The sequence below is a fragment of the Ahaetulla prasina genome, chromosome 7, assembly GCF_028640845.1.
Source record: "Ahaetulla prasina isolate Xishuangbanna chromosome 7, ASM2864084v1, whole genome shotgun sequence".
NCBI classification, from domain to species: Eukaryota; Metazoa; Chordata; class Lepidosauria; order Squamata; family Colubridae; genus Ahaetulla; species Ahaetulla prasina.
Genome location: NC_080545.1, coordinates 38,536,584 through 38,824,941, shown reverse-complemented (window position 1 = coordinate 38,824,941; position 288,358 = coordinate 38,536,584). Strand labels below are relative to the sequence as shown.

General features: G+C 41.5%; 3 protein-coding genes across 13 annotated transcripts in view; 2 read left to right on the top strand and 1 right to left on the bottom strand.

Moving 5' to 3' along the window:
- PPHLN1 (periphilin 1) overlaps positions 1–8,369 on the bottom strand; it is an 85,891-nt gene extending 77,522 nt beyond the window's left edge. The window contains exons 1-3 of one of the 5 annotated variants that reach the window (XM_058190136.1): positions 7,881–8,149; positions 6,881–6,935; positions 6,127–6,172 (exon numbers count right to left, since the gene is read on the bottom strand). In XM_058190136.1, coding sequence (XP_058046119.1) covers position 6,127 — 1 coding nt within the window. In that variant the 5' untranslated portion in view covers positions 6,128–6,172; positions 6,881–6,935; positions 7,881–8,149. Of the gene's footprint in view, positions 1–5,496; positions 6,097–6,126; positions 6,173–6,880; positions 6,936–7,880; positions 8,150–8,237 lie in introns of those variants that run through there. The other 4 variants (XM_058190138.1, XM_058190135.1, XM_058190137.1 and 1 more) reach the window with 4 other exon arrangements.
- On the top strand, positions 8,257–103,774 carry ZCRB1 (zinc finger CCHC-type and RNA binding motif containing 1). Of its 5 annotated transcripts, none has more exons than XM_058190147.1 (9): positions 8,257–8,516; positions 10,154–10,291; positions 75,513–75,603; positions 75,741–75,769; positions 98,303–98,414; positions 98,491–98,598; positions 98,853–98,965; positions 99,075–99,147; positions 103,551–103,774. In XM_058190147.1, the coding sequence occupies exons 3-9, from the start codon at positions 75,520–75,522 to the stop codon at positions 103,677–103,679; spliced, it is 648 nt and encodes a 215-aa protein (XP_058046130.1). In that variant the 5' UTR covers positions 8,257–8,516; positions 10,154–10,291; positions 75,513–75,519; the 3' UTR covers positions 103,680–103,774. The 5 variants fall into 5 exon arrangements, with proteins under 5 accessions (XP_058046130.1, XP_058046131.1, XP_058046129.1 ...); XM_058190148.1 differs by lacking the exon at positions 10,154–10,291 and adding an exon at positions 12,805–12,950 and having other exon boundaries at positions 8,257–8,521; XM_058190146.1 differs by having other exon boundaries at positions 8,257–8,521.
- Positions 103,775–124,576: 20,802 nt separating this feature from the next.
- On the top strand, positions 124,577–278,562 carry YAF2 (YY1 associated factor 2). Of its 3 annotated transcripts, none has more exons than XM_058190143.1 (5): positions 124,577–124,846; positions 125,257–125,382; positions 185,336–185,479; positions 260,220–260,372; positions 277,753–278,562. In XM_058190143.1, the coding sequence occupies exons 1-5, from the start codon at positions 124,821–124,823 to the stop codon at positions 277,805–277,807; spliced, it is 504 nt and encodes a 167-aa protein (XP_058046126.1). In that variant the 5' UTR covers positions 124,577–124,820; the 3' UTR covers positions 277,808–278,562. The 3 variants fall into 3 exon arrangements, with proteins under 3 accessions (XP_058046126.1, XP_058046124.1, XP_058046125.1); XM_058190141.1 differs by lacking the exon at positions 277,753–278,562 and adding an exon at positions 269,979–270,231 and having other exon boundaries at positions 124,598–124,846; XM_058190142.1 differs by lacking the exons at positions 185,336–185,479; positions 277,753–278,562 and adding an exon at positions 269,979–270,231 and having other exon boundaries at positions 124,611–124,846.
- The last annotated feature ends 9,796 nt before the right edge of the window (positions 278,563–288,358 follow it).

Here is a 288,358-nt window from a genome sequence, read left to right as displayed (position 1 = left end):
TCAATATAAATCATAAGGACTGCCAGCAACAAGTTATAGTCATACAGTCATAAGTGGAAAGAGATTGGTGATGGGAACTATGAAACGATTAATAGTAGTGCAGATTCAGTAAATAGTCTGACAGTGTTGAGGAATTATTTGTTTAGCAGAGTGATGGCCTTGGGAAAAACTGTTCTTGTGTCTAGTTGTTCTGGTGTGCAGTGCTCTATAGCGTCGTTTTGAGGGTAGGAGTTGAAACAGTTTATGTCCAGGATGCGAGGGATCTGCAAATATTTTCACGGCCCTCTTCTTGATTCGTGCAGCATACAGGTCCTCAATGGAAGGCAGGTTGGTAGCAATTATTTTTTCTGCAGTTCTAATTATCCTCTGAAGTCTGTGTTTTTCTTGTTGGGTTGCAGAACCGAACCAGACAGTTATAGATGTGCAAATGACAGACTCAATAATTCCTCTGTAGAATTGGATCAGCAGCTCCTTGGGCAGTTTGAGCTTACTGAGTTGGCGCAGAAAGAACATTCTTTGTTGTCCCTTTTTAATGATGTTTTTGATGTTAGTTGTCCATTTGAGATCTTGCGATATGATAGAACCCAGAAATTTGAAGGTTTCTACTGTTGATACTGTGTTGTCAAATATTGTGAGAGGTGGAAGTATGGAAGGGTTTCTCCTAAAGTCTACCACCATTTCTACAGTTTTGAGTGTGTTCAGTTCCAGATTGTTTTGGTTGGATTTTGATTTTGGTTTGATTTTGGATCCAATTGACATCGACTCAGCCAGTTGGCCTCAAGGTAGGAAGAGTTCCAGAGCATATGTGCTCTGCCCGAAGTGAGAGCAGATGTCATTCCACCCAGTTCAGCAATCTCTCTGCATTAGAGACCGGGAACGAATGCCTCCTTCTCGATTCACATGGGCTTTCGTAGCACATTGCTGTTAGGATCAGCACATGCTGACCTGCCACCATGGCTTGAAAGTGGTGGAGAGTTAGCCGGGCTGCCGGTAGTTCCAAGAAATTGATGTTGCTCTGTTGCTCCGCTGGGGACCACTGTCCTTGTGCTACTTGAGAACACATGCGCCCCCCAGCCAGAGAGGGTCACATCCGTTGTAACTGTGACTCGTGTTTCCAGAAACATGCAGTCCTTCTGCAGCGCCACCGATGTCCATAAGTGGAGAGACAGACGTACGCGCATTGGAATCACTACTTTGGCCCTGGAATTGCTTCGACCTGTTCTCTGAAACGGCAGCAGAAACCATCACACATGTCTGCGTGCCCAAGGTACTATCGAGATGCAGGAGATGTTTGGTCTGGAGGACTGGATGGTCAGGGACCACGCTTCAGTACCTTTCTGGGAGGCTGAGGCTGTTCTGGGCTGAGATCAGGAGGGTCCCCAAAGGACTGATTGGGGCCGAAGGAGATGGGAGCGAATGCGTATAGAAGACCCTGCGGCCATGTCAATCTGAGAGCATCGCAACTTTCTGCTCCTGGGCTCAGGAATCGAGAGAAGAATCATGGGAGATCGTGTTCTCGGTCAGGCAAACAAATTGAGTATCGGATGACTGAATCAGCGAGACAGTTCCTAGAAGAATTGTGGATGGATAGAATAGAATAGAATAGAATTTTATTGGCCAAGTGTGATTGGACACAGAAGGAATTTGTCTTGGTGCATATGCTCTCAGTGTACATAAAAGAAAAGATACGTTCATCAAGGTACAACATTTACAACACAATTGATGGTCAATATATCAATATAAATCATAAGGACTGCCAGCAACAAGTTATAGTCATACAGTCATAAGTGGAAAGAGATTGGTGATGGGAACTATGAAACGATTAATAGTAGTGCAGATTCAGTAAATAGTCTGACAGTGTTGAGGGAATTATTTGTTTAGCAGAGTGATGGCCTTCGGGAAAAACTGTTCTTGTGTCTAGTTGTTCTGGTGTGCAGTGCTCTATAGCGTCGTTTTGAGGGTAGGAGTTGAAACAGTTTATGTCCAGGATGCGAGGGATCTGCAAATATTTTCACGGCCCTCTTCTTGATTCGTGCAGCATACAGGTCCTCAATGGAAGGCAGGTTGGTAGCAATTATTTTTTCTGCAGTTCTAATTATCCTCTGAAGTCTGTGTTTTTCTTGTTGGGTTGCAGAACCGAACCAGACAGTTATAGATGTGCAAATGACAGACTCAATAATTCCTCTGTAGAATTGGATCAGCAGCTCCTTGGGCAGTTTGAGCTTACTGAGTTGGCGCAGAAAGAACATTCTTTGTTGTCCCTTTTTAATGATGTTTTTGATGTTAGTTGTCCATTTGAGATCTTGCGATATGATAGAACCCAGAAATTTGAAGGTTTCTACTGTTGATACTGTGTTGTCAAGTATTGTGAGAGGTGGAAGTATGGAAGGGTTTCTCCTAAAGTCTACCACCATTTCTACGGTTTTGAGTGTGTTCAGTTCCAGATTGTTTTGGTTGGATTTTGATTTTGGTTTGATTTTGGATCCAATTGACATCGACTCAGCCAGTTGGCCTCAAGGTAGGAAGAGTTCCAGAGCATATGTGCTCTGCCCGAAGTGAGCAGATGTCATTCCACCCAGTTCAGCAATCTCTGCATTAGAGACCGGGCGAATGCCTCCTTCTCGATTCACATGGGCTTTCGTAGCACATTGCTGTTAGGATCAGCACATGCTGACCTGCCACCATGGCTTGAAAGTGGTGGAGAGTTAGCCGGGCTGCCGGTAGTTCCAAGAAATTGATGTTGCTCTGTTGCTCCGCTGGGGACCACTGTCCTTGTGCTACTTGAGAACACATGCGCCCCCCAGCCAGAGAGGGTCACATCCGTTGTAACTGTGACTCGTGTTTCCAGAAACATGCAGTCCTTCTGCAGCGCCACCGATGTCCATAAGTGGAGAGACAGACGTACGCGCATTGGAATCACTACTTTGGCCCTGGAATTGCTTCGACCTGTTCTCTGAAACGGCAGCAGAAACCATCACACATGTCTGCGTGCCCAAGGTACTATCGAGATGCAGGAGATCATCTTTCTGAGCAACTGTGATAGAAGAAACAAGGGAACTGACCTCTGGGCAATTAAGTTGTGACACTAACTCTTTGATACTGTGTTGTTGGTCTGGAGAAAAGCCCTCGTCCTCTGAAAGGAACTGCTCCTGGGGAGCTTCCTCGTCCTATTAGGACACTTGGCCATCTGAATCATATGATTATGCCTGCTCGTGTACCGACCTGGCCTCCTCCAGGTCTACCAAACCCTGGTGCTGATTAGCCCGCTCAAGTAATCCGAGACTGCTGAAGAAGCACCTTGGTGCAGGCATTGGGTGAAGCCTTGCCTGATCGCTTCTGAAATCATGGATTCTGGTAGTTGAAATCCAGGAAAATTGACTGGGCTGGGCCCAACTGAGGCCTATGTGACACTAAGAGGCCGGAACTCTGGGGCTAGAGGCCTGTTGTTCTTAGGAAGCCTGGTCGTTAGGCTCAGGCAAAGGCTGGAATAATGGCCCTATCCCAGCCGGAGATGTTTGGTCTGGAGGGACTGGATGGTCAGGGGACCACGCTTCAGTACCTTTCTGGGGAGGCTGAGGCTGTTCTGGGCTGAGATCAGGAGGGGGGTCCCCCAAAGGACTGATTGGGGCCGAAGGAGATGGGATACTTTTTTTGGCCTGCTGTTGGGCCTTATTAATAACTTTTTTGATCACCTTGTGCCTGCGTTCCTCTACCCTAGAGGTCTTAGCTGGCTTATCCTGGGGCTTTGGCTGGGGCTTGGAGCGTTTTTTATGGATATGAACCCCGGATGAGCCCTCCCCAGGATCAGAAGCATGGTGGCTGCGGCTTTTAGAGGACGTCATGTGGCGTGCCTTGGAATGCTTGGTGTCTGCCATTTTATGAGCCTTCAGGCGTGATTGCTATCAGCCCACAAATATCAACTGCGGAAAGTCCGCTACTCACTGCATCCAATCCAGATCGATCGTTGGGCTCTTTCCCTGCAGAGGGTCCTAGCAGGGGCGGGGAGACGCTGTTATGCTCGATCCGCTAAGTGCTAGCCGTCCGGCTATAAGCGCGATCAATCCAGGCGTGGAATGGAACTTTGCGCCTAAACTGCTGCCGAGTGAAGGCTCCGATTGCAACAAACGGCCTGTCGGTGATGAAAGGTAAACCAGGTCCTCTAGGAGCACTTCAGAGCAATGAAATAAGCTCCCTAAGGTGGAGTACTTGGCTCCTACTCTCATAGCATTTGGGAACATAGGGAAAAAAGCACCTTTTCACTAAGTTTTTGTCAGTTTCATGATTGAATTTTATTTTATTTAACTGCATCAATTTTATTATGTCTTCTACTTTACTTTTTATAATTGTAAACTTCTACAACGTTGTAATAAACAATGTGTAAATTTAATAATGAACAAAAATGTTTTGAAAATTCTAAGGTTTACAATCTTTCTAAAGTTTTTTTACTTGCAATTGGAACATTTTCAATAATAATAATAATAATAATAATAATAATAATAATAATAATAATAATAATAATAATAATAATAATAATAATAATAATATTTTAATTTGTATACCGCCCTTCTCCCGAAGGACTCAGGGCGGTGAACAGGCAGATAAAATACAAATACACATAACAATTAAAAACATCCCTTAAAAAACTAATTTAAATGCCCAAATGTTAAAATAACATACTCCCCCATAAAATCACAAAACTTTAAAAACCCATACTAAAACTTGTTTGTCTAATACATACAACTAATCATTTTTTATTCATATACAAATCTACATTCTTAGCTCACTTTCAGTTACTTGCACATCAACAGTTTCAACAGATGTTTGAAAGTATATAATGTATATAAAATACCCACCATATACTGTCCACATCACATCAAGTATATTGTGAATCTTTATCTCAATCAAAAGCAGCACTTTCATTTAGATAAATCATTAAGATGCAGATAAATAAGCTATGAATTGCAAAAACAGTGTAAAGGGATGGCATAAAATATTGAAAGGCCAATCCTTTTCAGAATATTTGTTTCAACTGACTAGCTAGTAAGGTTTCATAATAGGAATATTATAGAGGAAAACCTGGTATGTCAAGATTAAAAAGAAGCATGCAATTATTTTCACATGACCTTTAAAATGATATGTGTAATTTTTGTTGCAGACTGAGGTTTTTCATTTCTTTTCTGGTATCACTTTACAAATTACAATTTTTCATTAAATTGGAGGGGCTCAAAAGGCATGCCTAATGATCTACATGGCACAGATTCTGCACCCCTAGTTTAGGAAATTACAGCTAGTCCTCGTTTAGCAATTTCCTTGTTTAGTGGCCATTCAACATTATGACAATAATGAAAAAAGAATTTTTATGACCAATTCTTGTATTTACAACTTTAGGAAGTCTGTAAAGCAAAAGTGAAGTAAACAACATAAGCACAATAGCAGTTTCACTTAGCAACTACCGTATTTTTCGGAATATAAGACACACTGGAGTATAAGACGCACCTTAGTTGTTGGGGAGAAAAATAAGAAAAAAGCTGATTGATGGGTAGATGGCCTCCTGGAATACCTCAGTCAGCTGTTCCCAGAGGTGAACTTTAGCTACAAGTTCGTTGGTTGTGAGTTCTGCGCCTTGCTTTTTTTTCAGCCTCTGAAACCTCCCTTTCAGAGGCTGGGTGGGCTACATTCTGTGTATAAGACGTATTCAAATTTTCACCCTCTTTTAGGGGGGGAAAAAGGTGTATCTTATACTCCAAAAATATGATACTTTGCTTAACAACCAATATGCCAATCATAATTGTGGTGGTAAATAACTCTCTGTACTGGAGACAAAATATTTCTGAATGACATTTTCAGTATTCAGAAATGAAAGTTATTTTCTTGCCCTTTCTTATAATTCTCATCTCTCAAAAATCGCTCATCTTGAATTAAAAGATTTACTTGAACAGAATTCAATTAAAGGAACAAAATTATTTCTTAGCTCCCATCCTAGCCAAGCTATCATTAACAATCAATGATTAAACCATAGAGCCAGAATTTAGAAAAATAAAAATCAACTTAAACAGCATAATTTACTTCTACTAGAAGTCATTCTACTTCCATTGTCAAAAAAGACATTTAAAAAAATCTACTTACTTCTGTGCTTCTTTCAACTATGCTTTAATCCCAATCCAACTAATTCCTGCATATTAAAAAAAACATGTTAGAAAAAAGGTCAATAATTAAAACTTCCAAATAAATAATCAAATAAACTTTATTGGGATAAATACAAGGATACTTATTTAAGGGACCTTGTGCTGCATACAAATCAGCCATACTTTCCAGTCAGAAGTTGAATACCTTTTTCAACTGATTCATGGAGCAGAATATGGGGAATACTCCATGGCTTTCTAATCAACCCATGGGAAATTCAAACAACTATAGTGTATAAACACAGCTTCTTAGCATGTTTAAAAAGTGGATTATTTTGCTAAAGCTCAAAATTTAATCACCACCCTATAGTAATTCAAACTCTGATGCAATCTATTCATACAATTCAAAACCGCTTTGGCAGCTTGTGACTTTCTGCCAGCTTCCGCCTTGATTTTGCTTGTTAGAAGCTGGCTGTGAAGGTTGCAAATGGTGATTGTGAGACATTGTGATCATTGTAAATGTATGTTGGTCTTCAGGCAACCAAATCACATGACCAGGAGGATGCTGCAATTTCAAGGACCATAAATATCCTTTTTTAGTGCTATTGTAGCAATTGGTAAGTGAAGATACTTGTAGTAAGGACAGGCTTTGTATCACTTCAGTGATGACTGGCTGTGCTATGAAAGTGTAAATAGTCACCATGGAAATGCTGCCCTAGATTCAAATCCACAGAAAACAATGAACTGTAGATACTTACATCTAAATTTGGTTGTGCATCTGATTTTACCTTTGATTCTTGATGTATTTAGCTTCTTTAGTAATATAGGACCAGGAAAATGGTGAGAAGTTAAAAATTAGAATTTGTACTCCTCTTTTCATTTTCTCATTATAATTTAATTCTTAAATCAAAATACTGAAATTAAACAAGTGTTAGGAGTCTTGAAACAATAATGAAAAATAATAAAACCTCTATTGTAACATGGTGATTAAAAGTGTTGGACTTGGGAGATCCACTCAAGTCCATCTTTATGACAGCTCCCTGGATGACGTTGGGACATACATTATCTCACAGCCAATGTACTCACAGGCTTGCTGTGGATAGAAGTTAAGGGAGCACAGAATTTAAATAGCTATTACTTTAGCTTCTGAAACAGAATGACGGGTAGAAATCGAGTACTGTAACTCAAATATAATTTAAAAGAAAAGGTTTTATCTGCTTGACAGCATGTGGTAGGATGAGGAAATAGCAGTTAGGAGCAATCTATTTACTGGCTGTTGGAATTAGATACCGTTCTTTGACAAAAAAAAAAATCCCAAACTGAGCACAACATTGCTTAGTCAATGAGACTAATGAATTAGCTTAAACCACTTTTAGGGGGAAGCTCATTATGTCGGTGACAAACATTGAATATTGCGCCACGAGGTTTGGCGTACCGTACTAAATTACCTCATTAGCGAAGAAAATATATACAGTACTACGGGGGGAAGGAATAAAAGAACTACCCATTACAAACGCGGCAGGAACTTACATTACAGGGAACTAGCCTACATGCTTGAATCGCTAATTCTCAACAAGGAAAGTTGCGCGAAGCAGCTTTCTTTAAGTTATATCCAAAGCCTGACAAAGGGTAAAAGCGGGGCAGAGCTCCAAATCCTAAGTAGAGCTCCACGTGAAAGCCAATCCGACTGAGCGAGCCGACATCCCTTTCAAACGCACGAGCCCAGGCCAACCACTTCCGGACCAACACGGCTCTTACCCCTCTAGTCCATCCACCGGGCGCACTAACAAAGCAGGAGGAAGCCCATGCATGAGAGGGAAAAAAAGCGTCCGGAGGTCACGCTGAGCCGCGGTCGAGTGCCGAGGGGGCGTCACAGCACGTCACTCGGGACGGGAAAGCAGAAATAAGCCTTCTACGAAGGCCAGGGCCACTAATACTTCGCATACGCTTAGGCCGATCCGAAGCCCAACGAAGTCACCCGCCGCAAATCAAAGTCTTGGCTGCACAGCAGTGTGACCCGAAGCTTCCGGCGCGCCGGGTACGTCACCGTTAAAGCGACACCACCCTTTTCCCTTTTTCTTCTCAAGTCCCGCCCCTAGTTAGAGACATACGTACCGTCGGGCAAGAGGGAGTTGTCTTTGCTGGCGCTGCAGTAGCAGCGGATAGCAGGCCAGCTAAGCCTTGCCGGTGCATAGTTCCTTCCCCTCGCGTGTAAATGAGGAGGGCGCTCTGTTTCCTCCACCTGCGCTTTCCCGACAGCGTCCTCCCTCGCGCGCGTCATTAGCAGAGCGTCGAGCGGAGGCTGTGAGCCGGGCTGTTTTGGTGGAGACACCGCGGAATAAAGGAAGGGAGAGCGATGGTCCTCTTCGGCCCCGACTGAGTGATGTCCTTCGGGTACGGTTAGTGCCTCAGTTGTTTTTCATTCTTATCACATGGCCTCATCCTACCGGAAAATAAGTGGTCGGGTTCCTTTAGGCTAACTCAAAATCTTAACCAGCAAATGCTCAGTCTTATATATTGGAAAAAAGAACCCAAACACTAAATACATGCTTGATGGACATTACCTTACAGATGACTCCCACTCTGTTAAAGACTTTGGAGTTTTCATATCAAATGATCTAAGTGCCAAAGCCCACTGCAATTATATGCACGCCCCTTATAGTCCTCTTAGGAATGGGGTGAGGTCAATAGACAGTTTTTGGTTGAAGATTTTGGGATTTTGAGTAGAGACTTGGAGTCAGGTAATGCGTTCCAAGCATTAACAACTCTTGCAGAAGTCATATTTTCTGCAATCAAGTTTAACGTGGTTGACATTAAGCTTGAATCTATTTTTTGCTCTTGTAATATTGCGATTGAAGCTGAAGTAGTCATTTACAGGAAGGATATTGCAATATATGATTTTGTGTTTTAAACACAGGTCATGTCGAATAATAATAATAATAATAATAATAATAATAATAATAATAATAATAATAATAATAATAATAATAATAATAATAATAATTTAATTTATATACCGCCCTTCTCCCGAAGGACTCAGGGCGGTTTACAGCCAGGTAAAAATAGCATAGATAAATATAATACAATAAAATCAAAATTAAAAAACTTATTCAAATTGGCTGATAATTAATATAGAATACATAGCAATATAACACCCCATTAAAATCCAAATAAAACCCATTTTATGCCAGTCCCGCGCGGAAGAATAAATAAGTCTTCAGCTCGCGGCGGAAGGTCCGGAGGTCAGGAAGTTGACAAAGTCCTGGGGGAAGCTCATTCCAGAGGGCAGGTGCCCCCACAGAGAAGGCTCTCGCCCTGGAGGCCGCCAACCAACATTGTCAACGGAGTTGTAAGTTTTCTAATCCAAGGATTTCAAGCCTGGTGGTATAAGGTATTTTGTTGTTTTCGGAGGAGCGAAGAACTCTTCTAGTAAAATATTTCTGGACGCGTTCTATTGTATTTATGTCAGAGATGTGGTGTGGGTTCCAGACTGATGAGCTGTATTCAAGAATAGGTCTGGCAAATGTTTTGTATGCTATAGTTAGTAGTGTAGAGTTTTTGGAAAAGAAGCTGCGTAAAATTAGGTTTACTACTTTTAGAGCCTTTTTTGCTATGTAGTTGCAGTGGGCTTTGGCATTTAGGTCATTTGATATGAGAACTCCAAGATCTTTGACAGGGTGAGGGTTGTCAGTAAGGTAATGACCATCGAGTTTATACTTGTTGATAGGATTCTTTTTTCCAATATGTAAGACTGAGCATTTGCTGGTTGAGATTTGGAGTTGCCAAGTTTTAGACCAATCAGAAACTAAGTCGAGGTCTTCTTGAAGGGTAGTAGTATTGTTGGTGGTGTTAAATAGTTTGACATCATCAGCAAAGAGAACACAATAACTTGAGATGAGGTCACAGAGATCATTTATGTATACTATGAAGAGCGTTGGACCAAGAACACTACCTTGGGGAACGCCACTTTTGACAGGAACAGGATTTGATATAGCGTTGCCAATTTTGACCACTTGTTGTCTGTTTGACAGGAAGGCGTTTATCCAATTGTGAAGAGGTCCCAAAATGCCGTAGGATTTTAGTTTGAAGAGTAGTTTATCATGTACTACTGAATCAAAAGCTTTGCAGAAGTCTATGTAGATTGCATCTATTGTTTTACCTTGATCAAGGTTGGTAGTCCATATGTTTTTGCAGTGAAGAAGTTGTTGTTGTTGTTGTTATTATTATTATTATTATTATTATTATTATTATTATTTATTCGATTTTTATACCGCCCTTCTCCCGAAGGACTCAGAGCGGTGTACAGCTAAAAGTAAAAAACAGACAATACAATATACAATTTAAAATACAAGTTAAAAAACTTATTTTATAATTGGCCTAAAGAACTTTAAAATATATAAAACTAAAACCCCATTAAAATTAATAATAGAAAATTTAAAATCGATAAAATTTAAGCCAGCCCCACGCGAATGAAAAGATGTGTCTTCAGTTCGCGGCGGAAGGTCCGAAGGTCAGGTATTTGGCGTAAACCCGGGGGAAGCTCGTTCCAGAGTGTGGGAGCCCCCACAGAGAAGGACCTTCCCCTGGGGGCCGCCAGCCGATATTGCTTAGCGGACGGCACCCTGAGAAGTCCCTCTCTGTGAGAGCGTACGGGTCGGTGGGAGGCATGCGGTAACAGCAGGCGGTCCCGTAAGTACCCAGGCCCTAAGCCATGGAGCGCTTTAAAGGTTGTGACCAAAACCTTAAAGTGCACTCGAAAGGCCACAGGTAGCCAGTGCAGTCTGCACAGGAGCGGTGTTACGTGGGAGCTACGCGTAGCTCCCTCTATCACCCACGCAGCTGCATTCTGGACTAACTGAAGCCTCCGAGTGCACCTCAAGGGGAGCCCCATGTAGAGAGCATTACAATAACCCAAGCGAGAGGTAACGAGCGCATGAGTGACTGTGCACAAGGCATCCCGATCAAGGAAGGGGCGCAACTGCTGAACCAGGCGAACCTGGTGGAAGGCCCTCCTGGAGACGGCTGTCAAATGATCTTCAAACGACAGCCGTTCATCCAGGAGGACACCTAAGTTGCGCACCCTATCCTTTGGGGCCAGTAACTCGCCTCCAACAGTCAGCCGCGGCTGCGGCTGACTGAATCGGGGTGCTGGCATCCACATCGGGGTGCCGGCATCATTAAGCTTGAGCCTGTTTCTCCCCATCCAGACCCGTACGGCTTCCAAACACCGGGACAGCACTTCAACAGCTTCATTGGGGTGGCCCGGGGTGGAAAAGTACAGCTGGGTGTCATCAGCGTACAGCTGGTATCTCACCCCGAAGCCACTGATGATCTCACCCAACGGCTTCATATAGCTGTTGAACAGAAGGGGCGAGAGGATCGACCCCTGCGGCACCCCACAAGTGAGGCACCTCGCAGTCGACCTCTGCCCCCCTGTCAACACCGTCTGCGACCGGTCAGAGAGATAGCAGGAGAACCACTGATACACGGTGCCTCCCACTCCCAATCCCCCCAACCGGCGCAGCAAAATACCATGGTTGATGGTATCAAAAGCCGCTGAGAGGTCTAATAGGACCAGCGCAGAGGAGTAACCCCTGTCCCTGGCCCTCCAGAGATCATCCACCAATGCGACCAAAGCTGTCTCCGTGCTGTATCCGGGTCGGAAGCCGGACTGGAACGGGTCTAGATAGACGGCTTCATCCAGGTATTGGGGTAGCTGTCGCGCCACAGCACTCTCTACAACCTTCGCAACGAAGCGAAGGTTGGAGACTGGACGATAATTACCCAAAATAGCTGGGTCCAGGGAGGGCTTCTTGAGGAGGGGTCTCACCACCGCCTCTTTCAAGGCGGCAGGGAAAACCCCTTCCAACAAAGAAGCTTTGATAATCCTCTGGAGCCAGCCTCGTGTCACCTCCTGAGTGGCCAGTACCAGCCAGGAAGGACACGGGTCCAGTAAACATGTAGTGGCGTGAAGCCTCCCCACGTCCTCGGGAGCCACAGGGTCAAACTCATCCCAAACAGACTCGACAAGACGTGCCTCCTCTCCCTCGCTTGGATCATCCCAATTTCGGTCCAGACCATCCCGGAGCTGAGCGATTTTATCGTATAGATAACCACTAAACTCCTCGGCACGTCCCTGCAAAGGGTCATCCCGCACCTCCTGATGAAGGAGGGAGCGGGTCACCCGAAACAGGGCGGCCGGGCGGTTATCTGCCGACGCAATGAGGGTGGAGGCGTAAGAATGCCTCGCCTCCCTCATTGCCACTAGGTAGGTCCTAGAATAGGACCTAACTAGTGTCCGATCAGCTTCGGAACGACTGGACCTCCAGGTGCTCTCTAGGCGTCTTCTCCGGTGTTTCATCTCCCTCAGCCCCTCTGAGAACCAAGGTGCCGGACGAGATCTGCGCCGGGTCAGAGGCCGCAAAGGTACGACACGGACCAAGGCCCCAGCCGCGGCCTGTTCCCAGGCCACGACTAGTTCCTCAGTCGTGCCGTGGGCCAGATCCTCAGGGAATGGCCCAAGCTCCGTCAGGAACCTCTCGGGGTCCATCAGGCGCCTGGGACGGAACCAACGTATAGGTTCTGTCTCCCTGCGATGGTGAGTGGCAGTTCGGAAGTCTAGGCGAAGGAGAAAATGATCGGACCATGACATCGGTTCTGTTACTAAATCATCTAATTCCAGATCATTTAACCACTGTCCAGAGATATAAATCAGATCCAGCGTGCCTCCCCCCATGTGCGTAGGGCCATCATTTACTCGAATCAGGTCCAAGGCCGTCATGGAAGCCTGGAACTCCCGAGCTGCAGTCGATAACAAGCCAGCTGATGGTAGGTTGAAATCCCCCATGACTATAAGTTGTAAGTTATGAGACTTCCGCTGGCAACGCAGGCTTCGTGGACGTTCCTTTGGGATCGTCTGCCCTGGGTTTCGTCAAACTGTTCCTGACAGCGTAAATGGGCTGTCAAACGGTTTGGAATTCTCTCCCCCAGGAGAAGGGGGAGGGAAGAGTGGTCAGGTTTGGGTAGAGCTCCCCGGGAGCCCCTGGAATTTAACCAGGGGATCGAAGGGTGAGAGCTCCCCTTTAGCCTGACGAAGCTCCGTGCCCAGGGTGCTTCTGTTTATACAGAATGAGAAGCCGCGACCATCTCTGTGCCAAGATTTATTTTTAAAGAGAACTCAACACAGACAGAACAAAGTAGGAGGACTAGCAAGAATTTGCAAGTAATAAACCTTAACTTCAGCTCTTAAATAGCTTTCCTTTGAACTAACTTTCAACTTGAGTGGATTTAAAATGGCATTTGCAATATACAAAGGAAAGTGAAACTATAAAAGGACAAAGGAAGAGAAGAACATAACAAGCTACTTTTTAAATGGAATGAATAAGAACTGTTAATGATTTTTTCTTCTTCTTACCTTTCTCTTTATCACAATGTTTAAGAAGAAGAGTTTATTGAATTTTTTTTTCCTCTTTTAGATTTTACAGTTTAAGAATGGCTCTTAAGCAAACAGAACTAACTACTAAAATCTTGGAAACTTCTTCACTTCAAATATGGATTTTTTTTTTTATAGGAACTTTTGGAGGCTTATCTTTTCTTAATAAGTTTTTAAACAAGAGATTTTTACACCAATATATTAAAGATTGGAAATTCTTTATTGTTAGATGTTAAGATGATTGGTGAGCAGATGGTGGAAAATGTGTAAGATAGAAGACAAGGGGGGAGAATGCTTAAGATGTGATTTTGATGGGTTTTTTTAAAATATATATATATATATAGGGTTTAATTTTTACAACTGACTTATTTTGGGTATAAGGTGTTACTATTTGATATATGTGAGGTATAAAGGAATGGGAAGATGGAATATTGTTTAACTTTTGGAGGACAGATAGAAAAATTTATGGATGTAATGTTGGTATGTGGTTAAATAGAATTTAATTGTTATAATTGATATATTTTGGATATGTTATAATTTTAATAACGTTATTTGACAGATGTAAGGTAAATTGAAGAAATATTAATATTAGCAATGTTATTTGATTTATGTAAGTGATATTAAAGATATGAGAAGATAGAATATTGTTTATTTTTGGAGATTGGGTAAAAATTTAAGAATTTAAGCTGGAAATATGAATTATATTTGGGACACTGTTTAAGGAAGAAAGGTATATTATAAAAGAATTTCTGATGAATACTGGAAGATGGAATATCGTCTTGGTCTTGATCGATGAAGATTGGATATTAAAAACTATAAGATTCTGAAGACTTCAGGAGTGGAATGGATTGATATATATTTGGTGTTAATTGATGAAGATTGGATATTAAAAACTATGTATTTTATTGATGAACTGGAAATACTAATTTAATTGGAAGATTCTGAAGATTTTAGGAGTGGAATGGACTGATATATAATGGACTGGAAGAAGAATGTACTTTTTTGTTTCTGGAAGGGGAGTTAAGGTCTTAGAGAGAGGAGTGACTATGGATACAACTTATGTTGTATTTTAATTTATGATTGTTAATCTTATACCCTGTACTTTGTTCTGGGAAGTCTCGCGGGGTGGGGAGGGGGGAGGGAGGAGAGGGGGGGAGATGAATGATCAATGTAAAGGAATGATTGAAGATATGTAATTAAGAAATAGAAATAATTTGAAATGAAATTGGGGTTGCTCAGCTGCCATTTCAGAAGGGAGAGGAGAGAGTGAAGGAAGAAAGTAGGTAGGAAAGAGAGAGGTAGAAAAGGGGGAAAGGAGAGGAAGAAGAAAGGGGAAAGAGAGAGGGTTAGAAAGGGTGGAAGAGAAGAGTAGGGAAGGAGGAGAGGATGTAGAAAAGCGAAGGAGAGGAAGGATGAAGAAAGTAGAAGAAAGTAGAGAAGGGAGGAGGAAAGGTTTGTTAAGGAAGGAAGTGGTAGCTGGGCAGGTCCGAATAAGTAACAAATGAAAGTTAATGACTAATGTTGAATAAGAGACTGTATATTGAATAGGTTGTTGGAAAATGGAAATAAAACTTTTTTACTAAAAAAAAAAAGAAGTTGTAAGTTACAAGACAATTTTTTTCTGAAACCAAATTGTTTATTAGAGAGAAGGTTGTTTGTTTCTAGGTGGAGTGTAATGGATTGGTTTATGATAGATTCCATTACTTTGCATGAGACAGAACATAGAGAGATAGGTCTGTAATTTTCAACTAGGCTTGGATCTCCTTTTTTGAAGATAGGAATGACTGTGGCTAGAGACCAGAGTTTTGGAAGGGAACTAGTTTTGAAGGCTTTATTAAAGATTATGCTTAGGGGTTCAGCTATATTAATTGAAAGTTTTTTTAAAAAGTATGCACATAGTCCATCTGGTCCAATAGATAATGATGGTTACAGGTTGCGAAGGGCTTTTTCAACATTATCTTCTGTGAAGTCTATAGTGTTAGGTCGTTGTTTTCTTCTGTGATGTTTATATGTGTTAAGTCGTTGTTAACATTTTTGGCACGATTGGGGAATGTTGGATATGAGCCATCACTGTTTACAAAGACTGAGCCGAAGAATGTGTTAAAGAGGTTTGCTTTAACTGTTTCGTCAGTACATTCTTTGCCATTAGGTTCTTTTAGTGGTGGGATGGATCTTGTTTCTTTAAGTTTATTGTTCACAAAATTATAGAAAGCACGATTGGAATTAGTGCGTAGAAGGTCTTCTTGTTTGGTGTGGTAAGTGTTACATTCTGTTTTTATTTGGTTGCAAATATTCTTGTAGCGGTTTTTGAAGTTTGCTACATAACCCTTTTTGGTTTTTTCCCAGAGGGATTTTTTTTTTGGATTGCAGCTTTTTTATTGATATGGGTAATTTGCTTTTCTTTTTGATTTTGGTGGTGATTTGTGGTACGTATAGTTTGATCTTCGACCACATCACTAGGGTGAAAACTGTTTTACTTTACAGTAGGCAGTGGGGATGGGATGGGGCCTGCGCATAAGGCAGCAGCCCAGGACCAAAGCACCAGCAGAGTGCCAGCGGGTCAGGGAGGGTGCTGAAGCGAGTGGTCATTCTGCCTGAAGCGCCCATGCCGGCTGCCCTTTCCCAGCCAGAGCTGGAATGCCGCAGGGTTTTAAATGCCGGCCTTGCCCCCTGTGGGCCTGGGCAACTGCTGGAAAGGGATGGACCCGTTTCAGTGCCTGGTGCCCAGGTACCCTTGCTTCCCCCAGGCATTTCTTTGCCTACCTGATTTCCAGTTCTGTCGCATTTTTTGCCGCTGTGTGCAGGGAAAGAAGAGTTTATAGAACTAAAAAAAGTTCAATCAATTCCAACTTCTCGCCCCCAAAAAATCACACGAAGTTAGAATTGATTGAACTTTTTTTTAGTCCCACACTTGTTTCCCTGCACATGACAGCAAAAAAATGACGGAGAAATGCAATGGACCTGGAAATCAGGTAGGCAAAAAAATACTTGGGAGAAGTGAGGCCATCTGGGTGGTGGTGGGTGGGGCAAGTTCCATGTCACAGCATGGTGCTGCAATGAAGAAATGGACAATGGAGCAGCCAGTGCGAGGGAAGGAGGAGGCCACTTTCCCTCTTTCTTCTCCCTGCTCCTTCTCCTTTCCTCATGCTGGCCACTCCATTTCCCTTTTCTCCATTGCAGCACAGTGCCCAGGATCCACTTTGATAGCAGGGGTGGTAATTTAACCACCGATTCATCCAGGGTCAGATTGGCCATCGTGCGAGGTGTGGCTCATCCAGCATGTGTGGCAGAGCTGGAGGACGGGGATTCGCCACACCTCCCACAACGGCCAACCTGACCTGAGCAAACCAATTGTTAAATTATTTGAATCCCACCACTGGCTGGGGCTCACATCCTGATCACATGTTGCTTACATACTGATGCCTCTGGGAGAGCTTTCGCTCTGAAGACAAATATAAATTGCAAAGAGTGACAACTAAGTTATCGAACAAATGTAAATGCTAAATTTAATTATTATTATTTTTACCCACATCGAAACCTTCCATGCCAATGTTTTCGTCATTAAACGTATTTCAGACTTACAAAACTCTTCATTTTGTCTGAGGAATGTTAGGAGTTCCCAAATGAAAAGGTTCTGTTTATCTTCATTCTCTTTTGCCAGCCTGGCAAGCAAAAACAGATTCATAATTTTCAAAACAATGGACAAGCTCATTTATTTCAAACACCTAATACATTCATCAAAGAAAGAAGATTGTTTAATTAAGTCAAGGAATAAATTTAAATTCTCTTATACACACTTCTTCACTGTCTTTTTCTTCATCTTTTTGCCTCCTTCCATTTAAAGCACAAGTATATGAAAAACACTCTGAAGTTTTACTCAGCAACCTGATTTCCCAGAAAAAAAAAGAAAAGGACCTCTCACAGATTGATATAGTCAATACAATAGATGCATTTCTATTTCAGGGAATCACAAGTAGTCCTCAACTTAAAACAGTTTGTTTAGGGACCATTCAAAGTTACAATGGCAGTGAAAAAAGTAATTTATGACCTTTTTCACACTTACGACTTTTGTGGCATCCTCATGGTCATGTAATCAAAATTCAGATGCTCGGCAACTAACTCATATTTGTGACCATTGCAGCGTCTTGGGGTCATATGATCACATTTTGTGTGACCTGACAAGCAAACTAAATTGAATTCACTTAATTGTGGCAAGAAAGGTCATAAAATGGGGCAAAACTCACTTAACAAATGTCTCAACAACAGAATATGTTAGGCTGAATTGTGGTCATAAGTCAAGGAGTACCTGTGTCCACTTGGAAGTATTCTTCAGCTTTCTCAATTATCTAGTGTATTTATTTCTTGGTGTTATCTAAAGCCAGGTTGAACATCTGGCATCTCCTTTCCTATGTCTAATCTGCATTAGATGAGCTAAGCATTATTTGATAGCTTGTGGAATTAAGAGTATTATTCAATAGTCTATAGTGTATATTAGGGATGCGGTGGCTCAGGGGCTAGGACGTTGAGCTTGTCAATCGAAAGGTCGGCAGCTTAGCGGTTCGAATCCCTAGTGCTACCGTGTAATGGGGTGAGCTCCCGTTACTCGTCCCAGCTTCTGCCAACCTAGCAGTTTCGAAAGCACGTAAAAATGCAAGTAGAAAAAATAGGGACCACCTTTGGTGGGAAGGTAACAGCGTTCCATGCGCCTTTGGCGTTGAGTCATGCCGGCCACATGACCATGGAGACATCTTTGGACAGTGCTGGCTCTTCGGCTTTGAAACGGAGATGAGCACCGCCCCCTAGAGTCGGCAACGACTAGCACGTATGTGCGAGGGGAACCTTTACCTTTACCTATACGGTATATTGCCAGTACATTTAGGAATGATTTGGTCTACAGGAGAAAGTGCAGGAAAAGAAGCAAACTTTCAAGAAATGGCAAGCATATAAGACCAAAGAGAATCAACAGAACTATGTAACCGCTAAAAGAGCAGCCAAGAGAACTGTTGCTGAAGCCAGGGCAAAACACTACCAAGACCTATATGACCGTCTGGAGACGAAGGAAGGTGAGAAAGATATTTACCAATTGGCCAAAGCATGGAAGACTGCGCAAAACATACTGGACATGGACACTATCACGCATGATCTGCAACAGAATGCATCAACATCAAGTACTTAGAGACTGTCACCACCCCTGGAATGCTTCAAATCAATGGAGAAAATCTAAAGAAGGTGGACATTTTCAATATCTAGGATCCTACCTCCAAGGCAGAGGCAACATCAATGGCGAGGTCCAAGCAAAGGTGAATGCAGCCTAGATGCGTTGGTGAGAACTCACTGGCATGTTATGTGACAGACAAATGCCAATCCATCATAAATCTAAGATTTACAAGACAACCATCTGCCCTGTTGCACTGTATGGCCCTGATTGCTGGGCAGCAAAAACGGGGACCGAAGCCTATCTCCATGCCATGCAAATGTGAATGCTCCGTTGGATATCGGCCATCTTGACTACATCACAAATGACACAATTCAACATTTTGGTGTGGCACCAATTATAGAGAAGATCAGAAAAGGCCAGCTCTGCTGGTATGGACATGTCCTGAGAGCAGCACCTTCCACTATTGCCAAGACTGGCTACCAACTAGAAGTCAATGGCTGGCGACCTTGCAGGCACCCAAAACAGAGATGGCAAGACACCATCCACAAAGATATGCAAGCTGCGGGCCTGCACCCTGGAGACGCAGCTGACCATGCAAAGTGATACAAATACAGATTAACAGAGTTGGAAGGGACCTTGTAGGTCATCTAGTCCAACCCACCACCCAAGCAGGAAACCTTACACCATTTCTGACAAATGGCAGTCAAATCTCTTCTTGAAAATTTCCAGTGATGAAGCTCCCACAACTTCTGAAAGCAAGCTGTTCCATTAGTTGATTGTTCTCACTGTCAGAAAATGTCTCATTTCTAGGTTGAATCTCTCCTTGATCAGTTTCCATCCATTATTCCTTGTCTGGCCTTCAGGTACCTTGGAAAATAGCTTGACTTCCTCTCTCTGGCAGCCCCTGAAATATTGGAACACTATCATGTCTCCCCTGGTCCTTCTCTTCACCAGACTAGCCATGCCCAGTTCCTGCATGTGTATAAAATAGTTCTTCACAGTCTCCAGCCTCCTAATAATCCTGGTTGCTCTTCTCTGCACTTTTTGTTCAAGTCAGTTAAGATCCATTTCGATCTTGAGCCTATCATCTAATGTGTTGGCTATTTCTTCCAGCTTAGTATCATCTGCAAATTTGGTAATTTCCCCTTCTACCTTTTGGTACTACATTCTTGTTTGCTATTTGGTCCTCTCCACTTGAGCTTTAGGCCGGGTCCCCACTGGCTGGGTTCCAGAATCCCCCTGGGCCAGCCTCTTTGCTGGGGCAGTGCTGGGCTTGGATGTGGGGTCTCCCTTCTGCTCAATCGCTATGATCTTCCCTGAGTCTTCTCCTTCCTTCCGAAGGTGATTGGGCAGGTGGCTGGGGCTCAGGACCCTGGAGAGGTTGCTGTCTAGCAAGAGCTGGAGAAGTTGAGAGCTATTTTACTGTCAAGGTTCTGACTGACAAACCCAAGCAGTTCAGCATTCTTGAGACTTCATTCTCTTCAAAAGTACAAGTTTATTGAGCACATCAGCACAAATGAAACTTAAAAACAGTTCTACTTCCTGCTTTTCCATACAATTAAAATTTAAGCATCCCCATCCCCTATGTCACAGATCTCATTATCCAATTAGGTGATCTGTCATTCCTGGGTTCAGTCTCTGGTCAGCACCCGTTGGTATGAGCATCCAATCTCATTGTACACATATTGTGCATTGACAATAAAGATTTGAATTGAATGATCTTGGAGATATCAAGTTGTTTTGGCTGGTGTGAATTCCAAGCTTCTTCCACCCACTCTCCTAGCTGTATGGCAACTTCAGAAATGGAAAGATGACTGCGCTAGGTCTGATCCATTTCAGAGTTGACACCTGGCTGTTGTCTTAAGATAGGATGCTTGTGCAACATTTTTGGCTTTGGTTGCAGTGTGTTTTTCCACATGTGGGATGGGACAACTTGCTGCAGGACAATTTAACAATTCTATTTAATTATTTAAAATAAATTAAAAAATATTTTAATGTTTGCTATTCACATTTCATTCTGTCCCTCCTTTTTCATCCTTTCTTTACTGGTTCTATTCCACCATTTCTTTGATATCCGTGTAACTCTTGTCCTGCAGCAAGTTGTCCTACTGTGAGTTGATCATAGCAAATTTTCCTGTGGCAAGTTGGCCATGGTGAGTTGCCCGTGGCAAATTGTCATAGACCCATATACACAGGATTTCTATATTGATTCTTCCCCCCTCTTTTTTTTAACATTCTTATTCTGATATAAGTCACCTAGAGATATTTTGGAGTGGTTTACAAAATTGAAAAGAAGGGATACTCTGGACAGATGGCATTAAGCATGGAATAAGGTCCCTTTTATGGGCCATGGAAAATTCTGCTCCATGGTAATGGGTGCAGCAAAGGGCATCGCTGTCTGCACTGCATTTCACAGAATGGACTGTGGCTTTTTGAATGATAAAATTCAAAAATTGGGATGAAAATCTTGCTCTAAGCAAATTTGAAATAGAGGCATTCATATTTTTTCAGTCTCCAGTTGGGTTCCAGTTTTGAGGCAGGACATAGAAATCAGCAAAGACTATGTTGCTTGGAAATTCTGAGATTTCTAATCCTAGCACTTCCGGAGGACACCAGGCTGGGACATCTGGTATATGTTCTTCCAGATACACAGCAGTAAATCAGATTTATGCATGCTTTGAAATAGTCTATCAAATAGTCTGTAAAAAATCTAAATAAATTCTTCTTGCACATAAACTGTTAGAATATGTTTTCTTCTAATTTTAGTATTTCAACAGTTTTGATAGCACCAAATGAATTAAGAGAGAGTACAAACATCTGGATTTGTTTTCTTTTCTCCTTGTTTACTTCAACTGTTAAGAAAAATAATCATTTTCTTTTTAAAAACCAGCCTATTTTCAAAAAGTACCATCCTGCACTGCCTAAATTGGAAACCTCCATGTACAAGTGTGTCATCCCACAATTTCTGTTTGTAAAGATGCCTTTCATTCCTCAGATTAAATGAGACACACTGTTTTTTAAATTTCTATTTGTATTTTCATCCTAATAAACAACGATGTTAGTGATACATGTATTTTAAGTATACTACATTTGCTTTTTAATTAATAAATATCTTATCAACGGTGGCTAAGACACCGTTCCTTGCTAACGTATCATAAATAATCAATGAGAACTTATTAATATTCATAAGATGGAATCTGTGTAGTCATGTGCACTGCAGAGAGAGGGAGTGTTGCTGCGAACTGAGATGAAACTCTGTATGTCTGTATATATGTGAGTGTAAGACATTTAGGCAAGAAGACGATCCTGCTGCTTATACACTGGCTTGTACATTCAGCTAATAGTGGCATGCCTGTATTTTTGCACTGGAGTGACTGATGAAAAACTGTAGACAAGTCAGAGGGTCCTTTCCTGTCACTGCATCTGACTCTCAGTTCTTGGGAAATTAGAAGCCTTTCTTCTTCACTATTGCTTAATATAATGGCCCTGGAAATAATGTCTTGGAAATTGTCCGGTAAGGAAAATCCCTGATTTAGAGTAGGACCGCAACCGGAGTCCGGAGGCATGACAGCAGTATGATGAGTTCATTTTGGTTCCCAGGCAGAGGCTGCACCACTGGCCGAATGTTCTGGAGAGGCAACCATAGGCCCCCATAGCCTGGCCGTGAACAGTCCCGGAGGGAGTGGGAGATAATGAACAGTCCTGGAGGGAGACTTAGTCCAGGGTAGCCCCTGGGGACTGCTGGCAAGGATCTAGGTCAGTCACCAAGCAGGGATCTTCCCTGGCGGTCAATTGAGAGGTTGGGGATTTACTGGCCTTACTGCAGATCTTTTACAGGGCCTGATCCCTGCACCTCTCATCCCGGAGGGAGGCTTTTCTATGATGATTAGCCTTGTGGTGAGACTGGGAGCTGTGCTGGTCTGCGGATGTAGATCCTGAGGCTATGGTCCTAGATGGCCCTGGACCGGTTTTAGAGAATCTATGTCAGTGTTGGCGAACCTTTCACATTCTCGCGTGCCGCCCGCGTGCCAGAAGTGGCACACGAAACCGTCCCAAGACAAATGCGCGCCCTCGCCAGCTCCCATTGCGTTCCTGTGCTCAAATGCGTGCCGGCCAGCTGGCCGTCGCGCATGTGGTACTAGCGACCCCGGAAGTGCAGCGGTCCATTGCGCATGCGTGTTGGCAAACCTCTGGCATGCACGCCGCCTCGCACATGCGTGTTGGCAAACCACTGGCACGCGTGCCGCCTCGCGCATGCATGTTGGCAAACCTCTGGCACGCATGCCGCCTCACGCATGCGCAGTCCGCCGGCATCGCGTGTGCACGACGGCCAGCTGACCAGCGCGCATTTGAGCACAGGAACACAACGAGGAGCCGGCGAGGGCGCTCATTTGCCTTGGGACGGTTTCACATGCCGCTTCTGGCACGCATGCCATAGGTTCTCTAACACTGGCCTATGTCAATCATAGTGGCTGCTTCAGCCTTCCTGCCTCTTTTGAATTTGCACAGTGCCTTAGGCATTGTCCCATGCTGACACCTCAACAATAACAATATGATGACCAAGGGTCTCAAATGCCACCACTGCCCAAAAACCACCTGCAATTCCTTCAAGAGGTGTTCAGATAACACAGGGCTGAGAGCCCATACAATGGCGGGCTGTCCGAGCTGTGGCAGTGCCGCCAATTTGAGCGAGGTGCTGCTGGCTCAACCTCTTAGGGTCCTGTCTATAGCTAATAAGAGCTCAGTTGATGTGGATCTGATCCGCGTGGTGCCAATGAGTCAAAGTGGTGGTCCGGCCATTAATGGAGTGCAAAGCTCCTGATAATGATGTGTTGTGACCCAGGTTTCCGGACTCGGACTCCTGAAGGATGATTCAGAAAGTGAGGAAGAGGAACTGGCAAGACCTGCTTCCCCTGGGCCCTCTCCCTCCCTGGCACCCACCCAGGAGGAAGAGGAGGGGCTAGCAAGGCCTGATTCCCCTGGGCCTTCTTCTGATTTGGCAACGCCCCAAGAACAATCTTGGCTTGATGCAAGACTGCGCAGATGTGACCGGCATGCGCAGCAGAGGAGGCGTTGGGACAAAGTCAAAGAATGATGAGTCACGGAGTGACACCCACAGGGGCTATAAAGCAAAAGGCGGAACTTCCTGGCTTTTTGTCTTGGACAAAGTAATGAATTTCATGGGCAAACTGTATCATGGCTAGAAGAATCTGTTTGTGAGTGAATCGTGCTTTATAATTTTCTGGTTATCTCCAGGGATTTTGGCAGGCGTGTGGGGAGACATCTCTGTGCCAGAAGGAATTCAGCCAAATGTAAATAAATTAGGAAGAGGCCTTTGACTGACTCTTTGTTGGGAGTATTGGGGGAGGAAAACAGAACATGATGAGTCTGCTGGCAACCTTCCGCCGCGAGCTTAAGACACATCTATTTATTTGCGCAGGACTGGACTAGATTTTTTAAATTTTAATTGTTTAAATTTTAGATTTGGTTTTAAATTGGGGTTTTATTATTTATATGTCTATTTTAAATATTCGGCCTATTTAATATGTTTTTTAGACTAATGTTTTACTTTGTATATTTATGTTGTTTTTAGATGGCTGTACACCGCCCTGAGTCCCTAGGGAGATAGGGCGGTATAAAAATATGAATAAATAAATAAATAAATAAATAAATAAATAAATAAATAAATAAATAATAAATAATATGGAACTCATTTTGGGATACATTTTCGCTAATCTCGAAGGGGGTAGGTGCCACCTGTAAAACATTTTATATGCATTTTCTTTGTATGCTGCTGATTTGTTAATTTATAATTTCAGTTCCATATGCTCTCCCAGTCTGATAAATTTATATTATGTCCCATATTTTGACCCCATGCAATCATATATCCTTTCACTACTTCTTCCAATTCTACTTCCAGCAAATATTTATAAATTTGGGTAATATTTTTTTTGTCTGGCCCTAGTAAAATTTTATCTAATTGTTGTAGTTTAAGATATATTCCATATTCTTTTATATCTTGTTTGTATTGATTTTGTAATTGAAGATAGCCACCAGTCAACCCGTAGTCCTTGTTCTTGGAGGTCCTGTAGTGTTTTAATTTTCCATGAATATCTAATAGATCTTTGTATTTTAGCATTTTATTCAAATCTAAATTATTTGGGTGAATCATTGCTTCCATTGTGGATAGCCAGAATGGGATTTTTATATAGTGTTTCTTTTTAACTTTAATCCAATTGTTTATTTGGGAATCTCTAATCAGATGTCTGTGGAAATATTGTTGTTTCGTGTGGCCTGTTTCCCACAGGAAGGCATGCCATCCTCTCTGTAGGTCGTGGCCTTCTATGACTAGTATTCTTTTATTCTTTAAATTGATCCAATCTTTTAACCAAACTAGTGTTGCTGTACTGTAATATAGTTCCCAATTTGGCAATCCAAATCCTCCTCTGCTCTTCATATCTTGAAGAGATTTCATTTTTATTCTAGGTTTTTTCCCCTGCCAAATAAATTTTGCAGTTGTTTTATTAAGGTCATTAAAAAGGTCTTTTCTAATTTGACTGGGATAGTCTGAAACAAATAAAGGAATTTTGGTAGTATAGACATCTTTATGGCTGCTGTTCTTCCTAATAGTGACAGCTGCATCTTCATCCATAATTCTAAATCTTTTTTTGTTTCTTGTAATAATTTGTTGTAATTATTCTCCTTTATTGCTTTGCAATGCGCTGTCAACCATATCCCTAAGTATTTGATTTTTCTTGTTATTTGGAGTCCAAGTGATCTTTCCAGTTATATTATTTGTGGTTCTGTTAAATTTTTCGGTAGAAGTTTTTTTTTCTGTCTATTAATTTTCAATCCTGCTACAGTTCCATATCTTTCTAATTCCTTAATTAGTGCTTGTCCTCTCTAGTGGTTCTTCAATGATAAAAGCCAAATCATCTGCAAATGCTTGCAGTTTATATTCTTCACTTTTGGTTTTTAATCCTTTTATTTCTGGGTTTTGTCTAATTTGTTTTAATAATACTTCTAATGAAAGTATAAAGAGCAGAGGAGATAGGGGACAGCTTTGTCAAACTCCTTTCTCTATATTTAAGGTTTGGGTATTTTCTCCATTTCTACTGATATATATTCTCTTTTATTATTTTTTTAAATACTTCAGTTTTTATCCTGATATGTTCAAACATGTTCGGAGTTGCCTTCATTTCATCTTTTTTGCTTTAAGCAATCTTTCTTCCCTTTCTCTTTCCTCTCTCTCCCTTCTTTTATCCTTCCTATGTCAGCGTTCCAGAAAACCCCTCTTGCAGAAAAGACTCAACATCTTTCAAAGTTCTTTTACTAGCATAGGTAAACTGGCAGTTGGATGAAAACCGAAACTGGGGATTTGAGTTCCTCCCTTAGTAGTACAAACTCCAAAATCACCACCCTCATGACCCCTCTGCTGGTCACATGCTCCAATCCTCAACCGTCCCATGTCGAAGCATCACTCTGGCCACTCCTTCTCCAGATGCGAGCCCAGCCTGACCTTGATCGGCAGGAAGAATGTTGTTATCTCTAATAGCCCTCTTGTACCCTCACCTCCCTCTCCTACTTTCCCACACCAGAGATATTGGCAGTGGAAGCCTTCGGACTAGTATGGCTTCCAAAACTGACAGGCATCAGGTATCATTGGATTATTGCAATGCTCTCAACATGGGGCTCCCCTTGAAGTGCACTCGGAGGCTTCAGGTAGTTCAGAATTCAGCTGCGCAGGTGATAGAGGGAGCCCATGTAACACCACTCCTGCGCAGGCTGCACTGGCTGCCTGTGGTCTTTCGGGTGCACTTTAAGGTTTTGGTTACTACCTTTAAAGTGCTCCATGGCTTAGGGCCTGGGTACTTACGGGACCGCCTACTGTTACCTCACGCCTCCCACCGACCCGTACGCTCACACAGAGAGGGACTTCTCAGGGTGCCGTCAAGCAATGTTGGCTGGCGGCCCCAGGAAGATCCTTCTTGTGGGGGCTCACCTCTGAACGAACTTCCTCGGCTTGCGCCAATTGCCTGACCTTTGACCTTTTGCAGCGAGCTGAAAACGTATTTATTTACTCAAGACGGGCTGGCTTAAATTTTAAATTTTTTAAATTCTAAATTTTTAGATGAATTTTAAGGGTTTTTAGATTTTAAATGTTTTTAAATTTCGGCCAATTATATAATAAGTTTTTTAATTTTGTTTTAATTGTACATTGTTATTGTTTTTATTCTGGCTGTAAACCGCCCTGAGTCCTTCGGGAGAAGGGCGGTATAAAAATCTAATAAATAATAATAAATAATAATAATAATCCTACCCTGCAGAAGAAAACACACCCTAGAAAACAAAACAGACAAAAAATAAAAGGTGGGGTTAACGCCCAGTATACACCCTTCTAATCCCCTCGTCCCCCCCCCCACAGGAGTACCTTTAAGTTTCTCAGGGAATTTATCATGAAATTGCTTGACCAGAGCATCAGCGTTTACATCTCAGCTTTTCACCCAAGTAGCTTCAGACAATGGGTACCCTTTCCAGTGTATAGCCTAAAGTCAAGGATCTTAATTTCGTAGTGGGTCTCCGGGTTAGGGTTACATGCGGGATGAGGGGGGCAGCAGCTGGTAAGGGCCTCAAGCTAGAACCCCTAGCTGGTTTCAATAAGCTACTGTGAAACACTGGGTGTACTTTCCCTAATATTCGAGGGAGGCTAAGTTGGACAGTCACTGGGTTAATTACCTTTACTATGTGGAAAGGACCTATAAATTTGGGACCAAATTTTTTGCTAGGCAACCTCAATCTTAGGTATTTAGTAGACAAATACACTCTATCCCCCACCCGGAAAGGGGATTGAAGGGATCGGTGTTTGTTGGCTTCAGCCAAAGCCTTTTTTTAAAAAATACATTTTATTAAACTTTTTTACATTAAATACATAGGGGGAAAAAGGTTATATTACTTAACAGCTATTTGTGGTGTTTTTCTTATAACAATAATCCGTGCAATGATTACAAACGTTAAATTGTATATATTTGTGTTCTTGTTTTATCTATTGTTTATACTTAGTAACTAAAATCCTTATCTATCTCCTTTCTATCCATTTGTACCACTGTTCCCGATGTCTCTTTATCTTTTAAACTCAGTGTTAGTTTGTCCATTTCTGCGCAGTTCATGATCTTTTGTATAACAAGTTTCTCTGTAGGTATACATGGCTGTTTCCAACAGTGAGCGAAGGCCATCCTAGCAGCCGTTAATATGTGTAGTATTTAAATATTTTATACTCCTCACATATTTTTTTTTAAATCCCCAATAAAAAGAGTTCCGGTTCTAGATCCAATTGTTCATTTGTGATTTCCTGTAGCCACTCTTTAATTTTTAACCAATATTTACGGGATTGGGGCAGGACCACCATATATGGTAATATGTTCCCTCTTTATTTTTACATTTCCAGCATAGGTCCAGGTTACTTACGGGACCGTCTGCTGCCACCGAATGCCTCCCACCGACCCGTGCGCTCCCACAGGGAGGGACTCCTCAGGGTGCCGTCAGCTAGGCAGTGCCGACTGGCGACGCCCAGGGGAAGGGCCTTTTCTGTGGGGGCTCCCACCCTCTGGAACGAGCTTCCCCCAGGACTTCGTCAACTTCCCGACCTTCGGACCTTCCGCCGCGAGCTTAAGACACATCTATTTATTTGCGCAGGACTGGACTAGATTTTTTAAATTTTAATTGTTTAAATTTTAGATTTGGTTTTAAATTGGGGTTTTATTATTTATATGTCTATTTTAAATATTCGGCCTATTTAATATGTTTTTTAGACTAATGTTTTACTTTGTATATTTATGTTGTTTTTAGATGGCTGTACACCGCCCTGAGTCCCTAGGGAGATAGGGCGGTATAAAAATATGAATAAATAAATAAATAAATAAATAAATAAATAAATAAATAAATAAATAATAATATGGAACTCATTTTGGGATACATTTTCGCTAATCTCGAAGGGGGTAGGTGCCACCTGTAAAACATTTTATATGCATTTTCTTTGTATGCTGCTGATTTGTTAATTTATAATTTCAGTTCCATATGCTCTCCCAGTCTGATAAATTTATATTATGTCCCATATTTTGACCCCATGCAATCATATATCCTTTCACTACTTCTTCCAATTCTACTTCCAGCAAATATTTATAAATTTGGGTAATATTTTTTTTGTCTGGCCCTAGTAAAATTTTATCTAATTGTTGTAGTTTAAGATATATTCCATATTCTTTTATATCTTGTTTGTATTGATTTTGTAATTGAAGGTAAGCCCACCAATCAACCCGTAGTCCTTGTTCTTGGAGGTCCTGTAACATTTTTAATTTTCTATGAATATCTAATAGATCTTTGTATTTTAGCATTTTATTCAATTTAAATTATTTGGGTGAATCATTGCTTCCATTGTGGATAGCCAGAATGGGATTTTTATATAGTGTTTCTTTTTAACTTTAATCCAATTGTTTATTTGGGAATCTCTAATCAGATGTCTGTGGAAATATTGTTGTTTCGTGTGGCCTGTTTCCCACAGGAAGGCATGCCATCCTCTCTGTAGGTCGTGGCCTTCTATGACTAGTATTCTTTTATTCTTTAAATTGATCCAATCTTTTAACCAAACTAGTGTTGCTGTACTGTAATATAGTTCCCAATTTGGCAATCCAAATCCTCCTCTGCTCTTCATATCTTGAAGAGATTTCATTTTTATTCTAGGTTTTTTCCCTGCCAAATAAATTTTCCAATTGTTTATTAAGGTCATTAAAAAGGTCTTTTCTAATTTGACTGGGATAGTCTGAAACAAATAAAGGAATTTTGGTAGTATAGACATCTTTATGGCTGCTGTTCTTCCTAATAGTGACAGCTGCATCTTCATCCATAATTCTAAATCTTTTTTTGTTTCTTGTAATAATTTGTTGTAATTATTCTCCTTTATTGCTTTGCAATGCGCTGTCAACCATATCCCTAAGTATTTGATTTTTCTTGTTATTTGGAGTCCAAGTGATCTTTCCAGTTATATTATTTGTGGTTCTGTTAAATTTTTCGGTAGAAGTTTTTTTTTCTGTCTATTAATTTTCAATCCTGCTACAGTTCCGTATCTTTCTAATTCCTTAATTAGTGCTTGTCCTCTCTCTAGTAGTTCTTCAATGATAAAAGCCAAATCATCTGCAAATGCTTGCGTTTATATTCTTCACTTTTGGTTTTTAATCCTTTTATTTCTGGGTTTTGTCTAATTTGTTCTAATAATACTTCTAATGAAAGTATAAAGAGCAGAGGAGATAGGGGACAGCTTTGTCAAACTCCTTTCTCTATATTTAAGGTTTGGGTATTTTCTCCATTAATTATAATTTTTGCTTTTTGTATCGAATATATTGCTGTTATGATATTCTCAAATTTGGTGCCAAAATTCATATCATATACTTGCTGAATCATAAATTGCCAATTGAGATTGTCAAATGCTTTTTGGGCATCCAAGAAAACAAGGGTTACTTGCTTCTCTGGGTGAGCTTTGTAGTATTCTAAACTATCCATTATTATTCTTAAGTTATTTCTAATTTGTCTGTCTAAGAGGAATCCATTTTGGTCTGAGTGTATATAATAGTTCAAAATTTTCTTTAGTCTGTTGGCGATAATAGTAGCGAATATTTTATAATCTACATTTAACAGAGAGATTGGTCTATAGTTTTGTATCAGTCTGGGATCTGTATCCCCCTTCGGATTAGCGAAATTAGTGTTTTCCTCCATGTATCCGGCATTTTAGCTGATGTTAATACCTCATTAAATAAATCAACCATTATTGGTCCTATTTGTTCTTCTATTGCCTTATAGAATTCTGATGGAAAACCATCGGGGCCTGGTGTTTTATTACTTTTCTGGGATCGAATTGCTTGATTTAGTTCCATCATAGTTATATCCTTAATCAGCATTTCTTTCAATTCATCTTTTATTTCTCGAGTTCTTTTTTCCCTTAAAAAGATAAAGGTTCCCCTCGCACTTATGTGCTTTGTTCGACTCTAGGAGGCGGTGCTCATCTCCGCTTCAAAGCCAAAGAGCCAGCGCTGTCAAAGGCGCTCCCGTGGTCATGTGGCCAGCAGGACTCAACACCAAAGGTGCAGGAACGCTGTTACCTTCCCAAAGGTGGTCCCTATTTTTCTACTTGCATTTTTACGTGCTTTCGAACTGCTAGGTTGGCAGAAGCTGGGACAAGTTAATGGGAGCTCACCCCATTATGTGGCACTCGGGATTCGAACCGCTGAACTGCCGACCTTTCACTCAACAGCTCAGCGTTTTATTCACTGAGCCACCAGTCCCCTTTTTTCCCTTAGATAGTCCCTAATCTATTTTTTCTTTTTTATAGAGATCTTCAAAATATGTGCAATCTCTTTTTTCTTTTCTATTGTATGTTGGTTTTCTCCATTTTCGTCTTGTAATTGATAGATGGTTCTTTTCTCTCTCTCTCTTTTTTGAGTTTATAAGAGATCCATCTTTTTGGTTTATTTGCTTGTTCAAAGTGTATTTGTTTGGTTGCTTTCAAGTTTTTGACCTCTTCTTCCTGCTCAACTAAATTGAGTTTGTGTTTATAGAGAATCAGTTGTTCTTGTAGTTGAGAGTTTAATGGGTTATTCTATAGATTAGTCTCTAAATTTTTTGATTGTTTGAAGTAGATTATTTTGTTGGCATATTTTTCTTTTTATAGAGATCTTCAAAATATGTGCAATCTTTTTTCTTTTCTATTGTATGTTGGTTCTCATTTTCGGCGCTTTGTAATTGATAGATGGTTCTTTTCTCTCTCTCTCTTTTTTGAGTTTATAAGAGATCCATCTTTTTGGTTTATTTGCTTGTTCAAAGTGTATTTGTTTGGTTGCTTTCAAGTTTTTGACCTCTTCTTCCTGCTCAACTAAATTGAGTTTGTGTTTATAGAGAATCAGTTGTTCTTGTAGTTGAGAGTTTAATGGGTTATTCTATAGATTAGTCTCTAAATTTTTTGATTGTTTGAAGTAGATTATTTTGTTGGCATATTTTTCTTTGTTCTTTTTTTCAGTAAAGGATATTATAACTCCCCGTATCACAGCTTTCATAGTATCCCAAAGGTTTTGGGTCGATGTATATTGATTGTTATTTTCTTTAAAATAAAAATTTAGTTCTTCCTTGATTTTCTTAGTAAATTCCTCATTAAATAAATCAACCATTATTGGTCCTATTTGTTCTTCTATTGCCTTATAGAATTCTGATGGAAAACCATCGGGGCCTGGTGTTTTATTACTTTTCTGGGATCGAATTGCTTGATTTAGTTCCATCATAGTTATATCCTTAATCAGCATTTCTTTCAATTCATCTTTTATTTCTCGAGTTCTTTTTTCCCTTAAAAAGATAAAGGTTCCCCTCGCACTTATGTGCTAGTTGTTCCGACTCTAGGAGGCGGTGCTCATCTCCGTTTCAAAGCCAAAGAGCCAGCGCTGTCCAAAGACGTCTCCGTGGTCATGTGGCCAGCAGGACTCAACACCAAAGGTGCACGGAACGCTGTTACCTTCCCACCAAAGGTGGTCCCTATTTTTCTACTTGCATTTTTACGTGCTTTCGAACTGCTAGGTTGGCAGAAGCTGGGACAAGTTAATGGGAGCTCACCCCATTATGTGGCACTCGGGATTCGAACCGCTGAACTGCCGACCTTTCACTCAACAGCTCAGCGTTTTATTCACTGAGCCACCAGTCCCCTTTTTTCCCTTAGATAGTCCCTAATCTATTTTTTCTTTTTTATAGAGATCTTCAAAATATGTGCAATCTCTTTTTTCTTTTCTATTGTATGTTGGTTTTCTCCATTTTCGTCTTGTAATTGATAGATGGTTCTTTTCTCTCTCTCTCTTTTTTGAGTTTATAAGAGATCCATCTTTTTGGTTTATTTGCTTGTTCAAAGTGTATTTGTTTGGTTGCTTTCAAGTTTTTGACCTCTTCTTCCTGCTCAACTAAATTGAGTTTGTGTTTATAGAGAATCAGTTGTTCTTGTAGTTGAGAGTTTAATGGGTTATTCTATAGATTAGTCTCTAAATTTTTTGATTGTTTGAAGTAGATTATTTTGTTGGCATATTTTTCTTTGTTCTTTTTTTCAGTAAAGGATATTATAACTCCCCGTATCACAGCTTTCATAGTATCCCAAAGGTTTTGGGTCGATGTATATTGATTGTTATTTTCTTTAAAATAAAAATTTAGTTCTTCCTTGATTTTCTTAGTAAATTCCTCATCTTTCAATAATTGGGTATTTAGTGTCCATCTTCTCCTTGGTTTTTTTTTTATCCTTCCAGCTAATTCTAAGCGGGTTGTGGTCTGCCCATGAATTCAATAAGATTTCTACTTCTTCTACTAGCTTTCCACTCATCCATGCTATATCAATGCGTGACCAAGACTTATGGGGGTTCGAATAAAAGGTGAATTGTCTCTTTTCTGGGTTTAGTGTTCTCCATATATCTATTAAATTTAATTCTTTAGTCATTTCTACAAATATTTTTGGTAATTCTCTCCCCCCCTCCCCCACTTTCTTATTCCCTCCATTGTAGTCTTTTTGATAGTCTATTATCACATTGAAATCGCCTATAATGCAAATATTTTCCTTTTCTAATTCAATAACTTTGTCATATAGGGCTTTGTAAAATTCACTTTGATTGTCGTTGGGGGCATAAATTACCACTAGTAGGATTTTTTAAAAAATTTATCTGTATTTCTATTGCCAAAATTCTTCCTTTGGGGTCTTCAAATATTAAGCTTGCTTTTATCTCTTCCTTAATGTAGACCGCTATTCCTTTCTTTTTCTCCTGATCTGCAGAAGCCGTAAACAGCGTCCCTAATGTGGGGCAATTTAAATATTTTTCATCAGTTTTTAGAATATGTGTTTCATGTAAACATATAATATCTATATTTTGTTTTATTAAATTTGCAAAAATCCTTTTCCTTTTTGTCGTTGAATTTATTTATTTATTTATTTATTTATCAAATTTTTATACCGCCCTATTCCCGAAGGACTCAGGGCGGTGTACAGCCTAAATAAAACACAATATATATACAATTAAAATCCCAATTAAAATAAAGCATATTACAAAAAGGCCAATGTATAAAAATTTAAATTTTAAATTTTAAAAATTTAAAACACCACCACAATAAAACCCAATTTAAAATGTTAAAAAACCATTATGCCAGTCCAGCTTGAATAAATAAGTATGTTTTTAGCTCACGGCAAAAGGTCCGAAGATCAGGCACTTGGTGTAGGCCAGGGGGAAGTTCATTCCAGAGCGTCGCTGCTCCAACAGAGAAGGCCCTACTCCTGGGAGCTGCCAGCCGACATTGTTTGGCGGACGGCACCCTGAGGAGACCTTCTCTGTGAGAGCGTCCCGGTCGGTGGGAGGCATAAGGTAACAGCAGGCGGTCCCGTAAGTACCCGGGTCCTAAGCCATGGAGCGCTTTAAAGGTGGTAACCAAAATCTTGAAGTGCACCCGAAAGACCACAGGAAGCCAGTGCAGACTGTGGAGCAGTGATGTTACATGGGAGCCACGAGCGGCTCCCGTTACTACTCGCGCAGCCGCATTCTGGACTAACTGTAGCCTCCGGGTGCACCTCAAGGGCAGCCCCATGTAGAGAGCATTGCAATAATCCAACCGAGACGTAACCAGAGCATGAGTGACTGTGCATAAGGCATCCCGGTCAAGGAAGGGACGCAACTGGCGGACCAAGCGAACTTGGTAAAAGGCCCTCCTGGAGACGGCCGCCAGATGTTCATCAAAGGACAGCCGTCCATCCAACAGGACACCCAAGTTGCGAACCACCTCCTTTGGGTACTAACTGCTTCAACAGTCAGCTGCAGGTGCAGCTGACTGTACCGGGGTGCCGGCATCCACAGCCAATCCGTCTTGGAGGGATTGAGCCTGAGTCTGTTTCTCCCCATCCAGACCCGTACGGCTTCCAGACACCGGGACAGCACTTCGATAGCTTCATTGGGGTGGTCCGGGGTGGAAAAGTACAGCTGAGTGTCGTCAGCGTACAGATGATAATTTAGTCCATTTATGTTGATAGATAAGAGTTTCACCTCCTTTTCCATAGCCCTAATTATCTTTCGCTTTTTGTCTTCTAATTGCTCTTATATCCCTTTCTGTTTGTTGTTGATTAGTATCTTACTTCTTGTTCTTTGTGTTTATTTTTTAATTGGTCTTGTCTTCTTTGGGGGTTTAGATCTAAATCTTCTTTGCTACTTTGGTCTTCTGACCCCACCAGTTGTTTAAAAAAATCCTGAGCTTTTTCGAGTGTATCTATTTTAATTGTCCTTTCCTCCCAAGTAACCAACATCCCTTCTGGAATCAGCCATCAAAATAAAATGTCTCGTTTACTCAACTGCTTGGCCAGAAATTTATAATCCCTTCTCTGCTCTCTCACTCTTCTCAGGATTTGCTTGAGGATCTAAATTTCTTTACCTTTATGTGTTATTATTTCTTCTCTGGATATTTTTTTTTTAAATTTATTTACATTTATATCCCGCCCTTCTCCGAAGACTCAGGGCGGCTTACAGTGTATAAGGCAATAGTCTCATTCTATTTGTATATTTACAAAGTCAACTTATTGCCCCCCCAACAATCTGGGTCCTCATTTTACCTACCTTATAAAGGATGGAAGGCTGAGTCAACCTTGGGCCGGGCTTGAACCTGCAGTAATTGCAGGCTGATGTGTTCTAATAACAGGCTTCTTACCAGCCTGAGCTATCACGGCCCTTCTATATGATATCATGGCCCTTTTGTATATGATATCTCGCACTTTCCTTCTTGTAAATCGGATGTAGACCTCTTTTGGGAGTTTGTTTGTTCTCGCATAACTTGTGCTGACCCTGTAAACGTCATCCATCTCCTTTAACATTTCCTCCTTGTCTCTATCTAGCACTTCAGCTAAGATTTCTGCCATCACTAGTTCCAAATCGTCATCTTTTTCTTGCACTGCATTTTGAAATCTTAAATATGACGCAGCCTTATGAAGGTCAGGGAGTCTCCCATTTCTTTGCTCACCATTTTTATTTGTTGGTCCATCATTTCTAGTTCCATTCTTTTCTCTACTTTATTGTATGTTCATTCTTCTCTAGTGCTTGTTGGATTGATCCTATTTTTTCATCGAGTTTTGATTTGTCTGATCTCATTTCCAATTTTAATTTCCCCATTTCCTCTTTCAGTTCGTTAATATCCACTCTTGTCTCTAGATGGTTCTTTACCATTATTTCCTGGAGTTTTGCCATTGATTCTTGTAGTGTGAATAGCAAGGTTTGAATATTAATATTGGAAGCAGTATTTTGTTCCTCAGCTTTCAGCATTCCCTCTGTTATTTTTTGTGTTATTGCCGAAGGTGTTGTTGCTGAGGGTGTTAGAGGTAGTGTGGTTTTCTTTATTGTGATGTTTGTGGAAGTCATCTTTTCTAGTATCTCTTTCTGCTTTTTAAGGATATTGTACACGTTGTCCCAAATTGGCATTAAACACCTTCAAATTCTTTACTTTAAAAGTTTGTTATTAGTATAATTTAGTGCTTGTTATAAATTTTTGTGTTATTATATTATTTGTATAGACTTTGATATTCACATCAGTATTCAGAAATCGTAGAATGCGTAACTAATTAGAAGGTTGAGGTGCCTAACTATAAATATCTATATGAAACTTTTTTTTGCAAATCTAGCTATAACTAATTATAACAATACCTTACAGTTTAAGTTATGAATATAAATCTTAACAAGTATTATATATAAATATTAATATAGTAATCAAAATATATAGTAATCAACAAATCTAAGTTATATATAGGTATATATATGATTATATATAGTTTAAAAAAATACAGAAAAGAAAGAGCAAAAACAAACTAGAGAAGTATCAATGTATAAGATAAATTATCTAACTCTTTCAGTCAATTAATATATAATAGATATATATATTAGTATATTTAAATATAATCAATTCCTTAGCTGGCTTAATTAGCCTTCTAACAAGTAAATTAATGGTTTAAGTGGATTAAATAATGATAATGATTTCCAAAAAGTGTTCAGGTTGTTATATCCAGTAGAAAAAGAGGGGAAAAAAAACCGGTTTCAACAAACAAAAAAAGATTCAACAAACAAAAGTAGACAAAAAGTAAAAGAGTCATCAATTCATCAGTTTCTTATTTATTTATTTATTTATTTATTTATTTATTTATTTATTTATTTATTTATTAATTTATTAATTAGATTTTTATATCGCCCTTCTCCCGAAGGACTCAGGGCGGTTCACAGCCATAATAAAAATAGACAATATATTATCTTATTAATGTATTGGTCTCTCAAAGGTTCCCATCAACTCAGTCTTCTTTATTATGCTGATAAGTTGCTGAGTAATGCTTTTTGCTATAGACGCTCTCCACTTCTGTTACTCCAGCTGCTTCTAGTAAAAAAAAAAAAAAAAAAAAACAAAGCTCGCAGCCTCATAACTAGTATTTAGTTCTCAGTGTTTCAAAGTTAAAAGTTTAAAGTCTGAAATCTAATGTTCAAAAGGTATCACGGATTACTATCTTCTCTTACTTTGTTTGTTAAACTGTCCTGCCTTTTTCAGGCTATCAATCGTTCCCCAGTCACTTTCTGCTCCTTCTCCCCAGCTTCTTAGCTGCCTTCTCGGGTTACGATCAATCAATCTTCACAATGAAGTGCGAACCTTTTTCTTGTTAATTTTCTCTTACACAGATTCTTTAGCACTGACCTCTCCTTGCTCCTCACCACAATCTGTCAGTGATCTTGCTTCCCACTTGTTGGCTATCAGGACTTCGGGGCCAACATTAAAAAATGCCAGCCTTTTGATTGCTGGACTCAACGGGATTTCTCTCCATCACATTGGCGATCGCTTATCACCAAACCGCTTCTCAAGTATCCCCACTCCAACACGCTTCCCTTCAGGCTTCGTGTATCCTGAATTTAGGATTGCTCCAGCACCAGAAAAGAGAGTCAAAGAGCAGAGCTGGCTCCTCAAGCCTCTTGTTGTCCAAACTCACCAACCAGAAGTCCCCAGCCAAAGCTTTTTTAGTGTCCTCCCACCCCTTGTTCAATGAATGTATCCAAACCGTCAGGGATACGGAAGTGGGAGATTCTATAGGGAGCTTGGGCATCGGCACAAAATCCATGCCGGTGGTTATCCGAAAAGAATCCCATGCTAGTATGTACTGCATTATTATATGCCACTTCTGCAAACAGTAACAGCTCTGCCCAGTTCTCTTGCTGGTAGTTTACATAACACCTAATGTACAGTTCCACCATTGCATTCAATTTTTCTGCAGCTCCGTTGGTGGCCAGATGAAAGGCGAAGCTAAGTCCCTGGGATGACCCAATGGACTGCAGGAACTCTCTCCAGAATTTGGCAGTAAACTGGACTTCGCGATCCGATATTATCCTCTTTGGAACTCCATGTAATCTGTAAATGTGCTTCACGAATAGTTTCACCAATTTTCTTGCCGAAGGTAATCCGCTGCAGGCGGTGAAGTGAGCCTGTTTGGAAAATAAATCAACGACCGTCCAAATCACTTTATTCCCTCCGCTGACAAGGAGCTCAATGATGAAATCTATAGCAATCTCCTCCCAGGGCCTCGTGGGTTCAGCCACAGTTTGGAGAAGCCCAGGGGCCTTCCCTGGTCTGGATTTCATGGTTTCACAGGTGGCACAGCTCTTTACATAGTATTCTATATCTGCTTTCATCTTTGGCCACCAGAATTATCTCCTAGTCAAATGGAGGGTTTTCAAAAACCCAAAGTGGCCTCCAAGTCGAGAGTCATGACTTTTCTGCAGTACCGTGAGTCACATGCTGGCTGGTACATAAATCTTACTCCCCTTCCAAACCAGTCCTTCTCTTAGGGTCAAGTTCGTTAGGTTGTCTTTGAGCCAAGCATCTGCTGTGAGGGCTGATTTTAGCTCTGTCAATAACTTGCCCTCTGGGACGTTGGAACCACGGCGTGGGTGGGCCTGAGCATGAGCTTGGCCTGCTGGTTGGGTTTCGGAGATCATCGTGTGAACTATTTCCTCCTGCCAGCTGTCAAATTGAGGCTTTCTCAATAGGGCATCCGCCAGAAGGTTTTTCCCCCCTGGTATGTATTTGAGGTTGAACTTAAGCTGTTTGAAGTACTGAGCCCATCGAACCTGTTTAGGGGAAAGTTTTCGAGGGGTTTTTAGAGCCTCGAGGTTCTTGTGGTCTGTCCACACTTCGAATGGTTCTTTCACTCCCTCCAGGAAGTGTCTCCAGGATACAAGAGCCCATCGTACGGCAAAAGCATCTTTTTCCCAGACCACCCACCTGCGTTCTGTGTCCGTCAATTTTTTTGAGACATAAGCGCACAGTAGGAGATGGACCAGTCATTAGCAATTTCGTCAAGGGGACAACAACCTCCGCGAAAGAAGGGATGAATTGCCGGTAAAAGTGTGCAAACCCCAGGAAACTTTGAAGCTGTTTACGTGTGCATGGGGGTTGCCAGTGTAGCAGTGCCTTTACTTTTCCTGGGTCCATTTCGATCCCCTGGTTCAACACCCGGTAGCCCAGATAGTCCAAGGATTCCTTATGGAACTCGCATTTTGACAATGTGAAGTTGACATCCTACTTTCTTCCATCCTCTCCTACTCCTTCTCTACTTCCCCTTCCTTTCTCCCCCTCCTCGTCCCTATTTAACCTTCTCTCCTACTCTTATTTCCCCTCCCTTTCTTCCTTCCCTCTTCCCTTTCTTCTTTTTCTCTCTCTCCTTCTCCCTTTCTTCTGTCTCTCTACTCCTTCTTATCTCTCTCTATTGCTGTGTTCATTTTCAATTCAGTATTTTTCATTATGGTGTCCAGACAACCCCAGTTTTTTCTCCATTTATTGAATGTATTTCTCAGAATTCCCCTCATATATTTTTAATTATTAACAATATATTTCAACTTACTCCATTTTTACTTTACAATCTTTTAGTTACTTCAACCTTCCACCTCTTATTTTCTTTAAATTCTTATTCCCAATTCAATAATTATTTTTCTCTTTCATTAGTATACATAATTTACTAACATTTCAATTTTATTCAATTTTATATCTCACTTTCAATTATTTTCACCTATAAATCATTCTATCTTTAATATTTCATCTGCTGGTCTATTTTTCTTCAACAGTATACTCCTTCCTTTTTTACTTCTTGCATATATTTCATTTCATCCTTACTTATATCATTTACTAACTTTTCAGTTACTAACTCTCACTCTTCGGCTTGGCTCCTCCCACAGCTTCAGTAGTAGAATCCCGTTCCTGTCTTTGAAGTCGTTCCTCTATCTCCTTACACCTAATAGCTCCCCTTGTCACTCTTTGTTCTTGACGTTGTTCTTGAGGTACTGACATCACAGGTGTAGTTTCAACTTCCCCACTCTGTTTCTCTTGAAGACTTTTATCCACTGTTTCTACATCCACTTTCAATACATTAAAAAGAAAATCTTTTAGGCTTCCGGGTGGCTCCGCTTCGTTAATGGCGGGCTATCTCAGACCGCCAGTTCTGTGTGATTCTGTAGAGCCGCTTAGACAGCATTAATCTGCTGTCAAGCGACTTGGAAATCTCTTCCCTTGGGCAAAGAGGGGGAGGTGAGCATTCGGGCTGAAGTAGAGCCCCAGGAAAGCACCAGGAAGATTCCTGGTAGCTTGATGGGAACTGTTGTGTCTCATCCGATCTCACCACAGCTGGGGCCTTCTTATCTGCTTCCGAACACGGAGGAATGTCCTAGTATGCCTCCCGGCCCCAGCCCTGGCTCCATGCCCAGACAGGCTGAAGAGGAGGAAGTATCTCCCGCCCCCAGCTCTGGCTCCATGCCCAGGCAAACGGAGCAACTAGACCCCTCCCCCTCCTCCACAGCATGTGAGCCTGAAGGAGGTCAATTGCCAACAGCTGCAGACTGGAGTGACCCTCGCGTCAGAAGACTTGATAGACGGAGGCAACAGAAGGAAGGGAGGGGCAGGCCTGGATAAGTGCTGAGTCATGGAGCCACACCCCATGGCCTATATAAAGGATCTGCTTTCTGGCAGTCTCTAAGTTAGGCAAAGTCTAAACATATCTTGCTGAAGTCACTTTCTGGTCTCCTGCCTGCCCTGAGGACTTTGCTAGGACTTTGGCAGAGCTGCAGAGGCACGCCTGATTCGGATTTCCCTGACTCGGCCGTCAGCGGAGGAGTGGGACACGACAGGAACACTCCTTCGATAGCCCGAAAAAAAGCTCCAGAATCCGGAACGCTTTTGCCAAATGGCAGAACAAAACGCAGCATCCATCTCCGCGACTGAAATGGATTATTGAAGGACTCTAACGCGGACAGAGCTGAAAACTGGAGCATTAGCATTTGATTGTAACAAGATTTTAACTCCCTGATAGAGAATGTATTCGTAGTCAAGATTGGAGATGATGAAAGGAAATGGCGTTTTGTGTATCGAAAGTGAAAGTTAAGGAAATGCTTATTACAATTGCTGGCGTGGAATCTTTAAGAAGAATATAACAAGATATTTTTTAAAATGGAATTTTTATTTTTTATTTTTTATCCTTTTTTATTTTTTTATTACAGTGTTTAAGAAGAAAAGTTTATTCAATTTTTCTTTTTTCTTTTTCTTTTTCTTTTTTTTCCCTTCTTCTTGGTATTACTTAGTTTAAAAATGGCTTTCAAGCAAAGAGATTTAACTACTTCTAAAATACTGGAAATTTATTTATTTATTGATTGATTGATTGATTGATCATATTTATATACCGCCCTATTTCCCGAAGGACTCAGGGCGGTTTACAGGCACTTAAAAAACACATAAATACAATATAAAAAACAATTAAAAAACTTATTCTAAAAGCCCAATAATTAAAAAATATAAAAAATAAAACCCAATTAAAAACCCATAAATTTAAAATCTAGCTCAGTCCTGCGCAATTAAATAAGTATGTTTTAAGCTCGCGGCGGAAGGTCCGAAGGTCCGGAAGCTGACGGAGTCCGGGGGGTAGTTCGTTCCAGAGGGTGGGAGCCCCCACAGAGAAGGCCCTTCCCCTGGGCGTCGCCAGACGACATTGCCTCGCTGACGGCACCCTGAGGAGTCCCTCTCTATGAGAGCGCACAGGTCGGTGAGAGGTATTCGGTAGCAGTAGGCGGTCCCGTAAATAACCCGGCCCTATGCCATGGAGCGCTTTAAAGATGGTCACCAAAACCTTGAAGCGCACCCGGAAGGCCACAGGTAGCCAGTGCAGTCTGTGTAGGATAGGTGTTATGTGGGAGCCACGAGGGGCTCCGTCTATCACCCACGCAGCCGCATTCTGGACTAACTGTAGCCTCCGGATGCCCTTCAAGGGGAGCCCCATGTAGAGAGCATTGCAGTAATCCAGGCGAGACGTCACGAGTGCGTGAGTGACCGTGCACAGGGCATCCCGGTCCAGAAAGGGGCGCAACTGGCGCACCAGGCGAACCTGGTAGAACGCTCTCCTGGAGATGGCCGTCAAATGATCTTCTAAGGACAGCCGTTCATCCAGGAGGACGCCTAAGTTGCGCACCCTCTCCATCGGGGCCAATTTCCTCACTTCAGATACAGAAATTGAAAGAAGATATTAAAGATGGCTTAAGGAATTTTTTACAGGAGCTATGGAGGTTCATCTTTCAGAAATAGATCAAAAATTTGATGAAATGGAGAAAGAAATATTGGATTTTAAAGATATGGTTGAAGAACAGAGGAGGGAGATTAAAAATTAAAGGAATCAATTAATCCATTATTGCTATCTAGTATTCAAACAGAGGAAAGACTGGAAGAAATTAACCAAATTAATTTAGATTTGCAAAGGAAAATAGATGAAGTTCAAATTAATTTGAATTTAGAAAATAAAATAGATGATATTCAGGTTAAGGTAGATAGGGCAGATGAAGAAAGGGTTATATTACAATATAAATTAAGGGTGAGAGGATTAAAAGAATGTAAGGAAGAAAATTTGAAAGAGATTTTTATTCAGGCCTTTGCTCAGATAGATGGAGTGGAACCAGAAGATTTTGAAGTTAATATTGAAAAAATTTATCGTGTTAATTCTTGGTTGGCAAGGCAGAAGTGTTTACCGAGAGATGTGGTTATTTATTTTACAAATAAGAAGATTAGGTATGGAATTTTGCAAGCATTTTATAAAAATAAATTTCAAATACTGGGACAAGATATAATAATGATGAAGGAAATTCCTCCTAAAATGTTAAGAAAGAGAAAAGAATTTGCCTTTTTAGTGGATGAGCTTAAGAAACACCAGATATATTTTAGATGGGAGGTTCCAGCTGGCTTAACAGTGAATTATAAAAGAAGAAAGTATTTTCTTAATACAGTTTTTAAAGCACGAGACTTCTACACTAATGTATTAAAGATTGGGAATCCTTAATCGATAGATGCTAAGTTGAATGGTGAATGGATCGTGGAAAATGTGTAAGATAGAAGATAAGGGGACGGAGAATGTTTAATTTTATTATATATGATTATGGTTAATTTTTGTAAATGATTTATTTTGGATATAAATGTGTAATTTTAGGGGTACTATTTGATATATTTGAGGTATAAAGGAATAGAAAGATGGAATATTGTTTAATTTGGAGGATAGATAGTAAAATTTAATTTGGATTAAATATTATATTTGAGAGATGGATGTAATGTTGTTATATGGTTAACTAGAATTTAATTGTTATAACTGATATATTTTGGATAAGTTATAGGTGTAATTTTAATAATGTTATTTGATATAAGTAAGGTAAAGTGAAGATTTTAATTATTACAACTAATATATTGTGGAGATAATATAGGATTAATAATAATATTTGTAATCTGATTTGATGTATGTAAATGATACCAAAGATATGAAAAGATGGATTATTGTTTATCTTTGGAGGCTGGACAGTAAAATTTAAGAAATTAAGTTGGAAATATGAACTATTCTTGAGAGACTGCTTAAGGAAGAAAGACATTTCAGAAGAATCCTTGGTGAATATTAAAAGATGGAACGTTGTTTTGGTACTGATTGATGAAGGTTGGATATTAAAAACTATGTACTTTAATGAAGAACAAATATGAACTCAATTGGAAATTTCTGAGATCGGGGAGTTGAGGTTTTAAGGAGTGACTATGGATTATGATTTGTGTTATATTTTAATTTTTGATTGTTAGTTTTATACCCTGTATTCGGTTCTGGGAAGTCCTGGTGGCTGGGGAGGAGGAAGGGGGGGGGGGGGATGAGGTAGAAAATGGATTGATGGTTAATATAAAGAGATGATTGAAGATATATAATCAATGTAAGATCGGAGCTGCCTGGCTATCATTTCAGAATGATGGGAAGGAGGGAAGGAGAAGAGAGAAGGAGGTAGGAAAGAGAAGAGGAGGAAGAGGAAAGGAAGGAAGAGGGATAGAAGAGGGAGAAGAAAGGAGTAGGGAGGAAGGAGGAGAGGAGGTAGATAAGAGAAGGGGAGGATGGTCGTGGAAAGTAGAAGAAGGTAGAGAAGGGAAGAGAGTAGGAAGGGGGTGGTGACCGGGCAGGTCCGATTAATTGTATATGATGGTACATTAAATATGTTATTGGATGTGAATGTTAAAATAAAACTTTTTATAAAAAAAAAGAAGAAGAAAATCTTTTGCTTTCAACTCAGTATCAAATCGATATCTCCTGCCTTGAAAAAATACTGTTAAGCCAATTGGAACCTCCCATCTGTATTGAATCTGATGCTTCTTAAGCTCTTGTGTAAAAAATCTAAAGTCCCTTCTATCCTTTAACATTTTAGCAGGGATCTCTTTCAAAACCAACACCTCCTGTTCTCCTATTTGCAATTTCTTTTGATATGAAATCTGGTTTCTTATTGTAGAAGTCAAAAAATAAATTACAATGTCTCTTGGGAGCTTTTCTGCCTCGCTACCCAAGAATTAACCCCATATGCCTTATCAATTTGAAAATCAACTTCTCGAGGGTCCATTCCTAACATTTCAGCTAAGGCTTCTGGTATAACTTTTTTAATATCTTCTTCCTTCCGATCCTGGAGACCCCTAATTCTCAAAGCCTTCTCCAATGCTCTATATTGCAATACCACCACATGGTCCTCATTTTTATCCACTTTATTTTGGAGCTCTCCAACTTTATTATCCAAATACTGATTTGCTTGACTAATTACTTCCACTTTATCCTCCATTACTTCCAAATTTTTTGCCAAACCTTGAAAAACCATCAATAAATCTCTAATTTTTTTATTAGTCTCTTTAATTTCTTCCCTAAGTTGATCCTTCACACCATGAATATTATTCATAATTTCTTTAAATCTCTCTTCAGAAACTCTGTTCTGTTCCTTTAACATATCTTCCAAGTTAGTTTCAGACCCCCTTCTCGTCATGGGAGGTTTTGGTGGCTTAAAAGCCATTTTTTTTTAATTGAAAAAGTTTTAGAACAACAATTAAATTTTTTCCCCTCCCCCACCTTCCCCCCTCCCTCCAAAACCCCCTCCCCCCCGACTTCCTGGAGCAAACACAAGGTATAGTTCATTAAACAGTCATACATTAAATTTTTAAAATCTAACACAATTATAATCCTTCTCTCCCACATAACCTGACTTCTTCCATTAAAATCAAAAACAACATACTTCATTCAAAGGCAATCCGAAATTTCTTAATCTGATATCTATTTTGAATATAATCAATCCAGTTCTTCCATTCATTTAAATATTTTTCTTGAGTACTGTCTTTCAAGAAGGCTGAAATTTTAGCCATCTCAGCCAAATTGGAAACTTTCAATATCCATTCTTCTATTGTGGGTAATTCTTTTTTCTTCCAATATTGTCCAATCAACAGTCTTGCTGCTGTTATTAAGTTCAAAATCAACTTAGTCTCAATCATTGTTCAGTCCGTTGTTATTCCCAAAAGAAAAAATTGCGGTAGGAACTTTATCTTCTTCTTCAGAACATTCTGCATAATCCACCAAATTCTTATCCAGAAAGACTTAATTTTATTACAAGTCCACCATACATGAAAATATGTAGCATCATCATAATTACATCTCCAACATTTTGCTTGCATATCTGGATACATACATGATAGTTTCTTAGGATCTAAATGCCATCTATAAAACATCTTATAAAAATTTTCCCTTAAATTCTGTGCTTGCGTAAATTTTAACATTTCTAACCCAATGGCTTAAAAGCCATTTTAATTTAAGTAACATCTCTAATTACAATTGTAAAATCTCAACGTCTCAAAAAGTCTCAAATTAAAGTTGTAAAATAAAAACTTTCACCTTGCCTCCTATAGAGCGCTTCTATTCAGCTAAAATCCATAAAGACGAACTTCGCTTTCTCTCACAAGCAGCCTCCAATCCACTTCCTCTCAGATGCCATTTTTTCCTTCACTAAGTTAAAGTGAGAAAAAGTTTTCCCCTTTTTTTAAAAGAAGTAGAAGTCAGCTCTCTTCTTGCTTCCCCAGTAATCGATCACTTGTATTTGTCCCCGTCTGCTTCTAGTATTCAAAACGGAATCAATTGAGCAGAAGTGGGCGTCTTCCTCTTGTCCTGCCTAATTAGCAGGATCGAGCCAAGTCTGGAGTAGGGCTGGGTTAGGCAGGCACCCCTCTGAGACTCTGCATAAGAAAGCAGAGCCCCTGGGGCAATCTTCTGCTATCCAGCCACTCTTGCTAATCTCTTTCACCCAGAGAAAACCTTTGAAGCTGGCTAACAGCTGTTCTCCGCTGTTACACCAGTTTTTACAGTTGGTTCAGGACGCCATTCCAGACGTCCTCCGCGGAAGACGGAAGCCACCAGAAGCCTCCTATATTTCTTCTTTTTTGATTCTTGCATGCACTTCATTTCATCCTTGCTTACTTCCCTTTTACAATAATCTATATATTTCTTCTAATTTACTTCTTTTTTTTTTATTAAAAAAGTTTTACAACAATTAAATTTTTCCTCCCTCCTCCTAAACCTCCCCCGGACTTCCCGGAGCAAACACAAGGTATAGTTCCTTAAACAAAACAGTCATACATTAAATTTTTAAAATCTAACACAATTATAATCTTTCTCTCTCACATAACCTGACTTCTTCCATTAAAATCAAAAATAACATCCTTCATTCAAAAGCAATCCGAAATTTCTTAATCTGATATCTATTTTGAATATAATCAATCCAGTTCTTCCATTCATTTAAATATTTTTCTTGAGTACTGTCTTTCAAGAAGGCTGAGATTTTAGCCATCTCAGCCAAATTGGAACCTTTCAATATCCATTCTTCTATTGTGGGTAATTCTTTTTCTTCCAATATTGTCCAATCAACAGTCGTTGCTGTTATTAAGTTCAAAATCAACTTAGTCTCAATCACTGTAGAGTCCGTTGTTATTCCCAAAAGGAAAAATTATGGTAGGAACTTTTTCTTCTTCTTCAGAACATTCTGCATAATCCACCAGATTCTTATCCAGAAAGACTTAATTTTCTTACAAGTCCACCATACATGAAAATATGTAGCATCATCACAATTACATCTCCAACATTTCGCTTGCATATCTGGATACATACATGATAATTTTCTTAGATCTAAATGCCATCTATAAAACATCTTATAAAATTTTCCTTAAATTCTGCGCTATGTAAATTTAACATTTCTAACCCAAATTTTTTCCCATGTTTCCAACATTATTGGTTCTTGAATATTCTGTGCCCATTTTATCAAACAATCCTTTATTAAATCTCTTTCAGAATCTATTTCTATCAACACAGTATACAATCTCTTTATATGCTCCTGAGTTTGATTTCTAATTTGTTTAACCAGATTTTCTTCATTTTGAATGATACCAATTTTCTGATCTTCTTTCCATCTAGCCTTTAACTGTCCATATTGAAACCAAGTATAATTCCTCCCTTCTTCTTTTGTTGTATCCAAAAATTTTAGTTGTAAATTTCCTCTCATTGTATAAAAGATCTTTATAAGTAATCATTTCTTGTTCCTGTTCTATATTTATATTCTCTACATGCGTCGAGGACATACCCATATAGGAATTTTGTAATTTAACTTATAATAATATTTTTTCCAGACACGCAGAAGAGAAATTCTCAACACATGATTCTTAAAAGCTTTATCTACTTTCTTATCATACAATAAATATGCATGCCAACCATATAATAAATCATAACCTTCTATATTCAAAATCCTTTCCTCCGTCAAATTAAACCAATCACTTATTACCGAAAGAACAACTGCTTCATAATACAGTTTTAAATTAGGCATTTTAATCCTCCTCTTTCCCGTGTATCTTGCATTATTTTCATTTTGACTCTCGCTTTTTCCTTCCCATATAAATTTATTAATTCCAATCTGCCATTCTTCCAAATTTTTATCTTTCTTAATTATTGGTATCATGTGAAACAAGAACAAGAATTTAGGCAAAACATTCATTTTTATAGCTGCTATTCTCCCCAACAAAGATAATTGTAATTTTTTCCAAATATTCATTTCCTTCTGAATTTTTTGCCATAACACATCATAATTATTCTTATACAATTTCACATTTGATGAGGTAAGAAAAACTCCTAAATATTTAACCTTTTTTACAATTTCAAATCCTGTTATTTCCTCTAGTTTTTCTTTCTGGTTCTTAATCATATTTTTGGTTAACACTTTGTTTTATTTTGATTCACTTTAAACCCTGAGACCTTTCCATATTGATTAATTACTTCCAACAAATATACACTTGAATTTATAGGTTGAGTCAACATAACAACCAAATCATCTGCAAATGCTCTAACTTTATATTCATATCTTCTAATTCTAATACCTCTATCTCCTTAACTCTCTTATCTTATCCAATAAAGGTTCCAAAGATAAAATAAACAATAAAGGTGATAAAGGACACCTGCCTTGTTCCTTTCGCAATTTTAAAACTATCTGTCAAACTACCATTAATTATTATCTGAGCTGTTTGCTCTCCATAAATTGCCCTAAGTATTCGTAAAACTATTTCCAAATTGCATTTTGTCTGTTAATTTAAATAAAAATTCCCAATGCAAACGATCAAAAGCTTTCTCTGCATCCAAGAATATAAACGCTGCGGAATCTGATTTTCTTTTCCAAATATTCCAATAAATTCACTATCTGCCTAACATTATTCCTCATTTGTCTCCCTTTATAAACCAGACTGGTCAGTGTGAATCCTTTGTTGTACAATTTCCATTAACCTATTTGCCATTATTTTTGCAAAAATCTTATAATCATTATTCAAGAGTGAAATCGGTCTATAATTCCCAGGCTTAGTACAATCCTGATCCTCTTTTGTATCAATGAAATAAAAGTAGTCCTCCATGATGGTGGTACTCCTCCTCCCATCAATATCTGATTAAATAACTCCATAAGTGGACCAACTATCTCATCCTGTAACTTTTTATAATATATTGCTGTAAGTCCATCTGTGCCTGGGGATTTCCCTATTTTTAATTGCTTTATTACCAAAATAATTTCCTCAGAAGTTATAGGCCGATTCAACTCTTCCCTTTGTTCATTAGTTAAACCTTTAACCTTATATTCTTTCAAATATTTATCAATATCCATATTCAATATTGTATCTCTGGCATATAAATTTGTATAATATTCCAAGAAAGCTTTTTTAATTTTATCCTGTTGAAATCGCACTTTACCCTTGTATTCAATTCCTTCAATAGTACGTGCTTTCTGTCTTTTCCTTAACATATAAGTCAACCACCTCCCTGATTTATTGGCATTACAAAAAGTATTATGTTTAGCATATTGTATATTGGTTGCCACCTGATCTGCCATTAACATATTAAATTGACTCTGTAATATCTTTATCGCTTCAGTAGTTTTTAAATCATGTGGATTATATACCAATAATTGTTCTTTCCTCTGAATTTCCTCTTCTAAATCCCTACGCTGTTTTTGTAGTTTTCTCCTCTGTCTACTATTTATATCAAATTTTCTCTCATAAAGGCCTTGCTCGCATCCCACACCATTTCTATCGAAGTTCCCTTTCCCAAATTATAATCAAAAAATTCTTTCATTTGTTTTTTACATTGATTTACATTATCCTCATATCTAAACAAATTTTCATTTATTCTCCATGATCTTCTTCCACCTTCATATTGCAACTCCATCCATACCGGACTATGATCAGTTAAACACCTTGGAAATATCTTTGTTTTCCTAACCCTAGAAAGCAAGTCATTGGTAATTAATATAAAATCAATACGTGAAAAAGATTGATGCCTGTCCGAAAAATAAGTATAATCTCTATCATCAAAATTCTGCCTTCTCCATATATCTTTCAACTCAAAATCTTCCATCAAATCAAAAAAAGATTTAGGCAATTTTGCATGCATAGGAATTTTCTTAGAAAGAGTTCTTTTATCTCTTCTAATGTCCATTACACCATTCCAATCCCCTAATATAATAAATGTTTTATAGTCCCAAAAAGTCAATTTTTCATGTAACAGTTTATAAAATTTTTCTTGTTGTTGATTAGGTGCATATATGCCAATCACAAGTGTCTTTTTTCCTTCTAAAATCAATTCAATAGCAATATATCTTCCTTGAATGTCCGTTTCAATTAATTTACTTGATATATTTTTCTTCAAATATATAACTATACCATTTTTCTTATTCGGAGCAGAAGAAACAAAATGTTTACCTAATTTCGAATTAATCAAATATTTCTGATCTGATAATTTTATATGTGTCTCTTGCAAACATATCACATCATTTTTAAATTGTTTCAAATAATGGAATATTTTTCTTCTTTTCTGTGCTGAATTTAAACCATTAACATTCCATGTCAAAAATTTATTTGCCATCTCTGGCCTCTTGAAGCTTCTGAGCAATTAGCTGAAGACCCTCACTCTTCGACTTGGCTCCTCCCACAGCTTCAGTAGTAGAATCCCGTTCCTGTCTTTGAAGTCGTTCCTCCATCTCCTTACGCCTAATAGCTCCCCTTGTCACTCTTTGTTCTTGAGATTGTTCTTGAGGTACTGATATCACAGGTGCAGTTTCAGCTTCCCCACTCTGTTTCTCTTGAAGACTTTTATCCACTGTTTCTACATCCACTTTCAATACATTAAAAAGAAAATCTTTGCTTTCAATTCAGTATCAATTCGATATCTCCTGCCTTGAAAAATACTGTTAAACCAATTGGAACCTCCCATCTATATTGAATCTGATGCTTCTTAAGCTCTTGTGTAAAAACCTAAAATCCTTCTATCCTTTAACATTTTAGCAGGGATCTCTTTCAAAACCAACACCTCCTGTTCTGCTATTTGCAATTTCTTTTGGTATGTAGCTTGCAAAATCTGATTTCTTATTGTAGAAGTTAAAAAATAAATTACAATATCTCTTGGGAGCTTTTTCTGCCTCGCTACCCAAGAATTAACCCTATAAGCCTTATCAATTTGAAAATCAACTTCTCGAGGGTCCATGCCTAACATTTCAGCTAAGGCTTCTGATATAACTTTTTTAAGATCTTCTTCCTTCCGGTCTTGAAGACCCCTAATTCTCAAAGCCTTCTCCAACGCTCTATATTGCAATACCACCACATGATCCTCATTTTTATCCACTTTATTTTGAAGCTCTCCAACTTTATTATCCAAATACTGATTTGCTTGACTAATTACTTCCACTTTATCCTCCATTACTTCCAAATTTTTTGCCAAACCTTGTAAAACCATCAATAAATCTTCTCTAATTTTTTTATTAGTCTCTTTAATTTCTTCCCTAAGTTGATCCTTCACACCATGAATATTATTCATAATTTCTTTAAATCGCTCTTCAGAAACTCTATTCTGTTCCTTTAATATATCTTCTAAATTAGTTTCAGACCCCCTTCTCGTCATGGGAACTTTTGGTGGCTTAAAAGCCATTTTAATTTAAGTAAAGTCTCTAATTAGAATTATAAAATCTCAAAGTCTCAAAAAGTCTCCAATTAAAGTTGTAAAATAAAAACTTTCACCTTGCCTCCTCTGGAAAGCTTCTATTCAGCTAAAATCCACAAAGACGAACTTCACTTTCTCTCACAAGCAGCCTCCAATCCACTTCCTCTCAGACGCCATTTCTTCCTTCACTAAGTTCAAGTGAGAAAAAGTTTTCCCCTTTTAAAAAGGAGTAGAAGTCAGCTCTCTTCTTGCTTCCCCAGTAATCGATCACTTGTATTTGTCCCGTCTGCTTTAAGTTATTCAAAACGGAATCAATTGAGCAGAGGTGGGCGTTTTCCTCTTGTCCTGCTTAATTAACAGGATCGAGCCGAGTCTGGAGTGAGTAATTTACTTCTTATATACAGTTTCTACTACTAGTATCCTTCCCTTAAATCAACCTATTGATGTTTTAATTTCCTTTCTACTATCCATTTTTCTTCCCCTTTTAACCATTTTCTTTCAGTCTCTCCAGAATTCCATTACTTAATGTTTTCCTCCCTTTCTCCCATTCTCTTATCTTCTTTTCTTTTTCTTGTATCTTCCTTTCTGCCTCCTTTCTCTAATTTTTACTCTTTTAATTTTCTCCCTCAATCTTTTCCCATTTCCTTCTCCTCTCTTCTTTTTTGAGAGATACTTCCCCCTATTCATTTTTATTATGTCACTGTCAATCCCTGTGTAATCATCTATGTTTTTATGTTCAATTATTTCCTTTTCAACATTGTATTCTTGCTCCTCTTGCGTCTCATATTTTCTTTTTCCTTTTTTTACATTCTAACCAGTCCTCTGCTTCTTTATTTCCCTTAAACGCTTCTCACACCTTTTGAAACATCTCCCTTAGTTCCTCGTACTCATGCTCCCAACTTATTGATGTTATCAATTTAAAGAGAAAGGATTTTTGAATTTATTATTTTAGCTTATGTATAATTCAAATTCAAATCCATATAATGTCTCTTTTTTTCTTTATTTCCAAATAATGTCCAATTCAAATGTTCATTTAAACCGTTCCAATTTGAGTCTTTATTCTTTCCACTTCTTTTTGAAATCGTGCTCCAGCTGTTTAAACAAATACTCCTCCAGTAGTTTCCCACTGTGGTCTAATGCAGTGCTTTCTTTCAACCAGCAGATGTCTCTCTCCAATTCACAAATCCCCCGGCAACAAAATGTCAATTGTTAATCCACAAAGATAATTACTTCATCATCTTCAATTAAATACTTTTGTTGTTAAAGAATGCTTTTCCTTAGTTTTCTTTTTCTTTTATTATTTTTAATTTCTTCCAAGTCCAATTTTAAATCCAGATGGAAAGTTTTCCTTTTAGGGCTTTGATCTTAAAGTTCCTCTTTGTTTTTTGTTTTCCTTCACTTTGAATTCCCACTAGCCAATTAGCCGCTAATTTCAGGTTGGGACTTCTTTCAAGCTTTAAAAAATTTTTCTTCTTACCTGTTAGTTGGCCAGTCACTCACCTGGTAACAATACTGCATTCAATCACTGTTCCTGCTCAAATCTTAGCCCGGTTGCCTCAGCTTGTAGAGGCTGTTTCAATGGCTGCCGCCCCTGCCGCAGGGTCAAAGAGCTGCCTCTGACCTTTCAAGGAACTTGCCTGTTCCTCCTGGTCTTCCGAGGTGCCTCTCTCTCTTCCCCATCCCTCCAAGACGGTTCCGGTTCGAAAAACCCTGATAGCGTTTGGTTTGGTTTGGTTTGGTTTTTACAAAGCTCATTGGAGCTTCACTATTTCTCAACGAGTATCGCCCCGACGCTCCCAGTTTCTCTCAAATTGGAACTTTCTTATTAATCAATTAAAAATTATGAATTTTAGGGAAAAATTTACGGGAATGATTAGGGCGATCTATTCCAACCAATCGGCAAAAGTAATAATGGGGAAACAACTGAGGATATTAGTATAACCAAAGGGGTGAGACAGGGGTGTCCCCTATCCCCCCCTTCTATTTATATTATCATTATAAACAATATTAATACAAATATATTAGGCAAAACCGGAAAATAAAAGGACTGAAAATTAAACAGGAGGAATACAAAGTACAAGCCTTTGTGGATGATTAGGCCTTTATTATAGAAGAACCTCTAAAGATGGGATCTATATTATTACAGTTAATTGAAGAATAGTGTAAAGTGGCAGGGCTCAAAATAAATAAAGAAAAACTAAAATACTAAGAACCTTACTAATAAGCAAAATGAGGAATTAGAAAAGAAATTGGGGATTCAAATTGTCAAAAAAGTGAAATATTTGGGAATTTGGTTAACGGTGAAATGCTCTTCGATAAAAGAAGATAATTATGATAAATTAGTACAACAGATACAAAAAATCTAGATAATTGGGCAAAATTACAAATATCTTTAATTGGCAGAATTGCTACAATAAAAATGAATATATTACCTAAATTTTTGTATTTCTTCCAAACAATACCAATAAAACTGGGTAAAAAATTCTTTAAAAATTAAATAAAATAATAGCAAAATTTATTTGGTTGGGGGAAAAAGCTTGTTCAAACTTTTACAGGATTCTAGAACTAAAGGCGATTTTGGTCTCCCTGACTGGGATTATACTATCAAGCAGCGGCTGTCACGTGGCTTAAAGATTGGATCCAACTGAACAACAAAAGGGTATTAACATTAGAAGGCTACGATCTCCAACTCAGCTGACACGCATTTCTGTGGGAAGGAAAACAAAACCCATGTTTATTTTCAGAGACATTTGGTGAGAAATGCCTTGATAAATATTTGGGAAAAAATCAGGAAAAATCATTATATAAAAGTTCCAATTTGGATATCAACATTGAAGGCGATGATTTATCCAAATATATTAGACTTAAATAAGGTGGTGAGGTATTTGGAACTATTAGATGAATGAGGAAATTTAAAATCGGATCAGGATTTAAAGAATCAAGGAATAAAGATTGACGGCCATATCTTCAAATTAGAACAAGATATAAAAATATTTGGCCTTTATAATAAGTTTTTTAGTTGAATGTTTTATTTTGTATATTTCTGTGTTTTTATATGGCTGTACACCGCCCTGAGTCCTTAGGGAGATAGGGCGGTATAAAAATACGAATAAATAAATAAATAAATAAATAAATAATAAAAAAGATTGTGAACAATATGACATTTCTGGAGAACAATTGGATCTTGAAAAAATACTATTAGGAGCAGGGGGAAAAATTACTAAAACGTATAATTTCTTACTAAGATTTAAAATGGAAGAAGAAAATGTGAAGGAGACGATAAGTTGGCCTAGAAATTTTGGATACAGTATTGAATTAGACCATTGGGATAAATTATGGATGAAAAACTATAACAATGTCAGCTGCTTACAAGGAGAACCTCTATAAAATGTTCTACTGTTGACATTTAACCACCAGCCAGATAGGCCAAGATGTTTTCAAATTGCTCATCAGATTGCTGGTTATAAATAGGGAACATTGGTATAAGATAAGAAAATAGTTGGAAAAAATAACTGAACAAAAAATTGAATTGAAGCTGGAATTATTTCCTTTGAGCATTTTAGATTGGAAAATGGGTAAAAAATTCAATACATACAGTAATATTACACATATTAATGGCAACCAGAATAGTTTTTTCTCAGAATTGGAAACAGGCAGATATCCCTTCAGAACCAATGATAATAAGAAAAATACATAAGTATGCAGAAATGGATAGGCCAGTGATGGCTAATCTTTTTGATGTTGCGTGCCAAAAACAGGGGGAGTGTGGGGGAAGGTCATGCGCATGCATGCCCACACCCATAATTCAATGTCCACTGTCCCCCACACATGGACACATGACCTCTCCGCGCTCCCTCCGCTTTTGGCATGTGATGGCTCTCAGCTAGTTCAGCTATAGTAGTGTCAGACGCCATGAGAAGAAACATGCCAATTTGGTTTTCTTTCCGATAGTGACTTCGTTTATTGGGTCTGCTACAAACCGGGTGTCAGTAAAAGTCGAGGTCTCTCTGTATAAAGTCAGCGCTGAGAGCTGCTTCTCAGCCCCTTCCAAACATCTCACGCTGCTCATGCCACGTCCCATGGCTGAACCGCTCCGTTGATTGGACGCCGGGCTGCTCTCTCCCTCCTTGTCTGACAGCCTCAGCTGCCACATCATCTGCTAAATCCCGAAACTCAAACAGATCTTCTAATGCCCAGCCCTCATCTCCCTCTATCCCGGCCGCCAGTGTGCTGATTCCTTTCTCATGCTTGCCAAACGCAAATCCCTGCAGCCCTCAACCAAGTCCTTGATATGTCATCCCTTTGGATCTTTGATTAGGGGCTGCTCCCATGATCCGTATCCCTGTAGTGTCATGTGTTGAGCCGGAGCTGGGCTCGACAGGTGACCCTTCTACCAGGAGCTCACCTATAAAACATAAACAGAATGTTAATCATTTTTAGTGGGCCCCTGTTTATGTGGCTATTGTTTATGCAACCTCCTTAACATTTTAGGAGCATCAATATTATGTTCCTCCACCCAGGACAAGTCTTCATAGGGATACCCCTTCCACCTGATAAGATATTTTAGTCTTCCATTTGTCACCTTTGAATCAAGAATCTCAGCTATTTCGTACCGGTCCCGTTATTGGTCCAGGTGGTTTTGTAGGTTCCCCCTCTGCTACAGGTTTAAGTAAATTGCTATGGAACACTGGATGTATTTTCCCTAACAGTGGAGGGAGTTTCAGCATAACAGTCACAGGGTTGATAACTTTGATTATTGTAAATGGTCTTAAATATTTAGGCCCTAATTTCTTGCATGGCAGCCTTCGTTTGATATATTTGGCGGACAAATATACACGATCTCCTACTCAAAAAGGCTTGGGTTCCCTCCTTCTCTTATCCGCTTGCGTTTGTATTCGGTAGCAGCCTTTTGTAACGCTTCTTTTACATGAGGCCAGACATCTCAGATTTTTTCTGCCCATCTACTAACAGATGTTTGATCCCACCCCTGGGGATCTAATTCTGGTATAGCATTAAATTTCTTTCCCATCTCTATTTGGAAAGGGGTGAACCCAGTACTACGATGGACAGCATTGTTATATGCTACTTCAGCAAACGGAATGAGATCGGACCAATCCGATTATTGATACATTACATAACTTCGTAAGTAGCATTCTATCATCACATTTTCTCTTTCAGCGGTCCCATTAGTACTAAGGTGGAATGCTGAACTTAGTCACTGAGATGTACTGATGAGCCTAATAAAGTTCCTCCAAAAGTGTGCAGTAAACTGCACTCCCCTATCTGATATTATTCGGTTCGGTACTCCGTGTAACTGATAAATGTGTTGTATGAACATCCATGCTAACCGCCTTGCGGACGGTAACCCTTTGCAAGGTACAAAATGTGCCTGCTTAGAAAATAGATCCACCACAATCCAGATTACTGTGTAGCCCTGACTCTCCAGGAGGTCGACTATGAAATCCATCGCTATTTCACCCCATGGCCTTCCGGGATTGGCTACTGACTGTAATAAACCTAGGGGCTTTCCAGGGTGAGATTTAGTGGTAGCACACATACTACACTTTTTAATTTGAACCTCCTAAAATATTGCACCCAGCGCACCTGTTTGGGTGATAATTTTCTGGGATTCTGCAATGCTTCTAAATTCCGGTGATCTGTCCAGACTTTGAACGAAGTGTCTGCTTCTTCAAGTAAATGTCGCCAAATAAGGAGGGCCCACCTCACTGCGAATGAATGAATAAACAAAACGGGTGCTGCCATGCAAAACGGGCTAGGCCGAATAAACCTTCTAGCTAGGTTTTTGTCAATGTATTTCCTTAGTTCCTCGACTTCTTTAGGGGTCATTGAATACAGACAAGATTTTGGCAACTTAGCTCCAGGTATCAGTTCGATAGCGCAATCTGTTGCACGGTGTGGAAGTAAGACCTTACACTCCTCTTCACTGAATACTTGTGCCAAATCCTCGTATATATTTGGGAACTCCTCCTTTTTTACACTTTTGGTCTCTTCTTGTATGATACCCCTTTTTCCAGTTTCCGCCCGGTCCAGCGGTGGTTCTGGTCCCAGTATTAACCTTAGTTTACGATACCTGCCTTCCCACCATATGGTTGGTCGCCATTTATCCAACCACATTAACCCTAAAATAATAGGCTCAACCCCATGCTTAAACAATTTGAAAAACTGCCTCCTCACTTCACTAAAAAGAGACACCAAGCAGGTATAATTAATGATGTACAAAATAGACCAAAAGTAGCAACTTTACTCCAATTAAATATTTTCCACACATATTAGAGTTCCTCCCCCCACAAAATCATCTCCAAAAATAGAAAAAAACTTTCCACAATAAGAAAATCAAACTGCACTCCCTCACTGACTTAGAAAACCGCCTGAGTGGTTTTCACAACAAGTTCAGTATCCATGAAAGGGATACTTTTGTATCTCATTCACAAAAGTAAACGCTTATTGAAAGTGGATACCAAGCATCTGGAACAGCTCCATTCAGAGGGAGAGGGTACTGCAGTGCTCCTATTCATAAACAGAATGATTGCCGGCCACAGATTTTGCAAGAAGCAAACATTAAAGGAATTAAAATGCCAGTGGGTGGAATGTAGATCTCAGCTAGCTCAGCCACAGTTGTCAGACGCTGTGAGAAGAAACAAGCCAACTTGTTTTTCTTTTCCAATAGTGACCTCGTTTATTGGGTCTTGTTGTGTCTTGCCCGCCCTCAGAGCAGCCGGGGCCTTTCTTACCTGCTCCCGAACACTGAGGAATGTATGCCTCCCGGCCCAAGTCCTGGCTCCATGCCCACACAAACTGCAGAAGAAGGAGAATCTCCCGGCCCCAGCCCTGACTCCATGCCCAGGCAAACGGAGCAGCTAGACCCCTCCCCCTCCTCCACAGCATGTGAGCCTGAGGAGGGTTTATTCCCAACAGCTGATTGGAGTAATCCTCGCATCAGAAGATTGGATAGGCGGAGGCAACAGAGGGAAGGGAGGGGCAGGCCTTAATGAGTGCTGAGTCATGGAGCCACACCCCATGGCCTATATAAAGGATCTACTTTCTGGCAGTCTCTGAGTCAGGCAAAAGTCGAACTTATCTTGTTGAAGTCACTTACTGGTCTCCTGCCTGCTCTGAGGACTTTGCTAGGACTTTGGGCAGAGCTGCAGAGGCAAGCCTTATTCGGATTTCCCTGACCCAGCCGTCAGCGGAGGAGTGGGACACGACAGGTCTCCTACAAAGCGGGTCTCAATAAAAGTTGAGGTCTCTCTGTATAAAGTCAGCGCTGAGAGCTGCCTCTCAGCCCCTTCCAAACATCTCACGCTGCTCATGTCCCCCCCCCCCGCATGGCTGAACCGCTCCATTGATTGGACACCTGGCCGCTCTCTCCCTCATCTGACAGCCTCAGCTGCCACGTCATCTGCTAAATCCTGGAACTCAAGCAGCTCTTCCTAACGCCCAGTCCTCATCTCCCTCTATCCTGGCCACCAGTGTGCTGATTCCTTTCTCATGCTTGCCAAATGCAGATCCCTGCAGCCCTCAAAACTGTTGTGTCTCATCCGATCTCACCACCACAGCCGGGGTCTGCTTATCTGCTTCCGAATGCTGAAGAATGTCCTAGCATGCCTCCCGGCCCCAGCCCTGGCTCCATGCCCAGACAGGCTGAGGAGGGGGCATCTCCCGGCCCCAGCCCTGGCTCCATGCCCAGGCAAACGGAGCAACTAGACCCCTCCCCCTCCTCCACAGCATGTGAGCCTGAGGAGGTTTATTCAACAGCTGATTGGAGTAATCCTCGCATTAGAAGATTGGATAGGCGGAGGCAACAGAGGGAAGGAGGGCAGGCCTTAATGAGTGCTGAGTCATGGAGCCACACCCATGGCCTATAAAGGATCTACTTTCTGGCAGTCTCTGAGTCAGGCAAAGTCGAACTTATCTTGTTGAAGTCACTTACTGGTCTCCTGCCTGCTCTGAGGACTTTGCTAGGACTTTGGGCAGAGCTGCAGAGGCAAGCCTTATTCGATTTCCTGACCCAGCCGTCAGCGGAGGAGTGGGACACGACAGGTCTCCTACAAAGCGGGTCTCAATAAAGTTGAGGTCTCTCTGTATAAAGTCAGCGCTGAGAGCTGCCTCTCAGCCCCTTCCAAACATCTCACGCTGTTCATGTCCCCCCGCATGGCTGAACCGCTCCATTGATTGGACACCTGGCCGCTCTCTCCCTCATCTGACAGCCTCAGCTGCCACGTCATCTGCTAAATCCTGGAACTCAAGCAGCTCTTCCTAACGCCCAGTCCTCATCTCCCTCTATCCTGGCCACCAGTGTGCTGATTCCTTTCTCATGCTTGCCAAATGCAGATCCCTGCAGCCCTCAAAACTGTTGTGTCTCATCCGATCTCACCACCACAGCCGGGGTCTGCTTATCTGCTTCCGAATGCTGAAGAATGTCCTAGCATGCCTCCCGGCCCCAGCCCTGGCTCCATGCCCAGACAGGCTGAGGAGGGGGCATCTCCCGGCCCCAGCTCTGGCTCCATGCCCAGGCAAACGGAGCAACTAGACCCCTCCCCCTCCTCCACAGCATGTGAGCCTGAGGAAGGTCTATTACCAACAGCTGCCGATTGGAGTGACCCTCGCTTCAGAAGGATTGATAGGCGGCGGTGTCAGAAGGAAGGGAGGGGCAGGCCTGGATAAGTGCTGAGTCATGGAGCCACACCCCATGGCCTATATAAAGGATCTGCTTTCTGGCAGTCTCTGAGTCAGGCAAAGTCTAAACATATCTTGCTGAAGTCACTTTCTGGTCTCCTGCCTGCCCTGAGGACTTTGCTAGGACTTTGGCAGAGCTGCAGAGGCACACCTGATTCGGATTTCCCTGACCCGGCCATCAGTGGAGGAGTGGGACACGACAAAAACAAATCCTTGATACGTCATCCCTTTGGATCTTTGAAGGGGCTGCTCCCATGATCCATATCCCTGTAGGGTCATGTGTCGAGCCAGAGCTGGCCTCGACAATGGCATGGTGGGCCAGGGAGACCCGTTTTTCACCCTCCCTAGGCTCCAGAGGCTTTCTTCTCCACCGTCAACTAAGTCGGAACAGAGTCTGGTTTGTGCTCTAGTGCGTGCTTGGGCAGCTGGCTGAGCCTTGGAGATCATGGCATGTACTATTTCTTCTCGTTGGCTGTCAAGTTGGGGTTTTCTGGACAAAGCATCAGCCAGTTGTTTTCTCCCCCCCCCCAAGGATGTATTTTAGCTTGAAGTTAAAGCATTTAAAATATTGAGCCCAGCGAACTTGCTTGAGGGAAAGCTATTGAGGGGTCTTTAGCGCCTCGAGGTCCACACCTCGAAAGGCTCCTTAACCCCCTCTAGGAAATGTCTCCAGGATAAGAAAGCCCATCGCACTGCAAAAGCCTTCTTGTCCCATACTGCCCACCTGCGTTCAGTGTCTGTTAACTTTTTTGATAAGCACAAGGCATTAGTTCGTTTTGAACGTTCCTCTGAAGTAGAACAGCTGCTACAGTCACATCATTGGCATTGGCTTGGACTATGAAGGGTTTATTTGGATCAGGGTGCTGGAAGATTGGCTCCGCAATAAACTGTTCAAGGGCTTTCTGACAGTCCATTGCCCAAGTGAGAGGTTGGCTAGGTTTTGGTTTGGTCAGAGACTGTTTCCTGCAAAGATCCAGAGTCAATAGATGGCAGGAAAATGTTATATTTTATACATTTCTTTGCTGCCAAATACAGATTTTTAACAGATTAACAGAGTTGGAAGGGACCTTTTAGGTCATCTAGTCCAACCCCTCGCCGAAACAGCAGACCCTACACCATTTCTGACAAATCGCAGTTCAATCTCTTCTTGAAAGTCTCCAATAATGAAACTCCCACAACTTCTGAAAGCAAGCTGTTCCAATGGTTGATTGCTCTCACTGTCAGAAAATTTCTCCTTATTTCCAGATTGAATCTCCGTGATCAGTTTCCATCCATTATTCCTTGTCTGGCCTTCAGGTGCTTTGGAAAGTAGGTTAACCCCTCCTCTCTGTGGCAGCCCTCAAATTTTGGAACACTCCTATCATGTCTCTTCCCTGGTCCTTCTCTTCACTACACTCTCAAACATCCTTTTTATAGTGTGGTGATTAGAACTGGATGCAGTATTCTAGGTGTGGTCTTCCTAAGGCTTTTTAGTAGTATTAGTACCTCACTTGTTCTTGATTGAATCCCTCTGTTAATTTAGGATTGCATTGGCTTTTTTTGGTTGCCTCCACATACTGTTAGCTCATATTTATTTGGTTGTCCACTAAGACTCCAAGATCCCTCTCTATACCAGTTTATATGTGTACTTTTGATTTTTCGTGCCTAAGTGTAAGATTTTACTTTTCTTTACATTGAATTTCATTTTGTTAGATAAGGCCCAGTGTTCAAGTCTTTCAAGGTCCATCTGGATCTTGAGCCTATCATCTAGAGTGTTGGCTATTCCTTCCAGCTTAGTATCATCCTCAAATTTGGTAAGTTCCCCTTCTAAGATGGAACCTTGTGATACCCCACTGCTTACTTCCCTCCATGTAGATGTAGTACCATTAACAACTACTCATTGAGTACGGTTATCAGCCAGTTACAAATGCATCTGATGGTGATGCTATCTATCCGTGTTTTTTCTAGCTTATGAAAAAGTAGGTTGTGGTCTACTTCATTGAATGCCTTGCTGAAGTCTAAGTATATTATATCCACAGTATTTCACTCGTCTTGTAACTTAGTCACGGTATTGAAGAATGAAATAAGATTGGTTGGCATGATCTGTTTTTAACAAACCCGTGCTGACCTTTTACTTTACTTGTTTCTTTTACTTTACTTGTTTCTAGATGTTGGCAGATCTGTTTTTTTATTATCTTTTCCAGTATCTTCCCGTGTATTGACGTTAGGCTGACCCAGTGGTGACCCAGTGGTGAAATCCAGCGGTTCGCTGTCCATGCATGTGCATGCATGCGCAGTCTGCACCAGATGAACGCTGCACGCACATGCACAATCCACACCAAATACACGCTTTTGGATTTCCTGCTTTTCTTTTTAACTTTTTAAAGCATTTTTAACTTCCGGTTCATCGGTAATTAAAAATGCTTTAAAAAGTAAAAAAAAAAAAAAGGTCTCTAAAGGTCAGCTAAGCAATACACGATCATGATCATTTTACTTTTTAAGCGTTTTTTTACTACCGGTTCTGGCAAACCGGCCCGAACTGGTAGCATTTCACCCCTGGAGTGACTGGTCTGTAGTTTCCTGGGTCTGTGGTTTTTTTCCTTTTTGAAGATGGGAACCACATCAGACTGGCCCTTTGGTAGTTCCCCGGCGCGCCTCAGGCTTAATTTGCTGCCTTCATTTTCCTCATTTGCTGCTCTGGCCTTTTGTTGTTTTCTCTGCCAGCTCCCTTCTGTCCTTCAGTGCTCCGGTCTTTTCAGCCTCGTCCCTGCTCTGGTCAGCTCTCTTGGTCTGCCATGCAGGTTTCTGGACAGGTCAGCTCTGCTGTACGGTCTTCTCCAGTAAGCTCCATTGTCGCTTTCCCTGTTGTTCTCTGTGGTGGCTTTCCTCACGTGCTGCCCCATGCTGCTGCTGGCTGTCTCCTCCCTGCTGTGTTGCTGCTGCTTTTTGCTATGGAGCCATGTGGCTCCCATTTGTTGTCAGCAAATAGGACTGGATGGTCCCTAGCAAGCTCGTCTCTGTTCTCTTCCCTTCCTCCCTGCTCTGCTCGTTCACCTCTTTGTTCTCTGCCGGTCGTGTTCCTCCCTGCTTTGCAGCTGGCTCCACTCACTCACCGGCTCGCCTCGTTATTCTCCACCAGTTGGCTTTCCTGCCTGCAGTCAGTTTGCCTCTCTGCTCATCTCACTTCGATGGGCCTCTGGTCTCTTGGGTAGGCCTCTCGGGTGCAGCAGGGCTTCTGTCAGTTTTAATTTCTCCAATCTTCCTCTCCTTTTCCTTTCTCTAGTCTTTTTTCCTTTTTCTATGATTTATCTTTCCACCTTTCCTCCTACTGTTCTATTTTATTTTAGTAGCAACCATTCTGCCAGTGATGTGACTATGTGTTGTGACCCAGGTTCCTGGACTCGGACTCCTGGACTCGGATGATTCAGAAAGTGAGGGAGAAGACCTGGCAAGGCCTGCTTCTCCTGGGCCCTCTCCCTCCCTGGCACCCACCCAAAGGAAGGAGGAGGGGCCGGCAAGGTCTGATTCTCCCAGGCCTTCTTCTGATTTGGCAACGCCCCAAGAACAGTTTTGGAGTAATGCAAGACTGTGCAGACATGACTGGCGCGCGCAGCAGAGGAGGCGTTCGGACAAAGCCAAAGAATGATGAGTTATGCAGTGACATCTACAGAGGCTATAAAAGCAGTAGGCGGAACTTCCTGGCTTTTTGTCTTGGACAAAGCAGTGAATTTGCGCGAGCAAACTGTATCAATGGAGGGAAGAATATATTCATGAGTAACTCTGGCCTTATCTATAATTTCCTAGTTATCTCCAGAGACTTGGCAGGCCCATGGGTAGACGTGGCCAGAACATTTTTTTTTATTCAAAAAGTTTTACAGAAAATTTTTCACCCCCTTTCCCCCCTCCTCCCCTCCCCCCTCCCTTCACAACCCCCCTCCCCCCCGACTTCCCGGAACGAGCACAAGGTATAGTTAAAAATAAAACAAATATATGCTAAAAAAATTTCGTTCCAACTTAATTATACCCCTACAATCATCAATTCCTAACTTCCCCCGAAAACAATCAAAAATAATACATCATAATCATTCAAAAACAGTCTGATAACTCTTAGTCTGATATCTACTTTGAATATAGTCAATCCATTTTTTCCATTCCTTTAAGTATCTTTCTTGCGTATTGTCTTTCAAAAAGGCTGATATCTTCGCCATCTCAGCCAAATTGGCAACTTTCAATATCCATTCTTCTATTATAGGTACTTCTTTTTTCTTCCAGTATTGTCCTATTAGTAATCTTGCTGCTGTTATTAGATTTAAAATCAATTTAGTCTCAATTACTGTACAGTCCATAATAATTCCCAACAAAAAAAATTGCGGCAGGAACTTTATCTTCTTTTTCAAAACATTTTGTAAAATCCACCAAATTTTTATCCAAAAGACCTTTATATCCTTACAAGTCCACCAAATATGAAAATATGTAGCATCATCACAATTACATCTCTAACATTTTGCTTGCATATCTGGGTACATACACGATAATTTCTTAGGATCTAAGTGCCATCTATAAAACATTTTATAAAAATTTTCCCTCAGATTTTGTGCCTGCGTGAATTTAACATTTCTAACCCAAATTTTTTCCCAAGTTTCCAATAATATTGGCTCCTGAAAATTTTGTGCCCACTTTATCATACAGTCCTTTACCAAGTCCCTTTCAGAATCTATTTCAAGTAACACATTATACAATCTCTTTATATGCTCCTGAGACTGATTTCTAATAATTTAAAATTGGGCATTTTTAAACCTCCCCTTTCCCGGGAATCTTGAATTATTTTCATTTTAACCCTAGCTTTTTTACCTTCCCATATAAATTTATTAATTCCCTTCTGCCATTCCTCAAGATTCTTATCTTTCTTAATTATTGGTATCATCTGAAAGAGGAATAAAAATCTAGGTAAAACATTCATTTTAATAGCAGCTATTCTCCCCAGCAAGGATAATAGAGCAATTTTTTCCAAACAATCAACTCTTTCTGAACTTTTTGCCATAAAACCTCATAGTTATTCTTATACAATTTCACATTTGACGATGTAATATAGACCCCTAAGTATTTAACCTTCTTTACAATTTCAAATCCTGTTATTTCCTCTAGTTTTTCTTTCTGTTGTCTGGCCATATTTTTTATTATCACTTTTGTCTTTTTCTGATTTACCTTAAACCCTGAAACCTTCCCATATTGATCAATTATTTCCAACAAAGATTTACTAGAGTTTATAGGGTTTGTTAAAGTAATCACCAGGTCATCTGCAAAAGCTCTCAGTTTATATTCATGTTGTCTAACTTTAATTCCCTCTATCTCCTTTACTTCTCGTATTTTATCCAATAATGGTTCTAGAGTTAGAATAAACAATAATGGTGATAAAGGACATCCCTGTCTTGTTCCTTTCACAATCTTAAAAGGTTCTGTTAAGCTACCATTAATTATAATCTGTGCTGTTTGCTCCCCATAAATTGCCCTAATTATTCTTGTAAAACCATCTCCAAATTGCATCTTTTCTATTAATTTAAATAAAAAATCCCAATGCAATCGATCAAAAGCTTTCTCTGCATCGAGAAAAATAAATGCTGCTGGAATAAAATTTTTCTTTTCTGAGAGGCTCCAGTGACGTCACCCTCCTGCTGGGTGCTCTAACAGAGCACTCCGTGTTAGAAGATTGTAAAAGTCAGTGAAACAGAAAATAAATCACTGTTCACTGAGCTTAGCATAACCTCTGGGTGAAAGAGGTTATCAGAGTTGTGGGAAAGTGGCAGGTCTGACAGGGGGTTTGCTCTCAAGAGCGAATTTTCCTGGATTTATGACCCCACCGAATTCCACTCCCTCCAACTTCAGCACGCTCCTGTTTTTATCAGGAAAAAGGACTTATTTCTGCTTTCTGCTCTAAAGGACTTATTAAATTGATTGATATTCTAAGCAGACGGGAATTTCACAAGCGTTCGATCTTTGATGCAGAATCAGCACGGCAAGTACCGACTCCCTTTTTGAAACTTGAAACCTTTCTTTGTCTTTGATTAATTGACTTTTAAAATGGCGTCTGAAAGTGAAAGTAAAAAAATTTTAGTACGATGAAGCAGCGTTATTTGTGGATTGTTACAAACGGAGTTTTTTTATACTGAAAGGAGGGAAGGAGAGTTATTAAGTTTGAATTCCTGATTCTTTTGAAGACAGAATGGCAGCTAAACCTTTAAAGCCTTCTGGAAGAAGGGGATCTGAACCAAGTCTTGAGGAAATATTGAAAGAACAATTAAAACTTTCTGAAGATAGGCAAAAAGAGATGGTGGAGAATTTTAATGCAAAAATAAGAGAAGATATTCTTATGGCAGTTCAAGGACTGAGTAAAAAAATTGAGGGATTGGAAGTGGAAATGCAACAGATCTCTCAGTCAAATAAGCATTTAGAAGACGAAATGAATGGTGTTCAGAAAAAAGTGGATCAAAATGAAGATCAGGTTGTGATATTACAATATAAACTTATGGAAGGAGCTCTTAGAATTCGTGGTATGCAAGAAGAGCGTGGAGAAGACTTAAGAAAAATTATATCAGAAGCATTGGCTGAATTTATTGAAGTGGACCCCCAAGAGGTAGCTTACCAAATTGATAAAATATATAGAGTTAATTCCTGGATTGCAAGACAGAGAAAGCTTCCTCGGGACATTGTGGTTTATTTTGTGAAAAGGACTATGAGAAATCAGATTCTGCAAGTTTCATATCAGACAACTTTAAAAATTGGAGAACAGGAGTTGAAGGTGTTGAAAGAGATTCCTTCAAAGATGTTAAGAGACAGGAAGGAATTTGCTTTTTTTACACAAGAACTTAAAAAACATCAGATTCAATTCAGATGGGAGGTGCCAGTTGGACTGACAGTATTCTATCAAGGAAGGAGATATAGAATTGACACTGTTTTAAAGGCAAAGGATTTTCTTTCTACAGTTTTGAAAGTCGAAATAGAAGTGATAGAAAAACTTCAAGAGACTCAAGAAGGCGTGGTGATCCAAGAGCCTTTATTGCTGCCAGTATTAGAGGAACCACAAGAGCAAAGGGTGACAAGAGGAGCCCTTAAGCGTAAAGAAGAGCAACAGTCTCAAAGATAAAGTCAGGATCCCAGTATGGAAGCTGTGGGAGGAGCTAGACGGAAGATACCGGAGGAGGAGCTTTCGTTGTCTGCTTCAAAGCTTCAGGAGGCCAGTAATGGCAAATAGAATCTTGTCATGGAATGTTAATGGCTTGAATTCAGCTCAGAAAAGAAGGAAAATATTTCACTACTTGAAACAATTTAAGAATGATGTGATTTGTTTGCAAGAGACACATATAAAATTATCAGACCAAAAATATTTAATTAATTCAAAATTGGGTAACCATTTTGTTGCATCAGCTTTGGAAAAGAAGCATGGAATTGTTGTATATATCAGGAAGGATATACCAGCTAAGTTAATTGAGGCAGATATTCAAGGAAGATTTATTGCTATTGAACTGGTGATAGATGCAAAAAAGACTTTGTTGATAGGTATTTATGCACCTAATCAGCAACAAGAAAAGTTTTACAAAATGTTACATGAGAGGTTGACCCTCTGGGATTATAGTTCGTTTATTTTATTAGGAGACTGGAATGGAGTAATTGATACAAGAAGGATAAGAGAACCTCCTCCAAGAAGATACCTATACATGCAAAATTACCAAAATCCTTTTTTGAAATGATGGAAGACTTTGAGTTTAGAGATATATGGAGGTTACGGAATCCAGATGAGAGAGATTTTACTTTTTTTTCTGATAGGCATCAATCTTTTTCACGTATTGATTTTATTTTAATTTCTAATGACTTGCTTTCTAGGGTGAAGAAAACGAAGATATTTCCGAGGTGTTTAACTGACCATAGCCCAGTATGGATGGAATTATTACAAGGGAAAAAAGGTGGTAGAACATGGAGGTTGAATGAAAATCTGTTTAGATATGAGGATAATGTAACTTATTGTAAGAAACAGTTAAAGAATTTTTGATTTTAATATGTACAAAGGGACACCTATAGGAACTGTGTGGGAGGCGAGCAAAGCGTTTATTAGAGGATATTGATTTACTTGGACAATAGGCAAAGGAATAATAAACAAAGGCAGCGAGGTATTTGGAAGAAGAAATTTAAGGAAGCAACAGTTATTAATTCAAAACCCACAAGATTACAAACTTAAGAGGCTATAAAAATATTACAGAGTCAATTTAATATGTTAATGGCAGACCAGGTGGCAACGAATATACAATATGCTAAACATAATACCTTTTGTAATGCAAATAAACCTGGGAGATGGTTGGCATATAATTTAAGGAAGAAACAGAAAGCACGTGTCATACAAAAAATAGAATATAAAGGTAAAGAGATATACCAACAGGATAAAATTAAAAGGCATTCTCAGAATTTTATACTGCACTATATGCAAAAGACAAAATATTGGATAGGGACATTTATGATTATTTGAAAGATTATAAGGTTAATATTCTAACATTAGAACAGAGGGAGGAGCTGGATCGCCTGAGAGCTACTGGAGAAATAGTGGAGGCAATTAAACAATTAAAAATGGGGAAAACCCCTGGTACAGATGGTCTTACAGCAACTTATTATAAAAAAACACAGGATAAAATATTAGGCCCACTTAAAGAATTATTTAATCAGATACAATTAGGAGTGGGAATACCCCCTTCATGGAAAACATCTTTTATTTCACTGATACCGAAAGAGGAGCAAGACTGCTCTAAACCTGGTAACTACAGGCCGATTTCACTTTTAAATAATGATTATAAGATTTTTGTAAAAATAATAGCAAATAGATTAATGTTAGTTTTACAACAAAGAATTCATACTGATCAATCTGGTTTTATAAAAGGGAGGCAGATGAGGAATAATGTTAGACAGATTATTAATATATTGGAATATTTGGAAAAGAAGAATACTTCAGCGGCACTTATTTTTTTGGATGCAGAGAAAGCCTTTGATCGATTGCATTGGGATTTTTTATTTAAATTAATAGAGAAAATGCAATTTGGAGACTGTTTTGTTAGAATAATTAAAGCGATTTATGGAGAGCAAACAGCACAGATTATAGTAAATGGTAGCTTGACAGAAGTTATTAAGATTGCGAAAGGAACGAGACAGGGATGTCCTTTATCACCATTATTGTTTGTTTTGACTCTGGAACCATTATTAGATAAAATAAAGAATTAATGAAAATAGAGGAATTAAGATTAGACAATATGAGTACAAAGTTAGAGCTTTTGCAGATGATGTAGTGGTTACGTTAATCTAATCCTATAAATTCAAGTAGATTTTTGTTGGAAGTAATTGATAAATATGGAAAGGTATCAGGATTTAAAATAAATCAGAATAAAACAAAAGTGATAATTAAAAATATGTCTATACAACAGAAACAAAAACTAGAGGAAATGACAGGATTTGAGGTAGTAAAAAAGGTTAAATATTTAGGGGTCTATATTAGCTCATCAAACAAGAAACTTTATAAGAATAATTATGACTTGCTATGGCAAAAAGTTCAGAATGATATGAGTGGCTGGAAGAAATTGCAGTTATCCCTATTGGGAAGGATTGCGGCTATTAAAATGAATGTGTTACCTAGATTTTTGTTTCTGTTCCAGATACCAATAATTAAAAAGGATAAAAATTTGGAAGATTGGCGGATTGGGATTAACAAATTTATATGGCAGGGTAAAAAGGCGAGGGTTAAAATGAAAATAATACAGGACTCACGGGAAAGAGGTGGTTTAAGAATGCCTAACTTTAAACTATATTATGAAGCAGTAACCCTTTCAGTAATAAGTGACTGGTTTAACTTAACAGAGGAAAGAATTTTGAATATAGAAGGTTATGACTTGTTATATGGATGGCATGCGTACTTATTTTATGAAAAAGTGGATAGGGCTTTTAAGAATCATGTGTTGAGAAGTGCTCTTTATGGTCTGGAAAAAATATTCTTATAAATTAGATTACAAGATTCCTATATGGGCGAGCCCTAGCCATGCAATAGAGAATATAAATATAGAACAGAAACAGGAAATGATTACTTATAAAGAACTTTTGTATGCTGAAGGAGGTAGATTGCAATTAAAATCATTACAGGTATTAAATGAAGAAGGAGGAATTATACTTGGTTTCAATATGGGCAAATAAGTGCTAGATGGAAAGAAGATCAAAAATTGGTATAATGCAAAGGAGGAAAATTTAATAAAGCAAATTAGAAATCAGACCCAGGAGCATATAAAGAGATTGTATAATGTGTTGCTTGAAATAGATTCGAAAAGGATTTGGTAAAGTATTGTATGATAAAATGGGCACAGAATATTCAGGAACCAATAATGTTGGAAACATGGGAGAAAATTTGGGTTAGAAATGTTAAGTTTACACAAGCACAGAATTTAAGGAAAATTTTTATAAGATGTTTTATAGATGGCACTTAGATCCCAAAAAATTATCATGTATGTATCCTAATATCCAAGCGAAATGTTGGAGGTGTGATTGTGATGATGCTACATATTTTCATATTTGGTGGACTTGCAAGAAAATTAAGGTCTTTTGGATAAGAATTTGGTGGATTATTCAAAATGTACTGAAGAAGAAGATAAAGTTCCTGCCACAATTTTTCCTTTTGGGAATTATAACGGATTGTACAGGGATTGAGACTAAATTGATTCTGAATTTAATAACAGCAGCAAGACTGTTGATTGGACAATACTGGAAGAAAGAAGAGATACCTACAATAGAAGAATGGATATTGAAAGTTATTAATTTGGCTGAGATGGCTAAAATCTCAGCGTTTTAAAAGACAATACGCAGGAAAGATATTTAATTGAATGGAAAAATGGATTGATTATCTACAAAACAGATATCAGATTAAGAAATATCAGATTGCCTTTGAATAATTAGAAAGTTATTTTATGTAATGGGGAGGGGGTTGGGAGATGAAAAGCTTTGGATGTGGTTATTTGGATTGGAAGGGAAAATTTTATTCTATGTTTGGTTTATGTATAACAATACCTTGTGATTGACCCGGAAGCCGGGGAGGAGGGGAAGGGTTTTTTGTTTTTTTTTTTTTTGTTTTTTGGGAGGGAGGGGGAAAAAAGGGGGAAAAATGTTTTTGTTTTTTAAAACTCTTTCAATAAAAAAAAAAAATTTCTTTTCTAAATACTCCAGTAAATTAACAATCTGCCTAACATTATTCCTCATATGTCTCCCTTTTATAAATCCAGATTGATCATTATGAATTCTTCGCTGCAATATCAACATTAATCTATTAGCTATTATTTTAACAAAAATCTTATAATCATTATTTAAAAGCGAGATTGGCCTATAGTTCCCAGGTTTAGAACAATCCTGTTCCTCTTTTGGTATCAATGAAATAAAAGAGGTTCTCCATGAGGGGGGAATTCCCCCTCCTATTTGTATCTGATTAAATAATTCCTTAAGTGGACCTAACATCTCATCCTGTAAATTCCTATAATAACTAACTGTAAGCCCATCCGTACCAGGAGTTTTCCCCATTTTTAATTGTTGAATAATTTCTTCAGAAGTTATAGGCCGATTCAGTTCATCCATTTGTTCTAAAGTTAAATTTTTAACCTTATATTCCTTCAAATAATTATCAATATCCCTGTTCAATATATTATCTTTAAGATATAAATTTGTATAATATTCTAAAAAAGCTTTTTTAATTTTATCCTGTTGGTATCTCTCTTTACCTTTATATTCTATTTTTTCTATAGTACGTTGTTTTTGTCTTTTCCTTAGCATAAGGTATATGCTAACCACCTACCAGGTCTATTTGCATTACAAAAAGTATTATGTTTGGCATATTGTATATTTGTTGCCACCTGATCAGCTATTATCATATTAAATTGATTCTGTAATAACTTTATTGCATCTTTAAGTTTTTGATCATGCGGGATATGTAGTAATAATTGTTGTTTCTTATAAATTTCCTCTTCTAAATACCTTCGCTGTCTTTGTTGCTTATTTCTCTGTCTATTATTAATATATATTAATACACCTCTCATAAAAGCTTTACTGGCGTCCCAAACCATTTCTATCGATGTTTCGTTATTCAAATTATAATCAAAAAATTCTTTCATCTGCTTTTTACATTGATTTACATTATCCTGATATATAAACAAATTTTCATTTAATCTCCAAGTTCTTCTACCTTCTTTTCCATATTGCAATTCCATCCAAACAGGACTATGATCAGACAAACATCTTAGAAATATCTTAGTTTTCTTCACCTTAAAAAGCAAGTCATTAGAAATTAAAATAAAATCAATACGTGAGAAGGATTGATGCCTATCAGAGAAAAAAGTATAGTCTCTTTCCTCCAAATTCCGCAGTCTCCATACATCTCTCAACTCAAAATCTTCTATCATGTCAAAAAAGGATTTAGGCAGCTTTGCATGTGCAGGTATCTTCTTAGAAAAAGTTCTCTTGTCCTTTCGTGTATCTATTACTCCATTCCAATCTCCCAATATAATTCACGATTTATAATCCCATAGAATCAACTTATCATACAACATTCTATAAAATTTTTCTTGTTGCTGATTGGGTGCATATATACCAAACAAAAGGGTCTTTTTTGTTTCTATTGTAAGTTCAATAGCAATATATCTTCCGTGAATATCTGCCTCTATTAACTTGGCTGGTATATCTTTTCTCAAATAAACCACTATGCCATGTTTTTTGTCCAAAGCAGAGGCAACAAAATGTTTACCTAACTTTGAGTTTATTAAGTACTTTTGATCTGATAGTTTGATATGCGTTTCTTGTAAGCAAATTACATCATTTCTAAATTGTTTCAAATAATGAAATATTTTTCTTCTCTTCTGAGCTGAATTCAAACCATTGACATTCCAGGTCAAGATTTTATTTGCCATTACTGGCCTGCTGAAGCTTTTGAGCGATCAGCTGAAGATCCTCCTGCACCGGCGTGCTCCTCCCACCGTTTCTGTAGCAGAATCCTGAACTTTACTTTGAGTTTGTTGCTCCTTTTCTTTACGCTTAAGGGCTCCCCTCATCAGTCTTTGTTCTTGTGGTTGTTCCTCAGATGGTAACATCACTGGAATCACCTCAGCTTCCACACCCATTTGAATCTCTTGAATTCTTTTTTCTATTATTTCTACTTCAAGTTTCAGCACGGTGGAAAGAAAATCTTTGGCCTTAAGCACTGTATCAATACGATATCTCCTTCCTTGATAATACACTGTCAAACCAACTGGAACCTCCCATCTAAATTGAATCTGGTATTTAAGTTCTTGTGTAAAAAATGTAAAGTCCTTTCTATCCCTTAACATCTTGGGAGGAATCTCTTTCAAAACCTTCAGCTCCTGTTCTCCTATTTTCAAGTTTTTCTGAAATGCAACTTGCAAAATTTGATTTCTTACTGTTCTTTTCAAAAAATAAACCACAATGTGTCTAGGAAGTTTCTTCTGCCTATCAATCCAGGAATTAACTCTATAAATTTTGTCAATTTGATAAGCAACCTCTTGTGGATCAAGTTCAATAAATTCAGCCAGAGCTTCTGATAAATTTTTTTTAAAATCTTCCCCTTTCTCCTCATTCAAGCCCCTAATTCTCAGAACTCCTTCCATCATTCTATACTGCATCACCACCACTTGATCTTCATTTTTGTCCAATTTAATTTGCATTCCCCCCATTCTATTTTCTATTTGCTGATTTGACTGAGCAATTTCTTGCACCTCCTCCTCCACCACCTCCAGTCTTTTTGCCAAACCTTGGAAAGCTATCAAAATATCTTCTCTTATTTTTTTATTATTCTCTTTTATTTCCTCTCTTATTTTCTCATTATTATCCATTATCTCCTTAAACTTTTCTTCAAAGACTTTCCCTTGTTCTTTAATCAAATCTTCTAAAGCTGGTTCAGAACCCCTTCTACCCCCAGTCTTAGGTGGTTTAGTAGCCATTTCAGTTTTTAAAATTCACAAAATATAAGTCTAGAAACTTCTCTTTTCCCCTTTAAGTATAGGAGAGCTCACTTCACTTCATTAAAATCCACACATAACATTTCTTAGCTTCTTAGTTACACAGGCTGTTTAGAATTCCATTCTTCATTTTCACTCCCTTTCAGGCGCCATCTTAAAGAGTCAGTTGAAACAAAGAAAAAAAAGTTTCTCTTTTTAAAAGGGTAGAAGTCAGGAAATCAAAAATACTTGCAATCCAGTAGTTGTTCACTCGTGCTCATTCCGTCTGCTTATAGGAATCCATAAAGATAAGACAATTAGCAGAGATGGACACTTTCTTCTTTTCCTGCTTTTGCAGGCACGCACTGAAGTCAGAGCTTGGCAGGAATATTTATGGGACTCTCGACCCTCAGGGCTCTGCTTAATTAAAAACAAAGCCCCTGGGGAGGTCTACCACACCCCCACAGCTCTTATCTTTCCCTTTCATCCAGGGAAAGAGATTAAAGCTGGCGTTTTTCTGGCTTTTACGAAGTTCAGTACGGAGCTCCTTAATTAGGAACTCAGCGAAGAAGGTGGCGCCACCGGAAACTGTGGCCAGAACATTTATCTATGTAAATAAATTAGAAAAGAAGGCCTTTGACTGACTCTTTGTTGGGAGTATTGGGGGAGGGAAACAGAACACTATGCTTCCTTCGTTGTCACCATCTTGGATTGGTAAGTGACGTTCAATGATCTGAAAAGCGGACCCTGCACTTGTGGGAAAACACTAGGAAGAAGAAGATTCAATAATTTGCAGCGTCCTTTGATTCTCCTTTGTTTGGTGTTGGCATAATTGATCTCTTCCATCCTGTTGGCCGCTGTTTTCCAGATATGCTAGTATATTTGGTTATATTGCAGAATTAATTAAACTAAAATTCTCAGCTTAAAGTCTATGTGAATAGGATTATTATTTCCTTGCATAAATTGAAAAGAATGTAGAAAGTAGGAAGGCAATTTGTTCCTCAAAGATAAACATTGGGAAAAGTAACAACGTGGCACATAACCTAACCATCTTCATTCTGCGATGATAGTTGTTTTCATTGTTAAGCACTATTTATTCAGGACAAGTAAGATCGTTGTGAAATTACCCTGTATATTTTAAATAAATTTGATGCTTCCTTTTCACATGATATTTTCTTTTTTGTTTTAGAAAAAAAATGAGTGGAGGATTAGCACCAAGCAAAAGCACAGTTTATGTATCTAATTTGCCCTTTTCATTGACAAACAATGACTTGTACAGAGTAAGTGTACTTTAAAATTAAACAAACTTTGTGTGAATTATCATAGAACATTTATATTTACTTCTGTGTTTTGTGAAGAATTTACTTTCCTATTTTTATATCTAACTTAAATAACTATACTTTTTCTGTCTTTTCAGATTTTTTCAAAATATGGGAAAGTAATTAAGTAAGTATAAGTATTAAATTGTATGTAGCTTATTCTTTAATGTTGTGTCTAACAATAACACCCTCGATTTAACAAGATCCTTTCACATGTGTAATTTTTTTAATAGGATACTAAGTCAGGTGCTTATTTGTAATGTTACTGCTGTTATGAACTTTCTATAAAATATTCTATTCATAGGTTATACTTTTCTAGGGGAGGGGATTCTTCAAAAGTACTTATTTTACCGTTTCTTGTTATGGTATTTATATTATTTAGGGGTTATGTTGTAAAAATATAGTGCCATACTACATATATATCCAGATGCAGGTGGCCAGGCAGATAACTAGTTGAAAACCATCACGGATCCGCTGTTAGACCCCTTGCAATTTGCATACCGAGCAAACAGATCAACAGATGATGCTGTTAATATGGTTCTGCACTACATCCTACAGCATCTTGAGTCTCCAAAGACCTATGCAAGGGTCCTTTTTGTAGACTTTAGTTCAGCATTCAATACTATCATTCCAGACATTCTTCTAACTAAGCTAAACCAGCTACAGGTACCGGAATAGGCTTGTAAGTGGATCACAAGCTTCCTAACAAACAGGAAGCAGCAGGTGAAGCTAAGCAAGATCACATCAAATACCTGTATAATTAGCACAGGGGGCCCCCAAGGCTGTGTGCTCTCCCCACTTCTCTTCTCTCTGTATACCAATGACTGCATCTCCAATGATCCATCTGTTAAGCTACTGAAGTTCGCAGTTGACACAACAGTAATTGGTCTCATTCAAGACAATTACGAATCCGCATATAGACGAGAGGTCGAACGACTAGCCTTGTGGTGCAGCCAAAACAATCTGGAACTGAACACACTCAAAACCGTAGAAATGGTGGTAGACTTTAGGAGAAACCCTTCCATACTTCCACCTCTCACAATACTAGACAACACAGTATCAACAGTAGAAACCTTCAAATTTCTAGGTTCTATCATATCGCAAGATCTAAAATGGACAGCTAACATCAAAAACATCATTAAAAAAGGACAACAAAGAATGTTCTTTCTGCGCCAACTCAGTAAGCTCAAACTGCCCAAGGGGCTGCTAATTCAGTTCTACAGAGGAATTATTGAGTCTGTCATTTGCACCTCTATAACTGTCTTGTTCGGTTCTGCAACCCAACAAGAAAGACACAGACTTCAGAGGATAATTAGAACTGCAGAAAAAATAATTGCTACCAACCTGCCTTCCATTGAGGACCTGTATGCTGCACGAATCAAGAAGAGGGCCGTGAAAATATTTACAGACCCCTCGCATCCTGGACATAAACTGTTTCAACTCCTACCCTTAAAACGACGCTATAGAGCACTGCACACCAGAACAACTAGACACAAGAACAGTTTTTTCCCGAAGGCCATCACTCTGCTAAACAAATAATTCCATCAACACTGTCAAACTATTTACTGAATCTGCACTACTATTAATCTTCTCATAGTTCCCATCACCAATCTCTTTCCATTTATGACTGTATGACTATAACTTGTTGCTGGCAATCCTTATGATTTATATTGATATATTGACCATCAATTGTGTTGTAAATGTTGTACCTTGATGAACGTATCTTTTCTTTTATGTACACTGAGAGCATATGCACCAAGACAAATTCCTTGTGTGTCCAATCACACTTGGCCAATAAAAATTCTATTCTATTCTTTTCTAAAGGAACAAGTAAGCACCCCACTACGCAGCAACTAAGTTATCAACTCATATGAAATCAGACCATGTCTTAGTAACAACAGCCAGCCACTCAAACTATCAAACAAGCCAAAACCAGACCATGACTCAGAAGCACTCACATAAACAACTCTAATCCTAATCTGCATCACACAGATGGTAATTTTAGTATATCACAGAAGTGAGTACACCCCCTCACATTTTGTAAATATTTAAGTATATCTTTTCATGTGACAACACTGAAGAAATGACACCTGGTTACAATGTAAAGTAGTGAGTATACAGCTTGTATAACAGTGTAAATGTGCTGTTCCCCTCAAAATAACACAACACACAGCCATTAATGTCTAAACTGGTGGCAACAAAAGTGAGTACAACCCTGAGTGATAATGTCCAAATGGGGCCCAAAGTGTCAATATTTTGTGTGGCCACCATTATTTTCCAGCACTACCTTAACCCTCTTGGGCATAGAGTTCACTAGAGCTTCACAGGTTGCCACTGGAGTCCTCTTCCACTCCTCCATGACAACGTCACAGAGCTGGTGAATGTTAGAGACCTTGCACATCTCCACCTTCTATTTCAGGATGCCCCACAGATGCTCAATAGGGTTTAGGTTTGGAGAGATGCTTGGCCAGTCCATCACCTTTACCCTCAACAACTTTAGCAAGACAGTGGTCGTTTTGGAGGTGTGTTTGGGGTCATTATCATATTGGAATACTGCCCTGCGGCCCAGTCTCTGAAGGGAGTGTATCATGCTCTGCTTCAGTATGTCACAGTACATGTTGGCATTCATGGTTCTCTCAATGAACTATAGCTCCCCAGTACCAGCAGCACTCATGCAGCCCCAGAGCATGACATTCCCACCACCATGCTTGACTGTAGGCAAGACACACTTCTCTTTGTACTCCTCACCTGGTTGCCACCACAGTGTTTTGACACCATCTGAACCAAATAAGTTTATCTTGATCTCATAGGACCACAGGACATGGTTCCAGAAATCCATGTTCTTAGTCTATTTTTTTTTATTTTGTCACAACAATATACACAAGTATCAACATAAAATAACTACATATCATATAAGCATATATATGAGCAAATGTATTCAAAAACTATATTAATTTGATATAATGAAAGGAAACAATAGGACAGGAACTGTAGGCACGTATGTGCTCTTATGCACGTCCCTTATAGTCCTCTTAGGAATGGGGTGAGGTCAATAGTAGACAGTTTTTGATGAAAGCTTTTGGGATTTTGAGAAGAGACCACAGAGTCAGGTAGTGTGTTCCAAGTGTTAATAATTCTGTTGCAGAAGTCATATTTTTTGCAATCAAGATTGAAGCGGTTAACATTAAGTTTAAATCTATTGTTTGCTCTTGTATTATTGCGATTGAAGCTGAAGTAGTCTTCAATAGAAGGACATTGCAATAGATGAGTCTATGAGTTAAGCATATGTCTTGTCGGAGTCGGCGGAGTTCTAAGTTTTCTAAACCCAGGATTTCAAGTCTGGTGGCATAAGGTATTTTGTTGTTTTCAAAGGAGCGGAGAACTCTTCTTGTAAAATATTTCTGGACACGTTCAGTGGTGTTGATGTCAGAAATGTGGTATGGGTTCCAGACAGGTGAGCTGTATTCAAGAATAGGTCTAGCAAATGTTTTGTATACTCTGGTTAGTAATGTAAGAGTTTTTGGAAAAGAAGCTGCGCAAAATTAGGTTTATAACTCTTAGAGCCTTTTTTGCTATGTAGTTGCAGTGGGCTTTGGCACTTAGATCATGTGATATGAAAACTCCAAGATCTTTAACAGGGTGGGGGTCATCTGTAAGGTAATGTCCATCAAGCTTGTACTTAGTGTTTAGGTTCTTTTTTCCAATATGTAAGACTGAGCATTTGCTGGTTGAGATTTGGAGTTGCCAAGTTTTAGACCAATCGGATACAAAGTCAAGGTCTTTTTGAAGGGTAGTAGTATTGTTGGTGGTGTTAAATAGTTTGACATCATCAGCAAAGAGAACACAATAACTTGAGATATGGTCACAGAGATCATTTATGTATAGTATGAAGAGCGTTGGTCCAAGAACGCTGCCTTGAGGAACGCCACTGTTGACAGGAACAGGATTTGATAGAGCATTGCCAATTTTGACCACTTGTCTGTTTGACAGGAAAGCAGTTATCCAATTGTGAAGAGGTCCTGAAATGCTGTAGGATTTTAGTTTTTGTTGTTGTTAGTTGCGAAGTCATGTCCGACTCATCGCGACCCCATGGACAACATTCCTCCAGGCCTTCCTGTCCTCTACCATCCTGTGGAGTCCATTTAAACTCATGCCTACTGCTTCAGTGACTTCATCCAGCCACCTCGTTCTCTGTCGTCCCTTTCTTCTTTTGCCCTCAATCTTTCCCAGCATTAGGCTCTTCTCCAGTGAGTCCTTCTTTCTCATTAGGTGGCCAAAGTATTTCAGTTTCATCTTTAGGATCTGACCCTGAGTAGTCAGGGTTGATCTCCTCTAGAACTGACTTGTTTGTTCGCCTTGCAGTCCAAGGGACTCGCAGGAGTCTTATCCAGCACCAGAGTTCAAAGGCCTCAATTCTTTGGCGCTCAGCCTTTCTTATGGTCCAACCTTCACAGCCATACATTGCAACTGGGAAAGCCATAGCTTTGACTATACGCACTTTTGTTGGCAGGGTGATGTCTCTGCTTTTTAGTACGCTGTCTAGATTTGCCATAGCTTTCCTCCCCAGGAGCAAGCATCTTTTAATTTCTTGGCTGCAGTCCCCATCTGCGGTGATCTTGGAGCCCAGGAAAATAAAATCTTTCACTACCTCCATTTCTTCACCATCTATCTGCCAGAATTGAGAGGGCCGGATGCCATGATTTTAGTTTTCTTAATGTTGAGTTTCAAGCCAACTTTTGGACTCTCCTCCTTCACCCGCATCAAGAGACTCTTTAGTTCCTCTTCGCTTTCTGCCATTAGAGTGGTATCATCTGCATATCTGAGGTTGTTGATATTTCTTCCGGCAATCTTAATTCCGATTTTTGATTCATCTAGCCCCACCTTTCTCATGATGTGTTCTGCATATAAATTAAATAGGCAGGGTGATAATATACAGCCTTGCTGGACTCCTTTCCCAATTTTGAACCAATTAGTGGTTCCGTGTCCAGTTCTCACTGTGGCTTCTTGACCCGCATACAGGTTTCTCAAGAGACAGATAAGATGGTCTGGTACTCCCATCTCTTTAAGAACTTGCCACAATTTGTTGTGATCCACACAATCAAAGGCTTTAGCATAGTCAATGAAGCAGAAGTAGATGTTTTTTTGGAACTCCCTAGCTTTCTCCGTGATCCAGTGTATGTTGGCAATTTGATCTCTAGTTCCTCTGCCTCTACGAAATCCTGCCTGTACTTCTGGTAGTTCTCGATCCACATACTGCTGGAGCCTATCTTGTAGGATTTTAAGCATAACCTTACTAGCATGTGAAATGAGTGCAATGGTGCGATAGTTTGAACATTCTTTGGCATTGCCTTTCTTTGGAATTGGAATGTAAACTGACCTTTTCCAATCCTGTGGCCATTGTTGAGTTTTCCAAATTTGCTGGCAAATTGGGTGTAGCACTTTTACTGCATTTTAGTTATAGTTTTAGTTTCATGTACTACTGAATCAAAAACTTTGCAGAAGTCTATGTAGATTGCATCTATTGCTTTGTCTTGGTCAAGATGAGTAGTCCATATGTTTTTGCAGTGGAGAAGTTGTAAATTACATGATAATTTTTTTCTGAAACCAAATTGTTTATTAGAGAGTAGGTTGTTTGTTTCTAGGTGGAGGGTAATGGATTGGTTGATGATAGATTCCATTACTTTGCAGGTGATGCAGCATAGAGAGATTGGTCTGTAATGTTCAACTAGGCTGGGATCTCCTTTTTGAAGATAGGGATGACTGTGGCTAGAGACCAAAGTTTGGAAAGGGAACTAGTCGTTCCCTCCACCACCTCTGCGGTTTTCACGATCTGATCGAAAAACTTGATACTCTTTGTTTGAAATAATGGAGTCAGGGAGGGATGAGTTCAGCCATGTTTCACAAATAAATATAATATCAAATGTACCATTGTTTAACAAGAGGATAAATTCAGGCAATTTGTTTACAATACTTCTTGCATTTATTAATTTACATTTAAGACCTGCAGTGTTTGGTGTTGAAGAGGTAAGGGGCGTGCATACCTAGTTTTGATTGATAGTTGATTGAGGGTTATGTACAACAGGTGGTTGGAGGAAGGTTGGTTAAGCAATGAGTGGTTGATCATTGGATGGTTGGAGGTTTTGTATGGGTAGTTGGAGGTTGGTTGGTTGATCGACAGTTGATTGAACGGATGGATGGGTGCTTTGATTGTCGGATGGATGGATGCCCTGATTAATGGATGGTTGGATGCTTTGATTGAAATGTGGTTGAGTGATGGCTGTTTTATAGGTTTTTCTTTTTATGCAGTCAGCACGGTAATCAATGTAAAGGTTGGTTTCACCTTCTTCTTGCCGTCATTTGAGTTCTGAACAAAGTTCACGGGATCTAATACGTTGTAGGAATGATAGGTCAGGTCTAGCTCTAAGTTTGTTGAGGCTGAGGTTGTTTCTGGCAATTGTGTTTATAGTATAGATGAAATTTCGTTTGCTGGTTTCATTTTTGCAGATGCAAATCGTTTGCAGGCTTTCTTGTGCATCATCTTTAGAAGTGTCTTCCTTCTGGGACAACAGCCCTGCAGACCAGTTTGATGCAGCGTGTGGCGTATGGTCTGAGCACTGACAGGCTGACACCTCCACCCCTTCAACTTCTGTAGCAATGTTGGCAGCACTCATACATCTAGTATTTCCTGATTGCTTATTTGTACCCTATGACTATCATTAAGTGTTGTACCTTAGAACTGTTGATGAACTTATCTTTTCTTTTATGTACACTGAGAGCATATGCACCAAGACAAATTCCTTGTGTGTCGAATCACACGTGGCCAATAAAAAATTCTATCTATTCTATTCCAAAGCCAACCACTGGATATGATGCTGAACACAGGCACTCAACTTTTTTGGTCGACCATGGTAAGGCCTGTTCTGAGTGGAATCTGTCCTGTTAAACTGCTGTATGGTCTTGGCCACCGAGCTGCAGCTCAGTTTCAGGGTCTTGGCAATCTTTTTATAGCCTAGGCTATTTTTATGTAGAGCAACAATTCATTTTTTCAGATCCTCAGGGAGTTCATTGCCATGAGGTGCCATGTTGAACTTCCAGTGACCAGTATGAGAGAGTGAGAGCAATAACACCAAATTTAACAAGCCTGCTCCCATTGGTTCAAGGTCTCGTTTTGGAGGACACTAACGAGTTACATGACACCAGGGAGGGAAAACGGCTACTTGGACCCCATTTGGACATTATCACTTTTAGGAGTGTACTCACTTTTGTTGCCAGCCGTTTAGATATTAATGGCTGTGTATTTCGTCATTTTGAGGGGGCAGCAATTCACACTGTTATACAAGCTGTATACTCGCTACTTTACATTGTAGCCACTGAAGACATTCCTTCAATATTGTCATATGAAAAGATATACTTAAATATTTACAAAATGTGAGGGGGTGTACTCACTTCTGTGATATACTGTAACTATAGCCCAGCAACAACAGCCAGCCAATGAAACAGTCCGAAATCAGACCATGATTCAGAAATATCCGAACAAACAACATTCAGACTAATTTGCATCTTATAAAAAACGAACAATATTTAAAGACCTGTGTTCTGACAGATGAGCACAATTTAAAATGCACTGAAGATGTCTCCCCGAATTGTGACAAAATGTTTCCAACCAAATTGCCATGCTCGGAGCTCAAATCAACAGCCTAGATACTAGCCAATCAGCCAGACATCATGGTAGTAGAAAAGACCAAAGAGCAACAGCAATCTATCAACAGTGATGATAGATGTAGTGGTGCCAAATGACATAAACATCAGGAAGAAAAGAGTATGAGAAGCTGGAGAAATACCAGGGCCTGAAGGAGGAATTAGAAATGAAGTAAAGGCCAAAGTGGCCCCAGTGATATTAAGAGCATTCAAGCTCATGGCTCCTATGCCAGAAGAGTGGCTCCAAAAGATCCCAGGAACAATTTCAGAATTCTCTGTCCAGAAGAGCGCAGTGCTAGGAATAACTAAGATAGCGGACTGGCATAAATACCGTATATACTCGAGTATAAGCCGACCCGAATATAAGCCGAGGTACCTAATTTTACCACAAAAAACTGGGAAAAACTATTGACTCGAGTATAAGCCTAGGGTGGGAAATGAGGCAGCTACTGGTCAATGTAAAAAATAAAGATAGAGCCAAGTAAAATAACATGAATATTTATTTGAACGAAAAACAATAAAAGTGCAAAAGGGGGTCCCCAAAAAGAATATGGTATCAAAAATACAGTATCTTTAAAAGTAACAGCAACCAAGCTAACGAGAGCTAAAATCCCTCAAAACTGGAGTTCTCCTCCTCATCATCTGTTTGTCCAAACAGAGCTTCAGCTACTTCAGCTTCTGTGATGTTATCCGCATATACGTTGTCGCCATCACTGAGTTCACAGTCGTCATCATCACTGCTGTCACTCATACAATGTGCTGTCTTCACTGCCATCCATAGCATTACTAATGCCACATTTCTTGAAGGCACGTTGCACCATGTCCTCTGGAATATCTTCCCATGCATCACGAACCCACTGTGCTATTAGTTCTATGTCTGGCTTTCTCAGATTTCCAACTTTTGTCAGACGAGCTTGACCAGATGTCATCCATTCATGCCACATCCTTCGCACACGGTCCTTGAAAGGTTTATTTAAACTGACATCTAGGGACTGCAATACAGATGTAAGCCCACCTGGAATAACGGCCAAAGTGACTTGAGATGACTTTGCCAATTTTTTTATGTCATCAGATGTGTGGGCTCTGAACATATCCCAAACTAACAGTGATCTTCTAGTCCAGTCCCCACTCCTGAAGCAAGAGATCCTATACTGTTTCAGACAAAGGATTGTCCAGTCTGTTCTTTAAAAACCCTCCAGGAATGAAGTGTCCAATAAGGTTCAAATTGCAAGTAGTCCTCAATTTAAGACTGCAATTGAGCCCAAAACGTTGTTTTGTTATTTTTCCCTAACCGTGTATGTATCCCCCTGCCCCCCATTTTACGTCAGGCTGCCATCAAAGCGAAGCACGGCTGAATATTATTATTATTATTATCATTATCATCATTATCATCATTATTATTATTATTATTATTATTATTATTATTATTATCATCATTATCATTATTATCATTATCATCATCATCATCATCATTATTATTATTATTATTATTATCATTATCATCATCATTATTATTATTATTATTATTATTATTATCATTATCATTATTATCATTATCATCATCATCATCATCATCATTATTATTATTATTATTATTATCATTATCATTATCATTATTATTATTATTATTATTATTATTATTATTATACCGCCCTTCTCCCGAAGGACTCAGTGCGGTGAAGTAAGATTCAACAGCGGCAGGAGGAGCTGGCTCTGTGTTTGTGTGTGTGTAGTATGCTCGCCTCTCTGTTTCCTGGTGCTCTGCTCCTGACCCCAGTGGCAGTCCTTACTCTCTCTCCCTCTTTCTTTCCTTCTCGCTCCCCAGTTCAGAGCTCGGACTGCTCTTATTTTCACTCCCCTTTCTTTCTTTCCTTCCTTACACCAGCCGCCCACCCATGCCAAGGTCTCCTGGCTTTTTCGCCTCTGTAAGCAGCGGCCGGCAGCGTCGCCCCCCGCCTCCAATTGGTTTGGAGAAGGAAAGCTAATTTGCTGATCTGCGCGAGGGTCGGTTTCTTTTGCCTCCCTTCTTCTTCCTCACTCGGGGGAGTGAAACGCAAAGTATAGTTAGCCTGAAAAAAAACTGAACCGTGTGACTGGCGGGAGAGAAGGATGGCACCGGGAGGGGCGGGGGGAGAAATCGTTTGTTCTTGCCGTATTTCTCCGCTTTCCAAGAGGCTTTTTCTTTTTCACCTCTTTCTTCCCACCTCCCCAATTTCCATAGGGGGGAAAAAAAAACCTGGGGAAAACTTGGCAAAAAATAAAATAAAATAAAAAGTACTGAGTGCAAATGTTTTTTTTTTATACTGTAGTTGGAGTTTTCCACGTTTCTTTCACATTCCGAGGGCGAGAGGAGGACGAGTAAGAGGAGGGCGAGGGTGACAAACGCCCCCTCCGCCCCCTCCGAGGGCGAGAGGAGGACGAGTGAGAGGGGGGCGAAAATGTCGAACGCCCCCTCCGCCGACCGCCGCCGCCATCAAAAAGCGGCGGAAGAAAACGCCGGAGGCCAGCCGCCGCCCCAAAACGAGCCCGCCGGGCTGGCAAAGCATGGCGGCAGCATTTGGGCTCGGCCTGCCGGCACTTCACGGCGGCCTTCCCACCCACCCACCCACCCACTGCCGCCGCACTCAATTTCGGCTGGAGAGGAGGCGAGGTGACAACGCCTCCGCCTCCGAGGGCGAGAGGAGGACGAGTGAGAGGGGCGAAATGTCAACGCCCCTCCGCCCCTCCGAGGCGAGAGGAGGACGAGTGAGAGGGGCGAAATGTCGAACGCCCCTCCGCCTCCGCCGACCACCGCCGCCGCCATCAAAAGCGGCGGAAGAAAACGCCGGAGGCCAGCCGCCGCCCAAAACGAGCCGGCCGAGCTGGCAAAGCATGCCGGCAGCATTTGGGCTCGCCCTGCCGGCACTTCACGGCGGCCTCCCCACCCACCCACCCACCCCACTGCCGCCGCACTCAATTTCGGCTGGAGAGGAGGCGAGGTGACAACGCCTCCGCCTCCGAGGGCGAGAGGAGGACGAGTGAGAGGGGGGCGAAAATGTCAAACGCCCCCTCCGCCCCCCGCCCCCTCCGCCGACCGCCGCCGCCGCCATCAAAAAGCGGCGGAAGAAAACGCTGGAGGCCAGCCGCCGCCCCAAAACAAGCTGGCCGAGCTGGCAAAGCATGCCGGCAGCATTTGGGCTCGTCCTGCCAGCCCAGCTGCAAGGGTAGACTCGAGTATAAGCCGAGGGGGCGCTTTTCAGCACAAAAAACGTGCTGAAAAACTCGGCTTATACTCGAGTATATACGGTAGTTGATTTTAAATTGGGTTTTAGTAATATTTTAAATTTTTAAATCTTTTAAATTATCGGCCGTTTAGAAATAGTTTATTTTAAATTCTTTTAATTGTATATATTCTGTATTTTATTCTGGCTGTACATCGGCCTGAGTCCTTCGGGAGAAGGGCGGTATAAAAATCTAATTAAATAAATAAATAAATAAATAAATAAATAGCGCAAAGAACTCTCAAACGCCTAGTCCTCTGAAAGAGGATCTCAGATTCAGGAAGAAAATCATGCTTATTCATAGCTTTCTGGAATCTTATCATAAAAATGGGTTTTTAACACCTTAGTTCTTTAGGTTAAATGTTGTACAGCATCTTCTAAGGTAGCAAACAAATTGAAGGTATAGGTAGGTAATTACCTACCTATAACACTTCAATTTGTTTTCCTGCATTTACTTGCAAAATGCTGCTAGATACTGTACCTCCATTTTCTAAAATTAAAGTATCATCTACTCAGCATTTTAGAAGCTGGAAAAGAGAAACAGAATTGAATCTCATCTGCTTACTGATGACAACTCACCCAGATCACTGTATCCCTATATTTACCCTTTCCCAGAAACCTATAAGTACTTTATCACAGCTGATACACATAAATAGAATCTGACCCAGAATGATAAAAAAAAATAGATTGGATTATGTTCCAAAGAGCAAAGAGCTCTCATCCTTTCAAGTATCTTACTTGTTTAGAATGTACAAGCTGAAATATATGTATAACAGGGATCAGACCTATCTCAATCTCAATCTCTCTTTCTCTCCCCACTCTCAAGTCTAAACAAAAAGAATATTCCACTGTTTAATACAATGATCCATAAAGTTTGTGAACTTCTGTCACTACTTAACCTATTTAAGAAGTTATTTTATTGACCATCATTGCCACAGAATAAATCTTCAGATGAACTGTAAAGTATATCTGGTCTTAGTCACTTTACATTTTATGCTCTTTCTTGCACAGCAGGAATGCAAAATCTTTGGCACTTCATAAAAGGTTAAAGTATCTCCTAGCAGCCTAGCTGAAGAATGATATTGAGAGTTGCACTTCACCAATATCTGTATGATCAAAGTTTCCCTATGGCTTGGCTTTGGATATTTAGGAACAATTGTTCTTATATCTAAACTATTTTTTGGTTCCTGAAAGAAATAAGCTTAGAGTAGATTGTTGCCCAAATCTTCTACAAATTAAAAATTATAAATTAAAATATTATTATTATTATTATTATTGTTGTTGTTGTTGTTGTTGTTGTTGTTGTTGTTGTTGTTATTATTATTATTATTATTATTATTATTATTATTATTATTATTATTACACTATTGAGGAAGCTTTTGGAAGCATTTATACAGGTTTTGGGGGGAAATGATCAGAGACTATGCCCAATATAAATTGTATTTTTTTCATCCACATCAGTTTTAAAACCAAATCCAGATAAAAGATTATTCTGTATCTGGTATCTATGACTTTAAATAGCCTGTCATAGTAGCAATCACATCTTGAACTAAATAAGATGTGTATGCTAAAGTTTCCCAAGTGCCAAGTATCTTCAAGGACAGAGGTATTACATCAGGCAGGAAACAGGCTGATTTTTCTATCAATAGAATCTCAGTCCTATTACATTCCAGCAGTACTAGGTTGAAACAACAGGAATCTGTCAAACAGATTTATAATTTTAATAAACAGTACCATTATGGATTTTTGTTTTAGCCTTATTTGAGAGGAAAAATGAAAAGCATGTTTTTATGAGAAAGGATAATGGCACGTACAATATACTTGTTGATCTTAGTCTTATGCAAACATTTCTAATGTGGAGCTCCACAAATAGTTCATGAATGGACCTGACTGATTTATTGTCAGGTCTGTTTTTAGACACACTTTCCATATATCATGATTCTCAATAAAGGCTATTCTTTGAGTTTAATGTAGTAACCTTTTCTCTATTGTCCTTTATTGGAAATAGCCGTTGTCTTACCTGAACGTCCTTTCTCATAAACGTACGGCCCTGCAGTCAGGCATGGGTTAACTCCCTCTGATCCAATTGGACTGAGTCTGCAAGTTGAAAGGCTCCTCCTCTTGCTATTGCCTCCCAGCTTTCTGACAAAGACGAATGAACTTGTCGTGTCCCACTCCTCCTCTGACGGCCGGGTCTGGGAAGTCTGTATCAAGCGTGGCCACGAAGCCTCTGCAGCTTTGCCAAATTCCTGTCAGAGTTCTCAGGGCAGGCAGGAATCCAAGATGTGACTTCAGCAACCAGATTAGACTTTGCCTGACTCAAGGAATGCCAAAAAGCAGATCCTTTATATAGGCCATGGGGTGTGGCTCCATGACTCAGCACTTATCCAGGCCTGCCCCTCCCTTCCTTTTGCTGACGTCGCCTCTCCATTCTCCAGAAGCGGGGATCTGTCCACGTTTTGTCAGCTGCCGGCAATTCTAGCTCTTGGCTGGCTTCTTGCTCACACGCTGTGGGGGGGAGGTTTATTTGCTCAGTCTGTCTGGGCATGGTGCCAGGGCTGGGGGTTGGAGGCATGCCAGGCCATTCTTCTTCACTGTTAGTCTCTGGCTCAGATAACAGGAGATGGGAGGGGCCCGGCTGCGGAGAGGGGGCGGGCGAGGCACAACAGAACTGAATGAATCGCAAGTAAAGGAAGCTCTGGGCAATAGGTGTGGTTTACACATAGACGTTCTCACATTAATCCCTCCTCCCCCCAAAAGTCAAGCAGTCTTGTCCAATCCACCTTCTTCTCAGGTGCCAGGTGAGGATCATCTCCAGATGGCTTCATCCCTCTGGTATGTACGGATAGATAGGTTTCGTTTCTACAGATAGGTTTCATTTCAGCCCAAACTGGCCAAACTCCCCTCTCCCTCCATTTTATGACAGCTGAAGCAGCTAGACCCCAATCAGGAATACATTACCGACTACCATGTGCCTATCACTAAAATACAGCAATAAAACAATAAAACAATTAACTGGCCGTAGTAAAACAACAAATGTAGCATTCAGAGGCTGACACATAGGCTTAGCGATTGTGACATGAATCCAGCGACCCAGTGTGGCCGACGTAACCTGGTGACCCAGGGTAGACAGCTGGAAGGACACGAAGAGAGATTCCGTCCTCCGAAGAGAGGAGGTCCTCTTGAGGTATATTCAGAGTGTCCTTCGGACGTCCAGGGTGTGCCATGTATGTTCCAACCGGTGGGAAGGGTTGTGGCAGAAATTGGGAGGACAAATTCCTGGGTCCAGTGGAACACCATGTTGATCATAGGCATGAATGTAGCGTCCAAGTGCAAGACCACCCTGTCAGCATGGAACATGCAAAGGTTGTTCCTGGTCGAAAGGGCCACCAGCTTGGAAATTCGGTGGGCTGCAGTTATGGAGACCAGGAACACGACCTTATAGGAGAGGAACTGTAACCCCACCTCTTGCAGGGGCTCGAAGGAACTCCGAGTAAGGGCGTTAAGCACCTTAGTGAGATCCCAGGTGGGAAAACGATATACCATGGGAGGGGAGAGGTTAGTGGCCCCCTTGAAGAATTTTCTAATGAGGGGACGTCTGGAGAGGGAATCCGAGGACCCACATGATAATATAGAAGAAAGGATGGCTATCTGTCTCCGAAGAGTAGCTGCTGCCAATTCTTTTTCAAGGCTGTCTTGCAGGAACTCCCAAGCCCAATGGCATAGATGCTTCCGTGGGATCCTGTTGCTGCCTAGAGTACCAGGCACAGGAGGCCCGCAAAGTGGTATTGTTAACACAGCAGGTGGAATCCCGGTGCGAGGCCTGTATGGTGGTGATGACTCTAGTAGACAGGTTACTCCTTTTCAGCAGGTGCCGCTCAGGCGCCAGGCAGTCAGTTGGAGCCACTGAGCATCCGGGTGGACCAATTCCCCCTGCCTGAGGGAAATCCTATCCAGAGAGAGCTGCCATGGATGAGCCACTAATAGGGCCACCAGGGCCGTCTGGGCCAATGGGGTGCCAGCAGGAGGAGCTCCGCCCAACCTGCTAAAAGTTTCCAAACGATCTTGGATATCAGGGGCAGAGGGGAAAAGGCGTAGAGGAGGCCCGGTGGCCAAGGCCTGCGTAGGGCATCGACCCCTTCTACCCCTGGGGTCGGATACCTGGCAAAGAACCTCTCTGTCTGTCAATTGGTCTGGGTGGCAAACAGGTTGACCGTCAGGGGGCTGAAGCGGTCAGACAGTTCCTGGAAGAGATCTGGATGCAGGTACCACTCTGTGTGGTCGATCGGGGCTCGGCTGAGCCAGTCCGCCTGCATGTTTGCCACCCCTGAAATGTTGCGGCCCTTATGGATTGCAGATGGGTCTCCGCCCAGTGGCCCAGAAGCTCGGATTCCTCCATGAGGTGCCATGAGGTGTCCCTCCGAGACAGTTCACGTGAGCCTTGTAAGCCACGTCAGTGAGGACCAGAATGTCCTGATCCTTGACAAAGTCCTGAAACACCCGGAGAGCCAGATGGATTGCCCAGAGCTCCAAGCAATTGATGCTGCGGCTCAGGTCCACCTGAGTCCACTGGCCTTGGACCACTTGGCAGCCAAGGTGGGCTCCCCACCTATATAGGCTGGCATCTGTGGTTAGAATGAAGTGACCAGGCTCCCAGAATTTCCTGCCCCGGGTGAGAGTCGGAGAGAATGGAGGACCTCTGGAGGGACCATGACCCTGTGGTTTGAGGTGCTCTGGACCCTGCGTTGATATGAGAAAAGGAACCACTGCAGAGCCCTGCAGTGGAAGTGTGCCCAGGGCATGATGCCTATGCAGGAGACCATTTTCCCAGGAGTTGAGAGAGCAGGGACAGTGTGGCCGAACCCTGGGACCTGACCTGCTGCACCAAGGCCCTGAAGCTGAAAAGGCGCTCCTGAGAGAGGTAGTGTTGTGTCTGCGCCCCCCAAGCCAGGCCTGCTGCCAGAAAATGACTTGGACAGTGAGGGGGAAGGGCCGTCAGGACTTACTTCGGGAGCACCGGCTTGCCTGGCTCAGTTCCGGGAGCCAGAAACAGGCCAGGTGGAAGAGATAACGAGGCATCCATCCCCTGACTCTTCCCCCCCCCCAGGCCATGCCTGCAGACCCAGCTGACGGCAATCAGGCTTGGTTTCGTAGGCAGGAGAGGAGGGAACAACAGAAGCAAGGATGGGGCAGGCCTAGGAAGTGCTGTGTCATGGAGCCACACCCCACAGGATATAAAAGGCAGCCAGAGCTGCTGTGTCTCTTCGTAACAGGCAAATCCACTGATTAAGAGCTGAAGTTTGTTTCTAGATGACTTACCAGCATTGTGGAAGATAACGGAGGCTCTTGGCAGATGCTGGCTATTCTGCTGCCAGAGCTGATAGTGACGGCTAATTAAGCCATCATTCGGACGGAGGCGAGGGAGGACAGAACAGGTACACCCTGCCCCTGACCGTATCTATAATGGCCCCTAGATGTTGTATGTGAGACGTGGGTGTGAGATGACTCTTGCAGATGTTGATTGAGAAGCTGTGGTCTCCCAGAACCTGAAGGGTCGTGTTCAGGTCCCACCGTGCCAGATATGCGGAGGTGGATTGGATAAGAAGATCATCAAAGTAAAATTGAATTCTTACTGGAAGTTCCCTGAGGTGACCGACAATGGCCACCATCAGTTTGGTAAATACCCTGGGGGCGGAAGAGAGACCAAACAGCAGGGCACAATATTGATAATGTTATTGTGTGACAAAATCTAACATACCTCCTGTGGGCTGCACAAATGGCAACATGGAGGTATGCTTCCGTCTGGTCCACTGATGTAAGGAAGTTACCCTCTCATATGCTCTCCAAGATGGTCTGGAGAGATTGCATTTTGAACCGCAGGTACTTGATATGGCGGTTCAAGGATTTGAGGTTGAGAATTGCTCTCGAACCTCCCGAGGACTTCTGAACTCTAGGAGCGAGTAAAATCTCCGCCCGTGTTCTTCCCATGGAACTGGTCGTTTGGCCTGGATATCAAGAAGGTGCTTTATGGATGATTCCAGGAGGAGATGCCTTGCCCTGTCGGTTGATAGAGGGCAGCGAATAAAGAAGTCTGGGAAGTATGCAGGCTGGTGTGCTTTGACCAGTGATTGCTCGGCCCTCTTATCCTTGGGGCAAAGCACCACTTCCAGGGGTCCTGTTAAAACAGGGAGCCCAAAGAGCGACTATAGGAGAGTCCACATGGGGAACCTGCAGTAATTTGTTAAAATCAGCACCCAAATTATAAAGACATCTGTCTTAAGGAGTTTGGGTTAGGAACTGATATGAGAGAAGCCCATTGGTGCTGCACGACATCTGTGAACAGCTTGGAGGCTAGAACTTTCTCCGCCTCAATGGCTGGTTCCGAAAATAGAGGGACCGCTGGTCAGCCCCTCCACCAGAAATTCAGGAACGGGGCGGGCAGGGTCCAGGCGAGTGGTGGTTATGGCCTTGTGTAGTAAAGACCTGAATAGCTAGATCTGGAAAAGGCCTACAAATGAGGGCAGGTCTGGCAGGAGGTCCTTATCAAAGCCGCTACAAGCCTCCCTGAAAGGGAATGGTCTTACCAGCTTGAAGATGGCAGGTTGTGCCGCTCCTGGCTTCCAGACACTGTGGAGGCTTGCTCGTGAGTGTCTCCTGCGGTGTGGGGTTGGAAGCCTCCGAATACCCCTGAATTGGGCTGGCGATTGGGCGAGCCCAAGAGCACCACTCCCACGCTCTGCAACAGCAGACGCTTTGCCATGAGGCGGCCTTCAGCGGGGTCCAGCTAGCCGTGCCATTCACGCTGGGAGCCGAGAGGGACAGACCCGGATCCTGGTGCCCTCCGTGATGCTCACCCTTACAGGGATCTTCAGTGGAATTGGGACTGATCAGCCGCCACGCTGGGAAAGGGAAAGGCTCAACTGGCCTAGCTGCGAGGTCCCTGGGATGGAATGCTGCCTGGCAGCCTTCAACGGTATGGGGCAAAGCGCTCTTCACGCTGGAATAATATGAGGCTCAACCAATGACATGGGAGCCTGCAAGAAAAAAATATCTGACAGAAATAAAAATTCCTGTGGAAGGCAGTTGGCATGTTGTTAGTTGCGATGTCTTGTACGACCCATCATCACCTCATAGACAATGTTCCTTCAGGCCTTCCTGTCATCTACCATCCTCTAGAGTCCATTTAAGCTCACACCTACTGCTTCAGTGACTCCATCCAGCCACCACATTCTCTGTCATCCCATTCTTCTTTTCCCCTCAATCTTTCCCAGCATTAGGCTCTCTCCAGTGAGTCCTTCCTTCTCATTAGGTGGCCAAAGTATTTGAGTTTCAACTTCAGGATCTGGCCTTCTAAAGAGCAGTCAGGATTGATCCCCTCTAGGACTGACTTGTTTGTTCGTCTTGCAGTCCAAGGGGCTCGCAGGAGTCTTCTCCAGCACCAGAGTTCAAAGGCCTCAATTCTTTGGTGCTCAGCCTTTCTTATGGTCCAACCTTCACAGCCATACATCGCAACTGGAAAAACCATAGTGTTCTGTCCTCCCTCGCCTCCGTCCGAGTGATGGCTTAATTAGCCGGCACTATCAGCTCTGGCAGCAGAATAGCCAGCGTCTGCCAAGAGCCTCCGCTATCTTCCACGACGCTGGTGAGTCACCTAGAAACAAACTTCAGCTCTTAATCAGCGGATTTGCCTGTTACAAAGAGACACGGCAGCTCTTGCTGCCTTTTATATCCTATGGGTGTGGCTCCATGACTCAGCACTTCCTGGGCCTGCCCCACCCTTGCTTATGTTGTTCCCTCCTTTCCTGCCTACGAAACCTAGGGTTCAACCCAGCCTGATTGCCGTCAGCTGGGTCTGCAGGTGTGGCCTGGGGGCGGGGAAAGAGTCAGGGGACGGAGGCCTCGTTATCTCCCCCCCTGGCCTGTTTCTGACTCCTGGAGCTGAGCCAGGAAAGCCGGTGCTCCCGAGGTAAGTCCTGACGGCCCTTCCCCCTCACTGTCCAAGTCACTTTCTGGCAGCAGGCCCGGCTCCAAGTCACTTTCTGGCAGGAGGGCTGGCTCGGGGGGCGTAGACACAACACATAGCCTTGACTATACGCACTTTTGTTGGCAGGGTAGTGTCTCTGCTTTTTAGTACACTGTCTAGATTTGCCATAGCTTTCCTCCCCAGGAGCAAGCGTCTTTTAATTTCTTGGCTGCAGTCCCCATCTGCGGTGATCTTGGAGCCCAGGAAAATAAAATCTGTCACTACCTCCATTTCTTCCCCATCTATCTGCCAGGAATTGAGAGGGCCGGATGCCATGATCTTAGTTTTCTTAATGTTGAGTTTCAAGCCAACTTTTGCACTCTCCTCCTTCACCCACATCAAAAGGCTTTTTAGTTCCTCTTCGCTTTCTGCCATTAGAGTGGTATCATCTGCATATCTGAGGTTGTTGATATTTCTCCTGGCAATCTTAATTCCAATTTTTGATTCATCCAGCCCCGCCTTTCTCATGATGTGTTCTGCGTATAAGTTAAATAGGCAGGGCGATAGTATACAGCCTTGCCGGACTCCTTTCCCAATTTTGAACCAATCAGTGGTTCCGTGTCCAGTTCTCACTGTTGCTTCTTGACCCGCATACAGGTTTCGCAACAGATGGTCACCCATCTCTTTAAGAACTAGCCACATTTTGTTGTGATCCACACAATCAAAGGCTTTAGCATAGTCAATGAAGCAGAAGTAGGTGTTGTGTCTTGCCCGCTCTCACCGCAGCCGGGGTCTGCTTATCTGCTTCCGAACGCTGAAGAATGTCCTCCCGGTCCCAGCCCTGGCTCCATGCCCAAGCAGGCTGCAGAGGAGGGAGCACCCCCCGGCCCCAGCCCTAGCTCCTTGCCCAGGCAAACGGAGCAGCTAGACCCCTCCCCCTCCTCCACAGCATGTGAGCCTGAGGAAAGTTTATTTCCAACAGCTGCTGATTGGAGTGACCCTCGCATCAGAAAACTGGATAGGCGGAGGCAACAGAAGGAAGGGAGGGGCAGGCCTTAATGAGTGCTGAGTCATGGAGCCACACCCCATGGCCTATATAAAGGATCTGCTTTCTGGCAGTCTCTGAGTCAGGCAAAGTCGAACTTATCTTGCTGAAGTCACTTTCTGGTCTCCTGCCTGCTCTGAGGACTTTGCTAGGACTTTGGGCAGAGCTGCAGAGGCAAGCCTGATTCGGATTTCCCTGACCCGGCCGTCAGCGGAGGAGTGGGACATGACAGTAGATGTTTTTCTGGAACTCCCTAGTTTTCTCCATGATCCAGTGTATGTTGGCAATTTGATCTCTTGGTCCTCTGCCTCTTCGAAAACCTGCATGTACTTCTGGTAGTTCTCGATCCACATACTGCTGGAGCCTATCTTGTAGAATTTTAAGCATAACCTTACTAGCATGTGAAATGAGTGCAATGGTGTGATAGTTTGAACATTCTTCGGCATTGCTTTTCTTTGGAATTGGAATGTAAACTGACCTTTTCCAATCCTGTGGCCACTGCTGAGTTTTCCAAATTTGCTGACAAATTGAGTGTAGCACTTTTACTGTATTGTCTTTTAAGATTTTGAATAGCTCAGCTGGAATATTGTCTCTTCCACTAACTTTGTGGTTGCTCAGATTTACTAAGGCCTATTTGACTTCACATTCTAGGATGTCTGGCTCAAGATCAGTGACCACCCCATCATGATTATCAGGGATGTTAAGCTCGTTCTTGTATAGTTCTTCTGTGTAATTTTGCCACCTCTTCTTAATCTCTTCTGCCTCTGTTAGGTCCCTGCCACTTTGGTCCTTTATTATGCCCATCTTTGCATGAAACGTTCCCTTCATATCTCTAATTTTCTTAAAGAGATCTGTGATTCTCCCTATTCTATTGTTTTCTTCTATTTCTTTGCATTGTTCCTTTAATAATGTATTCTTATCTCTTCTAGCTATTCTCTGGAATTCTGCATTCAGCTGGGTGTATCTTTCTCTTTCTCCCTTGCCTTTTGCTTCCCTTCTTTCCTCAGCTATTTGCAAAGCTTCCTCAGACAACCATTTTGCTTTCTTGCCTTTCTTTTTCTTTGGGATGGTTTTAGTTGCTACCTCTTGTACAATGTTGCAAACCTCCGTCCATAGTTCTTCAGGCACTCTGTCTATCAGATCTAATTCCTGAAATCTATTTGTCACCTCTACTGTATATTCATCAGGGATATGATTTAGGTCAACCTGAGTGGCCTGGGGCTTTTTCCTACTTTCTTCAATTGAAGCCTAAATTTTGCAAGGAGAAGCTCATGGTCTGAGCCACAGTCAGCTCCTGGTCTTGTTTTTACTGACTATATAGAGCTTCTCTATCTTTGGCTGCATAGTTAATCTGATTTCTGTGTTGACCGTCTGGTGATGTCCATGTGTAGAGTCGTCTCTTGGGTTGTTGAGAAAGAGTGTTTGCTATGACCATCATATTATCTTGACAGAATTCTATCAGCCTGTGCCCTGCTTCATTTTGTACTCCAAAGGTCAAACTTGCCTGTTATTCCGGTTATCTTTTGGCTTCCTACTTTAGCATTCCAATCGCCCATGATGATAAGGACATCATTTTTTGGTGTCAATTCTATAAATTGCTGTAGGGCTTCATAGAACCAATCAATTTCATTCTCTTCAGCACCAGTGGTTGGGGCATAGACTTGGACTACTGTGATATTGAATCGTTTGCCTTAGATTCAAACTGAGATCATTCTGTCATTTTGGGGGTTGCATCCCAGTATTGCTTTTCCTACTCTTTTATTGATTATGAAGGCTACTCCATTTCTTCTGAGGGATTCTTGCCCGCAGTAGTATACTTGATGGTCATCTGAATTAAATTCACCCATTCCTGTCCATTTTAGTTCGCTGATTCCTAAGATGTCGATGTTCAGTCTTGTCATCTCGTTTGACCACGTCCAGCTTGCCTTGATTCATGGATCTTACATTCCAGGTTCCTATGGAGGAAAAATCTTTACAGCATCGGACTTTCCTTTCACCACCAGATACATCCACAGCTGAGTGTCCTTTCAGCTTTGGCCCAGTTGCTTCATTCTTTCTGGCGCTACTAGTACTAGTCCTCCGCTCTTCCCCAGTAGCATATTGGACACTTTCTGACCTGAGGGGCTCATCTTCCGGTGTCATACTTTTTTCCTTTTTGTACTGTCCATGGGGTTTTCATGGCAAAGATAATGGAGTGGGTTGCCATTTCCTTCTCCAGTGGATCACGTTTTGTCAGAACTCACTGCTATGACCTGTCCATCTTGAGTGTCCCTGTACGACATAGTTCATAGTTCATAGTTCATTGAGTTATGCAAGCCCCTTCGCCACAACAAGGCAGTAAAATCCATGAAGGGGGCAGTTGGCATAGGACAGCTCAAAGGCACGTCTGTCCTATCAGACTGAGTCTGAAAGCTGGGAGGCAACAGCAAGAGGAGGAGCCTTTCAACTTACAGACTCAGTCCAATTGGATCAGAGGGAGTTAACCCATGCCTGACTGCGGGTCCCTACTTTCTGGAGAAAGATTTGAGTTTCATTAGTAGTTTTTTATGGATGTTCTCATGCTGTGTTTACTTTGATAGCTGCACTCTTGCTGGAATTTGAAATGAATGAGACTAATATAGGCAACCTGAATAACTGTAAGGCTTGCCTCTCTGTGTTGTAATGGTATGTGAACATATCAGTATTTTTTTCTAGAGTTACAATTATGAAAGACAAAGACACACGAAGAAGTAAAGGAGTTGCATTTATTTTGTTCTTGGATAAAGAGTCAGCACAAAACTGTTCTCGGGCACTTAATAATAAACAAGTAAGTGACAAGGGTATATTATTAAGTAACTTTTGAGATATTCTGAAAGCTAAAATTGCGTTTGTTTGTTTTTTAGCTATTTGGAAGAGTAATAAAAGCAAGTATTGCTATTGATAATGGAAGAGCTGCAGAATTCATCCGAAGGAGAAATTACTATGACAAGTCAAAATGCTATGAATGTGGAGTAAGTTAATACTGATGTCCAAACAAGATCTTTGTTTTTGTCATAGTTACTAATGCTATCCACTGAAACTATATATACTTGGGTTATCAGTTGTTAATGTCAGTTCATATAACTTTTTAAACTACATACAATGCTACATTTGCTAAGAGTAATTTTAAATGAATACAAATCTACTATTTTCAAGGTAAATTTATAAAGAAGTAAAAAGTAATCTCCAAGATCACCTTGTTCAATAGTGTTTCCTTTCTCTTAAGGAAATAGGACATTTAAGTTATGCATGTCCGAAAAACATGCTAGGAGAGCGTGAACCTCCCAAAAAGAAAGACAAAAAGAAAAGGAAGAAAGTAATTGAACCAGAAGAAGAAATGTGAGTAAAATATGTACAACACATATTTCTATTCTCGTTTACTGATTTAAGTGTCTGCTCTATACAATTCAATATATGTGGGTTTTTCTGTTTCCTTTGTGCTGTTCAGAGAAATAGAAGAAAGTGAAGATGAAGGTGAAGATCCTGCTCTTGATAGTCTCAGTCAAGCTATAGCTTTCCAGGTACTAAAATAAACATTTAGTGCATTATTCTCTTCTTTTTAAAGCAATTTAAGGGCCTCAGAACTTTCGGTTAATGATTGTTCTAATTTCTTCTTTTCATATATTAAATGCTAAGATTCTCATAAGAGGTTTTACTCATTCAGCTGAATGTGTCTCTGCATATACAATATATCATGATTCATAACATACTTCGTTTCTAAGAAAATGGATACACTTTTATAAATACGGCCTCTCAGGACACCAATTGGTATACATTGTTATTTGCTTCTATTTACATCTGAATTAAGCATATTGAGTTTTCCCCTTTGGTTTTAAACAATGGCAATTAAATTAAAAAAAGCTCATTTTAATTAGGGTTTTGGAACATGGTTCCACATAGTGTTTTGAGAAATGCTGATAGTCCTCAAGTTATGAATGGAATGGAGCCTGCCCATTCCATTCATAACCCGAGGATTTTTGGGAGTGATCTCCTACCTTAAATGGGATCACTCCCTCCTTCCGCCCATGCATTCGCTAATTGAATGTGAGGCTCATTAAGTGCACACAAGGTATTTCAGGATAGGGAAGGCCAGGGGGGTGGGCCTTAGGCAGGCCACCTGCCTAAGACCTCCTTGACCCACTGAAATATCTCATGCTCCCCACAATTGCTTCCCTCCCCCACCATAAGTGCAGGTCACTTATGTTGTGAAAATCTAGCAAGCAGTCTCCTCTCCACCCTCTCAGCCGCGTGCGCCCCTCCGCAGTTCCGTTTAGGCCTCTACAGGTCTCACCCGGCAGGTTGCAGGTCGAAATGGAGCTTTCAAGAGATGGATTCAGCCCTCCAACACTCTGTTCAGACCTCCGCTGGCCTCCCCCAGGCCCACTGCAGACCAAAATGGAGCTTCCGAGGGGCGGAATTATTATGAATTATGGCAGAATGTTTATTTCTTACTTTTTGAGTATCTTACTTAATATGTAAGATGATTTAATTATCAAGTAATAAGAATCATGCTTTCATATATAGACTAGATTCATATATCACAGGGATATGTAAGTGTACTATGCATGAACAGTATATATGAACATATATATGAACATATCCTGTGCACAGTCCATGTGTGTGATTAAGGAATGAGCATGTGATTAAGGAATGAGCACATATGAGCATATATCACAAAGATACATGTACATACACCACAAGTAACTATATTGATAGTTCATTGTTTACGATATTATTTTCTGCTTGGTTTTTTCATCTGGTATTAATCCCTGCTTATGAGCACGGTGGCTTGCATGGTTAGGACACTGGTTTGACAAATAGCAAGTTCATGTTCGAGACTTGAATGCTCCCATGGGACAAGGTGATCTCCTGCCCTTTGCTCTAGCTCCTGCTGGGGACATGAAAGGATCCCCCAACTGGGTATCCCCTGAACAACGTCACCAGCTAATCCTTTCAACCTGGAAGCGCCTTGATGCCTCCAACACCAGTTCAGTGAGAATCTCTGCTTATCTGGCTGTTGGCTGCAGGAAAGAATGTGTTGTGATATTTCTTTATACTTGGCCTTTTTATTGTATCTTTTGAATAGGATGTAAATGTTTCTATTGATGGCTGATATGTCAAGAGTGCCAAACTTCCAGGAATTCCCTAGCTTTTTGGAAATTAGCTCGGTCTAATATGCTCAGTTTCCCAGCTGAGTCTATCCGTGTGTTGTGAGATTAAGGAATTTTGAGTGTGTCTTCTGATTAGGTTGACCTAATGTTTTGCCTTTCCTGTCTGTCCTATACTGTGACTGTTATAGTCCTTACAGTGTATGTTTTAGGTAAGTCCTATTCTTTGTTCTTGGGTTACTGGGTCATTTAGTTTATTTATGATGTTTTGGGAGGGGTTTTGTTTTGTAGGTTATGGTAATGCTGTATCTATCTATCTATCCATCCATCCATCCATCCATCCATCCATCCATCCATCCATCCATCCATCCATCCATAAAAGCGAAATACCACTCATGCATTATCACAGAATCTCCAGAACAGTAAAGCCTACAAACTTGAAATTTGCCATATGGCTTATAGGTGCTCACTAAGAAATGATTTTTCGAAATGACCACCAGAGCATTAGTATTTTCTATATTATTATTAACACACACTGATGCTAAGGAGTTCTACTCCCCATCCCCACCTGAAAAAAAATCTGTTCCAAATGCAAAACACAAGCAGAGGAATGGAGTTTCAGTTTTACTTTCACAGCAGCAAGCAGCTTTACTACAGAATAGTTGAGCTATGCCACTTCCTGTCTCCTTCTTCTACAGAACAGTTGAGCTACACCACTTCCTGTCTCCTTCTTGCTCACACAGCAAATACTGTTTCAGCCCTCTGATGCTAAGGAGTTCTATTCCCACTCCCCACCTGAAAAGAAATCTGTTCCACGCTCTGATGCTAAGAAGTTCTACTCTCCCTCCCTACCTGAAAAGAAATCTGTTCAAAATGCAAAACACAAGCAGAGGAGAAGAGTTTCACTTTCACAGCACCAAGCAAAGGATAGGATGGGGAGGCTTCTGTGGGGCAAGCCTGAGGGAGAGAAGGGGGATAGGATAGGATAGGATAGGATAGGATAGGATAGGATAGGATAGGATAGGATAGGATAGGATAGCATTCTGTGGGGCAAGGCTGAGGGAGAGAAGGGGGGAGAGAGGCTGATCATAACTACTCATTAATTTTCAAGCTATGTCGATTTATCAAGCCCAATCACATGGTTACGTAGCGGAGCACAGGTATTCAGCTAGTGTTTATAATAATCTATTGTTTTTTTCTGAGATATTTTAATGTGTGGCAATATTATCCTTTTCATAGCTTGCGTTGATAGTGCTATAGTGTGTTGAGGGGTCAGGCTTTTTTCTTTTTAATAAAGTTGAATGGGTATCCATTTTGTTGGAAGATGAATAGGCAGTCTTTTTCTTTTTAGTGTTGTGGGTTGCTGGAGTGCATTTGTCTTTTTTTGAATAATGTTTTTACATAGTTCCTGTTGTGAGGTTTGGTTCCCTCCTACTTGCCTGCTCCCTTCTACTTGTCCATGGCCACAACAGCTTCCCAGGGGACACACACTTTTCACCAGAAGCTTTGTCTGCTTGCAAATGGGGCGCTTTGAAACAGAGCAATTAGCTAATTGCTCTGTTTCAAAGCACCCCATTTGCAAGAAGACAAAGCTTCCAGTATCCCTCTGGGCAAACTGTGTGGTGGAGCCAGAGGCAAGGGGGGGCGGGCGGGAGGCAGGCAAATGTAATATTCTATTATAGAAAAATTGCATGATGACTTGAGGAAAGAAAGCACCATTGTTTTGTCTTTCCTTTAATAATTAATTTGTAATTAAACCCATAGTTCAAAATAATAGAAATTACAGGGATGAAGCAAACAACTGAGCCTATTTTGGAGAGTGTGTGTTAAAGAATTTAATATAATTTTTTTTATTGAAAAAGTTTTACAAAAAATTTTTTTTCAGCAATTATCCCCCCCACCTCCCTCTGCCCTCTCCCTTCCCCCATCCCCTCGACCCTTCCCCCCACCCCCACCCCCGAGATTTCCCAGAGCAAAATACAGGGTATTACGTCTAACAATCATAAGCTAAAATACAACAATAAACCATCACCCATAACTTCTCCTTTCCCCTTTGCAATCTTAACTCCCCTTTCCCATTTAAACAAATACACTAATACAGTACAATTCCTACAATCACTCATAAGCTATTTGATACTTTTTAGTCTGATATTTGTTTTGAATATAATCAATCCAACTTCTCCATTCTAATATATATCTTTCTTGTGAATAGTCTTTCAAATACTCTGAAATTTTTGCCATTTCTGCTATGTTCGATACTTTAAGTGTCCATTCTTCAATTGTAGGCAAATCTTTCTTCCAATATTGCGCAACCAATAATCTCGCTGCTGATATTAAATTTAAAATTTTAGTCTCTATTACTGTACAGTCCGTAATTATACCCAATAAAAATAACTGTGGTGTAAACTTTATCTTCTTTTTCAAGATATTCTGCATAATCTACCAAATTTTTATCCAAAATGCTTTAATTTTTTTACAAGTCCACCATATATGATAATAAGTAGCTTCATCACAATCACATCTCCAACATTTAGCTTGGATATTCGGATACATACATGCCAGTTTTTTAGGATCTAAATGCCATCTATAAAACATTTTATAAAAGTTTTCTCTTAAACTTTGTGCTTGTGTAAATTTGACATTTCTAACCCAATTTTTTCCCCCACATTTCCATCATTATAGGTTGCTGGATATTTTGTGCCCATTTTATCATACAATCCTTAACTAGCTCCATTTCTGAATCTATTTCTCTCAGTATGTAAGAATTTAATATAATTTTGTTTCCCATTTTTGTGTTTTATGCAATTACCTTGCAGCAAGCCAAAATTGAAGAAGAACAGCAAAGTTCAACTCAAAATGTTGGTGAGCCCTCCACATCTGATTCAAGACGACCACGCATCAAAAAAAGTGCATATTTTAGTGATGAGGAAGAACTTAGTGACTGATATAAATACTATGTAAATATACTTTATGAAATAAGATTACTGTTGTTAACCATGATCTAACTCTTGTAATTAAAATATAATCTGAAAGCACCAAACATCTATAGTATTATGTTTATTTCAGTTATTTCAGTTGTTTTTTGTTATATTTTTTAAATTTTTATCATTTATATAGCATTCCATCTATAGATAACATACTGCATATCTGCAGATAACATACATGAGCAAATAAAACTAAAATATATTTTAAAAAATAAAAGAGTATGAAAAAAAATCCACATTGTAAATAGAACATGGATGTCCTACAGTTATCGTACAATTTGAAGATTCAGCTGAAATGGGAGCTATGTTAGGCCATCCTCAACATAAGGAGGATAAGAGCCAATTGTTTCTTTGGTGATAATATATTCCACAATTTGGAATCTAGAGAGGTTTGCTCAGATAAGTAAGTAGTCGATTTTATTTTTTTTCTTCTTTTATAAAGGAGCCTCTTGCCATTAGCCAAATTCCTAAATATTTTATCGTCTTAGTTATTTGAATTTGTGTATTAATTTTCAATTCCCTTTACTGTTTCTTTGTAGTTAATAACTACAAAGAACTTTGATAATTAATAACTTTGTAGTTATTAATTTTGATTTATTTTTATTAATCTTAAATCCTGTGACTTCTCCAAATGCTTCTAATTTTTTAATTAATTTTGGTCCTGATTCTAGTAGGTCTTCTGTTATGAATACCAAGTCATCAGCAAAGGCTTGAACCTTGTATTCGTTTTTTATTGTTAGACCCCTTATTTCCTGATCTTCTCTAACATTCTTTAATAGCATCTCAGTGTTAATATATATAATAGTGGAGAGAGTGGGCATCCTTGTCTTACCCCTTTTGTTATTCCAAATTGTTCTGTAGTAGCATCGTTTATGATTACTCTTGCTGTTTGTTTTGTGTACATCCAGACCAAAATGGATTCTTACCAGGCCAACATATTAAGAATAATATAAGAATAATAATAAACACACTAGAATTTTATGAATTACACCCAGAAAAACAAGCTTCCCTGGTTTTCTTTGACGCTCAAAAGGCATTTGATAATTTGAATTGGAATTTTCTAAAAGAACAACTAAAATGTATGCAATTTGGGACAAAATTTGAAAAAATGATAGGGGAAATTTACACAAAATATGTGAGACACTTTAGATTCCCCAAAGATAATATGAATATCTTTGAAAAATACATATTTCTGTGATCTGAGGAAAAAGACTGAAGACTGATACCAAGTGTCTGAATTTTGATTATGTGACTATGGGGATACTGCAAGGGTTGTGTGAAAAAGTCATAAGTCACTTTTTCCAGTGCCATTTTAACTTTGAACAGTCACTAATTGAACTGTATTAAGTCGAGGGTTCTCTATATTCCTTTTTATTTGTGATGTGGACCTCATGCAGTTTAGTATTAACACAAGAGAGTTATTAAATATGGTGAACAGAGATTGATTTCAGAAATACTCAAATACATTGAATGAAAATGATAGCCACCATTTGCCTCAGAGAGATTCATAATATATCCTGTTATAGATGGTTTACTATACAACTTAAAAACCATGACAATTAACATTATTTAAAAATATATTTGCCTGGTTTAACAATTATATCTATTCACTTTTTTGTTTGTATTCAGAATATTACAACTCTAAAGTAATTACATAGATTTCATTTGTATTTTATTCTGAAAACAGATCAAGCTTAATTTCATATTTTATTTTGGAGTTTATTTTTATTTCTCCTACTTTCTTTCTTATTCATTATTTTATATCATCTCATGAGCCTGAAGCCAGGACCAGGTTATATAATTAACAATGTAGAATCATGAATTTTAAGATACACTAAAATAACAGATTTAAATAATTTAAATTGAATTTCAAACACCGACATATTTTTATCTCAGTAACTAAGTATATATTACTCAAGAAAATTCTGGGTGAATGACATAATTATAAGAAATGCCTAGATAATTTACTGCTACACAATTATACACAATAATATATTGTGTGCAATTCATTTTCAAAAAGAATTTGACACTCATCACATTATAATTGAAGTAATGTCTGCAGCAAGAAAAACAGTGAAATAATAGTAACATTACTTTCTTACAGTAATCAAAATAAAGCTTTACATTAATTCCCTATTTTAGACCCATGCACAGAGATTAAGACTAAGAATAAAGAATCTTTGTTCCTTCAGATGCTGCTAAATTTGTACTCTTAACATCCTAGCCACCATGTACTGAAGCCCTGCTGATTCTACATCCCTGATAATCATCTATCCACATCATAATCTTCTGAATTCCCAGCTGAGTAATTTAGCATGCAACAATAAAAAAGTTTCCCTTTCAAAACAATTTTGGTGTTTCTGATCTCCCTTTTGATTGGTGCAAACTGAAGCATATACATATTTAAATGTGAAAGCTGATAAAATTAATAGCTCCAGCTATTATAACCATCTGAAGTTCCTATAAAACTGTTTCAAACAATGGTAAATGCATCATTCTGTTCCCACAAAACAAAGCAGATGCCAAAGTCCACAGACAGGATATAAATATCAGCTCGTCCTTCATAATATTTAAAAAACAAAAGATATTTATTTTTGTGTTCCTTTGAGTCAGTGTTGAATCCTGCTGACCATCTGGACAAGTGCCTGGAATTTCTTGGCAAAATTGTCTGAAATGGTTTGTCACTGCCTTCTTTCTGGGATTAAGGCAACTGCAATATTACAGATAGTTCTTGATTTATGACAATTGGGATCAGATTACGTGAACAGTATGGCATCTGAGTATCATTCATTTTGACACAAATAACAATACTAATATCAATAATATTTGCTACATTAATTAAGTTTACATACTCCTAGTATTAATTTGTATTTGTATTGCCTTCATTATTTAATTATTCAGTATTTCAACGTATCATTCTAATGCCAATTACATTGTTTAAGCATGCATAATAATACTGTCTTCCAACCTCTAATCTTTCCATTTAATTCTTTAATTTAATTCTTTAATTTATTCTATTTAATTAGGCCACCCTTACTAATCCTAGTATAGTACACGTCAGGTGAAATGCTCCCGGTTTGGACCAGATCACCTGATCCGGTAGCGATGGTGGTGGGTGGTTCGGGGAACCGATAGCAAAAATCCCTGCCCCCCCCCCCATGCCCAGCTGGGCCGCGGGATCGTCAGAGGGTATTTTTTTTGCTTTTAAAAGCATTTTTCTTCTGCCAAAAAAATGCTTTTAAAAGTAAAAAAAAAGCCTCTGAGGATCGCACGGCTCAGCTTGGATCATCAGAATCCTTTAAAAACATTTTTTGTACAATCTCTTCGGCTGAAGAGGCTGTAAAAAATGCTTTTAAAAGGCTCCTCTGGCAATCCCAGCTGAGTTGCCTGATCATCAGAGACTTTTAAAAGCATTTTTTTACAACCTCTTCAGCCAGAGGTTGTAGAAAAAATGCTTTTAAAAGTAAAAAAAAAGCCTCTGAGGATCGCACGGCTCAGCTTGGATCATCAGAATCCTTTAAAAACATTTTTTGTACAATCTCTTCGGCTGAAGAGGCTGTAAAAAATGCTTTTAAAAGGCTCCTCTGGCAATCCCAGCTGAGTTGCCTGATCATCAGAGACTTTTAAAAGCATTTTTTTACAACCTCTTCAGCCAGAGGTTGTAGAAAAAATGCTTTTAAAAGTAAAAAAAAAACTTGGCCATACCCACCCAGTCACATTAACACCCCCCCAAGCCACACCCACAGAACCGGTAGTAACAAATTTTACATTTCACCCCTGGTACATGTATTAAAATCTAATTCCCTTACTCCATCCTGAGAACAGTCACCATATGTAGTGTTACGGTCACACTACAAGGCTAGTCATTCGACCTCATGTCTATATGCGGATTCGTCATTGTCTCGAATGAGACCAATCACTGTTGTGTCATCTGTGAACTTCAGTAGTTTAACAGATGGATCGTTGGAGATGCAGTCATTGGTATAGAGAGAGGAGAGAAGTGGGGAGAGCACACAGCCTTGGGGGGCCCCTGTGCTAATTTTACAGGTATCTGAAGTGATCCTGCTTAGCTTTACCTGCTGCTTCCTGTTTGTTAGGAAGCTTGTGATCCACTTACAAGTCTGTTCAGGTACCTGTAGCTGGTTTAGCTTAGTTAGAAGTGTGTCTGGAATGATGGTATTGAATGCTGAACTAAAGTCTACAAAGAGGACCCTTACATAGGTCTTTGGAGATTCAAGATGTTGTAAGATGTAGTGCAGAACCATATTAACAGCATCATCTGTTGATCTATTTGCTCGGTATGCAAATTGCAAGGGGTCTAACAACGGATCCTGATGGTTTTTAAGTAGGAAAGCACTAGCCTTTCAAAGGCTTTCATGACTACAGATGTTAAAGCAACTGGTCTGTAGTCATTCAGTTCCTTGATAGTGGGCTTCTTTGGCACCGGGATGATGGTAGAGCGTTTGAAGCAAGAAGGAACATAGCACATCTCTAGTGATTTATTGAAGATATGGGTGAAGATGGGGGCCAATTGGTCAGCACAGACTTTTAAGCAAGAAGGAGTTATCTTGTCTGGGCCTGGAGCTTTTCCTGGCTTTTGTCTGTGAAATAGGCACTGCCTTTTCTGTGATCACTAGAGGTTGTGAACCCAATGGGATGGGGTCAGTTGTAGGAGGCTTGGCTGCTGTTGATGTGTCTGAGATGGGGGTTGTGGAGATAGGTGGCTGTAGTTTCCTTTCAAACCTGCAGTAAAACATGTTCAGGTCATCTGCCAGTTGTTGATTTCCATCAGCTTGGGAGGGAGGTTTGCCATAGCCAGTGATATTTTTAAGAATTTTCCACGTTTGCTGGTTCATTTGCTGAAAACTGATTTTTTAGCTTTTCAGAGTAGCTTCTTTTTGCTGCTCTGATCTCCCTTGTTAGTACATTTCTGGCCTGATTGTACAGCATTTTATCACCTTTCCTGTAGACTTCCTCTTTGGAATGACGTAGCTGCTTAAGTTTAGGTGTGAACCAAGGTTTGTTGTTAATGTATATTCGCAAGTTCTTTGTCGGTACACATGCTGACATATGATGTTACAGTATCTGTGAGTTCATCTAGGTCTGCAGAGGTATCTTCAGAAATGTTCCAATCAGTGCAGTCAAAGCAGGCCTGCAGTTTTAATTTTGACTCCTCCGTCCAGATCTTGTGTAATATTAAAACAATAAACCCAATTATTAAAAGCAGTATTACCAGCAACAATATTTATTCCCTATTCCTCCAAATTGGTAGAAATATATCGACATTTTTGGATTCTTGTACAAAGTGCAATCCATTTGGTTCAGGACCTTCAGGTTTAAGTCCCCATGTCTTATCAAGATTGTTCAACAAGCAAACTATTGAGGCATGCATCATACCCCTAACTGATGTTACTGTGGTCCCTTTGAAATGTTAAAATAAGGAGAAAAAAATTCTTCCATTTCCTCTTTGGCGCATCTCAACACCTATTTTCCTTGCTACTTCAATCCCAAAGGTTGCAGATAGTACATAAAACATAAATACAACAATAACAGATTAGTATAATAATGCATCTGATAGACTATAAAATTAACTATTCTGAAGCTATGGCTGAATATAATATAATTCCAAAATATAAGTAAGGAATAAGGAAGGTGATCTTTTTCATACAATTTTATTCAAAAGGCTAAAAAATACAAAAGAAAAAAAGCAAAGACAAAAACATTAAAAATGTGAACTGACAAGAGTAAAGAAAATGATCTTGACCAAGATATACTATATGAGATCTATTATCAAAACCAGTTTGGTGTAATGATTAAGGGACGAGACTAGAAACCAAGAGATTGTGAGTTTTAGTCCTGCCTTAAGCATGAAAGCAGATGAGTGACTTTGAACCAGTTACTTGGTCTCTCAGCCCAACTCATCTCACATGGTGGTTGTTATGGGGAAAATAGGAAGAGAAAGGAATATTAGGTATGTTTTGCGTTATTTATAAAAATAATAAAGGAGGGGAAAAAAGAAAATCTAAAGAACAACAAAAAACTTGTTAAGGCAGAAATCTTATTGTAGTATACAATAAGCAGAATATAGATGGAATATAGATAGCTCCCTAATTCACAAGAGTAAAGAAGGGGAGGACAATCAGACAATCAGATTCTGTTATTGCAACAACTCTATAAAAGTAGTTTTAGATTTCCTATGATTCTTAGCCTACTTTAATTGATGGGGGCTGACATAGATCCAGCCCTACTACTGGTAGGTAGCCATTGAGGAAATCAAGAGTAGGATCTTGAGGATGGGAAAGTTTCAAAGCAGGGATCTTTCACACCGGATGGCCCCTTCTTACTGCACCTCACAGTATGGAAGAACCTTCAGCAACCTTCCGTTCATCTAATTTGATCAAGAAAATATATCTGGGAAATGCTGTTTAAGAGATACCAAGGCCCCAATCGCTATAAGACTTGCAAGTAATAGCCAGCAACTTAAATTATACTCGGAAACATAGTATTTTCCAATACAGTAATCAAGATTGCCCAGTAAGCATGTGGGCTATTGCATTAGCCCAAAAGGCAGCCCCCAACTTATAACTAATTATAATAATCTAGTAACAGAATGATGATATGAGTGGCCATCTCCAGTGCTTCCTGATTGAGATAAACCTGCAATTGACCCCTAACCCTAACCCAAAGCTAGCCAAATGTTCCCCTGGATACTGCTTCTAGAAAAGTGGAAGCTAGGAGTTAGTAGTAGTTAGGTAGAAGAAAATCCAGAGTTAGTTTCTTAAGCAGAGAGCAGACCAGTGCCTCTTTAAAATCCACTTCTCTTTCTCTCAAATAGGTGTTGATTATCACCTGAATCCAGTTTCCTATCACCTCCCAGACTCCTTGCCTAGATGTGACAAAGCTGATTCAAGAACTATAGCCTCAAAAACCTCCCAAGAAACACGGGGCATTACATCTTTTCATTCTATTCATTCGGCTTCCTGTTTGAAGCTAATACAAACTATCACAAAATTTCAGCCAGATAATTGCAATTTACCACCAATTGTCTTTTCTTAACTATTCTTCCTTAAAAAGGCTCAAGATACTTTTAATAAGGCAGCTATCTGATTTACATACATCATTACCCTAATTGCCACAATAGGCTCAAATTTAAGTTTGTATCCTTGTCTGGTGTATTCATTTTCATTTCCATCAGTTGATACTTGAAAGCAATCCCATAGGTTCTATAAATTTGAAAAGTCTTTCAATCCATCAGGCACCAAAGGTAAGGAGGTAGTATGTCTATCCATCACCAGGAAGTAATGAAAATGTTCCCCAAAACTAGGTGAAAGTCAGACTGGGTAATGATGGTTTAAAACAACCCATAGTTATGATGATCATGTATTTTCAAGCTACCGTATTTTTCAGCGTATAAGATGCACTTTTCCCCTCTAAAAGAGGGTGAAATTTGGGTGTGTCTTATACACTGAATGTAGCCCTTCCCACCCACTGGCCCCCACCGAAAAAATCTGCCTCCCAGCAATTTACCTCCTTGCAGCAAACAGCCCATTTCAGCTTCAGCACAGCCTTGATTAGCACAAGCAGCTGATTATCGGTTGGATCAGCCTCCCGACCCTCAGATGTTTCAGGCTGCAGGGATTGCCATTGCCTATTGCCGCGCAGGCCTCCACTGTTTGCTGCAAGGAGGCAAATTGCTGGGAGACAGAGGCAGATTTTTTTTTCTTGTTTTCCTTCCCAAAAAAGGTAGGTGCATCTTATATTCCAAAAAATATGGTACTTCTGACTTCAAAAAAGGTTTAAATGAATCAGAATTAACAATCTAGTCAAATCCATCCTCGCCCTCTCCAAATTCAAGTGCTGTAGTTCAGAAAGGGATATTGCTATACCACTAAGAGAAAAGTACAATAGCTGCATGTTCAACCTCATTTAGACCTAACCTTATAAATACAGTTGCATTCGGCGACCTGTGAAACAATATTCCTCACATCAAACAAGGTCTTGCAATGCACAATTGCCTTACACCTCACTGCTTTCAGGTTGTGAATGACCTATAACTCAGCCAGATAGATCATATTGAGAGATACCTTGTATTTGTTGTCCAGTATGGTTTTGGTGATACATGTCAGCACTGCTCTCTTGTCTACAATTTAATGAATTAGTCCACAATTATTTTATTATAAATAAATCTGGCAATCAAAATATCAGTCTGGGCCCAAGGCACCCAGCTACCAGAATGCTTAGCTCAAAATATGAGATATGGAGCCTGAAATAAATATTACGTCCAAAATTACCCATCTCTCTTCCCCTCTCCCCAAAATGATGGGACGTCATCTGCCAACATGTCTTATTCATCTGTCAGTATTGTTATCCTCCCATGTACATTGGTCAGGCATTTATACATACAGAAGCTTCTGTAAAAAATAGGTGTCTGGTCATTCCTGCAGTTCAAGCCAAAATAGTCATGGACAGTGCCTAGTGACTAAAACGGGGAAGGGGGGATACATGTTTGCAGCAGCCTAAAGTGACCAATAGGAATGCAGCAGATTCTAACCCCTGGCTGCATTTAATAATAATAATAATAACAGAGTTGGAAGGGACCTTGGAGGTCTTCTAATCCAACCCCCTGCCCAGGCAGGAAACCCTACACCACTTCAGACAAATGGTTATCCAACATTTTCTTAAAAATTTCCAGTGTTGGAGCATTCACAACTTCTGCAGTCAAGTTGTTCCACTTATTACAGGTGAAACTCAAAAAATTACAATATCGTGCAAAAGTTCATTTATTTCAGTAATTCAACTTAAAAGGTGAAACTAATATATGAGATAGACTCATTACATGCAAAGTGAGATAGTTCATGCCTTGATTTGTCATAATTTTGATGATAAATCACTAGAGATGTACTATGTTCCTTCTTGCTTCAAACGCTCTACCATCATCCCGTGCCGAAGAAGCCCACCATCAAGGAAATGAATGACTACAGACCAGTTGCTTTAACATCTGTAGTCATGAAAACCTAGTGCTTTCCTACTTGAAAACCATCATGGATCCGCTGTTAGACCCCTTGCAATTTGCATACCGAGCAAATAGATCAACAGATGATGCTGTTAATATGGCTCTGCACTACATCCTACAACATCTTGAGTCTCCAAAGACCTATGTAAGGGTCCTCTTTGTAGACTTTAGTTCAGCATTCAATACCATCATTCCAGACATTCTTCTAACTAAGCTAAACCAGCTACAGGTACCGGAACAGGCTTGTAAGTGGATCACAAGCTTCCTAACAAACAGGAAGCAGCAGGTGAAGCTAAGCAAGATCACATCAAATACCTGTACAATTAGCACAGGGGCCCCTCAAGGCTGTGTGCTCTCCCCACTTCTCTCCTCTCTCTATACCAATGACTGCATCTCCAATGATCCATCTGTTAAGCTACTGAAGTTCACAGTTGACACAACAGTGATTGGTCTCATTCGAGACAATGACGAATCCGCATATAGATGAGAGGTCGAACGACTAGCCTTGTGGTGCAACCAAAACAATCTGGAACTGAACACACTCAAAACCGTAGAAATGGTGGTAGACTTTAGGAGAAACCCTTCCATACTTCCACCTCTCACAATACTTGACAACACAGTATCAACAGTAGAAACCTTCAAATTTCTAGGTTCTATCATATCGCAAGATCTAAAATGGACAGCTAACATCAAAAACATCATTAAAAAAGGACAACAAAGAATGTTCTTTCTGCGCCAACTCAGTAAGCTCAAACTGCCCAAGGAGCTGCTGATTCAGTTCTACAGAGAAATTATTGAGTCTGTCATTTGCACCTCTATAACTGTCTGGTTCAGTTCTGCAACCGAACAAGAAAAATACAGACTTCAGAGGATAATTAAAACTGCAGAAAAAATAATTGCTACCAACCTTTGCTACCAGGTTCCATTGAGGACCTGTATACTGCACAAATCAAGAGGGCCGTGAAAATATTTACAGCCCCCTCGCATCCTGGACATAAACTGTTTCAACTCCTACCTTCAAAACGACGATATAGAGCACTACACACCAGAACAACTAGACACAAGAACAGTTTTTTCCCGAAGGCCATCACTCTGCTAAACAAATAATTCCATCAACACGGTCAAACTATTTACTGAATCTGCACTATTAATTTTTTCATAGTTCCTATCACCAATCTCTTTCCACTTATGACTGTATGACTGTAACTTGTTGCTGGCAATCCTTATGATTTATATTGATATACTGACCATCAATTGTGTTGTAAATGTTGTACCTTGATGAACGTATCTTTTCTTTTATGTACACTGAGAGCATATGCACCAAGACAAATTCCTTGTGTGTCCATCACACTTGGCCAATAAAAAATTCTATTCTATTCTATTCTATTCTATTCTATTCTATTCTATTCTATTCTATTCTATTCTATGCTATGATTATGGTTGACAGCTCATAAAAATCCCAAATTCACAATCTCAGAAAATTAGAATATTACATGAAATCAATAAAACAAGGATTGAACATAGAACAATATCGGACCTCTGAAAAGTATAAGCATGCATATGTACTCAATACTTGGTTTGGGCCCCTTTTGCATCAATTACTGCCTCAATGCAGCGTGGCATGGATGCTATCAGCTTGTAGCACTGCTGAGGTGTTATGGAAGACGAGGATGCTTCAATAGCGGCCTTCAGCTCTTCTGCATTGTTCGGTCTCATGTCTCTCATCTTTCTCTTGGCAATGCCCCATAGATTCTCTATGGGGTTCAGGTCAGGAGAGTTTGCTGGCTAATCAAGCACAGTAATCCCATGGGCATTGAACCAGGTTTTGGTACTTTTGGCAGTGTGGGCAGGTGCCAAGTCCTGCTGGAAAATGAAGTCAGCATCCCCATAAAGATCGTCTGTGGAAGGAAGCATGAAGTGCTCCAAAATCTCCTGGTAGACGGCTGCATTGACCCTGGACTTAATGAAGCACAGTGGACCAACACCAGCAGATGACATGACTCCCCAAATCAACACAGACTGTGGAAACTTCACACTGGATTTCAAGTATCTTGCAGTGTGTGCCTCTCCATTCTTCCTCCAGACTCTGGGTCCTTGGTTTCCAAATGAGATGCAAAAATTGCTCTCATCAGAAAAGAGGACTTTGGACCACTGAGCAACAGACCAGTTCTTTCTTCCTTTAGCCCAGGTAAGACATTTCTGACGTTTTTTGTTCAGGAGCGGCATGACAAGAGGAATATGACATTTGAAGCCCATGTCCAGGATCTGTCTGTGTGTGGTGGCTCTTGATGCACTGACTCCAGTCTCAGTCCACTCCTTGTAAAAGTCCCCAACACTTTTTTAATTGAAAAAGTTTTTTTTTTAAATTTAACCCCCTATTTCCCCCCTCCCCCTCCATCCCCTCCCCCCTCCCTCCAAAACCACCTCCTCCTCCCCGACTTCCGAGAACAAACACAAGGTATAGTTCAAAAGAAAAAACAATCATTCGCTAAATTTTGCCTAACACAAATTATAATCCTCCCCTTCTTCTCAAATCCTAACTTCCCCCATACAAATCAAAGATAAATACATCCTAATCATTCAAAAGCAATCTGGTATCTCTTAATCCGATATCTATTTTGCGTATATTCAAACCATTTTTTCCATTCAGTTAGATATTTTTCTTGTGTAGTGTCTTTCAAAAAGGCTGAAATTTTAGCCATCTCAGCCAAATTAGCAACTTTCAATATCCATTCCTCTATTGTAGGAAACTCTTTTTTCTTCCAGTATTGTCCTATCAGTAGTCTTGCCGCTGTTATTAAATTTAAAATCAACTTAGTCTCAATTACTGTACAGTCCGTAATAATTCCCAATAAGAAAAATTGCGGTAGGAAGTTTATCTTCTTTTTCAAAACATTTTGTATAATCCACCAGATCCTTATCCAAAAAACCTTACTCTTCTTACAAGTCCACCAATATGAAAATATGTAGCATCATCACAATTACATCTCCAACATTGTGCTTGTATATTTGGATACATACATGATAATTTCTTAGGGTCCAAGTGCCACCTATAAAACATTTTATAAAAATTTTCCCTCAAATTCTGTGCTTGCGTAAATTTAACATTTCTAACCCAAATTTTTTCCTAAGTTTCCAAAAATATTGGTTCTTGAATATTTTGTGCCCATTTTATCATACAATCCTTTATTAAATCCCTTTCAGAGTCTATTTCTATCAACACATTATACAATCTCTTTATATGCGCCTGAGTTTGATTTATAATTTGTTTTACCAAGTTTTTTTCATTCTGCATGATACCAATTTTCTGATCTTCTTTCCACCTAGCTCGTAATTGTCCATATTGGAACCAAGTATAATTTCTCCCTTCTTCTTTTAATTGTTGCAAGGATTTTAATTGTAACTTACCTCTCTCAAAATATAAAAGTTCTTTATAAGTAATCATTTCCTGTTTCTGTTCTATATTTATATTCTCTATTGCATGCCTGGGGTTTGCCCAGATAGGAATTTTATAGTTCAACTTGTAATAGTATTTCTTCCAGACACGCAGAAGAGTTTCTATTAATGTGCTTTGATACAGCACTTTGGGAACATCCAACTTCTTTTGCAATTACTTTTTGAGGCTTTCCCTCCTTATGAAGAGTGTCAATAATGTTTTTCTGCATAACTGTCAGGTCAGCTGTCTTTCCCATGATTATGATTCCTATTGAACCAGACTGGGAGACCATTTAAAGGCTCAGGAACCCTTTGCAGGTGTTATGGCTTAATTAGCTGATTAGAGTGGGACACTTTTGAGCCTAGAATATTGAACCTTTTCACAATATTCTAATTTTCTGAGATTGTGAATTTGGGGTTTTCATGAGCTGTCAGACATAATCATCAAAATTATGACAAATCAAGGCCTTGCATGTAGTGAGTCTATCTCATATATTAGTTTCACCTTTTAAGTTGCATTACTGAAATAAATGAACTTTTGCACAATATTTTAATTTTTTGAGTTTCACCTGTAATTGTTCTGTCAGGAAATTTCTCCTTCGTTCTAAGTTGCTTGTCTCCTTGATTAGTTTCCACTCATTGCTTCTTATAATATAATATAACAACAGAGTTGGAAGGGACCTTGGAGGCCTTCTAGTCCAACCCCTTGCCCAGTCAGGAAACCCTACACCATCTCAGTCAGATGGTTAGCCAACATTTTCTTAAAAATTTCCAGTGTTGGAGCATTCACAACTTCTGCAGGCAAGTTGTTCCACTTATTAATTGTTCTAACTGTCAGGAAATTTCTCCTTAGTTCTAAGTTGCTTCTTTGCTTGATCAGTTTCCACCCATTGCTTCTTGTTCTACCCTCAGGTGCTTTGGAGAACAGCCCAACTCCCTCTTCTTTGTGGCAATCCCTGAGATATTCGAACACTGCTATCATGTCTCCCCTAGTCCTTCTTTTTATTAAACTAGACATAACCATTTCCTGCAACCGTTCTTCATATGTTTTAGCCTCCAGTCCCCTAATCATCTTTGTTGCTCTTCTCTGCACTCTTTCTAGAGTCTTAACATCTTTTTTACATCGTGGCGACCAAAACTGGATGCAATATTCAAAGTGTGGCCTTACCAAGGCATTATAAAGTGGTATTAACACTTCACATGATCTTGATTCTATCCCTCTGTTTATGCAGCCCAGAACTGTGTTGGCTTTTTTAGCAGCTGCTGCACACTGCTGGCTCATATCTAAATGGTTATCCACTAGGACTCCAAGATCCCTCTCACAGGTACTACTATTGAGCAAGGTACCACATATATGGTACCTGTGCATTTTGGTTTTTTTGCCTAAATGTAGAACCTTACTTTTTTCACTGTTGAATTTCATTTTGTTAGATAGTACCCAATGTTCAAGTCTGTCAAGATCTTTCTGTAACTTGAGCCTATCTTCTGGAGTGTTGGCTATTCCTGCCAGCTTGGTGTCATCTGCAAATTTGATGAGTTCCCCATCTATCCCCTCGTCCAAGTCATTGATGAAGATGTTGAAGAGTACTGGGCCTAAAACAGAACCTTGGGGTACTCCACTGCATACTTCCCTCTATGTGGATGTAGTTCCATTGAGGACTACACGTTGAGTGCGGTTGGTCAGAGAGTTGCGAATCCATCTGGTGGTGGTGCTGTCTAACCCACATTTTTCTACTTTATCTAGTAGTAGGTTATGGTTTATTTTATCAAATGCTTTGCTGAAGTCCAAGTAAATTATATCGACAGCATTCCTCTGGTCGTACTAATTTTGTCATTTTGTCAAAGAATGCAATAAGATTAGTCTGGCATGATCTGTTTTTGACAAACCCATGTTGGCTTTTGGTTATTACTTTGCTTCTAGGTGTTCGGTGATTCGTTGCTTGATTATCTTTTCCAGAATCTTCCCCGGTATTGAAGTCAGGCTGATAGGTCTGTAGTTTCCTGGATCTGTTTTTTTCCCCTTTTTTGAAGATGGGAACTACATCAGCTCTTTTCCAGTCCTCTGGCAGCTCCCCTGTGCTCCAGGATCTTTGAAAGATATAGTTCAGTGGTTCTGAGATCACGTCTGCCAGTTCCTTCAGAACCTTGGGATGTAATCCATCCGGTCCTGGTGATTTGAACTCGTCTAGGGTAGACAGGTGTTCACTTACCATTTTCTTCCCTATTTTAACTTGTGTTTCTAATCTGTTTTTTGTAGTGCTGTTTTTGATAGGTTGGATTGTTTTTTCTTGTTCTACCCTCAGGTGCTTTGGAGAATAGTTTGACTCCCTCTTCTTTGTGGCAACCCCTGAGATATTGGAACACTGCTATTATGTCTCCCCTAGTCCTTCTTTTCATTAAACTAGACATACCCAGTTCCTGCAACGTTCTTTATATGTTTTAGCCTCCAGTCCCCTAATCATCTTTGTTGCTCTTTTCTGCACTCTTTCTAGAGTCTCAACATCTTTTTTACATCGTGGCGACCAAAACTGAATGCAATATTCCAAGTGTGGCCTTACCAAGGCATTATAAAGTGGTATTAACACTTCACATGATCTTGATTCTATCCCTCTGCTTATGCAGCCCAGAACTGTATTGGCTTTTTTGGCAGTTGCTGCACACTGCTGGCTTATATCTGAATGGTTGTCCACTAGGACTCCAAGATCCCTCTCACAGTTACTATTATTGAGCAAAGTACCACATATACGGTATCTGTGCATTTTGGTTACTTTTTTCACTGTTGAATTTCATTTTGTTAGATAGCGCCAAATGTTCAAGTCTGTCAAGATCCTTCTGTAACTTGAGCCTATCTTCTGGAGTGTTGCTATTCCTGACAGCTGGGTGTCATCTGCAGATTTGTAACCAAAAGATTGGCGAAGCATGACAAATCCTATCCAGAACACAACTGAAGAGGGAAAACATTGGTAGATTAAAGGCTGATTAAAGGCTGATTTAAAACTGGCTTAGATAGGCCTGGGGATGAGACAAAATTGTCATGAGGTAAAAAGAAAAAAACATACCATGAACTATGCTCATGCCATGGTTAATGGCAAATGTGGAAGAATCCTCAATTGATTCACGGAATGTTAAAATAATGTATCTACTAAAAATTGAAATGATTAAATATAGCACACTGATGCTACAATACTCACTTTTGGTAATAAATCTAAACAATAATGGCACATCTACCCATATTACATTTTACATTCTATGATTTCAAGGAATATGAAAAGGGATGTGTCCTGTACTGGCAGTGGCGGCCCCTAGTGGTGGAGATGGTTTCCTGTTCTGTTCTGATTGGCTCCCGCTTTGACAGCCGAGTATAAAAGGGCTGTCAAAGCAGGCACGCTGTTCTTGTGTTGTTGCTGGTCTCTGTGAGTTAAAAATAAATGTTATGTGTGAACATCTGTGGAGCCTCAATTATTACAGAACCCACAGAATTTAATACTGGCGACGAGGACTGAGGAAAGTACGTGAGTTGCTGAGCTGCTGAGTGAGCCAAAGTGTGAATTTCTCCTCAGAGCTATTCAGATCCCTGTCCTACAGAGCAAACCATGGCATCGCCTCAGAACTTTGTGCCTTTTAACGCAGTGACCGAATCGTGGGAGGCCTTTGAATGCTTTCTTATTGCCAATGAGTATACAAACCTATCTAGTGAAAGGAAGCGTGCTTATTTCCTGGGTTTCTGTGGGGCAGAAATGTTCGAGACAGCCATGACATTGATGGCCCCCCAGTCAATTCATGCAGGGACTTGGGATGACTTCATGGCTAAATTAAAAAGACATTACGCCCCGACACCCTCCAGAATCGCCCGGCAGCAGCTGTTTTACCATAGGGATCAGGCTGAGGGGGAATCGATAAACCAGTATGTAGCCGCTTTACGGAAAGTGCGAATTTGCAAATTTGTTGATCTGGATGATTACCTTTTGGACCGGCTCGTCAGCAGTGTCCGGGATGAACGCCTCAAGCGGCGTCTCATCGCTAAGCAGGACCTCACATTTCAGATGGCATTAGATGAGGCATGTGCCTCAGAGCTGGCCACCCTCTCATTAGCTGATATGCCTCGAGGGCAGAGCCCGCAGATAGCAAAAGGAGCAACAATTCATTTCAGCGAAGCTGATCCACTATATGAGGAGGAGGAGGAGGAAGATGCTGTCCATCGTCTTAAAGAGATTAAGAAACCAAATACTCATGCGGGAGATAGCCTCCCTCTGACTGACTGTTTTGGGTGTGGGAGAAATCATATGCGAGCCACCTGTAATTTCAAAGACGCAATTTGCCGCCGTTGCGGCCGACGGGGCCATATTGCCCGGGTTTGCCGATCGGTCCAGCCTGAGAGGGTTCCTTCTCTTGGAAGACGACCTCACCTGAGATCCAGGAGGCCACAGGATGACTGCTATGCCATTTTCCGTGATGAGATGGGAGGAACAGGGATCAGGTGGCGATCTGAGAAACCGGTCCAGCAGAAAATCCGAATTTCCGTCCTGATCGAAGGGCGGCCATGCCTGATGGAAGTTGATACCGGATCTGCAACTTCCATTGTCTCCTGGAGCACGATAAAGCGTCTGGTGCCTACTATCGCTAAGAAGCATCTGAAGCCTTGTGCGCTGTTATTAAAAGACTATCAGGGACGGCCAATTCCCATTGTGGGTAGTGGGAAATTCAGGGTACAATTCAAGAAATTTGTAGGCCGCCTATCACTAGTAGTTGTAGATGGCTCATTGCCTAGTCTGCTGGGGCTTAATTGGTTCGAAGCCCTGGGTTTGACTATTCAGGGTGTTAACTCGATTGGAGCTAGTCAGCTGGATACACTGGTCAGGGAATTTCCCACTGTGTTCGATGGCCAGTTGGGAAAATATACCGGAATGCCTGTTTCATTTAACTTAGACCCTAGGGTGGTGCCGCGCAGATTAAAACCGCGCCGGGTGCCATTTGCCCTGAAGCCTAGGGTGGATGCAGAATTGGACAAACTCATTGCCCAGGGCGTTTTAGAACCAGTAGATTATGCCCAATGGGAGACCCCCATTGTGACTCCCATTAAGGCGGATGGTTCAATCCGCATCTGCGTGGACTATAGGGCAACCATTAATTGAGCATTACAAGCCCATGCATATCCAGTGCCAGTGGTGCAGCATCTGCTGCACTCCTTGGGGCAAGGATCCATCTTCGCGAGGCTTGACTTAGCACAGGCATACCAACAATTGCCTGTGGATGAGTCCACAGCGGCAGCACAGACGATTGTCACTCACTGAGGGGTGTTCAAGTGCCGCCTCCTCCAATTTGGCGTCAGTGTGGCCCCGGGTTTGTTCCAATGCCTCATGGAATGCCTACTCCAATGCCTCATGGAACGCCTACTCCCGGGGTAGTGCCGTATTTCGACGACGTGTTGGTTTCAGCAGCAAGCACTCCGGAATTGATGTCCAGACTACGCCAGGTGCTAGTTAAGTTCAGGGATGTGGGGCTCAAAGTTAAGAAAAGCAAGTGTGTAGTTGCTGTGCCCCAGATAGAATTCCTAGGGTTCCTAGTGGATAGGTCGGGTTTACACCCCACTACGGCCAAGACCAAGGCAATCCTTGATGCGCCGACATCCCGCAGCAAGTCAGAGTTACAGGCATTCCTGGGGCTCTTAAACTTTTACGCAATCTTTCTGCCACACAAGGCTTTGGTTGCAGAGCCTCTGTTGTGTCCCGTCCGATCTCACCACCACAGCCGGGGTCTGCTTATCTGCTTCCGAACGCTGAAGAATGTCCTAGCATGCCTCCCGGCCCCAGCCCTGGCTCCATGCCCAGACAGGCTGAGGAGGGGGCATCTCCTGGCCCCAGCCCTGGCTCCATGCCCAGACAGGCTGAAGAAGAGCAAGTATCTCCAGCCCCCAGCTCTGGCTCCATGCCCAGGCAAACGGAGCAACTAGACCCCTCCCCCTCCTCCACAGCATGTGAGCCTGAGGAAGGTCAATTACCAACAGCTGCCGATTGGAGTGACCCTCGCTTCAGAAGAATTGATAGGCGGCGGCGTCAGAAGGAAGGGAGGGGCAGGCCTGGATAAGTGCTGAGTCATGGAGCCACACCCCATGGCCTATATAAAGGATCTGCTTTCTGGCAGTCTCTGAGTCAGGCAAAGTCTAAACATATCTTGCTGAAGTCACTTTCTAGTCTCCTGCCTGCCTTGAGGACTTTGCTAGGACTTTGGCAGAGCTGCAGAGGCACACCTGATTCGGATTTCCCTGACCCGGCCGTCAGCGGAGGAGTGGGACACGACAATAAGCGAAGGCAGCACGAGCTCTCTACCCAACAGGGTTGCCTCCTCTGGGGGCATAGGGTTGTAGTTCCGCCCCCCCCTCCGACAGTCCATTCTAGGGACACTTCACTGGGGTCACCCGGGCATTGTTAGGATGAAGGCCCTGGGTAGGAGCTACCTGTGGTGGCCAGGACTAGATAAAGACATAGAAGCCTGTGTGTCGGCCTGTCACTTGTGTCAGGAGACAAGACCGCTGCCGCCTAAGTCTCCCCCTAGAGAGTGGGAGGAGCCTAGGGGTCCTTGGTCCCGCATCCATATAGATTTTGCGGGGCCATACCAGGGGCAAGTATTCTTAGTGGTCGTCGATGCTTTCTCGAAGTGGGTAGAAATCGCACTAATGCATTCCACCACTTCAGAAACCGTCATTAGAATTTTGCGACGGTTGTTTGTAACCCATGGGTTGCCCGACCTTGTGGTCTCGGACAACGGGTCACAGCTAACGTCCGCCCAGTTTGAGTCGTTCTTAGCGGGCCTAGGAATACGCCATGCTCTCATTTCCCCGTTTCATCCGGCCAGTAATGGCTGGGCAGAACAAGCAGCCCGGTCAGTGAAAGAGGCATTGGCCAGGTCGGGCCCAGGGGGCTGGCAGGAGAGGTTGGATGAGTACCTCCTGGGGCAGCATTCCACCCCGTGCCCACTTACAAATAACAGCCCAGCAGAGTTACTCATGGGCAGGCGTTTGAGGACCACACTTGATAGATTGCACCCCCAATACTCACCTAGTCAGCCATTGGACTCCATGGGGGCAAACAGGAGATTTGATTTGGGGGAGGCGGTGTATGCCCGGAATTACAGCGGCCACCCCCTATGGTTCCCAGGAAAGATCGTGGGAATCACCGGCCCATGCTCATACAGGGTCGAGTTGGATGAGGGTAGAGAGTGGCGCAGACATTGTGACCAACTCAGGGCCCGGCGTCAGGTCGGGGACTGGCAGCTGCCAGAGTGAGGCACTCAGGAAGAGCCAGGAGGTAGCCCAACCCAATCATCCCGGGCAGAGGAGCTAAGCTCCAAGGGAATAAGACGCCCAGCCCCTGTACCTGATAACCGAGAGGAAGCCCTGTCTGCTCTGCCGGTGGAGGGGCTAGGGGTCCCTGGGCCAGAGAAGTCCCCCACAGAAGAGGCTGAGGAGTTGGGCCAGCCAGTGACCATGGCTACAACGGAGCCACAAAGGTCCAACCGAATCAAGCAGCGCCCAGCGTATCTCCAGGATTACGATTGCGCAAGCTGGGGGAAAGAAGTGTTATGTCCTGCACCGGCAGTGGCGGCCCCTAGTGGTGGAGATGGTTTCTTGTTCTGTTCTGATTGGCTCCCGCTTTGACAGCCGAGTATAAAAGGGCTGTCAAAGCAGGCGCGCTGTTCTTGTGTTGTTGCTGGTCTCTGTGAGTTAAAAATAAACGTTATGTGTGAACATCTGTGGAGCCTCAATTATTACGGAACTCACAGAATTTAATAGGATGTGATGTATTCCCCTTGCTTACATTATTAAAATTGTTCAATGCAGATCAGTTACTTCACCAAAATCATATTCCATTGTTTGCATTCTTAAATCATCATTCAGTGCAAGCTGACCCTGTCTTACCAGAGCTGGATGCGAACACGTCTTGGAGGTAGATAATTACAGGCATTCGGAGACCCAATTACATAAGCATAGCTGAAGTCAGCATTGTACTCCTTACCGATATAAACGTGGAACAGGGTTACTCCGGTTTTATATGAAATCCAACAGTATAATTTTGGGTTGACGGCGTGGGCATGCTGGGAGACGCAAACCCAAATGAGCGACTGCGTTAAGTTGAGTATTAAGGCAACCGTTCGTTAAAAGGCTTGGCCTAGGAAAGGTTACGGCTTCACGACGGGGGAGAAACCCATCTCCGGCAAGGCGAACGCAAAACGGGAACCCGGCAGTGGTGCTTCGAGCCCCAAAAAGGGCTCCTTCTCGTCGCCATCTGAGGAAGGCGAAAGCCGTTCCGCTTTGCTCTGGCCGCCGTCTGGGACGCCACGGCCTGGCTGTGGGCTGACGCTGGTTGGCGACGGCAGGAACACGTGAGTGAGAAGAAAGGGGGAGCACAAGGTCGGGTTGAGCAAGGGGGCGGCAGCAGCAGGAGTTCCCCGACATCTGGAGGTGTCGGCGGCCGCGCTTGGGAGCGCGCGGCAGGCGGTAGCTGTTCGCCGCAGCAATAGCGGCTACAGCGGCTCCTCCTCCTCCTGCTTCGCCGAGCCTGAGTGCCAGCAGTCGCTACTCCAAGCCTTCGGTTGCTCCTCCTTATTGACAAATACACAAAGGGCCGCGTCGGTCTGGAGACGCGTCTGTAGCCGGCATGGGAGACAAGAAGAGCCCCACAAGGTGAGGAGAGCGGAAAGACGAGCGGGAGGGCCACCACGAAGTCAGACAAGGCAAAGGGCCTCCGCGGGCAGGCCGATCAGGAGACGGCAGGCGGCGGCGGGGCTGCGAGGCCGGCGTCCCCGCTTCTTTTCATCACCCTCCCCCTCTCCCTCCTCCTCTGCCAAAGTCTTTGGCGCCCCCCAACGTAGCAGAAACGATGGCGGTGAGGAGGAGGAGGAGGAGAAGGAAAAGAGAGGGAGGAAGAGACGTGGTGGGAATTGGCTGCGGGGGCCGAGGAGAAGCGAGGCCCTGAGGGGAAGCAGGGAGGGAGGGAGGAATGGAAAGGGCGGCCACGACGATGCCTCGTTTTGTGTCTTTCTTTATGTTTTTCCTCGTCCTCCCTCTCCCCCTCCTCCCGCTTTTTTGAGTAGGCCGAAGCGGCAACCGAAACCTTCCTCCGACGAGGGCTATTGGGATTGCAGCGTGTGCACCTTCCGGAACAGCGCCGAGGCCTTCAAGTGCATGATGTGCGATGTGAGAAAGGGCACCTCCACCCGGTGAGTGAACGGACAAGAAGCCTGGCCTGACAGCCACTTCCCCGGGCAATGCAGGAACTGGGACGGATGGGCGGCGGGGAGAAGACGGCCCGAGTCAGGAAAGGTGGATCAGAACGGGAGCCGGCGACTGCCACCACCATAGCCGTAGGGCAGGTGTATCGATTGCTGTCTTCTATGGGAAGTGTAACAGCTCCGTTTGCACCCTTCCCCTTCTTTACTTCAATAAACACCCACTCTCGGGCTGAAACAGAATTCCCTTGTGGTGAATTTAAAACTTGGGAATAAGATGCTCTGTCTGCTTCCCATCTCTTTGGATATGTAGAAAGATGGGAAGTGCTGTTGGTTTTTAATCCTGGTAAGATAAAGTATTTCTCATGCTTTGGAATGCTCAAACTGACCAAATATTAATAGCAAGCAGTTGCACAAATTGTGAGAATAGATTTTCTGTCATCAATTGAAAAGAAAACAAAAATGGGCCAGATTCTGTTTTACTTTTGTTGAGACAACTCTGTTGTTTTACTGTGCTGTGTGTACACAAACATATGGACAAGTCCATGGACTGTCCCATTTATATTGTGATATTAGAAATCACATATATACTGTTGATCAAAATAGAATGCGAGGTCAAGAAATACTCTTATTACATTTGAAAATATTAACAATGATAATGTAGAGAATAAGAGTATATTTTTCTGTCCCTGTATTCCAGAACTTTTAAAAATTATTTGATTATCCAAAAGCAGTTATAAGTTATAAAAGCAGGGAAATGAGGAAATACTGGATGGAGATACATATTTATGAAAGCTGAGAGAATGGTGGCTGCTGAGGTTATGAACATTTCAAACTTCTGTGGGATGTTAAAAAAAGTGAAAAACATGGTCATTGGTAATTTGGGAGGCAAAGGTGGACCAGGAGGTTTGTTAGTCCACATCTAGAAAAACACAATAAAGCCTCTCGATGCAGATAATTGATGTCAATGGGTTTGCCTAGTCAGTAACAATAGTATTTGCTGATCTACTCCCTGCTTCTTTACATGATTATACAAGTGTGTAAATATAATTAAGATAGTATTTTCATATTACACTTATCTCCTAGGTCCCACTGTTACTTTAAGTAGTTACTGATGAATTTGCAGTTTTCTTTAATTTCTTTCAACAATTTACAGTGGCAGTACATGCTTATTTTCAAACTACCATCTTTCACAGCTGTTTCTTAACAGAGTTAGAGATCATATTTTGCTCCGAGTACAGTAGTAACCTAGAACAGTACTTAGCATTTAATCCAAAAAATTAAACAGAAGTGATTAACTTAAATCAATGAAGCTAATGATCCATGTACATAGTGGTTCAATTCTGTTTTCTGTCACTGGAGACTCACAACGATTAATATTGAGATCTTGCCCTATTTGTACCCATATCATTATTTGTTATTTCCTTGGTACTCACAGACTTTGACTGTTCAGACCAAGCAGTAGACATGCATACACACATGCATTTGTGACATTTAAAAAATTTATCAGCAATATTTTCTTCCCAGTTCAATTATGTAAGATACTTGTTATAAATCTATTGTAGTTAAAAATACTTTATAACTTGCGGCATTATAAATACATTTCAGACTTTGAAAAATTGTGGGTGCTGTCATGAAATGGTTATCAAAAGGTCACTAACATATTAGTGGCTACAATGTTCATGCTAATTCACATAATAGAAGAAGTAGCAAAACTTAAAGTCAAATCATTTGTCCAAGAAAGTGAATACAGAATAAAGCCAAAAATTCTTTTTACCTCAAAATGTGTCTCTCCTTCCACCACAATTGGTTTTGGGGCTGCCCGATCTACCGGCCTGATCTGGGAGCCTACCGCCAGCTTTAACTAGCTACTGTGAAAGACCGGATGCACTTTCCCTAGCAAGAGGGGGAGTTTAAGCTGTACGGTAACAGGATTGATCACTTTCACTATGGGGAAAAGTCCTATAAATTTTGGACACAGCTTCTTGCTGGGAAGCTTCAATTTTAAGTACTTTGTGGATAGATAGACCTTAGTGCCCATTTGGAAATGTGGCTGGGGGAAGTGGCATTTATCGGCTTGAGTTTTATGGGCTTTTTCTGCTTGCTGTACGGTGTGCTTAGTATTCTCCAACGCTTTCTTCAGTGATTCCATTTAATGACATGGATGGGGGAGGTGTCCCTGGGCAGCTCAGGCATGGGGACGAACTCCATGCCACTGGTGACTTGGAAAAGGGTCAAACCGTTACTGCTATGCACCGCATTATTGTATGCCACCTAAGCGAACAGGAGTAGTTTTGCCCAATTGGACTGCTGATAGTTGACATAGCATCTTAAATATTGTTCAACCATGGAGTTCTCTCCGCCATCCCATTTGTACTCATATGAAAAGCCGAACTGAGCCCTTGTGACTGTCTAATAGACTGTATGAACTCCCTTCAGAATTTAGCTGTGAATTGGACCCTTGTATCGGAAATGATTCTGTGGGAAACTCCATGTAGCCTATAGATCAGCTTTATAAACAGTCTAGTTAGCTTTTTCGCAGATGGGAGCCCAGAGGAAGCTGTGAAATGGGCTTGCTTTGAGAATAAGTCTATTATGGTCCAGATGATCTTATTACCTTCACTCTCAGGGAGCTCTACAATAAAATCCATAACAATTTCCTCCCAGGGCCAGGATGGGTATGCCACTTGCTGGAGTAGTCCAGGGGGCTTCCCTGGCCTTCTTTTCATGGCTGCATAGGTGACAGAGCTTTTTACATAGTTCTCTATGTTTTTTTCATCTTTGGGCTACCAGAACAGCTAGATGCAGGGTTTTTAAGTAGCCAAAGTGTCCTGCTTGTTTGGAATTTGGCTCTTCTGGAGCACTTGAATTCATAGGTTATGAGGCATGTACAACTTGGAGCCTTTCCAGGGTGGGTGAATGCCTCCTTGTTGTCATTGTACCATGGGTCTGCTGGCAGCTCATCGTTTAGCGTTTGGGTTTCTCCCTCCTCCATCTACGGCCCCTCATATAACCCCTCGTCGTCTGGCTTGGCCCGTGATCATGGCTTGTGAAGCGGGTTGGGAGGGGGGGATCATAGTGTTTACTGTTGAACTGGAATTTTCTGGAAAGGGCATCTGCCAAAAGTTCTGTCCCCCAGGGATGTATTTCAACTTAAAACGCTTGAAGTACTGCGCCCAGTGGACTTGTTTTGGGGAGAGTTTTCTTGGGGGTTTTAGTGTCTCTAGATTGTTATTGTCAGTCCATACTTCAAACAGCATCTAGCTACCCTCAAGGAACTATCTCCAGGTCAATAGGGCCCAGCGGACAGCAAAGACTTCTTTCTTCCATACTGACCACTCCTTTCAGTGTCAGTGAGCTTCTTTGAGGTGTAGGCGCATGAGTGCAAGTTGCCAGTGATGTCCTTCTGTAGGAGGATTGCTGCAATAGCCACATCACTGGCGTTGGCAACCATGAAAGGTTGTTCAGGGTCAGGGTGTTGGAGGATGGGTTCCTCGTTGAACAGCCTTTTTAGTGCCTCAGATGCCTGCTGATATTCTAGGGTCCAGTTTAGTGGTTGGCTGGGACATGGTTTCTAGAGAACCCCCCCCCCCCAGTTTTCAGCAGCTTGGTGATGGGTAGGATGATTTCAGCAAAAGAAGGGATGAACTGCCGGTAGAAATTAGCAAACCCCAAGAAACTCTAGAGTTGCTTCCATGTGCGAGGGAGCTGCCAGTCTAGAACCACTTTAACTTTTGCTGGGTCCATCTCGACCCCCTCATTTGACACTCAGTAGCCAGGTAATCCTGGTCTTATGGAACTCGCATTTTGACAGCTTCGCGTATAGCTTAGCTGCAAGGAGTTCTTAAAGACTTGATGCACCAGCTTTAAGTGCTTCTCTAGGGTTTTACTGACTAAACAATGTCATCCAAAAAGCGAGGATGCCCTTATACAGATGCTCGTGCAGCATCTCATTAATTAGCTACATGAAGACTGCAGGGGCTCTTTGTTTTCCACTCATCTCCCTACTTGATTCGCACCTGGTAATATGCCTCCCGCACATCCAGTTTGGTAATCACCTTCCCCTTTGCTAGGTGGGCTAGCATGTCCTTCATGAAGGGGAGAGGATATGTGTTTTGCACACACCCTGAATTAATTCCTCTAAATCCATGCATAGCCTCATTGACCCATCTTTCTTCTCTTTGAAAAGGACTGGGGCGGCCACTCTGGACTTAGCCAGCTGTATGAATCCCCGGGCTAAGTTGGTGTTGATTTTTTTTAATCATTTTTTTTATTGATTTCCCCCCCCCCAAACGCACCCACATATTTTATGAACAGAGTATTAGCCATATTATATCTTACGCAACTTCACATATCCAATTACTTAATTACAATTACAAAATATTACTTCCTTTCAGCTTTATATCTTAATTTCAATTAATTTCTTTATTCTTTTCGATATTTTAAATGTATTTCTTTGCCACCCACTATAATTCTCTTCAATTCCATGCATCCTCAGACAATAAAACATATAACCGATTGTCTCTTTCACATTTCATCTACTTCTCCATTTTACATTAAACAGCATATTTCTTCTTTTTTGCTTCTTACGTACATTTCATTTCATCCTTTCTTACTTCCCTTTTACAATAATCTATATATTTTTTCTAATTTGCTTCTTACATAAAATTCCTCAGTTAAGTCCTTTTGTTAGTAAAAGATGCTTTTCCTCAATTTTCTTTTTCTTTTATTATTTTTAATTTCTTTCAGATCTAATTTTATGTCCAGATGGAAAGTTTTCCTTTTAGGGCTTTGATCTTAAAATTCCTCTTTGCTTTTGTTTTCCTTCACTTTAAATTCCACGTGTCAATTAGCCGCTAATTTCAAGATGGGACTTCTTTTAAACTTTAAAATGTTTCCTTCTTACCTGTGAGTTGGCCAATCACTCACCCGGTAACAATACTCCGTTCAATCACCGTTCCTGCTCAATTCTTTTTTGTGGCCGCCCTGGCTTTTGACAACTCCTAATGGCTGTCTTCCCAAGCCGCAGGGTCACTCCGGCACTCCAGGGACCATTCTGACACAAAGTCAAGGTCTTTTTGAAGGGTAGCCACATTTCTGGTAGTGTTAAATAGTTTAACATCATTGGCGAAGAGAACACAATTACTTATAATATGGTCACAGAGGTCGTTAATATATAATATGAAGAGTGTTGGTCCTAGAACGCTGCCTTGGGGGCACCACTATTGACAGGAGCAGGATTTGATAGGGCACTGCCTATTTTGACCACATGTTGTCTGTTTGACAGGAACGCTGTTATCCATTTATGGAGGGGTCTGTAGATGCTGTAGAATTTTAGTTTTAGAAGAAGTTTGTAAATACTAAATACTTTTCTATTTAGAATTCTCATCTTCCTCTTTATTAAGAGGAAGATGAGTTTCTTTTTTCTTATTACTAATCCCAATGTAACCTTCTGATTTCTCTATGTTATTTGCTTTTTTATTTTCCCCTTCATTGCACATCTTGTCATCTCCCTCTTTAAACTCATTTAAATTTTTTCCTTATTTAAAAATTCATCATTAAGATTTTTTCTTTTGTCTTCTGGTCCTCTTTCTTGCTTCGTAGTTTCTTTATTTGGTGTAGATTCCAGTGCTGCTCTTGCTTCCTCTGATTCTTGTTTTCCATATGGTCTTGTAATTATTCCTTTTATTTCTTGTCTAAAAGTCGTATGTATCTTTTTTATCATTTTGATTATTCCCTGCGCCATTCTGTATTTTCAAAGTTATATTTCTTTTTATCATCAAAGTCAAATAGCACACAGGGAAAAACCTCCTTCTCATTTTCTCACCAGTCTTATCTCTTCAGCAGAGGAATTTTCCACAACATGCTAGTCAGTGTAATTTCTCCTTCTGCCTGAGAGTGTCTTTTTAGAATCCACAGCTAATTTCTCCTTCTGCCTGAGGGTGTCTTTTTAGAATCCACAGCCTAATCAACAATTAACAAAGTATCCATTTTGTTTCTTTTGTTTGAGACTGCACTTTGCTCAATTTCAATTTTTTAAGTATTCCACTTAGTTCCAATTAGTTCAATTTAAAATCAGTATCCAAGTTTATTTAGTTCCAATTTAGAGTAGAAGAGGAAGGTCAGCGAATTTCTTCTTTTTTTTTATAAAAAAGTTTTATTTTTACATTCATATCCAACAACTCATCCAATGTACAGTCATATACAATTAGTCGGGCTTGCCCAATCACCACCCTCTCCTTTTAACTCTCTTCCCTCTTCTACCTTCTTCTACTTTCCAGACCTTCCTCTCCTTCTCTTATCTACATCCTCTCCTCCCTCCGCCCTACACCTTCCTTCTCCCTCTTCTACCCCTCTTCCTTCCTCTTCTCCTTCTTCTACCCCTCTTCTCCTCTTTCCTACCTCCTACTCTCTCCTCTTTTCTCCCTCCCCACCATTCTAAAATGGTAGCTGGGCAGACCTGACCCTACATTAATTATATTTATACATCTTCAATAATCCCTGTACATTTTATTATTTAAATTTAAATTTACCATCACTCCATCCTCTACCCTCAACCCCCCAATTCCCCTCCCCCTTACCCCCCACCCCGACTTCCCAGAACAAAATGCAGGGTATCAAAACTAACAATCATAATCCAAAATAATTTCTAAATTATAATCTCTAGTCACTCCACACATAATCACACTCTCAATTCCCCTCTCCTTCAAAAATATATCTAATACAAAATATTTCCTAAATTTACTCATATGCTATTCGATATTTTTTTAACTGATATTTATTTTGAATATAATCAAATTCTAAAAAAAATTCCATTCTAAAATATATTTTTCTTGTATATAGTCTTTCAAATAAGCAGAAATTTTTGCCATTTCTGCCAGATTTGATACTTTGAGTGTCCATTCTTTTTTTTTTTTATTGAAAGAGTTTTAAAAAACAAAAACATTTTCCCCCTTTTTTTCCCCCTCCCTCCCAAAAAAACCCAAAAAAACCCCTTCCCCCCTCCCCCCCCCCCGGCTTCCCGGGTCAATCACAAGGTATTGTTATACATAAACCAAACATAGAATAAAATTTTCCCTTCCCAATCCAAATAACCTCATCCAAAGCTTTTCGTCTCCCAACCCCCTCCCCATTACATAAAATAACTTTCTAATTATTCAAAGGCAATCTGATATTTCTTAATCTGATATCTGTTTTGTAGATAATCAATCCATTTTTTCCATTCAATTAAATATCTTTCCTGCGTATTGTCTTTTAAAAACGCTGAGATTTTAGCCATCTCAGCCAAATTAATAACTTTCAATATCCATTCTTCTATTGTAGGTATCTCTTCTTTCTTCCAGTATTGTCCAATCAACAGTCTTGCTGCTGTTATTAAATTCAGAATCAATTTAGTCTCAATCCCTGTACAATCCGTTATAATTCCCAAAAGGAAAAATTGTGGCAGGAACTTTATCTTCTTCTTCAGTACATTTTGAATAATCCACCAAATTCTTATCCAAAAGACCTTAATTTTCTTGCAAGTCCACCAAATATGAAAATATGTAGCATCATCACAATCACACCTCCAACATTTCGCTTGGATATTAGGATACATACATGATAATTTTTTGGGATCTAAGTGCCATCTATAAAACATCTTATAAAAATTTTCCCTTAAATTCTGTGCTTGTGTAAACTTAACATTTCTAACCCAAATTTTCTCCCATGTTTCCAACATTATTGGTTCCTGAATATTCTGTGCCCATTTTATCATACAATACTTTACCAAATCCTTTTCCGAGTCTATTTCAAGCAACACATTATACAATCTCTTTATATACTCCTGGGTCTGATTTCTAATTTGCTTTATTAAATTTTCCTCCCTTTGCATTATACCAATTTTTTGATCTTCTTTCCATCTAGCACTTATTTGCCCATATTGAAACCAAGTATAATTCCTCCCTTCTTCATTTAATACCTGTAATGATTTTAATTGCAATCTACCTCCTTCAGCATACAAAAGTTCTTTATATGTAATGATTTCCTGTTTCTGTTCTATATTTATATTCTCTATTGCATGTCTAGGGCTCGCCCATATAGGAATCTTGTATTCTAATTTATAGGAATATTTTTTCCAGACCCGCAAAAGAGCACTTCTCAACACATGATTCTTAAAAGCCCTATCCACTTTTTTTTCATAAAATAAGTACGCATGCCATCCATATAACAAGTCATAACCTTCTATATTCAAAATTCTTTCCTCTGTTAAGTTAAACCAGTCACTTATTACTGAAAGGGTTACTGCTTCATAATATAGTTTAAAGTTAGGCATTCTTAAACCACCTCTTTCCCGTGAGTCCTGTATTATTTTCATTTTAACCTCGGCTTTTTACCCTGCCATATAAATTTGTTAATCCCAATCTGCCAATCTTCCAAATTTTTATCCTTTTTAATTATTGGTATCATCTGGAACAGAAACAAAAATCTAGGTAACACATTCATTTTAATAGCCGCAATCCTTCCCAATAGGGATAACTGCAATTTCTTCCAGCCACTCATATCATTCTGAACTTTTTGCCATAGCAAGTCATAATTATTCTTATAAAGTTTCTTGTTCAATGAGCTAATATAGACCCCTAAATATTTAACCTTTTTTACTACCTCAAATCCTGTCATTTCCTCTAGTTTTTGTTTCTGTTGTATAGACATATTTTTAATTATCACTTTTGTTTTATTCTGATTTATTTTAAATCCTGATACCTTTCCATATTTATCAATTACTTCCAACAAAAATCTACTTGAATTTATAGGATTCGTTAACGTAACCACTACATCATCTGCAAAAGCTCTAACTTTGTACTCATATTGTCTAATCTTAATTTCCTCTATTTTCATTAATTCTCGTATTTTATCTAATAATGGTTCCAGAGTCAAAACAAACAATAATGGTGATAAGGGACATCCCTGTCTTGTTCCTTTCGCAATCTTAATAACTTCTGTCAAACTACCATTTACTATAATCTGTGCTGTTTGCTCTCCATAAATCGCTTTAATTATTCTAATAAAACAGTCTCCAAATTGCATTTTCTCTATTAATTTAAATAAAAAATCCCAATGCAATCGATCAAAGGCTTTCTCTGCATCCAAAAAAATAAGTGCCGCTGAAGTATTCTTCTTTTCCAAATATTCCAATATATTAATAATCTGTCTAACATTATTCCTCATCTGCCTCCCTTTTATAAAACCAGATTGATCAGTATGAATTCTTTGTTGTAAAACTAACATTAATCTATTTGCTATTATTTTTACAAAAATCTTATAATCATTATTTAAAAGTGAAATCGGCCTGTAGTTACCAGGTTTAGAGCAGTCTTGCTCCTCTTCGGTATCAGTGAAATAAAAGATGTTTTCCATGACGGGGTATTCCACTCCTAATTGTATCTGATTAAATAATTCTTTAAGTGGGCCTAATATTTCATCCTGTGTTTTTATAATAAGTTGCTGTAAGACCATCTGTACCAGGGTTTTCCCATTTTAATTGTTTAATTGCCTCCACTATTTCTCCAGTAGCTATCGGCCGATTCAGCTCCTCCCTCTGTTCTAATGTTAGAATATTAACCTTATAATCTTTCAAATAATCATAAATGTCCCTATCCAATATTTTGTCTTTTGCATATAGTGCAGTATAAAATTCTGAGAATGCCTTTTTAATTTTATCCTGTTGGTATATCTCTTTACCTTTATATTCTATTTTTTGTATGACACGTGCTTTCTGTTTCTTCCTTAAATTATATGCCAACCATCTCCCAGGTTTATTTGCATTACAAAAGGTATTATATTTAGCATATTGTATATTCGTTGCCACCTGGTCTGCCATTAACATATTAAATTGACTCTGTAATATTTTTATAGCCTCTTTAAGTTTATGATCTTGTGGGTTTTGAATTAATAACTGTTGCTTCCTTTGAATTTCTTCTTCCAAATATCTACGCTGCCTTTGTTTATTATTCCTTTGCCTGTTGTCCAAGTAAATCAATATCCCTCTAATAAACGCTTTGCTCGCTTCCCACACATTTCCTATAGGTGTCCCTTTGTACATATTAAAATCAAAAAATTCTTTTAACTGTTTCTTACAATAAGTTACATTATCCTCATATCTAAACAGATTTTCATTCAACCTCCATGTTCTACCACCTTTTTTCCCTTGTAATAATTCCATCCATACTGGGCTATGGTCAGTTAAACACCTCGGAAATATCTTCGTTTTCTTCACCCTAGAAAGCAAGTCATTAGAAATTAAAATAAAATCAATGCGTGAAAAGATTGATGCCTATCAGAAAAAAGTAAAATCTCTCTCATCTGGATTCCGTAACCTCCATATATCTCTAAACTCAAAGTCTTCCATCATTTCAAAAAGGATTTTGGTAATTTTGCATGTATAGGTATCTTCTTGGAGGAGGTTCTCTTATCCTTCTTGTATCAATTACTCCATTCCAGTCTCCTAATAAAATAAACGAACTATAATCCCAGAGGGTCAACCTCTCATGTAACATTTTGTAAAACTTTTCTTGTTGCTGATTAGGTGCATAAATACCTATCAACAAAGTCTTTTGCATCTATCACCAGTTCAATAGCAATAAATCTTCCTTGAATATCTGCCCCAATTAGCTTAGCTGGTATATCCTTCCTGATATATACAACAATTCCATGCTTCTTTTCCAAAGCTGATGCAACAAAATGGTTACCCAATTTTGAATTAATTAAATATTTTTGGTCTGATAATTTTATATGTGTCTCTTGCAAACAAATCACATCATTTTTAAATTGTTTCAAGTAGTGAAATATTTTCCTTCTTTTCTGAGCTGAATTCAAGCCATTAACATTCCATGACAAGATTCTATTTGCCATTACTGGCCTCCTGAAGCTTTGAAGCAGACAACGAAGGCTCCTCCTCCGGTATCTTCCGTCTAGCTCCTCCCACAGCTTCCATACTGGGATCCTGACTTTTACTTTGAGACTGTTGCTCTTCTTTACGCTTAAGGGCTCCTCTTGTCACCCTTTGCTCTTGTGGTTCCTCTAATACTGGCAGCAATAAAGGCTCTTGGATCACCACGCCTTCTTGAGTCTCTTGAAGTTTTCTATCACTTCTATTTCGACTTTCAAAATTGTAGAAAGAAAATCCTTTGCCTTTAAAACAGTGTCAATTCTATATCTCCTTCCTTGATAGAATAGTGTCAGTCCAACTGGCACCTCCCATCTGAATTGAATCTGATGTTTTTTAAGTTCTTGTGTAAAAAGCAAATTCTTCCTGTCTCTTAACATCTTTGAAGGAATCTCTTTCAACACCTTCAACTCCTGTTCTCCAATTTTTAAAGTTGTCTGATATGAAACTTGCAGAATTTGATTTCTCATAGTCCTTTTCACAAAATAAACCACAATGTCCGAGGAAGCTTTCTCTGTCTTGCAATCCAAGAATTAACTCTATATATTTTATCAATTTGGTAAGCTACCTCTTGGGGTCCACTTCAATAAATTCAGCCAATGCTTCTGATATAATTTTTCTTAAGTCTTCTCACGCTCTTCTCGCATACCACAATTCTAAGAGCTCCTTCCATAAGTTTATATTGTAATATCACAACCTGATCTTCATTTTGATCCACTTTTTCTGAACACCTTTCATTTCGTCTTCTAAATGCTTATTTGACTGAGAGATCTGTTGCATTTCCACTTCCAATCCTTCAATTTTTTACTCAGTCCTTGAACTGCCATAAGAATATCTTCTCTTATTTTTGCATTAAAATTCTCCATCATCTCTTTTGCCTATCTTCAGAAAGTTTTAATTGTTCTTTCAATATTTCCTCAAGACTTGGTTCAGATCCTTCTTCCAGAAGGCTTTAAAGGTTTAGCTGCCATTCTGTCTTCAAAAGAATCAGGAATTCAAACTTAATAACTCTCCTTCCTCCTTTCAGTATAAAAACTCCGTTTGTAACAATCCACAAATAACGCTGCTTCATCGTACTAAAAATTTTACTTTCACTTTTAGACGCCATTTTAAAAGTCAATTAATCAAAGACAAAGAAAGGTTTCAAGTTTCAAAAAGGATTTTGGTAATTTTGCATGTATAGGTATCTTCTTGGAGAAGGTTCTCTTATCCATTCTTGTATCAATTACTCCCATCCAGTCTCCTAATAAAATAAACGAACTATAATCCCAGAGGGTCAACCTCTGACGCAACATTTTGTTAAATATTTCTTGTTGCTCATTAGGAGCATAAATACCTATCAACAAAGTCTTTTTTGCATCTATCACCAGTTCAATAGCAATAAATCTTCCTTGAATATCTGCCTCAATTAGTTTAGCTGGTATATCCTTCCTGATATATATGACAATTCCATGCTTCTTTTCCAAAGCTGATGCAACAAAATGGTTACCCAATTTTGAATTAATTAAATATTTTTGGTCTGATAATTTTATATGTGTCTCTTGCAAACAAATCACATCATTTTTAAATTGTTTCAAGTAGTGAAATATTTTCCTTCTTTTCTGAGCTGAATTCAAGCCATTAACATTCCATGACAAGATTCTATTTGCCATTACTGGCCTCCTGAAGCTTTGAAGCAGACAACGGAAGCTCCTCCTCCGGTATCTTCCGTCTAGCTCCTCCCACAGCTTCCATAATGGGATCCTGACTTTTACTTTGAGACTGTTGCTCTTCTTTACGCTTAAGGGCTCCTCTTGTCACCCTTTGCTCTTGTGGTTCCTCTAATACTGGCAGCAATAAAGGCTCTTGGATCACCACGCCTTCTTGAGTCTCTTGAAGTTTTCTATCACTTCTATTTCGACTTTCAAAACTGTAGAAAGAAAATCCTTTGCCTTTAAAACAGTGTCAATTCTATATCTCCTTCCTTGATAGAATAGTGTCAGTCCAACTGGCACCTCCCATCTGAATTGAATCTGATGTTTTTAAGTTCTTGTGTAAAAAGCAAATTCCTTCCTGTCTCTTAACATCTTTGAAGGAATCTCTTCAACACCTTCAACTCCTGTTCTCCAATTTTTAAAGTTGTCTGATATGAAACTTGCAGAATTTGATTTCTCATAGTCCTTTTCACAAAATAAACCACAATGTCCCGAGGAAGCTTTCTCTGTCTTGCAATCCAAGAATTAACTCTATATATTTTATCAATTTGGTAAGCTACCTCTTGGGGTCCACTTCAATAAATTCAGCCAATGCTTCTGATATAATTTTTCTTAAGTCTTCTCACGCTCTTCTCGCATACCACAATTCTAAGAGCTCCTTCCATAAGTTTATATTGTAATATCACAACCTGATCTTCATTTTGATCCACTTTTTCTGAACACCTTTCATTTCGTCTTCTAAATGCTTATTTGACTGAGAGATCTGTTGCATTTCCACTTCCAATCCTTCAATTTTTTTACTCAGTCCTTGAACTGCCATAAGAATATCTTCTCTTATTTTTGCATTAAAATTCTCCATCATTTCTTTTTGCCTATCTTCAGAACGCTTTAATTGTTCTTTCAATATTTCCTCAAGACTTCGTTCAGATCCTTCTTCCAGAAGGCTTTAAAGGTTTAGCTGCCATTCTGTCTTCAAAAGAATCAGGAATTCAAACTTAATAACTCTCCTTCCTCCTTTCAGTATAAAAACTCCGCTTGTAACAATCCACAAGTAACGCTGCTTCATCGTACTAAAAATTTTACTTTCACTTTTAGACGCCATTTTAAAAGTCAATTAATCAAAGACAAAGAAAGGTTTCAAGTTTCAAAAAGGGAGTCGGTACTTGCCGTGCTGATTCTGCATCAAAGATCGAACGCTTGTGAAATTCCCGTCTGCTTGGAATATCAATCAATTTAATAAGTCCTCTAGAGCAGAAGCGACATTCCTCTCCTTTTTCCTGATAAAAACAGGAGCGTGCTGAAGTTGGAGGGAGTGGAATTCGGTGGGGTCATAAATCCAGGAAAATTCGCTCTTGAGAGCAAACCCCCTGTCAGACCTGCCACTCTTCCACAACTCTGATAACCTCTTTCACCCAGAGATTATGCTAAGCTCAGTGAACAGTGATTTATTTTCTGTTTCACTGACTTTTACAATCTTCTAACACGGAGTGCTCTGTTAGAGCACCCAGCAGGAGGGTGACGTCACTGGAGCCACCGAGTGTCCATTCTTCAATTGTAGGTAATTCTTCTTTCTTCCAATATTTATTTATTTATTTATTTATTTATTTATTTATTTATTTATTTATTTATCAGAGCCGCATTCTGACTAATTCCTCAAAATAGCTGGGTCCAGGAAAGCAAATTCCTTCCTGTCTCTTAACATCTTTGAAGGAATCTCTTTCAACACCTTCAACTCCTGTTCTCCAATTTTAAAGTTGTCTGATATGAAACTTGCAGAATTTGATTTCTCATAGTCCTTTTCACAAAATAAACCACAATGTCCCGAGGAAGCTTTCTCTGTCTTGCAATCCAAGAATTAACTCTATATATTTTATCAATTTGGTAAGCTACCTCTTGGGGTCCACTTCAATAAATTCAGCCAATGCTTCTGATATAATTTTTCTTAAGTCTTCTCCACGCCTTCTGCATACCACAATTCTAAGAGCTCCTTCCATAAGTTTATATTGTAATATCACAACCTGATCTTCATTTTGATCCACTTTTTCTGAACACCTTTCATTTCGTCTTCTAAATGCTTATTTGACTGAGAGATCTGTTGCATTTCCACTTCCAATCCTTCAATTTTTACTCAGTCCTTGAACTGCCATAAGAATATCTTCTCTTATTTTGCATTAAAATTCTCCATCATCTCTTTTGCCTATCTTCAGAAAGTTTTAATTGTTCTTTCAATATTTCAATTAAAATCAAAATTTAAAATCCTCCTAGACACCGCCAGATGTTCATCAAAGGACAGCCGTCCATCCAAGAGGACGCCCAAGTTGCGAACCACCTCCTTTGGGGCCACTAACTGCTTTCAACAGTCAGCTGGTGCAGCTGACTGTACCGGGTGCCGCATCCACAGCCACTCTGTCTTGGAGGGATTGAGCCTGAGTCTGTTTCTCCCATCCAGACCCGTCGACTTCCAGGCACCGGGACAGCACTTGATAGCTTCATTGGGGTGGTCCGGGTGGAAAAGTACAGCTGAGTATCGTCAGCGTACAGATGATAACTCAAAACCACTGATGACCTCACCCAGCGGTTCATATAGATGTTGAACAGTCAGAGAATCACCCTGAGGCACCCCACAAGTGAGGCGCTCATGACCCACCTCTGCCCCCTGTCAACACCGTCTGCGACCGGTCAGAGAGATAGGAGAACCACCGATAAACGGTGCCTCCCACTCCCAATCCTCCAACTCGCAGCAGGATACCATGGTCATGGTATCAAAAGCCGCTGAGAGATCTAATAGGACCAGGCAGAGGAGCAACCCCTATCCTGGCCCTCCAGATCATCCAATTGACCAAATCCCTTATAACCTCAAGCCACTAACTCTAGATAGACAGCTCCAGCCAGGGGCCGAGGGAGCTGCCATGCAACCCCACTCTCTACAACCTCCGCCACAAAGCGAAGGTTGGAGACTGGCCAGTAATTCCTCAAAATAGCTGGGTCCAGGGAAAGCTTCTTAAGGAGGGTCTCACCACCGCCTCTTTCAAGGCGCGGGAAAACCCTTCCAACAAAGAAGCATTTATAATCTGAGCCAGCCTCGTGTCACTTCCTGAGCAGCCAGCACTAACCAGGAAGGGCACGGATCCAGTAAACATGTAGTTGCATGTAACCTCCCAGCAACCTGTCCACGTCCTCAGGAGCCACAGAATCAAACTCATCCCAAATAACCTCAACAAGACGCGCCTCCGTCATCTCGGTTGGATCATCGCAATCTTGGTCCAAACTATCCCAAGCTGAACGATTTTATCGTATAGATAACCGTTAAACTCCTCAGAGCCCTAATCATCCTCCTCCTGATGAAAAATCACCCAAACAACTTTTTTCCTTAATGATAAACTAATTCCTCATTGCCACTAGGTAGGTCTTAGTGAAAGACCTCACTAGTGTCCGATCAGCCTCGAACGGCTAGACCTCCAAGTGCTCTCTAGGTGTCTTCTCCGCGTTTCATCTCTCTCAGCTCAAAACCAAGCCAATTGAGATCGTCAGATCAAAGGCAAGACATCCTTCCAGCATCTCTCCACCGCAATAGTTCTTCAGTCGTGCCGTGGGCCAGATCCTCAGGAAACGGCCCAAGCTCCGTCCGGAACTTCTCCGGGTCCATCAGGCGCCTGGGACGGAACCAACGCATTGGCTCCGTCTCCCTGCGGTGGTGGGCGGCGGTCCGAAAGTCTAGGCGAAGGAGAAAATGATCTGACCATGACACCGGTTCCGTCACTATATCTCCTAATTCCAGATCATTAACCCACTGACCTGAGATAAAAATGTGTAAATTTAACATTCCTCACCCAAATTCTTTCCCAAGTTTCCAACATTATCGGTTGCTGAAAATTTTGTGCCCACTTAATCATACAATCCTTAACCAATTCAGTCTCAGAGTCTATTTCTACTAATACATTAGACAACCTCTTAATATGCTGCTGACCTTGATCTCTCATTTGTTTTAACAAATTATCCTCAGTTTGCTTAATACCTATTTTTTGATCTAATTTCCATCTAGCTTGTAATTGTCCATATTGAAACCATGTATAATTTTTCCCTTCTTCCCCCATCTTGTCTCTGGATTTTAATTGTAATTCCCCCTTTTCCATACAAAGGAGTTCTGTATAGGTAACTACTTCCATCTTTTGATATATATTTATATTTTCTATCATTTGTCTCGGGATTGCCCATATTGGAATCTTTCCATCTAATTTATATTGATATTTCCTCCAGACCCTCAATAATGCATTTCTAATTATATTATTTTTAAATATTTTTATCTTTCTTATCATATAATAAATAGGCATGCCACCCATATAACAAACCATAACCTTCTATATTCAAAACTCTTTCCTCAGTTAAATTAATCCAATCAGTAATTAATGATATCACAACTGCTTCATAATACAATTTTAAATTAGGCATTTTAAGACCCCCCCCCTTTCCCTTGTGTCCTGCATTATTTTTAATTTTATTCTTGGTTTTTTGCTCATCCATACAAAATTATTAACCCCCTTTTGCCATTCCTGTAATTTGATATTGTTCTTAAGTACCGGTATCATTTGAAACAAAAATAGAAATCTGGGCAAAACATTCATTTTTATAGCTGCTATTCTTCCCAGCAAGGATAGTTGTAACTTCTTCCAATTTTCCATTTCTTTCCATACCTTCTGCCACAATACCTCATAATTATTTTTGTATAATTTGACATTTGAAGCTATAATATATATTCCTAAATATTTAACCTTTTTAACGATTTCAAAACCTATAGTTCTTTCTAACTCTTCTTTTTGTTGTATATTCATATTTTTAGTTATCATCTTTGTCCTTTGCTGATTCACCTTAAATCCAGATACTTTACCATACTGACCAATTATTTCTTTTAAACTAGTAGCTGAGTATATTGGTTGAGATACAGTAACAACCAAGTCATCTGCAAAAGCTCTTAATCTATAATCTTGATGTTTAATTCTAATTCCCTTTATTCGATCGGAACCACGTATTTTATTCAAAAGAATTTCTAAAGTTAAAATAAAAAGTAATGGAGACAAGGGGCATCCCTGTCTCGTCCCTTTCCCAATTTTAAAAGTTTCTGTTAACCCACCATTTACTATTTTTTTTGCTGTTTGCTTCTGATATATTGCTTTAATTGCATGGATAAAATAATCCCCAAATTGCATTTTTTCTATTACTTTAAACAAAAACTAACATTAAGATTTCCTCTCATATAAGCCTTACTAGGGTCCCAAATCATCTCTATAGATGTCTCTTTTTTCATATTCATAATAAAAAATTCTTTCATTTGCTTTTTACATTCATTTACATTTTGTTCATATTTAAACGAATTCTCATTCAACTTCCATGATCTCCTAGCCTCCTTTTCCCGATTAAATTCAATCCAAACTGGACTATGATCAGGTAGAGTTCTTGAACAAATCTTTGTCTTCTTCACTCTGGAGTACAAATCATTAGAAATCAAAATAAAATCAGTCCTCGAAAATGATTGATGCCTGTCAGAAAAGAAGGTAAAATCCCCCTCTTCTGTGTTATATTCTCTCCAAATATCTCTTAATTCCAAGTCCTCCATCATTTCAAAAAAAAGCTTTTGGTAGTTTCGCCCAGCTTGAAATCTTCCTTAAACTTTTTTTGTCTTTTCGAGTATCCAACACACCATTCCAATCACCCGTTAATATATATGATTTATAATCCCAAAATACTATTCTTTTATGTAAAAACTTGAAAAAAAATTCTTGTTGATTCGGAGCATAAATTCCTATTAATAATGTCTTCTTTCCCTCCAACAAAAGTTCAATGGCAATATATCTTCCTTGCTTATCCACCTCAATTAATTTTGCTGATATATCCTTCTTTATATATATAACTAAACCGTTTTTTTTTCAAAGAGAAGGCAACAAAATGTACTCCCAGTTTTGAGTTTATCAAATATTTCTGGTCTAAAGATCTAATATGTGTTTCTTGTAAACAGATAATGTCATTTTTAAATTGTTTCAAATAATGAAATACTTTCCTTCTTTTCTGCGGTGAATTCAAACCATTAACATTCCAAGATAATAGTTTAATTGCCATTATCGGCCAAAGGAAACTTTTGGAATACCAGCCGCAGATCACATTTTGCTTTAGGCCTTGCTCTTCCCACTGTTTCCGTTGTAGTAGTTGCCAATTGTTGTTGTGCCTTTACATCTTGTTCCTTGTGTTTAGCAGCAGCTCTTGTCAGCCTTTGTTCCTTTGGATCTGAACCCGTCATAGGTATTTCCAACACTTGTAATAAATCTTCTTCCATCACAATCTGTTCTTGTACCTGCTTCACTTCTCTTTCGTTCACTTCAGCCTCCCTTCTTCTAGCTCCCAATGGGGGAAGACTTCCAGTTTTTAATGCCTCAACATAAAATTCTCTTGCTTTTCCAACTGTATTGAGACGATGTACTTTCCCTGCATAATATACTATTATACCAGTTGGAATATCCCATCTATATTCAATCTGGCGTTTTTTAAGTTCATTCACCAGGAAGGCAAATTCCTTCCTAGCCCTTAACATTTTTGGTGGAATTTCCTTTAATATTAAGATATCTTGACCAGCAACCTGAATCTTCTCCCCCTTATATGAAGCTTGCAGAATCTGATTTCTCACTGTTCTATTTGTAAAATAAATAACAACATCCCTTGGCAACTTTTTTTGCCTTGCTATCCAAGAATTCACACGATATATTTTGTCAATTTGATAAGCCACATCTGCTGGATGGGCTGCTAATATCTCAGCAAATGCTTCAGAAAAAAATTTCCCTTAAGTTCTCTTCTCTATTCTCCTTTAAGCCGCGGATTCTTAAAGCAAATTCCATATTTCTGTATTGTATCAAAACTATTTCATCATCATGTTTTTTCCATTTTACTTTGAAATTCATCCGTTTTATTTTCTAATTTTGAATTAAATTGCTTGATTTCCTCAACTTCCTCTTCTAATAAAATCACATTTATTGCCAAACTTTGTACTGCAAATTACAAATCCTTCTTTAACTTCTTTATTTCCCACTTGAATTTCTAATATCTGCTGTTTCATTTCAGACATCTCATCAGTTATTACTTTAACTTTTTCTTGTATAAAATCCTTCAAGTTCTCCTGTAACGCCTCCAAATTCAATGTTCTAGTATCTGCTATATGAGCTGGAGAGACACCAGCTGATGAGATTCAAGAGCCCTTTGTTACAGTAGACTTTAATTGTTTGGCTGCCATCTTCTATAAAATTGTTTATTTATTTATTTATTTCCAACTTAATATTCACTTTAAATCTTCTTAACCTCTAAAAAACACAGTCCTTTAACGCAATATTTAAAAATCTCCCCTAGATTCTATCAGCAGGCAGCAAGGAGTTAAAGTAGCAAACAGCATGCAATTTGGGGCCTCTGTGGCCTCTGTGGCTCAGACTGGTAAGACAGTCTGTTATTAACACAGCTGCTTGCAATTACTGCAGGTTCTAGTCCCACCAGGCCCAAGGTTGACTCAGCTTTCCATCCTTTATAAGGTAGGTAAAATGAGGACCCAGATTGTTGGGGACAATAAGTTGACTTTGTATATAAATATACAAATAGGATGAAGACTATTACTAACATAGTGTAAGCTGCCCTGAGTCTTCAGAGAAGGGCGGGATATAAAGGCAAATTAAAAAAAAAAAATTACCAGCGGCAGACAGCAAGCAGTAAAAGTTCTGTCACTTTCGCTTTCCACTCGTTAGCTTGTTAACAATTCGCCACCATTTTCTTGCTATTTTCAAGCTTGTTACAAAGTAACGGGGAATTGGCTTGGCTACTTGCATAAAGTTCTCCCACTTTCATTCTGTCCGGTATAATCCTTTATTGTCCAAAATAGATCTCGGCGTTTGGTCGTGGTGATTGATTCCGCCAAAGCAGAAAAATCCTCGGATCTGGAGCACTTCGGGTTGCTGGAGGGAACTTAACCCTTCAAACCCCTTTTTTCTGAGGGGTTTTAGGAAAGTTCTACCTCTACCCTGAAGCTCACCTCCTCTTCTTCTCCCGCAGAGGGGTTTTTTCGAACCGCTGGAGGGCAGATTTAAGCTGTCCTAGCGATTCCACATAATCCAGAGGTTAGCGATCGTAAAGATCGCTGCCATCACCAAGCCCGAAGGTCAGCGAATTTCCACGTTTTATTTCCAAATGTCCCATCTTCTTCCTTTCTTCCCTCTTATTTGTATTCCAATAATGATTTTTAAAAGTCCCAAATTTTTCCAGCTTTGTTATAAGGGTTCCTTTCTCCCCACTTTTTTGGAGGGGTCTCCACTTTAATTAAAAGTTTCAGATTTTCTCAAATTTTTGGGTGATATTTCCGTTTCTCTTAATTCAATAATTTTTATATTCCTTCTTGATTAAGCCACTTTTCCACCGGCAAGAATTTTTTCTAAATATCAATCAAAGTATTTTCTTGTGAGTCGGTGTTTACTTACTCACCCGGTTTCGACACCTTGTTCAAATCCCTGCTCCTGTTAAGATTCTTTTCCGGTTGCCCCAGCTTATTTTTTTTAATACAAGTTTTATTGATTTTTAATTTCCCCCCCTCCACACAAACACAATTCATAAACAAAGTAGTGACCTTATCTTATACTGTTCAAACTATTCAAATATATTTTCCTTAATTACAAATTTTGCCAAAATATTTTTCCCCTCTAATTTTTTATTCCTTTCCTAATATTTCTTTGCTTGTTTTATTAAATTACACATTTTTTCTCCCTTTATTTTCTAATTTCTCCATTTTTATTCATATTGATTCCCTTTCATTCCTTTTCTTTTTTTTACTATTTCAATTTTTATTCTTTGTATATTTTCGGGGTTGTCGTTTCTCCATTTCCTTTTCATAGCAACCTTTTCTTACACACCTTTCATTCCCTCCTTTCTTCATTCCTACTTTCTTCTCCCCTCCTCTCCTATTCCTTCCCTACTTCCCTTTCCCTTCTCCTCCTCCACCCTACTTCCTCCCTATCTAACCTTCTCTCCTACACTTATCTCCCTCACCTTACCTCCCCGCCTCTTTCCTTTCTTCTTTCTCTCTCCCTCTCTCTCCCTTCCACCTTTCTCCTTATCTCTATCTCTTGCTGTATCTATTTTCAATTTCTCTTTATTTATTTATTTTATTTATTTATTTATTATTTAAATTTGTATACCGCCCTTCTCCCAAAGGACTCAGGGCGGTTCACAGCCAAGTAAAAATACACAATACACTATAAATACAATTAAAATACAAATTAAAAAACTTATTTAAATTGGCCACAATTAAAATTTGGAAATAAAACCCATTAAAAACCCATAACTTAAAAAACTAACCCAGTCCAGCGCAGATAAATAAGTAAGTTTTAAGCTCGCGGCGAAAGGTTCGGAGGTCCGGAAGTTGACGAAGTCCTGGGGGGAGTTCGTTCCAGAGGCGGAGCCCCACAGAGAAGGCCCTTCCCTGGGTGTCGCCAGACGACACTGTCGCTACCGACGGCACCCCGAGGAGTCCCTCTGTGAGAGCGCACGGTCGGTGAGAGGTATTCGGTAGCAGCAGGCGGTCCCGTAAGTAACCCGGCCCTATGCCATGGGCGCTTTAAAGGCGTTCACCAACACCTTGAAGCGCACCCGGAAGGCCACAGGTAGCCAGTGCAGCCTGCGCAGGATAGGTGTCACTGGGAGCCACGAGGGCTCCCTCTATCACCACAAGAGCTGCATTCTGGACCAACTGCAGCCTCCGGATGCCCTTCAAGGGGAGCCCCATGTAGAGAGCATTGCAGTAGTCCAGACGAGACGTCACAAGGGCGTGAGTGACTGTGCACAAGGCATCCCGGTCTAGAAAGGGGCGCAACTGGCGCACCAGGCGAACCTGGTGGAAAGCTCTCCTGGAGACGGCCGTCAAATGGTCTTCAAAAGACAGCCGTGCATCCAGGAGAACGCCCAGATTGCGCACCCTCTCCATCAGGGCCAATGACTCGCTCCCGACAGTCAGCCGCGGACTCAGCTGACTGTACCGGGATGCCGGCATCCACAGCCACTCCGTCTTGGAGGGATTGAGCTTGAGCCTGTTTCTCCCCATCCAGACCTGTACGGCTTCCAAACACCGGGACAGCACTTCGATAGCTTCATTGGGGTGGCCCGGTGTGGAAAAGTACAGCTGGGTGTCATCAGCGTACAGCTGGTACCCTTTATGTCCAGACATCCCCAGTTCTCTTATTTATTACACATATTTTTCCAACCTCCTCTCCTGTATTTTAAACTTTAACATTATCTTCATTTTATTCCATTTATATCATATAATCAATTAATATAACTTTCTACCTCTTATTATCTTATTTCTATTCAAAATTCAATACTTATATTTTCTTCCAACAATTTACATCATTTACTAACATTTCAATTTATCCCGTTTTACATCTTAAAATTCAATTATCTTCATTTATAAACCGTGCCATTCCAAATTTCCTTTGCTGAATTTTCCATTCTTTTTTTAAAATTTAACATTTCTTTCTTAATCATCAACTTTAGTTTTCCCTCATTCCATATATTAACCCCCCACACACACACACACAAAAAGAAAAGAAAAATAAGGAAGCAAATCTATCACTACTTTAATTTTTTTCTTTTATCCATTTTTCTCCTACCTCTAACCATTTTCTTTCAGTCTCTCCCATATTCCTTCTCTTAATATTTTCCTCCCTTTCTTCCCTTCTTTCATTTTCTTCTTTCTCCCCTTCTTTTTCCTTCTTTCCCACTTTTCTCTTGTCACTCTTTTGATGTTCCCCCTCAATTTTTCTCTATTTCTTTCCTCTTCTCTTTCATCTTTCACTGCTAAACCAAGTGTAATCATCTATTTTTCTCACTGTCTTTTTCATTTTTTAAATTATCCTTCTCAATCTTTTTTTATTTTTCCCCCTCTCTTTTTTAAAATTTCTTTCCTTCTCTCCATTTTTACTTTTCCTCTATCGATCCCAGTATGATCATCTGTATTCTCCTCACTGATTTCTTTTCCAGCCATATGTCTCACAGCGTCAGCCTCCATTTTATTTTAAGTGTATTTCACCTACCTGTGTTACTGTTTTATTACTTCGTTAAAGGTTTTCTTCCTACTGAATGTCTTACATGATTTATGGAGGAGGGAGGAGGTTTGTACTGTTGCCAGCGTTCGGCTGACATTGCATGTGTGTGGGGGAGATAGTCTTTCAAACAGACGTTTGAACTGATTTGGAATATAACGGGAGTTGCCTGCTTCACATTCCATCCAGAAGATTGACAGAGGGAGAATATCGGAAGTGAAACCACATGACCAAGGAGGAAGACGACATTAGATTATGACTCTTTGAACTCTGGTGGGAGGAGGGTTCAAGAGAAGATATGACGTCTGTGTTATAGTATACTTTCAGTTCTGGCTTAGCTTTCTTTGCTATCTCACGTGTTTAGTAAAAATTACCAATTTCTTCAAAATGATGGAGTTGGGTCTTTATTTTCTTAAACATTGATCGGAGGCAAGCTGACACACAGACTCTTCGATCATTAAAAGCATCTCCCACAATTCCTCCCAATTTTCCACATTTCCAATACAAGGAGAAAGACTTTTTAAATCTGTTTATAACCAAAATTCAAGTCTCTATATTTCTTTTCTTCTTTATTTCTGGAAGAGTCCAACCAGTATGTCTTTAAAATATTCCAATAAGTATTTATCAGTTCTGCTTCCCCTCCTTCCTGTGCAAGTTCACAGCAGATGTCCAAACAATGCTTTTTTCCCACGGTGGTCTAAATGCTCTGATACTTTCTCCTCCAGCAGATAATTCTTTCCCATTCACAAATGCTTCAGCTACAAAGTATCCATTATTAGTCCACCAAATTTATCATTTCCTAATTTAGTTTTTTGTTAGCAAAGTTTTCTTTCAGTTTTTTATTTCTTTTAATATTTAATCTCTTCCACAGTCAAATTGAAATTCAGATGAAAAGTTTATCTGGGGCTTTAATTTCCAAGTTTCATTTTTTTTCTCTTCTATTTGTACTTCCACGTGCCAGTTTAGCCGCTGATTCAGATTAAAAACTTCTTTCAAGCCTTAATAATTTTTCTTCTTACCTATATGGTGGCAAATCACTTTTCCAGTAAGAATCCTCTGTTCGGTCACCTCTCCTGCTCCAATCTTTGGTTGTGGTCGCCCCTGCTAGTGACAACTCAATGGCTGTCTTTCCATGCCACTGAGTGGGAGGCTGATGTCGGCACTCCGGGGAATTTGCCACTTCCCTGTTTGCGCCGATCTGTGCCTCCTTTCTTCGCTGCCTCTACAGGACAGCTATGATCCCAAAAAGAGATCCCCAAAATGGCAGGAATATTGGCGATCCTTAGGATCCTCGAGGAGCCCCGAGAATCTCCGTCCCGCAGCCACGCTGGCCACGCCCCCCCCGGTTGCCCCAGCTTATTGGTGGCTGCCGTAGCCCCTGCCCCCGCCGTTGAGTCGGAGAGCTTTCCTCTGATCTCCGAAGAAGTTGCCGGTTCCTCTTGGTCCATTGAGGTGCCTCTCCCTCTTCACCGTTCCTACAGGATGGTTCCGGTCTGAAGACCCCTCAACAGCGGTTTGTCGGTCCGGGGAATTCGCAAAGCTCAGCGGAGCTCGCTCTTCCCCGTCCATCTCGCCGCGACGCGTCCGGGTTCTCTCCCAAGAAAATACTTAAGCAGTGAGTGTGGATTCCAGTATGAGACAAGTTGATTGAAGGTTATGATGGATTTTTAGTTATGAGGATATTGAAAAAAGTATTATGTAAAAAAATTTAAATTGAGTTTCTCTTTGTTCTCTTCTCTCTTTTCTTTCTTCTGGATGATGTAAAATAATTTACAAACTGTTATTCTATAAAAATATGAATGATGATGATGTTTAACTAGAAGATGTAACAGAATATATACCAAGGGGGAATAAAAGGGTTGATATAAAGGGGAATAGAGAAGGGGGGGGAGAGAAGTGCCCTTCCTGGCTGGTACTGGCCACTCAGGCGGTGACACGAGGCTGGCTCCAGAGGATTATCAACGCTTCTTTGTTGGAAGGGGTTTTCCCTGCCGCCTTGAAAGAGGCGGTGGTGAGACCCCTCCTTAAGAAGCCCTCCCTGGACCCAGCTATTTTGGGTAATTATCGTCCAGTCTCCAACCTTCGCTTTGGTTGCGAAGGTTGTAGAGAGTGCTGTGGCGCGACAGCTACCCCAATACCTGGATGAAGATGTCTATCTAGACCCGTTCCAGTCCAGCTTCCGACCCGGATACAGCACGGAGACAGTTTTGGTCGCATTGGTGGATGATCTCTGGAGGGCCAGGGACAGGGGTTATTCCTCTGCCCTGGTCCTATTAGATCTCTCAGCGGCGTTCGATACCATCGACCATGGTATCCTGCTGCGCCGGTTGGGGGGATTGGGAGTGGGAGGCACCGTATATCGGTGGTTCTCCTCCTATCTCTCCGACCGGTCGCAGATGGTGTTGACGGGGGCAGAGGTCGACCGCGAGGGGCCTCACTTGTGGGGTGCCTCAGGGGTCGATTCTCTCGCCCCTGCTGTTCAACATCTACATGAAGCCGTTGGGTGAGATCATCAGTGGTTTCGGGGTGAGATACCAGTAGTACGCTGACGACACCCAGCTGTACTTTTCCACCCCGGGCCACCCCAATGAAGTTGTTGAAGTGCTGTCCCGGTGTTTGGAAGCCGTACGGGTCTGGATGGGGAGAAACAGGCTCAAGCTTAATCCCTCCAAGACGGAGTGGCTGTGGATGCCGGCACCCCAATTCAGTCAGCTGCACCTGCAGCTGGCTGTCGGAGGCGAGTTACTGGCCCCAAAGGATAGGGTGCGCAACTTAGGTGTCCTCCTGGATGATCGGCTGTCGTTTGAAGACCATTTGACGGCCGTCTCCAGGAGGGCCTTCCACCAGGTTCGCCTGGTTCGGCAGTTGCGCCCCTTCCTTGATCGGGATGCCTTATGCACAGTCACTCATGCACTCGTTACCTCTCGCTTGGATTACTGTAATGCTCTCTACATGGGGCTCCCCTTGAAGTGCACTCGGAAGCTTCAGTTAGTCCAGAATGCAGCTGCGCGGGTTATAGAGGGAGCTACGCATAGCTCCCATGTAACACCGCTCCTGCGCAGACTGCACTGGCTGCCTGTGGCCTTCCGAGTGCACTTTAAGGTGTTGGTTATGACCTTTAAAGCGCTCCATGGCCTAGGACCTGGGTACTGCTGCTGTTACCACACCGCCTGCTGTTACCACACGCCTCCCACCGACCCGTACGCTCCCATAGAGAGGGACTTCTCAGGGTGCTGTCCGCCAAACAATGCCGGCTGGCGGCCCCCAGGGGAAGGGCCTTCTCTGTGGGGGCTCCCACACTCTGGAACGAGCTTCCCCCGGGTTTACGCCAAATACCTGACCTTCGGACATTTCGTCGCGAACTGAAGACACATCTCTTTATCCGCGCGGGGCTGGCTTAAATTGGAATTTTAACCTTAAATTTATTAATTTTTAATCGGGGTTTTTAGTGTATGGTAAATTTTAATCTCCAGGCTAATTTAAATAAGTTTTTTAAATTGTTTTTTAACCTGTATATTGTATTGCTGGTTTTATCTTGCCTGTACACCGCCCTGAGTCCTTCAGGAGAAGGGCGGTATAAAAATCAAATAAATAAATAAAATAAAATAAAGTATAATTAGATATAAAGATCAAAGATGGGGGCGAAAGGCAATTGGATTTCTAAGAAGATTGTAAATAAGGAAAGGGAAAATAAGAGAAAATATAGTAATGAAAGCATGGAAGGAGGGTTGGAAAGTAACAAATTGGATTTGATGTACCTGGCAGATACTTTGTTCAGAAATGATGTTTTTTATGTTGTCTATGTCTAAAAAATAAAAAAAAATTACACAAAATAAAAGGATCCCCTAATCGGCTGGAATATCGGCGTTTTCCGGGAGCACAGGAATCCACGCCATACCGCTGCGACGCTGGCCACACCTCCCTCTCTCCTAAATTGGTATTGATGTACTCCCTCAATTTTGTCATTTCTTTTGGGGCCATGGAGTGTGTCTTCGGCATGGGCAGTTTAGCTCCTGGCATAAACTTCATGGTGCAGTCTGTGGGGCGATGTGGGGGGAGTGAGTTGCACTTCTCACTGAATTCCATTGCCAAGTCTCAGTACTTCCTAGGGATCTGGGGGCTGCCTGGCAACAGCTCGGCAGAGGCAGTTAGCTCAATTTGGTTGGTGGCACTTAATCAGCGGTTGGGTCCTCCCTTCGTGGGGTCGGGAGGGGGAAGGGGACCTAGTCCCAGTCTCAGCTTCCAGTAGCTATCTTCCCATGAGATGATGGGCCTCCATTTGTCTAGCCATGCCAGGCTTAGGATAACAGCTTCCATCATCTTCGGTGCCACCACGAATCAGATCAGTTCCCAGTGGCGACCCATCTCTAGCCTTACAGCCTTGGTGACTAGCATGGCAGGGGTCCCCCCTGTTAGCACCATTGACTTGCTCGAAGCTTATGGAGTTGGTTAGGGGTGTCGTCCTGATCCCTAGCTTTTGGATGGGGGGAGGCTAATCAGGCAACTGGGTGCACCCCGTGTCTATAATGGCTTCTATTTCTCCCTCCTCCCCTGTTTTTGGCACGACTAGCTTTGACTTGATAGTGAATGGATGGATGGCTTCACTTACCATCAGGTCATCCTTGCAGTTGTCATTGCTGTCGCCAGTTGCCAGCAGCGTGCCTCCTTGTATCCTCTTCCCCTTCGGGGGGGGGGGGAAGACCTCAATGTCTTGATGGGCGAATTTTCCTCTCTCGCGATAACTGGGGCTGCCCAGGAGGGCTAGTCTGCCTCCTGCACCATGGAGGACTCTGCTGCAGTCCTGGGCTCAACCCAATCATGGGAAGCGGCAGCAGGCTGAGAGAGCCCTGTTGTAGTTGACCAGTCCTGCCTGGGGAGACTTGGGCTGGACTGCACTGACGGAGGACTTACAGCTTGGGTAGATTGGGTCCCCTGGGAAGGAAATACTAGAGCTGGCTGATTCAAGACCACTCTTGTATGTTCAGGTTTGTGTGAATGCCCCACACTGCCAAGGCTCATCTGGCCAAATCTCTCCAGCAGCCCCTCTAAGGTCTCACTGCAGGCCGCTGTCTGATATTGCCAATTTCCAGGTTTGCTGAGGTCCAGGGGCACCATTGACCTCTGTTCAAGGATAGCCACCTTGACTCTTTCGTTGAGGTCACGGGGTGCTCTCTCACTTGCTCCTAGAATGCAGGTCTGCAGCCAAATTCTCCCTCTGCCCAGTAGAGCTCCTCAGTGGCCAGCCACTCAGTGCGGACCTTGGGTCAGGCATCCACCTGGCACGCAATCTCCGCGACAGCCTCTACCACTCACTGCATCTCCAAAGGGTCAGCATACTCTCTAGGGGTCTCACACAAGCCCCGCAAGTGGCCACCATGTCTTTGATCCCCTTCTCCATCTTACCTGAGTCTTTCCACTGTCTGGGTAGACCCAGTAAGTGGCCAGGGCTCAGGACCCCGGATAGTGGCTCCAGTTGGAGTATAAAGTTTAGTACCGTCAGTTTAATGTCAGGGTTCCAAATAATATACCCGTAGCAAACAATACTCTGAAGGAGGTAGATTCCTCAAAGAATAAGTTTATTGGATATGTCATATTGGCACAGACTGATGAAAACCGACTCTGATTATTCCTGCGGTTTTCACCTAATTAAAAGTAAGCGTTTTTCAAAATGTTTCAAAATGGCCTCAGTCAGGCCAGCTTCAGGGTTGACACTCTCCCTAATCAAAGTTGCAATTGGTACATAGCAGCTAAACTGCTAACTAGTGCAAAGTAAAAGAATTACATACCTGTAAGAGTTCCACTTGGTTATCAGGCACAATTTAAGATAATGGCATGTACCATTAAAGCCCAAATGTTTAGGTACTGTGCAGTGAACAAGATCTATAGGAAAGAATTTCTTTTAATGATCGATCCACTGATCGTTGTTCAGTCGCTAAGACATGTCTGACTCTTCACGACCTCATGGACCATAGCACGCCAGGCCCCCTTGTCCTTTTTTTTTTTTATTGAAAGAGTTTAAAAAAAAACAGACATTTTCCCCCCTTTTTTCCCCCCTCCCTCCCAAAAAACCCCTTCCCCCAGCTTCCCGGGTCAATCACAAGGTATTGTTATACATAAATCAAACATAGAATAAAATTTTCCCTTCCAATCCAATTAACCACATCCAAAGCTTTTCATCTCCCAACCCCCTCCCCATTACATAAAATAACTTTCTAATTACTGTAATGCTCTCTACATGGGGCTCCCCTTGAAGTGCACTCGGAAGCTTCAGTTAGTCCAGAATGCAGCTGCGCGGGTGATAGAGGGAGCTACGCGTAGCTCCCATGTAACACCGCTCCTGCGCAGACTGCACTGGCTGCCTGTGGCCTTCCAAGTGCACTTTAAGGTGTTGGTTACGACCTTTGAAGCGCTCCATGGCTTAGGACCTGGGTACTTACGGGACCGCCTGCTGTTACCACACGCCTCCCACCGACCCGTACGCTCCCATAGAAAGGGACTTCTCAGGGTGCCGTCTGCCAAACAATGCCGGCTGGCGGCCCCCAGGGGAAGGACCTTCTCTGTGGGGGCTCCCACACTCTGGAACGAGCTTCCCCCGGGTTTACGTCAAATACCTGACCTTCGGACATTCCGTCGCGAACTAAAGACACATCTCTTTATCCGCGCGGGGCTGGCTTAAATTGGATTTTTTAATGTGAAATTTTATTAATTTTTAAACGCGGTTTTTAGTTTACGGTAATTTTAATTTCAGGCTAATTTAAATAAGTTTTTTAAATGGTATTTTAACCTGTATATTGTATTGTTGGTTTTATCTTGCCTGTACACCGCCCTGAGTCCTTCGGGAGAAGGGCGGTATAAAAATCAAATAAATAATAAATAATAATAATAATAATTATTATTATTCAAAGGCAATCTGATATTTCTTAATCTAATATCTATTTTGTAGATAATCAATCCATTTTTTCCATTCAATTAAATATCTTTCCTGCGTATTGTCTTTTAAAAAAGCTGAGATTTTAGCCATCTCAGCCAAATTAATGACTTTCAGTATCCATTCTTGTATTGTAGGTACCTCTTCTTTCTTCCAGTATTGTCCAATCAACAGTCTTGCTGCTGTTATTAAATTCAGAATCAGTTTAGTCTCAATCCCTGTACAATCCGTTATAATTCCCAAAAGGAAAAATTGTGGCAGGAACTTTATCTTCTTCTTCAGTACATTTTGAATAATCCACCAAATTCTTATCCAAAAGACCCCCTTGTCCTTCAGTAGCTCCCTGGATCTGCCATAAATTGAACAAGGCCATTTATGCGCTGAAGCAGTCAGTCAGGAATTGGAATATCTGTTTAGATAAGGCATTGAAGGGTCTTGGGTTCAAGAGTTGCAGGGCTGATGGTTGCATATACACTGGAAAGTTACAAGGTGGGGATTGTCAATTATTAGCATTTGTGGATTATCTGTTTCATTGCAAAAGATTTGTCACAGATAAAAGAATTTACTAATCAATTGGAGAAAAACTTTGAATTAAAGAATTTGGGAGAAATACAAACTTATCTTGGTGTGGAGATACAAAAAACTGAGAAAGGTAGTTATGTCAAAGAAGTCAAAGAAGAAAAATTGAACAGTTGTTGGAGAGATATAACATGAAAGATTGTAAAACTGCTCCAACACCTATGAGCACAGATTTTCATAACAGTCTGGGTGAGGACGAAAGTGAAGCCTGTGATCAACAGATATATCAGTCAGCAATAGGGAGCCTGTTATATCTGTCAAGGGGGTCCAGACCAGACATAGCTTGTGCAGTAAGCATCTTAAGTCACTTTACTGCTGCACCAATGCAATTGCACTGGATAGGCATAAAAAAGATTCTCAGGTATTTGAAGGAAACTGTGAATTTGGGTCTTCAAATACAGGTCTCTGAAGAATTAAAATTGAAATGTTATGTTGACAATGATTATGGCAATGATGTAAAAACCAGAAAGTCCAATTCTAGGATTGTGGTATTATTTGGAGGGGCTTTAATATGTTGGAAGTCCAGAAAACAAACAACTGTAGCCATTTCTATTGCGGAGGCAGAATTTATTGCTTTATCTGAACTTTGTTCAGAGATAACTTGGTACATACAGCTGTTACAGGGTTTAAACGTAAAGGTAAATGAAGCTGTAACAGTGTTTGAAGATAATGCTGCCTTTATTAAAATGGCAACAGATGACACACTAAAAAATAGAAGCAAGCATGTGGGCATTAAATATTGTAATGGAACAGAAGCCATCAAATGTAAATTAATTAGCTTGCTTCACTCTTCTTCAGAGGACAATCTAGCAGATATAATGAACCAAGCCATTGGGTGGAATGCCCCATGGGAAGAATATTAAGTTATTCGGTTTTATATCTATTCCAGTTATGAAGGGATGAGTGTCAATGAAATATATTTATGAACTGGAATAGGCATAGCAACAGGTTAGCCAATGGGGGACTGTTTGGTAACTGAAACATAGTGTTTATTGTATGGGGCCATAAGAAACAGTTTGGAGCCTGGGCATGGCTTAGCTGTTCTGTATATAAGCTTGAGGGCACAAGCTTCTCCCTCCTCCATTTTGCCTTCTCCATTTTGTGTTTCCATTTTGTGCTGTGTTTGTGCTGCCCCACAGCCACAGAAAACACTGTTGGGAAATGCCCTGAGCCCGATCTAGGGGAGACCCTTGGTCGGGTGCGCATCAACACCAAGTCACACCCAGTGACATAGAGCCCAGTCCTCCCCACCCCGGCACTTGATCCTGGCAGCAAGAGAATTCTTGTCTAATAGTCTGCAGGGGATTCCGGCTCATGCCTTGGTTGACTCCGGAGCTACAACTAACTTTATGGATGCGGCGTTTGCAACCAAATATGCTGTCCCTCAGTGTCCAGTGGATCCTCCCATGCTTGTGGAGACCACTGATGGCCGGATGCTTCCGTCTGGGACTATTAAGGCTGCCACGCAGCCCTTCCACCTGACCATCGGTTCTCATGAGGAGGCCATTCAGTTTTATATTACCTCCAGCTTGCATTTTCCTGTGGTCTTGGGCTTGGCTCGGCTCCGGACACATGACCTGCAGATCTACTGGTCCCAGAACTTCATCTCTTTTCTGAGCCTGCAATGCATGGACCACACCCACCAAGTCTGTGCAGGCTAGTTGCTGGGTTCATCCAGGGTGTCCTTGCCTTCCAACCTAGCAGACTTTGCAGATGTTTTCAGTAAGCAGGAGGCAGACCAATTGCCCCCACACTGGCTGTACAACTGCCCTATTGATTTGATTCCAGACGCGCCATTCCCAGTGGGGCATCTGTATTCGATGTAGGACCTGGTTGGCCGCGTTACGAGATTTTGTGGACAAAAAATTGGCTCAGGGTTTTATCCAGCCCTCGTTGTCGCCACTGTCCGCTCCAGTCCTGTTTCTGACAAAAAAAAAAGACTGGAGACTTGTGGCTTTGTTGTGACTACCGAAGTTAAACGCCATCACGGTGTGCAACCGGTATCCTCTACCCCTTATTCCCGAATAGTTGGAATGGCTCCAGGAGGCTCCAGTATTCACCAAATTGGACCTGCATGGGGCTTATAATCTTGTTCGGATCAATTCCGGGGATGAATGGAAGGCAGCGTTCGGCTACAGGTACGGACATTTTTAATATACGGTCATGCCGTTTGGGCTGACCAATGCTCCGCCGTCTTCCAATATTTTATGAACTGCATCTTCTGGAACCTCTTGGACCAGTTTGTTGTGATTTACTTAGACAACATTCTGATCTATTCTTCCTCTCATGAGAGCCACCAACAGCACCTCCGCCTGGTCCTGCAACAGCTTCAGGAGTATCATTTGTATGCGAAATGGGAAAAATGCCAATTTTTCCAGTCCATCATCAAGTTCCTGGGGCATTGCATCTCTCCTAAGGGCATTACCATGGAGCCAAGCAAGATTGAGTCTTTGTGTAGTTGGCAACCTCCTTGACGAGTGAAGGATGTCCAGCGACTCCTCAGGTTTGCCAACTACTATCAGACCTTTTGTTCTGTCCCCCTCCCCACCTCACAAATAACGCATGAGCGAGCGTCTAACAATCATTTAATTTACAACCGACCTGAAGTTCTTTTTGCAGATAAAAGACTTGGCAGCTGCAGTTCAAAGGCCTGCCAAGTTACTTATCACTTGGCAGAGACGGGAGTCCACGTGTCAGAAACCATTGCCGGGGCAGCCAAGAGTTCACAGAATAATTCCTTCACACAGTCCAGAACTTAACTCAAAAACAACCGATCCGAAGTTCACGCTTCATAGTTTTTGTCCGTCACGGGCTACGGAGCAACTCCACCCGCTTTAATCCCCTGTGGGGTGTGGCTCAGTGACTCAGCACTCTCTGGGCCTGCCACACCTCTTCCTTTGCTGCGCATGCCTCTCCGTCTGACGCCTCTCCGTCCTCGCCCTCTATCTGTGGGGGCTCCGACACGCCTTCTTCCTGGCCTTCCGCTGGCACCTGAGGCGTGGCCAGAAAGGAGGAACCTGGAGAGAGAGGCCTTGTCGGCTCCTCTCCCTCACTCTCCTGGAGTCATCCTCCTCCAGGAGGCCAGGCTTAGGAGCCGGAGTCACAACACCTTTATCCCTGGCTTTGCATCCTTGACTGCGCCCCTCAGTTGTCTTCTGCAAAAAAAGTTCCCATTCTGGTAGAGTATCCCTGAGTAGCAGGCATTCCAGGCCTTGAAACAGGCTTTCATGAAGGAGCCAATCTTGAAGCAACCTGACCCCCACTGTCTGTTTGTGGTGGAAGCAGATGCATCAGATGTTGCTTTTGGAGCGGAGTTATTCCATACTCACACGTCCGGCAGTACCCTCTTCCCTTGCGCGTATTATTCACCGAAGCTCAACCCTTCTGAGCACAATTACACGATCTGGGAGGAGGAGCTACTTGCTATTAAGACAGCGTTTGAGGCCTGGAGACATCTTTTGGAGGGGGCCTGGTTTCAAATTGAAGTCCAGATGAACCAGAAGAACCTGGAGTTCCTGCCTACCACCCGGAAACTGAACCAACTCCAGATTTAGTGGTCCCTCTTCTTTTGGTTCAATTTCCATGTCACCTACATCCCCAGTGGTCGCAACCAAAGGGCGGATGCGCTCTCGCGGAAACTAGAGTATTCCCATATCGAAGACCCGCTTCCGCTTTGGACATTGTTGCCTGTAGAATCTTTCTCCGCGGTTCAGGAACCAGTGGACATACGAGCTCAGATACGGGAAGTGCTGCGGCACAATGCTTATGTGGAGCTACGGAAGGGAAAGGCAGGGCTCGCCTCTCCATGGACATTTACCGAGGACCTCTTGTGGTACCGAGACAGGCTATACATGCTGGTGAGGCTGCTTATAATCCTGTGGCTTGGCACTTTGGTTTCTTTAAGACACTGAATCTAGTTTCTCGCACGTTTTGGTGGCCCCGATTGCAACACAATGTCCAGGCCTATGTCACATCCTGTGTTTGCTGCCAACAGGCCAAGTTGGCAATGGGAGCCCCCCCCCCCCGGGCTGCTCCAGCCATTGCTGACACTCTGGGGTGCCATTTCCATGGACTTCTTGACAGATTTGCCTCTGTCTTCTGGATTCACAATCATGGTGGTAGGCATGTTGACATTTCATTCCATGTCATGGGTTACCGATGGCTCACGTCACTGCCCACATGTTTATCCAACACGTCTTCCAGCTGCACGGCTTACCGGATAGGGTCGTTTTAGACAGGGGGGCTCAATTTACAGCCCAGTTTTGGAAAGGGCTGATGACGGCCTTAGATGTGAAAATCTGCCCGTCGTTGGCGCATCATCCGGAAACTGACGGTGGGACTGAGAAAGTTATCAGGATCCTGGAGCAATACCTGCACTGCTTTGTGAACCAAACAAGACAATTGGTTGGATTATTTGGCAGTAGCAGAGTTCGCATTCAACAACTGGAAGTACACCTCCACTCAAACAACCCCTTTCTTGCCCAATGTAGGATATCATCCTCAGTTCTTTCCCTTCATGCAACTCGACTCACCAATTCCGGTGGCTACTGAGTATCTGTCCATGTTGCAGGACGTCTATCAGTTGGTGCAATGGTATCTGGAGAAAACCAAGGAGGACTGTAAAAGAGTTGTGGACTGATCCTGGCGACGCTGCCGTTGTTGGCTGTGGGGGATCAGGTATGGTTATCCAACAGGCACCTTCTGTCACACCGGCTGGTCAGGAAGCTAGACCACCGATACCTTGGCGTGTTCCCTGTTGAACCTGGTTGGCAGCCCCTGACATTGCCACGCTCGATGCGGGTCCACCCAGTCTTCCATAGATCCCTCCTTGTTCCAGAATGGCCAGCCTGTCCATTCCGCCAACCTGATCGTCCCCAGCCAGTGCCACATAATGGAGATGGACCACCCAAGTACGTGATTGCCAGCATTCGGGACTCCTGGTGACTTAAAGGACGGTTCCAATATCTCATTGAGTGGAAGGGATTTGGGCTGGAGGATTTCACCTGGGAGGATGCGACCTCCGTGCATGCAATTGCTTTGGTGAAAGCATTCCATAACCAATTCCCATCACAGATGCATCTGGATAACCAGACCAGGGGAAGGGCCTTGTGGTGAGGGATAGTGTTGTGGTCCGCCAGCAGCCTGCGGAGCTTGCAACAGAGTTGGACAGTCAGGAGGCTGGGGAGGAACATGGGCCAGTCCTGGAGTCTGGGGAAGGCTCGGACGAGGGCTCTGTGTAGGAGGCAGAGATGGGCCAAGGCCATCTGGGAGTTATGTGCGGACTCCGGACCCTCCAGAGTCGGACATCAGAGAGACAGAGGAACAGGAGGAGCCTGTTCCTAGTGCACACATGCGCAGAGCTGCCAAAAGGCAAGAACAGCTAAAACAAAAGGGATGACTCGGGAGTAAGGCCTGGAGATGAGACCATAAGACTTAAAAGGGGAGCAAAGGCACGTGGGCCCTTTGCAGGAAGTAATATTGTTAATTCTGTTCCAACTCGCATCTCTGTTTGATTCTGGACTCCGTGTGACTTTGCCAATTCGGTCTTTGGCAGTGTGTCAAGGCAAGATAAAGGTTTAAAGATAAAGGTTTAAAGGGATAAAGTGATTATCCCGAAGGACTTCTCCCGAAGGACTTTTTGCAACTAATTGGGGGTAATCTGTGAAGGAACGTAATTCACAGCTGTTCCAATAAAAGAGGTTTTTTGGACTATTCATGTGTTTTAATGACTCAGGAAGCCTGGGTCACAAGTTTGTACTTGCTATTTCTCTTCTCTACAACGTGGAAAAACCTACAATGGTATTGTATAAGTGCCTTATGTGTTATTATTTATATAAAGAAGTTTTGAATCCTGCTGAATTGTCTGATTGTGTTTGCTGCAACAAACTCTGACATAGTATTCCATTATTTATATTTATATTCATATTTATATTCAAGCTGAAAGAAGATATAAATTTATGATCAGGCTTTCTATCAGTTAATGTAAAATTTTATTTTTCATTCAGATTGAAAGTTTAATTATTGTAAGAAACAATTGCTAGGCAGTAGAATAACACAACTTTTATATGCTTTTAATTGTATGTTGGTGCTTATGTAAATTAAGCAATCATAAATAATTGTGAACAGCATGTTATATTGGCCGTCATGTCCATGGGCATACTTAGGCAATTAGATATAAAGTATTGTATACCTGCATCAAGCTCAAGCTGATTATAACTTTATTAGAATACGTGTGAGGATATTTTATAAATATTATATATTTGATATTCGCATGCCATACATTGCTTGCAAAGAACATAAAACATAATTTGAAAGCAATAAGAATAAACAATATTTTCAATTCTTGTGAATAGGAGAAAGAACACTTTTTCTTGGTAAGAGGGAGAAGTCATAGTTTCAGGGAAATTCATACCCTCAGAGGGTAAAAGTAAAAGCATACAATAGAAATGAACATAACATTTTTTTCTGAATTTTAGACTAGAAACATATTTTTATTTATTTATCAAGATTTAAAACCACACAAATCCTTCACATTGGGAGATAAAGAGTAATATTTTGGATTCAGATAAGAAACAAAAGTTGTCAACAATTCCTGCAACTCTTCTTGAACACACCTACAAGTAATCCTCAAGTTACTGTACAACAGTTCATTTAGTGACCGTTTGAAGTTAAATGGCACTGAAAAAATGAATTATGACCATTTTTAACCCTTACAACCATTGCAACATCTTCATGGTCACATGATCAAAGTTTTTAATGCTTGGCAACTGACTCATGATAGTTACAGTGTCCAAGAGTCATTGATATCGTTTGTAATATCGTCAGATATTGATATCGTTTTACAATCTGACAAGCAAAGTCAATGGGGAAGGCAGATTCCCCATTAACCATGTTAATGATTTAACAATTGCAGTGATTCACTTAACAACTGTGGTAAGAAAAGGTATAAAATAGGGCAAAATTAATTAACAAATGTCTCATTTAGCAAGAAATTTTTGGACTCAATTGTGGTTGATTTTTATTATTATTTTTTTATTTTTTAAAATACAAATAATACAAACATATTACATATGCCCTTTCATGGATTACTGCCTTGTCATGGCGAAGGGGCTTGTGTAGCTCAATGAAGCTATGAGCTATGCCGTGCAGGGACACCCAAGACGGACAGGTCATAGCAGAGAGTTCTGACAAAACGTAATCCACTGGAGAAGGAAATGGCAACCCACTCCAGTATCTTTGCCATGAAAACCCCATGGACAGTACAAAAAGGAAAAAAGATATGACGCCGGAAGATGAGCCCCTCAGGTCGGAAGGTGTCCAATATGCTACTGGGGAAGAGCAGAGGGCTAGTACTAGTAGCGCCAGAAAGAATGAAGCGACTGGGCCAAAGCCGAAAGGACGCTCAGCTGTGGATGTATCTGGTGGTGAAAGGAAAGTCCGATGCTGTAAAGATTTTTTCTCCATAGGAACCTGGAATGTAAGATCCATGAATCAAGGCAAGCTGGATGTGGTCAAACAAGAGATGACAAGACTGAACATCGACATCTTAGGAATCAGCGAACTAAAGTGGACAGGAATGGGCGAATTTAATTCAGATGACTATCAGGTATACTACTGTGGGCAAGAATCCCTCAGAAGAAATGGAGTGGCCTTCATAATCAATAAAAAAGTAGGAAAAGCAATACTGGGATACAGTCCCCAAAATGACAGAATGATCTCAGTCCGAAACCAAGGCAAACCATTCAATATCACAGTAGTTCAAGTCTATGCCCCAAGCACTGGTGCTGAAGAAGGTGAAATTGACCAGTTCTAGGAAGCCTACAGCACCTGATAGAATTAGCACCAAAAAATGATGTCCTTATCATCATGGGAGATTGGAATGCTAAAGTAGGGAGCCAAAAGATGGGGAGGAACAGGCTCCAGCTCAACCCTTCCAAGACTGAGTGGCTGTGGGTTCCGGCGTCCCGGTACAGTCAGCTTACACCATCGCTGACTGGGGGGGGGAATACTGACCCCCAGGGGAGGGGTGCGCAACTTAGGCGTTCTCCTGGACGATCGGCTGTCCTTAGAAGAACACTTGACGGCTGTCACCAGGGGAGCATTTTATCAGGTTCACCTGATTCGCCAGTTGCGCCCCTTCCTTGATCGGGACTTCTTACGCACGGTCACTCATGCCCTCGTCACTTCCCGCCTGGACTATTGCAATTCTCTCTACATGGGGCTCCCCTTGAAGAGCACCAGGAGGCTCCAGCTAGTCCAGAATGCGGCCGCGTGGGTGATAGAGGGGGCACCACGTTGCTCCCATATAACACCCATCCTGCACGGCCTGCACTGGCTGCTGGTAGCTTTCCGGGTGCAATTCAAGGTGCTGATTACCACCTTTAAAGCGCTCCATGGCTTAGGACTGGGGTATTTGCGAGACCGCCTTCTGCCACCGATTGCCTCCCAATGACCTGTGCGCTTCCACAGAGCGGGCCTCCTCAAGGTGCCGTCGACCAAACAATGTAGGTTGGCGGCCCCCAGGGAGAGGGCCTTCTCTGTGGCGGCACCAGCCCTATGGAACGAGTTACCTCCGGGGTTACGTCAGCTACCCGACCTCGGGCCTTCAAGCGTGAACTAAAGACTTTATTATTTCACCGAGCGGGACTAGCCTAAGAATGTATCTTAGTGAATTTTAATGGGTTTTTAATCGTTCTTCGGTCATTTTAGTGATTTGGCCACTAAATATTTGTTTTTAAATTGTTTTTAAATAGTGTTTATTTACTATATTTATATCATAGTGTTATGTGTATTTTAATATTGGCTGTACACCGCCCTGAGTCTTTCGGGAGATGGTTGCGGTATATAAATGTAATCATAAATAAATAAATAAAATAAATAAAAGATAACCGGAATAACAGGCAGGTATGGCCTTGGAGTACAAAATAAAGCAGGGCACAGGCTGATAGAATTCTGTCAAGACAACACTATGGTCATAGCAAACACTCTTTTCTAACAACCTAAGAGACGACTCTACACATGGACATCACCAGACGGTCAACACAAAAATCAGATTTGACTGCAGCCAAAGATGGAGAAGCTCTATACAGTCAGTAAAAACAAGACTAGGAGCTGACTGTGGCTCAGATCATGTCGTGTCCCACTCCTCCGCTGACGGCCGGGTCAGGGAAATCCGAATCAGGCTTGCCTCTGCAGCTCTGCCCAAAATCCTAGCAAAGTCCTCAGAGCAGGCAGGAGACCAGAAAGTGACTTCAGCAAGATAAGTTCGACTTTGCCTGACTCAGAGACTGCCAGAAAGCAGATCCTTTATATAGGCCATGGGGTGTGGCTCCATGACTCAGCACTCATTAAGGCCTGCCCCTCCCTTCCTTCTGTTGCCTCCACCTATCCAGTCTTCTGATGCGAGGGTCACTCCAATCAGCAGCTGTTGGAAATAAACTTTCCTCAGGCTCACATGCTGTGGAGGAGGGGGAGGGGTCTAGCTGCTCCGTTTGCCTGGGCATGGAGCCAGGGCTGGGGCCGGGGGGTGCTCCCTCCTCTGCAGCCTGCTTGGGCATGGAGCCTGGGCTGGGGCCGGGAGATGCCCCCTCCTCAGCCTGTCTGGGCATTGAGCCAGGGCTGGGGCCGGGAGGACATTCTTCAGCGTTCGGAAGCAGATAAGCAGACCCCGGCTGCGGTGAGAGCGGGCAAGACACAACAGATCATGAGCTTCTTCTTGCAAAATTTAGGCTTAAACTAAAGAAAGTAGGGAAAAACACCAGGCCACTCAGGTATGAACTAAATCATATCCCTAATGAATATGCAGTAGAGGTGACAAATAGATTTAAAGAATTAGATCTGATAGACAGAGTGCCTGAAGAACTATGGACGGAGGTTCGCAACATTGTACAAGAGGTAGCAACTAAAACCATTCCAAAGAAAAAGTAATGCAAGAAAGCAAAATGGCTGTCTGAGGAAGCTGAGGAAAGAAGGGAAGCGAAAAGCAAGGGAGAAAGAGAAGGATACATTCAGTTGAATGCAGAATTCCAGAGAATAGCTAGAAGAGATAAGAATGCATTCTTAAATGAACAGTGCAAAGAAATAGAAGAAAACAATAGAATAAGGAGGACCAGAGATCTCTTCAAGAAAATTAGAGATATGAAGGGAACGTTTCATGCAAAGATGGGCATGATAAAGGACCAAAATGGCAGGGACCTAACAGAGGCAGAAGAGATTAAGAAGAGGTGGCAAAATTACACAGAAGAACTATACAAGAATGACCTTAACATCCCTGATAATCATGATGGGGTGGTCACTAACCTTGAGCCAGACATCCTAGAATGTGAAGTCAAATGGGCCTTAGGAAATCTGAGCAACAACAAAGCTAGTGGAGGAGACAGTATTCCAGCTGAGCTATTCAAAATCTTAAAAGACGATGAGTAAAAGTGCTACACCCTATTTGCCAGCAAATTTGGAAAACTCAACAATGGCCACAGGATTGGAAAAGGTCAGTTTACATTTCAATTCCAAAGAAAAGCAATGCCAAAGAATGTTCAAACTATCGCACCATTGCACTCATTTCACATGCTAGTAAGGTTATGCTTAAAATCCTACAAGCTAGGCTCCAGCAATATGTGGATCGAGAACTACCAGAAGTACAGGCAGGATTTCATAGAGGCAGAAGAACTAGAGATCAAATTGTCAACATACGCTGGATCATGGAGAAAGCTAGGGAGTTCCAGAAAAACATCAACTTCTGCTTCATTGATTATGCTAAAACCTTTGATTGTGTGGATCACAACAAATTGTGGCAAGTTCTTAAAAAGATGGGCATACCAGACCATTTTATTTGTCTCTTGAGAAACCTGTATGGGGGTCAAGAAGCTACAGTGAGAACTGGACATGGAACCACTTATTGGTTCAAAGTTGGAAAAAGAGTCCAGCAAGGCTTTATACTGCCGCCTGCCTATTTAACTTATATGCAGAGCACATCATGAGAAAGGCAGGGCTAGATGAATCAAAAGTTGGAATTAAGATTGCGGAAGAAATATCAACAGCCTCAGATATGCAGAAGATACCACTCTAATGGCAGAAAGCGAAGAGGAACTAAAGAGTCTCTTGATGCGGGTGAAGGAGGAGAGTGCAAAAGTTGGCTTGAAACTCAACATTAAGAAAACTAAAATCATGGCATCCAGCCCTCTCAATTACTGGCAGATAGATGGTGAAGAAATGAAGGTAGTGACAGATTTTATTTTCCTGGGCTCCAAGATCACCACAGATGGGGACTGCAGCCAAGAAATTAAAAGGCGCTTGCTCCTGGGGAGGAAAGCTATGGCAAATCTAGACAGCGTACTAAAAAGAAGAGACATCACCCTGCCAACAAAAGTGCGTATAGTCAGGGCTATGGTTTTCCCAGTTGCAATGTATGGCTGTGAAGGTTGCACCATAAGAAAGGCTGAGCGCCAAAGAATTGAGGCCTTTGAACTCTGGTGCTGGAGAAGACTCCTGCGAGTCCCTTGGACTGCAAGGCGAACAAACAAGACAGTTCTAGAGGAGATCAACTCTGACTGCTCTTTAGAAGGTCAGATCCTGAAGATGAATCTGAAATACTTTGGCCACCTAATGAGAAAGAAGGACTCACTGGAGAAGAGCCTAATGCTGAGAAAGATTGAGGGCAAAAGAAGAAGGGGACGACAGAGAACGAGGTGGCTGGATGGAGTCACTGAAGCAGTAGGCATGAGTTTAAATGGACTCCAGAGGATGGTAGAGGACAGGAAGGCCTGGAGGAATGTTGTCCATGGGGTCGCGATGAGTCGAACACGACTTCGCAACTAACAACAACAATTATATATATATCTAAATACAAAAAAAGAAAGAAAAAAGAAAAAAATATTACAGTGCATCCCCATCCTCCGGAGGCCATTTTTTCCCTTTATATTTCTTTGTTTATAACAACTAAAAGAGATCTAAATATATAAAAGTGAAATACATGCACACATCATCACAAAATCTCCAGCACTGTAAAGCCTACAAACTTGAAATTTGCCATATATGTTCCTCTTGGTTTATAGGTGCTCACTAAGAAAGGATTTTTCGAAATGACCATCAGAGCCATTAGTATTTCCTATATTATTATTAACACACTCTGTTGCTAAGGAGTTCTACTCCCCCTCCCCACCTGAAAAGAAATCTGTTCCAAATGCAAAACACAAGCAGAGGAGAGGAGTTTCAGTTTCAGTTTTACTTTCACAGCAGCAAGCAGCGTTACTACAGAAGAGTTACGCTAAGCCACGGCCAGGCTCCTTCCTGTCTTCTTGCTTACACAGCAAATACTGTTTCACTTTCCAAACAGCCCTCTGATGTTAAGGAATTCTACTCCCCCCCCACCTAAAAAGAAATGTTCCAAATGCAAAACACAAGCAGAGGAGAGGAGTTTCAGTTTCAGCTTTACTTTCACAGCATCAAGCAGGGGATAGGATAGGGGAGGCTTCTGTGGGGCAAGACTGAGGGAGAGAAGGGTTTAGGAAAGGGGAGGCTTTTGTGGGGCAAGGCTGAGGGAGAGAAGGATAGGATTGATTTCTGTGGGGCAAGGCTGAGGGAGAGAAGGGGATAGGATAGGCTTCTGTGGGGCAAGCCAGGGGTGGGAGAGAATGGGATAGGATAGGAGAGGCCTCTGTGGGGCAAGTCTCAGTGAGAAAAGGGGGATAGGATAGGATAGGATAGGATAGGATAGGATAGGATAGGATAGGATAGGATAGGATAGGATAGGATAGGATAGGATAGGATAGGATAGGCTTCTGTGGGGCAAGGCTGAGGGAAAAAAGGGGAGTGGAGAGGCTGAATGTAACTACTCATTAATTTTCAAGCTGTAAGTGTCAATTTATCAAGCCCAACCACATATTTTCATAGTGGAACTAGTACAATATATTTTCCAGTGCGCTGCTCTGACATTCCATGTATGGGTTAATCTCTCATCTATATGCTCAAGACTGAGTGTAATTTTTTTCTTTTCCATGACCACCTCTCCTGTTTCCTGTGGTCTTCAGTCTTTTTCACTCAGTCTATCGATCAAGACCTGAGTTCAGTTCTCTGGCAAATAGATGCTAGATTTCCCAACTTGGATTATTAATTTTGATTTCTTTTCATATTTACTTATTTTAGATTTTTTTTCCCCTTGAAGGGTTTTTCTTTCTGGAGCTGCACATCTGAATTTGGTAGGAGTGTTTGGTTTCCTTTGCTGCCGGGGGGGGGGGATTAGACATCCCTGGGAACTCCAGGTCATCTCTCCATCTTGATCGTTCTGTGGGGCAGCGTTCCGGAGTTGTGTCCTGATTGGGCGCCTCCGAGGTTGTATTGCCACCAGTGGGTGTGTGGGTTCGCTGATTTGTAGGTTGAGCCGCTGCCACCATCACAGCTCCAGTTTCAAAGGGCAGCTCAGGAGTCACTGACCAGGGAGCTGGTACACTGACCAGGGAGTCACTGACCAGGGAGCCGGTACAAACTCCGAGGACAAGACGTGGCTTTGCGGCGCTCAGGAAGCTTGGATTTGCTTTCGTGTCAGTTACTGAGCTATTGGTGGCAGGAAAAGATGGCATTGCCAATCACGCCCGCCATTTTGGGAGCGCAGATCGGTTTGGTGCCGGAATTTGAGTGCTCGTCTGTTTGCACAGGCGGAAAGGAGCTTTTCTTGCTCGCGTCCACCATTTTTTTGGGGGGGTCACTTGTTTGGGGCAGCGTTGGAGCTGCTCATTGGCCGGCTTGCCTACCATTGCGAAGTTGGCACTTAAAGGTTTGATTGGCTCTGTGCCTAAATTTCTGGTTGTTCGGTGCCTGGATCTTTCTGCTGGCTGTGAGACCTTGCAGTCTGGATATCAGGCTTTGGAGGACAACGTGGTCCATTGTTTCCTGCAAATTGTAAGTCCAGCTTCTCTGATTGAACTGGCATTATCTGTGTGGTATTTGGGAAATTCCCTTACCACTTTTCTGCTGGTGGACGTGACACTCCTTTGGAAAGACAGTTTCTGGACTTAAAGGGAAGGTATTTTTTTATATCCCTTCCATTACCTGCTCATCATGTCTGATTCTGATTTGGAGGAAGTTACCAGCCCTCCAAGAGCACATAGGTCTACACATGCTGGCTCTAAAAAAACAACTAAATCTACCAGAAGTAAATCAGCTAAAACCAGATCTTCTGGGGGATCTGCTAAAAAGTTTGCAATGGCAGAGAAGGATGCTTCTAGGCGTCACAAGGCCTTGGAGAAGCAATTTGATAAAGCACACTGTATGGCTCCGGCAGCAGAACAATAATGTGCTTCTATATCTGAGCCCATATCAGTTGCTTCAGCTGTTTTTCTTCCAGTGCAATCTGTTGGAGCTACTGGAAGTCAAGGTTGGGCTATGTCTGAGGCTGGTACTTCTTATTAGCCACTGCCTGAGGTTGGGCATGCTGTTATTGTTGTGAGCCAAAGTACAGCATCTAGCGGGCTCATTGGGCACATGGGGCTCGGACATCCGGCTCCTGAGGCCACGTTTACTCCGAATGTAGCGGGGCTCCATGCGGAAGGAGGGTCTGCTTCTGATCAACCTTTGGATCTTCAGGCTTTGATTTCTGATACCCTGTCCAAGGTGCTGGCAGCGGGGATTCAACTAGCCAGTCAGGTACTTTGATGGCTACCAGACCTTATCACCAGTTGTAACCAGCATTTTCAGGCAGACTTGCATCTCCTTCACAGCATGATTCATCCAGCAGTGATGATTCTTCGCTGGAGGATGTTTGTCAGGATGATCTGGAGTTTTCTGAAGATGAAGGGTTGAGGCCAGGTAGGCCGGCTTTTATAGGACTCTTTCGTCCGTTGCTTTTTAAGTCCTTACTTCATAAGGCTAAGGTGGCAACCAATATGGGGGTGGTTGAAGACCTCAGAACCAACGTCAGGAGTTAGGGTTTCCTAATGACAACTTGTTTCTCATCCCAAAGAAGGAGCAGGAATTCATTCCTTGTCCTAAACTCTTTTCTGAGGTCATTCAACAGCCATGGAGTCAGCCTGGTTCGCTTGCAGCCCCTAATGGACATGACAAGGAAGTTTATTGTTCAGTGCCCGAACTTGAGGAGTCATTGCTTTTGCCGTCTGTGGATGCCCCGGTGGCTGCTATTACTTCTTCCATTATTCTTTCCAACTATATGGTGGAAGTTTTAACCCTGATGATAGAAGAGCAGAACTGATTTTTCGAAAGTCTCATGAGGGTGCCCGCTTGGGCCACCAAGGCTGCTACGTCAGCCTCATTTTTTAACCTGGCTTCCTTGGTATGGCTTCGCCAATTACAAGAACAGATTCCACAGGATGACATTGGACTGCATCAAAAGGTTAATAAACTTATTGCAGCCTCTGAATATTCGGCAGATGCATCCTTGGATGTTGCAAAATTTGCCTCTTGGGCTTTGGCCTCCACTGTTACATCGTGCCGGCTGTTATGGCTGCATAATGGGAAGGCTGATATGAAGTCAAAGTGGAACCTTGCTTCAGCTCTTTACAAGGGTTCGGCCCTGTTTGGGGAGGCTTTGAATCTGGTTCTCATTGAAGACAAGGACAAACGGAAGGTGTTGCCTTCTTCTTACAAGCAAACTTGCAAAGGGAGCTATTTTGCCAGGAGCCTGGGGCCAGTGGGTCCTATTTCTAGCGGTTCTATTCACAAGGCTTTGACAGAACCTTTGACAGGCAGTCTTTCCGGGATCGGAGTAGACACCAAGCCTCTCCAAAAAGCCCTTTTGAGGGGGTGGAACAAAGCCCTTTCACCTTGGCAAGTGATGCCCAGCCGTCACTTCCCATTGGCGGTCGTCTGCAACATTTCCACAACCAGTGGACATCTGCCAGGACAGATGCTTGGATTCTTCAGATGGTGGAGTATGGTCTCACTTTGGAATTCCGATCCCGTTCTCCCAATCACTACCTGCAGTGTCCGGTTCTCCATCAGCCCAGCAAGAAACAACTCATGGAGGCCGAGATCCAACATTTCTTGGATATCAGGTCCATCGAGCCAGTGCCAAGAAAGAGCAGGCTCCTTTTCTTGATACCCAAAAGTTTGGGGTCTGAAGAGGAATTCTAAATCTCAAACAACTCAATCATTTCATCATATATAGGAGATTCAAGATGCAATCCTTGAAATCTATCCTGGAATGCATATGAGAGGGAAACCTGTTGCAATCAATGGACCTCAAAGAGGCCTACTTACACATCCCGATCCACCCGACACATCACAAATTTCTACGCTTTGCGTACACCGATCGCCATTTCCAGTATTGGGCCGTGCCGTTCGGTCTATCATCAGCTCCTCGGATGTTCACCAGATTACTGGCAGCGGTGGCAGCATCGGTCCAGGTGGTTCCAGTACACATCCTGTGTTACTTAGATGATATTTTGATCCTGTCGTCCTCCCTGTCGCAAGCTGTGAGGGACAGCGAGACAGTGGTTCATATTCTGCAGCTCCATAGGTTTACCATGAATTTGCCAAAGAATCACCTGCAGCCTACCACTTGCATTCTGCACTTGGGAGCAGTAATTGACTCTCTCAAGGGCCAGGTCTTTCTGTTGCCCGACCGCTATCACAGCATCAAGGAGTTGGCAGCACAGGTGGTTGTCAGCAGGTCAGTTTCCTTGCTCCTCCTGTCACAACTACTCAGGAAGATGATTTTATGTATAGCAGTTGTGCCCTGCGCTCACTGTCATGCTTGTCCGCTGCAATGGTTGTTGCTGCCCTACCAGAAGGCAGGGTGCAGCAATTCGAGGACCAAAGTGGTTGTAACATCTCGAGTTCGGTGTTCACTTCACTGATGGACTTTGGCGGCTCTGTTTCGGGAATGTGCATTCCAGGAACCCAATTGTGTTGTTCTGACGATGGATGTGAGTCTTCAGATCTTTTGTCCCAGGTGGCTCAGTGGAACAGCAGAACAGCATCAATTGGCTGGAATTGAGGGCGGTGTGATTGGCCCTCCGCCATTTTTGGACAGCGCTGACCGGTCAGCATGTATTGATTTTGACAGACAATATGGCCATAAAGGAACATATCAATCGAGAAGGAGGCACTCAGTCCAGGGCACTGATGGCAGAAGCGGAGAGAGTTAGATGCATAGGCAGAGACGTATACACTATCGGTGAAAGCAGAACACATCTCAGGCTCTTCCAATATCAAGGCAGACTGGCTGACAGAGCGCACCTGGACCCGAACAAGTGGCGATTACATCCTCAGTTATTCCAGGAGCTGTCTCAAAGGTTTGGAGGTCCCATCCTAGACCTCTTTGCCAGTCTGGGAAAGAGGGCCTCTGGTGGCTCAGCAGACTAAGTCTGTCTGTTATTAATACAGCTGCTTGCAATTACTGCAAGTTCAAGTCCCACCAGACCCAAGGTTGACTCAGCCTTCCATCCTTTATAAGGTAGGTAAAATGAGAACCCAGATTGTTGGGGGCAATAAAAGTTGACTTTGTATATAATATACAAATGGATGAAGACTATTGCTTAACACAGTGTAAACCGTGCATAGCTAATCAATTAAAGAAGGGCGGGATATAAATTTAAATTTAAAAAAAATTAAATTAAAAAAAAAGGCTAGAGAACGCACAACTGCTGAGATTCTTCTCCCATTTTCCAAGTCCAGGAGTGGAGGGTCACAATGCCCTTCGCTGCCAATGGCCTCAGGGGCTTCTCTATGTGTTCCCGCCTATTCTGCTTATTCCAAGGGTGCTTTGAAAGATGTTGGTTGAACGAGTAGAGATTCTTCTCATCACTCCTCATTGGCCTCGCCAATCATGGTTCGCAGATCTGATTAGCCTCTCCGTGTCCAGTCCATGGAGGAATCCACCGGACAGGATTTCTCTCAGCCAAGTGGTCGTTCGCCACCCGGAGCCCCAATGGTTCCATTTGACCATCTGGCACTTGAGAGGGTCCTCCCTGAGCAAGGCTAACCTTTCCAGAAAGGTGATCCGCACAATGCAGGCGTCAAGATGTGCATCGACAAACCAGATTTATGATGCTTCCTGGCGAGCTTTCTGTTGATGGTGTGCAAAAGAGCATGTTGATCCTGCTTCAGCTTCAGTTTCTGAAGTGCTGGGGTTTCTGCAAGTGGGGCTGGACAAAGGTTTAGTTCCCACTACTTTATGTCGACAAGTGGCTGCCTTATCAACGATACTTACTTGTGACTCTCACCATTCCGTCTCAACATTCGAGGGTTTGTTGTTTCTTTCAAGGAGCTGCCAATCTCAGTCCTCCTGTGGTGCATCGTTACCCTATGTGGGATCTGTCTCTTGTCCTTCAGGCTCTGACGTCTTCTCCGTTTGAGCCGCTGGGATCTGTCAGTCTTTGTTTTCTGACTCTCAAGGTTGCCTTTCTTCTAGCAATTACATCAGCTAGGAGAATATCGGAACTGGCGGCTTTATCTATCTGTAAAGACCTGTGTATTTTCCATACTAACAGAGTAGTCTTACATATGGACCCGGCTTTTCTGCCCAAGGTAAACTCTTGGTTTCACCGGGCACAGGAGCTCATTTTCCTGATTTTTGTCCAGATCCACATCATCCAATGGAAGTCAGATGGCATACGCAGAGCCCTCTGTAGGTACATCAAACGGACGGCTGCCTTTCGTCGGACTGAAACCTTGTTTGTATCCTTTCACCCCTCATCTATGGGTCAGAAAGTTTCCTTTTCTACGGTGGGTTGGTGGGTGAAGGCTTGTATCGCCAAAGCACATGAGCTCAAGGCCAAACATTTACCTTGATGCATTTTGGCCCATTCTATTTGCAGCGCAGCCATCACAGCTGCATGGGCCACTCAAGCATCAGTTTTGGACATCCTTCGTCAGACATTACAAATTGGACACCTTTGCCTCTGCGGAGGCATCTTTTGGAAGGAGAGTTTTGCAAAGTGTAATTTCCACCCAGGACCAGGGGATCAGTCAGGTTCCCACCCAGAGTCCGTATGCTTGGGTATGTCATTCCAACCTGCCCTGTAGGCTACCTGATCCTGGCAGGGGTGGGCGTTCTTTCTTTTGTCTCCTTCTACTACAGATTCTTGGATGACTACACCTTTGTGAAAAAGACTGAAGACCCAGGAAACAGGAGGCGTGGTCATGGAAAAGAAAAAAATTATACTCAGTCTTGAGCAAATAGATGAGAGATTAACCCATATGTGGAATGTCTCCGTAGCACCCTGAAAATGGACATTCAGGTAAGTCAGTGTCCATTCTAATTGTGCCCTTATCCCTCCAAAACAACATACCATATTTTTCGGAGTATAAGACGCACCACAGTTTTTGGGGAGGAAAATAAGAAAAAGGCTGATTAGCAGGTGGATTGGCCTCCCGGAATACCCCCAAACAGCTGTTCCCAGAGGTGAATTTTAGCAACAGGTTCCTTGGTTGTGAGCTCTGTGCCTTGCTTTTTTTGGCATTTTTTCCCTGCCTCTGAAACTCTGTTTCAGAAAAAACTCTTTTCTGCCTCTGAAAGCCTCCAAAACAGAACTTCAGAAAAAAAGCCTCTGAAGCTCTGTTTGAGAGCTTCTTTTCTGAAGCTCTATTTGGGGGCATTTTTTTTGAAGCTCCATTTGGGGGCTTCTTTTTTGAAGCTCCATTTCTGATGCTTTTTTTAGCCCCTGAAACTTTCGTTTGAGAAGCTGGGTGGGGCTACATTCGGAGCAGGGGTGAAATCTAAAAATTTTCCCTACCGGTTCTGTGGGCGTGGCTTAATTGGTGGGTGTGGCTTGGTGGTCAGATGACTGGGTGGGCGTGGCCAATAACAATAAATAATAAAAATAATAAACAAAGTATACAAAACAATAAGAGGTACCAAAAACCAACTTTCACACTTTACACACACACACACAACACACAACTCACACACACACACACACACACACACAAAATGCCACATACAGCTTTGTGAGATTTTTTGTAGTTAGAGTGAAACACTACAGAAACACAGAAATCTCAGAAAGCTGCACAAATATTTTGTTATTTTATTTTATTTATATTTTTAGATAAAAGCAGTTAAATTTAAAACTTCCTTTTAAATTTAGACATAGCAATTTAAAGTTAATTGCTATGTCTAAAAAAAAACTCTTTAAAAAAACCCCAATTAACTATTTTTTAAGCTCCCCCCACAAGTTACTTACCCTATTCAAGGGACAAGGCAGGCAGATTGAGTTGCTCATCAATGAGACGGATTGCAGGCAGGCAGATTCAGTTGCTAGCTGATGCAATTGATTCTAGCAGCCGAAGCAAAGCAAGGCAGGAGCAAGCCCGAAAGAAGCAGCAAGTAGGCAAGTGGGGACCTGGCGATTGGATGGCCTGAGTCGGCCTGAGAGAAACATCTCTAGCAGATCTGGCTTCCAGCCCATTTCTGTTCGATTCTTTCAGAGTCACTGAGTTTTTTGACCAAAAAATTTCTTTTTTCTAATTAGGAAACATACTTTTCCTAATTGCTTTAGTCTAGCAGAGCCACACCGGTCTACTTGCCTTTTTTGGGAGTGCACCAGTCTACCTTCTTTAAAAATAGAGGCACGGTCTACTAATTGGCTTTTTTTAGGAGCGCACCAGTCTACCTTCTTTAAAAATAGAGGCACTACTAGCCGCCTACAGTGCTGATCAGCTGTAGTGCGGCCATATGAAGCGCCGCGGCAGTCATTTAAGGCCGTTTGCAGCTATATCACCACCGAGAACTTCAGGAACAGAGAAGAGGAACAGCGAGGCGTGGGCGGTGTGGGGGAGGGCAGGGATTTTTGCTATCGGTTCTCCGAACTACTCACCCCCATCGCTACCGGATTGCGCGATCTGGTCTGAACCAGGAGCATTTCACCCCTGATTCGGAGTATAAGACGCACCCAGATTTTCACCCTCTTTTGGGGGGGGAAAGGTGCGTCTTATACGCTGAAAAATATGGTATATATTGTGTCCCACTCCTCCGCTGACGGCCGGGTCAGGGAAATCCGAATCAGGTGTGCCTCTGCAGCTCTGCCAAAGTCCTAGCAAAGTCCTCAGGGCAGGCAGGAGACCAGAAAGTGACTTCAGCAAGATATGTTTAGACTTTGCCTGACTCAGAGAATGCCAGAAAGCAGATCCTTTATATAGGCCATGGGGTGTGGCTCCATGACTCAGCACTTATCCAGGCCTGCCCCTCCCTTCCTTCTGTTGCCTCCGCCTATCAAGTCTTCTGACGCGAGGGTCACTCCAATCAGCAGCTGTTGGTAATTGACCTTCCTCAGGCTCACATGCTGTGGAGGAGGGGGAGGGGTCTAGTTGCTCCGTTTGCCTGGGCATGGAGCCAGAGCTGGGGGCTGGAGATACTTGCTCTTCTTCAGCCTGTCTGGGCATGGAGCCAGGGCTGGGGCCGGGAGGACATTCTTTAGCGTTCGGAAGCAGATAAGCAGACCCCGGCTGCGGTGAGAGCGGGCAAGACACAACATATATATACATACAGTAGGTTTATTCCCTTTGCCTTCTATCAACACTGATTTTATAAAATCCCCCTATATTTCATTATAATTGTTTGCTTTGATCATCCCTTTTTTAAATTTAATTTCTGTTGTTAATTTATCATTTGTTGCCATAGTCCAAATTTCATTATACCACTCATTTCTTTGAATATCCCAATTTCATCCCCAATATTTCGCCATCACTAATTTAGCTGTCATTATCAAATTTATAATCAATTCCTTTTTTGTTTCATTTATATCCCGTTTTTCCACCAGCAACAGTAATGCAATTCTTGGTGACATGTCTAATTTTACATTCAAAAGAGCTCTAATTTCTCTAAACACCATGTCCCATATTTTTGTGCACTATCACAATCCCACCACATATATGTTCCAACCTCTTTCTTGCATCTCAAACAAATATTTGTATATTTACCATCTATTTGATTTAATTTACATGGTGTTAGGTATCACCTCCATATCACTTTATATCCATTTTCTTTGAGATATTCTCATATACTCTTCTATTCCAAATATTTTTCCAAACATCATTTATTTCTCCTAAATCTGATTCCCAAATTAATTTTAAGCCTTTTGCCTGCTCTTCTATTTCAATTAATATTCTATATATTTTCCCCATTCTTCCTTTACCTATATATTCTTCATTTACCTCACATTCTTTTATAATCATTTCAAATTTTGTTAATTGTCTATCTTTCTCCTTGAATCTTTCTTCCACTTTTATCCATTTCTCTTAATTGTATTAAATTCAACCAATTTAATTTAATATCTGCTAAAACGTTCTTTAGTTGTGTTATATTCTTTATCTTATTCTTCCAGTCTTCCCATTTATATATCTGATTTTTTAAAAATTTACTAATCCTTTCTTTCAGTTCAATCTTATGGAATTTCTCCATTTTCACCACTGGTGTTAATGGAGAAATTCCTGGCATTAGCCGATATCTCCATTTATTCCATAATTCTATCAAAAAATTTATTGCTTAACTGTTGCTTAACATAGTGTAAGCCGCCCTGAGTCTTCGGAGAAGGGCGGGATATAAATGCAAATAAAAAAAAGGGATTTTAAATCCTCCTAGCAATTTTTGTAATATCCTTTTTAAACCAATACATTTCTACAGGAACATCTATTTCCCTTAATTCTTTCAACTCTATATCCCTCCATATTAAATCTCTAGTTACTACTATAATATCTGGAACCACCTTTAATTGATTAGCTATGCAATAATTTCTAATAATTGTGAGACCCAGCCCACCCTTTTTTAATGGTTCATACCATAATGCTTTACTTATTCTTGCTCTCTTACCTCCATTACAATATACCTCCATCAACCTCTGTATTTGCTTTCATTCATGATCCGAAAATTTAATAGGGATCATCCAAAACAAAAAAATAATTTTTGATAAAACTTTCATTTTTATCATTGCAATTCTTCCAAACCATGATAATTTTATTTTCTCATATTTATCTATTTTATCTTTTTTTAACTTTTCATAATTTAGTTTCTTTAACTCTTGAATATTTTTTGGGATGTCAATACCTAAATATTTAATACTATCTACTATTTTTAATTTATATTTTCCTTTCAATACCTCTTCTTCTTTACTATGGTTATATAACATCATTTCTGATTTTTTCCAGTTTATTTGTAAGCCATTATATTTCCCAAATTCATTCAGGTGTAAATATATTCTCTCTATAATAACTATGGGATTTTGAAATGTTAATAATGTATCATCTGCAACTAAATTGATTTTAGTTTTCTTCTGTACACCAATTCCTTTAATCAGTGAATTTGCCAAAATCTCCATCAATAATGCAAATAAAACTTGGGATAAAGAGCAACCCTGTCTCGTTCCCCGGCTTAAGGTTATTGTCTCTGTTACACCATCATTTATGGCTGTGCTCGCTTTATTCTGTGAATGTATTTGATTTATCATTGTCTATTTATTGTCTATTTTTTCCTAAAACCTAACTTTTCTATTAATATCTTCAATGTAGGCCAGTCCACACAATCAAAAGCCTTAAATACATCTAATGCTAATACACCTGCCTTTAATTTTTGATTCTTTATATAATAACCTATGCTTAATACCCTTCTTATATGTCTGACATTTGTTGGCCCCACATTGGTGATTTTTAGTTCTCTATAAATATATTCAATCTATTTGCCAATATTGTTGTAAACATCTTCGCGTCCTGATGAATAAGGGATATTGATCTATATGATCCTGGGTTTGTATGGTCTACCTGGTTTCGCTATCAATACTATCAAGGATTGATTCCAGGAACATGGAATATTCTCCTGCAAGCTCCCAGGAATGGCCAAGAATGGGTTGAATCGTCTGTTTCCTGTTGAGACTGAGCTGTCTGTTTCCTTTAGCCATGCCTCCTTCCTCCACCTTCCTGCCCCAGCTTCGGCTTGGTCTTAACCTGAACGAGACATTTCAAAGCATTCCTGGTCACTTGTAGACTTCAGAATCGTGAGATTTTTTTTTTCTTTCCTTCTTTTCTAAATTGTCCTTTTTATTGCATTTGAAGGCAGCGTCTGGCTTTTCTAATAGTGGCTGGCCACCGCGTGTTTCAAGATCGGCTTGGAGATAAGGGCTGTGCAGCTGCAGGCTCACAGTTTCCAGCAGCCAATCGCTTGGAGCAGGAAACCAGCAGGATCGTCGGATTTCCCTCCTTAAGGCTATCAGCAGCCTGGATTGAGGCTGAGAATAGAGCATCTGGCTTCCTTTGTATAGCCAGCTGGGCCACATGAGCCGTCGGAGGCTCCAATTTAGATCTCAGGAGCACGATTGAAGTCTCTGCCTAGCTTTTGCTAGGCACACTCGTCCCCAGAGGCTTCAGGGGCTGAATTGGAAGGATTGCTTGCTTCAGAGCCGGGTGAGTAATTGCGGGCCCAATTCCCTCGCTGGAGCAAGAAGGAGTCCCTGCCTAGTTTTGGCTAGGCATACTCAGCGGCAGAGACCTCAGGAGAAGTATGGAGTCCCTGCCCAGTGGCTGCTGGGCATATCCAGGAGCCAAAGCTTCAGTGGAGGCCATTGGAGTCCCTGCTTAGTTTAGGATAGGCATACTCAACTTGCCTCTGCTAGCCTGGTAGGCTTTAAGTCCCTGCCTAGTCTCGGATAGGTATACTGATTGCAGGAGGCCTTTGAGCTACAGGAGGTTACAAACAGTTTTCTGTAAAGTTTGCATTTTTTAAAACTGCAAAATGGCGGGAAGAGCTGCTGGGCAAAGATCCAAGAAACAACCTTCCAGTAATTCAACTGTGGATACAAATGTTGCCACCCTCCAGGAGGCCACACCCCATTCTGGGGCCCAGGGGAAGCAGAAGCAATCTAAAGCTTCTGAAAAAGATGCCAGCAGGAGACATAAAGCTCTGGAGAAACAATTTCAAAGAGCTGAAAAAGAGCAGCCCCAGCAAGCCCCTAACAGGGCTGAAAGGGATAATTCCTGCCCTGGTTCTACTGAGAGGTTGCTGACTCATCAGCCTGTAATTGCCCAACCTTCGTCTCTGGAGGGAGCAAGCGAGCATTCTTTTAACTTGTCTCCTAATACTGATTCTGCTTTTGTGCAAGATTCTGTTTTTTACCCAGCTTCTACTGCTGCTGCATCTCAATCTTCCATCTCTACGAAGGAGGTCTCAAACTGCAGCTGGCTTAAGACAAGGTGAGGCCTGTATTTCTGATTTACCTGCTGATTTTAAATTGCTCATTGCGCAGACAGTCTCTCAAGCAATTGAAAATAAATTGCGCAGTATCCCTAAGCATGTAGCCCCTCCAGTGGAGGCTTCCACTAGTCTCCCACAAGGAGAGCATGTAACAAGGGACCAGTCTATTGGCAGGAGTCCCCATCCCAGGATGGATCTTCTGATGGAGAGGATTCACTAATACAAAAAGGAAGTCAAGGTGAAGTAGACTTGTCAGAGGATGAAGGGTCAACTCCCGATGTGCTGGCTTTCTCAGGACTTTTTCCTCCTGCTATGTTTAAATCTATTCTGCACAAGGCTCGGGTGACTGCAGGGATGAGATTAGACCCCTCACTCAGCACACTGGGACTTACAAGTCCCAGTGATCATCTTTTCTCCAAACCGGCCACTGTGCAGGAAGATGTTCCGGCTCCAGAATTGTTCATTGATGTGGTGCAACAACAATGATCACAGCCAGGGTCCTTCCCTACTCCAAGCGGCCTTGACCACCATTTTTACCATCTAGCACAAGCATTGGAGGACCATCTGCAATTGCCCTAGGTCGATTTGCCAGTGGCATCAATTATCTCTCCCTCATTAGTATCAGGAGATATAGCGGAGGGACTGAAGCCAAAAAATTGGAGTTGACATTGCACAAGGTGACCAGTCCTCAGGCTGGATGATTAAGGCCACATCTGCAGCCTCATTTTTTAATTTCACCATTGCAACAGAGGGTTCCACCTGGTGACACCGGGCTCTACCACGACCTAAATAAATTGATTGCCGCCACACAATTTTCTGTGGATGCAACCTTATCTGCAGCTAAGTATGCATCTAGAGCACTAGCCCCTTCCGTAACATTGAGGAGGATGCTTTGGCTCGGCAACTGGCAGGTGGATGCCAAATCCAAATGGCGGCTGGCCTCAGCCCCTTATAAGGCAGGCACCCTTTTTGGGGAGGCTCTGGAACCAGTCCTGATTGGCATCAATAGATCCTACGGATGCTTATCTCCATGTACCAATCCTGGCACATCGCCAGTATCTTTGCTTTTGCTTCAAACATACTACTAATATAGGGCCTTGCCCTTCGGACTAGCGTCGGCGCCCCAGGCCTTCACCAAGGTTCTGGCAGTGCTGGTGGTTTGCCTTTGATCAATACATTGCTACTTAGACAACATTCTTATGCAAGCATCCTCCTTCGACGAAGCCAGGAAAGCATTGCAGACAACGATCACTGTTTTACAATAACACGGGTTCTCCGTGAACTTTCCAAAGAGTCAGCTGGTTCCAACCATGAGGCTCTTGCACTTGGGGATGGAAATCGACACCAGGCTGGGGCAGGTCTTCCTCTTCCAAGACCGCAAGGACAACCTAACTGCTCTGCTTCGACAGGTAAGCTCAGAACGTCGGGTTCCCATTGCTATACAAGCCAGGGTGTTGGGGATGTTTGTGTCATGAATCTCAATAGTGTCATGGGTGAGGCTGCATGCCAGCACCCTTCACTGGTTTTGCTCGCGTACCAACAGTCAGGCAGTAGCAGCTCACGGGCCAAGGTGAGCGTTCCCCCAAATATATTACACCCCTTTTTGGCTGGGGAGCCCACCTTCAGGGCCACATGGCTCAGGACCGCTGGACTCCAGTGGACCTGCTGGAGTTTCGGGCAGCACAGCTTGCCCTTCGCCACTTCAAGTACAGCACCAACACGTTCTCATCCTAATAGACAACGTAACAGCCAAGGCACACATAAATCGTCAAGGAGGCACTCACTCCAGGAGCCTCATGGCAGAGGCAGAGCTCTTGGGAGGTGGGGGGAGAAGCATTTGCTTTCTCTTAAAGTGGAGCATAACGTGGGGACGGCAAACACACAGGCAGACAGCCTCAGCCGGTCCATAGTGGACAGTGCAGAATGGAGATTACTTCCCAATCTTTTTCAGGAGCTGACAGTCAGATTCGGTCAGCCAGTAGTGGACTTGTTTGCTTTCCAGCAAAATGCTCAGCTTCCTCAATATTTCACCAGGTTCCCATCACAGGGGGCAGAAGGGACTAACGCCTTAAGCAACCCTTGGCCCAAGGGTCTACTTTATGCTTCCACTCATTCAGGCAGTCATACTGAGGGTAATACAGGAGCAGGTGGAAATCCTTTTAGTTGCCCCCCCCCCCACTGGCCCAGACGCCCGTGGTTTGTGGACCTAGTGGGCCTCTCAGTGTCTCGGCCCTGGAGGATTCCCCAGGAGAGGATCTCCCTCAGCCAGGGGGTCTTACAACATCCAGAGTCTCAGTGGCTCAACTTGACCCTCTGGCGGAAGGGAGACTCCTGAGGAAACGTGGGTCATTAGAACCATCCAGACTTCCCACAGGTCATCTATGAATCGTATTTACGATTCAACATGGACAGCATTAGTCAAATGGTGTGGGTTTCGGAACCTTGATCCCACCTCTACTGCAGTACTACATGTTCTAAAATTTTTGCAGAATGGGCTGGACAAAGGTCTGTCACAACACCCTTTGTCAACACGTTGCAGCACTGTCCACGATCTTGCAGTATGGGAAGAGATTATCATTGGCTCATGAAACTGTTCTTAGAAGGTTTATCAAGGGGACGGTTAACCTCAGACCACCGGTAGTCGATAGATACCCCACATGAGATTTATCTAAAGTACTCCAGGCCCTGACATCAGCACCTTTCGAACCCTTACGGACAGTGAGTTTATGATTCTTAACATTCAAGGTTGCAATTTTGATGGCTATCACTTCTGCCAGACAAATTTCCAAACTGGCAGCTCTTTCAGTCCGACAGGGTTTGTGCATTTTCCATCCTAATAGGGTAGTCCTTCGGATGGATCTCTCCTTCATCCCTAAGGTAAACTCCAGGTTCCATAGTGCCCAGGAGGTTATCTTGCTTGATTTCTGCCCAGGACCTTCCCATGCCCTGGAGCGCAGTTGGCACACTTAGGATGTTAGGAGGGCTGTTTAAGATCTATATCAAGAGGACATCCAACTCTCATCGGACAGAAGCACTCTTTATGTCTTTCCATCCCTCTTTCCATGCCATCCCTCTTTCCATCCCTCTTTCCACCCCTTCTACCATAGGCTGTTGGTTGCAGGCTTGCATTGCAGTGGCCTATCAGGTCCAGGCCTTACCAACCCCTAGGGGGGTAACGGCCCATTCCACTTGCAGTGTTGCCACCTCTGCAGCATGGGCAACGCAGGCCTCTATGAGGACATCTGCAGAGCCGCCACCTGGGCTTCCCCCTCACCCTTTATACTTCATTACAAGGTTGACGTCTATGCTTCGGCTGAGGCATCATTTGGGTGAAGGGTATTACAACATGTACATGGAGATGCTACAGGTTCTGGCCAAGCGGCTTCCCACCCGTGATTGGGGGAGGCTTTGGTAAGTCCCATTCTTGGCCACTCCTGGGAGCTTGCAGGAGAATGGGCGTTGGTCCTACCGTGATACGCCCTTTCTCTGCGTCGTCCCAGGAGTGACCAAGCCCTAACCTGCTTTTTCGCTTGGCCTGTGGTCCGGGAACTAATTCTTGCATGGTTTGAGTTGTCTTTACAGCTACGTCCTCGCCGAAACTGGGGTAGGAAGGTGGAGGAAGGAGGCGTGGCTTAGAGAAACAGACAGCTCGTTCTCAACAGGAAACAGACGATTCAACCCATTCTTGGCCACTCCTGGGACGACGCAGAGAAAGGGCGTATCACGGTAGGACCAACGCCCATTTTCCCCTTCCATTATTTTATTAAACATCTTCATCTTCGGCACCAATAGCCCTTTAAATTTTTTATCCTATTCTACGCCTAATCCAGCTAACCGTGGTGCCATACCTATTTTCAATTTATTAATAACTTCCACCAATTCCTTCTCTTCTAATTTTGATTCCATTATTTCTTTATCGTATTCTTGAATTTTACAATTTAAATTCTTTTCTATATATGCCTGACTTTCATTCACATTTATGTCATTTCCCTTATATACAGTCATGGCTAAAATTGTTGGCACCCCAGAATTTTTTCCAGAAAATCAAGTATTTCTTACAGAAAAGTATTGCATTAACACATGTTTTGCTATACACATGTTTATTCCCTTTGTGTGTATTGGAACAAAACAAAAAAAGGCAGGGGAAAAAGCAAATTGGACATAATGTCACACAAAACTCCAAAAATGGGCTGGACAAAATTATTGGCACCCTTTCAAAATTGTGGATAAATAAGATTGTTTCAAACCTGTGATGCTCCTTTAAACTCATCTGGGGCAAGTAACAAGTGTGGGCAATATAAAAATCACACCTGAAAGCAGTTAAAAAGGAGAGAAGTTCACTTAGTCTTTGCATTGTGTGTCTGTGTGTGCCATACTAAGCGTGGAAAACAGAAAGAGAAGAGAACTGTCTGAGGACTTGAGAACCAAAATTGTGGAAAAATATCAACAATCTCAAGGTTACAAGTCCATCTCCAAAGATCTAGTATTGCCTTTGTCCACAGTGCGCAACATTATCAAGAAGTTTGCAACCCATGGCACTGTAGCTAATCTCCCTGGGCGTGGACGGAAGAGAAAAATTGCTGAAAGGTTGCAACACAGGAGAGTCCGGATGGTGGATAAGCAGCCCCAAACAAGTTCCAAAGAAATTCAAGCTGTCCTGCAGGCTCAGGGAGCATCAGTGTCAGCGCGAACTATCCGTCGACATTCAAATGAAATGAAACGCTATGGCAGGAGACCCAGGAGGACCCCACTGCTGACACAGAGACATAAAAAAGAAGACTACAGTTTGCCAAAATGTACTTGAGTAAGCCAAAGTCCTTCTGGGAAAACGTCTTGTGGACAGATGAGACCAAGATAGAGCTTTTTGGTAAAGCACATCATTCTACTGTTTCCCGAAAACGGAATGAGGCCTACAAAGAAAAGAACACAGTACCTACAGTGAAATATGGTGGAGGTTCAATGATGTTTTGGGGTTGTTTTGCTGCCTCTGGCACTGGGTGCCTTGACTGTGTGCAAGGCATCATGAAATCTGAGGATTGCCAAAGGGTTTTGGGTCGCACTGTAGAGCCCAGTGTCAGAAAGCTGGGTTTGCTCCGAGATCTTGGGTCTTCCAGCAGGACAGTGACCCCAAACATATGTCAAAAAGCATCCAGAAATGGATGGCAACTAAGTGCTGGAGAGTTCTGAAGTGGCCAGCAACGAGTCCAGATCTAAATCCCATTGAACACCTGTGGAGAGATCTTAAAATTGCTGTTGGGAAAAGGCGCCCTTCCAATAAGAGAGACCTGGAGCAGTTTGCAAAGGAAGAGTGGTCCAAAATTCTGGGTGAGAGGTGTAAGAAGCTTATTGATGGTTATAGGAAGCGACTGATTTCAGTTATTTTTTCCAAAGGGTGTGCAACCAAATATGTTAAGGGTGCCAATAATTTTGTCCAGCCCATTTTTGGAGTTTTGTGTGACATTATGACTTCTTCTATTTCTTTATGTAACCTATTATAAAACTCTCTTTGATTTATATTAGGTGCGTACAAGTTTGCTCTTGTCCATAAATCAAGCCTTGAATTATAAGAAATCTTCCCATTTTATTTATTTAATTAATTTATTTATTTATTTATTAATAAATAAATAAAATAAATAAATAAATAAATAAAATTATAAGAAATCTTCCCATTTCATCCCTTTTTATGGCTTTTATCATAAATTCACATATTTTAGCTACAATGATTACTCTTGCTTTTGATGTACCAAATGCCTTTTCATATACATCAGCCCAGTATAACTTAAGTTCATTCACCCTTTCTTTCTTTTGATGTGTTTCTTGTAAAAATACAATATCTATTTTTCTTTGTTAATTGATTTTTCAATTCTTGCTCGTTTATATTTCCCCCCCCCCAAGCCAGGTACATTCCATGTAGCTACCTTCAATGATTTCCCCATCTATTCCCATATTACATATTCCCTTTGGTCTCCATATGTGCTCTAACATATGTTGTAACACATATCCCTTAATATAACTATTACAAATATTTATATACTGTCTCTACAGCGAATTTGTAATTCCTCTTGCTTCAGCCAACCTCCCTTTCTCCCGTAGATGTTCTTTCTTCTTCTCCATCTCCCTTCTTGAGAATTTCAACATCTCATTCATTTTCTGGATTTGCTCCATGAACTCTTCTTTATTGATGATTCTGAGCTCCCTTAATTTCTCCATCACCTCCTCCTTTGTTTCAACTCTGTAAAATCTTCCACCATATGGAAATCTCAAAAAAACTGCATGATTCCAGCTATAATTAATATTTTTCTTCAATAATTGACAAACTTGATGTATCTCTCTCCTCCATTGTAAAGTCTCACTAGTTAAATCTGGAAAAACTTGTATCTGACGACCCACAAACACTATCAACGCCATATTTCACAATTTAGAATAGAATAGAATAGAATTTTTTATTGGCCAAGTGTGATTGGACACACAAGGAGTTTGTCTTGGTGCATATGATCTCAGTGTACACAAAGAATTTAGTAAATAGTTTGACAGTGTTGAGGGAATTATTTGTTTAGCAGAGAGATGGCATTCAGGGAAAAACTGTTCTTGTGTCTAGTTGTTCTAGTGTGCGGTGCTAAATTTAATCAGGATAACGAACAAGCTCTTTGTATAATTGGACTGACACTGAGTGACCAGAAGCTAGTTCATATTCGTGGTGAAGATTCTGCTGCTAGGTGTTGGAACAATTTAAAGAGAATTTAGTTCGTGATAGTGTGAGTGCACACATACACCTTACACGTAAACTGTTTAAAATCTGTCTTCTTAAAGGTGGAGATATGTTAGTTCATTTGGACTTTTTGATGAGAACTTTTCAAGAGCTACGCGAAAAGGAACTAATTTTTTCAGAGTTGCAACAGGTTTATATTATTCTTTCTTCTTTGGATGAAAGTTATGATGACTATGTTTCTTTACTGGAGGTTTTGACCAGAGATGAACTAATATCGACTGGCATAACCGGAAGATTGTTGGAAGAGTCCAAAAGTAGGCAAGAAAAAGAACAACTAAGAGAGAGACAACCACAGGAAGAAAGATTGTCTTCAACTGCCTATATTGTTAAAAGATATTTTTCTTGTGGGGCTACGGGTCATATAGCTAAATATTGTCCTAAGGGTAAGAAAATGACTGTTAGTAATAAAAAGAGGACCAAAAAAGGAAGTTAATTTAGCTATATCTATTTCCACTACTAGGGACGCGGTGGCTCAGGGGCTAGGACATTGAACTTGTCGATCGAAAGGTCGGCAGCTCAGCGGTTCGAATCCCTAGTGCTGCCGTGTAACGGGGTGAGCTCCCGTTATTTGTCCCAGCTTCTGCCAACCTAGCAGTTTTGAAAGCACTTAAAAATGCAAGTAGAAAAAATAGGGACCACCTTTGGTGGGAAGGTAACAGCGTTCCGTGCGCCTTTGGCGTTGAATCATGCTGGCCACATGAGACGTCTTTGGACAGCGCTAGCTCTTTGGCTTTGAAACAGAGATGAGCACAACCCCTTAGAGTCGGCAACAATTAGCACATATGTGCGAGGGGAACCTTTACCTTTAGTTCCACTACTGTAAACCATGGTTTGTGGGTAGTTGATAGTGGTGCATCGCAATCTATTACTAGAAGTATAGATAAGTTTGTAAAACTTACTACTAGTAAACATGTATCGTTAGCCAATGGATGGAAAATGAAAGTAGCTGGAGAAGGTATTGCATATTGTTCATTTATAAATGAGCAGTTACCAATGTTGTATATACCTAAACTAAAATCCAACTTGTTAAATCATTATTATAGGTTGGATTTATAGTAACCTTTAGGGGAGATAAATGTTTAATTGAAAAGGATGGTAAATGTGTTACTGCAAAGTTAGAAAATGATTTGTTTATATTGAAAGATGTTCCAGCAATTGTGGCTAATGCTAACTTGGTTTATGACAATAAGATGAATGTATTCATTTACTTCATCGACATTTAGGACGTATGAATTTTAAGGTATTGAAAAGTACAGTAGAATTATCTGAGGGGATAAAGTTAAAACCATGTAATCAATACCTCAATTGTAATGCCTGTAATCAAGAAAAAAAGCAAAGTAACCCCAGCAAACCGAGTGAATGGATTTAAAACTAAAAGACCATTAGAAGTAGTTTTTGCTGATATAATTGGACCTAAACAACCCAGTTTGGGTGGAGCCTGCTATATCTTAAGCATTGTTGATCATTTCTCTAGATATGGTTTCTGTTACTTGATGAAAATAAAGTCTGAAACATTTCAGCGTATGTCAAATTGGCTAATATTTGTTGAGAGAAAACAGACACATAAGGTGGTTTGCTTCGTAACAGATAATGGTACCGAGTTTACCAATCTAAGAGTAGAGAATATGTTGCAGGAGGTAGGTATTGAACATAAACTTTCTTATAGACCACAACATAACGCTTATGTAGAACGCAGAGGTCAAACACTGCAAGCTATTGCTAGGTCTATGTTAGCAGATTCTGGTTTGTCAGAAACACTTTGAGGTGAAGCCATAATGTGTGCTAACCATGTTTTAAACAATGTAGTTAATTCATCTACTGGTGAATTACCATTTAAACTTTGGCATGGTAGAAAACGTAATCTAAGCTATCTGCATACATTTGGTGCTCCTGCTTGGATTCATATACCATCGCAATTAAGGCGAAAGGGACAACAAAGAGCAAGGAAAATGTTTTTTGTTGGGTATGAATCTAACCACAGATCATTTAGATTTTGGGCACCAGGTACCACTAGCATTTATTGTAGTGCTAGTTCAAAATTCCTGGAGCATGAAGCTTGGGATAAGCTTGAGCAAGCTGATTACAGAAATGATATTATTATTGATAATCAAATGTTCAGTAATACCCCTGAAGATGAAATAGATGATGTAGAAACTACTGTAAAAAGAGAAGAAGATTTAGGGGAGGAATTAGATGAAATACCAGTTATGAGTCCTGTATTACCTAGAAGATCTACTAAGGTAAGACATCAACCCGACAGATATCAAGCAAGTATGGTTTGTCAAGTAAATATAAAACCTTCTAACTATGATGATATCAAAATGTATCCTGAAAAGGATCAAATAGCTTGGAAGGAAGCTATGGATAGGAAACTTAGTTAAATCGTTAACTGAGTTAGATGTATATGAAAATGTTCAGTTACCACCAGGAGAACGGTTACCGTATATACTCGAGTATAAGCCGAGTTTTTCAGCACGTTTTTTGTGCTGAAAAGCGCCCCCTCGGCTTATACTCGAGTCTACGTCTCGATGTACTTCGGGAACCCCGCACAGGAGACGCCAAAGAGGCGGCGAGATCGTCCGGCGGGATTTGCCCAAGGCTGAGCAGTTCGCCGCGCGGACCCGAGCCAAGCCGGTCCCAGTCCAGCCCCTTCCTCTTGCAGCGAGTCCTTTCTACCGCAGGCAGCTAGCTCTCGTTAGTGCGCGCGCACGCGTACTTATTCCTATGTGGACACACACGCGCACACCCCCTCACGCACAATTACCCACGCCTCCTTTTCGCAGAACCAAAAATAGCCTCGCGTGCTTATTGCGCCCCCAGCCACCCACTCCCTACTCCATTCTCTTTCTCTTCCGAGCCTGCCAAGAGCATCTTGCGAGTGGGCAGGAAAGGCCTTTTTGTGTGTGCGTGTGTGCGCCTGTGTGCCCTAGTCCCCTTGCTTCTCTTCGGCGGCGCTGGAAGAGAGAGAGAGAAAGGAGGGGCCGTTCCTCCCCTTCTTTCATTCTTTCATTCTCTCTCTCTCTCTCTTTCTTTCTTTCTTTCTTTCGCCTGGCCGAACTGCTTTTGACGGCGCTGCGCGGAGGCGCTTGGCCGTCTTTGGAGAGAGAGAGAGAAAGCCGGGTGAGGGGCGGCTACAAGCCGGTCCCGGGAAAGCGGGATGGTTCCCGTTCGCCCTGGCCTCCGTCCTCCGATCTCCTGCGCTGGGAGCGAGCGAGCGAACGGCTTCGGGCACCGCCGACTTTGGCCCTTTAGCAAGGAGGAAGGTGGGAGGGAAGCGGAGCTGCCGGCTGTGGCGCTCCGCTCGGAGCCGCCGCCGCCGTCGCCGCCGCCTGGAAGAGGGAGGAGGTGACCTTCACGCGCGGAGAGGGTGGGGGATGGGGGGGTTGAGGAGCGTGCAAGAGGAGCAAGCGTGGAGGAAGAGGAGGAGGCGACGGCCCCGCCGGGACAGCGCGGCTTCTAAGACCAGCCCACGCTCCGAAGAGGGAAAGGGAGCGAGTGGGTGGGTGGCTGGGACGAGACCCCCACCACAAACACACACACACACGCCCCGTGAGACGTCTTGCTTGCATGTCACACACACGCACCGCTCGCTGGGGAAAAAAAAAAAGGATGGATGGAAGGAAGGAAGGAAGGATGGATTGATGGATGGAGGCGACCGCTTTGAAGCGCAACCCTTCTCCCGCAACTAAGGGGGGGGGTCAATGTTTTCCCCAATCCTAGGGTGTGGGGAAACAGTCATTCTTTCTTCCCCCCTAGTCTCTCCCGAGATCGCACTGCAGCGTCCATCATCCCCAGCCGGCAATCTGAGCTCGTGCCATCGATGTGGTCCTTGAACTTCCCCCTCCTTGTTTCTAACCCAGCCTAGGATGGCCGGCGTGGAGGGTGTGGTGGTGGTAAAACGGCCAGGAGAAAGCTTTCGCTCTTTTCGAGAGGTCCTCTTGGAAGGCTGCCTTGGAAAGGGAAAGTGGGGAGGGGGCAGAGATTTCTTCCTCTCGGGTCCCCTTGGAAGGCTGGGTTGGAAAGGGAAAGTGGGGAGGGGGCAGAGATTTCTTCCTCGGGTCCTTCTAGAGTCCTTGAGAAACTGATATCATACAAGGTTAATAAATTATACTCCTCCTCCTCATTGATGAGTTTTTCATCCTGAAATTGATTGAAACATTGTACCATCATATGCTGCCATAGTATAGTGTTAACAACATCTGTAAAGATGATATATGAGCATGACACTAAGTTTTTTCTATATTTCCCCCTTTATTGAAAAACTTCCATCATGCTTCTTTCTGAAAACAAAGGTCATTATAATATACCTCATTATATATTTGATTTGATGATATTTCAGTTAATAAATACCATTTAAGGTGTTAAGCTTCTTTTCTTTTTCAGCAGCAAAGTGAATTACAACTTTAAAGAACTTTATTACTTTATATTCATTTATTTTAAGTATAGATTTTAGATTTTTAAACAAATATGTTTAGAGCTTTTATATCTTTCAAGTTATTCAAATTATCCCCTCAGCAGGTATATAATGGCATCCAATTCCAATATCATGTTGGGGCTTTTGAGCAAGGGAGGAGGAACGCGAGCACCGCCTTTCGCGCTGGCATTCCGGGATTTCCCTTTGTTTAGAGCTGGGAATCCTCCTTCCCCTTTTGCACTTTTATTGTTTTTCGTTCAAATAAATATTCATGTTATTTTACTTGGCTCTATCTTTATTTTTTACATTGACCAGTAGCTGCCTCATTTCCCACCCTAGGCTTATACTCGAGTCAATAGTTTTTCCCAGTTTTTTTGTGGTAAAATTAGGTACCTCGGCTTATATTCGGGTCGGCTTATACTCGAGTATATACGGGTAATTGGTTGTAAATGGGTTTATAAGTTAAAGACAGGTGCTGATGGAACTGTAACCCATAAAGCACAATTAGTCGCTCAAGGTTTTTCTCAGTCTGAAAGAGACTATGATGAAGTTTTTGCTCCCAGTTTAAGGGCACCCACATTGAGAACAATGTTAGTGTGGGCAGCGAAGAATGATTATCATATCACTCATATAGATGTTGAGACAGCATATTTACATGCACCTTTACATCACAATATCTATGAAAAAGCCATTAGGTGTAAGAACGGATGAATGAACTGATTGCTGGAAATTAAAAAAGAGCCTTTATGGTTTGAAGCAATCAGGGTTAAAAGAGTGTCTGGAATGATGGTATTCAATGCTGAAATAAAGTCTACAAAGAGAACCCTTGCGTAGGTCTTTGGAGATTCAAGATGTTGTAAGATGTAGTGCAGAGCCATATTAACAGCATCATCTGTTGATCTGTTTGCTCGGTATGCAAATTGCAAGGGGTCTAACAGTGGATCCATGATGGTTTTCAAGTAGGAAAGCACTAGCCTTTCAAAGGTTTTCATGACTACAGATGTTATAGCAACTGGTCTATAGTCATTCATTTCCTTGATGGTGGGCTTCTTCAGCACTGGGATGATAGTGGAGCGTTTGAAGCAAGAAGGAACATAACATATCTCTAGTGATTTATTGAAGATATGGGTGAAGATGGGGGCCAATTGGTCAGCACTGACTTTTAAGCAAGAAGGAGTTACCTTGTCTGGGCCTAGAGCTTTTTCTGGTTTTTGTCTGTGAAATAGGTCTTGCACTTCCTTTTCTGTGATCACTAGGGGTTGTGAACCCAATGAGTTGGGGTCAGTTGTAGGAGGCTTGGCTGTTGTTGGTGAGTCTGAGATGGGGGTTGTGGAGATAGGTGGCTGTAGTTTTCTTTCAAATTTGCAGTAAAACACATTCAGGTCAGGCTTCCTTTCAGGCTTTTCTGTAGGCTTCCTCTTTGGAATGACGTAGCTGCTTAAGTTTAGCTGTGAACCAAGGTTTGTTGTTACTGTATATTCGCAAGTTCCTGGTCGGTACACATAGCTGACATATGATGTTACAGTATCTGTGAGTTCATCCAGGTCTGCAGAGATATCTTCAAAAATATTCCAGTCAGTGCAGTCAAAGCAAGCCTGTAGCTTTAACTTTCCCTCCTCAGTTCAGGTCTTCACTGATTTAATTGTTGGTTTTGTAGTTTTAAGTCTTTGCCTGTAAGCAGGTACAAGGTGAATCATGCAATGATCAGAGTGTCCTACAGCTACTTATGGTAAAGACCGATAAGCATCTTTTCATGTTGTGTAGCAATGGTCTAAAGTATTCTTGCCTCTAGTGGGACAATTGACATGCTGAAAGTATTTTGGTAGCTCTTTCCTTAAATTTGCCTTGGTAAGATCTCCCAAAATAATGGCCAGTGAATTGGGGTATTTGATTTTAGCTTCCATAATTTGGTCAGCTAGAGTTCATAATGCCTTCTGTACACAGGCTTGTGGTGGGACATAAACAGCAATTAGAAGAAATGAGGAAAATTCACGAGGCAAATAGTATGGTTTGCAGTTGATAATTAATGTCTCTAAGTTTTTGTTACAGAATTTATATATTATAGTTATATCCTGAGACCAACTGTTTTTGATATATAAGCATAAGCTTCCTCCCTTCTTTTTACCAAATGTTTCTGCAATTCTGTCTGATCGTTGAATCTGAAATCCTGGGATATGAAGGATGCTATCTTCAATTGATTCATTTAACCAGGTTTCAGAGAAGCATAGGGCTGTTGAATTGTAAAAATCAGAATTGTATCTGTTTAAAAGCAATATTTCATCCATGAACATATGTTGGTTAGGAAAATTGAAGGCAGAGGAGTTTTATTTTTCCTATTCCTTAATCTGTTTAAAATTCCCACCCTTTTACTTCTCCTTCTCCGTTTCTTCCATTTGGTTTTTTGGTAATCCATGGCTCTGGGGAAATTGCTTCTTCCTGTTTAGAATCTCCTCCACATTTGTAAAGGTGAGGTGGGGTGTTGAGATCACAGAAAGCTGCTCCTTGAAGAAACGTTGCTTAATTTTTAGCAAATGGTCTTGTGAGTAAGAAATCTGTAGTGAGTCGCAGTGAATAATTAAAAATAAAGAAACCATTAGAGAGCATTTCACCTAGGCAGCCTTCGGCGGCGCCAGTAATGGAAAATTGCTGATGAATTATCCATTACTGAGATACAGTTTTACATATAAGTCATTGTAATCTCTGGATATTTAATTAAAATAATGAAGAATTGAGTGATATCCCTTTATTCAGGAACAAATAGTATTACTTTTGTCTACTTCATGGTTGCATGTCTGTGTTGTCAGAGGCAGCATTCCATAGGTGGGCAGAACCAGCACCTAAAGTATACTTGGTTTTTTTGAGGGTGAAATTTTTAATAAATTAAATGAACACTTAAGTCTTCAACATTTTAGAAACCCATTTTGCTTTCTAATATCTCCCCAACAAACCAAGATGCTAAAATATATTTTGGGCCCACCAATTTGGGGATCATAGAAAGGATGCTACCTTTGGTCAAATTCTATGGGTTGCAGTTTTGTTCCATTAGTTTATATACTGTATTACTTACTCTATTAGTCAGCTTCAATAAATATGTGAAGCACTATAGACCCAGTATCTTTCACCAATGACTGTCTCTAATGAGCTGGATTTGAAAGATAGTAAAATAACATATATAAAGGTAGGAATATACTGTGTATGTGTGCACACATTACAGATTTACCGTATTTTTTAGAGTATAAGACACACCTTTTTCTGCAGAAAAAAAGGGTGAAAATCTGTGTGCGTCTTATACACCGAATGTAGCCCCGCCCACCCACCGGCCCCCACCCTTTGGAGGTTCTCGGCCTCTGTGCGTCACATTTTCTGGCAGTTCCTGGCAGCGGGGATCCTCACTTCCACTCAGATTTTGATAACGAGCAGCACAGACCTTTTTATCCATTTAAAACAAACCCTATCACTACGCGCATTTAACTGGAGTGGGTGGGGTGGGGGATGATTTTCATGGGGACAGAAGGGGGACTGAAATCAAATGAGAGATTTGAATGTAAAAACAGTATTCTATAAAATATATGGTGACAGAGAACACAATGAATTAATTCCCTTGCTATTATGCTTTTTAGGGTATATGCATTATGTGTGAATGTGATAGCTTTGGATGTTCCCTAAGGTCATTGCTTAGCATTGTTAAAAAGAAAGAAGTACATTATGCCATATTTTAAACTTTAGTACTGGGAAATACTAGTTATTCTGCAAACAAAAATCTGTAATTTTCTTATGTATTAATGTGTGTGTGCTTGGAATTAATGGTGTACACATTTAATCTTTGAATTATAGGTTTGTTACAAACAGATAATATTTTTTGAAAAATATTTAAAAATAAACATTAAGTTTCAATTTTCCAAGTTCCTGTTCTTTCTAAAGCAACAAACTGTAAACATATTGAGACTCTAATTTATCTAATATGAAATAGTTAATAATGTCTACTTTTTTATTTTATACCCCCATATATAAATTCCCCCCATGCCATCACTCTGCTAAACAACTAATTTCCACAACACTATCAAACTATCTAAAAAGGCAATATTACATAATTATTCTTATCTCTATTATTTATCTCCTTATCTTATGACTATAACTTCGTTGCTTATCACTATTGTTGTATTTACATTGAGAGCTTACGCACCAGAAACAAATTCTTTGTGTGTCTAATCACACTTGGCCGATAAAGAATTCACTTCTGTTCTACTCTACTCTACTTTACTCATTCTATTCTATATATGAACATAAAAAGAAAACAGGTACACCCAGATTGAATACAGTAGGGAACAAACAGCTTCTGTAAAATAAATGAGCCTATATATGAACCTAAAGAGCAAGACCAATGGAAATATGTCACTTTTAGAAGAAAACAACCAAGAGCAAAGCCCCTACTATCTACCTCACCCAGATGTCAGCAACCCGTGGCTCCAGAGCCACATCCGGCTTTTTCATCCCTCTGCTGCGGCTTTCTATCATGGCAGAGGGATGAAAGAGCTATCACCCTTTCACAGCAGTGGTGATGGCCGGAGCCTTAGTGTGGGAGTGAAGTGCTCCTGCACTTGCCTTTGAGCAAAACAACATTCCACCTTCGTTGCGATACATTTGCTGTTGCTGTCTCCACGGCCTGTCAGCTGCTCTTGCAGTGCCTTATGCAGCACAATGAAATAGCATTGTACAATGGAGGAGATGGGGTTCTCTCCTCCTGGAGCCCATTATGATGTGGAGCCACAATGCAACCCTACATTGTTGTTGACTCACTCTTGCCTCCTGGATGTCAGTTGCTTTTCCTACAGAGCTGCCAGTATTGTGAGGCCCCACCTCCCCATCGGCCAGCTGGTATTCAGCGCTCTACCATCCAGCTGATCGTCAGTACACTGCTCCTGGGCTCATCGGCCTCTGGACATCAGATTCCCAGCACCAGTTCAGGGGTTCCTTCCCCCCCTGGGAAAGAGACAGGGAAAGAGAGAGGGATGGAAAGAGAGAGACAGAGAGGGAGGGAAAGAGGGAGGGAGAGAAAGAGACAGAAGGAGGAAGGAAAGAAGAGAGAGAGAGAAAAAAAGATGAACAACATTTTTGCAGAATTATAAATATGTTGAGTCTTTTAAGGTGTCAGCTGGGAGGCGAGGCTGGGTGTGACAAGAGTTGGCTGGGAGGGGAGGGGTTAGACATAGCTGGGCATTGCAATAATTTAACAATCAGTTCTCTGCCCTAATGACCGGCTGTGTAGGCATGGCTGGAGGTGTCATGTGACTGGGTGGGAATGAGTGATGTCGAGTTGGCCATGCATACCCAAGTTTTGTGGCTCCCAGTGTTTTCTGTGGAAACTGGTCCAAATGGCTCTTTGAGTATTTAAGGTTGCAGGCCCCTGACATAGCCCATTACAATGAAGTTGTTCTGGAACTGAACAATTGCTTTCATAGACTCTCCCTGAAAGAAAATATGCAGACACCGATAAAAAAGCATTCACCAACAGTTTTTAAAAAGGAGGCACAACCCAGCATTCCTGCAGAAGGAAGAAAAGTATCCCAGACTTCTCTAAGGAATAAAAGGCAAATGTTGGTGATAGGAGATTCAGTTCTTAGGGGTACAGAAACTATAGTCTGCAGACCAAACAGTCAATCTAGGGCAGGGGTCCCCAATCTACGGACTGGCAACAGTATGCGGCATGCCAGCAACCGGGCCACACAAACAAGCGAAGCTCCAAGAAGAGACTGGACTGCCATCTGTCAGAAATGGTGTAGGGTCTGTTTGGGAGGGAAGTTGGACTAGATGACCTACAAGGTCCCTTCTAACTCTGTTAATCTGTTAATACACTGAAAAAGAAAAACAACAAATCCAAGAAAAAAATTAGCATGTTTGTACAAAGATCTCTCTGATAACTGAAAGACAAAAAATGGAAAGAGGGACACATAACTAAGACAGAATATCAGCAGATAGCCTGAATCTGCAAAGATGAAGTCAGGAAAGGAACGGCTCAGAATGAACAAAGGCTTGCAACAAAAGTGAAATGTAATAAAAAATGTTTTTATATATAAATAATAAGAAAAAAGTCCAGTTCACTAAAAAGTGAAGATGGCAAGGAAGTAACAGGCACAGAGAAAGCAGAGCTGCTCAACTTATTCTTTGCATCAGTCTTCACATGCAGATGTTATCTCAGAAACATTGTACCATACCTTTGAAAAATCTTGGAGCACTGGGGAATTATCAGAGGATTGGAAAAGGGTTCCCATCTTCATATGGTTCCCATCTTCAAAAAAAAAAAAGTTGGGGGGGGGGGAAATAGACATAGGAAGCTACAAACCAATCAGCCTAACATTAATACCTGGGAAGATACTGGAAAAAAATGATCAAAATGTCTGTGAACACCTAGAAACAAAGTTATAACTAGTAGCCAGCACAGGTTTGCTAAAAAGATTGGTTTGGCATGATCTGTTATTTCATTCTTTGACATAGTGACTAAATTAGTAGACCAGCGAAATGCTATGGACATAGTATATTTAGACTTCAGCAAGGGATTTGACAAAGTAGACCACAACCTTCTTCTTGATAAGTTACAAAAATGTGGGATAGACAGCATCACCACCAGATGGATTTGTAACTGGCTGACAAACATTACTCAGTTTTTAACAGTACTACATCCACATGGAGAGAAGTAAGTAGTGGAGTACCACAAAGGTCCATCTTAGGCCCAGTATTCTTCGATATCTTCCTAAATGACTTACATGAGGGAACAGAAGGTGAACTCATCAATTTTGCAGATGAGGTGGCAGGAATAGCCAACACCCCGGAAGATAAGCTCAGGATCCAAAAATACTTTGACGGTCTTGAACAATGAGCCCTATCCAACAAAATGAAATTTAATGTGGAGAAAAGCAAGGTTTATACCTGGACAGGAAAAACCAAAACCACAAAACCTGGTTCAATAAAATCACTTAAATATGAGTCAGTGGTGTGTGGCAGCACCCAAAAAAGGTAGTACAATCCTTGATTGTATAAACAGAGGCATAGAATCACTTGAAATATTAGTACTTCATTATAAAGCTTTAGTAGGGCCACATCTGGAATACTGCATCCAGTTTTGGTAACCACATTACCAAAAAGGCTTTGGAAAAAGTGCAAAAAAGAGCAACTAAGATGATTAAAGGCCTGGACACTAAAACATATGAAAAACGGTTGTAGGATTTGGGTTTGGCTAGTCTAGAGAAAAGAAGGATTAGGGATGACATGATAGCAGTATTTGAGAATGTGCCACAAGGAATAGGGGGGTCAACTTATTTTCCAAAGCACCAGAGGACAGGACAAGAAGCAATGGATGGAAACTACTCAAGGAGAGAAGCAACCTGAAATTAAGGAGAAACTTCTTAACAGTGAGGACAATAAACTAGTAGAACAGCTTGCCTTCAGAAGTTGTACGTGTTTCATCACTGCAGGTTTTAAGAAGACTGAACTATCACTTGTCTGAAATGGTATGGGGGTCTTCTGCTTGATCAAAAGGCTGGACTAGAAGACTTCCAAGATCTCTTCTAGCTCTATTCTGATTGATTGATTGATTGATTGATGAGAACTGTGGTAAAGTAAGGTTCCCAATCATTTCTACTTGTATTTTAGCAGAACTTCTTGTTCCAAAAGTAAACTTTGAAATGTCATTTCATTTATTCATATGAGTAATATGAAACTAATTTGGTTAGACTGTAATTAGATTATAGTCATTTATAGTCTGATGGAATATTTATTTGATTGTTGTTTTCCCCTTTTTTCCATCTCGTATCTTTTTGTACCTATAGATTTTACTTCATTGGATTAAAAATATAATTTTGCATTAAAACTTATATAATAGCAAAAAGGCACAACTTACTTCTTCTGTTTTTAGAATGTTCAAAAGATTTGTCAAATTTTTGGACTTTGAGCAGGAATATTCTCCAGTGTGCTGCTTTGAGAATCCAAGCAAGGGTTAACTTTAATTCTATTGCCAGAGACTGAGTTGCTAGAATTTTCTTGGCCACGGCTCCCTTGTCTGGCTGAGCTCCAGTTTTTCAACTCAGTCCAGCCAAGAGAGACATGGAAAAAATTACTCCAGCAACATTAGCCTTAGGGTAATAGGATCAGCCTTGGATTCTTCAATTTGAGTTAAATAGGAAGGAGGACAGTTAGCAGGAGGTGCTTTGGTCACCTTGAGGCTTTTACCTCCTTGTGGAAGCCTGCACGCTGCAGGTGAGTATGCTGGTCTACCCTGGCAAGTCTGCGACGACCGCCACCACCCAGAAGAAGATGAAAGGAAAGCAGCTATTCTGGGGCCAACCCATGTGTGGGGATCCTCTGTGAGTGCAGGCTCCCAGTTCTCCACCTGACTGCTGCTGGTGAGTAGCTTGGGGTTCCCAGGCAACTGGCACACCTTATTGCTTCCCGACAGGCTCCAGAGTCACTGTCCATCTGGTGGGGCATACGCCATAGTTTTCTCTAATCACTGGGTCTGGAAGGCGCTGGGAGAGCAGGAGGTTCAGTTCTCATGCCGTTTTCACTCAGCTGAGGCGTGTCAGAGCATTAGAGCGTCAGTGTTGCAAAAATTTGTGCTCTTTTCCTTTGGGGGCATCACAGTTGTAAGATTGGCTGTGCGGCGCTGGTAGAGCTGGAATTTGCTCTTGCACCATTTTTCTCTCTCTTTGAATCAGCTGTGATGTGCAGCAGAGATTTGGGCACATGTGCACTCCTCCCAGCATTGCTAGGATAGCGCATTTCAAGACCAGCATCTTATGGAGGTGCTGGAATTCCTGGAGCAGCTCAGTGGATCCACCACCACTCTTGGATCCACAGGAGGACCAGATCCGGTGCAGGGAAGCTTCAGACTGGCTGGTATAGCATGGGTGGGGGCACAATGGCAGAACCTTGTCCCCAAATAAGAGCCAGGCAGATTCCCCCCTCCCCCAACTCCATAGAGCTTGGGATGGCAGCCCCAGACATACCAGGCCTTCTACTAAAGGGGCATTTCAGAAAGAAAGCTCTAAAAGGCAACTATCCAAAAAGGATACTGCTGCCTTAGAGAAAGACTCAAAGAGGCGCCACAAGGCTCTAGAAAAGCAATTTTCAAAGGCCCAGCAGCAGACTCATGACCCCAAAGAGCCCACTAAACTTTGCAGAAGATGTTTTTCCTACATCATTGCAACCTGATCTGTCTCCTCAACTCAGCGAGGTGCAGCAAAATGAGTGGTCACCAGAGGGAGCTGGTGAGCTTCAATCTGTTTTTGCAACAGAGCAGGAAGAGGATTTTCTGTCTTTCTCAGGTGCAGCTACTACTAGCGTACACTCAAGACCTGCTTCTGCTAGGGTCTCTGTACCAGACACTACTTTTACTCCTACTGTGGCGGGGCTCCGCCAGAGGAGGCCCAGGAATCTGGGATATCTTTTGTTATGAGGAACTTAATTGCTGAAACAATTTCTCAAGCAATAGTGGCAGGTTTGCAGCAGAGAGGACACGCTCAGCCTCCTCCGCCCAGCCTACTGGCACAGATTCCAACAAATATGCGTCCGCTGTTTGATCCATCTTCTCCACCGCAATCTATGCATGGTGCAGACTCCCTTCTGGAGGAGGAAGACCAAGGAGAACAAGAATTTTCTGAAGATGGGGACATGACTCCTGAAAAGCCTTCCTTCTCAGATCTGTTCCGTTCTTCTTAAATAAGTCCTTGCTATTTAAGGCTAAAACAACTACAAACATGGGAGTAGTGGAACCATCTCATGGCCAATCTCAGGCACCTCCAGATGCACATGGGTTGTTTTTTTTTCAGAATCCATACTTGAACAGGAAATCATTCCTTCGCCCAAACTATTTTTAGACATTATTCAGCACACCCAGGTATTATTGCAGCCACTAGTGGAAATGACAGGAAGCTTTATTGGTCTGGCCCAGATCTAGAGGAGCTCCTCCAAGTGCCAACAGTGGATGCTCCAGTGGCAATGTTGACATCTTCAGCCATCCTTCTTGCTGACATAGCAGAAGGCTAGAAGGCGGAGATAGCTCTTTACAAGATGCACCAGGAAGTTGCTTGGGTGATTAGGTCAGCTACTACAGCCTCTTTCTTTAATAGAGCCTCTTTAATCTGGCTATGCCAGATGCAGGCAGGACTGTCTTCAGATGAGACCAGGTTACATCAGGACCTGAACAAACTTATGGCAGCCACAGAGTTTTCTGCGGATGCAACTTTGAACGCTGCAAAATTTGCATCCAGAGCATTAGCATCCACTGTGACATGGCGTTGCCTCCTGTGGCTACGCCACTGGCAGGCTGACATGCGTTCAAAGTGGAGGTTGGCTTCAGCTCCCTACAAGGGTGCAAACCTGTTTGGAGAAGCTTTGGACCCCATCTTAATTGAGAACAAGTACAAAAAGAAAACCATACCTTACATGCAAATGGATTGCAGGCCCTCGCCTTATTATCAAAGACAGCCATTTTGACTGGCGGAATCTGGGTCAAATGTCTCACAATTTCAGCGACCACTTTATCAGGGACACGAGCGATTCCTGAATAAGTCTTCCTATCATGACAGAGGGAGATATTAGGCTCCTATCAAGTGGCCCTTTCATGGATCTGGCAGTCAAGCTTTTCATCGAGGCAAATGACTACAGCACCACATCTCCCATTGGCAGTCAGCTACAACAATTTGCAAGCCAATGAGAGAGGACCACAATAGATGCTTGGGTCCTATAGGCAATGCGACTGGGTCTCACACTGAAATTTCTCTCCACCCCGCCGAAATGATTCATTAGTTGTCCCATCCCAGTAAACATGGGCAAACGAAACCTGATGGAAACCGAGATCCAACATCTGATGGAGATCAACGCCATCGAACTGGTTCTGGCAGGTCAGGAGCAATGAGGGTTTTACTCAATCCTCTTCTTGGTAATGAAAAGTTCAGGGGGCTGGGGGGGAATTCTGGATTTAAAGAAGCTCAATGCCCACGTGGTCTACCGACGCTTCAAGATGCAGTCCCTGCAATCCTTTTTGGGCTGCATCAGGGAAGGCAACATGTTAATATCAATAGACCTCAAGGAGGCCTATCTTCATGTGCCTATACAGCCTTGTGATCACAAGTTCCTGAGGCTTTCCTATGCAGGCGCCACTTTCAGTATTGGGCTCTGCCATTCGGTCTGTTGTCGGCTCCCAGGGCCTTCACAAAGGTGTTGGCAGCACACATCAGGGCAATCCCTGTAAGATTGCAATGCTACCTGGATCGTTTTAATCCAGTCAAGCTCAGTCTTGCAGGTGGAATAGGATCTTCAGATAGTGATACAGACTTTTCAAGACCACAGTGTTGTGAACCAGGCCCAAGTAGTTATTACCAGACACAATCAATCCTAAACAAACATATTTTATTAGAACAGTTGAGAATTACTTCATTCTCAGCTTAGTCCAAATTAAGTCCTTCATAAAAAGTCCTTTGGCCTTATAACAAACCTCTGTCTTCTTTGGCACCCTGCCAAAGGAAATAACCCCATGAAGTTCAGAAACAGGAGACAAGAAACAATTGTAGCAATGTTGCTTTCCTACAAAAAAACCAAGAGCCATTGCTGTTTTTTTAAGCCTTATGGGAGGGGCCAATCATCTCCTGGCCTTACTCCCGAGTCGTCCCTTTTGCTTTAGCTGCTCTTGCCTTCTGGCAGCTCCTTGCATGTGTGTACTAGGAACAGACTCCTCCTGTTCCTCTGCCTTTCTGCTGTCTGCCTCTGGAAGCTCCAGAGTCCACACATCGCTCCCAGATGGCCCTGGCCCCATCTCTGCCTCCAACGCAGAGCACTCGTCCAGGCCTTCCCCTGACTTCAGGATTGACCGTTATCCTCCCCAGCCTCCTCACTGTCCAACTCAGCTGCTAGCTCCACAGGCTGCTGGTGGACCACAACACATGGCTTCATGGTCAACTTCAACAAGAGCCACCTGCCTTCTTCATCTGGGCACAGTGATAGACTCCACATCTTGCCAAGTATTTCTTTCACCGAATCATCAGGAAAGTCTACAGTCCTTAGTGGACAAGATTGTTGCTTTGAAGTCGGTGCCTTTGAATCTCCTTTCACAGATCTTGGGGAAGATGATATCGTGCATAGCCATAGTGCCTTGGGCTGCACACAAGGGCACTACAATGGTTCCTCATCAGAGAGCTGGCTAAAGCGACTCAAAGACAAAAGTTATACAAAGGGGATGTGCCTTCGATGAGGCGCAATGCATCATGCTCACAATGGATGTGAGCCTCTTTGGTTGGGGCGCTCATCTCCATTCCCAGGTGGTCCAGGGAAGGTGGTCTCTGGCAGATCTTCAGAACAATATCAATTGGCTGGAGTTCAGGGCGGTCCTCCTTGCCCTATGTCATTTTCAAGAAGCAGTGACAGGTCGGCATGTCCTCATTCTGACAGACAATGTGGCCATCAAAGCTCTCATAAATCAAGAAGGGGGCACTCGATCCAAATCCCACATGGCAGAGGTGGAGAAATTGTGGCTCTGAGTGGAGAAACATATTCTCTTCATCAGGGCACAGCACATTTCAGGGGTTGTGAATGTGCAAGCGGATTGGCTGAACAGGATGACTCTGGACCACTCAGAGTGGCGTCTGCATTCAGATCTCTTCAATGAACTGTGCGAGAGATTCAGTCGCCCAACAGTAGATCTATTTACCCATCTGTTGAACGCCCAGTTGCCGAGGTTCTTCTCCAGGTTCACAAGTCTGGGAGCAGAAGGAGTCAACGCCCTCTGCAGTCCCTGGCCTCAGGGTCTGCTCTACACCTTTCCTCCAATTCCCTTCATCCCGAGGGTCATGAAGAAGGTTCTGGAGGACAGGGTGGAAGTCCTTCTGGCCCCACATTGACCCAGGCACCCCTGGTATGCGGACCTGATCAACCTCTCAGTGTCCTGCCCCTGGTGGATTCCCAGGGACAGGATCTCCCTCAGCCAAGGGGTCGTGGTCCATCCAGAGCCCCAGTAGCTTCAGTTGACTTCAGTTGAGAGGAGTCTCCTGAGGAAAGACAAGCTGTCTGTGAAGGTGATTCAGACCATCCAGGCTTCCAGACGGCCTTCAACAAATTGACTCTACGACGCCACCTGGTCAACTTTTTGCCAGTGGTGTTCCTTGGGACATGACCCTTTCAGAGCTTCTCTTCCAGAGGTACTGGACTTTCTACAAACCGGATTGGACAAGAGGTTGTCTCCCAACACTCTTTAGAGACAGGTAGCAGCCTTAGCCACAGTATTAACCTGTGAGAACCAGCAACCTCTCACGCATCATCCCAGAATACGCAGTTTCCTTAAAGGGGCCTCTAATTGGAGGCCTCTGGTGGTTCATTGTTATCCCACCTGGAACTTGGCCTTAGTGCTCCAGACTCTTACATCAGCACCATTTGAGCCATTGAAAATATCTAGTCTCAGGTATTTGACCCTTAAAGTTGTGTTCCCTTTGGTGATCACATCTGCCAGGAGGATCTCCAAATTGGGACCATTATCAGTGTGTGAGGATCTGTGTATTTTTCATACTTACAGGGTAGTCCTTTGTTTGGATCAATGAAGAACTCCTGGTTTAACAGGGCCCAGGAAATCATTTTACCTAATTTCTGCCCAGGACCCCAACATCCCATAGAGGAACGATGGCATACTTTGGATGTCAAGAGGGCTCTCCGCAGATATATCAAACACACTGCTTCCTTTCAAAGGTCAGAATCTCTTTTCATCTCTTTTCAATCTTCAACTATGAGCAGGAAGGTGACATCCTGCACTATAGGCTGCTGGTTGAAAGCCTGTATAGCTAAGGCTTATGAGATACAGGCTCATCCCGTTCTGAGACGGATTGTGGCTCATTCCACTAGGAGCGCAGCTACTACTACAGTGTGGGCCACGCAAGCTCCCATTGAAGACATTTGTAGAACAGCGACCTGGTCATCGCCATTGCCTTTTATCAGACATTATAAATTGAATGTGTATGCCTCGGCTAAGGCATATTTTGGCAGAAGAGTTCTTCAGAGAGTCCATTCCACTGTGGGGACCAGGGACTGGTCGGTCTTCCTCCCCTAGTTCTTCAGCTTGGGTACATCCTTTGCTTGGATTCTCCAAGTAGCACACTGGAGAAAGGGCATTGGTCTTACCTGACACGTCTCTTAGTGCGCTGCAGGAGAATCCAAGACCCGCCCTGCCAACTGTCTGGGTCAAGGGGTCTGGGTGGTTTTCATGTTTTACAGGTCTATGTACATTGCATGGCCATTCCTTCGTCGAAAAACTGGAGCTCAGCCAGACAAGGGAAGTGGCCAAGAAAATTCTAGCAACTCATTCTCTGGCAATAGGATTGAAGGTTAATCCTTGCTTGGATTCTCCTGCAACACACTGAGAAGAGATATGTCAGGTAAGGCCAATGTCCTTTCTGAACATCTTTGCTACTCTTAACTAGGGCTATAGTGAAGAAACAAGTTCTTGACAGAAGAACTAAGGACTTCTAGAAGAAAAGCTAGGTTGCATTAGGCTTTGTTTTTTACCTGACAGAATGAAATTGTCACATTATCTTTTATTGAGAATTCCTTAAAAGTAAAAATTCCTAGTAAAGTTTAAATTATCCAACCTTTCAGCTTATAATTTTTTTTCCATAAAAAAGTTTTATTTTTACAATCATATCAAACAGCTCATCCAATGTACAGTTATATACAATTAGTCGGGCTTGCCCAGTTACCACCCCCCTTTTTAACACTCTTCCCTCTTCTACCTTCTTTTCTTTTCCAGACCTTCCTCTCCTTCTCTTATCTACATCCTCCCTCCACCCTACACCTTCCTTCTCCCTCTTCTACCCCTCTTCCTTCCTCTTCTCCTCTTTCCTACCTCCTACTCTCTCCTCTTTTCTCCCTCCCCACCGTTCTAAAATGGTAACTGGGCAGACCCGACCCTACATTAATTATATTTATACATCTTCAATAATCCCTGTACATTAACCATCACTCCATTTCTACCCTCAACCCCCCAATTCCCCTCCCCCTTACCCCCCACCCCGACTTCCCAGAACAAAATGCAGGGTATCAAAACTAACAATCATAATCCAAAATAATTCCTAAATTATAATCTCTAGTCACTCCACACATAATCACACTCTCAATTCCCCTCTCCTTCAAAAATATATCTAATACAAAATATTTCCTAAATTTACTCATATGCTATTCGATATTTTTTTAACTGATATTTATTTTGAATATAATCAATCCACATTTTCCATTCTAAAATATATTTTTCTTGTATATAGTCTTTCAAATAAGCAGAAATTTTTGCCATTTCTGCCAGATTTGATACTTTGAGTGTCCATTCTTCAATTGTAGGTAATTCTTCTTTCTTCCTATATTGAGCAATCAAAAGTCTTGCGGCTGTTATTAAGTTCAAAATCAATTTAGTCTCTATAGCTGTACAATCCATAATTATTCCTAGTAGAAAGAACTGTGGCGTAAACTTAATCTTCTTTTTCAGAATGTTTTGCATGATCCACCATACTTTAATCCAAAATGCTTTAACTTTTTTACAAGTCCACCATATATGGTAATAAGTGTCACATTCACATTCACATTCACATCTCCAACATTTAGCCTGTACATTTGGATACATACATGACAACTTTTTGGGGTCTAAATGCCATTTATAAAACATCTTATAAAAATTTTCTCTCATATTTTGCGCTTGTGTAAATTTAACATTCCTCACCCAAATTCTTTCCCAAGTTTCCAACATTATTGGTTGCTGAAAATTTTGTGCCCATTTAATCATACAATCCTTAACCAATTCAGTCTCAGAGTCTATTTCTACTAATACATTATAGATATACACTATTTCTACTGTTTGCTTCTCATATATTGCTTTAATTGCATGGATAAAATAATCCCCAAATTGCATTTTTTCTATTACTTTAAACAAAAACTGCCAATCCAATCTATCAAAAGCTTTTTCAGCATCCAAAAAAAGAATACCGCTGAGACTTGGTTGTTTCGTTCCAAATATTCAAGTAAATTTACAATTTGCCTCACATTATATCGCATCTGCCTACCCTTAATCCTGACTGATCATTATGAATTATTTGATTCATCACTGGCATTAATCTATTAGCAAGTATCTTGGCAAATATCTTGTAATCAGTATTTAAAAGTGATATAGGCCAATAATTCTCTGCTTTAATACCATCTCGATCTTCTTTCGGTATTAACGAAATAAAGGCTGTCCTCCATGAAAGGGGAACATCCCCTCCCATTTGAATTTTATTAAATAACTCTTTAAGTGGTTCAACCATCTCATTTTGTAAATTTTTATAATAAACAGCTGTTAAACCATCTGTACCTGGTGCTTTACCGATTTTAAGTTGCTTAATTGCTAACAAAATTTTCTCTGAAGTAATTAATTGATTCAGTTCTTCTCTTTGATTTTCTGTAAGCTCACAAATATTTTGTTGTTGTAAATATCTTTCTATCTCTGTATCATCAATCATATCCCTAATATATAACTTACTATAATACTCTAAAAATGCTTTTTTAATAAAGTTCTTTTGATAAACTTCCTTACCCCATATTCTATTTTATCAATCGTTCGTGATTTCTGTTTTTTCCTTATTAAATAGGCAAGCCATCTTCCTGGCTTATTGGCATTATTAAACGTATTATGTTTTACATATTGTAAATTAATTGCTACTTGATCTGCCATCAACATGTTAAACTGACCTCTTAATATATTTATTGATTCTTTTATTTTACTATTTCCTGGGCTATTTATCAATAACTGTTCTTTCTTTTTAATTTCCTCTTCCAATTCCTTTTTTCCCCCCTGCAATTTATTTTTGTATTTAATATTCATTTGTATAAGATTTCCTCTCATATAAGCCTTGCTAGCGTCCCAAATCATCTCTATAGATGTCTCTTTTTTCATATTCATAATAAAAAATTCTTTCATTTGCTTTTTACATTCATTTACATTTTGTTCATATTTAAACAAATTCTCATTCAACCTCCATGATCTCCTAGCCTCCTTTTCCGATCAAATTCAATCCAAACGGACTATGACCAGATTGAGTTCTTGAACAAATCTTAGTCTTCTTCACTCTAGAATACAAATCATTAGAAATCAAAATAAAATCAATCCTCGAAAATGATTGATGCCTGTCAGAAAAGAAGGTAAAATCCCTCTCTTCTGTATTTTGTTCTCTCCAAATATCTCTTAATTCCAAGTCCTCCATCATTTCAAAAAAAGCCTTTGGTAATTTCGCCCGGCTTGACATCTTCCTTAAACTTTTTTTGTCTTTTTGAGTATCCAACACACCATTCCAATCACCCATTAATATATATGATTTATAATCCCAAAATACTATTCTTTTATGTAAAAACTTGAAAAAAATTTCTTGTTGATTCGGAGCATAAACTCCTATTAATAATGTCTTCTTTTCCTCCAAAAAAAGTTCAATAGCAATGTATCTTCCTTGCTTATCCACCTCAATTAATTTTGCTGATATATCCTTCTTTATATATATAACTAAACCGTTGTTTTTTTTCCAAAGAGGAGGCAACAAAATGTACTCCCAGTTTTGAGTTTATCAAATATTTCTGGTCTAAAGATCTAATATGTGTTTCTTGTAAACAGGTGATGTCATTTTTAAATTGTTTCAAATAATGAAATACTTTCCTTCTCTTCTGTGGTGAATTCAAACCATTAACATTCCAAGATAATAGTTTAATTGCCATTATCGGCCAAAGGAAACTTTTGGAACACCAGCCGCAGATCACATTTTGCTTTAGACCTTGCTCCTCCCACTGTTTCCGTTGTAGTAGTTGCCAGTTGTTGTTGTGCCTTCATCTCTTGTTCCTTGCGTTTAGCAGCAGCTCTTGTCAGCCTTTGTTCCTTTGAATCTGAACCCGTCGTAGGTATTTCCAACACTTGTAATAAATCTTCCATCACAATCTGTTCTTGTACCTGCTTCACTTCTCTTTCCTTCACTTCACCCTCCCTTCTTCTAGCTTCCAATGGGGGAAGACTTCCAACTTTTAATGCTTCAACATAAAATTCTCTTGCTTTTCCAGCTGTATTGAGACGATGTACTTTCCCTGCATAATATACTATTATATCAGTTGGAATATCCCATCTATATTCAATCTGGCATTTTTTAAGTTCATTCACCAGGAAGGCAAATTCCTTCCTAGCCCTTAACATTTTTGGTGGAATTTCCTTTAATATTAAGATATCTTGACCAGCAACCTGAATCTTCTCCCCCTTATATGAGGCTTGCAGAATCTGATTTCTCACTGTTCTATTTTTAAAATAAATAACAACATCCCTTGGCAACTTTTTTTGCCTTGCTATCCAAGAATTCACACGATATATTTTATCAATTTGATAAGCCACATCTGCTGGACGAGCTGCTAATATCTCAGCAAATACTTCAGAAAAAATTTCCCTTAAATTCTCTTCTTTATTCTCTTTCAAGCCACGGATTCTTAGAGCAAATTCCATATTTCTATAGTGTATCAAAACTATTTTATCATCTGTTTTTTCCATTTTACTTTGAAATTCATCCATTTTATTTTCTAATTTTGAGTTAAGTTGCTTGATTTCTTCAACTTCCTCTTCTAATAAAATCACATTTGTTGCCAAACTGCAATTACAAATCCTTCTTTAACTTCTTTATTTCCCACTTGAATTTCTAATATCTGCTCTTTCATTTCAGACATCTCATCAGTTATTACTTTAAATTTTTCTTGTATAAAGTCCTTCAAATTATCTTGTAACGCCTCTAAATTCAATGTTCTAGTCTCTGCTGTATGAGCTGGAGAGGCACCAGCTGATGAGATTCCAGAACCCTTTGTTACAGTAGACTTTAATTGTTTGGCTGCCATCTTCTATAAAATTATTTATTTATTTATTTCCAACTTAATATTCACTTTAAATCTTCTTAACCTCTGAAAAACACAGTCTTTTAAAACAATATTTAAAAATCTCCCCTAAATTCTATCAGCAGGCAGCAATGAGTTAAAGTAGCAAATAACATGCAATTTACCAGCGGCAGATGGCAAGCAATAAAAGTATCACTTTCACTTTCCACTCGTTAGCTTGTTAACAATTCGCCTCCATTTTCTTGCTATTTTCAAGCTTGTTACAAAGTAACAGGGAATTGGCTTGGCTACTTGCATAAAGTTCTCCCACTTTCGTTCTGTCCGGTATAATCCTTTATTGTCCCAAATAAATCTCGGCGTTTGGTCGTGGTGATTGGTTCCGCCAAAGCAGAAAAATCCTCGGATCTGGAGCACTTCGGGTTGCTGGAGGGAACTTAACCCTTCAAACCCCTTTTTTCTCAGGGGCTTTAGGGAAGTTCTACCTCTACCCTGCAGCTCACCTCCTCTTCTTCTCCCAAAGAGGGTTTTTTTCGAACCGCTGGACGGCAGATTTAAGCTGTCCTAGCGATTCCACATAATCCAGAGGTTGGTGATTGTAAATATCACCGCCATCACCTACGGTGCCAAACAGGAAGTCCTCAGCTTATAATTTTTGATATTCAACAAATACATCAAAGTGAATGGACACACTAACTAGTATGTTTGATGTATAGTCCTGTGATATTGCTAGAATCAATTATCATTTTGCTGGATTAAAATATAAAGATTATTCAAATTTATTCAGGAGTGAAATGCTCCCGGTTCAGACCGGATTGGCCAAACTGGTAGTGATGGCGGCAGGTGGTTTGGAGAACCAGTAGCAAAAATCCCCCCCCCCGGCCCATGCCCACCCAATCACCCAGTCACCCGCTTGCCGCTTCTTTCTGGCTCACTCACTTTTTCTGCCCGAATGTTAGGAATAGGTTGTAAAAAATGCTTTTAAAAGGTAAAAAAAAAGGCTCTGACGATCACAGCTGAGTTGCGCGATTGTCAGAGCCTTTTTACTTCCAAAAGCATTTTTTTACAACCTATTCGGCCAAATAGATTGTTAAAAAATCCTTTTAAAAGTAAAAAAAAGGCTCTGACGATTGCGCGGCTCAGCTGTGATCGTCAGAGCTTTTTTTTTAACCTTCTAAAAGCATTTTTTTACAACCTATTCGGCCGAATATATTGTAAAAAAAAGGCTCTGACGATCGCGCAGCTCAGCTGCGATCGTCAGAGCCTTTTTTAACCTTCTAAAAGCATTTTTTACAACCTATTCAGTCGAAAAGGTTGTAAAAAAATGCTTTTACAAAAGTAAAACAAAAAAGATTGCATGCCACAGCTGATCATCCCCCCCCCACGCACTGTTCTACTTACCTCATGCCTCCTTTTGCTGTGCACTGCGCATGTGTGCGGGTGCACCTCACATTTGGTGTGTGGTGTGCATTGCACATGCACACGCATAGCACGCATTTGGCGCATATGCGCAGCCAGCAAACTGATAGTAAACTGATTCAGATTTCACTACTGTATTTATTGCATGTTGAAAATTGATACTACACATTGCAGTAGGCATATAATATTATGAAAAAAATATTTGTTTTAATGCCCTTGTTCTAAGATGAGATATATGGTAATATAATAATATCTTCCAAAATAAAGTATATACATATTCTGACAATTAGAGGAAATTGTGTATAGATAATCCTCAATTTAATGGCCACAGTTGGGACCAGAACCTCTTTCATTAAGCAATGTGAAGGACTTCAGGAATGGGGTCTGAGGTAGCTCAGGAATTCATGCTTACAATGGTATCCACGGGCCTGTCCCAAGTTACACTGGTCTACAAGGAGAAAGCCTCGGAAATGAAAGTAGCTTAATTTTATCAAAATGGGGTCACTAATAAAGGAAAATTAAGTCCTGAGTATGTATTGATTAATTCAAAATTAGTCAATTTTGAGGAGCACCCGGAGGCTCCAGTTAGTCCAGAATGCGGCTGCGCAGGTGATAGAGGGAGCCCCTCGTGGCGCCCATGTGACACCACTCCTGCGCAGACTACACTGGCTGCCTGTGGCCATCCGGGTGCGCTTCAAGATTTTGGTAACCATCTTCAAAGCGCTCCATGGCTTAGGGCCGGGCTACTTACGGGACCGTCTACTGCCACCGATTGCCTCCCACCGACCCGTGCGCTCTCACAGGGAGGGACTCCTTAGGGTGCCGTCCGCCAGGCAGTGCCGACTGGCGACACCCAAGGAAAGGGCCTTCTCTGTGGGGGCTCCCACCCTCTGGAATGAACTTCCCCCAGGACTCCGTCAACTTCCTGACCTTCGAACCTTCCGCCGTGAGCTTAAAACACATCTATTTATCTGTGCAGGACTGGACTAGAATTTTAATTTTAAATTTAATTTTAATGGGGTTTTTACCATTTTAAGTGTAATTTTAAATTTTGGCCTATTTAAATAAGTTTTTTAATTTAGTGTTTTATCTTGTATTATATTTGTATTTTTATTGGGCTGTAAACCGCCCTGAGTCCTTCGGGAGATAGGGTGGTATAAAAATTTGATTAAATAAATAAATAAATAAATAAATAAATAAATAAATAAATAAATAAATAAATAAGGGGGATGTGCTCCATAACTTTTCTGCAAAATGTGATATAGCAATGAGAATGGTGCCACACCAATCATTATAAATTTATCTTTTTATTGATACCAATAACATAACTTTCCATTCATTTATTGGTTTTTCTTGTAACATTTTTATGCTTTTTGCATGAAAAACTGACAAGCTCTAACATCAGGTTAAACAACAAGGTTCCATCTTTATTCTGTTTCTAAACTGCACTTTTTGGCTTTTCTCTTGTGAACTGCAGTAGAATCATCCCTGGGGAGATTCCAGCAGTAGTAATCAAAGCATGGACGGACTCCATTTCCCTTGCTATCTTTTTTTTCCATGCCTGCAATATCCTGGTGGAATCTCTCCCCATGCTCATCACTCATTGCCCTACAGTTCAAAGGGAAATAGTCTAAATGTGAGTGTAAGAAGTGAATTTTCAGTAACATGTTTGTCACATGACCAAGTGCTTTATAGGACCTAAGCAAATTTTCCATGTTTTTGATAGTCATCTGCCTTGCTGTTCTCAAAGAGAGAATATTTATACACTTCCATGTGGTACCATTTTCATTGTTGTACCGTATTTTGTCAAGAAGTTATGAGAAGTTATGAGGCATGATCATGAGACACCTCCCTCCCTTGTAGGCAAATATACACGCCTGTGTATAAATCTTATTGTGAAATATCTTGAAAACTTTAGCCAACCAGCACTTTTCTCACTTGTTTTCTCATTCATTTAATCAAAATATGTAGAATGAACACATAGTTAACTCTGAAGCGAACCTGACTGAAGCCATCTTCTGCTGCCTCACAGTCCTACGAAGCCTGAGAGAGGAAGGTCAGGGGGGAAGTAGATAGCCCAGCTTACAGTCAAAATAAAAAGTTTTTCTGGCTTCCGGTTTGGCTCCGCTTCGTTGATGGCAGTCTTTTTTAGACTGCTAACCCTGTAGTCTGTAGAGCTGCCAGGACAGCGTCAATCAGCTGTCCGGCAGCTTGTAAATTTCCCCCTCGGGCAAAGAGGGAGAGATGAGCATTCAGGCTGAAGTTGAGTCACCAGAGAAGCCCCAGAAAAGTTTCTGGAGGCTTGAGGGGAGTGCTCCTTCCAAAGCCTGAAAAAAGCTCCAGACTCGGAGGGCATCTGCCTTTTGGCAGGGGAAAACGTAGCGTCCAATCTCCGCGGCTGAAATTGATTTGTGATGGATTGTAACGTGGACAGAGCAGAAGCTGGAGTTCTAACATTTGTTTGTAAGAAGACTGCAAGCCCCTAATAGAGGATACATTTGTTGCGAAGATAGGAGAGAAGAATGCAAATGGCGTTTTGTGGAATGCAAGCAAATGGCGATTTGTGTATTGGAAACGAAAGTTAAGGAAATGTTTATTAACAGCTAGTGTGGAACTAGGAGATATACAAGAAGATACTGACTAAATGGAAGAAATGAGAATTTTATGATTTATATTTTTTCTTCTTCTTTGGGATTATAGTGATTTAGAAGAAAAGTTTTTTGAATCTTTCCTTTTTAACCTCTTTTTGTCCTCTGTTACTGGGTAGGTTATATTTTTAAAAAATTGCTTTTAAGCAAATAGTACCAAAATCCACTAAAAACTTTGAAATTTCTTCAGTTCAGATACGAAAATTAAAAGAAGAAATTAAAGAAGAATTAAGAAATTTTTTACAGGAGTTTCTGGAGACTCGTTTTTCAGAAATAGATCAAAAATTTGATGAAATAGAGAAAGAGATGTTAGATTTTAAGGAAGTGGTGGAAGAGCAGAAGAGGGAAATAAAAATGGTAAAGGATGCAATTTTGCAAATATTAAGGTCTTGTATTCAGATGGAGGATAGTTTGGAAGAAATTAATAAAGCTAATTGCAGTTGCAGAGGAAAATAGAGGAAATTCAAAAGAATCAAAACAATTGGAACTTAGATAATAGGATGGAAGATATACAGGCAAGGGTAAATAGGGCAGATGAAGAAAGAGTAATACTAGAATATAGATTAATGGAATATGCTATAAGGGTGAGAGGGGGTTGAGGGAAAGTAGGAAGGAAAATTTAAAAGAGATTTTTACGCAAACTTTTGCTCAGATAAAGGGTGTGGAGCCAGAAGCCTTTATTTATTTATTATTTATTTATTTATTTAATCATATTTATATACCGCCCTATCTCCCGAAGGACTCAGGGCGGTTCACAGGCGCTTAAAAACACATAAATACAGAATAAAAACAATTAAAAAACTTATTTTAAAATTCCAAGCAGACGGGAATTTCACAAGCGTTCGATCTTTGATGCAGAATCAGCACGGCAAGTACCGACTCCCTTTTTGAAACTTGAAACCTTTCTTTGTCTTTGATTAATTGACTTTTAAAATGGCGTCTAAAAGTGAAAGTAAAAAATTTTTAGTACGATGAAGCAGCGTTACTTGTGGATTGTTACAAACGGAGTTTTTTTATACCGAAAGGAGGGAAGGAGAGTTATTAAGTTTGAATTCCTGATTCTTTTGAAGACAGAATGGCAGCTAAACCTTTAAAGCCTTCTGGAAGAAGGGGATCTGAACCAAGTCTTGAGGAAATATTGAAAGAACAATTAAAACTTTCTGAAGATAGGCAAAAAGAGATGATGGAGAATTTTAATGCAAAAATAAGAGAAGATATTCTTATGGCAGTTCAAGGACTGAGTAAAAATTGTTGGATTGGAAGTGGAAATGCAACAGATCTCTCAGTCAAATAAGCATTTAGAAGACGAAATGAAAGGTGTTCAGAAAAAAGTGGATCAAAATGAAGATCAGGTTGTGATATTACAATATAAACTTATGGAAGGAGCTCTTAGAATTCGTGGTATGCGAGAAGAGCGTGAGAAGACTTAAGAAAAATTATATCAGAAGCATTGGCTGAATTTATTGAAGTGGACCCCAAGAGGTAGCTTACCAAATTGATAAAATATATAGAGTTAATTCTTGGATTGCAAGACAGAGAAAGCTTCCTCGGGACATTGTGGTTTATTTTGTGAAAAGGACTATGAGAAATCAAATTCTGCAAGTTTCATATCAGACAACTTTAAAAATTGGAGAACAGGAGTTGAAGGTGTTGAAAGAGATTCCTTCAAAGATGTTAAGAGACAGGAAGGAATTTGCTTTTTACACAAGAACTTAAAAAACATCAGATTCAATTCAGATGGGAGGTGCCAGTTGGACTGACACTATTCTATCAAGGAAGGAGATATAGAATTGACACTGTTTTAAAGGCAAAGGATTTTCTTTCTACAGTTTTGAAAGTCGAAATAGAAGTGATAGAAAACTTCAAGAGACTCAAGAAGGCGTGGTGATCCAAGAGCCTTTATTGCTGCCAGTATTAGAGGAACCACAAGAGCAAAGGGTGACAAGAGGAGCCCTTAAGCGTAAGAAGAGCAACAGTCTCAAAGTAAAAGTCAGGATCCCATTATGGAAGCTGTGGGAGGAGCTAGACGGAAGATACCGGAGGAGGAGCTTCCGTTGTCTGCTTCAAAGCTTCAGGAGGCCAGTAATGGCAAATAGAATCTTGTCATGGAATGTTAATGGCTTGAATTCAGCTCAGAAAAGAAGGAAAATATTTCACTACTTGAAACAATTTAAAAATGATGTGATTTGTTTGCAAGAGACACATATAAAATTATCAGACCAAAAATATTTAATTAACTCAAAATTGGGTAACCATTTTGTTGCATCAGCTTTGGAAAAGAAGCATGGAATTGTTGTATATATCAGGAAGGATATACCAGCTAAGCTAATTGAGGCAGATATTCAAGGAAGATTTATTGCTATTGAACTGGTGATAGATGCAAAAAAGACTTTGTTGATAGGTATTTATGCACCTAATCAGCAATAAGAAAAGTTTTACAAAATGTTACATCAGAGGTTGACCCTCTGGGATTATAGTTCGTTTATTTTATTAGGAGACTGGAATGGAGTAATTGATACAAGAAGGGATAAGAGAACCTCCTCCAAGAAGATACCTATACATGCAAAATTACCAAAATCCTTTTTTGAAATGATGGAAGACTTTGAGTTTAGAGATATATGGAGGTTACGGAATCCAGATGAGAGAGATTTTACTTTTTTTTCTGATAGGCATCAATCTTTTTCACGCATTGATTTTATTTTAATTTCTAATGACTTGCTTTCTAGGGTGAAGAAAACGAAGATATTTCCGAGGTGTTTAACTGACCATAGCCCAGTATGGATGGAATTATTACAAGGGAAAAAAGGTGGTAGAACATGGAGGTTGAATGAAAATCTGTTTAGATATGAGGATAATGTAACTTATTGTAAGAAACAGTTAAAGAATTTTTGATTTTAATATGTACAAAGGGACACCTATAGGAACTGTGTGGGAGGCGAGCAAAGCGTTTATTAGAGGATATTGATTTACTTGGACAACAGGCAAAGGAATAATAAACAAAGGCAGCGTAGATATTTGGAAGAAGAAATTCAAAGGAAGCAACAGTTATTAATTCAAAACCCACAAGATCATAAACTTAAAGAGGCTATAAAAATATTACAGAGTCAATTTAATATGTTAATGGCAGACCAGGTGGCAACGAATATACAATATACTAAACATAATACCTTTTGTAATGCAAATAAACCTGGGAGATGGTTGGCATATAATTTAAGGAAGAAACAGAAAGCACGTGTCATACAAAAATAGAATATAAAGGTAAAGAGATATACCAACAGGATAAAATTAAAAGGCATTCTCAGAATTTTATACTGCACTATATGCAAAAAGACAAAATATTGAATAGGGACATTTATGATTATTTGAAAGATTATAAGGTTAATATTCTAACATTAGAACAGAGGAGGAGCTGAATCGGCCGATAGCTACTGGAGAAATAGTGGAGGCAATTAAACAATTAAAAATGGGGAAAACCCCTGGTACAGATGGTCTTACAGCAACTTATTATAAAAAAACACAGGATGAAATATTAGGCCCACTTAAAGAATTATTTAATCAGATACAATTAGGAGTGGGAATACCCCCGTCATGGAAAACATCTTTTATTTCACTGATACCGAAGGAGGAGCAAGACTGCTCTAAACCTGGTAACTACAGGCCGATTTCACTTTTAAATAATGATTATAAGATTTTTGTAAAAATAATAGCAAATAGATTAATGTTAGTTTTACAACAAAGAATTCATACTGATCAATCTGGTTTTATAAAAGGGAGGCAGATGAGGAATAATGTTAGACAGATTATTAATATATTGGAATATTTGGAAAAGAAGAATACTTCAGCAGCACTTATTTTTTTGGATGCAGAGAAAGCCTTTGATCGATTGCATTGGGATTTTTTATTTAAATTAATAGAGAAAATGCAATTTGGAGACTGTTTTGTTAGAATAATTAAAGCGATTTATGGAGAGCAAACAGCACAGATTATAGTAAATGGTAGTTTGACAGAAGTTATTAAGATTGCGAAGGAACAAGACAGGGATGTCCCTTATCACCATTATTGTTTGTTTTGACTCTGGAACCATTATTAGATAAAATACAGAATTAATGAAAATAGAGGAATTAAAATTAGACAATATGAGTACAAAGTTAGAGCTTTTGCAGATGATGTAGTGGTTACGTTAACGAATCCTATAAATTCAAGTAGATTTTTGTTGGAAGTAATTGATAAATATGGAAAGGTATCAGGATTTAAAATAAATCAGAATAAAACAAAAGTGATAATTAAAAATATGTCTATACAACAGAAACAAAAACTAGAGGAAATGACAGGATTTGAGGTAGTAAAAAGGTTAATATTTAGGGGTCTATATTAGCTCATCGAACAAGAAACTTTATAAGAATAATTATGACTTGCTATGGCAAAAGTTCAGAATGATATGAGTGGCTGGAAGAAATTGCAGTTATCCCTATTGGGAAGGATTGCTATTAAAATGAATGTGTTACCTAGATTTTGTTTCTGTTCCAGATGATACCTATAATTAAAAGGATAAAAATTTGGAAGATTGGCAGAGTGGGATTAATAAATTTATATGGCAGGGTAAAAGGCGAGGTTAAAATGAAAATAATACAGGACTCACGGGAAAGAGGTGGTTTAAGAATGCCTAACTTTAAACTATATTATGAAGCAGTAACCCTTTCAGTAATAAGTGACTGGTTTAACTTAACAGAGGAAAGAATTTTGAATATAGAAGGTTATGACTTGTTATATGGATGGCATGCGTACTTATTTTATGGAAAAAAGTGGATAGGGCTTTTAAGAATCATGTGTTGAGAAGTGCTCTTTATGGTCTGGAAAAATATTCCTATAAATTAGAATACAAGATTCCTATATGGGCGAGCCCTAGACATGCAATAGAGAATATAAATATAGGACAGAAACAGGAAATGATTACATATAAAGAACTTTTGTATGCTGAAGGAGGTTGATTGCAATTAAAATCAATACAGGTATTAAAATGAAGAAGGAGGAATTATACTTGGTTTCAATATGGGCAAATAAGTGCTAGATGGAAAGAAGATCAAAAATTGGTATAATGCAAAGGAGGAAAATTTAATAAAGCAAATTAGAAATCAGACCCAGGAGCATATAAAGAGATTGTATAATGTGTTGCTTGAAATAGATTCGGAAAAGGATTTGGTAAAGGATTGTATGATAAAATGGGCACAGAATATTCAGGAACCAATAATGTTGGAAACATGGGAGAAAATCTGGGTTAGAAATGTTAAGTTTACACAAGCACAGAATTTAAGGAAAATTTTATAAGATGTTTTATAGATGGCACTTAGATCCCAAAAAATTATCATGTATGTATCCTAATATCCAAGCGAAATGTTGGAGGTGTGATTGTGATGATGCTACATATTTTCATATTTGGTGGACTTGCAAGAAAATTAAGGTCTTTTGGATAAGAATTTGGTGGATTATTCAAAATGTACTGAAGAAGAAGATAAAGTTCCTGCCACAATTTTTCCTTTTGGGAATTATAACGGATTGTACAGGGATTGAGACTAAATTGATTCTGAACTTAATAACAGCAGCAAGACTGTTGATTGGACAATACTGGAAGAAAGAAGAGATACCTACAATAGAAGAATGGATATTGAAAGTTATTAATTTGGCTGAGATGGCTAAAATCTCAGCTTTTTAAAAGACAATACGCAGGAAAGATATTTAATTGAATGGAAAAATGGATTGATTATCTACAAAACAGATATCAGATTAAGAAATATCAGATTGCCTTTGAATAATTAGAAAGTTATTTTATGTAATGGGAGGGGTTGGAGACGAAAAGCTTTGGATGTGGTTATTTGGATTGGAAGGGAAAATTTTATTCTATGTTTGGTTTATGTATATCTTTACCTTGTGATTGACCCAGGAAGCCGGGGTGGGGAGGAGGGGTGTTTTTGTTTTTGGGAGGAGGGGAAAAAAGGGGGAAAAATGTTTTTGTTTTTTTAAAACTCTTTCAATAAAAAAAAAAACTTATTTTAAAGCCCGTTAATTAAAATATACAAATAAAACCCAATTAAAACCCATAAATTTAAAATCTAGCTCAGTCCTGCACAATTAAATAAGTATGTTTTAAGCCCGCGGCGGAAGGTCCGAAGGTCCGGAAGCTGACGGAGTCCGGGGGACAGTTCGTTCCAAAGGGTGGGAGCCCCCACAGAGAAGGCCCTTCCCCTGCGCGTCGCCAGACGACATTGCCTCGCTGACGGCACCCTGAGGAGACCCTCTCTGTGAGAGCGCACGGGTCGGTGAGAGGTATTCGGTAGCAGTAGGCGGTCCCGTAAATAACCCGGCCCAATGCCATGGAGCGCTTTAAAGGTGGTCACCAAGACCTTGAAGCGCACCCGGAAGGCCACAGGTAGCCAGTGCAGTCTGCGCAGGATGGGTGTTATACGGGAGCCACGAGGGGCTCCATCTATCACCCGCACAGCCGCATTCTGGACTAACTGCAGCCTCCGGATGCCCTTCAAGGGGAGCCCCATGTAGAGAGCATTGCAGTAATCCAGGCGAGACGTCACGAGTGCGTGAGTGACCGTGCATAGGCATCCCGGTCCAGAAAGGCGCAACTGGCGTACCAGGCGAACCTGGTAGAACGCTCTCCTGGAGACGGCCGTCAAATGGTCTTCTAGAGACAGCCGTCGTCAGGAGGCGCCTGTTGCGGACCCTCTCCATCGGGGCCAATGACTCGCCACCGATGGTCAGCCGCGGATTAAGCTGACTGTACCGGGATGCCGGCATCCACAGCCACTCTGTCTTGGCGGGATTGAGCTTGAGCCTGTTTCTCCCCATCCAGACCCGTACGGCTTCCAGACACCGGGACAGCACTTCGATAGCTTCGTTGGGGTGGTCCGGTGTAGAAAAGTACAGCTGGGTGTCATCCGCATACAGCTGGTACTTCACACCGAAACCACTGATGATCTCACCCAGCGGCTTCATGTAGATGTTAAACAGAAGGGGCGAGAGGATCGACCCCTGCGGCACCCCACAAGTGAGGCGCCTCGGAGCCGACCTCTGCCCCCCTGTCAACACAGACTGCGGCCGGTCGGAGAGATAGGAGGAGAACCACCGATAGACGGTGCCTCCCACTCCCAATCCCTCCAACCGGCACAGCAGGATACCATGGTCGATGGTATCGAAAGCCGCTGAGAGGTCTAATAGGACCAGGGCAGAGGAGCAACCCCTATCCCTGGCCCTCCAGAGATCATCCACCAACGCGACCAAAGCCGTCTCCGTGCTGTAACCGGGCCGGAAACCAGACTGGAACGGGTCTAGATAGACAGCTTCATCCAGGTGCAAGGGAAACTGATATGCCACCATACTCTCTACAACCTTCGCCGCAAAGCGAAGGTTGGAGACCGGACGATAGTTACCTAAAACAGCCGGGTCCAGGGAAGGCTTCTTAAGGAGGGGCCTCACCACCGCCTCTTTCAAGGCGGCCGGGAAGACACCTCCACCAAAGAAGCGATCGTGAATCGCCTGGAGCCAGCCTCGTGTGACCTCCCGAGTGGCCAGCACCAGCCAGGAGGGGCACGGGTCCAGTAAACATGTGGTGGCATTCAGCCTACCCAGCAACCTGTCCATGTCCTCAGGAGCCACAGGGTCAAACTCATCCCAAACAATATCGCCAAGACCACGCTCGAGCATCTCACCCGCATCACCGCAATCTTGGTCCAACCCATCCCGAAGCTGAACGATTTTATCGTATAGATAACCGTTAAACTCCTCAGCACGTCCCTGCAACGGGTCATCCCGCTCCCCCTGGTGTAGGAGGGAGCGAGTCACCCGAAACAGGGCGGCTGGGCGGTTATCTGCCGATGCAATGAGGGAGGAGGCGTAGCTACGCCTCGCTTCCCTCAATGCCACTAGGTAAGTCCTAGTATAGGACTTCACTAGTGTCCGATCAGCTTCCGAACAGCTAGACCTCCAGGAACTCTCTAGGCGTCTTCTCCGCGCTTCATCCTCTCAGCTCCTCGGAGAACCAAGGAGCCGGTTGGGACCTCGCGCGGGTCAGAGGCCGCAAAGGCACGACACGGTCTAAGGCCCCGCCGTGGCCCGCTCCCAGGCCGCCAAGTTCCCCAGCCGAGCCGTGAGCCAGACCCTCAGGAAACGGCCCAAGCTCCGTCCGGAACCCGTCAGGGTCCAGCAGGCGCCTGGGGCGGAACTAACGTGTCGGCTCCGCCTCCCTGCGGTGGTGAATGGCGGTCAGAAAGTCTAGGCGAAGAAGAGTGATCTGACCATGACAAAGGTTCGATGACTATTTCCTTTAAGTCCAGATCTCTCAACCACTGACCAGAGAAAAATCAGGTCCAGAGTGCCACCCCCAATGTGAGTAGGGCCATCAACTACTTGGGTCAGATCCAAGGCCGTCATGGAAGCCATGAACTCCCGAGCTGCCGTCGATGATGAGCCGGAAGATGGCAAGTTAAAGTCCCCCATGACTAAGAGTCTGGGGGTCTCAACTGCCACCCCAGCCAGCATCTCCAGGAGCTCGGGCAGGGCAGCTGTCACGCAGCAAGGAGCCAGGTACGTGATCAGCAAGCCCATCTGACACCTACGACCCCATCTCACAAAGAGGATTCACACCCGCAATCTGAGGTACAGTGGTCTCCTCGGCTCTAGACTCTCTCTAATCACAACCGCCACCCTCCACCCCTACCCTGGGCCTCGGCTGATGGAATGCACGGAAACCCGCGGGCACATCTCAACAAGGCACGCCTTCAGTGCCCAACCAGGTCTCCGTAATGCCCATAAGGTCCGCGAACCCCCTGTATAAGATCACAAACAAGGGGGGCTTTGTTCACCACGGACCGAGCATTGCACAACATCAGCCGAAGGCCCAGGCTCTGAGGATCCTGACCATCCGGGGAACGGGAAAAGTCCAAGGGGTCGGGGCGCGTGATCGCTTTGAGACATCGAGCACGCGCTCCCGGAACTTGATATGACCCTCGCCCGCCATACCTGCCTCTCCCACTTACCGTGTCGATAGGACCACCCTCACAGATAGGAACAAACTCCTCCCCCATAACCTCCGAACCTGATAGTAGAAAACCGCCGCGAGCATGTGCAGGAACTGGCCCCCTACCCGACGGGTTACCCCCATTTCCCCCCCCCCCCCCCCCCCCCCTTCAAAATTCCTCTAAAAACCCCACAAGCTCTTCTTTTCGTGATGCCACCTCTGTGGGTCCCAAGACCCGTCATGGAGGCCGGCCCTCGATAATGAGGAGGGCCATTCCTGCGAGGCGGGGGCACCTCGCAGGCGCAAGAGTTCACAAGCAGTATAATGCGTAGCAGCTGAGACTAAGAATCGGCAAAGTAGAGGCTCCATCTCCGAATGGCAAGATGATGACAGATGGTACTAGTCCAGAATGAAGGCAAACAAAGAATGGAACAGCAATTAGCACCGAATGACAGTCTAGGTGGTATTCTGTCCGGTGCATAGTCCAAACATCCTGGAACCGGGGGTGAGGGGAAATGGCATTCCAGTCGCTGGCCACGTCTTCCTCCGTCCTCCTCTGTCCCCAAATAACTCCCTTGTCCCCCCCCAAGGGGTCCTAATAGGACCAAAAACGGCCATAGAAGTCTCAAAAAGGCCGAGGGGGGCATGGGTGATGTTAAAATAGTCACAGTCACAGACTGGTTGCAGGGGGCAACTCCGGGGTGCCTCCATCATCTCCCCGCAGTCCTCCAACAACCACCTCCAGACATGGCCAGGGGAAGAATCCTAACCACTCCAGAAGCCGGGTCTCCCCAGACCTCCCCCTCCAAGATTTGAGATTAATATTGAAAGAATTTATCGTGTTAATTCTTGGTGGGCAAGACAAAATAGATTACCAAGGGATGTGGTTATTTATTTTACAACTAAAAAGGTTAGGTATGAAATCTTGCAAGCCTTTTATAAAAATAAATTTCAAATATTGGGACAAGATATAAAAATGATGAAGGAAATTCCTCTTAAAATGTTAAGAAAGAGAAGAGAATTTGCTTTTTTAGTGGATGAGTTTAAGAAACATCAGATATATTTTAGATGGGAAGTTCCAATGGGTTTGTCAGTGAATTTTAGAGGTAGAAATATTTTCTTAGTACAGTTATGAAAGCAAGACATTCTATATTAATGTTTTAAAGAGTGGGAATCCTTTGTTGTTAGATGCTAAGTTAACTGGTTTGGAGATGATGGAAAATAGAATAGGAGAGTGGGGGGATGTTTAAGATGTGAATATGATGATAATGGTTAATTTCTAGAATTGATTTGTTTAGGATATAAATTATAGGATTTTTGTTATTTGTTATTTGCAAGGTATAAACCTATGGGATGATATTATTTAATTGTGAAGGGTGGAAAGTAAAATTTATGAATGTAGATAATGTTGTGGATGTAATGATGTTAATTGTTTACTGTTATATTGTGGATGTAACTTAAATGATTATTTGTTTTAATTGATACGTTTATAGACAGTAAAAGTATGAAGTTAAGTTGGAAATATTGTATCTGAGAGACTTTATTCGTAATGATATTTGACTGATGGAGTAATATTGGAAGATCGGACAATAAATGTTATGACAATGAAGAAATATATAAGTGATGAAAATTTGAGCTCGAGAAGATGGACTGTAATTTAAGAAATGGACTTATGAAATTTGAAGGAATATACAAGTGGAGAAAATTTGAATTTGAGAAGATGGACTAATTTTAAAAATGGACTGTAAGAAGAAGTAATATGTAAAGGGAAGATTGTATTGGTATTGTTCTTTGTCTTTCTTCTTTTTATTATTCTTTCTTATCTCTTTATTTTTACTGTGAGGGGATTTAAAGTTTTAGAGAGGGGTGGGAGTTTATGTATATTTTGTATATTTTAGCTTGTGATTGTTGGTCATAATACCCGGTATTTGCTCTGGGAAGTCCGGGGGGGTGGGGGGAAGGGGAGGAGGGGGGAGGGTGGGGGAAAGGGGGGGAAAATGATACATTTTTATTTATTTATTTATTAATCATATTTATATACCGCCCTATCTCCCGAAGGACTCAGGGAGAGAGATTGGTTATTAATGTACAGTAACAGTTACATAGATTGGTTATTAATGTACAGTAATGATTGAAGATATGAAATTAAAATTTGAAATGATATTGGGGCTGCCCGACTGCCATTTCAGAAAGAAAGGGAGAGAGGAGTAGAAGGAGGGAAGAAATTAGTTAGGAAAGAGTTGAGAAGGAGGAGGGGAATAAGAAGGTTAGAAAGGGTGGAAGAAGGGAGGAATGGAGAAGGAGGAGAGGAAGTAGTAAAGTGAAGGAGATGAAGGAGGGGAAAGTAGTAGAGGGTAGAGGGAGGTGGTGAAGAAAGGAAGTGGCAGTCGGGCAGGCCTGAATCATCAATAAATAAAGATTAATGATTAATGATGGATAACAGACTGTACATAAATATGATGTTGGAAAATGGAAATAAATTTTTTTTTTATACAAAATAAAAAGTTTTCCTGTGGGAACCAAGGTCATCGTAACAGGTGCTGGTGAAGGAGGATATATTCATTGGACAATGTGACTGATGACATGGGGGTGGGTGGGATTTTACTCTTTTAATTAGGTGAAAACCGCAGGAACTTTCACAGTTGGTTTTCACTGGCTGTGCCGATATGATGTATCCAATAAACATGTCCTTTAAGGAATCTACCTGCCTCAGAATTCTGATTTCAATGGGTGCATTACTCAGAATGCTGACATTAAATCAACTGCCCTAACTCTCCACTCCAACTGGAGCCGCTCTTCAGGGGTGTGAGCCCTAGCTGCTCCCCTGATCTCTTGAGGGGAGCAAAGAAGGCTCAGGGAAGACTGCTGATATGGAGAAACAGGTGGAAAAAGGTGCTGGCGCAACCCCTAGAGTGCCTGCAGACTGCAGCGATGCTGACAGAGGTCGCCCACCCTGCATGGACCTGTCCCAAGGTCCAGGTGGAGACAATGGTCACCGGGGACTTGTCCCGGGCCGAGGAGGACCTCAGACGCCAGGGCTCCATTCAGAGACTTGGGGTGGAATTCCCACTGACATTTACGTGGGAGTAGGCTGCTTTATCACCATACTAGAGAGAGGCAAGAAGGAGGAGCCCAGGCCCAGACCCACTGTCGGGTACTAAGCCTGCCCAGCTAAGTGGCCAACCCTCCAGGTTGGCGGGGCTCGCCCTGGGCATACTACCTTGGGCCAGCTAGGCTCCCAGCTACTGGCCTCCGGCTTAGGTGCCACCACAACCACCTCCTCTTCCTTGCCCAGTCACACCTCCCACTAAGAAAGCCACCTTTGACAGGGACCTGGAGAAACTGGCATTCTTTATGAACCAGGTGTGGGCTCACCTAGATAACTACATGGCAGACTACCTGACTGACTGGGCGATGGTCTGCCCTTTGACAGCAAACCTGGAGAGGGAGGCAGCTGAATGAGTGACCAAGCTCTATGACAAGGACATGCCAGAGCTGGGGAACATCAACATCTTCTTTCAAGAGTTGAGGTCTAAGTTTGAGGATGACTCCCAGGCCCTGCAAGCTGAAGCCAAGATCTATGAACTAAAGCAGAGGGGCTGACTCGCCAAATATGTCAGAGAGTTCCGACAAGTAGCTGGGAGACTGTGGCAGCGGCCGGAGAGACTACTGTCTACTTTAAAGAGGGCCTGGACTGTGAGCTGCTGAATGTCTGCATTTACCAAGGGGTCCATCATCAGATCCATGAGTGCTACCAGATGTCAGTGGCAATGACCTTGAGCTCAAATGATGCAAGCGGCATGGAGCCAAAGCTAAAGCCCCAACCTGAGAAGCAACAACTGGAGACATGATCAACCTTCGGTCAAGCCACAGACTCCCATCAAATGCTTTTGCTGCGGCCAGCAAGGCCACTGGGCTGCTGATTGCCTCGTTCTTGCTCCCCAACCCGGTAGGAATCCACCAGAGCCTGCCAAGTGAAGAAGTCTCCCCAAAAGCCAAGAGACGGAAGTTTGTCCATCAGACCGTCAAGGTCTCTCTCCCCCCCTACCAAGTGAAGGGGACAGAACTCCAGCTGGGGACATCCAGCAGCTGGTGCCCTATGACAGTGAGGGCGAGGACAGCTCGATGGTAAGTGAAGGCATCCACCCCTTTACCATCCCCTTGAAAATCGTAGCACTGAAATCCAGAGCCAAGGGGGATGTAGAGGCCATAATAGACTCAGCGTACACCTACTGCCTAATCAGCTTAAAACTGTCCTGAAGCTAGGAATCGGGGTGAGGACCCTGACCCGACTCATAAGATTTGAGCAAATTGATGGATCGTTGGTAGGGAGAGCCCCCGCCATACTCCTCAGTGAACCGGTGAGACTAGAGATGAAAATCCACTTTGTGGTGGTGCCAAAAATGAGCTAAGTGGTGATCCTGGGACTGTCCTGGCTGGACAAATGCCCCTCTACCATTTGGTGGGAAGGAGGGGAGAGAAAGCTAAGGCTAGGGATAGGCCCTCTCCCCCTCCCCCCTCCCAGAAGCCCTGAGAAGGGAGCTGTCCAATGTCTGGAGGACACTTAAGTGGAGTGATAAAGCAAAAGCCACGGTTGAACAGTCTCCAGGTATCCCCCTGATTCCCAAGGAATACAAAGATCTTGCAGAAATTTTCAGTGAAGCAGAGTGCAACACGCTGCCCCCTCACAGACCCACTGACTTGCACAATAGAGATTGTGCCAGGGGTGAAATTACCCAAACCGAAGCTCTACTCAATGACCCCAAGGGAAATGAAGGAATTAAGGGAGTACATCAATAAAAACTTGGCCAGAGGGTTCATACAGCCAGCAAAGTTTAGGGTGTCCGCACGGATGCTATTCAAACAGAAAAAGGATGGGTCGATGAGGCTGTGCGTTGATTTTAGAGGAATTAATGGAGTCTGCATGGAAAATATGTACCCACTCCCCCAATGAAAGACAGGGAAAAAATCTTCACCAAACTGGACTTGTGCAAGGCATACTACCGAGTGAGGATTAAGGAAGAGGACGAATGACGCTACATATTTTTATATTTGGTGGACTTGTAAGAATATTAAGGCTTTTTGGATAAAAATTTGATGGATTCTACAAAATGTTCTGAAAAAGAAGATAAAGTTCCTGCCGCAATTTTTTCTGCTGGGAATTATTACGGACTGTACAGTAATTGAGACTAAACTTTCGTTTTCAAGAGATTTGTGATTGGTAGGGCAATCTTTGCAAATGAAGGAATGAACTGGCAATAAAAATTGGCAAACCCCAAAAAACTCTGCAGCTGTCTTCGAGTGCGCAGAGGTGCCCATTCCAACACTGCGCAGACCTTCCCTGGATCCATCTCCAGCCCTTCCGGAGATATACGGTATCCCAAGTAGTCAATTTTGGTTTGATGAAATTCGCATTTAGACAGTTTTGCATATAGTTCTGCAGCCAACAATTTTTTGAGAACCGCTTTCAGTAGTTTTACATGTTCATCCATGGTCTCCGTGTAGACAAGGATGTTGTTAAGATAAACCAGAACCCCTTTGAACAGGTGCTCATGGAGAACTTCGTTTATCAATTGCATGAACACCGCAGGGGCTCCTTGTAGTCCAAACGGGAGCACCCTGAAACAGCCCAGGGGACAATTGAAAACAGTTTTCCACTCGTCTCCTTCCTTAATGTGCACTCTATAGTAAGCCTCTTGCAAGTCCAACTTGGTGAAAACCTTCCCCTTTGACAAATGAGCTAACATGTTCTTCATAAGTGGCATAGGATACACGTTTTCTACACACACAGCATTCAAATTTCTGTAGTCAACCACTAGGCGAAAGGACCTATCTTTCTTCTTTTGGAACATCACTGGAGCAGCTACTCATGGCCTAGCTGGTTGAATAAATCCTCGTTCTAAGTTTATCAATAAAGTTCTGTAGCTCCTCCAATTCTTTCTGCGTTAAGGGGTAGGATTTTGGTTTAGGAAGCTTTACCCCCAGAAGAATTTCAATGCTAAAGTCTGTTGGCCTATGAGGGGGCAACACATCAGCGGCCTTCTCACTAAATACCTCCTGAAAGTCCCAGTATTCCTTGGGAATTCTTTCCTCCCCATCCAAGTGTTCTATTACTGTCGCCAGTACTTCGGTTGGTACGGTTTCTTCTCTTTTGGTGGCTCACTTCTCTACCCTGCGTAATACACCTATTCTCCAGTTTATTTGCGGGTTCCATTTCCGGAGCAAGGGCAATCCCAACAAGACAGGTTGGTCCATCCCCAGTGTCACGATAAAATTCAAGGTTTCTCGGTGATCTCCCATGATCATTTCTATTGGTTCAGTTACAAAATGGTACTGCTACTGACCCGTCTAGGGGTCAGGGCTATGGGCCTACTTACAGTTTTTAGTCTGAGTCCCATTTTCTCCACAACCTTGGGGCTGATGACACACCTGGTATACCCCGAGTCCAAAGCTAGCATCTCCCCCTGGGCTCCAGTAGAAGGGACATGCAATTTCACTGGGATGGTTGGGGTCCCCCTTTCCAACTCACCAAAAGATCTTCGTCAGAATCGGACCCAGATCCGCTGTCATCGGAGCCAGTCGGAGTTCCCAACTGCTCCTGGGTAAGAGGAGCGACCTCAAAGACATCAGCTCCCTTCTTAGTGACCTCTCGAGCCTTGGCAAGCGGCTTCACAGCTCCTTTTCCACCACCAGGAATCACCTTGGGGCCTGGCTTGACCACACAATTGGCTGCCCGATGGCTGGCCTTCCCACATCTGAAACATGCCGTAGACCTCTGCTTCCCGCTGGCGGTAATTCAAGTACCTTTTGGAGCTCCTTTATGGGGCAGGAGAGGGGTCTGCCTCCAGGTTCGACCACCTGGGATGCGGTCTCTGGCCAGGTCGATCTCCATCTTCGCTGCCAGGACATACCAGCCATGCAGGGTACAGGGGGGTCTTGCGCACCCGGCAAAGTGCATAAATTTCTTCATTCAAGCCATCTTTGTAATTCTCCAACAAAGCAACTTCCGACCACCCTCTCATTTGAGGCACCAACTCACGAAATTCTTGGTTGTATTCGGCTACCGGCCTTCTCCCCTGCTGGATGAATTTCATCTGGATCCTCACCTTCCGCTCAGCCAAAGGATCTTCAAATCTCGCTCTTAGGGCTGCCATGAATTGGTCATAATTTCTTAGTAATGGGGAGTCCTCATTATGTAGGGTCACAAACCAATCTGATGCCACCCCCTCCAGAGCTCTGGTCACGCATTTCACACGGGCCGCATCAGATAGAAAATCCTCTCCCCAATCCTCCATGTGATTCCACACTTGAGCTAAGAAACCTCCAAGTTCCTTTGACTTCCCGTCGTATTTACCAGGAAGAGAGGGAATCTTTGGCTTTTTCTGCCTGCGTGGCAGCGCCTGTCCAAAAGAGGGAATCAGGCCTCTACTGGTTAAAATGTTAATGTTAAAATGTTAAAATATCCGGGGACCGAACTGATTGCTCCTGGTCTCCAGCCACTTCTTCAGTGTAAGCAGCCTCTCCAGCACCTCCCAGGTCTGGCTCTTCTCCCTTCCCAGAGACACCCTGAGTAGATAATTTGTACCTCTCATGAGCCCTTTGTCTCTCAACAGCATCTTTATAAAGTCTCATGGCTTCTGCAATTTGCAGGTCCTCATTCACTTTTTCTTCCTGCCAGGCAGAGTGCCCTCCTTTACGCCTTCTCGTTGTAACTCCTGGAAGGGCCTCCCTCAGTCCTGGCAATCTTCCAATCCCCATGGACCATGTGGGTTTCTCACATCTTTCTTCTAGTTGCAGTTTTCCAGCCATTCTGCATTCTCCCATTCGGTCTGTGGGTCATGTGACGTGCTGGCAGCTCCATCTCCTCCTGGTCGCTCCTAGGGTCCCACATTCCTGTCTGTTATTTTCTTTCTCAGCTCCCACGGCGTTTTCCTGAATGGCTGATGATTCAGAACTTGCTTAATGTCCTTTCAAAACTCAAGAAAGAAAAACCCCAACTCCATTGTTTGTAGAGAAAGGTATCTTTTACTGAGAATGAACTGATTGCAATGAAAGTAAAGCAAGTTCTGAATAATAGGTGTTTCTTACACATATATGTTCCCTTATAAATCCCTCCTCTCCCCAAAGGTCAGGCAGTTGTGTCCAATCCACCTCTCCCTCAGATGTCACGTGGGGGTCATCTTCAGATGGTTTCATTTCTCTGGTATGCACGGACCGTTAGCTGCGAGTGTTATCAGCCCGCTTCTTAGACTTTGAATTCATTCCATTTATCTGTAGCAAGTTAAGTTTCATTTCTATATTAACCCCCTCCCCCCCCAACCTATGGCAGCCGAAGCAGCTAGCCCATATTTAAAGAGACATTACCCCTTCCCAGTGCCTGTCTATTGCTAAAGACAGCAATAAAACAATTAGCTGAGCAATAAAACAAAAAAAGGGACGTGGTGGCTCAGGGGCTAAGACAGCTGAGCTTGTTGATCGAAAGGTCAGCAGTTCGGCGGTTTGAATCCCTAGTGCTGCCATGTAACGGGGTGAGCTCCCGTACTTGTCCCAGCTTCTGCCAACCTAGCAGTTTCGAAAGCACGTAAAAATGCAAGTAGAAAAAATAGGGACCACCTTTGGTGGGAAGGTAACAGCGTTCCATGCGCCTTTGGTATTGAGTCATGCCCACATGACCACATGACCACGGAGATGTCTTCAGACAGCGCTGGCTCTTCGGCTTTGAAACGGAGATGAGCACCGTCCCCTAGAGTTGGCAATGACTAGCACATATGTGCGAGAGGAACCTTTACCTTTACCTTTTAAAACAATAAAGGCAGCATGCGGAGGCTGACACTGGGGCTTTTTACAAGGGTGCTAGGGTGATTAGACATGATATAGGGCTTGAGATGGCATTTCTTAGTGGTAGCAGCACTTCTTGGGCTGAAGTAGAGGATGGGGCTGGTGGCAGCTGGTTGAAAGAGCTGAAGGCCCTGGGCCTCTGCTTCAGCCCCAGCCCCAGTGCTGTCACCACTGAGTAACACTGTGCAGGTCAGCCAAAAGGGCTTAGAACAGGTGGGGAGATAAGTAGGTGGGGGAGTTGCAGTGACCCTACAGCTTTAAGCACTGCTAGACCAGAATGGTGGTTAGGTTTCCTGGTGTGCAGCAGCTTTGCACCACACTGCTAGGTCAAGGTGAGATTGCAACTGCAGCACGCTCCTAATTTGCATGCTGCCTGTGCTGGGTCTCCCAAGGCCTCCCTCACCACTCTGAGAGACCCCCCCACCCACCCTCTGCTTTAACAATTCTCACTTAATGGCAGTTAGGAGAGTTGATATCTTACATTACGACTGCATCTCTTTGCGATTGAAATTGTGGTTGTAAATTGAGTACTACCTCCATATGAATAAGATAATACATAATTTGACATTAGCTCATTAACCTTTACAGATTTACAGACTATAAAATAAAATTTTGTTTTGATAATATCACAGTAATATTGGTCTGACAATATAATAAAATTAACCTTGATTTCAGTGCCTCTGATGCTGCAAAATCAAAATTTAGACTCAAAGAATGTATTTAACTTCTCCCTCCATGACCATTGTGGGGAGTGTATTGAAATGAGCTAAGAATAAGGCCCTTCTGAATTTTGGAATTATAGTTCCGTTTAAAAAATTGGCTAGTTCTAAACATCTGGATTGATGAGTCACAAAAACACTTGTAGCCAGGGAATCTGTTTGCATTTGAACTTAAATATCTCATAGTGTACATATTTTTGAGAGTATAGTGTTCATAATTTATGACTGTGCTCAGATCCGAATATTGAGAAGGTATGCAAGGAACTGGAATACAAAATATCAATAATAAAAAATAAAGTTCCAAAATTGTTATATTATTTCTGACACTGGGTACAAGTGTTTTATGAATTTTATCTGTGCTTTTCACAAGTCATTTATATCAGAATGCATACTAGCATTTAGTTTTTCTTTAAAAGCTATATTTTGCTAGTGCTTTTCTTATAGTCTTGTTTTTGTTCTCTTTTCTAATGTATGCTAATAGTCAAAAGACTGTTAGTATTTTAGACTTGATCATGTATATTCTGCATGTGTGTCTATCCTAGGATAATATTCCCTGAGCGAAGAAGAAACATAATGCTTATGAACCACATTTCCATATGCACTCCCTATAGATAATCATCATTCTTGCTTGTGGTCAAGGTCATTCAACTTTACTTTTATAAGGTAATGAAATAAGTGTGTCATTTAATTAGAAACCTATATAGAGAAATAAAAGACATGATTAAAACTGCAAGTAATACAATTGATAATTGTATTAGAACTAAATAATACAAAATCTTATTTGGATTTCCTCATATTAAAATAAATTTATTTACTTAAAGAAATCGAAGTTGAAAAAGAGGATATTTCAGCAACTTCTGGAAGAAAAACAGGGAACAATTCAAATTGCTATTTATGCAAAATGTAGTGCTTTAAAATACGGAGTGAAACTTCAGACTTTTGCATGACATATTTACTATTTATTCTGAATCTGTAAACAGGTACAGTCAATTCTCATTATTCATGGATTTCATATTTGTGAATTTATCTCTTTGCTAAAATTTTCTTGTCACGGTAAAATCAAGACCTGTGGCACTTTCACAGACATGCAAAATAACTTGAGTCACCCACACTCTTGTTCCCAACTGAGGTTCCAGTATTTGCTAATTCAGTATTCAGGTCAACTATATAGGACATATATAGAACTGAAACTAATGAAAATTGACTATGACTCAGCATGCTTTCAAATTTGCAGAAATTTGCTTTGTACATGTTGGGTTAATCATCTGCTTTTGTTTACTTAGGGATTTACTGAGATTTATAATTTGACCAGAACACATTCAAACTTTTCCTATAACTATATGTCATGGTTTATATTTTTGAAATTGGCTTTTTAACTAACTTCATAGTGCTTTATAAATGATTTATAAAGTAATAGAAAAAGTCATATTTACATTTAAAGTAGTTTAAAATTATGGGAGAGAGATCTGTTGATTGAACACATACAGAAACACACTAGGAAAACTTAGACACTTATTAGTAAGAATTATTCAAAAGTCTGTATTGGCAGATATCACTGTGCAAAAGTGTAATGAAATCAGGGGTCACATGCTCCCGGTTCAGACTAGACCGGCTGATCTGGTAGTGATGATGGCCAGTATTTCGGAGAACTGGTAGCAATGGCAGCTCAAAGCTCCGCCCACCTACCCAGAAGTCATTACTTCCTGGTTTTAACCAGGAAATAATCTGGTTTTTTGAGCCTCTGCTCTGGGGCCAAGAGAGGCACACTGCATGTGCAGCCCCAGAACATCCATCCTCTCTCCCGGAAAACTGCTGCCGCCCCAGAGTTTGCCTTCACCTCTGCAGCCCACTGGCCCCTCTTGCCCTTTTCTTTCTGGGCACAGCACTTCTGCTTGTTGGGCCATTTCCCTGCAGCACTTCTGCTGATGCCACTGTGCAAGCCTCCCATGAGGAAAAAGAGGGAAAAAGCAAACCAGCTGGCTGTGGAGCTGCCAGCTTCAGGAAGTTGCCCAACAGGCAGAAGCAACGCGCCCAGAAAGAGACTCCAGCCTTGCCCCGGAGTCTGCCTCAACCGGGTCAGGGAATGCACAATTTCCCGACACCCAGCCTTGCCCCAGAACCGCTGCCCATTTGCCACCCGCTCTCCCATCACCTTGGGTTTGGGAGATGGGGCCCAGGGATCCACCATTCCCTGGAGCCACTGCCCGCTTTCCCTTCACCACGCGGTGTATCCTTACCTTCCTTCCCACGGCTGGCTGCTAGGGAAGGAAAGCACCGAAAGATGCAGCAGCTGCAGGCTTGCAAAGTTACTGGAGCCGCTCCTCTTCTTGAATGTGCCACTGCCACCGCCATGGTCCATGCATGGGCTGTGCAAGCGCACACTGTTTATTTCATTCATTTATCAGCAGCAGGTTAGGTGTGCGCTTGTACAGCCGGTGCTTGGAACAGGGCAGTGATGGTGGTAGCACATTCAAGAAGGGGAGTAGCTCTGGTAACTTTTGCTTGCAAGAAACCTGCAGCCTCTGCATCTTTCGGCACTTGCCTTGCTGGCAGCCAGCTGTGGGTGGAAGGTAAAGACACACTGCGTGGCAAAGGGAGAGCAGGCGGCGGCTCTGGGGCAAGGCTGGAGTCGGGAAATGGTGCATTCCTCGACCCGGTCGAAGCAGGCAGCAACTAGGCAGGGGCTCCAGGGCCCTAGGGAATTGCGTGTCCCTGGGCCCCGGCCCCCAACCCGAAGTGAAGGGAGAGTGGGCTGCGAGGAGGCTCTGGGGCAAGGCCACATTCAAGAAGGAGAGCGGATCCGGTAATTTTTGCTTGCAAGAAGCCTGCAGCCACTGCATCTTTCAGTGCAAGAAGCGCCTCCAGCACACTGAAAAAAAGAGAGGCTGCAGCTGCAGCTGCAGGCATCTTGAAAAAAGGAAAAAGGCAGAATAGAAATTTAAAAAGTTTTCCTACTGGGTTTTGTGGACATGGCTTGGGGGGGGGGTGTCATGTGACTGAGTGGGCATGACTGTGAGTGACATTGAGTTGATCATGCCCACTCAGTCACAGGACACCCCACACACACCAAGCCACACCCACAGAACCGTTAGGGAAATTTTTAAGATTTCACCCCTGAGTGAAATGCTATTAGCATTCTGTGCAGTAGAAGTTAGCAAGCAATTCATATGATTATGAAAAATCACACTGACTGCTAAAGGCTACTAATATTGAGATAGCTTAATATTGTCGAAACTATTTCTTTCAAATCAGTTCTAACCAGCAAAAGTTGCTAAAACACAGGTAATATATCTCTTTGTGAGGGAAATGGGTGGTTAAAAATGCGATATATAAAAGAATTATCTTGTTTGAATTATAACAGTAACAAATAGATAATATAATTTCTATATCTTCAAATACTCATCCAGATACGTTTTGAACAATTATTTTAATATTCTTTAAATACTATTTCCACTTCTTTAAAGCTTGGATTTTCTGCCAGATGTGTATGATTTGAAAAGAACTGCAAGAGTGAGTTTTGCAAACTGACCTAATTGCAGCAGCCATGGAAATACATAGCTTAAGTACTTCTAAGTAGTTTTATTTGTGGCCCCATAACATTTCAATGAGTAGTTTTAAGTGTGCCTAATTATGTTCAGATATATACTCTAACAGCTTAAACAGTATAAATATATGAGCATATTTAATTAGAAGAAATAATATAATATTAACTCTAAAGAAGAATATTTTTAGCTCAGGGATGAAATGAGGGGTCCTTGGTGCTCTCTGAGCTTGATTTTTTCCTTACATTTCATTACCCAAACTAGGTAATATCATCAGTACTAGCACTAAACATAATGATTTTGAATAAAAATAAAACATAAATATAAGTTCAACTCAAAAATTATTTTCTTAGAGATTCAATGTGCTTTAAGAGATCTTTTATAAAATATTATATTTTCCTCCATACAAGAAAAATATTATAGGTAGATGAGAAGTCTCCCCAAAGATTCCTGACTTGTTTTAGTGACATACCACCTGCCCAACCAACTGCATAATTCTTTCCAAATCAATTACAGATCTTTCAGAGAGGCATAAAACAGTTGTAATAGAAGGAAGGCCTTAGGGGGCGTGGCCATGACCGTGGTGGGGTAAGGACCTTTCCTTCACTTCACAGGGCTTAATAATGAAGATTTATGAGGATTAATGCTGTTTGGAATGCACCGTTATGGATGAAAGTTAATAAATCATGAAGTGGAAGTGTTAATAGCCCAGCAGACTGAATTTAAAACTGGTAGGTCATCTGAAACTGCTTGAATTAAGGAGTTTTTACTGCGTGGGATGACCGAACTGGCAGACACAAGGAGTTTGGAATAAACTGCTGTCTTTTGCTTTCCTTATTATAATTATCGTGTTCTGTGTTAAATGCTGAGGCTAAGGAATATCAAAGACTGAATTTGCTAATGAGAAGAATTTTAATTGAAGAGATCGATCTTTTGTGTTGGACTGACTGGCTGATTGGCTGAAGAAGATTTTATTAGGTGGTATAATTTTTTTATTATTTTCTTTTGAGAGGAAATTAATAGCTTGTTTATATTACAGAAAACAAAAAAAGGACTTTGTTTTGAAGTTCAAGCTGGTTTGTTTTTTTTTTCTCTCTGCCGACGTGGAGAAAAAATGGCGCTGATTAAGCTGTGAGGTAATTGTGTTTCTTTGTGGAGTGAATATGACTCATAAGTTACTGATAAGCTACTAACGAGTGCAAATAAGCCGTTTCGCTTCAATTAAAAGATTGTCGTCCTTGATCTTCATCAAGACCCTCTGTAAAATTGGTTTGACTGCTGTCCTTTGATCTTCACTAAGACTCTTTGAAAATTGGAATCCCAGTTTGAGAAATTTTTGTTTTTTTTTTTTCAAAATGACTCAACAACTTTCAGAAAAGCAGCAAATTGCTGCAGCTTTAAATAAAATTGGGGAAAAAATAGCAGCACTATCAGAGCGTATAGATAATTTGACATTTAAACTGACATCTGAAATGCAAAATTTAAAGCAAGATATGAATGATAACTTTGCTAAACAAAAGAGGAAATGTCAATGATTAAAGATGAAATGGAGCAGCTGCATGTGCATGAGGCAAAAGTAGATCGGCAAATTGGCAAAATATTTTATAAAATGAGCAGCAAGATAAGAGAATTTGTCTTTTGGAAGAAGAGATGAGGAAATATAATTTTGTTATCAGAGGAATCTCGGAAGAAAGGAGGATAAATTGAAACAGCGGGTTTTGAAATGGATTAATGATTTGGATCGCAACTTACGTTCACAATAGCAGACCTGGCAAGTGTTTTAGAATTGGATATAGGAGGCAAAATGGTTCTAACAGGAATGTGCTTGTCAGGTTCGCAAATCTTGGTGATAAGTTGGAAGTTATGGCCAAGTTAAGAGAGTTGGGAGATGCTTTGAAGTTTGAAGGGAAGACTATTCAAGTCTTCCCGGATATATCAAGAGAAGAAAGGGCATGGAGATTTTTTTTAAAACCAATTACAAAAGTTTTGAGAGATAATGGAATTAAATACAATTGGAGGCCACCACAACAATTGAAATTTTTTATAAAGGAAGGATCGTACAATCACCCCAGATATAGATGCATTATTATATTTACGGAGCTTGGACTGATTGAGATGGAGGATTTAATGGAGATAAAAGATCAAATGCTTCAGATGGGTGGAACATACGTGGAAACATCAATCTCAGAAGAAGAAAAAGGGGCTATTGGAGGGCAAGACTCCAAAGGGTTAAAGAGGAAAGAAATATCACCTGTGTTGGTTGAACAGAAGAAGAGTCGTGAGGATACAGTAGGAGAAGAAGCAGATAAGAGTCTTGGAAAATATGAAGCTGAATGCGGGTCATCGCTATCTTTTTTTTTGAGTGATGAATTTAAATAGACAGCCGAAAAGAAGTCCCCCGGGCATTGGCACGCCCCCTCTCCCCCATTCTCTTTATAGAGGCGAAACCGATGAGGATGTGGGGGAAGAAGATTGTTTGTACTTTATTGTTTGTTTTTTTTTTTGTTTTTTTTCTGTTTTCTTATTGTTGTTTATATGGTAGTTTAATGTCGGGTGGTGGGGGGCACAGAAAGGAAGATGCGGGGATAGGATTAAAAAATTTATATTTTAAATGGGAGTTATAAAAATAATGTCATGGAATGTGAAGGGTACAGGAATCAGATTAAAGAAGAAGATTGGAGCTTAAGATTAAAAGGATTTACCAGACATTTTATTTTTACAAGAAACCCATCAGAAATCTGAAGATTCAAATAGAATGTATATAAAAGGTATGCAAATATATGAAAAAGCATTTGGAACTTCAAAAGCTAGAGGAGTTGCAACACTGATATCAGATAGGGTGTACTTTGAAAAACATAAGGTAATTTTGGATGAAGATGGAAGATATGTAATAATTGTTGGAAATCTTAATGAGGAAAAAGTGACACTTGTTAATTTATATTTACAGAATGAAAACAAAGAGAATTTCTTGAAAAATAACAAAAATTTTGGAGAATGAAAGTGTAGGAAAGTAATTGTGGCTGGGGATTTTAATTTAATCAGAGATAAAATAGACAGTACTAATCCCACCGCTGTGGAGGAGCAAATAAAATGGGGATTTTAAATATGTGGATGCTTGAAGCAGGCGTGGTTGATGTGGAGAGAGGTTAAAGGAATTGAGAGAGTATACACTTTTTTCTAAGATATATAATACATATTCTAGAATTGATTATATTTTTCTTTCTAAAGATTTGTTGAATAATGTGGATAAGGTAGATGTAGAATTTTTAAAGATTCTGATCATGCAGAAGTTATGGTGGACTTAGATTTTAATTTTGAGAAAAAGAAGCTATTGGAGATATGACGAGAAATTGTATAAAAATGAAAAGGATAAAAATGGATACTTAAAAATTGGAGGAAAGTTGGAGATTAAATGATAAGGAGGTTAAATTTGAAATTGTTTGGGATGCGATGAAAGCGGTGTTTAGAGGAGAGTATTAAATTATCAAGTAGGAAATATAAAAATTATAAAATTAAAATGGAAAGAGATAAAAATCAGATTAAAGAATTGGAAAATCAATTTTGCTTACTAAAGAAAAAAATTCTTCAGGAGCTTAATATGTTAAGAAATAAAATGATAGAAGAAGATACAGAGTTAGTAAAAGAAATTTGAGATTTTTAAATAGGAATTTTTGAATTTAGTAATAGAAATTCTAAATTATTGGCAAAGATGGCGAAAGATAAAAGAGAGAAGAGAGAAATTGGAGTTTTGATAGATGATAGAGGTATAAGATGTTATAAAATTAGAGAAATGTGAAGTGGTTAGAAACTTTTTCAGAATCTATATTCAAAGAAACCAATTAATCGGGAAAATTGCAAAGTTATTTAGAAAAGTATGTGGTGAAAATTGATCAAACATATAAGGAATTGATGGAAGAAGATATAACACAAGATGAGATTAATGGAATAATACAAAAATTAAAATTAGGGAAAGCTCCAGGTGAGGATGGATTACCTGTTGAGTTTTATAAAGAATTTAAAGAATTAATAATACCAAGATTGCAAAAATTATTCAATGGAATATTACATGGTGGGAAGTACCTTCGTCATGGAATAGAACGGTGATATCCCTAATTCCTAAACCAGATAAAGATTTAGAAAGGATTGAGTCCTATCGGCCCATTTCTTTAATTAATCAGGATGCAAAGATATTTACTGCTATTATAAGTAATAGATTAAATAGATTTATAGATAGATATATAAGTTATAATCAAGTAGGTTTTGTGAAGGGTAGATACATGAGTGATATTGTTAGAAGAGTATTAAATATTATAGATGTAGCTGAATATAATGGTGATAAAATTGGTATAGTATCATTGGATATTTTTAAAGCTTTTGATTCTGTACAATGGGAAACAATTAAAGTAATTGTGGAGGCTTTAGGCTTTGGTAATAAGTTTATACATGTTATTTCAAAATTGTACCAAAAGAGCAGTGCAAGAGTGAAGGTGAATGGAATATTAACTGAAGAGATAAAATTAGAAGCTGGTACGAGACAAGGATGTCCCTGTCCCCAACATTATTTTTATTGGCTATGGAAATATTGACAAAATGATAGAAAAGATGAAGAATTAGAAGGATATAAGGGTATAAGATAAATTTGTATCGGATGATACTTTAATTATTTTGAAAAATGTAGAAAGATTTGAAAAGATATATAAGCATTTGATAGAATTTGAAGAAATGACAGGATTGAAAGTAAATTGGTCAAAGTCAGAATTATTGATGGATAGTAATGGTAATGAGTCTGAGAATATGCAAGAGCAATTTGGGATAAGGATTAAAACACATTGAAATATTTGGGTATAGTGCTTTCACTTAAGGTTAAAGAATTGAAAAACTTAATTATGATGTGGTGATTAACGAAATTGAGAAGAAGATAGATAAATATAAAATTTTAAAGTTGTCTTGGTTTGGTAGAATTGCAATGTGTAAGATGATGTTGCTGCCCAAGTTCAACTTTTTATTCGAGATGCTACCACTAAATTTGACAGAGAAAGATATTGAAGGATATCAGAAAAACTGGATAAATTTTGCAATGGTAGCAAAAGACCCAGATTAGTGAAGAAAATGTGGTATCAAAATCAAAAGGAAGGTGGATTAGGAATCCCCAAATTATTTAATTATTACTGTGCGTATGGTATCCGGATAGTGGTAAAAATACTTAAAGGTGAAGATAATTATTGGAGAGATTTAGAGTTAAGGGATATAGAAATTTGGATCAAGGTGGTTTTAGATAAAGCAAATTTAAAATGTGTAAGTAGAAGTTATTGGTTAAAGGGATTAAGTAAAAATGTGGAACAAATTTGTTAAAATTTTAATTCGGATATAATCTTTTGGGGAGACAACTGGAATTTGGCGATTAAAAATAATATAAAAGCGTAATGAAGTGATTAAAGAGGAAAATATAGAAATTATTAGAGATTGGATAAAAGTTATGGAAATGAAAGGAGGAATAAAGAAATTATTGAAAAATTAGGGTTAAGTTGGTTTGAAAAATACAGATAGAAAAATGGACAAAAAACTAAAGGAAAATTATTCGATAAATAGATGTGAACTGAATTTGAATATTTAGTATCTCCGATTATGAAAGATGAAATTGGGCTAAAGGGACTCGTTAGTAGGGTTTATAAGATTATAAATTCTGATGAAAAATTACAAAGAGTGATGAGGACAAATTGGGAAAAAGATCTTAATATTGAAATACCAGAATCAGATTGGAATGTGAATTGGAAGAGTAGAATTATGAGAACTTTATCTATAAGGATTAAAGAGCACAATTATAAAGTTGTTTGGAAATGGTATTTGACTCCAGTAAGATTGTCACAAATGGATAAAAAATTAGTAAAAATGTTGGAGATGTGAGTTGGAATTGGGGACTTATGAACATATGTGGTATAATTGTGATAAGGTTAAAAAGTTTTGGCAACAATTGGAGAAAATGATATTTGAAATGATGGGGAAAGTAATAACATTGAGAGTGGAAACTATATTATTGTTGGTAATTAAGGAAATAGAATTAACAAAATATGAAAAAGAATTGATTAGAATTATGATTATAATAGGTAGAATTATAATAGCTAGATATTGGAAATTGGATGTGATTTTTAGAATAGAAGAGTGGAATTCTGAAATGTGGAAATTAGCTTTAAATGATAAAATGACATGTGATATTAAAATTAGAAGTGGTGTGTATAAAGAAGATATTTTCTGGAAGACTTGGAAACCATTTGTGGACTTTGCGCTTGGAACATTGGACGCTTCAGTACCTGTACCTCGAGAACGTGGATTTTGGCAATCATGAGGATATATTTGCATATCTGGTCACTCCTCCCTCGTCTGATGATTTCCCAGTTCAGCTCAGTGTTCACGCAGAAGAGACGTGTCAGCCTCCGCTTTATTTTAAGTGTATTTCACCTACTGGACTGTTTTACTGTTTTATTACTTCGTTAAAGGTTTTCTTCTTACTGAATGTCTTACATGATTTATGGGGGAGGGGGGAGGTTTGTACTGTTGCCAGGGTTCGGCTGGACATTACAGGTTTAGGAGGAGATAGTCTTTCAAACAGACGTTTGAACTGATTTGGTGCATGAATGTAATGGAAGTTGCCTGCTTCGCATTCCATCCAGAAGATTGACAGAGGGAGAATATCGAAAATGAAACTACACGTGGCCAAGGAGGAAGACGACATTGGATTATGACTGTTTGAACTCTGGTGGGAGGAGGGGTCAGGAGAGGATATGGCGTCTATGTTTATAGTATACCTTCAGTTCTGGCTTAGCTTCCTTTGCAATCTGACGTGTTTAGTAAAAATTACCAATCTCTTCAAACTGATGGAGTTGGGTCTTTATTTTCTTAAACATTGATCGGAGGCAAGCTGACATTAAGCCAGAACTCAAAAAAAAATCAGTCATCCAGGATTACAACCTAGGGGATTGAAAACTTTTTTTTTGAACGATGTTGGAGCATGAATGTGAACTGATAGTGAGGAACTGCCAGAGCCATTAATCACAGCTGGCAGACATCTCATCCCAGGAATTTTCCAAAGGAGCTGATAAGAAATCTTTTCTGGGGAAAAAGCCAACCTCAGAAGATGAGCCGGAGGAGATGGGAGCAGGCTTGGCAGCCACATCGTACCCTCCCAAGTATTCAGGATTTTCTGCAGAGTGGCTGGAGAAACTACAAATAGAGGAGAGATGGGAGAAGGCCAAACTGGATTTTGGAAAACTTCCAGACCCAGGGGAGCTACAATCCGGAGTTACAAGACGTAAGCAGGAAAAGAAACTCTCAGATTAGCAACGTGAACAGTTAATTAAGGATGAGTTACAAATCGCAGAAGCCATCAGACTGTATTGTGAGGTGATAGAGCAACTGGCAGACCGTGAAAGGTATGAGGTCCCCACCAGAATCCCTGGAGGGAGGGGGAAAAAGTGGAAAGAGAATTTTTGACAGCCACCGGGGGAGCGGCATACAGCGGAGAAATTCTGGAGGAATGAGAGTCTGAGCTGCGTTCTCCAGGGGCTGCAGATTTTGATAGAGGCCGAGGAACCCCTGCTGGACATATGTTGCCTCGCAGAAGGAAAAAACCTAAAATTCCCTCAATTCTCGGGAAGTTTGATGGGGACCCTAAGGAATTAGGGTTATTCCAGGCTATGGTGGACAGCCACATGGAGGAGTGAGGTGAAGATTATCTGTCAGAAGCCTCTAAAGTGAGAAGCCAAGTCTTGAGTGGAAGGGCGGCTTCCTGGTACTTGTCCTTCTACCAAGAGAATTCCCCTCTTCTGAGGAACTACCACCACTTTATGGCAGCCCTGAGAATGAGATTTGAGGACCCCTTGATAGAGCAGAAGGCCAAGATCTGCATGAGGTCCATCAGACAAGGGAGGAGACCAGTGGCTGACTACAACCAAGAATTCAGCGATCTGGTGCCTCTCATGAGAGGGTGGTCGGAAGTGGCTCTTTTGGACATATATAAAGACGGCTTAAACGGGGATTTATATAAGTTGTGCAGAGCCCGAGCATCCCCGACTACCCTGCATGGCTGGTACACCCTGGCAGCAGAAATGGAGATCGATCTAGCCAAGGACCGCCTGCAAAGTGATCGCGCTTAGAAGCAGACCCCAACTCAGTTCCAGAGAGGACCACTCAAGGATTTTGACGCAGCGGAAGGTGGGAAGAAGAAAACCACGGGCTGTTTCAGATGTGGAAAGGAAGGCCACTGAGCAGCTGATTGTCACGCAAAGCTGGCGCCAAAGACGACCCCTAGTGGCAGAAAAGCAACGGTGCAGGCGGAAACTAAAACGCGAGAGGTCGCAAAGATGGGAGCAGATGTCGTCAAGAACGCTCCTCCCATCGAGGAGAAACTAGGGACTCCTTCCGGTTCAGATGATAGCGAGCCATCTTCGGAATCAGACGAGGATCTCCTGGTGAGTTGGAAAGGGGCCCCCCTTACCGTTCCAGTGAAACTGTGCGTCCCATCCTTGGGAATGCAGGGGGAAATGCTAGCCCTCTTAGACTCTGGGTGTACCCGATGTATCATCAGCCCTGAGGTGGTGGAGAAAATGGAACTAAAGCTAAAAACGTTGAGCAGGCCCATAGCATTTTGCCAGCTAGATGGGTCGGTGGCGGGGGGAGGCCCAGCCCACTTTGTAACAGAACCCATAGAGCTGACCATAGGAGACCACCGAGAAATCATAAACTTTATTGTGGCCCCAGGGATGGACCAGCCACTCGTACTGGGTCTCTCGTGGCTCCAGAAATGGAACCCGAAAATAAACTGGAGAACGGGGGTGTTGCGACTCCGCACAAGGGCGCAAAAGAAGGAGAAGATAACTTTAAAACCCCCTGACCCCGAACCCGCTGAGATACTGGGGTCGATGTTTGAACGGATGGAGCGAGAGGAAAAAATTCCTAAAGAGTACTGGGACCTATGAGAGATGTTTAGTGAAAAGGCCTCTTGACATGCTACCTCCCTATAGGCCTATAGACTGTGCTATAGACATCCTTCCAGGGGTGAAACTCCTGAAACCAAAATCATACCCCATGACCCAGAAAGAATTGGGAGAATTGCGAAACTTTATAGACAAAAATTTAGAGCGAGGATTCATTCAACTGACCAGGCCTCGGGTTGCAGCGCCAGTCATGTTCCGGGAAAAGAAAGATGGCACTTTTTGCTTAATAGTGGACTATAGAAACTTAAATTGGGTGTGCGTGGAGAATGTGTACCCCATGCCTCTTACGAAGGATATGCTTGCCCACTTAGCCAAAGAAAAATTCTTCACCAAACTGGACTTACGTGAAGCCTATTACTGAGTGCGCATAAAAGAAGGGGATGAATGGAAAACGGCGTTCAATTGTCCCCCTTGCTTCCAATTCTGAGTTCTTCCTTTTGGATTGCAAGGGGCCCCTGCAGTTTTCATGCAACTAATAAATGAAGTGCTCCATGAACATTTGTTTAAAGGGGTTCTTGTTTATTATGATGACATTCTTATCTACACAGAGACCATGGAGGAGCACGTGGAGCTAGTAAGAGGAGTACTCAAAAAATTACTGGCCAGTGAGCTTTATGCAAAATTGTCTAAATGTGAATTTCATCAAATGAAAATCGATTACCTGGGATACCGTATTTCCTCTGAGGGCTTGGAGATGGATCCTGCAAAAGTCCAGGCAGTATTAGAGTGGGCACCCCCTTACATTCGTAAACAGTTACAAAGTTTCCTGGGTTTTGCTAACTTCTATCGCCAGTTCATTCCCTCGTTTGTTGACATTGCCCTGCCAATCACCAATCTCCTCAAAACAAAAGGGAATACTAAGCCCAAACCTTCCTTACCACTGGAGTGGTCAATGGAGTGTCAGGCTGCTTTTGAAAAGTTGAAGCGGTTGTTTGTCGCCGAGCCAGTCCTCAAGCACCCTGACATGGAGTCCCCATTCGTGGTTCAAGCAGATGCTAGTGATGTGGCAGTCGGAGCGGTTTTATTCCAAAACAATGTGAAAGGTGAGCTTCAACCGTGCATGTACACATCTCGTAAGCTGACTGAAACAGAGCAAAGATGGGCCATCTGGGAGAAAGAAGCTTTTGCAGTGCACTGGGCTCTCCGAACATGGAGACAATTCTTGGAGGGGGCCAAACACCCTTTCAAAGTGTGGACTGATCATAAAAACTTAGAGGCCCTGAAAACTCCCAGAAAACTATTGCCAAAGCAAGCTCGATGGGCCCAATACTTTTAACTTTTCCTTGCGATACATTCCAGGGGAAAAGAACTTCCTGGCTGACGCCCTTTCCCGTTTACCTCAGTACAATAGTACGTGCAAGGAAATGGTGCACCCTATACTCCCAGTTCAACAACTAGCTGCCCCGGCAATTACCCGTAACCAAGCACAAACCGATGCATCACTACCGGATGATCTCACCAAGTTGCTGAAGGAAGAACAAGGACGACTGGTACTTAGCCCATTTGCACGAGTGCACTCTTTGCAATGAACTAGCTTGGGTGGGGTCAAAGTTGTACGTCCCTGCATCTCTGAGGGAGGTCATACTTCTATGCTGCCATGATGCTAAAATGGCTGGACATTTTGGGTTTGTGAAAACATTACACCTCCTGAAAAGACAATTTTGGTGGCCAGGGTTTAAAAAGGACATTGAATCTTATATAGCGAGTTGCCCTGTTTGTGCAGCAGCTAAAAGACCACCAGGAAAGCCACCTGGTTTGCTTCAAACAGTAGCCCGGCCAGGAGCCCCATGGAAAGAAATATCTGTGGATTTCATAGTGGAGTTACCCAAAAGTGGAAGCAATACAGTGATCTGAGTAGTTACGGACCTGTTCTCCAAACAAGTGCGCTTCATCCCATGTTCTAAAATACCTTCTTCAAAAACTTTGGCAAAGCTGTTTGTGCAACACATCTGCAGACTACATGGAGTTTTGGAACGGATAATCTCAGACCGGGGGGGTGCAATTCACTTCTCAAATTTGGAAAGAATTTTTGCGGCTGATAGGCTCCGCCCAAGGATTAAGCTCCTCCCACCATCCTCAAACTAATGGGGGTTGTGAATGCTCGAACTCGGTACTGGAACAATATCTAAGATGTTACATTAATTATCAACAAGATAATTGGGCGGATCTACTACCTTTTGCTGAAGTAGCCTACAATAATTCTGTTCATAGCAGCACAGGGTTCACCCCATTCAAAGTGGCTTCAGGTCAAGAATTTGTCCCCATTCCTGAACTGCCCAAAGAAAAACCATTGATTCCATCACTGGCTGAATGGATAGAGCAATTGCAAAGTACATGGAAAATTACACGCAAAGCAATAGACGATGCACATCGCGCTCACAAGAAACAAGCAGATAAAAAGAGAGTTCCTGAGAAAAAATTCCAAGTAGGAGATAAAGTTTTCTTGTCCACTAAATATTTGCAAACTACACAGAAATCAAAAAAACCTGGACCCAAATATGTGGGACCATTCCCCATTGTGAAAATCATTAATCTAGTGACTGTAAACTAGAACTGCCAAAAACTTTGAGAAGAATTCACCCAGTTTTTCACATTAGCTTTGTCAAACCTGAACACACATCCCCCCTTAGGGCTAATCCTACTAAGCCCCCAGTACCGATCCTCATAGAAGGGGAAGAACATTTTGAAGTTAAAGAAATCCTAGACTCTAGAAAATATAGAAATAAAATCCAATATTTGGTAGCTTGGAAACACTTTCCTCTATCACAAGCAGAATGGGTTAACAAAGAAGATGTTCGTGCCCCCCCAAAAGCCAGCACAATTTTATGACAAATATACTGATAAACCCTAACATTTCTCTTTTCTTTTCCAGGACTAACATCCTTTTTTTCGAAGGAGAGCCGAATGTCAACCTCCGCTTTATTTTAAGTGTATTTCACCTACTGGACTGTTTTACTGTTTTATTACTTCGTTAAAGGTTTTCTTCTTACTGAGTGTCTTACATGATTTATGGGGGAGGGGGAAGGTTTGTACTGTTGCCAGCGTTCGGCTGATCATTACAGGTGTAGGAGGAGATAGTCTTTCAAACAGACGTTTGAACTGATTTGGCGCATGAATGTAATGGAAGTTGCCTGCTTCGCATTCCATCCAGAAGATTGACAGAATATCGGAAGTGAAACTACACGTGGCCAAGGAGGAAGACGACATTGGATTATGACTGTTTGAACTCTGGTGGGAAGAGGGGTCAGGAGAGGATATGGCGTCTATGTTTATAGTATACCTTCAGTTCTGGCTTAGCTTCCTTTGCAATCTGACGTGTTTAGTAAAAATTACCAATCTCTTCAAACTGATGGAGTTGGGTCTTTATTTTCTTAAACATTGATCGGAGGCAAGCTGACATTAAGCCAGAACTCAAAAAAAAATCAGTCATCCAGGATTACAACCTAGGGGATTGAAAACTTTTTTTTTGAACGATGTTGGAGCATGAATGTGAACTGATAGTGAGGAACTGCCAGAGCCATTAATTGCCTCATAGCTGGCAGACATCTCATCCCAGGAATTTTCCAAAGGAGCTGATAAGAAATACCTTCAGTTCTGGCTTAGCTTACTTTGCAGTCTGACGTGTTTAGTAAAAATTACCAATCTCTTCAAATTGATGGAGTTGGGTCTTTATTTTCTTAAACATTGATCGGAGGCAAGGTGACAAGACGTCTTGGAGCGAGCTGTGCCTTTGGGCTGGATTCTCCAATTGTGAGCTTTACAAAAATACTTTTTGTCTTCAGTGCATCACTTCAGTGATCAGGCAGCTTTTTGTCCACTGATTAGCTGCCTCCTTTCCAGCTTTGATCAGCCGAGGTCTCAGTTAGCAGTAAGGGCCTAGATTTAGGATCAGGCTCCTTGGCGAGTGGAGGCCCAGGCAGAAGGGCGGAAGGGGACTCAGTCACTGCCCAGTGGTATCTGGGGCATACTGTGAAGCGGACGGAGCACAGGAAGTGTGATTTGAGTCCCGGCAGGAGCTACCCATTGCAGATCCGCCTGCCTATACTAAAAGAAAGAGTCTTGTGTGCCCTCCTCTACCCAGCGGACCACAGTGGGTGGCAAAGGGAGCTGGTCCTGGTTCTTCCCCAATTCCACAGCTGCGCTCATCTGGACAGAGAGCAGCAGCAAGGGGAGATGCAACTGCATCTAAGAGCAGTAGAGGTTCCAAAATGGCTGACAAGGATGCAAAATGGCACCAAAAGGCTATAGAAAAAGAGCTGGCTAAGATCCAAAAGGCTAAGAAAATTCTGGATCAGGGAGGTTCCCCTATGGGAGGGGCAGAGATTTCCTGCCCTCAGGAAGAAAGACCATTGGCTCCTGTTAATGATCCAGGGCCTCTGCAAACAGCTTCTTACAGGGAATGGTCGCCAGATGGCTCCAGAGAGTCATGCAACTCTATCCAACCTTAGGAGAGGTTTGGATAGAGTTGAAGACTTTTCTCTTGCAAGCACTAACTTGCCTGCAGCGGGATCAGTGGAGCTTATCCCTCCTCCAAGAGCCGGGCCAGGCGTATCAACAGGCAAAGCCCATGATTCAGGAGGTTTGGCTGCATTCTCGGTATCTTACTTCTCTTGCTCCTTCCATGAGGAGTGGGGAGTCCTCGGCTGAGGAAGAGGAATTCCAGACGTTTTCAGAAGATGAAGGGCTGAATCCGGATCCATCGCCTTTCACAGGCCTTTTTAAGCCGGATTTATTTAAGTCATTGCTGTGTAAGGCTAAGGCCATAACGAATTTGGATCCTGACCAAGTTTCAGAATCGACCCAGAGTCCTGGGGATTCAGGTCATTTGCTTTTTTCCCCAGCCCACGGTGGAAACTGAGGTAATTCCATCACCCAAATTATTTTTGGATGTGGTTTAAAGACAATGGACCAATCCAGGAGCTGGCATACTTCCCTCTAGATCTGAAAGGAAGCTTTACAATGTAGCCTCAGATCTTTCTGAAGCATTGGAGGTACCCATGGTGGACAAACCTGTGGGTGCCATGACTTCAGTAGCACTCTTGACTGCTGAGGCAATAGATTGTTTGAAGGCAGAGGACAAAAAGGCTGAATTGTCCTTACAAAAGGCCCACCAGGCTGCTGCCTGGTCAATTAAGGCTACCACATCAGCATCTTTCTTCAATAGGGCTTCCTTGCTCTGGCTTCACCAGATGCAGGAGAGGATTCCCCCAGAGGATATGAGAATTCATCAGGATATAAATAAGCTGGTGGCTGCACCTGAGTTTTCAGCAGATGCCACCTTGAATGTGGCCAAGTTCGCATCCAGATCATTAGCCTCTTCAGTAATAGTCTGTTGCCTGCTATGGTTTAAGCATTGGCAGGCTGACAATAAAAACAAGTGGAAGTTGGCTTCGGCCCGTGTCATGGGCAATAATTTGTTTGGGGAAGCCCTCGACCCAATCCTGGTGGAGACTAAGGGCAGGGACAAAACCATGCTGTCTCTTTACCGGAGGGGAGACAGAACATTCTCACCTTATTTTAGGAGGCAATCATTTCGTACTCCAGAGTTGGGAGTCAAATACCAACAATTTTAACATAACATAACATAACATCAGAGTTGGAAGGGACCTTGGAGGCCTTCTAGTCCAACCCCCTGCCCAGGCAGGAAACCCTACACCATCTCAGTCAGATGGTTATCCAACATTTTCTTAAAAATTTCCAGTGTTGGAGCATTCACAACTTCCAGAGGCCATATTCAGGCAGACAGGACAGACAGACGAAGAGGTCTGAGTTTCAGAGCCACCAGCAGTTTCAGGGCAAGCGACCCTTTCGTGGAGCAGGAAATCGCCTCTATCGTTGTTCAAAATGACTGCATCTTCCTCGTGGAGCAGGAAGTCGCCTCTAGCGTTGTTCAAAATGACTGCAAATCGGCTCAGCCTCCATTTCCATCAATGGGAGGCTACTACATCAGACAAATGGGTACTCAGCACAGTGCAATCAGGTTTGGCTGTGGAGTTTTTCTCCACCCCCACCCCCACAGTTTTTTATCAGCTGCCCTGTCTCCAGGGATGCAGCCAAAAGAAACCTGATGGACTCAGCGATTCAGAATCTGTTGGAGATCCAAGCAATTCAACCTGTCCCTCAGGAAGAACAGGAACAAGGCTTCTATTCAATACTGTTCTTAGTGCAAAAGAGCTCCGGGGGTGCAGAGCTATTCTAGACCTCAAATGTCTGAACAAGTGTCTGGAATACAAACACTTCAAAATGCAGTCATTTCAATCAATACTGGGGAGTATATGACAGGGCGACTTCCTCACCTCCATAGACCTCACAGAGGGATATCTCCATATTCCCATCAGACCTGCTCACAGATAGTTCTTCTGTTTTTCATATGCAGAAAGGCACTATCAGTACAAGGCCGTGCCATTTGGCGTGTCATCAGCATCAAGAGCCTTTACAAAGATATGGGCAGCTCTCCTTTGATCCATACCAATCAGGGTCCAATGTTACCTGGGCGACATACTGATTCAGTTCTTGTCAGCAGTCCAGGCAGAGGCAGACCTAAGGATCACAATCCAGATCCTACAAGATCATGGCTTTTCAATAAACAACAGGAAAAGTCATTTTTCTCCAATCACCAGATTGCTTTATCTGGGAGCCATAATAGACACATCCGTATGCATGGTCTCTCTCTCTCTCTCTCTCTCTCTCTCTCTCTCTCTCTCTCTCTCTCTCTGGAGAGACAGGACAGCTTGCAACAATTAGCAAGGTGCATGATGGCCATGGGCACAGTACCACTTGCACTCCTGTCGCAGCTCCTGAGGAAGTTGATGTTGTGCATTTCCATCATACCGTGGGCATGACTACACACCAGAGCGTTGGAATGGTTTCTCCTGGTATACCAACAATCCGGCAGGAGCAACTCCCTGGACAGGGTAAGAGTTCCCGTACAAGTACTACAGTCACTTCGGTGGTGGAGGTCACAGGCCCTCACCAGGGGATGCCTGTTCAAGGAGCCAGACCATCTGACCATCAAGACAGATGCCAGCCTTTATGGTTGGGGTGCCCATTGCCAGTCACAGATCACACAGGGCTGGTGGACCCAGGCAAACCGGTCTCACAAAATCAATTGGCTGGAGTTCCGGGTGGTTTATCTGGCCCTCAAGAGCTTCAAGGAAACCACAGTGGAACAACACGTTTTGGTCTTAACAGACAACGTGACAGCCAACATCAATTGCCAAGGGGTGACTCATTCCAGGCCCCTCATGGCAGTGGCAGATTGTCTGGGACATTGGGCGGAAAGACATCTTCAGTCCATAAGGACAGAGCTCATGTCTGGAGTCCTGAATGTGCAGGCAGATTGTCTCAGCAGGGTGACAGTGGACCATTGGCGTCTGCATCCAGCACTTTTCCAGGAGCTGACAGTTCGTTACGGGAGGCTAGTTATAGATCTGTTTGCCTCTCCAGAAAACACCCGCCAAGATTCTTCAGCAGGTTCAGGTCATGTGGGGGGGCGGAAAGGATGGATGCCCTACGCAGTCCATGGCCTCCGGGCCTTTTATATGCCTTTCCTCATCTTGCCTTAATTCCAGCAGTCATCAGGAAGGTACGGTAAAGGGGGAGGTGATCCTGTTAGCTCCTTATTGGCCCAGGAGACCATGGTTTGCCGACCTGGTCCATCTGTCAGTGGGACAAACCTGGAGGATACTGCGAGACAGAATATACCTCAGCCAAGGGGACTTGGTCCATCCGGAGCCTCAGTGGTTCCAACACCACCTGGTGCTGGAGTGGAGGTTCCTGAGGTGGGAGAATTTCTTCCCCAGGGTCATCCAAATTATCCAAGCCTCCAGATGACAGTCCACGGACAGGATGTATAATGTGACCTGGAAGGCATTTTGCTCCTGGTACTCTATCTAGATCAGAGTCTGATACCTCAGAGATTTCAATGGCACAGATCCTGGAGTTCCTCCAGGAGGGATTAGACAAAGGTTTAACACCCAATATCATCCGAAGACAGATAGCAGCACTGTCTTCCATTTTATCATGTGGAGGTTCAGAGTCACTTACTAAGCATCCCAGAGTGGGCAGATTCCTCAGGGGTGCCTCTAACTAGATCCCACCTGGGATCTAACTAAGGTTTTACAGGCCCTCACGGAGAGTCCCTTTGAGCCATTAATATCAGCCAGTCTATGTTTCTTCTCATTGAAGGTGGCCTTCCTAGTAGCGATTACATTGGCCAGGAGGATTTCGAAGCTGACGGCTCTTTCCGTGAAACAGGAACTCTGCATCTTCCAAACGGACAGGATAGTTCTATGTTTGGACCCTTCTTTCATCCCTAAAGTCAATTCATGGTTTCATAAGGCACAGAAGTTGATAAGTTGATCTTGCACAACTTCTGTCCAGGCCCGAGACATGCCCTAGAGCAGAGATGGCATATGTTGGATGTTAGAAAGGCCCTCCATATCTACATCAAATGCACGTCTTCCTTCAGGAAGATGGAATCCTTGTTTATTTCCTTTCAACCATCTACACTAGTACATAGAGTCATGCTGGGTGGTTGGATTAGATCTTGCATTGCCAAGGTATATGAGGTTCAGAACCTACCAACACCTAGACACATAACAGCACATTCCACCAGAAGCATGGCCACGACGGCAGCATGGGCGACACAAGCCTCTATTGAGGAAGTGTGCAGAGCAGCTACATGGTCCTCCACATCTCCATTTATTTGGCACTAGAAATTGGACTCCTTTGCCTCGGCGGAGGCAGCCTTTAGGAGGTGAGTGTCGAAGGGAACTTAGGACCAGATTGCTCCCACCCATAGAAGAGAGGCCGGCTTTGGTATGTCCCATTTCTGGATGCTCTCATTCCAACTCTAGGGAGAATGGGTGTTGGTCAGGGGTGAAATGCTCCCGGATCGGACCAGCTCACGCGATCCGGTAGTGATTGCGGCTGCTGGTTCGGAGGACCGGTAGCAAAAATCCCTGGCCCCGCCCCCCAACCTCTGCTGACCCCATCATCTGCAGAGGTTTTTTTTTTTTTTTACTTTTAAAAGCCGGTTTTGCTTCAGCTGAAACATGCCTTTAAAAGTAAGAAAAAGCCTTTGAGGATCCCGCCCCTCAGCTGAGATCGGCAGAGACTTTAAACTTTAAAAAAAAATAATTTAAAGTCTCCTCTGGCGATCTCACCTGAGTTCCTCATCAGCAGAACCTTAGTTGTACTCTTACTTGTAGAAAACATGTTTTCTACAAGTAAGAGTAGAGATTCTAAGGCACGTACGTGATTACTGATGAACGCATGGCTCTTTTTCCAGCCCGAAAGCAGTTTCACTTTCAGCCAGACAGAATCAATCGCTTAGCTAATCTATTTCCTCGGTGATCAACTGGCTGGCTTTGCTGGCTGAGGAACTCTGGGATTTGAAGTCCACAATAAAATAAAATAAAATAATAAAATAAAATAAAATATTGTGCAGCCTTCTGAGATTTGGTGTGTTTCTGTAGTGTTTCACTCTAACTATACAAACACACAAAGTCTCAGAAAGCTGTATGTGGCATTTTGTGTGTGTGTGTGTCTGAGTTGTGTGTGTGTGTTGTGTGTGTGTAAAGTGTGAAAGTTGGTTTTTGAGCTTTTTGTGGTTGTGTGAAGTGTGAAGTGTACCTGCTTTTACATTGTGTGTGAGTCAGTTGTGTTGTGTTGTGTGTGTGTGTAAAGTGTGAAAGTACCTCTTACTGTTTTTTATACTTTATTAATTATTTTTATTATTTATTGTTATTGGCCACGCCCACCCAGTCATCTGACCACCAAGCCATGCCCACCAATTAAGCCATGCCCACAGAACCGGTAGGGAAAATTTTTAGATTTCACCCCTGGTGTTGGTCCTACCTGAACACCATTTCTAGTAGAGCTGAAAGAGAGCATCCAGCCCTACCCTTACTAACATCTGGTCCACAGTCTGGGAGGGGTTACTATTTTACAGATCACATGTCTATTCATTGCTATGCTTTCGCTGAGCTGGGAAATCACCAGACGAGGGAGGAGTGACTAGATATGCAAATAAAGATCACGTGCTCAGTCTCCATGCAGAAGATATAGAGCTACTACCCATTCCTGTATGCTCTCTTCCAGCTCTAGTAGAAATGGTGTTCAGGTAGGACCAACACACATTTTATTTAATTATCTTGATTTCTTTGTTTTTAATTGTTTCAACTTTAGAGTAGATTTTATAAGCAGATCAGGATCTATTGGAATGGAGGGCCATAGCTAATTTAACTAGCTATACAATTTTACAGACTGCCCATGGTCTTATGAATTAGGCAGCCATAACAATTTCAAATAAATAACCCTCTATATCAGGGATGAAATCTAAAAATGTTCCCTACCAATTCTGTGGGCATGGATTAATTGGTGGGCATGGCTTGGTGGTCAGATGACCAGATGGGCGTGGCCAATAACAATAAATAATAAAAATAATAAACAAAGTACACGAAACAATAAGAGGTACCAAAAACCAACTTTCACACTTTACACACACATACAACACAACAGACTCACACAGAAAGTAAAAGCAGCTGCACCTCACCCAAAATGACCCCTGCAACAAGCAAGGTTTTTACACAGCCACAAAAAGCTCAAAAACCAACTTTCACACTTTACACACACACAACACAACACAACTGACTGACACACACACACACACACACACACACAAAATGCCACATACAGCTTTGTGAAATTGTGTGTTTGTGTAGATAGAGTGAAACACTACAGAAACATACCAAATCTCAGAAAGCTGCACAAATATTTTATTATTTTATTTTATTTATATTTTTTAGATAAAAGCAGCTAAATTTAAAACTTCCTTAACTTTAAATTGCTGTCTAAAAAAAACTTTAAAAAACCCAATTAACTATTTTTTAAAGCTCCCCCCCCCGCCCCAATTACTTACCCAATTGGAGGCAGGCAGATTGAGTTGCTCATCAATGAGATGGATTGCAGGCAGGCAGATTCAGTTGCTAGCTTATGCAATTGATTGCAGCAGCCGAAGCAAGGCTTAGTGAGCCCGAAAGAAGCAGCAATTAGGCAAGTGGAGACCGGGTGATTACTTGGGCATGGGCAAGGGCTATTGTAAGAGGTTGTAAAAAATGATTTTAAAAGCCTGTGACGATCAGGCAACTCAGCTGGGATCGCCGGAGGAAAAAAAGCTTTTAAAAGGCTCCTCTGACGAGTTGCCCGATCGCCAGAACCTCTTAAAAGGATTTTTTTAACAACCTCTTTGGCTGAAGAGTTTGTAGAAACATGCTTTTAAAGGTTTTGGCAATCAGGCAACTCAGCTGGGATTGCCAGAGGAGCCTTTTAAAAGTTTTTTTTTACAACCTCTTCAGCCGAAGAGGTTGTTAAAAAAAAGCTTTTAAAGGGTTCTGATGATCCCAGCTGAGCCGCTTGATCATCAAAGGCTTTTTTTTACTTTTAAAAGCATTTTTTCGGCCGAAGAAAAAATGCTTTTAAAAGTAAAAAAAACACCCTCTAATGATCACATGGCTCAGCTGGGGCAGGAAGCGGGGCCAGGGATTTTTCCTACTGGTTTTCCGAACCACCCACCGCCATCGCTACCGGATCAGGTGATCTGGTCTGAACCGGGAGCATTTCACCCCTGCTCTCTATATATAAATAAGCTACTGCTTATTAAAAAATAGGGCAATCCAATACCACTGGTTCCAGTGATGAAAGCTAATGGGTTGTAGCAGCAATGAATTAAAAGTGGAAGACCCAAGTTCTAGTACACTCCTTTTCAGAAAATTTATCCTACTAGGATAAAACTTAAAGACTCCTATTGGATATTGAAATGAATATAAAGTTGGCATAAATGGATTTTTTTGTAGCTGACAAGAATGTTGCTGTTTTTCTAAAGAAAGGGGCTACTGACATCTTTTGTTGTTGTTAGTTGCGAAGTTGTGTCTGACCCATCGCGACCCCATTGGCAACGTTCCTCCAGGCTTTCCTGTCCTCTACCATCCTCTGGAGTCCACTTAAGCTCATACCTACTGCTTCAGTGACTCCATCCAGCCACTTCTGGTTGGTGGGGCTCTTGAAGGTGTGTCTTTTCTGCTATAATGGTCTCCCCCCCCCCCCCCACAAACATTCTTCCTCTGGATATTAGGATGGACTCAACCTTACTGGCCTTTTGTAAGGCTCAGTAGATCTGTTTCTCAGGCATGGGTACATGAAAGGATCCATCTCCTGGATATATTAGTTTTTGTTGCCTATGTAATTTCCTTGGTTGCTATGAATTTTAGTTTTTGTTTTTATTATTACTGGATACTTATTTTTCTAGAAAATTTTTGCCTAGAAAGCATGTAATTAATATTTCTCTGATCAAGCGCAATTAGTAGTGACTTCACAAACATATTCATTTAGTTTTTATGTCAACAATACAGATTTGCCACTGAATTCTTTTGTACTTTTTAAAAACATACACTTGAATACTGCCTTGAAATTTCCTATTGTTTTCCCATCCAGGTACAGTTATTATGGAGTCAATGTATTCCCAGCTTTTCAAGATCAGCCAACTTTAGCTAAGAGCTGCTACGTAATTTGGAAAAAAATATATAATATTGTTCTGATTTAATGATATCATTGATTCCTTTTCTTTTATGAATAATAGTAATTATTCACACTCCTAAGCACTACTAGAGATTGACAATGCATTGTATGCAGTCATATATGTTTGCTTGGAATGTCAGTAGTTATATACCTCTATGCTTAGAAGTAGAGGCTAATTGAGTTAAATGAAGCTTCCTTGGAATAGATTTCCAAGCATGGGAATATGCTCTGTTAACACAAAAAGATTTATGAAAAAAAAAAGCAATGGTAAATATACCATATCATTCTAGGTGTTGGTTGCTCATATTAGTCAGAAATGTGTACTTATGAAAAATTGGACAGATAGAAATATCAGATCTGTAGACTTTTATTTCTCTACATTCTAATCACTATTTCATTGTACCATTGAAAGTCAGATAACGTTCCAAGCTAGAATGACATGTTTTGGCATTATTTAGAAAATATTGTCTAGTAAGACAAGAGAGCAGGGGAAATAACTATTCTAAATATATCCACACATTGATGTTGTATAGGTTTATTTATTCAAATATTAGTTTATAAAAATAATGTAAAAAATTACTATAATAATGCTACTTAATTGAAATTTCTTATATATGTACAAACAGGAAACCTCGATCTGTCTCTCAGCTGGTTGCACAACAGGTTACCCAGCAATTTGTGTCTCCTACACAATCAAAAAAAGAAAAAAAAGACAAAGTAGAAAAAGAAAAAAGTGAAAAAGAAACTACTACCAAAAAGAACAGTCATAAGAAAACCAGGTAAAATTTATGCTGTTTGGGGTTGTTCAAAATAGATAAATAAATATTAAATTGTCATCTTCATTTTCTTAGAAAATGATAATAAAAGCTAAATATGTTGATCAAACACAGAAAATAAATAAAATGTGTAAAATCAAAAAGGAGATCTATAAACTTTCCCATATTGTCTATCCCTGTGGTTTTTAAATTGTGTATGTTACACAGGGACACTGCAGGATATTTTGTATTTTCAGGGAAAACATATAATATTCAAGATCTATCAAATACTGCAGAAACTACTACCTAGAGATAGGTCAGGGTTCTGGTCTAGAAGTGTCATGAAAACTACTGAGGCACTAAGTGCTCCGTGAATCAAAAATCTGGGAACCTATGAACTATACTAAATAAAACTATATTTATGCCTATCTGAAACTCAACTCAGTATATATATATTTATGTATATAAATATTGGACCTTGCTAGTTTATGATGTTATATGTTTAGTTAGGATATTCCACAGTAATTAAAAAATAACATTTGATGTTATTTCCTATCACATGGCTTCACAAAGTGATGTAAGTCATGAACCAAGGTGAGTAAGCCATACCACAATAAGTGTATATGTTCCATTACAAGGCATTATATAACCTAATTCCCAGTTTGTTTCAGAGTACACTTTCGCTACCAAATGTGGTGCATGAGTAACATAAATTATGTTTCAGAAGCTTTGACCCAGGTTCTCCATTTTCCAAATACACCTTAACTAAAATACTCTGAAATTTTTGCTACTTGAATAACTGGATTTGCCTCATGCCATCCCATTCAGACTCTTAGTAGCTTCAATAATATAGGCATGAGACTGTGTCCATTATTAAATAAAATTTTGGGGGATGAATTAAGTAAAATATTTATAAAAGGTAAATATGTCTTTAGTAAAGATAATTTTTTATTAGATTTAATATGTTTGGTTGATTGCCATTATTATTTCAGAAGATTTTCTGGTAAATAAGCTTTCAGTATTTCCAGTATCCTAGATTTCTCTAAACCCCATTTAATAGCATGCAATAAAAAAAACTTTTTTCCTCTTTTCTCCTAATGTAAAATTTAGAAGCATTAATTGAAACAAAATACTTTTTTAAGAATGCAAAAGTATAGAATTTGTTGCTACAAAATTACTAGAGATATTGGATACATTTATAAAGGATACCTATATTAGTGGTTATACAATGAGCCAGTTTAGATATAACATATTGGTACTTATTAAGATAAATATGAACAATGACTGCTTACCTTTATGTTATGCCCATTATTTTCTTTTTCTCAATGCTCATGTACTTTGTGCTGTAACTATGTTTAATACATTTAAAAATCAAATCAGCAAGCTGCAGTTTTCAAGTTTGGAATACACAAATGAACATATGATATCGTATTGCACATTCAAATAAATTTCTGAAGTTGATAGTTCTTAGTGTTTTTGTTTGGCTAAAATAAAAACTGATTAATTAATCCACAATTTTCTTTAGTACAATGAAAAAAGCAAAGACTGCCAAATCAAAATAGTGGAACAGCAATGAGGACACGAACCTCTCTGATAATTTAATTAATAAATTAAATTATATTGAGCAATATTTTTTTATGGAATTTACAAACTTAATGATAATGTACCCGACCTAACATTGGTGAACAATAGCACTAGAAATTCATGTCTTATCATGCTTTGTAATTGGATATTTGCTGTATGATATCGATTTTTACATGATCTCAAATGTGATGCTGACCAGATGTTTTAGACCAAGTTTTCCATAATGCCATCTAACACAGAAATTTCCACAATGGCTGGGAATGAAAATCTGTTGATAACTTCTTGAGGAGCGGATTGACCACTACATTTTTCAGTATAGACAAAACTATTCAATCAAGAATTACAGATAGTGTCCACTTACAACCACAATTGGACCCTGAATCCCAGTCATCAAGTAAAGTAGTTGTTAAGTGAGACACTATATAACTGTTTCACTCAATAACTACAATTCCAGCTCTTCTAGTTGTGCTCATAAAGCAGAGAATTGATTATTAGTTGAAACATTGAACCGGGCCACGGGTCTCCCAATCTTGGTGGGTTGGGGAGAGGGCATTAACTCCTACACCGCCCAGGAGGCTTAGTCCCTTTCCTCATACCACCAGAGAGAATGGCTGTGAGAATGATGACATTCACTAGTGTTTTCCCCAAATTTGGGATTCGTTTCTCCAGCACACCAAGGAATGTCCTCAGTGCACTGGAGGTATGGGCCTCAAAACTAGTGAAAAAACTAGTAAACACCATTGTTCTGGAAGGCTCAACTCTGGAATAGAGTAATGTTTTTAGCAGCAGTTTGCTTTCCAAGCTTGTTTCAATTTAGTTTCTGACTTGTTTTTGTGTTGTGGTTGGCTGTGTATTTTGTTGGGGTTTGGATGACAAGGATCGTGTTATGAAATTGTTTGGATAGCCACTGCAGAGGAAAACATTAGAAAGGTGTTTCTTTTCTGTTTTTCTTAATGACTCAGTGCTGCAGTGTGTTTTGGCTCTTTTGAAAAGGGTCCGGATACAGCTCTGATTGTATGCAGTGCGGTGGCTGCTTGTGAACTTTAGAATTTGGTGTGTGTGCATAGATTTTCGATATACTCAGGTGGTTAATTTGTCATTATCTTTTCTCCTTATGTCAATATTTAGGAAGGGGAGTCACTGTTCTTTTTCTTCCTCATGTATAAAACTGATGTGAATATGTTGTTGAGTAGTGTCGTGTCCCACTCCTCCGCTGACAGCCGGGTCAGAGAAATCCCAATCAGGCGTGCCTCTGCAGCTCTATAGGCCATGGGGTGTGGCTCCATGACTCAGCACTTAACCTGGCCTGCCCCTCCCTTCCTTCTGTTGCCGCCGCTTATCTAATCTCCTGAAGCGAGGGTCACTCCAGTCTGCAGCTGTTGGTAATTGACCTTCCTCAGGCTCACATGCTGTGGGGGAGGGGGAGGGGTCTAGTTGCTCCATTTGCCTGGGCATGGAGCCAGGGCTGGGGCTGGAGGTGCTTCTTCTTCCTCAGCCTGTCTGGGCATGGAGCCAGGGCTGGGGCCGGGAGGCATGCTAGGACATTCCTCAGCGTTCGGAAGCAGATAAGAAGGCCCCGGCTGCGGGGAAAGTGGGCGAGGCACAACAAGTAGATGGTGTGTCTCTTCTAGTCTGTTGCATTTGATGATGGCAAAAGTCCTTGTAACGTATCCAAAATTTTGGCTCAATGATTGGCAGGACTGTGCATTCAAGTTTCTGCATTACTGCTTCTGCTATTAGACTGGATATAGATGTTCCTTGTATTTGTTGATAGATTTTGCCATTGAATTTGAAGTGTGTTATGAGGCATAATTCCAGATGTTTCATGGTAGTATCAGTGACATGGAGTGTTCTTTAGGTGTCTTTTCATTATGGCTTTGATTTTCTGTGAGTAGATTATAGATCATTTGTTTGGCTAGGTCAGTGTTGTTGTTGTTTTGTACAAGTTTTTATTGATTTTTTAGTTTTTCCCCCTCCACACATACACAATTCATGAACAGAGTATTAGCCATATCATATCTTATACAATTCAATATATTCAAATATATTTTACTCAATTACAGTTTTTGCCAAAATATTCTTTTTTATTCATTTCCTAATATTTCCTTGCTCATTTTATTAAGTCACATCTTTCGCACTCAAGTTCTAATTTCTTCATTTTTATTCATATTCGTTCCCTTTCATTCTTTTTTTTTAACTATTTCAATTTTTATCCTAATCTGTTCAAATATATTCGGGGTTGTCTTTCCTGCATTTTCTTTTCACTGCAATCCTTTCTTTTTCTCCTTTCACTTCTTTCCCTCCCTCCTTTCTTCATACCTCCTTTCTTCTCTCCTCTCCTACTCCTTCTCTACTTCCCGTTCCTTTCTCCTCCTCCCCCTTACTTCTTCCCTATCTGATCTTCTCTCCTACTCTTGTTTCCCCTACCTTACCTCCTCTCCTCTTCCCTTTCTTCTTTCTCTCTCCCTCCTTCTCCCTTTTCATCTTTCTCCGTCTTCTTATCCCTCTCCATTGCTGTATTTATTTTCAATATTTCTAGTGTCCAGACAACCCCGATTTTCTCACTTATTATACATATTTTTCAAACCTCCTTTCCTATATTTTAAACATTAACATTGTCTTCATCTTATTCCATTTATATCATACTGTCAATTAGTACAACTTTCCACTTCTTGTTTTCTTAACATTTCTGTTCACAATTCAATACTTATTATTTTCTTCCAATAGTTTACATCATTTTACATCATTTACTAACATTTCAATTTTATTCCCTTTTACATCTTAATTTCAATCATTTTCATTTATAAACCATGCTGTCTTTCATATTTCATCTGCTAGATTTTCCATTCTTTTATATGTTTAAAATTTATTTCTTGCATTCTCACACACAAAAAAAGAAAATATATCTATCACTACTTTAATTTCTTTTCTTCTATTCATTTTTCTCCTACTTTTAACCATTTTCTTTCAGTCTCTCCCAAATCTCATCTCTTTATATTTTTCTCCCTTTCTCCCATTCTTTCATATTCTTCTTTCTTTCTCCCTTTCTTACATCCTCTTTCCACCTGTCTCTAACTTTTACTCTTTAATATTTCCCCTCAATTTTTTTCTATTTTCTCCTCTTCTCTTTATTCTATCACTGCTAATCCCAGTGTAATCATTTGTTTTTTTCATTCTTTTAATTTTCCCCCTAAATCTTTTCTTTTTTCCTTCCCCCCCCCTTTTTAAAATTTCTTTCCCTTTCTCCATTTTTATTTTTTCATTATCAATCCCAATATGATCATCTATATTATCCTCACTGATTTCTTTTTCAGCATTATATCTCATAATTCCCTCATCTTCTCTTTATTTTTAAGCCACAGTTCTGCTTATTTGTTCCCATTAATAAACTCTCAGACCATCTGAAGCATTTCCCATAATTCCTCCCAATTCTCCATATTTTCGATGTGAAGAGAAAAAACTTGTTAGATTTATTTATCTTAACTTATATATAGTCCAAATTCAAATTTATTACTTTGACTTAGTCCAAATTCAAGTCCGTGTAATATCTCTTTTTTTCTTTTCTTCGTTTCTGCAAATGTCCACTTCAAATATACTTTTAATCTGTTCCAATTAAAGTCTTTGTCGATTCAACTCTGTTTTTTACAATCTCATGGCAGCTGTATAAACGACATCTCCTCTTGACTTTCCCACGGTGATCTAATTGATGTGATATTTTCTTTCCTCCAGCAGATGTCTCTCTCCAATTCACAAATGCTTCAGCAACAAAATGTCATCTGTTAATCCACAAAATTAGTTACTTTCTGTCTTAATTCTTTTGTTAGCAACCAATGTTTTCCTTCAGATTTCTGTCCCTTTTAGTATTTTAATGTCTTCCAAAGCCAGTTTTAAATTCAGATGGAAAGTTTCCTTTTTGCGGCTTTAATTACAAAGTTAAACTTTACTTTTTTTATTTTCTTCTATTTGTATTTCCACATGCCAATTAGCTGCTAATTTCAAATTGAAGACTTCTTTTAAGCTTTGATAAGTTTTCTTCTTACCTATGAGTTGACAAAACATTCCTCCAGTAAGAATATTCAACTGCCTCTCCTGCTCAGATCTCTTTGTGTGGCTAACAGAGCTTGTGACAGCTCTAATGACTGTCTTCTCGTTGCCATTGAGTCGAAGGCTAATGTTGATGCTCCAGGGAATTTGCCGCTTCCCTGTTCGCGCCGATCTGTGCCTCCCTTCTTCACTCTCTCTCCAAGACAGCTATGGTCCATAAAGGACCCCCCCAATGGCTGGGATATCGGTGTTTCCTCCGGAGCCCCAGGGAACTGCCGTCCCACAGCGACATTGGCCACGCCCCCAAGTCCTGGCTAGGTCAATGTTGATAGATGTGAATAATGCAGTCATCAAATGAGACCATTATTTCTTCTTCATTTATTTTGATGTTTTTAATTAATTGAAGTAATTGCTCAGGTGAGTTTATAGAATAAGCCAAATTGTTGATGCGAGGATGAAACCTTTGTCTTAAAGTTTTTGCTAGTTTGTAGGTTGGTGCTCCAGGTAATGCCATTATGGGGCGGAGAGGAATTTCATTTTTGTGTATTTTGGGAAGTCAGTAGAATTTGGGTATAATGGAGTCTTGTGGTAGTTTTATTTCTGTTGAAGTTAGTTGTTGAGGATAGAGAATTTTTCAACATATGTAAGTTTGTTTCCAGCGACTAGCTGAGGAAATCCATTCCTGTTGTTCCATACTTCTACTGTTTAAATATATTCCAGTCAGATACCATAACAGTGTTCCCTATATTATAAATATAACACTTCATCGAGCCAATAGGTTATGTTGTGGCCCGCCAGCAGAGCTGGCAGCAGAGTCAGACAGTGAGGAACTTGGGGAGGAACTTGGGCCAGTCCTGGAGGCTGGGGAAATCTTGGACGAGGGCTCTGCATCGGAGACAGAGAGGGGCCAAGGCCATCTGATAGTTATGTGCTGCCTCCAGAATCTCTGGAGCCTCTAGAGTTTGACATCAGTGAGGCAGAAGAACAGCGGGCACCTGTTCCCAGTGTGCACATGCGCAGAGCTGCCAGAAGACAAGAACAATTAAGAAAACAGGGTCAACTTGGGAGTAAGGATTGGAGATGATTGGCCCCTCCCCTAAGACATAAAAGAGGAGCGAACAGGACATGAGCTTTTGCAGGAAGCAATTAGTTCATCTTGTCAGTTCAAGCTTTGAAAAGTTCTGTTTGACTCTGTGCCAAATTTGGCTTTGCCCTGTGCCAACTAGTTCTCTGGCAGCATTCCAAGGGAGATAAGGTTGGTGTTTATAAACATTCCCCTGAAAGACTGAAGGCTTGCGGATTGTGAATGACAATAATTCACAGCCGTAGAAATAAAAGAGGTTTTGCTGGGACTAAGATTGTGCTTTATACTTTGTAAGGAAGCCTAGGTCAGAACAGGTTATAGGATAGACTTGCAATCAACAAGAGAACCAATCAGCTGCTCAGAATTTGAATATAGTTTCAAACAAACAATCAATCAAATGACCAATTGACCACACTGTCTCACAAGACATTTGTAAGCTAGGGAGAATAGGACAAGAAAATCCTGCTGATGATGTTACCCAGTCTGGTAATAAAACATTCCGAAACTAAGTTGAAACAAGCTTGGAGAGCAAAACCACTGCCAAAATCTAAAACCCAAGCCACAAGTATTTTCTATTATTTCACAGTAATGTTTTCTCTGGAGGAGCGTAAAACCTGGCATTCACTAGTGTTTTCCAGAGTGGAAAGTGCTACCAAACATCAGCATTCCTTGGAAGGGTGGAAATGCCAGCATTTGCTAGTGTTTTCTCCTCCTGAGGGACTAAAACAGATATTCAGTACTGTTTTTGCCAGATTTGAGCTCCTTTTCTCCAGCATATGGAAGGATTTCCCCTCCCTTCATGGAAGGGAGGAGAAATCCATCAGTGGGCTGGTGGTATGAACTTCAAATCTAATATCCCCATCACTTGCAAACTTTCCTGCTGGATTCTCCATTGCTTTTTGAAAACAATGAGCAGAAAAGATTGCACATGGATCACAGGACACTTGGCAACTGGTCATAATGCCCAAACTTCAGTCATATGGCAGGGGAGGGCCAGTATGTTGCTTTATAATGGCTGGAAGTGCATTATGGACTGTAAACTCCTATTCCAAGGTTGTCGTGACTGTGAACTGTCAGTTAAATGACAGGTTGTAAATTGAGTATTACTGTATTTTTCACACTAAAAGATGCACCGGACCATAAAATGCACATTAGCTTTAGAGAAGGAAAACAAGAAAAAAAAATCTGCCTCTGCCTCCCAGCATTCATCTGGCTAGTGTCCTTGCAGCAAACAGCTTGGTCAGCTTCAGCATGTTATCACAGCCCCAGCACGTGGCTCGTCAGGGTTCCGCTCCATTGCGGCCACCACCAGTCAACTGAGCTGAGCTGCTGCTGCCACTGGGGAACACTGGAGCCTTCGCTGCCAAACAGATGATTGGCTGTTGGATCGGCCACCTGGAATACTGCCAATCAGTGGTGAATGGCGGCAATTCCCGCCACCTAGAACAGCTGATCAGTGGTATTCTGGGAGGCCGATCCAACCACCAATCAGCTGTTCAGCAGCGCCAGTTCCAGCATTCCCCGGTGGCAGCGAATGGCAGCAGCAACAGGTGGCAGCGGTGACAGGCGGCAGCGAATGCTACCACTGCACCAATTCCTCTCCTCCCCACTGCAATATTCGCTCTATAAAACACACAAACATTTCCATCCACTTTTTTGGGGGGTGGGGAGTGAGTTTTACACTGCAAAAAATACAGTACCTATAATTTACCTCTGCCTGGACCCAACCACATCATCTCCCAGGAGGAACATAGATATAATACACTGATTGCTGTCTAGTGCCTATCTACTTGCTCATGACCAACAGGCTCAAACTCCTACCTAGTAATCAAGTTGGATCATACTTCTGTCAGCTTCACAAGGACTGCCCATCCAGAGTTCAGAACAGAACAGATCTGAACTACTTTATCTGTCAAATGCTTCAAATATTCCTCATAGTAGTTTTGCATATGTTCCTCTGGCCTCTCCTTTCCTAGTGAAATTGTGTTTCATAGTATTGGTGAGCAAGATGGTTAAAGCACCATGTTAGAAACTAGGAGACTGTGAGTTCTAATCAGTGGTGGGATTCAACTGGTTCGCACGACGTTGGCCGAACCAGTTGTTAAATTGCTGGTTGGCCCAGCCCTTCCCCTCACCACCTCTTCCAGAAGTCCCCACGGCCCCAGTTTTTGCTCCCAGGATGCTGCAGGGAGGCCTACTAGGCCCAAAATGAGATGTGGAGGGGGGTACGGTGCAGCCCCTCTGTGGCCCATTTTTGCCCACAGGGGGCTGCAGGACCTACTAGGCCCAAAACGGGGCATGGCGGGCAGCGCACTCCCCATGGCCCATTTTTGCTCCCAGGGGGATGCAGGAGGCCGAGTGCTACGTGTCACACCTTCTTGCCACGCCCACCATGGCCACACCCACCCAGCTGGTCATTAGGCAGAGAACCAGTTGTTAAATTATTTGAATCCCATCCCTGGTTCTAATCCTACTTTAGGCATGAAAGCTGGCTGGGTGACTTTAGGCCCGTCACCCTCTCAGCCAACTGACCTTACAAGGTTATTGTTGTAGGGAAGATAGGAGGAAGGAGGAGTATTTGATATGTTTGCCTCTTGAGTTATTTATATAAATAATAAAGATGGAATATAAATAAACAGATTATGAGGTTAGAATTATAGGTTAGGGCATAGCACATATCTAAAACTTCGGATTTAGTATTTGGCATTTCTATTTTAAATATTCAGGGATCAGGACTAACAAAGACATTTGCTTGACATAATTCAAAGGTTTGATCAATTTTAGAAGTTCTTGCTAATGAATTGTATCATAATACAGGAGATACAAACAATCTTTGTGGTTCCAGAAAAATCTTTAAACTAAAAGACTGGAATCTTTTCTGAGTTTCCTCTTTCATTTGATTATTTATATTATTTTAGGCCCAGATTGAAAAATGTGGATCGAAGTAGTGCTCAACATTTGGAAGTTACTGTTGGTGATCTGACAGTCATTATTACAGACTTTAAGGAAAAAACTAAGTCGTCACCTGCTTCAAGTGCAGCTTCTGCAGACCAGCACAGTCAGAGTGGTTCTAGTTCTGACAATACAGAGAGAGGAATGTCCAGGTCATCTTCACCTAGAGGAGAAGCCTCATCACTGAATGGAGAATCTCATTAAAGTTTATTTACTTCAGTTTATTTAGTCTTTCGTCTCAAAAAAATCATATATACACCTTCTGCCAACAGTTACCACATTTTCATGACTTATCACCATGCATGATTATGTTTACTCAAATATGATTTATGCAGTTTTTTACAAGCAGTGCTGCAGTACAATTAAATTGCACTGCAATCTACAAAACATTTTAGATCAACTTTTTAATCTTCATATACAATGGTGCCATGAAAATGTGGTTTGAATGTTCTTGATGAAGTGTTACTGGCAAGTCCTTTTCCTCTTACTTTAGTGAATTTTAACAGAACTCTTGGGTTCTATGCTATTGGCATGTACTGAATGAATTAAAAAATACTTCAAGCTGCCTAAATATGTATTATTTGAGAATTGTGAATCATAGTTATATATGTATGCAAGTCAATGATCAACTTAATCAACTATTGCTGCAAAATACTTTTCATAATGATTATCTTTAAAACACCTGCTGGTACTTGGTGTGGTTGATTAAGAAAATGTTATTAAATATAACATTTGTATGAATTTTTGCCAATGTCCAACAGTTTTATTGGATTATTGTAACTGAATAATGTTGTTAGCTTCTCCAATATTTTCCTCACACATTTAGAACATTTATTGTTAATGTTTACAAGCAAAAAAGTAAATCTGTTACAAATATTGTTTAGCTTTATAATTCAAATATAGTACTACCTTGTCCTTATACACTGGTATTCTCTGTCATAGAACATAAATTTATTCTGAAATTATTAGTCATTTTCTGTTTTTTTAATTCTATATCTTAAAACTACTGCTGATAACTTTAAAATCCCAAACATGATGCCATCATAATTGATATTTTCTACTTACTTTCTCCGAGATTTGCTCAATGTTACAGTGATATATCTGTTCAACAGGAGGCTGGGATCCAAAGAGGCTTTTAAGTTTGTATATGAGTTTAGTAGTTTATTTTATTTCATTTGTATGTGTGTTTTAGCCCTACTTCTTTGCACCGCACCAGAGAGCATTCCCAAAGATCTCCCAAGATTGGAAATGGGTAGTGCAGGGGACTGCAGTTGGAGGAGGTGAACTTTAAAAGCAATGGTATCTGTGTATGTGTGTCTGTATGGTGTGAAAAGAACCTGTGCAGCCTTTAGGATTCAGGCTACTGGTATTAAATGTTGCACCAGAGTAAATAAGTAAGCAAATGCTGTATGTATTACATTTGTTCCTGTATAAGCCTTTTGCATTTTTTTGAAATAACTTTTATTAAATAATATAGAGTAAATCATAGGTATAATGCAGTTCTTTGTTTTTGATATAGTGGACATTTATGCATTTAGCAATACAGAGATACAGAACAAAAGGATTTACAGTCCCATTCAGTATTATGTAAACTTTCCAATAAAATATTTTTATGAGTATAGGTTTTGAAATTTTGTTTATAATCAGTTAAATCTTTTAATGTACAAATTAATTATTAACTCTTTCACCTGTACTGTAGAATTAGAAATATAGAGGGAGGGAGAAGATGATTTAGAACTTCTAAGGGTGTTTTTATATATGATTGTCCACTTAAATGAAGGACATTTACTGATCAGAATGTAAACCAAATCTGAAATTATTTTAATTTAATAAGGCAATGATTTAGCAATTCAGAACTTATACATAATTGACAGCACAAAATTCTATGCATTTCTACTCAGAAATGTCTCATTGAGTTCATAGTTTACACCATTAGAACAATCAGTGCAATCCTTGTATTTTTACCCAGCAGCGCAAACATGATTGGGGAGGTTGGTTTATGGCATGCGTGCAATGATGTCATCACAATAATATCTTAAGCTGCTTATTTGTCACAAAGTACGTAACTTTTGTATGATGATATCATCAGCCATATTATTTTGGTACCTTCATAATTTACTGCAAATGCAGCTGGGCTTGAGGCTGTTCCCCTAGGGCACGGGTGTCAAACTCAGTTTCATTGAGGGCTGGATCAGTATTGTGGTTGTCCTCTGGAGGGGAAGAAGGGGCGTGGCAGGGGTGGTCAAGGCTGACTGGGAGCATGGCCAGCTTGATGTCGCTGCGCATGTGGTGCCTGTGGGGACCAGGCAGGATTGGGGAGGGAATCCAGGCATCTCTGGTGGGTGGGGCGGTGGGCAGGAGGCTCATCCTACAGGATGAGGGGAGGGGAGGCAGTGGGTGGGGCAGCTACAGCCAGAAACCGTCAGCCAGCACATGCTTGCCACCCTTTGTGTGCGGGGGACATGGTTTCCAGCTATAGCCGCAGCCTGACAGCACCCCAGGTGGCCCATGCAGCTCCAGAGCCTAATGCCACCACCAGGCTGGCCCTCCAAGCAGCAATTGGAGGCAGGGGGAGGAACAAGATGCAGACTGCTGGACATGCTTACTTCATCTGTGTCTCTTTTGGCTTGTGGTTGGAGAGCAGGTCACCGCTGGTCACCCTTTCAGCCCCTTCATGGGTCTTGCCCTTGGCCTGCACATTGAGCATATTCCCCTCACGCACCTGACTACAGCAACCCATACTGGTGCCGAGGTGCATCGGGTGCACAAGAGTGGTGCTTTGCCAGTAGGCACAGCAGTAAACGGGGAGGATGCGGCATTTCCCCTCCCGCTAAAAGACCCAACATGCGGCACCCAGCCAGGTTTCCCCAAAGCACGGCAGGTGATAGGGTAGGAAGTGGCATCTGTCCCAAGGCTGGAGGAAGAAGGCCTTTCCGTGGGAAGTGAGTCTTTGAGCCCTGGGCACCAGTTTGGGCTGTGCCTTGCCGATTCACCCCACTACCCCCGAGTCGCCCCGTCACTTACCGGTGCACCAGAAGGCGAGGGATGCGGGGCCCAAAACTCCCAACTGCAGTTCCTTTCACTTTGGTTTCACCCTCCCAGGCCTTCTGCAATGACGCTAAAAGCAGCCATGCTGCACCTTCTGGGAATGCCGGCTGAGCGGAGAATTTGCCTGCAACTCAGAATGAAGATGCAGCAGAGGGGTTGCAAGACAGAAAGCAGCCTTCAGTGGGGCTGCTTCAGTTCAGAGAAAGGTCTGCACCCTTAAGGGCTCTGGGTGAAGGAGCTGCGTTGGCTGGGCAGCACTCTGAAAGCAGTCTGGAACTGCTACCTCACAAGATGCCTCATGGGGCTCGGTTCTCCCTGCCGAGAAGCCTCGGTGAAGGGGGCACATCATTTGGGGTCTCTATCCCTGACAGCTCCTGGGTGGCAACTCTGCCACTACTTGGCAGACCCACCCAGCTGGAATGATGTGAAGTGGCCAGCTAGAAAGGCTGAGTAGAGGTGGTGGAGCATGCCCAAGCCCAGCAGGCAAAAGATGGCCATCGCAACTGGGAAACCCAGATCACCTTTGGCACCATGGGCACTCAGGCCCAGCTGAAATGGGGGGAGGCACACGATCCTGGCTGGGTCTGGGTGACCAAGGCGCCAATGAGGATCTGTTTTTTCCCGCTCACGGTGGCCATCTTTTGCCTGCTAGGCTTGGGCATGCTCCATCACTTCTACTCAGTCTTTCTAGCTGGCTGCTTCACCTCCTTTGGGCTGGGCGGATCTGCTGAGCAGCGGCGGAGTTGCCACCTAGGAGCTGTCAGAGGTAGACACCCCCCCATGATGCTCCCCTTTCACTGAGGCTTCTTGGAAGGGAGAGCTGAATCCTGCCCTGCCCTGCCCTGCCCTGCCCTGCCCTGCCCTGCCCTGCGAGGCAGCGGCCTAATGGACCTGTGCAAGTTACTGGCAGCGGTGCTGAGGTGCATCAGGTGTGCAAGGGGAACACACTCCATTTGCAGGCCAAGGGCAAGATCCGTGAGGGGGCTGAGGAGATGACCAGTGATGACCTGCTCTCCAACCACAAGCAAAAACAGGACTGAATAGGCAGGCCAATGGTGTCTGGCAGCAGCCACCCCACCCTGTTCCTCACTTAGTCTTAGCCTGTGATGGCGGCAGTATCTGGAGGCAGAGATGTAGAGGAGAGGCACACAGTCTAGCCTGCTAGATGTGCCAGGCAGCCACCTGCCTGTTCTAGCCACGTGGGATGTAGCAGGAGCATCTGATGGTCCGCATCACATGCCTCCCCCCCCACCCGATTGCCTGCTGCCAGTGCTGCCACGCCGGTTTCTTGGAGGGCCAGTTGTAGAGCCCGCACTCCCTTACAGCTCCCCCCGTGTGTGCACACACACCTGAAAATTCCGGAGACGCTGGTGTGAGCACAGGGCTTATCTGCAACCGGATAGCATCCATGCTGAGATGGGGTGGGCTGGACTGAGGCGATACTGTCCTGACGCCTCCTGTGCGCACAGGACTGGCCCATGCCATCTGGGCAGGTGCGCATGCTCCTGCTGCCTCCTGTGAGCATGGGCACCTGCCCAGATGGGGTGGGCCAGACCTTTGCGCATATGTGCACACCTGGATGGCATCAGCTGGGTTGAAATGACGCAGACCAGCCCCTTATAGTTTCCAGGATGGCCGCAGGGGCCAGATCTGATCACATCGCAGCCCGGAAGCGATCCACAGGCCTTGTGTTTGACAACCCTGCCCTAGGGAATTTAGGCACTGAGCTGTTTGAAATTTAGTTCCAAACAAACATGCATAGAGTTGCATTGCACAAAGTTAATAGTAGTAAAAGCATTCTAATTCATTTCCCCAAATTTATTGTATTTTTCTGTTGCTTGGACCTGGTACCAGTATTAGTGTTTTTGTACCCACAAACATCATCATGAAAACATCCTTCAGACTCAGAGTATTTAAAAATGAAGGTTCTCATAATGGTGGAACTTAAAATAATAAGCTAGAAGAGAAAGTCTAGTCAATTTATATATTTGTGGTTTCTGTGTTAGATTAATCTTATGCACACTTACTTGGATAGATCCCACTGAATTCAGTGAAATTTAACTCTGGGAAAATATACATAGGATCTGGCTGTTAATATTATTTGTTTTTGTAAAAAGTCCAGTTGTGTATTGTTGAAGGCAGCATTTCACATAATATTTAGAAATTAACTTTTTTTCACTTAAAATATTTATTTTGTGGACTATGAAAAATTACATAGGATATTTGGTAATAATTCTAACCAAAAAATATTAAATATGTATAGTGACAGCCTTTCAGCTAGAATTGAATTTTGTAGCCCTGCTAATTGTGGTGTTTGCTGGTCTCTTGCAGTAATGTATTTTTCTGTTTTTAACTCCAGTACTTCTACAGGCACAATGGTACTGTCTATTTTGTACAAATGTTAAATGTGAAATACAGTTAGTTGCATAAAATGAAAGTCTGATGTGGTATGTAAAACTTGAATATGTTATTTCTTACTTTTGCTGTCTAATAAGTTAACATTAACTCTGTTTTCCTAAATGAATAAGAACTGAAAAGGTTGAAATTGGGATGTTTATTTTATTCTATTTTATTTATCTCATTTTTGAACCACCCATCTCCCTCACAGACTACTTTTATGTTACAAAGTACTGCTTGGTCTTTTATTACCTTCTAAACAGAGTTTATTTCTTTAAGTCATATTGGGGAACAATGCAATTAATTTCTCTGTAACCTTTAATATTTTTTTCAATTTTTAAAATAAATTTCTATTGGTAATTTCCCAATAAATAAACAACCTAAATGTGGCTATCCACTTAGAGGGAGACTGAAATCTAGAAGTGATATAACTACATAATTGGCGTATCTAGTTATTCATTTTGTCACAAATATTTAGGAAGCTACTTTTAGATACCCAATCAGTCCATACGATTGAGTCATCTTGACAGTGACTGCATCAACTCTAGTGTTGCTAGCTCAGCTTGTGGATGGCAGGAACTGGATTCTTTGATGCAAAATATATTTCAAAACTAAATTCTACGTAATTCCTTTACAATAATTTAGAGTATTTTCTTTTGTAATATCCATCTTTATAAATGGATATAAATACATTTTATTTATATATATAATATTATTTATTACATTACATTAATTTAGCAACATATCTATATCAAATTAAGCTTGAAAGTGATGGTAAATATCATTTCTTAGGCGTGCCTTTTCATTATAAGCAAAATACAATCCTAAAAAATTCCATTGGCTACTTCCAATAAGTTATTACTATATAGAAACACTGGGTTGCTCTATTTGTTTATTACAAAAATGTATACACTATCTGACTTAGGTAAAGAAAAATAAATTTCTCTAACATAGCTCAAATATCGCTAAAACAATTAAAACCTTCTTATGCAAACACTATGTAGAATAGTACTGTTTTTGTTGTTCTAAAAGATGACAAGGCAGGGGTGAAATGCTCCCGGATCGGACGGGATCACGCGATCCGATAGCGATGGCGGCTGCTGGTTCGGAGGACCGGTAGCAAAAATCCCTGGCCCTGCCCCCCCGTCTCTGCTGAGCCGCACCATCAGCAGAGGTTTTTTTTTTTACTTTTAAAAGCCGGTTTTGCTTCAGCCGAAACCTGCCTTTAAAAGTAAAAAAAAGCCTTTGAGGATCCTGCCCCTCAGCTGACATTGGCAGCCTTTAAACTTAAAAATTAAAATTAAAATTAAAGGCTACTCTGGGGATCTCACTTGAGTTCCTCATCAGCAGAACCTTAAAAACTCCTTTTAAAAGAGTCTAAGACACTTACCTGATTACTGATTGACCTCATGGCTTTTCTCACAGCCGGAAAGCCCGTTTCGCTTTTAGCACGAGACAGAACTAATCTAAATTTAGCTAATCTCTTTCACCACTGAGTGATTAATGCTGTCTGGCTGAGGAACTCTGGGAATTGAAGTCCACAATAAAATAAAATAAAATAATAAAATAAAATATTTGTGCAGCTTTCTGAGATTTGGTGTGTTTCTGTAGTGCTTCACTCTAACTACACAAACACACAAAATCTCAGAAAGCTGTATGTGGTATTGTGTGTGTGTCAGTTGTGTGTGTGTAAAGTGTGAAAGTTGGTTTTTGAGCTTTTTGTGGCTGTGTGAAGTGTGAAGTGCAGCTGCTTTTACATTGTGTGTGAGTCAGTTGTGTTGTGTGTGTGTAAAGTGTGAAAGTTGGTTTTTGATACCTCTTATTGTTTTTTTATACTTTGTTTATTATTTTTATTATTTATTATTGGCTACGCCCACCCAGTCATCTGACTACTAAGCCACGCCCACCAATTAAGCCACGCCCACAGAACCGGTAGGGAAAATTTTTAGATTTCACTCCTGTGACAAGGGATTAACCAACCTAACGGGAAGAAGCGATGTAATTGAAGCTGCCGCAGCAACGGTTATTTTCTGTGTGCCTCCACCATTGAATGAGTTACGATCTGATACTGTGCCATATAAAAGACTTTTGCTCTCCATGTAGCCTAAGATATACATGTTCCAAAATGCATTCAGAATATCATTTGAAAATGCAGAGGAGAGGAGGCATTGTTTCCCTCCTAGTTGCAGAAAGAAAGCATTTCCATCAGTGGAAAATCCCTGGATTTTTGAGCTCTTGGAGGATAGGTAGGATATTAATCTAACAAACATTTCATTCTGTATCCCATGTATTCAGATTTCATGATCCAGTTACAGCAGTTCTGAAAAAAGTGACTTCCGGCTGGTTCTAACACTTAACAACTATCCCACCCTTAGGAAGGAAACAATGGCAAATCCCTTCAAAAATCTTTCCAAGAATACTGCAATGACTAGTCCAGGCAGTTACCAAGTCAACACTTAACTCAAAGGAACCAAAAAACAATGAATTATTTTGAATTATTATTTCAAGATCTAAATAATTTTATTACAAATTAGTATATTTTATATGATCAACTGATACGGTAAGTACTGAAAATTATAAATGATCATTAATAATATCTGAAACATTTTGCTGTATCAAAAAAGTTGAGTATAACATTTACTAGGAATATGTTAACTTATTCTTAAGAAATACCTAAATTTCCATTTAAATAATTAACTATTTCTTCCAAATAGATCAGAAGAAAGAACTTGCTTTGTTAAAGTCAGTTATACAGAGACTATCAAAATATAGTTTGTAAGAATTTACAAAAATATTCTGATATTTGTGGCAAACAAGGGAAGGGAGAAGAGGGTTTTTTCTCCTGTTGCTCATAAATTTAGTGGTGAATTACTTTTAAAAAATATTCTTAAATGAATCGGGAGACAAAAATAGAATGTCAGAATAAAAAAAGAAAATCTCTTGCTGTAGAAGATACTATCTTTCAATATTTTATTCTGATTGTTAACTTAGAATCACACTTTGTCTACCAAATCATGGAGAATATTGATTTTTATTACCTACAGGTGAAACTCGAAAAATTAGAATATCGTGCAAAAGTTCATTTATTTCAGTAATGCAACTTAAAACGTGAAACTAATATATGAGATAGACTCATTACATGCAAAGCGAGATAGTTCAAGCCTTATTTGTCATAATTTTGATGATTATGGCTTACAGCTCATGAAAACCCCAAATTCACAATCTCAGAAAATTAGAATATTACATGAAATCAATAAAACAAGGATTGAACATAGAACAATATCGGACCTCTGAAAAGTATAAGCATGCATATGTACTCAGTACTTGGTTTGGGCCCCTTTTGCATCAATTACTGGCTCAATGTGGCGTGGCATGGATGCTATCAGCCTGTGGCACTGCTGAAGTGTTATGGAAGGCTAGAATGTTTCAAAAGCGGCCTTCAGCTTTTCTGCATTGTTCGGTCTCATGTTTCTCATCTTTCTCTTGGCAATGCCGCATAGATTCTCTATGGCGTTCAGGTCAGGCGAGTTTGCTGGCCAATCAAGCACAGTAATCCCATGGGCATTGAACCAGGTTTTGGTACTTTTGGCAGTGTGGGCAGGTGCCAAGTCCTGCTGGAAAATGAAGTCAGCATCCCCATAAAGCGGAAGGAAGCATGAAGTGCTCCAAAATTTCCTGGTAGACGGCTGTGTTGACCCTAGACTTAATGAAGCACAGTGGACCAACACCAGCAGATGACATGGCTCCCCAAATCAACACAGACTGTGGAAACTTCACACTGGACTTCAAGCATCTTGCAGTGGGTGCCTCTCCATTCTTCCTCCAGACTCTGGGTCCTTGGTTTCCAAATAAGATGCAAAAGTTGCTCTCATCAGAAAAGAGGACTTTGGACCACTGAGCAACAGACCAGTTCTTTTTTTCTTTAGCCCAGGTAAGACGCTTCTGACGTTGTTTGTTGTTCAGGAGCGGCTTGATGCCCATGTCCAGGATCCGTCTGTGTGTGGTGGCTTTTGATGCACTAACTCCACTCCTTGTGAAAGTCCCCAACACTTTTGACTGGCCTTTTCCTTACAATCCTCTGCAGGCTGTGGTCATCTCTGCTGCTTGTGCACCTTTTTCTTCCACACTTTTCCCTTCCACATGACTTTCTATTAATGTGCTTTGAAACAACACTTTGGGAACATCCAACTTCTTTTGCAATTACCTTTTGAGGCTTTCCCTCCTTATGGAGGGTATCAATGAAGGTTTTCTGCACAACTGTCAGGTCAGCAGTCTTTCCCATGATTGTGATTCCTACTGAACCAGACTGAGAGACCATTTAAAGGCTCAGGAACCCTTTGCAGATATTATGGCTTAATTAGCTGATTAGGGTGGGACACTTTGAGCGTAGAATATTGAACCTTTTCACAATATTCTAATTTTCTGAGATTGTGAATTTGGAGTTTTCATGAGCTGTCAGCCATAATCATCAAAATTGACAAATCAAGGCTTGAACTATCTCACTTTGCATGTAATGAGTCTATCTCATATATTAGTTTCACCTTTTAAGTTGCATTACTGAAATAAATGAACTTTTGCACGATATTCTAATTTTTTGAGTTTCACCTGCATAAGGCTAATATACAGTATCTGATTTTATTCTAAAATAAATCCAGGATGTTATTAAAGTATCATGATTCATTAATTAAACAATAAATACAAAATTAAATTTGGTTGTTTGGCATATATTTGATGAAGACTTCATCCTATTGTTAAATAGATTTCCTTTTTGTTTGTTGAAACTGTTCCCACTCAGCAGCACGCTTGTCAACTGCTGATCTGCCCACTCCCAAAACTACCCAGCAATTGGTGAACTTCATCAGTAAGTTTTTGAAGGCTTTTACTATATAACACAGCTTTCAATGGAATAAAATATGAGGGAATGGGGCGTTGGACTTACCTGACATGCCCTTTCTCACGACGGTGAAAACGGCAGTCAGAATGATGGGTTGATCTGTCCGTCAAGCTTGAAGGACCGAGTCTGCAACTGTTTAAACCCCGCCTCTTCCTGTTGGGCTCCAGTTTTTGGCACAGGGACTATCGCAGACTGGCGTGTCTTTCTGAAATTATAAACAATTAGTGATTGCCCTCCCACCCCTCCTCGGCTGGTGGCCAGCCCATATAGGGAGGGGCTGACTGCCGTTTTCACCGTCGTGAGAAAGGGTGTGTCAGGTAAGTCCAACGCCCCATTCTCCACTCCGGTGAGAAACGGCAGTCAGAATGATGGGACATACCAAAGCTCGTTGTCCGTTCAGGTGGGTAGATGCCCTCCGCCGTCCGATCATGCATCAAGTACCCGTTGCAACACCCTCCTGCCAAATGCTGCGTCTGATGAAGCGTAGGCATCCAGCTTGTAATGACGAATGAAGGGTGTAGGAGTAGTCCAAGTTGCAGCCCTGCATACCTCTTGTAGGAGAGCTTGGGTAGCCCAGGCTGCCGATGTTGCAGCACTTCGAGTTGAATGGGCGGTAATATTGGAGGGTCTAGGTAGTGGTAGAGCATCATAAGCAGCTGCAATGATAGACTTGATCCACCTGCCCATGGTAGGACCTGAACCTTAAGCCCCAATGATGCTGGAAGGAAGGAGACAAAGAGCGCTTCTGTCCTTCTGAAGGCTGACGTTCGTTGTAGATAAATTTTTATAGCTCGGCGAACATCCAAGGTGTGCCATAGAGCTTCTAGATGGTGAGATAGATTCAGACGAAAGTTTGGGAGAACCAGTTCTTGTGAATGGTGGAAAAGGGAGTTGATTTTTGGAGTGAAGGTGGGATCAAGACGTAAGACAACCCTGTCAAGGTGAAAAATGCAAAGGTCTTTGCGAATAGAGAGTGCGGCTAACTCTGAGATACGACGAGCTGATGTGATGGCTATCAGGAAACAGACCTTTAGAGTTAGGAATCTTAGGGAAACGTCCCTAAGAGGTTCAAATGGTTGTTTAGTCAGGGCAGAGAGGACCTTATTGAGGTCCCAAGATGGATATCTGTGGACCATGGGTGGACGAAAGTTAGAGGCTCCTCGAAGAAATCTGCGAATGACTGGATGAATGGCCAAAGAATCAGATGTGGTACAGGTGAGTACTGATGATATTGCTGCCACCTGCCGTCGGAGGGTGTTGGATGATAACCCAGAATCTAACCCTCCCTGTAAAAACCCGATGATATGGGGAACCTCTGCCTGAGTTGGTGAAACCTTGTGTCTTCGACACCATCTGACGAAACTTCTCCATGTCGGCTGGTAAATTCTGATAGTGGAAGAACGACAAGAGGCCTGAATGGTAGGAATAGCCTCAGAGGGGATGTGGAATTGCATTAAAATGTCCTGCTCAGCCTCCAAACGGTTAATTGAAACCACTGAGGTTCTGGGTGAGACAGGGTTCCTTGTAGCAGTTGTATCCTGTCGTCTGGAATCCTCCAGTGTCTGGTGACTGACAGAGCCAACAGATCCGCGAACCATGGACTCCTGGGCCAATGAGGAGCCACCAGGATTAACTCTGCCTTCTCTTCCAATAGTTTGCGGATTACCCTGTGAATCAGTGGAAGTGGAGGGAATGCATAGAGGAGACCCGGAGGCCACGGGCAACGAAGAGCATTCACCCCCTCGGCTCTGGGGGAATGAAATCTGGTGAAATACCGAGGGAGTTGGTGATTGGTCTCTGAAGCGAACAGATCTACCTCTGGTCTGCCGAATCGGTGGACTATTTCCATGAAAAGGTCTGGGGTAGACTCCATTCTGTTTGGTCTATCCTCTGTCTGCTTAGGGCATCTGCATGAACGTTGGACTCCCCCGAGATGTGGTCCGCTCCAATGGAGAGGAGGTGACGTTCTGCCCATAGACCTAGTCTGAAAGTCTCTCTCATGAGTGATTTTGAGTGAGTTCCGCCCCACTTGTTGATGTGAGCTTTCGCTGATACGTTGTCTGTGAGGACCAAAACATCTCGTCCCGTCACCTGCTTGTTGACGTGTGACAGAGCTAGGAAGATGTCCCTTAATGCTAGTAGATTGATGGAAAGGGACTGTTCGTAAAGAGACCATGTGCCTTAAATTATGTGATGTACTAGATGTGCTCCCCATCCGTAGAGACTCGCGTCGGTGGTGAGTATAATTCTGACTGGTTCTCTGAACCTGGTTCCTCTGGAGATGGTTTCTGTTGTCCACCAATGAAGAGATTCGTGTACCGACTGAGGGAGTTGAACCAGTGCCAGAGACGTAGCCAGGTGGTGTTTTTGGTACAGAAGGAGAAGCCACTGCAGGTCCCTGCTGTGTAGGCGAGACCAGGGGACAATACCAAAGGTAGAAACCATCTTACCCAATAATTGAGAGAGGGATTTAAGAGATACTGAACCGGCTCGAATGGTTAGTTTTGTTAGCCATCTCAGACTATCCTGGCGTTCCTGAGATAGATAAACCATGGATAGATTTGTGTCAATCTCCGCCCCCAAATGTAGAAGTCTAGTAGAGGGTGAAAGGTGATTTTTCTCCCAATTTATGGAGAATCCATGAAGTTGGAGAATTTGTAAGGTATAAGACAGGTCAGATTGAGCTGTCAAGGCCGAATTAGAAAGTATGAGAATATCATAAAAGTAGAATTGAATTCCAGTAGGTCTGGAGCGTATGTGGCCAATTAAAGCTTCTAGTTCCTTGGCAAACACCCTGGGTGCTGAAGACAACCCAAAGGGTAAGGCAGTATATTGGAAATGTTCACCCTTGTCGGAGAACCTAAGGAATTTTCTGTTCCTGAGCAATGGGAATGTGTAAGTAAGCCTCCGTGAGGTCAATGGAAGATAGGAAATCACCTGGCCGAATGGAATCCAAAATGGACTGAAGGGATTGCATTTTAAATTTACGATAGGAAACATAACGATTTAGTGATTTGAAATCAAGAATTGCTCTCCAGCCCCCCGAGGATTTGCGCACCACAAATAGACATGAAAAGAACCCCTTACCCCGTTGGGGGAAGGGAACTTTTTGAATGGCATTGATTTGTAGAAGATGAGATATGGCTTCCTCTGTAATTAACCTGTCAGTTCTATTGCGGGAGACTGGACAACCCTAGTGGGGGAGGAGAGGAATTCCAGAAAGAGACCAAACCTAATTGTGTGTCTAACCCAAGCATCGGAAACCGAAAAATCCCATTGATCGGCAAAATGTCTAAATCTGCCGCCAATGGGAAGAGAGGAGAGAGAATTATCTGGACCTACGAAACCCCCTCCCCCGACCATCCCTGAAAGACTTCTTGGGGGGGTATTTGGGATTGGATCTGACCTGGCCTTCCTGGAAGAAGCTCCCTCTGGACTGAAATGGTCTTTGATTTCTGGACTGATAGAAGGAGGAATCTGATTGACGAAAAGGCTGCTGACGTGAAGGACGATTCTCAGAGTGTCGTGACAGCGAGGGATCTTTTTTGTTGCGGGTTTCAATCAGAATAGGATCTAATGAAGCACCAAATAATTTGTCTCCCGAGAAAAGAGAAGAGGCTAGCCTCCATTTATTTCTGTTATCAGCTTGCCAATTTCTGAGCCATAATAATCTGCGTGAAGTGGTAAAGGATCCTACTGCCTTAGAGGCAAATCTGGCAGCATTAAGAGTGGCATCTGAGGAATATTCCAGTGCAATTATAATCTTATTGAGGTCCTGATGAGATCAAATATCAGTCGAAGGGATTCTCGATTGCAACTGTTTGAGCTAGATTTATTTATTTATTATTTAGACTTTTATACCGCCCTTCTCCCAAAGGACTCGGGGCGGTGTACGGCCAAATTAAAAATATACAATACACAATATTAAAACAACAAATTAAGATAACATATTATATGATAGCCGAAAAATTTAAAAGTTTAAATGTAAAACCGTCAAATTGACCCCAATAAAACACAGTGCCCCAATTTAAAATTATTAAAATTCAAATTTCAGAATTTAAAAATTAAAAGTTAAAAATCAAGCCAGTCCCGCTTGGATGAACAAGTACGTTTTCAATTCACGGCGAAAGGTCCGAAGGTCAGGTAGTTGATGCAGACCAGGGGGAAGTTCGTTCCAGAGGGTAGGTGCTCCTGCAGAGAAGGCCCTTCCCCTGGGGGCCGCCAGCCGACATTGCTTGGCGGACGGCACCCTGAGAAGACCCTCTCTGTGTGAGCGTACGGGTCGGTGGGAGGCATAGGGTAACAGCAGGCGGTCCCGTAAGTACCCGGGCCTTAAGCCATGGAGCACTTTAAAGGTGGTAACCAACACTTTGAAGCGCACCCGAAAGATCACAGGTAGCCAGTGCAAACTGTGCAGGAGCGGTGTTATCTGGGAGCAGCGTGTGGCTCCCTCAATCACCCGCGCAGCTGCATTCTGGACTAACTGAAGCCTCCGAGTGCACTTCAGGGGTAGCCCCATGTAGAGAGCATTACAATAATCCAGACGGGAAGTGACTAGAGCGTGAGTGACCGTGCATAAGGCATCCCGGTCAAGAAAGGGGCGTAACTGGCGAACCAGGCGAACCTGGTAAAAAGCTCTCCTGGAGACGGCCGCCAAATGATCTTCAAACGACAGCCGTCCATCTAGGAGAACGCCCAAGTTGTGCACCCTTTCTGATGGGGCCAGTGACTCGCCCCCAACAGTCAGCTGCGGTTGCAGTTGACTGTACCGGGGTGCCGGCATCCACAGCCACTCCGTCTTGGATGGATTGAGCCTGAGTCTGTTTCTCCCCATCCAGACCCGTACGGCTTTCAGGCACCGGGACAGCACTTCAACAGCTTCGTTGGGGTGGCCTGGGGTGAAGTACAGCTGAGTATCATCAGCGTACAGTTGGTAACTCACCCCAAAGCCGCTGATGACCTCGCCCAACGGCTTCATATAGATGTTGAACAGGAGAGGCGAGAGAATCGACCCCTGAGGCACCCCACAAGTGAGGGGCCTCACAGTCGATCTCTGCCCTCCTTTCAACACCGTCAACACCGTCTGCGATGAGAGTGGCTCTGTTGAAAAAAGAAGCAGAAGCAGCTGCCTTGACTGACCAAGCTGCTGCCTGATGACCCTTGACTAATACCTTTTCAGCCCTTTTGTCCTCAGGACGGAGGGATTCCTCAGGGGGACCCGTAAGATGAGTGGATGATGCCAGAGCTACTATAGGAGCGTCAACTGTGGGAACCTGTAAAAGGTTAGACATTTCTGGTGCCATATGGTATAGACGTTTATCGATGGTATTGGGAAAAGGACCAGATCCTGGAGCTAGCCATTGGCGTTGCACCACCTCAGTGAAAAGTTTAGGTGCTGGAACCATATCATTAGAAGTGGAGGGTTCCAAAAAAAGTGAACCTGAGGGGCCTTCCCCTGTTTGACTACGGTTCTTGGAAGAAGAAACATCCCCTAATCCAGTGGAAACCTGTGCCTTGTAAAGGAGAGATTTGAATACTTGAGGCATAAACAGGCCCACAAAAGGAGGCTGGTCACTATCCAGGCCTTCGTCCTCTGAAAGAGCATCATCTGGAGGGATTCCCTCCTCGAATATGGAATCATGGTCTGACTGTTCTGGGGAACGCTGACCACCTATTTCAGAGATAGACAAATCCTGCCTATGAAAAGTGTGGTGTGGCTGAATGCCAGCAGAGGGCGTAGTAGACAATTGAGGAAGGCATTGGACTAGAGTAGATTTGATGGCTTCTGCAATAAGGACCCCAAACGTAGGTGGTAATTGCAAATTAGAAAAATCTCCTGGAATGGAAGGAATAGGCTGAGAATCTGGGTTAAGGTTGGTACCCACACCTGGAACAGGAGAAGAAACTACTGGTTGCTGAGGCAAATCTTGAAAAAGAAGTGCTGGATCTACTGGAGGAGCTGGCACTGACTGATTTGGAGACCAATTGGAAGGGTTGTCCGAAATAGAAGAATGTGATCCAGAGGGAAAAACCTCCTGAGGTCTATGGGTGGAAGGAGCAGGACTGCCAGGCATTGTCTGGGCTAGCTGCTTAGCTTTAGAGGCCACCTTCTCCAGAGCTTTAGGCCTCCTGGATTCTTCCCTGGTAGGGGCCTGAGAAGGGGGTTTGGATGCTTTGCCCTTTTTTCGTGCAATGTCTGATGACCCTTCTATTGGGTCCTCCAGGTGGTGCCGTTTGGAAGTAGCCTTCCTGGGTTGGGGCTGAGCCTGATCTGCCATAAGGGATAATTATTCCACTAATTCAAAGGGAGAATTCTTCCTTTGGATAGTAGAAGAATAAATTTCTGAACTTACAATATAGGGCGTTTTTCTAGAGAAGCCATCGAGATAGAAAAACGCCCACACAGCATGAACAAACGAGATGATACCTCCCGCCTACCAGCCATTTGGAAACCCGCCCTTATTGACAAACGAGTCCCTAACACAAGACCCACCAGACCCACACTCACGAGGTCCACACAGGATGTCACCACCACACATCCACCCAGAAAGCAGACCCAAACCCACACTGATCAGGAAGCACGACCAAGGACCAGAAGCCAGACCGCAGCTGCAACATTAGCCATTGCAAACCCCTCCAATCCATACATACAGCAGACAGACATCCACTATGAAGATGTAGCACGACCACAAACACGAAGCCAAACAACAGCAATGCAACTCTCCAGCTCAAATCCCCCTGCAACTCAGATTAATCTGAGCACAACCAAGCCCCCACCCAAACAGGACACACCCCCAGCCAATCAGAGCACAAAAAAACCCCCATCCAATCAGAGCACAGCCAAGCTCCCACCCAATCAGTTCAAACCCCCACTAGCAGTTAAAAAGGAAGAAACAGCTGCAATCACACATTGCTCCCAGAAGCACGAAGCTGAAGCCTGAAGATGACGAATGAGACTTCGTCGAAACGTCGCCAAGACACCTCCAATTTTACGCGGGAGAAAACCCGAATAACCAAAGACACACACACACACACATATATATATATATATTCTTCAAAATATGTTGTTTTATCTATGACAATTGTTTGTGTATACTGTTGTGACAAAAATAAATTTTAAAAAAAAAGATAGATATTCACAGCAACACTTATATGTGTGTGTGTGTGTGTGAGAGAGAGAGAGAGAGAGAGAGAGAACCTAAGCCACGCCCAAGCTCCTAACCATTTGAGTCCCCATTGGCTGACCTGTTACCATATGTATTCCAATTCATGAACTCTTATATACCAACACTGACAACACATAGTTTTTCATTATTAGAGAGTGAAAGAGAGATGCTTAACAACTTTGTACAATGTTATACTGTCAAAGAGTAGATGTTGATTGTAATCAGTAATTGCCCTCTCCATTAAAATTTACTGTAACACAATGTACAAATGAGGTTACAGCTTTCTACTTATTAGTTCCTGTAATGCCAAGGAATCCAATTTATGTAGCTCCCCTCCTTCGAAGCATTAAAGGTTCTCAAGCAAATTACTAATTTACAAAAAATAATTCAAGATATTGTGGTTTATCATAAAATATAAAACAGCTATACAGAGATGTTGGGCAGTGGGCTCATACTGTACTGTATTTTACTCTCTTTTGTTAACTTCTATTTTTATCTTCCAGATAAGACTTATGTGTTGTCAGAAGAACATCTTGATAAAAATAACTTTCTTCACAATTTTGTTTGGAGCAGTTCTTATTGCATGATGTAAGAGAACATTAAAATGCCACATCATATTATAGTGGACCTATTTAGATGGGAAGGCCTATTTCAAGAGCATGGCACGTTTTTGCATGCAGGCGATCTAAAGTCAATGTTTGCCACCTGGGAAAAAAAAAAATAACCCGACCAGAAATTCTAGAGTTGTTGCTGATCAGATTGAAAATACTAGATCAAAAGCAACCCACTATGAACTACTGTAGGATCTCTTCTAATTTTAATTCAGATTACTCGGCTTCCA

Excerpts from the sequence above, each read along its gene's own strand:
- ZCRB1 (XM_058190144.1), top strand. Across the intron at positions 98,415-98,490 it reads GGGCACTTAATAATAAACAA|CTATTTGGAAGAGTAATAAA; the intron begins GTAAGTGACAAG and ends TTTGTTTTTTAG. Across the intron at positions 99,148-103,550 it reads GTCAAGCTATAGCTTTCCAG|CAAGCCAAAATTGAAGAAGA; the intron begins GTACTAAAATAA and ends ATTACCTTGCAG.
- YAF2 (XM_058190141.1), top strand. The coding sequence starts at position 124,821 with ATGGGAGACAAGAAGAGCCCCACAAG. Across the intron at positions 125,383-185,335 it reads AGAAAGGGCACCTCCACCCG|CTACGTCCTCGCCGAAACTG; the intron begins GTGAGTGAACGG and ends TTGTCTTTACAG. Across the intron at positions 260,373-269,978 it reads AACAGTCATAAGAAAACCAG|GCCCAGATTGAAAAATGTGG; the intron begins GTAAAATTTATG and ends ATATTATTTTAG.